Source organism: Durotheca rogersii, assembly GCF_024521655.1.
Source record: "Durotheca rogersii strain YMJ 92031201 chromosome Unknown GGS23scaffold_36, whole genome shotgun sequence".
Lineage (NCBI taxonomy): Eukaryota > Fungi > Ascomycota > Sordariomycetes > Xylariales > Xylariaceae > Durotheca > Durotheca rogersii.
The window spans coordinates 1-212,428 of NW_026251267.1; the positions used below are offsets into that span (position 1 = coordinate 1).

General features: G+C 52.7%; 56 protein-coding genes across 56 annotated transcripts; 28 read left to right on the forward strand and 28 right to left on the reverse strand.

Annotated features, from left to right (window-relative positions):
- Positions 1-17,675: 17,675 nt before the first annotated feature.
- Positions 17,676-20,436, forward strand: GGS23DRAFT_586877 (replication factor-a protein). The gene is made up of 5 exons (XM_051517457.1): positions 17,676-18,072; positions 18,138-18,301; positions 18,360-18,450; positions 18,503-19,939; positions 20,035-20,436. The coding sequence occupies exons 1-5, from the start codon at positions 18,026-18,028 to the stop codon at positions 20,129-20,131; spliced, it is 1,836 nt and encodes a 611-aa protein (XP_051367807.1). The 5' UTR covers positions 17,676-18,025; the 3' UTR covers positions 20,132-20,436.
- Positions 20,437-20,451: 15 nt separating this feature from the next.
- Positions 20,452-22,850, reverse strand: GGS23DRAFT_586879 (uncharacterized protein). The gene is made up of 2 exons (XM_051517458.1): positions 22,139-22,850; positions 20,452-22,088 (listed from the first exon to the last, which is right to left on the reverse strand). The coding sequence occupies exons 1-2, from the start codon at positions 22,514-22,516 to the stop codon at positions 20,994-20,996; spliced, it is 1,473 nt and encodes a 490-aa protein (XP_051367808.1). The 5' UTR covers positions 22,517-22,850; the 3' UTR covers positions 20,452-20,993.
- Positions 22,851-24,339: 1,489 nt separating this feature from the next.
- GGS23DRAFT_586883 (AhpC-TSA-domain-containing protein) lies at positions 24,340-26,159 on the forward strand. Its single transcript, XM_051517459.1, has 2 exons — positions 24,340-25,299; positions 25,369-26,159. Exons 1-2 carry the CDS (start codon positions 24,954-24,956, stop codon positions 25,818-25,820), a joined length of 798 nt encoding a protein of 265 aa, XP_051367809.1. The 5' UTR covers positions 24,340-24,953; the 3' UTR covers positions 25,821-26,159.
- Positions 26,156-27,658, forward strand: GGS23DRAFT_586884 (thioredoxin-like [2Fe-2S] ferredoxin-domain-containing protein). The gene is made up of 3 exons (XM_051517460.1): positions 26,156-26,449; positions 26,700-26,990; positions 27,235-27,658. Exons 1-3 carry the CDS (start codon positions 26,243-26,245, stop codon positions 27,598-27,600), a joined length of 864 nt encoding a protein of 287 aa, XP_051367810.1. The 5' UTR covers positions 26,156-26,242; the 3' UTR covers positions 27,601-27,658.
- GGS23DRAFT_586895 (uncharacterized protein) lies at positions 27,659-30,050 on the reverse strand. The gene has a single exon (XM_051517461.1). It carries the CDS (start codon positions 29,577-29,579, stop codon positions 27,933-27,935), a length of 1,647 nt encoding a protein of 548 aa, XP_051367811.1. The 5' UTR covers positions 29,580-30,050; the 3' UTR covers positions 27,659-27,932.
- A 255-nt stretch (positions 30,051-30,305) lies between these two features.
- On the reverse strand, positions 30,306-32,733 carry GGS23DRAFT_586903 (uncharacterized protein). The gene is made up of 3 exons (XM_051517462.1): positions 31,660-32,733; positions 31,192-31,551; positions 30,306-31,023 (listed from the first exon to the last, which is right to left on the reverse strand). The coding sequence occupies exons 1-3, from the start codon at positions 32,365-32,367 to the stop codon at positions 30,739-30,741; spliced, it is 1,353 nt and encodes a 450-aa protein (XP_051367812.1). The 5' UTR covers positions 32,368-32,733; the 3' UTR covers positions 30,306-30,738.
- A 1,337-nt stretch (positions 32,734-34,070) lies between these two features.
- GGS23DRAFT_334818 (uncharacterized protein) lies at positions 34,071-36,281 on the reverse strand. Its single transcript, XM_051512986.1, has one exon. It carries the CDS (start codon positions 36,091-36,093, stop codon positions 34,330-34,332), a length of 1,764 nt encoding a protein of 587 aa, XP_051367813.1. The 5' UTR covers positions 36,094-36,281; the 3' UTR covers positions 34,071-34,329.
- A 5,227-nt stretch (positions 36,282-41,508) lies between these two features.
- Positions 41,509-44,335, reverse strand: GGS23DRAFT_616498 (uncharacterized protein; the record flags this gene model as incomplete). The annotated part of the gene is made up of 6 exons (XM_051520793.1): positions 41,509-41,610; positions 41,667-42,327; positions 42,417-42,615; positions 42,808-43,268; positions 43,324-43,596; positions 43,662-44,335. 6 exons carry the CDS (start codon positions 44,333-44,335, stop codon positions 41,509-41,511), a joined length of 2,370 nt encoding a protein of 789 aa, XP_051367814.1.
- Positions 44,336-46,065: 1,730 nt separating this feature from the next.
- On the reverse strand, positions 46,066-47,389 carry GGS23DRAFT_586919 (uncharacterized protein; the record flags this gene model as incomplete). The annotated part of the gene is made up of 4 exons (XM_051517463.1): positions 47,367-47,389; positions 47,255-47,298; positions 47,066-47,163; positions 46,066-46,926 (listed from the first exon to the last, which is right to left on the reverse strand). Coding segments are annotated over exons 2-4 (314 nt in total), but the record flags the coding sequence as incomplete, so codon positions are not given.
- GGS23DRAFT_586926 (uncharacterized protein) lies at positions 47,066-47,906 on the forward strand. The gene is made up of 3 exons (XM_051517464.1): positions 47,066-47,163; positions 47,264-47,298; positions 47,367-47,906. The coding sequence occupies exon 3, from the start codon at positions 47,377-47,379 to the stop codon at positions 47,593-47,595; it is 219 nt and encodes a 72-aa protein (XP_051367816.1). The 5' UTR covers positions 47,066-47,163; positions 47,264-47,298; positions 47,367-47,376; the 3' UTR covers positions 47,596-47,906.
- Positions 47,907-48,555: 649 nt separating this feature from the next.
- GGS23DRAFT_586929 (cytochrome b5) lies at positions 48,556-49,975 on the reverse strand. Its single transcript, XM_051517465.1, has 4 exons — positions 49,612-49,975; positions 49,454-49,488; positions 49,255-49,312; positions 48,556-49,059 (listed from the first exon to the last, which is right to left on the reverse strand). The coding sequence occupies exons 1-4, from the start codon at positions 49,700-49,702 to the stop codon at positions 48,878-48,880; spliced, it is 366 nt and encodes a 121-aa protein (XP_051367817.1). The 5' UTR covers positions 49,703-49,975; the 3' UTR covers positions 48,556-48,877.
- A 292-nt stretch (positions 49,976-50,267) lies between these two features.
- GGS23DRAFT_586931 (uncharacterized protein) lies at positions 50,268-52,955 on the forward strand. Its single transcript, XM_051517466.1, has 4 exons — positions 50,268-50,819; positions 50,886-51,568; positions 51,647-51,754; positions 51,858-52,955. The coding sequence occupies exons 1-4, from the start codon at positions 50,464-50,466 to the stop codon at positions 52,241-52,243; spliced, it is 1,533 nt and encodes a 510-aa protein (XP_051367818.1). The 5' UTR covers positions 50,268-50,463; the 3' UTR covers positions 52,244-52,955.
- Positions 52,956-56,161: 3,206 nt separating this feature from the next.
- GGS23DRAFT_335143 (uncharacterized protein) lies at positions 56,162-57,215 on the forward strand. Its single transcript, XM_051512989.1, has 3 exons — positions 56,162-56,500; positions 56,554-56,709; positions 56,779-57,215. Exons 1-3 carry the CDS (start codon positions 56,369-56,371, stop codon positions 57,058-57,060), a joined length of 570 nt encoding a protein of 189 aa, XP_051367819.1. The 5' UTR covers positions 56,162-56,368; the 3' UTR covers positions 57,061-57,215.
- An 8,211-nt stretch (positions 57,216-65,426) lies between these two features.
- GGS23DRAFT_586943 (uncharacterized protein) lies at positions 65,427-67,135 on the forward strand. Its single transcript, XM_051517467.1, has 3 exons — positions 65,427-66,145; positions 66,240-66,658; positions 66,721-67,135. The coding sequence occupies exons 1-3, from the start codon at positions 65,593-65,595 to the stop codon at positions 66,856-66,858; spliced, it is 1,110 nt and encodes a 369-aa protein (XP_051367820.1). The 5' UTR covers positions 65,427-65,592; the 3' UTR covers positions 66,859-67,135.
- A 458-nt stretch (positions 67,136-67,593) lies between these two features.
- On the forward strand, positions 67,594-68,583 carry GGS23DRAFT_586947 (putative cytochrome b5 protein). Its single transcript, XM_051517468.1, has 2 exons — positions 67,594-68,004; positions 68,113-68,583. Exons 1-2 carry the CDS (start codon positions 67,908-67,910, stop codon positions 68,268-68,270), a joined length of 255 nt encoding a protein of 84 aa, XP_051367821.1. The 5' UTR covers positions 67,594-67,907; the 3' UTR covers positions 68,271-68,583.
- Positions 68,584-70,386: 1,803 nt separating this feature from the next.
- Positions 70,387-71,243, forward strand: GGS23DRAFT_335277 (uncharacterized protein). Its single transcript, XM_051512990.1, has 4 exons — positions 70,387-70,404; positions 70,485-70,573; positions 70,738-70,819; positions 70,937-71,243. The coding sequence occupies exons 3-4, from the start codon at positions 70,748-70,750 to the stop codon at positions 71,060-71,062; spliced, it is 198 nt and encodes a 65-aa protein (XP_051367822.1). The 5' UTR covers positions 70,387-70,404; positions 70,485-70,573; positions 70,738-70,747; the 3' UTR covers positions 71,063-71,243.
- Positions 71,244-71,570: 327 nt separating this feature from the next.
- Positions 71,571-72,773, reverse strand: GGS23DRAFT_607712 (cytidine deaminase-like protein; the record flags this gene model as incomplete). Its single annotated transcript, XM_051520092.1, has 3 exons — positions 71,571-71,615; positions 71,677-72,686; positions 72,752-72,773. The coding sequence occupies 3 exons, from the start codon at positions 72,771-72,773 to the stop codon at positions 71,571-71,573; spliced, it is 1,077 nt and encodes a 358-aa protein (XP_051367823.1).
- Positions 72,774-73,565: 792 nt separating this feature from the next.
- GGS23DRAFT_335332 (E1-like protein-activating) lies at positions 73,566-76,444 on the forward strand. Its single transcript, XM_051512991.1, has 4 exons — positions 73,566-74,158; positions 74,235-74,343; positions 74,410-75,708; positions 75,759-76,444. The coding sequence occupies exons 1-4, from the start codon at positions 73,959-73,961 to the stop codon at positions 76,230-76,232; spliced, it is 2,082 nt and encodes a 693-aa protein (XP_051367824.1). The 5' UTR covers positions 73,566-73,958; the 3' UTR covers positions 76,233-76,444.
- A 1,766-nt stretch (positions 76,445-78,210) lies between these two features.
- On the forward strand, positions 78,211-79,541 carry GGS23DRAFT_607714 (uncharacterized protein; the record flags this gene model as incomplete). The annotated part of the gene is made up of 3 exons (XM_051520093.1): positions 78,211-78,363; positions 78,422-78,580; positions 78,636-79,541. 3 exons carry the CDS (start codon positions 78,211-78,213, stop codon positions 79,539-79,541), a joined length of 1,218 nt encoding a protein of 405 aa, XP_051367825.1.
- An 881-nt stretch (positions 79,542-80,422) lies between these two features.
- On the forward strand, positions 80,423-82,912 carry GGS23DRAFT_335375 (MFS general substrate transporter). Its single transcript, XM_051512992.1, has 4 exons — positions 80,423-81,105; positions 81,199-81,298; positions 81,367-81,379; positions 81,460-82,912. The coding sequence occupies exons 1-4, from the start codon at positions 80,814-80,816 to the stop codon at positions 82,798-82,800; spliced, it is 1,746 nt and encodes a 581-aa protein (XP_051367826.1). The 5' UTR covers positions 80,423-80,813; the 3' UTR covers positions 82,801-82,912.
- A 141-nt stretch (positions 82,913-83,053) lies between these two features.
- Positions 83,054-84,283, reverse strand: GGS23DRAFT_600682 (uncharacterized protein; the record flags this gene model as incomplete). The annotated part of the gene is made up of 2 exons (XM_051519107.1): positions 83,054-84,112; positions 84,233-84,283. The coding sequence occupies 2 exons, from the start codon at positions 84,281-84,283 to the stop codon at positions 83,054-83,056; spliced, it is 1,110 nt and encodes a 369-aa protein (XP_051367827.1).
- A 4,039-nt stretch (positions 84,284-88,322) lies between these two features.
- GGS23DRAFT_335854 (uncharacterized protein) lies at positions 88,323-90,911 on the forward strand. The gene is made up of 2 exons (XM_051512993.1): positions 88,323-88,777; positions 88,879-90,911. Exons 1-2 carry the CDS (start codon positions 88,547-88,549, stop codon positions 90,682-90,684), a joined length of 2,037 nt encoding a protein of 678 aa, XP_051367828.1. The 5' UTR covers positions 88,323-88,546; the 3' UTR covers positions 90,685-90,911.
- Positions 90,912-93,662: 2,751 nt separating this feature from the next.
- GGS23DRAFT_607718 (sphingolipid delta4-desaturase) lies at positions 93,663-94,888 on the forward strand (the record flags this gene model as incomplete). Its single annotated transcript, XM_051520094.1, has 2 exons — positions 93,663-93,872; positions 93,941-94,888. 2 exons carry the CDS (start codon positions 93,663-93,665, stop codon positions 94,886-94,888), a joined length of 1,158 nt encoding a protein of 385 aa, XP_051367829.1.
- Positions 94,889-95,104: 216 nt separating this feature from the next.
- Positions 95,105-96,910, reverse strand: GGS23DRAFT_616505 (VAMP-associated protein; the record flags this gene model as incomplete). Its single annotated transcript, XM_051520794.1, has 7 exons — positions 95,105-96,128; positions 96,190-96,315; positions 96,377-96,492; positions 96,541-96,599; positions 96,656-96,678; positions 96,741-96,811; positions 96,871-96,910. The coding sequence occupies 7 exons, from the start codon at positions 96,908-96,910 to the stop codon at positions 95,724-95,726; spliced, it is 840 nt and encodes a 279-aa protein (XP_051367830.1). The 3' UTR covers positions 95,105-95,723.
- Positions 96,911-97,713: 803 nt separating this feature from the next.
- Positions 97,714-99,450, forward strand: GGS23DRAFT_335990 (ubiquitin-related domain-containing protein). The gene is made up of 4 exons (XM_051512994.1): positions 97,714-98,322; positions 98,389-98,575; positions 98,639-98,789; positions 98,847-99,450. The coding sequence occupies exons 1-4, from the start codon at positions 98,238-98,240 to the stop codon at positions 99,345-99,347; spliced, it is 924 nt and encodes a 307-aa protein (XP_051367831.1). The 5' UTR covers positions 97,714-98,237; the 3' UTR covers positions 99,348-99,450.
- Positions 99,451-99,784: 334 nt separating this feature from the next.
- On the reverse strand, positions 99,785-100,344 carry GGS23DRAFT_607721 (60s acidic ribosomal protein-domain-containing protein; the record flags this gene model as incomplete). The annotated part of the gene is made up of 4 exons (XM_051520095.1): positions 99,785-99,831; positions 99,890-100,034; positions 100,099-100,176; positions 100,276-100,344. The coding sequence occupies 4 exons, from the start codon at positions 100,342-100,344 to the stop codon at positions 99,785-99,787; spliced, it is 339 nt and encodes a 112-aa protein (XP_051367832.1).
- A 419-nt stretch (positions 100,345-100,763) lies between these two features.
- Positions 100,764-103,284, forward strand: GGS23DRAFT_587020 (uncharacterized protein). The gene is made up of 5 exons (XM_051517469.1): positions 100,764-101,632; positions 101,728-102,116; positions 102,179-102,345; positions 102,399-102,612; positions 102,676-103,284. The coding sequence occupies exons 1-5, from the start codon at positions 101,419-101,421 to the stop codon at positions 103,039-103,041; spliced, it is 1,350 nt and encodes a 449-aa protein (XP_051367833.1). The 5' UTR covers positions 100,764-101,418; the 3' UTR covers positions 103,042-103,284.
- On the reverse strand, positions 103,193-104,245 carry GGS23DRAFT_336038 (uncharacterized protein). The gene is made up of 5 exons (XM_051512996.1): positions 103,945-104,245; positions 103,749-103,804; positions 103,498-103,652; positions 103,430-103,438; positions 103,193-103,370 (listed from the first exon to the last, which is right to left on the reverse strand). The coding sequence occupies exons 1-5, from the start codon at positions 104,160-104,162 to the stop codon at positions 103,344-103,346; spliced, it is 465 nt and encodes a 154-aa protein (XP_051367834.1). The 5' UTR covers positions 104,163-104,245; the 3' UTR covers positions 103,193-103,343.
- A 785-nt stretch (positions 104,246-105,030) lies between these two features.
- Positions 105,031-109,944, reverse strand: GGS23DRAFT_336153 (leptomycin B resistance protein pmd1). Its single transcript, XM_051512997.1, has 3 exons — positions 109,308-109,944; positions 108,312-109,233; positions 105,031-108,206 (listed from the first exon to the last, which is right to left on the reverse strand). The coding sequence occupies exons 1-3, from the start codon at positions 109,386-109,388 to the stop codon at positions 105,154-105,156; spliced, it is 4,056 nt and encodes a 1,351-aa protein (XP_051367835.1). The 5' UTR covers positions 109,389-109,944; the 3' UTR covers positions 105,031-105,153.
- A 2,195-nt stretch (positions 109,945-112,139) lies between these two features.
- Positions 112,140-112,670, forward strand: GGS23DRAFT_600691 (uncharacterized protein; the record flags this gene model as incomplete). The annotated part of the gene is made up of 1 exon (XM_051519108.1): positions 112,140-112,670. The coding sequence occupies one exon, from the start codon at positions 112,140-112,142 to the stop codon at positions 112,668-112,670; it is 531 nt and encodes a 176-aa protein (XP_051367836.1).
- A 949-nt stretch (positions 112,671-113,619) lies between these two features.
- Positions 113,620-115,428, reverse strand: GGS23DRAFT_600692 (acetyl-CoA synthetase-like protein; the record flags this gene model as incomplete). Its single annotated transcript, XM_051519109.1, has 5 exons — positions 113,620-113,724; positions 113,794-114,662; positions 114,730-114,766; positions 114,826-114,850; positions 114,914-115,428. The coding sequence occupies 5 exons, from the start codon at positions 115,426-115,428 to the stop codon at positions 113,620-113,622; spliced, it is 1,551 nt and encodes a 516-aa protein (XP_051367837.1).
- A 925-nt stretch (positions 115,429-116,353) lies between these two features.
- Positions 116,354-118,394, forward strand: GGS23DRAFT_336284 (uncharacterized protein). Its single transcript, XM_051512998.1, has 3 exons — positions 116,354-117,134; positions 117,198-117,961; positions 118,073-118,394. Exons 1-3 carry the CDS (start codon positions 116,537-116,539, stop codon positions 118,166-118,168), a joined length of 1,458 nt encoding a protein of 485 aa, XP_051367838.1. The 5' UTR covers positions 116,354-116,536; the 3' UTR covers positions 118,169-118,394.
- Positions 118,395-119,074: 680 nt separating this feature from the next.
- GGS23DRAFT_607726 (uncharacterized protein) lies at positions 119,075-120,330 on the reverse strand (the record flags this gene model as incomplete). Its single annotated transcript, XM_051520096.1, has 2 exons — positions 119,075-120,225; positions 120,279-120,330. 2 exons carry the CDS (start codon positions 120,328-120,330, stop codon positions 119,075-119,077), a joined length of 1,203 nt encoding a protein of 400 aa, XP_051367839.1.
- Positions 120,331-125,102: 4,772 nt separating this feature from the next.
- GGS23DRAFT_607727 (DNA glycosylase) lies at positions 125,103-126,203 on the reverse strand (the record flags this gene model as incomplete). The annotated part of the gene is made up of 1 exon (XM_051520097.1): positions 125,103-126,203. The coding sequence occupies one exon, from the start codon at positions 126,201-126,203 to the stop codon at positions 125,103-125,105; it is 1,101 nt and encodes a 366-aa protein (XP_051367840.1).
- Positions 126,204-128,763: 2,560 nt separating this feature from the next.
- Positions 128,764-130,782, forward strand: GGS23DRAFT_336412 (glycosyltransferase family 62 protein). The gene is made up of 6 exons (XM_051512999.1): positions 128,764-129,114; positions 129,191-129,819; positions 129,887-129,946; positions 130,003-130,083; positions 130,142-130,276; positions 130,347-130,782. Exons 1-6 carry the CDS (start codon positions 128,942-128,944, stop codon positions 130,493-130,495), a joined length of 1,227 nt encoding a protein of 408 aa, XP_051367841.1. The 5' UTR covers positions 128,764-128,941; the 3' UTR covers positions 130,496-130,782.
- A 632-nt stretch (positions 130,783-131,414) lies between these two features.
- Positions 131,415-132,491, reverse strand: GGS23DRAFT_336448 (putative ubiquinol--cytochrome-c reductase). Its single transcript, XM_051513000.1, has 4 exons — positions 132,272-132,491; positions 132,005-132,167; positions 131,606-131,873; positions 131,415-131,544 (listed from the first exon to the last, which is right to left on the reverse strand). The coding sequence occupies exons 1-3, from the start codon at positions 132,391-132,393 to the stop codon at positions 131,778-131,780; spliced, it is 381 nt and encodes a 126-aa protein (XP_051367842.1). The 5' UTR covers positions 132,394-132,491; the 3' UTR covers positions 131,415-131,544; positions 131,606-131,777.
- A 2,373-nt stretch (positions 132,492-134,864) lies between these two features.
- Positions 134,865-136,698, forward strand: GGS23DRAFT_336707 (mitochondrial carrier). Its single transcript, XM_051513001.1, has 2 exons — positions 134,865-135,579; positions 135,642-136,698. The coding sequence occupies exons 1-2, from the start codon at positions 135,042-135,044 to the stop codon at positions 136,424-136,426; spliced, it is 1,323 nt and encodes a 440-aa protein (XP_051367843.1). The 5' UTR covers positions 134,865-135,041; the 3' UTR covers positions 136,427-136,698.
- A 646-nt stretch (positions 136,699-137,344) lies between these two features.
- GGS23DRAFT_607731 (cytochrome P450) lies at positions 137,345-139,481 on the reverse strand (the record flags this gene model as incomplete). Its single annotated transcript, XM_051520098.1, has 6 exons — positions 137,345-137,473; positions 137,610-137,848; positions 138,055-138,136; positions 138,208-138,441; positions 138,525-138,588; positions 138,676-139,481. The coding sequence occupies 6 exons, from the start codon at positions 139,479-139,481 to the stop codon at positions 137,345-137,347; spliced, it is 1,554 nt and encodes a 517-aa protein (XP_051367844.1).
- Positions 139,482-141,501: 2,020 nt separating this feature from the next.
- Positions 141,502-142,673, forward strand: GGS23DRAFT_600700 (short-chain dehydrogenase; the record flags this gene model as incomplete). The annotated part of the gene is made up of 3 exons (XM_051519110.1): positions 141,502-142,135; positions 142,214-142,243; positions 142,309-142,673. 3 exons carry the CDS (start codon positions 141,502-141,504, stop codon positions 142,671-142,673), a joined length of 1,029 nt encoding a protein of 342 aa, XP_051367845.1.
- A 507-nt stretch (positions 142,674-143,180) lies between these two features.
- GGS23DRAFT_600701 (uncharacterized protein) lies at positions 143,181-143,861 on the reverse strand (the record flags this gene model as incomplete). The annotated part of the gene is made up of 2 exons (XM_051519111.1): positions 143,181-143,621; positions 143,697-143,861. The coding sequence occupies 2 exons, from the start codon at positions 143,859-143,861 to the stop codon at positions 143,181-143,183; spliced, it is 606 nt and encodes a 201-aa protein (XP_051367846.1).
- Positions 143,862-146,460: 2,599 nt separating this feature from the next.
- Positions 146,461-147,317, reverse strand: GGS23DRAFT_337050 (uncharacterized protein). Its single transcript, XM_051513002.1, has one exon. The coding sequence runs from the start codon at positions 147,228-147,230 to the stop codon at positions 146,727-146,729; it is 504 nt and encodes a 167-aa protein (XP_051367847.1). The 5' UTR covers positions 147,231-147,317; the 3' UTR covers positions 146,461-146,726.
- A 2,226-nt stretch (positions 147,318-149,543) lies between these two features.
- On the reverse strand, positions 149,544-151,227 carry GGS23DRAFT_607733 (uncharacterized protein; the record flags this gene model as incomplete). The annotated part of the gene is made up of 2 exons (XM_051520099.1): positions 149,544-150,505; positions 150,567-151,227. 2 exons carry the CDS (start codon positions 151,225-151,227, stop codon positions 149,544-149,546), a joined length of 1,623 nt encoding a protein of 540 aa, XP_051367848.1.
- Positions 151,228-151,950: 723 nt separating this feature from the next.
- Positions 151,951-154,427, reverse strand: GGS23DRAFT_587069 (ICE2-domain-containing protein). The gene is made up of 2 exons (XM_051517470.1): positions 153,397-154,427; positions 151,951-153,319 (listed from the first exon to the last, which is right to left on the reverse strand). The coding sequence occupies exons 1-2, from the start codon at positions 153,916-153,918 to the stop codon at positions 152,525-152,527; spliced, it is 1,317 nt and encodes a 438-aa protein (XP_051367849.1). The 5' UTR covers positions 153,919-154,427; the 3' UTR covers positions 151,951-152,524.
- A 6,251-nt stretch (positions 154,428-160,678) lies between these two features.
- Positions 160,679-161,974, forward strand: GGS23DRAFT_337283 (uncharacterized protein). Its single transcript, XM_051513007.1, has one exon. The coding sequence runs from the start codon at positions 161,105-161,107 to the stop codon at positions 161,768-161,770; it is 666 nt and encodes a 221-aa protein (XP_051367850.1). The 5' UTR covers positions 160,679-161,104; the 3' UTR covers positions 161,771-161,974.
- A 144-nt stretch (positions 161,975-162,118) lies between these two features.
- Positions 162,119-164,467, reverse strand: GGS23DRAFT_337269 (G protein alpha subunit). Its single transcript, XM_051513006.1, has 5 exons — positions 163,816-164,467; positions 163,517-163,701; positions 163,211-163,368; positions 162,895-163,153; positions 162,119-162,811 (listed from the first exon to the last, which is right to left on the reverse strand). The coding sequence occupies exons 1-5, from the start codon at positions 163,931-163,933 to the stop codon at positions 162,467-162,469; spliced, it is 1,065 nt and encodes a 354-aa protein (XP_051367851.1). The 5' UTR covers positions 163,934-164,467; the 3' UTR covers positions 162,119-162,466.
- A 336-nt stretch (positions 164,468-164,803) lies between these two features.
- GGS23DRAFT_337124 (uncharacterized protein) lies at positions 164,804-165,356 on the reverse strand. Its single transcript, XM_051513003.1, has 2 exons — positions 165,089-165,356; positions 164,804-165,029 (listed from the first exon to the last, which is right to left on the reverse strand). Exons 1-2 carry the CDS (start codon positions 165,204-165,206, stop codon positions 164,881-164,883), a joined length of 267 nt encoding a protein of 88 aa, XP_051367852.1. The 5' UTR covers positions 165,207-165,356; the 3' UTR covers positions 164,804-164,880.
- A 3,179-nt stretch (positions 165,357-168,535) lies between these two features.
- Positions 168,536-170,546, forward strand: GGS23DRAFT_587084 (uncharacterized protein). The gene is made up of 2 exons (XM_051517471.1): positions 168,536-168,916; positions 169,524-170,546. Exons 1-2 carry the CDS (start codon positions 168,607-168,609, stop codon positions 169,925-169,927), a joined length of 714 nt encoding a protein of 237 aa, XP_051367853.1. The 5' UTR covers positions 168,536-168,606; the 3' UTR covers positions 169,928-170,546.
- Positions 170,547-173,912: 3,366 nt separating this feature from the next.
- GGS23DRAFT_337440 (spermidine synthase) lies at positions 173,913-175,663 on the reverse strand. Its single transcript, XM_051513008.1, has 3 exons — positions 175,204-175,663; positions 174,879-175,116; positions 173,913-174,489 (listed from the first exon to the last, which is right to left on the reverse strand). Exons 1-3 carry the CDS (start codon positions 175,486-175,488, stop codon positions 174,212-174,214), a joined length of 801 nt encoding a protein of 266 aa, XP_051367854.1. The 5' UTR covers positions 175,489-175,663; the 3' UTR covers positions 173,913-174,211.
- A 1,429-nt stretch (positions 175,664-177,092) lies between these two features.
- On the reverse strand, positions 177,093-180,616 carry GGS23DRAFT_607737 (uncharacterized protein; the record flags this gene model as incomplete). Its single annotated transcript, XM_051520100.1, has 4 exons — positions 177,093-177,576; positions 177,774-177,957; positions 179,272-179,781; positions 179,884-180,616. The coding sequence occupies 4 exons, from the start codon at positions 180,614-180,616 to the stop codon at positions 177,093-177,095; spliced, it is 1,911 nt and encodes a 636-aa protein (XP_051367855.1).
- Positions 180,617-182,564: 1,948 nt separating this feature from the next.
- Positions 182,565-183,173, reverse strand: GGS23DRAFT_600707 (sterol-binding-like protein; the record flags this gene model as incomplete). Its single annotated transcript, XM_051519112.1, has 3 exons — positions 182,565-182,728; positions 182,880-183,080; positions 183,158-183,173. 3 exons carry the CDS (start codon positions 183,171-183,173, stop codon positions 182,565-182,567), a joined length of 381 nt encoding a protein of 126 aa, XP_051367856.1.
- A 1,602-nt stretch (positions 183,174-184,775) lies between these two features.
- GGS23DRAFT_337630 (fungal-specific transcription factor domain-containing protein) lies at positions 184,776-187,071 on the forward strand. The gene is made up of 5 exons (XM_051513009.1): positions 184,776-185,237; positions 185,362-185,700; positions 185,766-186,040; positions 186,104-186,328; positions 186,422-187,071. Exons 1-5 carry the CDS (start codon positions 185,195-185,197, stop codon positions 187,022-187,024), a joined length of 1,485 nt encoding a protein of 494 aa, XP_051367857.1. The 5' UTR covers positions 184,776-185,194; the 3' UTR covers positions 187,025-187,071.
- A 47-nt stretch (positions 187,072-187,118) lies between these two features.
- On the reverse strand, positions 187,119-188,810 carry GGS23DRAFT_616550 (putative nitrilase; the record flags this gene model as incomplete). Its single annotated transcript, XM_051520795.1, has 4 exons — positions 188,209-188,810; positions 187,746-188,141; positions 187,449-187,641; positions 187,119-187,340 (listed from the first exon to the last, which is right to left on the reverse strand). Exons 1-4 carry the CDS (start codon positions 188,364-188,366, stop codon positions 187,119-187,121), a joined length of 969 nt encoding a protein of 322 aa, XP_051367858.1. The 5' UTR covers positions 188,367-188,810.
- A 2,762-nt stretch (positions 188,811-191,572) lies between these two features.
- GGS23DRAFT_337712 (amino acid transporter) lies at positions 191,573-195,111 on the forward strand. The gene is made up of 11 exons (XM_051513010.1): positions 191,573-191,977; positions 192,180-192,384; positions 192,661-192,730; positions 192,841-192,854; positions 192,962-193,365; positions 193,511-193,753; positions 193,853-194,147; positions 194,251-194,296; positions 194,362-194,444; positions 194,561-194,695; positions 194,864-195,111. The coding sequence occupies exons 1-10, from the start codon at positions 191,877-191,879 to the stop codon at positions 194,687-194,689; spliced, it is 1,590 nt and encodes a 529-aa protein (XP_051367859.1). The 5' UTR covers positions 191,573-191,876; the 3' UTR covers positions 194,690-194,695; positions 194,864-195,111.
- Positions 195,112-196,202: 1,091 nt separating this feature from the next.
- On the forward strand, positions 196,203-199,647 carry GGS23DRAFT_338448 (GCS-domain-containing protein). Its single transcript, XM_051513012.1, has 6 exons — positions 196,203-196,805; positions 196,885-196,957; positions 197,042-197,107; positions 197,176-197,450; positions 197,516-198,101; positions 198,179-199,647. Exons 1-6 carry the CDS (start codon positions 196,795-196,797, stop codon positions 199,253-199,255), a joined length of 2,088 nt encoding a protein of 695 aa, XP_051367860.1. The 5' UTR covers positions 196,203-196,794; the 3' UTR covers positions 199,256-199,647.
- A 7,046-nt stretch (positions 199,648-206,693) lies between these two features.
- On the forward strand, positions 206,694-207,480 carry GGS23DRAFT_339214 (uncharacterized protein). The gene has a single exon (XM_051513018.1). The coding sequence runs from the start codon at positions 206,798-206,800 to the stop codon at positions 207,419-207,421; it is 624 nt and encodes a 207-aa protein (XP_051367861.1). The 5' UTR covers positions 206,694-206,797; the 3' UTR covers positions 207,422-207,480.
- Positions 207,481-210,563: 3,083 nt separating this feature from the next.
- GGS23DRAFT_339484 (uncharacterized protein) lies at positions 210,564-211,440 on the forward strand. Its single transcript, XM_051513019.1, has one exon. It carries the CDS (start codon positions 210,779-210,781, stop codon positions 211,367-211,369), a length of 591 nt encoding a protein of 196 aa, XP_051367862.1. The 5' UTR covers positions 210,564-210,778; the 3' UTR covers positions 211,370-211,440.
- Positions 211,441-212,428: the final 988 nt, after the last annotated feature.

The window sequence follows — 212,428 nt, forward strand, 5'->3', positions numbered from 1 at the left end:
AGCTTAAAGGATACGAAGTTATACCTAACGATAAAACCGGATTAAGAAGATCGACCCGATTTAATAAATAACCCTCTTACTATAATATAATAAGGCTATAGTACCCTAAAATAACCTACCTATACCGATCGAAAAGTAATAAAGCCTAGGAACTTAATATATAGTCGCTCTCTTAAGTAAAGGAGGAAAGAAGTTATCCTTATATGGTTATTAAATTAATAGCTTATATACGAAATTAATACCTTAAATTATAATACTAATAAATACGCCTTCCTTTATTTCTTACCTTAAAAGAAAGTATATTTCTATAGATTATTAACGCCGATTAACGCGTTTTTATATTTAGATAAGTTATCCTTTGCGTTTATCGTTAAGAATCCGGGATATTAATATCCTAGTATTACGTAACTATTACATTTTAATATAGGTATATTTTAGTATTTAAAGGGAAAGTAAGGAAAGTAATTTATATTAATAAAAGTAAAAGAAAAAGGAAAGAAAAGGAATACGCGTTTAAAAATAAGTTAGAAGTAACGTATACCCGCCGATTAATACCTCTCTTTTTCTCTTTACCTTCTTATCCTATCCTTTACTTATTAATTATTAAGAAAACCAGAAACTTACTTACTTTCCGACCCCCGGAAAGTAGCGATTTTCGAGTTTATTATAGATAGTAACTCCTTTTTCGTTACTCGTATCATAAGCGGGCATAAGGCCTAGCTTAGATCCTTTATTAGAAGGGGGTTACGATCTATCCTTATTCGTAAGTAGGTAAACCGTTCGTTCCGGAATTTATAACGCGCCTCGTTAATAGAAAAGAAATAAATACCGTAAGAATACTTAAAGATACGATCGGAGGCTAAGGATCGGTAGAAAAAGAAAGGTTATATACCCGCGTACTTAACGGTATCGGAAAAGGCGAGCCGGCGCTCGTAATATTAATAGGATACCTCGTTAGGTATTTTATATTATTAAACGAATAAGTTAGCGACGTAACGAGGGTCCGTCGCTAACCGACGGAAATACTCGCTAACTAGGTCCTTATTATTAATCTTTATAAATAACGTCCGGCGGCGAAAAAATTAAACGTAATAAGCGAGGGATATAACGTAGCTTTAAAAGTAGGTAATCTCTTAAAAGTCCTTATTTATAATCTCTTATGCGATATACCGGCCGGCCGCCGGCCTATCTAGAAAATAAAACCGAACGTTACGAATTATTTTATTATTAATTAATATAGCCTTCGATTAATAAATCTTATTAATATTAAGAGCTATATACTTAGCGTTATTAATTTATTACCCGAATTCCCTCGATACCCCGGAGCTACCGGCCGATAATTACTTTCGGGCTTTAGTCTAACGGGCGGAAATACGAGGCATACGGTACTTATTAAGGCTTAGGAATTAATCGATTAACGTCCCGGAATTCCTTAGTAAAGGATAAGCGGCGGAAGGATTCGTCGGGCTATTTATTTATTAGGTTTACCGGCGGCGGTATCGACTTAGCCCGTTAATGCGTTACGGCTTTCTTCTTATCCTCCTTAGTCTTCTTAAACGCCCCGGTAATTTCTTCGTCGGTAATTCCCGTAGCCTTTAGCTATTCGAATAACTTAAGGACGGACGCCTGGTTTAGTTTAAGGAGTTACTTCTAGATAGTAGGGTTTATTATATATATATATATATAAGAAAGAGAGATAGGAACGACGAAATTATAAATCTGGAATTAAAAAAAATCGAAAAACGAATTAAAACGAAGATAAAGGACCTAGGGAATGGAAGAAAGGAAGTAGATCGGAACCGTAGAATAACGAGAAATAAAAGGAGAGGTCGGACGAGAACGAGAGAGTCGAATACGTTACCTAAATCGTAAGTACCGTACTTAGGAGAGTCTCGATAGTACCTACCCTAGCCTACGTTTAATTACGAATCTACGAACGTACGTATTTATTACTTTATTAAGAGTATATAATAAGAAGCTATAAACTAACGCGTCTTTTATTATAATTCTATACGTACGTAGGGAAACGCGCTTTCCTAAAGCGTTAGCCGTAAAGGTATATCTAACTATATCGTCGATACGTCTCCCTTCCTCCTTCTTTTTTTCCTCTTTAGGTATTCCATTCCGAAACTCCCCCCCTTATAATTATTATATTCCTATTAATCTCTAGCCTACCTTTCTTATTATTAATTTAAATTTTTATTTTTACCTTTAACTTATTATCTTTTCTTTCCTTTCCTTTAATTCTTTTTTTTATTTTTATTATATCTTTCCTCCGCTCCGCCGGAATCTCTCTTTCCTTCTCCCTTCCTTCCGTCTATAGAGACGTACGTCGCGCCGATTTAGCCGACTTAATTAAACTCCTACGGGAGATTTACGGTAATAAAAATAACTAAAGTAATATAGAGGAGTATTAACTTAATACTTTAGATAATTACGATTCGGGGAAGGGTCCGATCGAATTAAAATCCGATATAGCCTAAGCCTTTCGGTTATTTATTAATCGATCCCGAACTATGAACTAGTAGCTATAGGAATAAACGAAGGTAGCCTTAACTAATTCCTTCGTTTACGTCGCCCGTTACGACTACCTTATTAACGAGGATATTCGCGCCTTTTATATTATAATTAATTACGACCTCGAAAATAAAAAAGCGGCCTTCGAAGTAAACCCGTATTAAACGATAAGCTATCGATCGGTAAAATCGTTTAATTTCCTAACCCGTTAATACCTCTTCGATAATCCCGCCTTTACTTTAGTTTTTACGATTTATACGGACCTAGTAAACCCCGAACGAGCTATTATTAACCCCGAGAAGTTCTCCTAGGCCTACTTCGCCGTAACGTTATACCTCCTTAAGCTTCGGAAACTATATAGCTTTAATATAATTAGGAACGGCGCCTTCGATCGGGCGGCGTACGCGTTCGGTTAATTACGGCGAACCTAGGAAGACGGTAGCTTCGAGCCTGGCATAACCCCTTAGTCTGCCTGCTATATCGCGCTAGTAAACTAATAAAATAGTTATAGCTACGGTTTTTAGAGCGGTATTTTACCGTATCTTATCTTTAAACGACCGATCGAGGTCGTCCGTTAAGCCTAAGAAAATAAGGGGCTCGACTTCCTTAATATTATAAGAAAATACGCCGAAGTAGTAGAGTAGTTTTATAGCGTTCGAGTTTTAAAGGAAGGGGTAAGTATCGTTAAGCGTCTTCGATAAGCCGTAAACTACTAGAAGCGAATTAACCTTATTAACGCTATAATATCCGTTTAAAGTACGCCGATCGGCGAGCTCTTTAGCCGTAAATCCTTCGTTCGGTTTATCGCATAAGCCGAAGTCCGTCGTTCCTTTATAACCTTAATACCTAATTTCCTTTTATTCCTTCGTATTAACGAACGTAAACCTCCGTTATAATAACCTCGTTAAGGTTATAACGCGCTTCCTTTCTTCCCCCGGACTAGAAAGGATTAGGGCTTTTTAATCGGAGGAAACCTCTATATCGTATAAATAAAGGGAAGATACCTAGTTAATCCTTAGGACGCGCCCGCTTCCTTACTATTCCCTTAATTAAGAGGATTAGGACGAAACTAAGAAGAAAGTAACCGAAATAAGGAAGAAGAACGCCGATCGGGTTAGATCGGCGAGGGTAAACCGGGCTAAGTTAAAAGGGCCCCTTTATAATATTAAACGAAAAGTTAAAGACGCGGCCGTAGTAATTAAATAATAGCCGAAGGAATAGAGTTTCGCGGTAGTTTTTAAAGGGAGATATTAATCGGGATATACCGTACTACCTTTTTTAGTTTAATTATCTCTTACGGTATAATTAAACTAAGGAGGCTATAATAATACGGTAAGACATATCCTTTTAATATATTACGTAATACGTTACGATAGGCCTTATACTTATATAGAATAACTATAGCTTCCGTAAGTACGGGATATGCCATATTTATTATTTAATTTATTACATAGCTAGATTACTATCTTTATTATTTTTACCTTAATTAAAGATTCGTTTTTATTATTAGATTTACCGTTCTCCGATTAATATATTTATCTTAGTTATAGGCGCTTAAGTTACTTCGTCGTACCGCTATAACCGAATAAGTAACTTTTGCGTTTTACTTCTTTTCTTTCCTTACCTCTTATACCTTCGGGCTAGCGACTATTATATCTCTACGACTAAGGGGCATAGCTAAGATACGATAATTACATTAGATTCCTTGCCTTTCGATTAATATAGCGATATTAGTTTTATTTATCCTGGACTATCGTACGTACTATAGTCTTCGGTAGAGTATACTTTCGAGTGAACCTATCCGGGTCTCTAGCATCGCGTACGCTCTACTCCTCCTTAGTAGTAAGGGAGCTAACGAGCGACCTACGACCGGACTAGAACGGTATTTATATATACGGGTATCGCGCGTATTCCTTAATAGGAAAACGTACTTAAGATCTTAATAAGAGAGGGTTTAAGGTAAACCTACGAGCTTATATTAGGTATTTAGTAGGATATTATACTAGTAACCTATACCGAATTTAGGTTCCTAAGCTAGGTAAAGTAATCCTAACTAAGGATATAATCTTTAACGAAGAAACGTTTTATAGCTAGATAAATAAGCTAAAAGCTTAGTAACTCGAACGGGAAGAGATTAATCGAATAGATCTCTCGATACGTATAAGTAATAACGTTATTTAATTAATTATCGAAGTATTAGACCTATGGGATTCGTTCGTACTATTTAATCGAGAGCTAAGTAGCGAGCCTACCTCGGGTAATTAGGATCTAGATACGACTTAGTCCGCCGGTCCTAGCTCAGGGATAGGATAGCCTCTAAAAGAAGAAGAACTAGAGATAGATTCCGATAATTTAAAATACGAAACGGCTAGGTCTAAAGACGAGTAACCGTAAGAGGTAATAAAATTATTCGAATTAATCGAATAGGAGATATAAAAGTAACTCGAAGCGGGAACCTAGGAGAAATTAAACGAAGAAGCGGATATATCCTACGGGTTCCCGAGTTTAAGACTTACTTTAGTCGTACTCGCGGAAGCTACGGGAAGTAGGAGTATTCCGATAAGGAATATAAAGTAACTAGAGTTAGGTACGGCTATTAATAAAAGTACCGAAAGTCCGGAGCGGCGAATATACTTCGCCGACGGAATAAATACTCGGGAATAGCCTTTAGAATAATTAACTAAAGAAACGCGTACTTCCTCCGAAGAAAAGGAGTAATATAGCTTATTCCCGTAAACTACTTAGCGTAAGTAACGTAAGAGAAAGGTCTATCCTTTTATTATCCGTTATAATAAAAGGAAGAGAGAAGAAAGCCCGGAAAGGGATAGAGTAATAGGTAGCTTAAGTACTAGAGTTTACGTAATATCGGGTAATCTAACGGCTAGGAATAACCTCTTAAGAGATCGCTAATTCGACTTTGTAATAACCTTTTAGCTTAATTAATTAAAAGGATAGTAAATAAAAAGCTACGATAAGTATATTACGCTATATTTAATTTTCGTAGTAGCCGTTAATTAAACGAACGCCGAGCGATTAAGCGTATCGCTTAGTAAGATAAGAATTTATTACGACGATTTATTTAAACCGCTAAAGATATAAAAGGACCTAAATAAGTATTTATTAGGAGAGCGATTTAAAGAAAACGCTAGATCTAAAATTAAGGCCTTCCTACGTACTAGAATATAGCGTATTATTAATTATAAACGGGTAAGAATAAAGCTAATTTTATTAATATAAGTCTTCGATTATAAATTCGACGAAGATAATTTCCTTATTACTTATAAGTCGCGCTTAGTAGCGCGAGGAAATTTATAGCCTAAAGAGTTACTCGAGAGTACTTACGTAGCTACGTTAGTAATAAAATCGTTCCGTATAATAATAGCTATCGTAGTTTAATTCGACCTCGAAGTTAATTAATATAATATTAAAAACGCGTTCCTTAACGTAATAAGACCGGAGAGCGACCTTATACTTATAGAGTTACTAAACGGGTTTAAGGAAGAGGGAAAATACGCCCTCGTTATAAGAATAATATACGGGTTTAAAGATTTACCCTTACTTTAGTTTAAGGAAATAGAAAGTACCCTTAACCGCTTAGGACTCTAGAGCTCTCTAGAGAAGCCGTACTTATTCTATATAGAAGAACGAGAAGTTTTCGTATTAATATACGTAAACGATATATTAGTTATAAACTATAAAAGCTTAAAGGCGATAGTATAAAAGGTAGCTTAGGGGTTAAAGAATACTTATAAGACGAAAAAGCTTAAACCGGTAAAGTAGTATTTAGGGATTAAGGTAATACGTAATCGTAAAGTACGAACTATAACCTTAATATACGACGCTTATATCGAAAAGATTACTAAACGCTTTAAACTAACGGATAATAATTAGTTTCCGATAATATTACTACTAATTACCGAGCTAGTAAAGTATATAAGCGTTACTTCGAAATAATAAGTTAAGGAATACTAGGAGAAAGTAGGATTATTACTCTATAGCGTAATTATAATACGCCTAGACGTCGCTTTCGTAGCGTTTTAACTATCCTATTTCCTAACTAATTTAAGACCTTAATACTTTAAAGCGGTTAATTAAACGATTAAATACCTATATATTATTCGCTTTCTTAATATAAGATATAGGGGTAAGAATAATAACGCTTAAGTACTCTTAATTAATAGTAACGCTTCGTTTATAAACGATTTTAAGTTAAGAAAGTCGTCTTAAGGATACGTAATATCCCTATTTAAAGGTCTGATTATATAAAGAGCCGTTCGCTAGGATATAGTATCGATATCGACGATTAAAGCTAAACTATTCGTATTAAAGTATATAATTAAGGAAACGATAGTTCTTAAACGTTTTTTTAGGGATATTATCCTAGAGCTAGGAGAACCTTAAAGGATATATAGCGATAACTAATAAACGATAAGACTAATAATAAGGGAGAAAGAAAGGATTAATATTAGGTTACGCTATATAAATATATAGAATATATAGTTACGTTAGGAGTATTAAAAAGATACCTTCGAAGTAATCTACCTCCTTATTAATTAAATGCTAATAAACGGACTTACGAAAGCTTTATTACGTTAATCGTTCGAATACTTTAGAATATTACTTAACCTATAGGACGCTCGCGGAGAAATAGTTATAATAATACTTAAAGAATCGCCGTAAGTACTAACGATACGTAAATTCTTTCCTTAATTAATTAATATATAGGTATAAAGTACTACCGTTATATAGAGATAGTTCTTCTTACCGTTAAATACCGAACTTATATTACTTTTAGATCCTAATATAGGAAGGTTACTTTAAGATAAAGAACTTAATTACGGAAGTAATAAGTAAGGCCGGATTAGCGGGAGATATAAGTACCGGCGGGTTCGTTTTAATACTCGATAATCTCCTCGTATAGGCGGTCGGCTTATCGGTATAATATTTCGTATAGGTATTACTCGAAGGAAATAAGCGCGTAGGCGCGAGTTATTTTAAATATTACTTCCTTAGAAGATTACTCTTCGTTTTCGGAAGACTCCTCTTTTCCTTTTTCTCCTTTAACGTCTTTTATTTCTATATTTAATTCTTACTCGGGGGCGATAACGGGCGAGGCTACGCTAAGTATTACGGTCGATAGGCCGGCGAAGGCGTTATTTACGCTAGTTAAAGTAAGAAAAGGGCTAGCGGGTACGGTAAGGGCGGTCGATGGTTCGGTAGCCGAAGGGCTTACGCCTAACTAAGTAAACTAACCGGAATTAGCTACGCTTCGTTACGATTTTACGGTTTCGGGAACCGCGAGTATTTACTTTTCGTTTTAATAAAGCGTAAAGAGCTTCTTTATTATCGTAGCGAGCTTAAGGGCTTATAATTAACGTTAGTAAATATTAAATAACGCGGAATAAGGCTTATATATCGGTAAAACTTTCGATACGGGCGACGATAAAATAAATAGCCGATAGGACTAGAGCGTCGGCCCTATATAATATTAGCTCTAGACCTCGACGTACGAAGGTAAGAATACCTATAAAGGTACGTAGACGTAACCGGATAAGTAGCGGTAGTAGCGGCCGGTACTTTAGAAAGAATCGAAGTATTTTTTAGTAAACTTATTTTAAGCCGTATTACGTACGTAAGCTAGGTAAGGAATTATACGACGAATTCCGTATTTTCGATTACGGATAACCGAGGTAATTCTTAGGACGACGGTAGTAAAAGTAGGAGCGGCCGGCGCGATAGAGGTATTAAAAGGAACCGCCGGAACGGTCGGGCTAGAAAAAGTAGTAGGAACGGTAGTAGCTCCGGAAGCCGAGGGAGCGCTATACCTTCGTTCCTATCCTCGTTTTCGTATTACGATATTACTACGGGTCGGTATAATAATAATAGCGGTCGTTTAGGTTACGCGAGTAACGGCGATATTATTAAAGGACGTAATTTAATATACGCGAGTTTAGGCTCGGGTTTTACGCGAGAAAACCTTACGAATAATTAATATAGCCGGGCGGTCGTTCTCCTCGATTACTTCCTCGTATAAGGAAGGGAAGTCTTTTTCGGAGGATTCTTTTTTAAAGGATTCGTCGGTAAAAACCTTAATAGCTCGGGATACGGTACCCTAAGAAGCGTAAGTAATTAAAGCTTAGGTACGTTACGTAAGGACGCTAGGTACGATTATATCGACGTCGCCTTCGTCGATAAAAGGGTTCTTAAGGAGCTAAGCGATAACTAAGGTCCCGGACCCGGGAGTAAAAGATACCCTTCCGTAGCGAGTAAGGCTATCGGCCGAAGCTTTAACGTTACCCCCCGTACGAATACGGAAGGTAAGCTAGGAATTCGCGGCGGAAAAGCCGAGTACCTTTTACTCTAGCGAGGCTACGGTACCTTAAAGCGCTAGTATTATTTTATAAAGCTTTTAAGTATCGGATATATTAAGAGATCGTTAATTACGGTATTATATTACTACCGGTAAATAACGAGTAAGTAATAAACGGATTATTTTAAATAACCTCTTATTCATTAATATAAAATAACTAACGGTCGCTTTATTATCTTAAAATACTTTAATACTAAGAGTAATATATTAATTATAAATAATAACCCTTACCGTAATAAGCTAGGCTACTATCCTACGGTCGCTTAATAAAAATATATTACGATTCGTATAATACGCGAGTTACGCTTTACGTAAATTATAAAGGAAGCGGACTTATCTTACGATAATAAATTAACGAAGCTTTATTAGTTATATTAGCTTACGATCGCGTAATTAATAGAATTACTTAATTATAGTTAGAAGTATATACCTATAATAAATAACCTAGGAAAGAAAGGAAGAAAGAGAGGTACGCTTAATTCGAAAGCGAGAAATCCTAGATATATTTATACTTAACCGCTTTCGTAAGAAAAACGATAGAATCGGTTAGTATAGGTAACGCGCGTAAGCGCGCGCGATAGTAATAAAAGAGATTAAATCCTAGTATTAATACCAGAGCTATTACTATTACTATTACTATATTACTTATATAACTAATTACCGCTTAATCGAAAGTAAGTAATTATACGAATAATTATACGAGTAATTATTTTCATTTATAATAAATTATAGAGTATTAAGTAAGGGGTACGAAGAGTATATAACTTAGGAGAAAATACTACTAATAATAAACCGGAATATATACGGATAAGGAAATATAGGGGAGCCCGAGATAGGGTACCTAGTAATCGATTAACCTTAACGAGATATAGCGAAACTAAGGAATAACTCCTTAGGCTATTATCGTAAGTAAAGGACTATAATTAACCTTACTATCGTAAGCTTAACTAAGGGATATATTACGTAGGCATGTACCCTTAGTAGGAACTACCTAGCTTACTTAAGCTAGCTAAGTACTATTATATATACCTATAAATCGCTTTATACTCTTTAGTAGCTTTCCTTCTTTTCTAGTTAGTTAATATACCCCTTCTTACCCTTATTCTATTACTCTCTTTACGAACAACCTATCAACCTAAGCTTAGCTCTCGCCAGCTACGTAACATCTTATATAAACCTAATTAAAATAAGGTATATATTAATCATCAAAGCTATTCGCTATATAAAAAATATATATTAATAATTTAAAGTTATATAAAATAAATAAAAAAGTAAGCTTTTATAAGAATATACTACTAAAAGCTAACTTAATATATATAAATACTAAAAAGATAGTTATATATTATACTCTAGTATTAACTAGAGCTTTATTAGTAAGTATAGCTTATTATAAAAAGTAATAATTATTAAAATCTAAATAAATTTAAAATCTAAATAAATTTAAAATCTAAATAAATTTAAAATCTAAATAAATTTAAAATCTAAATAAATTTAAAATCTAAATAAATTTAAAATCTAAATAAATTTTAAAAATATTATAAATTTAGAAAAAAAGATTTATCTTATACGATATAGTAAAGAAGAACAGCGTAAGCGCGCTAAAAAAAGCCCTATTATCACGGTTTCAAGAGCTATTCGCTAAGTAAAAGGGTATAAATTAAAGGAATAAAGCTATACGAGGAGGAAAAGGAAGAAAGGTACGCTTTACTAAGGCCGCGTCTTTAGGAGCTAGCTATATACGGGAGGAGCGGTTACGTACCTTAGTATTATATTAACTAGGGTTTTATAACTAAGCGTAGCCTATTATATAAGCTTTCCTTTCCGTTAATTAGGATATTCGAATCGTTTTTAATTAGTAACGCTTCCTTTCCTTTTTAATTAATTAACCTTCCTCTTATTCCTCCTCTTACTCCTTTCCTTCTCTTATAATAATAATAGCTCTCCCGCCCCCGCTACCTTAACTAACGTAAGTAAACCTCCTCCTCCGCGGCTACTCGTCGCTACTATATTACTACTAAGGCCGTATCTCGTCGGGATATAGCTCTCCTTTTAGCTCGCGCGTTCCGTAGGATATTCGATTAATTCCTAGCTAACGTAGTATTAATAAATATCCTCTTCTTCGTTTCCCGACTCCCTAGGTCTTCCCGCTCCTACCTTCCGTCGCTTAATACGACGTCCTACGCCTGCCTCTTCCGCCGATAAGGGTAGTAGTAATAACGTAAGTAGTATCGCCGCCGTAACGGCCCTAGTAAGGCTAACCTTTCCCGTTTTATTATTTCTTTTACCTAGCTACGTATTAATCGGTTTTATAGCGAAAAAGCCTCCCCCCTAGCCCTAAGCCCGCCGCCGTAAAGCCCGCCGCCGAGGAGCCCGCCGCCGAAAAGCCCGCCTTCCCGGAGGCTACCGTCCTCCCCTAGATTCCTATTACTCCGCGTACGGCTACCGTCCCGCGTACGGCTACTACCCCCTACTCGGCCGCTACCCGCCCGGCGGGCGCCCGCGCCTTTCCTTACCGTCGCTACGTAAGCGCCTTACGTACCTATTACGATAAGGAGGGCCGGGGCCCGGCGTACGCGGAATACGCGGCTAACGGGCATAGCTACTAGCCGCTATAGGTATTATATATACCCCGTATAAGTAGTTATTACTAATATTTCCTAGCCCCGCCGTCGCGCTTTCCGCCGCTTATTAATAAGTAGCCGCCCGTACTTCCGTTAGCGGCTCCCGCTTACGGAACGCCCTCGCCTTTGCTAACGCCGCCGAACGCTTACTAGCCTGCGGCTTAATCGGTCCGTTAGTCTTCCTTCCTTCTTTTTTTTTTTTTTTTTTTTTTTTTTTTATATATATTAACCCCCCCTTTTTATAAGGAGTTCGTAGACCCTATAGCCCGAGCCTCCGGCCTTGCCCCCCGCTTCGGCGAAACCGCCCTTACCGGTCCGTTTACCGCCTCTACCGGCCCGCCCGCTACTACCGCCGCTCCCGGCTTTAATAACGCCGCCCTTTAGCGTACGGTTTCGGCCCTAGAGAGGCGGATTAACGCCTTAAAAAGCTTCTAGCGCTTCCGGTATTCGCGCTCGCCGGCCCGCTCGCTTACCCGTTCCCCGCGCCGCCGCCTATACCCCCGCCGCTCCTAATACCGCCTCCGCCCCCTAGCTTCCTCTCTTTTCCTCGAGACGCTAGGTATTAACCGCGCCGCTCGCGTCCGCCGTTCCTTCGCCGCCCGCTTTATTCTCGACGAGGAAGCGAAAGAGGCTAATACCTCCGAGTCCCTTCCGGGGGAGGAAGAAAACGACGACTACGACGACGACGACGACTAATCGCTCCCCCTTCCCTTTTTTTTTTTTTTATAATTAAATAACGCCTTTATAGCGTTTAAGAAAGAGATTTAACCTCGCGGCCCGGTTCTTAGGTACTTCGTTTCTTAGTTAATCGTAACTTTAAGTTCTCTTAGGTCGTATATTTTTCCCTTAAACCGTCGTTTACGGTTATTAATCCGTACTTATTTTCGTAAATATTTAATACCTCCGCCTTTATAAAATCGGATAATAAATACTAAGATAGTTCTTAATAACCCTTCTAACGTATTAAAACTTTACGTCGTTTTCCCTTACCTACCTTTTTATTTCTTACGTAAAGGATTTCCTTTATTATAAATTTATTAATCCCTTCGATAAATAGCGAAAGAGGTTACGGGTCGTTTCGGATTTAGCTTAATAACTCGTCCGTATACGTTCTCCGTAATTAATCGACGTAAAACTTATTATCGATCTCGGCCGGGATACCTCCTAGCTCGATTACGTACGGATTTAATACTTTCGTAACCGTATATTTTACCTTTAACTAGTCGAGCTTCTTCTTAAGTTTACCCGTACTATAATAAGTAAAATCGAGCCATACTTTATCGCCTATTTAAAGTCTCTCGGCCGGGAATCGCTTTTAATTTACGTAGAATTCGTATTACTAAAAGGCTATAGCTAACGTTACTTATACGAAGTTTAAAACTACGCGGACCTTATTTACGAACGCTTTCGCTTAAAGTTCCGGCGGTAAAGGTATTATTTCCGCGCCCGGGTTAACGGAAACCGCGGATATAGGGTTTAAATCGAAGCCGTATATCGCGAAAAAGAAAGAAAGCCTTATCGAAGTATTAAGCCGTCCGTTTAACGCTAATTAAACGATAGGTAGTTATTATACCTAGTCGTTTTATTCGTAATTAATATAGCTTCGTAATACCGCCTAAATCTCTTAATTAATCCTTTCGGAGCTTCCGTTTATCTAGGGATAGTAAGCCGTACTTAGTTTTTATTTTATACTTATTAAGCGATAAAAATAACTCTAGAAACGGTTTAATTAGTTCGATTCTTTATCGCTTACGATATTCCTTAGCTAGCTATAGTATTAGACGTAATACGCTAGGAAGCGCTCCGTATACGCTTTTACGTCTATAATAAGCGTAAGCTCGAGAATTATAGTCTTACTTAAGCGGTTCTTAATTACCTATATATACCGGTTACCTTTCGATAGAAATAAGTCTACGATAAAGTCCATTTATATATCCTTAAAGTAACGATCCGGTATAAGGAGAGGTTTAAAAAAACCTTTTTTATATTTCCTTTATAACTTAGAACGGCCGTAAACGTTATAGTTACGGATAAACCTCCTTACGTATTAATAAAGTATCGGTTAATAGAAGTCTCGGCTTAGGATCGCTATAGTACCCTCCCGACCGGGATAACTAATAACGTATAAGTCGTAGGCTTTCTAGATTATTTTCGTCCGTAGTTCGTTAAGTTAATCCGTACCTAGGGAGTTTATTCCCGCGTCCCCGGGAAGCGGACCTTCCGGTACCTATACCCGGTTTCTAAATAATAACCGTCCTTCGGCGTTTATCGTATATTCCGCGATTTATACTTTTAGCTTTATAATCGGAACGAAAGAGCGAACGCTTTATTTTACCGCCTAATACGCCTACTAATATAACGTATCGAGGTACGCCGTTTTTTCCTATAGGAACTAAAGTTCGTTATCTTTAAAGACTTTAATATCGGGCCCGGCGGGCTAGAACGCTATTATTACGTAGGTTTAGTTTTAGAAAGCCCTTTTAAGAATAAGCTATAAATACCGTAACTCTTTATCGTTAACGCTTAACCGGTCTTAGTTCTTTCGGAAGAACGCGTTAGGAATTACGGCTTAATTATTAGCGCGGTAAACGAGGTTAAAGTTATACCGGGATAGGAGCTCCGCCTAGCGTACTTATTACTCCGAGAAGCGCTAGCGGGTTATAAAATATTCGAGGTTTTTATAATCGATTAGGATAGTAAATTTCTTATAGCTCCTTAGCTCGGCGTCTTATTATTCTAAGTACTTAATAATAACTAATATCTTTTTATCGTAAATCGGATAGTTAATTTCGGCTAGCCCTAGCTTCTAAGAGTAATAAGCTATTACCTTTCTTCCCTCCCCGGCTTATTAAAATAATACGCCGCCGAACGCTTACCCTAAGTAATTTATTTCTAGAAACGTTAATTTATTTAGGTCTTATTACGTTAAAATAAATACCGACGTAAATAAGGTCTTTAGGCGTTAAAACGCCTTTTCGTAGGTAAGGTCTTATTTAAAAGGTTAATTCTTCTTTATTAAAGCCGTAAGGGAAGCGGTAATCTCGGAAAATCCGGGAATAAATATACGGTAGTAATTAACGAACCCTAGGAAGCTTCTAACTTCCTTTATTAAAGTAAGGGCCTCCTAGTTTAGTATTACTTTTATCTTTTCCGGGTCCGTTTATATTCCCTTACCGGCGTATATAATAAACCCTAGGTACTTAATAATCGTTATTACGAACTCGTACTTCCCGGGGTCTAGGTAAAGGCCGGCTTTGTAAAAGCGCTTTAGGATTATACGTACTTTAATTATATAATCCTTACGGAACCCGCTCGTATAAATAAGGATATCGTTTATATAAGCGTTAGTAAAGTTATCGAGAAATCCCTTTAAAACGCTATTTATATATCTTTAGAAAGTTACCGGGGCGCTTATTAGCTTAAAGGATATTACTAGCTATTCGAATAAACCGTATCGGGTCTTAAACGCCGTTTTAAATTCGTTACCTTCCGTAATACGGACTTTATAAAAAGCCGGGACTACGTTTACTTTCGTAAACTACTTTACCGACGTTAGGTTACGTAAGGTATCGCCGATAAGCGGGAGCGGGTAACGGTTCCCTCGGGTTAAGCGATTTAGCGCCCGGTAGTTGCAGTAAAATCGGAGGCCTCCTTTTAACTTACGGATAAAAAGGACTAAGGCTCCTACTTCCGAGCTACTAACCCGGATAAACCCCTTATCTAGTAAGTCGCGAAGCGTTTTCCGTAATACTAGAAATTCTTCCCGAGATATCCTATATAAGGAACCCTAAGGTAATAACTTCTTCCTTCCGTTTAATCCTTTCTTTATATCGATTTTATAGTTAACGTCCGGGCGATACGAAGCGAGACGGTTAGCTTCTTCCTTCTTTTATAACGGAAGTAAGTCGTAAAACTCCTATAGGATTATCTTTCGTAGCTCCGCCTCCGTTTTTACGGGTTTCGGCTTTAAGGCTTTCTTTATATTTACTAGGAAGGCCGCGAATATCGATATACCCTCCGTATTTATTCCTTCTTTCTTACGGCGGCGTATCCTCTTAGCTAAGCTTACGAACGTATTAACTAATACGTACTAAGCCTCTTTTAGCTTCCTTATAAGCGGGATCGTACGTTCCTTTCCTTTATATTATACGCTTATTCGTATTCTTCCGTATTATAGTCGATTTTCGTATAGATACGAAACTATTTCGTTATATATTTATTACGGTTTTCTTAGAATTATTAGGAATTTTAATAACGAAATAACGTATACGTATATTAACTACGTATATCCGTTAATCTTTAAAGCTATATAAGTAATTCTTTAAATTACCGCTTCTTTTATAGCGCCTAAAGCGCCTTTAATGTTACGGAAAGGGATGGAAATAAAAGGTAGGTTAAGGAATCTAAATAAGTCCTTATTAATAGCTATAAAATATAGGTAACCTTCGTTTACGAGGACTTCCGATAGCGACGTTTTATTAATTATAACTAATAATAACGAGGGACTACTTTTTATTTTATCCTTATAGGCTTTCTATTTATTTACTACCTCCTAGCTAGGCTCCGTTACCCGATTTCGTAACGAAGCTATTCTTTTCCCGCCGTTATATTAACTAATATATCCTCTAGTTCTTTTAGTAATAATTCGATAACTTACGTTATTTATACCGGTACGGACGGGGACCGCCCTTAGCTACCCGGGCGAACTACCGGTAGGTAGGGGTAATTCCTAACCTAGTACTAACTAGCGCCGTAGCGGAAATAACTACCTTAAACCTTCCTTTTCTCGTATTTTTCCTAAGGTACTTACCTTATCCGTCGGGTATTACTACTAGGCCCGCTATTAGACCTACCGTAAGTTTAGCGGGGCTTCCTTTACGATCTAATAAAGCCCGCTATAATCGTATCGTCCTAAGTATTTATCCGGACGAAGTCTAAGCGTTAAGTAACGGATATTAATTCGTAACTCGGGATCGCCGAGTAGCGTTTATTTTCGCCTAATTAGTTCGTAAGTCGCTTAAATTCGGCGGTTTATTCGTAGCGCTACGCGATTAAATAAATTTAAGCGATAAAGGTATCGTAATCCTAGGATATTTAAATCGGAATTAATATATTTTAAAGGTAGTTAAATAATACCGCCTTTAGTTACGTTAGCTTACTATCGTTATCCTAGCTAGAGCCTTTAGCGTTCGTTAAAACCTCTTCGAAATCGAGTAGGAAGCTCCCGAAGGTCTCCTCCTCTTTCTACCGTAGTTTCCGTAGTTTCTATTACGTATTCTCCTTAACCTAAATATTATTAAACGTCTCTTTTATATACCTTAATAGGTCCTTAGGTTAAAATCCGCCTTCTAAGTCGCTAGATCTCTAGAAGTATTCTATCTTCCGCTACCGATCCTCGGGTATCGTACCGAGGATAAAGTACTATATTACGTTATTATTACCGAATAACCCGTTTAAGGCGTCGATTAAGATTTTCGCCTATAGTTTTTCTAGGTAAAAGTAAAACGATATAACCTTCCCGTCCTATTCGTACCACTTAAGAGGTTTTCGTCGAATTTCGTTTACGTCCGTAGGTAAGGTAGCTATAACTTCCGGTACGGATACGGGTACCGGTAGTACGGATACTAGGGAGTTACTTCGTAGGAAATCGGTTATATATTCTCTTATAAAGTTTAAGAAGTAAGGGTCTTATAATAATACGTAATAGGTTAGCGTCGCCTCCTAAGCGCTCGACTACGCCTTAAACTTATCTTCCGCTATCTAGGAGTCGGATATCGGAAGTTTAAGTACTAACCTTACGGAGAAAATGATATAGCTTTTTATTACGGTTTTAAAAGCTATTCGCTAGGTAAAAGGGTATAAATTAAAGGAATAAAGCTATACGAAAAGGAAAAGGAAGAAAGGTACGCTCTATTAAGGCCGCGCCTTTAAGAGCTAGCTATATACGGGAGGAGCGGTTACGTACCCTAGTGCTATACTAACCAGGGTTCTATAACTAGGCGCAGCCTATTATACCTATATAGGTAATATACTACCTAACTTTCAATAACTAGCCTAGTACTAAACGGGAGCAGCGTAGGCACGATATTGAAGACTTATAAGGCAATGTCTACCCAACTACCAACAACTAGCCCGGTGCTGATCGAACTAGATTACAACTATAAACAGCTGTAATCAGTGAATCAGCCAGCTAAGAACGGCAGCTGGGAAGGGATAAGAAAAAGAGGGCTAGAAGGAGCTAGAAGGTATATCGAGAAAAAGGAGGAAATAGCTAGGGCTTATGTAATAATAGGGCCTCTCCGCTCTGCTCTGTCTGGCTACTACCTAGATACAAGCCACCCACCACTTTAAACCCCCGCGTTAGCTCCAAGACGCGCCTTTTCAGGCCCGGACGCGTTTATCAAATCAATCTCTCCATTATCAAGACTACACACACCACCCTCTTTTTGCATCCGATACACAACCACGTTGTGCCGCTCCCAAAGATAACGGCCCAGCAAGGCAAAATAACGTCAAAATGTCTCTCGTGGCAGCCCAAGCAGCCATTACCCAAGGGGCCCTGGAGTATGCCAGCCACTGTGGTCCTGCGTCATTCTAGTGGGATATGGGTATGCTAACCAGAACTCTAGAACCATCTTTAGCGACGGCAATAATGCGGCGCGACTCTTCCCCGTCCCCGTCTTGCAATGCCTACAAATAAAGCCTCTGGCTGCACAGGGTGATATGCAGCCGGACCGGTATAGAGTGGTCTTGAGCGATATACGCAACTATATTCAGTGTATGCTGGCGACTCGTACGTATAGCGGCCCTATTTTACTTCTGATATGGTGCCGACAGCGAAAAATTCACAGAGGCGAACCATGTCATTCATGACGGATCTATCGCGCGCGGGTGTATCGTTCGAGTTAAGTCGTATCAAGGAAATTCCGTCAAGGGGAAGAAGTAAGTCTTGAGTTATCTTTGCCAGCGGATCGTTGCGGTTGACACCTTACAGCATCCTCATCATCCTCGACCTCGAAGTCGCCAAGGAACTAGGTGTCCACGAACGAATTGGCGAACCCACGGCCTTCGAAGGCAAGCCGCAAGCCGCAAATACCGCCATCAGTGGTACGAATTTCTATGGTGTAAAAACTGAGTCTTCGGCGCCTGTTAAGTCGGAGCCGATGTCGTCGCGTGCGGGTGGAGGCGCCAGCAGCACATCTCACCGCAACGGGAACATCGTCATCTACCCAATCGAGACTCTTTCCCCTTACGCCCATAAGTGGACTATAAAAGCGCGCGTAACGCAGAAGTCCGACATTAAGACATGGCACAAAACCTCTGGAGAGGGTAAATTGTTCTCAGTCAATCTCCTGGACGAAAGCGGCGAGATCAGGGCGACAGGGTTCAACGAACAATGCGATCAGTTCTACGACTTGCTACAAGAGGGTCATGTCTACTACATCAGTAACCCGTGCCGAATTTCCTTCGCCAAGAAACAATTCACGAACCTCCCCAACGACTACGAGCTTACTTTCGAACGGGACACGGTGATTGAGAAGGCAGAGGACCAGTCTAGTGTGCCACAGGTCCGCTTCAGCTTTGTGAACATCCAGGAGCTTCAGTCGGTGGAAAAAGACGCGACGATTGATGTTGTGGGTGTTTTGAAGGAAGTTGGCGAAGTCTCCCAAATCACCTCGAAGACTACCCAGAAGTCGTACGACAAGCGCGAATTAACCTTGGTGGACGATTCGCGATTCTCTGTGCGCGTTACGATATGGGGCAAAACAGCCACCGCATTCTCTGCCCAACCCGAGTCTGTCGTCGCCTTCAAGGGCGTGAAAGTGTCCGATTTCGGTGGTCGCTCGCTCTCCCTACTCGCCTCGGGCACCGTGTCTGTTGACCCCGATATCGAAGAGGCTCATCGTCTAAAGGGTTGGTACGACTCGCAAGGCCGCACTGACAGCTTCGCCAACCACAACAATTTGGCATCCATAGGCTCCGCAACGGGCCGGACCGATCAGATCAAAGTTATCTCGCAAGTGAAGGACGAAGGCCTCGGGATGGAGAACGCAGATTACTTCAACCTAAAGGCGACAGTTGTCTATATCAGACAAGAGAACTTCGCGTACCCCGCGTGCAGCAGTGAAGGCTGCAACAAGAAGGTGACCGACACTGGTGACGGATGGCTGTGCGAGAAGTGCGAGATCACGCATCCCCGGCCCCAGTATCGTTACATTATGAGCGTGAACGTGAACGATCACACCGGCCAGATGTGGCTGTCGTGCTTCGACGACGTTGGGCGCGTGATCATGGGCATGACCGCCAACGAGCTGATGGAAATCAAGGAGAGCGACGAGGATCGGCTCCCGGCCGTGTTTGAGGCCGCCAATTGCACTAAGCTGAACTTCAGATGCCGTGCTAAGATGGACACGTACGAGGGCAACCAACGGTACGTTCCAGCATGGTCCATCCCCCCCCCCCCCACACCTCCTTTCTCCGACGCGATAGGATACGACTACTAACTATGGTGTGCGCGGTGGGCAGGGTGCGATACCAAGTCATGAGCGCCGGTCCGTTAGACTTCAAGGCCGAGGCCCTCAAGCTGTCCGACATGATCAAGCAGTTCGAAATCGGCTCGTGATCCCACGCAGCGCTCGTCCGAGTGACGTAGTGAGATGTCGATAGTCATGTCAAGGCGGAACATCAATATGTGCGGGAAACGGAAGGGGGCAGAGAGCTGAACTCTCCTACTGGTTGGAGTGAACCGAGCAGCACATTCACTTGTAACGAGTTCGGAGAGAGTGGGTTGAAAAGGGCAGAAGAAATCCTCAGGTTGGTGCCCGGGGCGCTCGCCTCTCATGGGTCTGTCCGTTGGAACTTGCTGGCCGACGGAAAGGATTGGGGGAGCTACTAATTTCTGGTGCCTCGTCCGCGACAAGGGGGAATGGGGGGGGGGGGGGGGGGGAAGGCTGGCTGTTACGAGATATGACACTCGCTAAAAGTACTACAATGAAATTCACCGTGATCAAGCTGGCTGGAGACCTGGTACGTGGGCGTTATATCCCGACATACCGGATGCTATGAGAGTAGATTATACGAATGCACAAGATGACACAATGTTGAAGAGTCCACAGCAGTATAGAATACTGTCGCCCTTATTGATTCGTCCTTGGTGGGTCGACAACTGTTTCGACAGCGTAGTCTTGCAACGATTCTTAGCTATCGTCTATTTCTACCGAAATGATATCCTGTACAGGCCACGCATTGAATACCTCCACGAGTCTGGCGATGAAGGTCACCCTTCTGAACGTCGTCGCCTGCTAATGCATGCGTGGCCATGGCATACCATCCATCTTTCGAACGACCTCCGAATCGGGCGCGAACCCACGCATAAGGAGCAAGCTCGGGGAGCATTGAATCCTAAACGCCAAATCTGCTTCCAATGACGAAGCCGATCGCTGGCGACCAAAATTGGCAGATGGCGCCGCAAGTGTATTCTTCGTCTAGCCGGTGGCAACCACACCGCCCATCAAATCCTCATCATCTACATGCGCATCGAAGGAACCGATAGGGTCCTGCTCGCTCTTCTCGCGCTGTTTGGCATCCTTGATCACGTGTTTGATGTAATCTCTATTAGTACTTAAGCGCTCGTTCGTCGCTTTGAAAATCGGCTGCAGTTTCTTCAGTCGTGCTGCCGTAGTAGCGAGTTCCCTAGCAAACTCGTGCTCTGAGAGGTTGGTAGACGGGGGGAGAAAGGTAAGGTATGACAAGCCGTCGTCGTTCTTCTCGATGACCCCTTTCAACATGCCAGATATTATCATGTTTTGGATGAGCGTCTCGATGGCCTCGTCATTCTCGAGGCGCCCGCCGGTTTCGGCGCTCGTCGTCTGTTCCCGTATCTCGGAAAGGGAGATCTTAGAGTAGATCCGTTCTAGACTTATAACTTGCCACTTCTGGTAGGCAGCCAAAACTTCGTGGATTAGCCCCGTGTTGCCATCATCCGACCATAGTTGAGCGTTCTTCTCAGCATGCGCCTTTAGTTCTTCGGCATCATCGGCCACAAATAACCCGGCGATAGTAGCGTATGGCTTTGTGAAGTTAAGGTAAAGTTTCGCTGCCGTGGCTCCCGTGTACGGGGGGGTTTCGCCCAGGTTTCCTTTAGAGAGCAAGCTAACCAATAACCACTTCTTATACGCCTCGACCATGATCTTGCTAGCCCCGCCTTCCCGTGTGGGGAAGGTTACGACTCTCTCAAAAGCCTGACACGCCTTGCTCCAGTCTCGTCTCGACGAGTACATCAGGCCGCACAGTAGGTCATACTCCATGATAGACGAGGACTTAAGCGGAGAAGTGAGCCCGGTGTCCCGCGAGATATAGGCCGGGGGCGACAAAGAGAGGTCGCATAGATACTTTGGCTCACCGCAGTTTGCCATGCCCGGGTAGAACACGATCTTCTTGTCGATAACATCCAGGGCGGGCTCGATGTTGTTGGTAGTATAGGCAAGTTTCGCGAGGAGGAGGTGGGAGGAGGTGAGGATACTGCCGGTTGGTTCTAGATTCAAGATGGCTAGCGCGAGAGTTTCAACAGCAACAGAGGGCTGAAGATGTCAGTACGATGATGACGGACGGAGGGGCTCTCGATTCCTACCGGGAGGAGCTGGCCGCTGCCAGCAGCGTTAAAAATATCTTGTAGGTGGCCGCGGGCATATCGGCACTGCCTCCCGTCGAAAGAAAGTAGGAAAGAAACCAGCGCGTCTAGAATGACGTCGATGGAGACGGAAGGATCCGGCCGAGGAAATATGAGGGCGTGTAAAACAGCGAGATAGGACAGTGAATTAACGGCAGGGTCAAGCAGTTCAAGTAGCTGAGGAGCATGGCCTATCAACTCGGCGCTGTGATCACTAAGTATTTTGGAGAGGTTGCTGACATGGGGCTTAACAGCTTGATCGAAGGCGGCATTATCGGACAAACCATCGAGGCTAGCTCCTGGTGGGAATGCCAGAAGCGCTGAGGCGAGCCTATCCATGACGACAAGCGCTCGAGGCGGGATCAGCCAGCCTCGGGAAGGGGGGGGGGAGGTATGGGAGGGGCTTTTTCACTTGTCGGAGGAGCAATACCGTGGCGACGTGTACGGATGTCGTGAAGGTGGGCGCGGATAATGCTCGACGGGTTACTGTTGATATCTGTCTGGAGGGATGGTGTCCGGTGCGGGTTCGGTGGTTGATGGCGGACGGACAGAGTTTCTGGGTTTTGCGGTTACAAGAAGGGTGTGATATTGTGACGGGTTGTGGTTGCAGATGTTGTGATCGGGTTCGATAAGAAGCTTTCGCTGAGGGGAGCTGTCTTGTCTGAGTGGCGGGGCAGTGCGTGATAAGGTCAGCCCTGGGGGTACCTTGCTTAGGTGTACTTACAGGTAGGTAGTGCCTACCAACATACCTCCTAGGTGCCTATTAAAGCCTTATTTTAGGCACCCAGGCAGGCTAGGTACCTATAGTGGAAGGTGAAAACTATCATTAGGTACCTACATCAAATATCGACGATAGCCCCTAAATTTGTCACATAAATTTAGAGCCCAGCGGTCGCCCTACGTAACTCTGGCCTAAGGCACCAATTTGTGCGAAAACGTGTTATCTTCACCAATCCCATAACTATACACTTTATATATGATTTATGAGTTGGGTCGAGAGGGTTGGCTAGGGGACCCTGCATCCGTGGTAGTGGTGGTGTAGCCTTCCATCATCCAAACGCGTTAGGTCCACCTTCTCGCATAGCCTAGAGGCGAGAATTCGAACTTTTCCTCTTGAATCCATGTTTGAGAGTTCCAGCTTAAATATCTAGGTAGAGACAGGGGCGGGCTTACGGGGAAGGGTGATATTGCAAAGGGTAATATAATAATGGCTGTTGTATTGCGACCAGACACTGTAATTACATACATTGTTGAATGGTGAGAGAACGAAGGGGAGAGTGAAATCTCTCAATCGTATCGTGGTGAATCTGTAGGAAGGGGAAATGTTAGGATGCAATATCCCCCAGCTACATCTACGTATCAGTACGTGAAATATGCCAGGTAACTAGAAGGGAGTAGGTGTTGGCTGAGGCACAGCACTGGGATAGATCCCTTCTCGGCTACGGACCGTGAGAGGTTATCCCATCTTAAAGCTTGCGTAATTTTCAAAGTAGCTGGCAGAGCGATTACTTACCTAAACTTAGAAATGTGAAGGGATATGTCCATCCTGTTATGAGCATCTAGAGAAGTAGGTAATATCCTCCTCTGCAAGACACGTACATGGGCATCAAAGCCCTGTGACACCGCCGGAAGATTCGCCGCACAAGATCAAGTACGTACGGCGCCAGGAGTCTGGATAGGTTTCATTGGTGGCTTGGCTCGTGTTTCGGTCATATCTACTCCCATGTTTGCATATACTATATGAACAGGGAGTTTGACGCCTGCCGATTGAGCTCCCCAGTAGCATTTTTGTGTTGATTATTTGTATGAATGGTCTTCCCAAGGAATTTGAATAGAAAAGCAAAAGAGACAGAAACAAGACCGAGTTCTAGCTTGGCAGCAGGGCAGAACAGAACCCTAAGGGCCAAGTCAGGTAGCGCCTATGGAGGCAGGCATAATACCGGTGTACCTATACTACGCGTATAATAGATATGGGTAGGTACCTTAGGTGCCTAGGGCAGGTATGTTGAGTAAGCATGCACACCAAAAGGGGTGGCATTTCTGGGTCAGGAAATGGCGTGACCAACAACTGATATTCGCTGTCACCAGCTGCTGCCGTATTCGGTGGGTCTTCTGTCAGGTGGTGTCAGTGCGGAAGGTCCCGTCGGTTGGCTACTACGGACGGTAGGTTAGGTAGTTATGCATATGCGTATAGAGGTATGCGTATGTATTCAGAGGTACCTCCCCTCGACACGTCAAGCCGCTAAAAGGGCATTTAGGTACCTATTTGGGAACTATCTGGGGTAGTCGCCGTGGTGACCCAGGGCTGCTCCTGTTGGGTACCCGCTGCAAAGTCCTACCTGCTAGTAACCTCTCTCTCCCTCTCCTCGGCCCTCAAGTCCACCCCCAAACTGCCCGACCTGTGCTGGAACTCTGCAAAAAACGGGCTCGATCACGTTAGCCTCGTTAGCAATGGATTTTTAAATTGTCTGTCGGCAGCGAGATGTTCCCTGTGGCACAACCACCCATATTGCACCCCTGTCGCCCTCAGGAAAGCTGTCGCGATGGCCGTCCCTCATTGGTTGGACCTTGTCGCAACCTCCTGTTTACCTGCGACCTCGTCAACTTCAACCTCACCACTCTTCCTTCTCGTTTCCATCGATTCCCCATCCAACTTCAAACTCTCTCCTCATCTACCCGAATTTCACAGTCGCCGTGCCCCAGCGACCGACTTAAGGGCTTCTGGATTTCATTTTAAGAGCATATACTGCATTATTTAGGACACCGTCGCGGTATCATGCCTGTCGAGCTTCGAAAGCGCAAAGCACCTGCGCCGGTCCCAGATCCTCCGGCTAAGAAGCAGACGAGGACTACCAAGGCTGCGACTAAGGCTAAGGAAACCTCGAAGCCCACCACTGCGAAATCTGCCGCTGCCAATGGCTCATCCAAGTCTGCAAAGCTCGCAAAGCCCGCGAAGCCCGTGAAGCCCGCGAAACCCGTCGCTGGTGGCGCCATCGCCCTAGACGGGTTCGGTGGCGAGATCGAGACAAATGACGGCACCAAAACTAGCTTGAAGGCGCTGGTTGACGAGAGCATATCCGGTGTCGTGATTTTTACCTACCCGAGGGCTTCCACGCCAGGCTGTAAGTTTGACTTGATGCAGTCGTTATCTACGGCGTATCGGCGCCGTTCACATCTAACTTGATCTGCAGGCACCAACCAGGCCTGTCTCTTTAGGGACTCCTACGAGTCTCTAACCAAGGGCGGCCTTGCGATCTACGGTCTTTCGACCGACTCGCCCAAGGCCAACACTACCTTCAAGACGAAGCAGAACCTACCCTACCCTCTCCTGTGCGATCCCGGCGCCACCTTGATTGATGCCATCGGGTTCAAGAAGGCGCCCAGGGGCACTACTCGTGGCGTCTTCGTCGTTGATAAATCTGGCAAGGTTCTTCTGCTCGAGCCTGGCAGCCCCGCTGGCACTGTTCAAGCTGTAAAGAAGCTAGTTGAAGAGAGCGGGGAGGCTGGTGCTGCCGAGAAGCCAGCGGAGAGTACCGACGAAAAGCCCGGGGAGGAGAAGGAAGAAGAGGAGGAGGAGGAAGAGGAGGAAGCCAAGCCCGCCAATGGCGAGGCCGCCGAGGAGAAGACTGGGGCGGCCGAGTGACGAGTGGCAGGAGGCTTATTGGCTCATTCGATTTCGTGTCTAGTGGTTTTCCTATCTCGTGTTGTAGTACAATAGCCTTGACGATGTTGATGGAATTAGTCAGCTTGCGAGTAGGGGGCGGCATAGAGTGACGAGGACAACAACTGGGAGATCGGCATTTGCGTTATAATTTATCGGTGCGATATCTACATACCTGCAACTTAGTACCTTGTCTTTGATTAGTAAACTATCGCTATGAAAACCTCTACCAAGGCTGGTTGGTACCTATTAGAGATACCTCTTGGCTGCGCTTTAGCCACCTGTGGCGGGGATTTCTTGATTTAATTGGTAGAAAAGGAGCGGAAACCGTATTGGACCGAAGTTTAGCCGGACGGGTCTCTCTTGACCATCGGGGTTGATATGATTGGGTCCGAAAGGTCGTCATGGGCATCATCCGTCGCCAAACTCGAAGTCGATCCGACCGAGACTCCCTAGCCCTCGCCGATTGTCTCTACGGCCCATTCGCGATGGCTTCAAAAATTGCACCGGCGTTCTTCAGGAATGCCACGCGCTCAACATGTCGAGCTCCCCGGTCGCAACTTCGGGCCTTCACGGCCGGCTGCTCAAGAAGAAGTGAATCCCTCGCCGTGGTACGCCCTCCTCGCCCGGCCCCTCTAGATCGAGTCCAAGTGGGCTCCGCGTTGGCTTTCTGAGCTGGGCGGACGTCCCGGAATGTAGTATGACAGGCTCGAGCCTGCTACACCTTTCCCTCCCGCGCCCGCGCCGCTTAGAGAAACCAGGCGGGGACACTTGCGAGGAAGCTCGAATTCCCTGCATTGATCTTCTCTGTCTCTCCCTCTCTGACGACTGACGACATTGCTGATTACCTGGCGACAATAGCACCGGAACACCCCCGACAACAACCCCGACATACCGTTCAAGTTCTCGGCCAAGAACGAGACGCTCATCGCCGAGATCCTGAAGCGCTATCCGCCGCAATACAAGAAGGCGGCCGTGATGCCGCTGCTCGACCTGGGCCAGCGCCAGCACGGCTTCACATCCATCTCGGTCATGAACGAGGTGGCGCGGATTCTCGAGATGCCCCCCTCGCGAGTCTACGAGGTGGCCTCGTTCTACACCATGTACAACCGGACGCCCGTCGGCAAATTCTTCGTCCAGGCTTGCACGACGGTGAGTTCGGCTCCCCGCCCCGCCCCTCTCCTGCCTACCTACCTGCTATCCCAATGCGGCCGATACGAAAACCCGGGCACCATAAGACCGAGGGGGGAGAGAGACGCCTTCGTGCTTTCATGGACGATCGCGGCCGCCTAGCGAATATATACCATCGACTACAAATACCCTCTCCTCCTTCCTTCCTTCTCCCTTCCCCCATCATCAAGAGCCATTTACAGGCTAACGACCGCCGGAATGACAGACGCCCTGCCAGCTCGGCGGCTGCGGCAGCGACGTGATCGTCGAGGCGATCAAGGAGCAGCTGGGTATCAAGCAGGGAGAGACGACGCCAGACGGCCTCTTCACCTTCATCGAGGTCGAGTGCCTCGGTGCCTGCGTGAACGCCCCCATGATCCAGATCAACGACGACTACTACGAGGACCTGACCCCCGAGACCACAAAGCAGCTGCTGGCAGCGCTCAAGGAGAGTGCCACGTCGCCCGGGAAGAACGTCAAGGTGCCGGCCCCCGGCCCCCTGAGCGGTCGGCGGACCTGCGAGAATAGCGCCGGCCTGACGAACCTGACGAGCCGGCCTTGGGGTATCGAGACCACAAGGGAAGACCTGTAGTAAGCTGGGATGGGACTAGGGTAGGGTTATTAGAGCCTCGGCGCATACGCAGTAGAGACTTTGTACATAAGCTGCATTTGTATTGACACTCAAAAAGAAACCTGTGACTTGACGTTTCTGCCACCTACCCGTAACAAACATATCGATCATACGCAAGAGGCCGCAAATTACTCGGCTTTCCGTTTCGCTCATCAGTCTCGCCTTTTGGAATCATCACTTTCCTCTTCATATCCGATCCGACTTGACCAACCCGATACATCCAGAGAACCTAGCCGCTAAAAAAGGAAAATCCCAATTTAGACATCCGTCTCGCCAAGAGACCGGAGCTTCTCTTACTGAAGCCGGAAAATCCAGCCGTCGCCCAACCTCCGATTGCTCCCGTCCAGCCCGCCAAAAACGAAGACGGCGTTCTCCTCGAGGTCACCCAGGGGGGCGCTCGCGATCCAGCCCCTCGGGCCCGGGCCCTCGGCCGCCGCGTTGTCTTCGTCGTCATACGGAGTCGTGGTCACCCTAGTCCACCTACCCTCTCCCGTCTTTCGGCCCATGGACTGCAGTATGGCGTCTGTGACGCTGGCGGCGGTCATGCCGAGCGGGGGGACTTGGAAGGCCCAGACGTCGCCCCAGAACTGGCCCGCGCCCGCGTGGCCCTCGCTGCTGGGGCTCTGCTCGCCGAGCATGAGGACCAAGTACTCGCGCCCCCCGCCGCCGAGCACGAGTTCCATGCTGCTGACGCTGCGGTTTCCGGGCCACTCCTCGGCAGGCACCAGCTTGGCCGCCTCGTCGCCGCCCTGAGGCGGCACGGGGGCCGCGGCTGGCTCGATGGTCTGCCAGCCGCCGCGCGCGAAGACGCCAACCTCGCCTCGGCTCACTCGGTCGTCGAATTCGTCGAGCCCGAGCTCCAAGACGTCAAGTTGGCCACCTAGTTCCTCCTGCCCGCTGTAGCCACCGAATCTATAGAGCCTGCTCTTAGCGAGAGCGAGAGCGGCGCCGCCTCGGGCTGGACCGGGGGCAGCCGGTAACTCCTTCCAGGTGCAGCTGCGCACGTCGAAGGCCCAGACATCCCCGGTCCGGCCGCCGGACGCCGTGCAGCCTCCGTGGATAATAAAGGTGCCGAACCCCGCCTCTTCCTCGTCTGTGGCAGTCGCAGCCACGCTGCCGGCAATCGGCCGCTGGGGAATTCCGACGTCAGCTGAGTCTCCCTCGGCCCACTCTTTCCAGCTCGAGGCTCGGTGCAGGGGCTTGATAGCAAAGTCTCGCGGCTTGTCCGTCGCGGTCGCGGCAAAGTAGCTTCTCGCGGGAGGTACTGGGCTATTGCGGTAAGGGTCCAGGTACGACCACGTATGCGTCTTGGTTTCGAAGATCCAGACGCGGCCACCCTCGTCGAGCGGCTCAGAGGAGGACTCGACATTACGACCGCCGAACAGGAAGATGCGAGAACCGATGACAGCAGTAGCGTGACCAACGCGCGCACAGGGAACTTCGGAATCGGGGCGCTTGTTTTTTCCCTTCTCGGCCGTAGTCGCCGACGTATCTTCGGCAGTGGGTGGGGTGGGAGAGCTCAGCGGGACATCGGCCAAGGTGTCCTTTAGCTCGGCCGCGGCTTCGTCCTCCTCGGTGATGGGCGGCGGAGGGTTTTCAGCAAATTGTCGCTTAGGAGAGACCCTAGCCTTGACGGCATAGTAATCGGCGGGGGCGCCGCTCGAGGGCAGCGCTATGATATGCATATCATTATCGACGGGCTTGCGCGGGTCAATCTCGCCGCCAAATATGTACGCGTTGCCGGCGACGATGTCGAGCGAATGCGAAGATCTCGGGAGGGGCGGGACGGAAATACGCTGCCACGTGCCCTTCATTGTTGGATCACCCCCAGAGCGCTGAAGATTAGGCAGATGGGGCAGTCGAGGCATGGACGGCAAGTTCTGCGGAAGAGAGTGGAAGAGGTCGACGCTCCGACGCTTGAATTTCGCCAGGGACTCCATTTAGAAAGTGCTGGGGTGCGATGTGTGTGACTACTTGAGCCGGAGCATAGGGGCGCGAGAGCTCTATCTATTATGGGTAGCAAGCGCGGAAATAAGCCCAATAGTCTTGCTCGTGAGCTCGTGAGATGTGACGTAGGTAAATAGAGTAGGACGAGGGGTGAGGGGTGCAGGACGCTACCCACAGGTGTGCCAACGTGTATAGTATATAGACCGCGGTGTAGTAGGTATGGACATACGATTATGGCACTCCTGGGTAGGTTTTCGGCATGCGTGAAAATATGTGGTAGTCGACCGCCCGGCGATGCGACGGAAACGAGCAAGTTTGTATGAGAATGGGACCAAGTTCCGTTGGAAGCGGGATGAACGGGATGAAGGCGAAGGAAACTCGGTGGTTGACAGGCACCCTCGGATACCCATATACCTGGGTAGGTACCTACCCACCTCCTAGCCTGTAGGTACCTGTAGGAAACATTCCTCGAGTGAGACATGTAGCGCCGCCGTAGCGCTGAGGCGGAGCCCTTTTAGCTAGAGAGGGGAGGCTGCGTAAGCTAAGCCCTGTTATTTACCTAGGTACCTAGGTAGGTAAGTAGCTTCGCTTATCGATAGACGGCGCAGATAGTCGATACCTACACGTAATCCCTCTACCTCCCTAAGTACAGATGGTACCTCGTGAATCAACATCTTGCGTTACGTACCTACCTACCTAGGTAGGTAGGTACCTTAGGTGCCGGCACTTCTCTCTCGTCCGGCTAGATGTGACTAGACGTAAGAAAAGTTGACTCTCGAGACGACAGGCGCACAACGCGCCCCAGATTATCAGCACACACATTCATTCTATGCTACCTACAGTTACCGCGACGCCCCTGATGGCGTTCCCTTTCTTCCCACCAAGCTTTCTATATGTTTAGACCAGTGCCGAGTTGCACGCCAACTTGAAGTAGTTAATAGTTAATAGAGCTGCTCCCCCCCTATATGGGTGCCTGGGTAGGTACCGCTGTTCTTTTTACGCCCATTTGAGGGGCTGGGGAGTTTATGCCGTTGTCGCTCAAAATGAGAAGAGACGAGCAATCACGAAAAGGCCACAACATAGACCACTATAAATCCCATTACCATGCCTAGAAACCGTTCCAACTAGGATGCAGGAGAGCGCCGTGCGCGTCTATAGGCCATCCTGTCGCTTCCTCGTCTTGCCTCTCGGTTTAGATGCTTCGCCTATCGTCCACCCTAGGGGCGGAACCGGTGGCAGAGGGCCCACCCCTCTTCCACGACCATAACCTCGGCCGCGACCTCTACCCCGAAAGAATCCCCGGGTTGACGGATGCGGGGGGCCGGAGATAGGGGGTTGTACGGCCGGAGGCGGTGCTATTGGCGGCAGTGGGTCATGAGCGGAGGGCGGCCACATTTGCATCCAGATGGTCATTCCCGGCTCGATCAAATCCTCCCACTTGAGTAGCTGCAGTTAGTAAACTTGCTTGTTCTGACGACTTGTGGGTCGCGAACTACGCCTTGGGGCCAAAATCCCACAAGGCGGGTTCGGATTGGCAAACCTCGCTTCCCTGAGACCAGTTACAAGGGGAGGCTGTGGGCGAGGGAGAGTCAGAAGGCCACTTACTAGCTCAGGTAAGATCACAATAGGAGATTGCTGTGTTTGGATAGGTGAACCGGAAGCAGGCAACGGAATTGGGGCTGTTGGGACCGCCGGCTCGCTCAACATGCCATCACCTTGACCCCCCATAGCCTCCTCTGCCTCCGCGGGCGCTGCAGGAGCTGAAGGCATTGCCACTGTCGAGATCGCTTCCTGAGAAGATGGGTGTTGAGAGTTGGTTGGCGGTGGTACTCCCTGGGGGGATATTCCAAAGCCGGAATTCGCTGAAAAGCGGAAGTAGGTGAGGAGGTCGTAGTGCCCTTCGTTCACGTGCGGTCCTATCACAGCAACGTGGGCGAAGCAGCTCCGGATAAGGAGCTCCATGCCCTAAGATATAACCCGTCAGCTTCAGAACCGAGACTACGCCGCGCTGCCCCGCCCCTTTAAGCCGAAATTTCCTACTGACTGGCCGCAGAATGGTGGAATGTTGCTCACCTCCCAGGTTTTGACTTTTTCCCAGGGGAAGACAAACTGGCGCCCTACAGCATCCTTGAATCTAATAGGTAACTTCTTTGGCGGCCGATCAGCCGATCTCTCCCAGCCCGGATCTCCGTACTGAAGCGGCCGGAAGGGCGGCGGCTCCGCGGCTTCACTGCTGTCGGGTTGGCTCGCAGGAGATTCCGCGCGCTCCTTCGCCGACCCTCTTGTCGGATCTGACTCCTCCTTTTGTTTTTGCCTTTGACTGCTAATCCGAGATGACCCTTGCGCTGTTGCCCCACAGTTGTCGCCATCGCTTTCTGCACCCGCAGCTGGGCAGGATCGCTGTACCCCTTCCCGCCCTTCGTTTTGAAGGGGCTCGGTAGGTCCCGCTCTAGAGGCGGCGGTGGTAGGTACCCACGAGTGCGGTTTTGTAGTAGAAACATTTGCGGCATTGCGATCTGGCTCGTCTGAATTTTCTCTGCTGGCTAGCAACGGAGCCTTACCCTTGCCTTTGGGGTCCGGTTCCGGTCCGTAGGCCGTCGCGTCGTCAACCCGGCCACCGTCCCCATCTACCGGCGTGCGTATTGTTTCCTCAGCATCCACCAGCCAAAGATGAGCCCCGGCGATGTTTGAGCCGGAGGAAGACCCGCCGGCATCCGTGGCCCCGCTCCAGGTGCCGTTAGCAGTCTCGCTGAGCCCAAACTCAACCGAATCTTGTCTCATGCTCGACCCCGAGGGAATTCCAGGCTGGCAGACTGATACGCCGGAACCTGGTTTTTCTAGCGGAGATAATCAGTGATAGGCTCTCCCGAGATGCCTATCAAAGTAGGTAATTGCGTTAGTTAATTACTGGCGTATACCTACGGGGAGGCCGTGTTGTACTTTGGATACCAAATGGAAAAGAGACAGGATACCGAAGAAGCCTGCGTGCAGGAGCGCGCCTGGACGGGCCTCAGTCATTCATACGGCTTGGCTGTGTACTCCGTGACCAGGAACCGACAACTATCTAGCCTGCGACTGTGCTAGGTATTACTTAGGTAGGTAGGTAGGTAGGTACCTCTTAGGCGGCACGGTGTCCAACCTTGTACATGCGCCGTATAAGTACATACCTCTACCTACGTATGCTCTGGGGTGGGTATTTCATGCATGTACTCATATTGCGTGTACGTCTTGGGGGCGTGTCAGCGCGCGTACCATGCCAATAGCTGGTCAACGTTAACGGTAAGACGCCACCATAATGGACCTACCATGGAATGTCTCAGCCAGAGAGGGGTTGATTTTCAAGAGTACCTACCTCTGTACCTGCCCGGCAGTGTACCTAGTAGGTACCCAAGTACCTAAGTAAACCATGTCTTAGGTACCGTTCAGCTCCGACCTATAGTATGGCCTCTCTTGGAGAAAATATGCACATGTCCCGTGCCTGAAAAGGCTCGGTGACTTATTTTTCTCGTCCCATAACTGGCTCAAGTATAGGTAGGTAATCAGCCCCTCTTGTTCGATCTCGAAGTTGGCGCCAGATACCTGCAGCGTACCACTCTCGGCCTGGAATACTGGGTGCCAGATCCCCTTCTGTGGACCCGGATCTCGAAGAAAAAGAAGCTGGAACCTCAAGACATTATAGAGTATGAGATACTGTTCGGTCGCGGCTGGTACCTAGTGATTTTCTGCCGTAATACAGGTTGAAAGGTGGGGGTTCCGTCCGGTTGTGGTGGGTCCATCCTCCCCCACGTTCTGACCGCGGGTCACCAGTGGAGTCGCCCTCTCTCCACTACCTCCTCTAGGATGACCCCTTTCTCGAGATGTAGCAGCACCTTAGGGACTCCAACTCCCTTGTACACCCCCCCTGGAAGAAGCTGGATGCAGAGTTGTTGATGTAGCGAGATATAGAGTTGCTCGTAGAGAAAGGTCGGAATCGTAGGTAATAACAAGGATGCCAGCATTAGGATGATACCGGCTAAAGCGAAACTTGCACCTTCGGGTCTGTCTCCCTCTCTCGATCTGGGCGAAACTAGGAGGAGAATAATTAGTATTCAGTGTATATATACGTATGTGGGTATCAAGCAAAGGCGGCGGCTACATACGCGTGACGGTGAGAATGTCTCCGGGAACCTGATTGGCTAATTGAAAGGGATCTCCTGCACTCGTAAATCGTACGCTTGGACATCATCGCCCTGCTCTAGTCCTACCGAGGTAGGTATGGCTGACGCTGCTAGAGTCAAGGTCGCCGCGAAGCGAGGATGCTAGACAACTGGAAGAAGGCTGGGCGGTTGGTGTTACGTAGGCGCTGAACTTCTCGTAGGTTCACGGTACTGTCGTGTGTAGAGCGTGGGGCTTGCGGAAAGTATCAAGGCATCCCAGACCAGGTCCTCGCAAGATTTAGCACTTCTAGCCTTAGGCAGGGGTCACGATGATGTGCGGAAAATGCTAGCACCTGAGAGGGACAGTTCGTGAATGTCGGAATCAATCATGGCCACTCTTGGTATTGGCTATTCTGGAAAACCCCATGTGCCAGCTCCTATTTTATGTTTTAATACTTGCTGTACACATCATCCGCTGTAGTCATTATTAACCCTGTACATGATCGTGATTGACTCTTTCTCACCGAGAGCGCACTCGCGCACTATGTAAAACTCGCCCTCCACAAAAGGGATAAAAAATAGAGGTGGATATATCTAGATTGAGGAGCTACTCGTCGACCTCTTCGCCTTCGGCGTCTTCGTCCTCCTCCTTCTTCGTGGTCTGGACTACCGTACCACTACCGGACTTAAGGGGGTTGCGTAGCTTCCATTTCCCCCTTTCCCCTTTCTCAACGATGGCGATATCAGCACGGGTGGCCCAGTCCATCAGGGTCCTGTCGTTCTCCCCACCGAATTGAATTGGTGGCTCTGAGCCAGTGACAGCTTTCTCGAGATGCTTCGCAACATGCTCCATCCGGTCGTCCCAAGCATTAGCGCCGTCAAAGCGAGCGCTACAGCCGGCAGCTGGGCATTGCATGTGAGTAGGGAGGTCACATCGCGTCCTGCGCGCTTTGTCTTGGTACCAGCGTTCGGCCGCCTCCCATTCCGGGGCGGGTTTCCTCTGCTTGACTTGCTTCTTGAGGGCCGAAGGAATGTGCATGCGGCGAAGGTGTTGCGTGTAGAGGTCTTTGCGGTTGAATATAGTCCCGCGGGGGAGTGCCGGCGAGTAAGTGCTTTGGTAGCAAGGGTGGTTGGAGCGGCCGTGGGTGGACATGGTCGATTTACTCGAAACTTTGGAGCATTGGTCTTGTTGACAGACCCAATAATGTAGGACAAGATGCTGAGAAGAGCAATGCCGCTTCCATTCGTTCTTGCTGGCGAAAGTTGAACTGCAACCCGCAAACCCGAAGACGCAGACGAAGGGCCGAGTGTGTTGCTTCTTCATGTGGTTCTGTAGGCCACTCTCATCTTTGAACAGAACCTTTTTGGAGCACTCAGTGCAGGAGAAACTGCCTTTAGCCCCCTGAATCACAGGCTTGGTGGTTGGCCGGTCTATCGTGGCCGAGTCACCGGGTTCGATCCTAGACCGTTTTGTGTCTGGTGGTGGCTGTGAAATACAAGGCCGTTTGCGGTTCCTGGTGATGCGCTCTGTACTAAGCTTTGCTCGTCTCTGCTTCTGGTTGGGCTTGTAATCGTCGTCATCTCCATCCTCGTTCTTTAAATCCAAGACTCGAGGGTCGCCGGGTATAAAAGCATCTTCCGACTCGAACGTCCTGAAGTCTCCATGCTGTCCCGATATGTGGATCTCTTCCTTCACGTCAGCAGGGAACCCAGAGGAGCTCTCCGACCGAGAGAGCCCGACTTTCCCCGGCCTGCCGCACATGCCTAGGTGAGCGCTGCCCTCGTCGCTCGAGATACTGTAACATCTTGTAGGGAAATCTGGGCCGAAATTACCGGTATCGTCGAAATAGCTCTCTGGAGTCTCTTGGAAGATGTCGTACGGCTTTACGCAGTCATCGGCAAGTCCGGTAAAGCGGCACAGCTGACTGCGCGAGCTACTGCTCTCATAATGGCTTAGAATTGGGGACATGACCGTGGTATCGGTTGGCGTGGGAGGCGATTGCAGGTGGTAATAATCTCCCTCCCTCGGCGGGCTGAGTATGCTGCTACTAGTTGATGACGAGTGGGAAAACGAGGGCGATTCTTGACGTTGAAGCTGCCCGAACGGGGGGAATACTGCGCTGCCGTCCCTAGACGTCGCTTCAGCAACGGCAGGGTCAACCATCGGATAGCTCAAGGGCGTAGGTCTATTATTGTCTCCAGAGTAGCATAGCACCTGAGAGCGGTCCCAGGAACCGATTAAGTGTGGCGGCGAGGTAGCTGGCTTAAGGTTCGGGTCGATGAGACCGTCCATCACCGGATCCATCAACGGATTTTCCACGAGGACTGGATTCCGCATGGTCTCCAGGTACGCCATTTGTTGGTAGTTCATCTCTGTCGACTGTACAAGGCGTGCTTTGTTGTCAGCTATGCTCACGGAGTACTTGGTTTACCCTCGCGAGGGGCGCTTTGTGTGACTAAGAGTACGGGCCCAAGATGTGGACCTGCGGCGTCAAGCTTTGGCCGAGACCTTCCTGTCGCATGGGAGCGACGACAGAGGCGATGGGGAGAGGACCCAGTAAAAATATGCGTAGATGAGAAGAGCCGCGAGACAGACTGGGAAGTGAAAACCCCTAAGGATCGAGATTCCGTATGCAGTAGGTGTCTCACTCTGTAGGCAGCAAAGAGGCAGAGCCAAGGGCGCGAAGCAACTTGCCCCCGAGAAGAATAGAGCCGCCATCGAGAACGCGTCGACTCAACTAGTTATTATGTTGGGGAGCCTCCTTCCTTGGTCGCACCCGTTTCCCTCTTACTTCCCTCCAGCTCTGCGAGGAGACCCACGCGGAGCCTCACGAGCTGTAGGAGGGTGGGATGAGAAAGCTAGGAGAGGATGGGTCGTGGCTGAAGGTGATAGCAGCCAAGGTCGCTTTTCACACGCATCCCTGAAAAACAAAAAAGTCCACAAGAGGTACAGTACTTATGCATACCCCGACCCCGGCGCCCGTGACGAGGATTGGTTCGGCGAGGTGCGCGGCCCAGTTCGCATGGAAACCAGCCGTCGAGAGCAACCCTCGAGGCACCGAGACGCCTCAAAAGTACCTACCTAGGTACATCCCCACGGGCGGCAGCGCGCAGAGTGATACGTACCGGTGCGCGGAGCATCGAAGCAAAAAAACGCATACCTACCGAACCGAATCCTTGTTGGCCCGGATCGCTCGCATCGCCTCGAATATGCACGTATGTCCATGTGGGATGCATTGGCATCACCCTAGGATCGCCGAGGGAAAAATCTGCTCGCGATCGTATTAGGTATCCGACAAGTCGAGCGGAGGGAAGGGGAGACTGAATGAGGACATTTGCAAATCGGTTCGTGATCCTCATGAGTATGGCCGTCGGTGAGCCCACTATCCGTGAAAAGTGACAGCGCCAGCTCGGGCTCGCTCAGGCCCGCCAACGGTACCATTTGCTGGCATACCTTGGGCACCTATTTCACCTTTACCTAAGGTAGATACCGTCTGCGTGGTGTGTGTAGGTATGTAATGCCTGTGCTTGCTGCTTTTATGTCGGACGCAAACTGTGGGATGTCCAGTAACATACTACGTAGTAGGCATGATTCAAAAGATTTTGGTACCGACCCCTACAGGTAGGTAATGAGAAGGGGGGGGGGCGTGAGTCCAGATCCAGACCGCTCGAAGACGAGAAACCTTTCGGGCGATCATGTCGCTTCTGCGAACTTGGAGAAACTCCAGGTAGCAGAGGGCTGACCGCCACGTTGAACTGCCGGGATAGGTATCTGAAAAAGGAATGCAATTAGGTCCCCAAGGTAGGTCAGGACAACTCGGGGAAGCTAAGGTACGTAGGACTTAATATGCGCCCTTTAGGTGGGCCTTTTCCGCGCTGTCGGAAATCCACGCCCAAAGTACCTACATGCATTAGCTGCGGTACTCCCTATGTGCCTGTGTACTTGCCAGAAACCGCTCTGCGTGCAGGGCGCGTCCGCAATGCGCAGCAGATATAGGAGGTATATACCTACCTAGGTACCTAAGGTGCTGCGCGGCACCCATGTACTTCCAAGCTTGCAGGGCCACCAGGTCTGACACCAACGTCCCGGGCCGGCCCCCACCCCCTCCTCTCGGCTAATGGACTTTCGAGTTGAGACCAACAGCAGGAGAGCTGAATGTAGGCGCCAACGACCACATACGTGCGTATGTATTCATGTGCCACGCCGCTGCCATCGATGCTTGTTGATGGCTGGTGGTTGGCTGGTGTGATGTGTGAGGGGGGTTACGAACTGATGATTAGCACCCCGATATCTCGCGAGAACGCGCAGGGCTTGATAAGTGAAATGCACACACATATATAGCATATATATGTGCGTGTGTTGTAAAGAGAGCTCGAAAACCTGAGGCTGGCCTCTAAGCTTGGTGCGCTTCGGCGGTCCCAGGGCTGTTGCTAATCATCCGTACTGTCTACGACGTGGGCTTATATCAGTACAAGAGATAGCAACTTGTCAGGAGCACAAACGGTAAGGCGCCAAGTTAGAGAGGAAACCCACGTCTGGTCTTTTCTCCCGAAGCCAGGGTCCAAATGGATCAAGTGCTTTATACATAGGTACCTACCTTAGGATGGAAGGTCTACCTAGGTAGGCACCTTGGGTATGTGCATGCCTACCCCCTGTAAGGTACCGAGGTACTTATTAAATACTGAAGATAACTCAGATACATCTGGGAGGTACCCTAGCAAGGAGGACCTGTTGAATCTCATAATTTCATGGTCCGTGCGTCACCGAAGTTGGAGGGTGGACCGTTGGCTTTGCAGCACCAATGGATTTTTAATAGAAATTGTATACATTAGGTATCGAACACAGGTAGGCATACATGTAATACTACCTGCGCAGTACATTCATGTACGTATCGGAGTACCTAAGTACCTGGGGCAAGTACCTAGGTAACTTATGTATGTATGTTCCCATGAAGGTAAGTCATGACCACTTGCAGACAGGTTCCACAGAAATAAGGCAACCGCCAGTTAATCCCACAGCGGGGCCGCCCGGAACTGGCCATGTACAGTACAAGCTGGTATTTAGGTTGCCTTATTTCAGTCATGTCCAATCGTGGGTCCTAAACCCCGCCTCCTGCCTCTTCGCTAAGACGCAATAGCAGCTGCAGTAAGAAGTGGCTTGAAGGGCTCCGTTAGGCATTCAGACACGCTTGGAGCCTTGATCTCGATACGCCCACATCATTCGTCCGCCCACCCCCTGGTCGAACAACGAAAATTTGTTGACAGCAGTACTGCGTGGGTAGAGCCGCATCGACGATGATCACCGACTTTACACGTGTAAGGCCCCAAACGAGAATCCCAACAGGCTAAGTCTGCGCAGGTTCCCGGAACAAGGCAGATAGACACGAGGGAGGAGGGACTGCGCCTGCCACCGTCTAATATGAACCTCGAGATCGACTTCAGCGGTTTGTGGCCATAGGGGAGAGGAGGCGGATATATTGGGTATTCCGCCCCTGGACAGCTTTTCCGTGTCTTATAGGACACGGGCTATACACATATGGGTTTTGCATGGACTCATGCCGTCAGACGGGTTTTCTGCCTATCTTGTCCGACGCAAAACCAGGACCATCCCCATCTCACCGGCACCTCCCACTCTTGCCGCTAGGTATGTCTCTCACCATCCGTGACTAGGTGGGGTCTAAGAGCTGAGCCCCAGCACTGCATCTCAAACTTGTCTCGAGAGCCCAAGACTCATTTTTCTTGCGTGATCTGCGAGTCGACCTCATCTCAGTCCCCCCAGACTAAGCGCGCGCTCTCTGTTACACAGGGAGGGTGGCCCGGATGCCACCTGGGTAAATAGGTAGGTACCCACCCAGAAATGCGGCGAAGCCGGGGGCGGTGTAGGTTGATTCCACACCCTCGAAATGAAACACCTACTCAACATCTTCGAGGCATCCCGCTATGAATTCCTTTGGTCTTGCTTTTCGCTAATCGCATGATGATTGGGGCCTACATGTAAATTACTACGTAGCGCACCTATCCACCGGCTGCATTCCCCAGGAAAAATCAGAGGCGCTATCTCCTCTACCAGGTGCCTACGCAATCCCTACTAAGAAGAGAAAAAAAAACAGGCAAGCATGTCGTGTCAACCACCGATTAAGGTATTTGATAGCCACTGCGGCTCAGCCTCCGTAAGGGTGTACGGTGTATTGCCCATGGCACCTGGTCACGTTCACACCCCACAGGTTGGAGTAGGGTCGTGGTGTACAACATCATCCGCTGTGCACGTCGTATTTCTTCCGATGGATTTCCGATAGATGTCCAAGGCGCTTCCTGTCTTTTACAATTAAGGTCTTTGATGCTCTATCATATAAACTGCTCACATAACGGAGCATTGGCGGTCCTCAGGCATCGTTAGGCGTAGGTGTCAGGAGACCACCTTCTAATGCTACCTAACAGGTAGGTAGGTAATGCCGTTGGCCCCGTAGATGCGCGATTGCATAGCAGAGATATTTCGTTCTTGAAAAACTCGCGAACATTGCCGGTTCTGGAGCCGCCTGACTGATGCTTCTTATTCTCTATGGACCGGCGGCTGAAAATGCCCAGAAGCTTGCGTGCTAAACCCAACTTTACCATGGCTGTGTCTTTCAGCACCGGGGCTTTTACGTCTAGAGCATGTTCTAAAGATCCTTGACAACCGTCTGTTAAAGAGACCCATCCCAGCTAGTGACCGAGCTATGTCCGTATGCATCTCTATTCGCCAAAGTACGCTCTTGTTTTGCGCTGCGTTGCGCTTCGGGGGTCGCGAACCGAGCCTCAGGTGCTAAGCTTAAAAGGTTTTATGGGAATCCTTCGATGTTTGGGTTTAATTGGAACCGCAAGCAGCAGGTTGGCGATGCTACTACACCCCCGCGCTCTCTACCCCAAAAAATTCATCCTTCTTGGCGTGTTACCTCCCAAGGTCTTACACCAAGACAAAATGATAATAGCACTGTAAATTGAGCACTACCATCACGGTCACCCCCAACGGTCCACCCAGGTTTTTCAATCACGGCGTCCCCCATATCACTTGCCAAGCGTGACAGGCGTTTTCTTTAAATACATATACTACGCCAGACCAGACTACCAAATCCACATCTCCGAAAGCAAAGTCCGACCGAGCCCCGGTACGAAAATGACCCATCTGGATGAGCATCTTCCTGCTAATTCTCTCGATCCCCTCTCCACCACTGCATAGGTGGCGTGGGTGGTGATCCTAATTGTCCTTGATCTAGATCGCTAATGGGTGGAAAGAAAGGTTGGTCTTTAACCGAAACCTTGGTAATCTAGAACAGGAATTGGATGGTAACGCCGTTCTCATCGTATATCACGTTCGGTATGTAGGTGAACCCGGCATGTACCATGACCTGCCACATTGAGCGCCTTGACTCGTTTGTTCTGGTTAATTAGGCAGCGCGGGATACGAACCGGTATGTGGCACAGCCGTGCCGGTTTAGAGGCCCGTACGTAGGTTATAACTACAATAATTCCTTGCGGCTGGAGTCTAGCTGTACATAATAGCGCCGTATTAATAGGTTCTGAATGGATACTATTTTCTATCAACCTTAGGTAGGCCGATTTATCTAACTGTCCCGCCGCATCTTGCCTATTCACATTTGTAGACTAAGGGAAAGAGGATCGCTTCATGTATGGGTATCAGTATTGTGCTAGCCACCACCAATCTGACTCTCAATAAATCCAAGGGGGGTGGAAAACCGACCCAAATTCAACGGAGACGACGAGCAACCCAAACAAACTCGTCACCACGCTACCCTGACTCCCCGCTGGGACCATGGCAATGGATGCATAACTTGTGCTCACAAGGGAAATTGGTACACTGCTTACTCGTCACGGGCATAGTCTCACCGCACTGGCACTACGAGTATGTCAGAACATAGGTTTTAGGGGAGACGAGGGACCGCATACGCAATGGAATATGGCCACCACCTCCTCTGTCGCGATGCGCTTTGAGACGAGGGCTTCGCTTCTGTCGTCTCTCTTCCTCTTCGGCTTCGCCATTCGAATATATTGCTTCTCGAGGATGGTGTGGTCACTTATATCGTGGTCGGCCGAAGAAGCCGACGTCGATGAAGTAGCACCGAGGCCTTCGGAATCGTTCGCTGGTGATCCGGGCCTAGGGTACGTTAACGGCTGGTCCCTCCAGTCGCTGATCTCCTTTTTTACTTGGCCATTACGGCCGTGGAAATGGTCATCGACGTGGTTGAATCGTTCGGTCCAAGCCAGCACACCATCCCTCTTTATTTCGACAATTTTCTCGCAGAATCCGCACCAGAAACGAGCCTCGCAATTGCGCCCTATGCGACACCTCTCAAGTTTACTTTCCAACAGTGCCGCGTCCGAGATGTCATGATATGTACTCAGATGTTGCCTAAATAGCTCTCGCCGATAAATCACTTTTCCACAAGTCTGAGTCGCGTGAGTACTTTTCTTCTCGTCGCACCTCCAATGCTCAACCGTGAAGTGTTGACTGTTTTCGTGGCGTTTCCAATCGTTTTTGCTACCGAATCTCTTGGTGCAATCTGGATACGTGCAACCGTACGGTCTTTGATGTCGCTTCTCATGCTTTCTGAACCGCTGTTAGTTGCTTTTCCATAGACACAATGTTTTCTCGACCTCGCCTAGTCATGACGAAAAGCAGGAAGTGTGGTCTCATACTTAAGTTCGCATCGTCGATTGAACTTTTTCTTGCACAGCATGCAATGATAGGCTTGCTTGGAACCGGTACCGTTGGCTAGTTCGCGGGTTGTATTCTCTGGCCGCGGCCGATCTTCCTTTTTGTATCCAAATTTCTCCAAGAGACCTTGGCTCTGAAGACGCTCTAGAAATTCCAGAATGCTCTCGTGGTTTCCGAGGTCTGCCGTTGAAGATATCGTGCCCATTAGACCGATGCTCGGTTCGGTGGGCCTATGAGGGGCTTTGCCGCTCTGGACTACCTCTTCCGATTTCTTTTCAGGTTGGGATTCATCAAATGACGGGGTGCTAGAGGAATTTCGAAGCTCATCAAATTCGGTAGTTTTGCAATGCTCTGGGAGGGCCTCCTCCTTACCTGATTCGGACTCGGGCCTTTCAGACTGATGATGCTCGTCGCTCTCGACAATTTGCCCCAGTTTACCAGATCTTGCTTCATCGATAGCGTGCCTGGGTGTAGTCAAGGCCATTTGGTGCGTTTCCTTTGGGTTGTCCAACGCTTTGTCATCGTCACGCGAATCTGTCACTCCCGCGGAAGCGGTATCGCCGTCGTTGTTGTCGCGTTTGTCGATGCCGAGCACATGAGAGTAATGAAGAGCGAGAGGTCTATGTAGTAAGGGAGTCTCTTCCGCTTGGTTTTGACCTAGGCCTCCTTCTAACGGACTCGGTTCGGCAGATAGACCGACACGCGGGTTTCTGGGTAACCCCCAACCCTCTGCAGCACGGCCGGCCCTCTCCGCAGGAAACATTGACCCGGAAAAGTCGGAAGCTACACCGTCGCGTGTCCGGCCCAGTGTTCCGTTGGCTTGTGGCTCCGGTCTGCTGGGGGGGTTAGAAACGCATCATAGTGATATTGAAATCGGATTCCTGGTACCTAAACTTGTATTCATCTAGTTCATCATCTGTTATTGGCGCAATATGATGAATACGTTTCATGTGGGCCCGGAAGTTGTCTGCTCGGGGCCATATTTTCTTTTTGTCCTTGCAAAGACCGAGTAGACACCGATAACGATTTCCGGTTGCGAGTTCGTCTGGGTGAAGACTTCTTTTATGTCTATCAAGATCGTTCCGTGTACTAAAGCCTCCATCGCGAGGGCAATTTTTGACGTCACATTTGAAGGGCTTGATATGCCTCTGATGATGTTTCCTAAAAGCGTCTTGTTTCAGCGACAACCCTAAAGTGAGATGTGTGATCCCGAGCAGTAGACTTACTTGAATTCAGACATCGTCTTCATTGACTTGTTGCAGAGTAAACACGGTGCTATGTCCTTACCAAGATTGGCCTGGTGTTCAGCTGAGGATCCTGGAGGTGGTGGCAGTTGAGACTGGGGCCAGGAATCCCCGGTGCCTAGCCCACCTTTGGGCAGGTTATATGGATGAAAAGTAGGATCGCCCAAATTCTCAATGGAACTCTGGGTCTCTGTATTTCGGTCAAACGATTCATCGCAGACCGAGCCGTTGGCGACGCTATGCTTAGCTCTGTAGCTTCCATACCCGGAGTCAGAAGGCACTCCTCTTGGTGAAATAGGATCGCACTCAGATGGAACTAGATTGCCGCGGGGTTGATTATAATAGGTGATCGAGCTGGCTCGCAAATTGTTTAAGACGGCCGGATTCCCGATATCATCTCGAGATGATGCCAAACAATGGGGTGTCCAGGGCCCATCATTTCTCTGGTACCACCTAGCTACAGAGTCCTCGAGAGGATTATAGGAGTCAGAGTGATGTTGACTAGCGGGGAGTGAAAAGCCGATTCCTATCTGGCCAAGCGCAGCAAAGTCCTGGGGATGACCCAAGTTAGGGGCTGCCATCTTAGGAGGCTGCAAGTGGCCTTCCAGCGCCCTGTCCGGGAGTTCGGGTGAGGTTAAGCCTAGTCCATCACCCATCTCTACAGACCGGATAGGGCAGAGATCAGAGTAATTGCAGGCGCCTTAGGTGAACGGGACACGGGAAAGGAGTGGAGGGTAGCAGCGAGAGATGCTGCGCGGTCCAGATCGGTATTTGCTCGTCGAGTCTCACAAGGCAGTATGGTATGGACTGGTTTAGGCTTGGTTGATCTTGGCCGGCTGTGAATGAGGGATATTCCGAGAACTGGTAAGCATTGATGAGCCGGTTAGTGGCGACAATTAGGGACACGTTATATAGGTATATTCACGATGTACGCAACCCGTTGAGTGGATTTAGGAAAGTTACCTGCTCCGAGTCGCCGCACCGGCGCAGTGGTTGACAGCACATGGTGGATACGACGCGCGTATATAATGAAACTAGGGGTTATGAGGACTAACAAAAGACTGGAGGACTAACTAGCAGGCAAGAATCAGGTTGAGCTTAGGCAGGTAGGGCTCCCAGTGATGTTCCCCCTGGCGGTTCTGTGAGGCAAAGCCCGTCAAGCTCGGCCGACGTAATAGCTCGCCGCCGTGATTGTCTTTTGAGGGAGGGGGGTGGTTAAGCAACCCGCCGCAAAACTGCAACACGGCTTATCGGCCCCAAAATTTGGTTCGGGAGGAGAAGAGAGGGGTGAAATTGGATCAGCTAGAAGTGAAACGTCTGGAAGGTGTCCAGATCGAATCATATATGATAGCACGCGAGTAGGCAAATGCGATCGATGTCTGATTTATAAGGTATGAACTATGCCTTTACGACGGGGTAGAAGAGGTGGAATAGGGGGGAAAAAAAAATGAAGAGGACTGGAAAATGCGATGCGAAAAGGCGGATGTCAATTGTGGCCAAGGCTTTGGCCGAACAGGCGACTCTCAGTAGGCAAGTGCCTGCTAAGTCAGAGAATGCCGAGGGGAACTTGGTAAAAGTGAGGCGGGCGGGCTCATTGCACTGCAGGCAGGGGCATTGGCATCCGTCATGGACAGAATGCGACGACGGACTGAAGTTGCCCGCACACAGCCAGCACAGGTAGGAGGTAACTTGTTGACCTTAGGTAGGTAGGTAGGTACCCAAGTAGCTCAACAAGAGCAGCTTCAACAGGTTTAGTTGGTAGTGCCTAACCCAGCAAGGTCTTGCAGATAGGTACAATGTAGCCCGGACGCTTACATTCCAGCTATGCAAGTACTGCACTGCCACAACTTGTCTGACCTACAGGTGCTACGTCGATACGATAGAACGCCGAGGAAACAATAGGTACCGAAACGGCAGCGGGTGATGTCAGGTACACCGAGCCCATGGTAGAGCTGTCACCCAACTACGAATACGAAAAAAGGAAGAGAAGCGGCTTGTTGCAATTCAAGTCCGTCATTGGATTGATCGGTTAATGATATGTAGTTGTTTTGCCTCGGCCAGGCCGTTCGTGGTCGTCTTGCCATGAGGGTTATCGTAGGTTCCGCGGAGGCAGGCTTACCGGTAGGTTTGCCCAAGTATACTTAGTACCTAGGTAGGTACGTAGGTAGGTATGTCGTAATGTGGTCATCTCCTACGTACCTGTACATTGAAAAGTGGGCCGGGTATGTCCTCATTGGACTTACTGGGGAAGGAGTAACAGGGTAGGTGAAGCAGGGTACATGCATAACCTCGTTCAACGGTGTCAACATACCATAGGTACCCAAGTACCCGCCTCAGGTAAGTGCCTATTATTACCTCTCAAGATACCTCTGCCTGAAAAACTGCTCTTGGTTCGAATTGATATACAGGGAGGCTGTGATCAAAACCTCTCGTACCCCCTACAACTTCTCAGCAAGCCGTTAGGAACCCTATCCCTTATAGAAGCGCGTATGCATTCATCGTGACGCCAAACACTCCCGGAATCTTAATCTCGGCAACGATCCGTTGCCGTATACCCTCCAGTGCTGTCAAGCTCGTCGATCTCGAATTGTTTGCTACGAGGGAGGTAAAAGATCCCTGCTCTCGGGCCGCTCCGTCGAAGCCAACATCAGCGCAAACGACGCACTTGTTCTCGACATGCTTCGGGACACCGCCCCTGGCTACGCAACAGCCGGAGTGTCTGGGACGACCTATTCAAACAATGCAGCCACCAGACAGCCGGCTAGGCAGCTGACCGGGGTGCTAGGATTAAATCGAGCACCAGTTGACCCCTTCAAGCTCTACATGCTAAGATGTGCCTCTATTGTTTTCCTAGCGGATTCTCTACAACGGCTTAGGATTTCTAATAGCACTTGAATATTTCTTATTGCTGCTTTTATTTTTATAGAATTTCGCTGGTATTTTATTATGTATGTCATCCTAAAGCATAACCCCCCCCCCCCTTCTCCCCACTCCTATCTGTGGGCCTTAGTCGGCGAGTAAACACCTACGAGAAATGTTTCACAGAATGGAGATCTAAGTATCAATTATCGGTAGTCATGTTGCCTCCAAGCCGTAGGCAGTATAGCACGATACTGCCTATGTAAACCGATCGCATGGCGGGGGGATGTGATATATCAGTTACTGATCGTAAGTTAGGGATGAACGGAGATCCATGGGGATAATCCGTGAGGGCTAATGCGAGTTTCCTTGTGAATGCAAGCTGTGTGTATGTGCTTCGATACTTCAGTTTTCATCATTGCAGAGAATCAATTTTTAGGACTTCAACGAGTGTTTGCCTTTGGCCCCCCCCCCCAGCCGTCGCTGATGGTTACTTACCTACTCACCCATGGTTGGACACCTTATAGGATGAAGCAAACACGACATCTATAAAAGCCCACCTTCTCATGAGCCAAGAGATGATAGCAAATGCAGTTGCGCTGGCTCATCGACCTCCTACAGCAAGGTGATCTTACACCGCCTCCTAGTCTATTTCATGATCTAAGGCACGATTCCTTCGGTCTTTATATTACAGAGAAGCGTCTGACTCCCTCTAGCTCCAATAGTTAGAGACCAAGACCAGCAAGTCATATCAGATCACGTAAGTGCTGGCCATCTCCCTGAACGCGGGAGAGAGCCTAACAAATATAAACTGCTTAAATTTCCCAGACCGAGAATCATGTGCGACTACGACGAATTTCGGTTTGAATGCAATCACTCTGTTTGTCGTTTAAAGTCTTACTGCCACTTCGCACGTAATCACCCCCATCATAAATGCCTAGGAGTCAAAAAGCTTCGGGATTCTTGGCTTCAGGAGGGCGAGCTCTGCGAAACATGCGTTAAAAACGGGTTTCGGTTAATGAATGGGAAGATATGGGCTCCTCCGCAACTGGAATGAGGAGCTCTGGTGGTAGGAAGAGTCTGCTCGAAGATATGAATGGTGCAGGATTTGTTCGCATTCAACGCTTTCAGATTCGCAGCTCGTAGAGGTTGGTTGTCTGTCATCTTGTTATGGAAGCCAGGATGCGCTATTAGCGTACAGCCTCAGGATATGCCATCGAAGTGGATTATGTGAAAAGAGCGCCTGGGTAGAGGTCCAACTGAATTAACGCCTATTGGGGTGTCCAGTGAATTGCTTCAAGACGGAAGGCAATTATATATGAGACAGATTCATACAATTGGTAACCGAGCCACAAATCCACTGCAAACATTTACGTGTAGTATGAGTTCCCCTAGTAATGGAATGTAAAAATCTTGAGATCTAATATTACGAACAGAGGTTACCATTTTTTCGGCCGATGTTACCATCTATCTCTTTCAGTGATTTTAAAAAAAATCTCCTCCCTTTTCTCTTCTTTTAGTCTTCGCTTAGGAGCCCTGGCTTGAAAAGATAGAGTTACCTGGAGAATAAACAGAAATAAGCTGTTTTGAATTGCTTATGAGCTCTATTGCCTTTCCTTCTCTCACTTAAAATGGGTTAGCTGGATGGTAGTTACATGCTATCGTCACGCCTTCGCTTCTAGCTAATATATCACCAACCAAAAGATCTCCAAAGAAGGCAGAAAGAGATCAACTTGGATACCTACTTAAATATATGAACGATTAAGTCTAGTTAGGCTCATAGTTTGGAAGAGAATTCGGTGACCGCAGGTAACCTATCTATCTACTAGGGGTACGCGTATATTATTAAGTGTCGCTCTGAGCTCTTCTTAATTCACTGGAAATCCCCGCACAATTAAGACATGATGTACGTAGGCTAATAAGCAGCCGGTTTACATACCTGCACCCCAACTTCCAAAAGTTACCGATCATCAAAGTTAGACCGACCCCTGAGCTAGCTTATCCTGCTTGACTGGGAAAATCTTTAGAGTATCTGTAGCAGACGTTCAGTAGGCTTAATTGGTATCCCAAAGTGAAAGAGGACTATATAGATTGAGTATGTGAAGTATGAATGTTGGTGGAAATACAGGAGCAGGGGGTTCACCAGGATTTATGGCAAAGTAGAGGCGCTTTGATCTCTCGAGCAGGTGGCTGTTAATGTATTTGCCTATAAGACATAAGGGAAATATGATATTCTGCTACTCTCAGAGCTTCTGCTGCCGTGGCATTAGACCAGGTGTTGTCAAAATCCGGACCTCTGCGACGAGCTCTTGTGGTTCAACCCCGACAGCCTCCGCTAGCTATTCCAGATTATTGGCACCTTGGAGGATGCCAATAACGTTATACCGCTTTGAGAAGAATGTGTCCCAATCACTAAGCGTTTGTTTCTCCTTTTCACCCAGATCCTCCCACTCTGGCCTCACATCATCTGCCTTCGTTGAGGTTTTGGCCAGCGCGCGGGAAGCATCCTTTCCCGCGAAGACTAAAGCAGTTAGCAAACATGTCGATAGTACACCGGATTACCACGGTCTGATGTAGGACACAGTGTCCGGTTGGCAGCTCGTCGGGGAGCAAACAAGAGTGGCCGACGACGTGTTGCATTGGGCCGGACGATGTGGGAAGTGTGACGTCGCGCCTTGTGTGGTATTTTACAATGAGATGAGGCATTGCTACATACCATGATACGAGCCGCCTTCTCGATAGGCCTTATTCGCACTAACGTCATAGATCTTGCCCTAATTCACCATGGTTAGATTATGCAGGTACCGACTTAGATACTATGTGTAGGGACCGATCTGGTAGGGGGAAAGGGGAGATTGATAGGGCTCATGATGAAAATTGCCGGCGCCTTAACGGTTTAAAGAGGACACACACACCTTGATTGCCACATAAGCCTTTTGCCCTGCTGAGCCTGGTTTGAGGCGATTAGTAGAAGGTCATTTTGTGTGTTGTAGTATCGTAAGCTTGATAAAGAGCCGACAAAAAGGCAATCCCTGGCCTAGACCTTGGACTGTGATATGAAGAGATCACTCACCGTCGGCCTTAGCCAGTTCTTCCAGCGAAATGATATCGTCTTTGGGGGGGTCTAGGTTCACAGGAACCTTAGGCTCAAACTTGCCAGCCATTGACGTCGATGTTAGGAAGAGCAGCGGTTACTGTTTTGAAACGTGATAGGGCTGATGGAAACTTCCACCGCAAGTAGATGGGCGATATCCAGTACGGAACCAAATCGTTGCACCAGAAAGAAGAGGCGGGCCTCGATGTAGACCCTCGAGCTCGTAGTCAATCCTTGACGGCAAAGGTTGAGGCACGCAATTAGATGCCAAGTGCTGAGTGGTCCATGCGCACACAACCCCTTATTATTCCCGAGGAACCTGGTGGAAACCTTGGGCACAATATGTTAAGGAGGGGTAAGACGTCGAAGGTACCCCTGATATTCATTATATAAGCCACCCCGCCACCGTATGATTATATAATACACTTGGGTACATCCTAGATACCTATGCTAGACAGATATCTTCATAGGTCTGCATGCATATACGTGTGTATCTTGGAGGTATCTACCCTTGCCGAAGCTAGGCTTAGGAGGTGCATTTGTAGGTACATACGCCCTGTGCGTAGGCAGGTAGGTACCTAACATAAGGTAGGTAGGTACCTCTCATATGACCCAGTATAGGTACCTAAGGTACCTGTAGTAATGAAATCATCAGAATCTGCCTCAATATCCGATGAAGCGTCGTCCGTTCCCTACGTCTTCCGAAACGCGAATATGGAACGTCACCGTCCCAACCCATCGCCAATGCCTACCTGATCGTGCTAGTCGGGCGCCTTGCGATTCGTTCATTATCGTCTCCTCTAGTAGTAGACGCCGTCGCCGCCATTCATCATGTTCGCGTCGCAGGTCACAGCGATGTTTTCTAGTAATTCTACGTTGAGTACCCGATGCCTCCACCTGCGACCCTCGAGACGGTTCACCCAGTTTTTCGTTACACGGCTCGGGCTATCTCCTGCTGCATGCTATAAAGGCGTCACAATTCAGGAGTTCCAGCAAAAGCGAGGTCAGTCTTCGCAGAGTGCAAACAAGCAGGGGCCAACGCCTCCGTCAACGCCTCCGTCAACGCTCCTCCTCCACGCCTTGAAGCAGAGTGTGAACTTCCGCCCCCTATTTACCGCATTCCGCAGCCAAAGCCTTCGTTCGCTGTTTCGCCAGAGCCCGGAAGAGCTTGTTCTCGCCATAATTCTGTAGGGAAATACCATCCTGGCGCCGACCCCGAGAGCAATATACTGATGTTGTGTGTCTACCTGAAGTTTATGCGGTGCGGCCGGCATATGTGTCTACGTTGTTTACGCATATTTCAATTATTTCCAGTCAAAACAATTCACACGATTCCCGCCCCCTATCGCCAGGTCGCTTCGCCGTGCGTTGTACTACAGCAATTACTCGCCCGACCCGAACCAGGCTCTGAAATACTATAAGCTCGCCTTGCAGCAGTGCTCGGAAGCTGGCCTTGATATATTTTCCGACGAGGTTATGGGAATTAGGATCCAATTGGCTGCATGGTTCGAAAAAATTGGGAGCTACAAGAACTCTATCGACGTCCTAGAGAGCCTCCTTCACGACTGCAAAAGATGGATTGAAACGATGGAACAGAGCGCTCGAGACGGGCTTATTGACGCATCGGGAAGCCTGAAAGCCGTGTTGAAAGCTCAAGATTCCGCAGCGGAAGAAGGCCGCGAGCCCGAAAAGCCTGCAAAGCCTGAGAACATGTGGGCCAAGCGGATGAGAATTCTAGGAAAGTCGATTGCGATCAGTGCTAAGCTGGGAGAACTCTACGCGGACGAGCATGTTCTCGAAAGCGACTTAGCTGGTGACCGCTTGGTGTGGTCAGTTGAGACTGTGCTAAAGGAATTGCAGAGACGCCGGATCGAGGGTGTACGAGAGGGCGAAGGTGATTGGATGACCCCAGAGCAAGTTGGGGGAGCGCTTGAGGGTATGCAGACTCTTATCGAGACTATCCCGTTGCCGAATTCCCTTGCCACTTTGATTCAACCTTACTGACTAAGAGCAGCTCTGGGAAACCATTACGAATCTAAATCACAACATTATCTGGCAGCGCCACTCTTCCTTCAGGCTATCACACTTGCGCCACCAAGCAGTTGCCATACTGCCGTGCTTAGTAAGTACACAATATTTATGTCCAGCTTCAGGTTTTCTACTGGTATCTACTATTACTATCGACTATGGTTTACATGTCTCCTCTCTAACAGTATCCTTTGCAGTGAACAACCTTGCTATTTCTCTAGCACAGCAACCCGTGGACATGCTGCCGGAGCCCAGACAGCCCCCCCCGGCCGATAAGCCTAATGCGGCCACCCATCCGACGCGATCTGCCCTCCTTGCTAGTGCCCGCTCGTGGGCGACGCAGGCCCAAGCGACGGCGCAGAAAGTGCGGGGCGAGGATAGAACTGAAGAGTGCGACGAGGCTTGCGCCGTGGCGCTGTGCAACCTTGGAATTATTGCAGAGATGTCTGGAGATGTCGAGGAAGCTAAGCGAAGGTTCAAGGAGAGCCTGCTAATAAGCAAAAATATCCCCTTCGAACCGGGTGTCATACAAGCTGAAGAAGGCCTCCAGCGGTTATCTACAACATCAACAGGACCTTCATAAACCAAGCGTCGGCGGCATTATGATGAAACCCCCCACTTGAAGTCTGTGTCCTTCCACAAGCCTCTAGCTAACTGCTCTCTGGATGGGACTCTCTCTAGCTGCTCAACACGAAGTAGTAACCCACGTCCAGACGCCGCTTGTAAAAACCTACATACCTAATCTGCTCAAACAAGCAAAACATCTCTAAATGTGGCTGCTTCACATAAGCGAGGTCACCGCAGCCGGCCAGGATAACCTGGGATTTGCTGGCGGAAGAATTCCCCAGGCCATTGCAGGCGAGAAGCTAACCAGCGATGTGTCTTCTCGGCTTGATACATTGTTCAGACAAGAACGGGGAACTTAATGTCGAATTAGGCATAAGATTCCGAGCGATCTTACGATAGGGATTGCACCGTAGTCCCCGTCCCCATTTAACGAAGTCGCCTAGGCTGAGGTGAAGGGCAGCCCAGTGATAGCATACATAGTTACTAGATAAGCGTTGAAGTCCCGGGTCCCTTTCTACACAGGCTACAATGCATTTCCCTTTAATACTTGGTATCGACGAAAGCCGAGACCGAAGGGTTGGCCTGGGAATTAGGGAGTAATGCAGCACCTCCATGCGCTATCGGTTGTTAGCCTGATAGACCAAAGTGAGAAGCCTCGTCCAACATAGGACACAACCCAAGTCAGTGAACCCACGTATATGTATCTGTTAATAACACATGCTTTATAACTTCAGCTTACACGCCATCACTATTGGGGTCATATTCACAAGAGGATCATCAATGCGCGTCCATGTCATAAAATTGAGGACTTAGCGCTCCAGAGACTCGTAGCCGCGGAGGATTGCGAAATTACCTGCACCTTCGTCCGAGACGGACTTCCTAAACTGAACTCATCATCCGTACATACTGGTCCTGTATGCTACCCCTGTATTCTAGCCACTCAGATTGAACGACGGGCCGCGGGGAACGGCGGGGTTGATGCCCGTTAATCTACCTGACAGAAACAATTTCATTGGCTCTTCGTCGAGCAGTTCGCTATCGTCCACACACATGTGGAGGCAGAGACATCATTTGGCCGCTTGCCTGGAAGCCCTCATTTCTGCTATGTATGCAACTTCGATCTGACATACATGCATGGCGCCCGGATTATTAATTAATGATTACCTGGTCTGCGGAGTTAGATACCTATGTAAGTAGCTTGGTCTTGTAACCTGTTTAGGCGACGAATCTGGCACATTACACTGGCGGTATCGGCGTCCAGAAATAATAGCGTTGCTTTGTCCCCTACTCATACATCTCCTGAGTAACGCTTATCGAGACAAAGGGAAAAAAAAAGAAATCCATACAGCGAGATGCGAATGGCTTCTGTCTATATGAATATCTCCGAGGAGCTTAGGTCCCCGTTGGTGACGAAACCCCTGTATCTAGCCTAGGAGGCGTCCCATATCAGTCGCTGAGAGGGGTCTTACGTAAGACCCGGAAATAACCAGCCTTATCCTGACTTGTAGGTGGGTAGATACTTAAACCAAGCCGGTAAGTTGTATGATCCCGTCACTTCGGATCGATCTTTGGCTCGAGCCGACGTATGCACGTCAAAATAGTAGCCTTAGAGCCTTACAAGATTTAGCAAGTGCCTGCCTGCCTACTTAAGTGAGTTGTTAGCTACCTATCTCTTGGCGCGTGGGTGGTCTTCTGTGATCGACGGTAAGAAGGCAGGTTAAAACTCCAGCATCTGGGATCTCTGCTTGGGCTGGATTGAATTCTGAGCAGCATTCGAACGTGCTAGGATGTGAGGGGGCTTTTATGTTGATTGCGAGCTCGAAATCTCACTGAGTTTGGTGTTGTGTTTGAAGGTCGCCTCGATCATGTCGCCACTGTCAATGGTTTTTGGTCAAGGCTTATAGGTAGGTAGGTACCAACTCGAATGTATGACCCCGCAGACGCCCGCGGCTATATTATTAATACAGCGATATATGAACGATAAGATACTTGCATTTCCAACCCAGCATACACTTCATTCTGGGAGGTTAGATACCTACTTCAGGCACTGCCTGTACCATACGTCCTAGATAGATACATAGGACTAATACGTGATAAGCGGGTGTGACTCACTGTTTTGGAGAGTATTTCGAAATACTGGTAGGCTAGTTATTTATTTATTCCATATAATCCCCCAACCCCTTCCCCTCCCCCCTTTCAAAAAGAGCACATCAATTATTACTTGTCTGTTCCCAAAGTCGATACAAGCGCAAATGCAGGTGTATGTAGGTAGGTGGGTATGTAGGCAACCCAGGGAGGTGTGTACATGCGCTCGCAGTTTTCGAGATCCCCGAAATACCTACTTACCTACATACCCTCCACCCCATCTACGCGGAGACTATAGGCGCGCATCATTACACCACCGCCAAGTTATAATTTAAGTGCTCACCATCACAGTTTATAAATAGACTGCTATGTAAGGAAACCAACGTACAATATGTGGCATCCCCCAAGACGGTGACTAATAGAAAGATTTATGTGATGAATCAGACAGCCCTACCAGTCGGTGGGATATGATGATGATGATGATGATGATGATGATGATGATGATGATGACAATTACGGGTGCGGGTTTGCATCCGATCGAAGGCCGGGTCCAACCCTCCGTTTCCCACAATTTCCTCGCCTCCGGGAGCGAGAGACCGCTTGCAATGCTACAATGTAACCAACCCGTAATACTGCATGTATCGTGTTGTTCCTGACTTCGAACTCCCTTGCCGGTCAAGTTACATGTCAAAATCGGGGTTTGGAGGGGGGGCACCCAGGGCACATGCACGCGCGGGCAGGGTTTGTCTGGGGGCGGACATGCCCACCTAAGTACCTAAGGGATGCTAAGCATTGGGGCAGACCACCATAGACGTCGTCCCAGCACGGATGCCGAGTCGTCCTTAACAAACCAGCATTTCCAAAGGTTGATCAACGAGTGCTCGCGACATTCTCAAGTCACTAAGCGGTTCAGTCCATCCTACTCTATTCGCTATCCACACACACCTATAAGAACATGTAGTAAGTAGGGGTCTATCATAGAGCCTGAGAATGGTCAGGCGTCGCCCCTCGGTATTCCGGAGGCGACCGCGGCCAAATCTAGATGACAGATCAACGGAGCGCTGCTCCGGCCCGGATTCTCATTTCTCGATTGGGTATGCCTACCGGCGGTGAGATATATGACGGGACTGAGCGGCTAGGGGGTTCATTGCGTCGGATAGAATTCGAGAATGGCATCCTAGCCACAGCCCCTCTTGTAGGTGTCCCGCATATCCTACGGCGCGGGCAGGTCTTTGCGATCGTTTCGTAGAGAGTCTTACGCCTACGATTAAGATTTTTCTTCTCTTGACATCTGGCACAATACTTGCCTCCAACTCCAGATTCTACCGCGTGAGAAATCTTCACTGCAAGCTTGGGACGCACGGGCTATCCCGCGGCCATTTCGGCGTTTGCGGGAACCTGACGGTTAGATGCGCGCTCGGTAGCGAAGGGAGCCCGACGCGTTCCAATGATTCTATGCATCCTGCAGCTACCGCAATGCCACGCGAGCTGACTTGGACTTGTGAACTAAGCCTCTCCGAGTTCCCTATTCGCCTCCGAAGAAGGAGGAGCCCCTATTCCCGAAGAACCCCCCTCCCACCTACATCCAGGAATACCGACGTTCGGATTCTATTTCCCACCAGTTCCGGGAAGAACACATGACGTCCTCGGTTTAGCAGAGGCAACGCCCCTGCAGTTAGGCGGCATCCTGTTCCGGCCGCACATCCAGGGATGATTAGGGCTTTGCGAATACATGCCAAATCTGGAATATCTCTTGCAGTATTATGGTTGACGACATAATGCCCTGCCAACCGGAGCTCGGTAACATGTCGGACGAGGAGTGAGATCTAGCCCTTGCTCGATCGTCTACGAACCGGCATGCACCCACTCCCTCTCGACTTTGTGCAGAAGGCAACCACAAGATATATATCCTTGACGTCCTTCTCGCGGCTTTACCGGGGGTAAGCTGAACGTTACCCTTCATAAATACGCCACACCAGTCCCGAATCTTTGGTGTATTAGTGCTCTCACCCCAAGAATTTATCGTAATAACTACGCTCAATATTAGTAATATAAAATGGTTGCAATCAGCACTTCTAACCATACATCCTCTCCCTCCAACCCGACAGCGTATATTAGATACGGTGATACGGATCCGTATCCGGATTCCTCGAATGCATCGACGACATCGAGCCCCATGGACGTTCCTGTACGTAACTTGCGCGAAAGCTCTCATGACTATGCCTTACCATGACATGATAGTACGACTTGTCCTTCCAAGCGATATATCCTAGTCTCGAACATACGGATGGACGGGGAGAAGCCGCCCAGACTGAGACACAGCAGCCCAATTCCAAACCTGTAGCGAAACGGAAACGTGAGAACAGGTACAAGAATGCACCTCCTTCAGTATTATCTGTAAGCGCCTCTAACCACCACGGAAGATGGATTCTGAGCTGGGCACTAAGACCTTATCCCTCATTATAGCGCCGGAGAGCCCAGAACCGCGCATCACAGCGAGCATATCGAGAGAGGAAGGACCAACGCATCAAAGATCTCGAGGTCTTGCTAGGCGAGGCTCAGAAAAAGAACGATGTTCTTAGCCAAGCTTATTCTAACTTGCAAGAAGAGTACAATAGGCTCCAGTGTGAGCAAGAGACGGCAAGCCGTTACCAGCAAGATGGTCCGGCATATGACCCGGCCATTGGCCCAGCGGCGGGCGACATGAATTGGTTCTTCTACGACGGTCCACCAGGTTATTCTATTTAGACGCTACCGGCGAACCGATATATTTGGCTCTCAGTGAGCCGCACACTGGTCCGCCGTGGTAAGCCTTCACCAGGGGCCCAGACGACACGGCTGTCTTCAACTTGAAACATGACGACACTGACGACTTCAACGCGGGGGGGCCTTAGGCTACAGTTTCTCGACACCTTTGCGCTAATATATATCTCGATACAACTTGCCGCGACGATGTTCGGACAGCGAAGTAGATATTATCGCCAGCGCTAACTCGCTTGAGAGACCCGGTTGCCAAAGCCCATGCGGCCGCGAGGAACATCTACCTCTACCCTCTATATCACACAGATACGGATAATGCACTAGTCACCGTTTCTCTCCACAGCTTTGTGGTTATAATTAGTATTCGGCAAGCTCTTACAAACTTGGGTTGGCGCAGGGATTGAGGCACATCGAGGCACATCGGGGTCGATGGAAAGCACCTACTAAGGAGTGGCTTTGAGCATTCGTGGCTACTCATAGGAATAGTAGCGAAAGACCCATCGCCACTGCCTATACAGGCCTGCGAGAAGGGACGTTGAGACACGGCGCCGTTCCAGGGATGCCCTATAAAGACTTACTTCCTCGACGCTTCAACGCTGAACCTCCCGGTCTCTCGATTTGGTGCTATGTCACAACGACGACCCCGTTGTCATGGCGGGTGGTATACTGGCCTCGCCGTTTAGTTTTAGAACACGGCCAGAACATAGTAACATTCGTCTTCGCGACTTTGTAACTATTAGTCGAGACTGGCCTGTGGCGGCAAGACGTTGGTGGTGGTTCCGATCGTTGAGGTATATTCAAAATAGTCTTCTTAGATCAAACTACCGCCACCAGTAATCCTTTATGCTGCACATAAGGTGACGGTATGCTCAAGGCCCCGGGCCATCGGATAAGCCACAGTTCGTACGCTGGTTCTGTGGCGTCTCAGCGGTTTGTTTTACGTGTCTTGTCTCCACGGCTGCACTTGAGGCCGCGGCTAGCGAGCGGCATGTTTGTTGCGTGGTTGTCTCCACGGCTGGACTCCGTGTCCGCAGACGGCCTTTTTTAACGCTACCTAAGGACACAGCGGCGCCGCATTATAGGCCCGGCACCGGCCACGTCCCATAGGACTAAAGAATTCACGATGATGCCCCCCGGATCTTCATCCATGTGTTGACGTGAAGCCGCCACGGACGTGGGCTCGGCAAGGGAAGACATGGCAGAGAAGAAGGCAAAGGCAAGAGTGGAAGTGAGAGGAGGAGAGACAGGTTAGTAGGAGGTAGGTACCTAAGTACCCAATGCAGATGAGTACTCGAGATGGTTCAACTTCCTTCTGAGGTTCTCGGTGTGGCGTAATCGCTTTGGAAGTTGCCAGGCGCCTTCCCGACGTCTACATGAGTCAATCTACCACCTAATTGGAGAGGAGGGAAGTCGCAAATGCTGGTGGTGGTGATGGTGGCGCCGCAGTTACACATCGAGGTAATTACTACACATAGCTGGGAGAGAAGCGGGAGCTGGTAGCTGGATTCTTCCGTCCGAGGATAGTCTAAAGCCCTGTGATGCCGTCCGGTTTATTCGTTATAATGGGCGCAGTAGCGTGTCTGAGTGTATCTTTTCCTAGGTGCTGCGTAAAGCGCGGATGCCTACATTCTAAGACTTGTAGATATAGGCCCAAGAGAGCTGTTTCCATACGTGACACTGGGTTTTGTTTAAAATTTTCAAAATTAAAAAGGGGGGGGCGGGGGAGTTTGGTTTAGGGAAGGATGTGAAAGTTAAGATGCAGGCTGTTTTTCATATAATATTAGTGTTATTTGCCGAGTACAGTTCATAGAGAATTGTCTTCTCGCTTTCAAGTCAAATCAAACCCTCTAAGATAGCTGAACGGTTTATTATTGTTCGTGCCGTTTATAAACCTGAATGGTACTCGAGTCGCCGTTGGCGACCAGATACCGCCTTCGGCCCATTGCCCTGCCTCCGAACCATCAGATAATACGATACCATGCCGCACTGTACACTTATCTTGCGATTCCGAGGAGGCGGAATCTCAGCGCGGGTGAGCGATGCTGATTGGTAGGCAATTATGGTCTCTCCTATTTAGCCAGACTCGCCATCGTACATGCTACGAATTTTCCAAAGTGATGGACTCCGCTCTAGAATCACCCCAAGCGATCAGCCGGGAGTCCCCTGTTGAATTTGCAGTTCTAGGTACTGTGCTATCGCGGACTTTTGTTTACGGAAAGTTCACCGGAACGCTATCTTGCTGTTATATTTCCATCAGGAGATCGAGATACGGACCGGAACAGTGAGGAGTGATGCCTCTCAGCTATCGCAGCGCTAGCCTGAGCATACTGAACACTTGGGTCCGAAAGCAGAGGTTCTACTTCGTATCAAGATAATTTGATATTCGCTGAAGATCGTACAGGCTATGGGAGAAGTGCTAGGCATAGGTCAACGGATACTAGACCTAAGAGGGGTGTGGGAGGGACCCTTAGAGGAAGGTGTAATAATACATCTTAGCCACAAATATGCATTATCGGGTTTGGCTGTATCATCACGTTGCTCCGGCGCCCCAAATTACCCGGCGATATAGACTTCATGTTGCCGAGTTCGTCTGGTATCTCATATATCAACCGCAAAGGGTGACTTCCTGCCTATTTGCGCGGATGCTCCTGTTTATTCTTCGTACTTGATGCACATCAGGACTCTGCTAAACACAATAGAAGTCCGAAAATGAAGGCTAGACGAGCATTGATTTTCTTTCTCTCGAGCCATTTACGGAAGGTGGTCGCCTCAGGCTTCCGGGGAGCGTTCGAGAACATCCTTCATGAATCCGATCTTCTATTGCAGTGGGACCCGGTCAACGCGGCTAACTATCCCCTCGTGGTCCATTCCAAGCTCATTAATCAGACAAGCGAGCATGGCGCGAATTCGTTGGAAATCAACCTCGAAAGTAAGACCCTCCCAGACAGGCGAACAAAGGGACCAACTCACGCGTACTGTCAGTTGGCTTGAATGCTAGTTCATTTCTTTGGAAAAGCGTGCCATACCCACTTCCATACTTCGCGACAGCTAGATACCAAGTAGAGGTGTGGCCTCGCAATTGGGTAGGGCCGAAAGCCTCAGCTCCGGCCTATATATTTTCGCCATATTTCAAGATAATAGAGTCGCCAGATGGGAGGACAGACGGATTAAAAGACGTAAGGGCTCGGATCACCCAAACATCCTGTTCATAACATCAGCATACGCTTACGAGAGAAACAGCCATTTAACGGCACGACGGTATTGCCATCCAGACCAAAAAACCAGCCAGTTTCCACAAGCGGAGTCAACAACAACACCGCGATTGCTGCCGGCTTGGTTGTACCTGTTGTTGTTATATTAGCAGTTTTCTGTTTCGTATGGATACAGAAACGGCAGAAGAGAATCCTCGACGAGAGAAAGAAACAGAGGGAAGAATTGTACATCGACTAAACATGAGATTTTAGTAAGTTGAAGCCGCACGCCCCACGAGGAACAATTACGATCATCTTCTTTCAACGCCAATTTATAGACCTTCTCTAGTGGGCTGCTTCCGGCTTCACTATGAAGGAGACCGCTACAGTTAACTGCTGTTTATATAAACCGACAACTCTCGGAAATAATTGTTGGATGGTTAGAAGATTAGATCAAAATTTTCGAGTCGGGCACTTGCTTCCTCCAGCACTGCGTTCTTAGAAGAGCATATGTACTATAATCATGGCCAACCTAGGTCGCAAGGAGCTGGGACGAGCACGACCGGAGTTACTTGCTAATTATCTGCCAATTCATATATTAAGCAAATATAATACCATGCCGAGAAGAATACTTCCCGAGAATAACAAGCCAGGAAGATCATTGCGTCGGCCACGTTGCCGCACGCAATAGTGAATTTTCATGAAAGATGCAGAGGATGGCCCAATACAAAGCCTGGACCTGAAATGCTTGCCCCCCATAGATGAGTTCCGTAGCCAGTCGTTGCTCACGCCCGTTGGCAATACAGGGGCTGTTGGGGATAGATGCAGTTCCTCCACCGAACCCGTTGCGCGCGAGACACCGGTACTCTGTCGGGGCGTAAATTTTCAGTGCGTATGGCGGCCCCTTAGCTATGGGAAGAATTGAGAAGTTACTGTTAATCGAGATCGGAACGGGGTGCAGGTGTGATCAGCGGTGGAACAAATCACGGATCTGGGGATCTTGATCAAGAGCTGATCATGGTATTAAATTGGTTAGCAGCATCAAAGCGCCATCTGCCAAGAGGAGGCGGCGCCAGTTGGCTGGATATGCCCCAGCCAGCCTCAACCCTCCATGAAAAGTAACCTAGGAGAATACACACCTCGGACTTATGAATCGAACCCTTTACCCATCGAACAATACGTAGGCCGTGTACTTCGTGAAGGGTCGGTGAGACGACACGTGAATCGCGATTCACAGCCACCTGGCATCAAACAAGATATGCCTGTCGGCTGGCAGGTTGACAAGGAGTCCCGTGTAGATGGGATTTGTCAGTCGGGATGTTCTCAACTTGTGCAACGAGAACGAGAGAAAAATAAAATCAGGATTTGTTCGCTTACCTACATACGTACGCATGTATGCACGCATATCATACCCCCCACATGATCTCAGGGGTATACCCCTGGCCTGTCGAATCCATATCTCTTCCTCTAGGCAAGGAGTTCATGCTCTCGATGTCCAAATAACCATCTCTCTACCATATGTATATAGGTAGGTATGATTCATACCTATCATCCGAGGAACGAGAGTCTAGACAATAAGCGATATACTTCACCCTCCTTATCAAACTGACTTCATCACCAACAAGTTCTTTGATCAAAATCCCCCCTTTTTCCAGTTTATGGTTAGATAGTTTCGAGTCCTAGACAGGTCTAAGCGCACTGGCGGCGGGCACCCCTGCTCTAGCTGGACCAATGGCCGAGGTTTAGTCCTACGATCTTGTCTGACGGCCACCTCATGTCCAACAGGCTATAGGCAAGCTATTTAAGGGCTTATGGTAGCCTGGGATGCTGACCTGGCCTAAGAGCGAAGTTCGCTTCTGCCGAATGCAAGTATTGAGGTTATATTGGGTCAGGCCAGTGACAATGTCCAGCTTAGGCGAAATACGAGTCCACCATTTCATAGGGATTCCATGGAGACATGCGCTAAGAGAGACGGCGCAGGCGTGTGGCGTGTAGAAATTGCTGGCGGCCTTGGCTGCTGGCTATTGGCAGGCCTCCAGGCCTCGTGGCCCCCAATTTATGCCATCCAGGGGTTCTCGTTATCTGAGTCTTTATAATAGTATGACCCGTCCTCCCAGGTCCTCCTACTCACGCCGCTCTGTTTTCGTTGAGCCTCTACCTTGAGCCAGAGGACCAACTAGACCTCTCGACGTGTTGCACGTCGTCCTTTCGTTTATCCTTCATAGTCACTCGTTGGTACACATACTATAGCCATAGCGATGGCCCCCTCGTTCCTTAAGGCAGTTGGTGCTGCCACCATTGCCCTTGCTGCTCGGGCAGGCGCTGCCAAATCTTATCAAATCTCTGAGACTTACGACGGGACCAGCTTCTTTGAGAAGTTTGACTTCTTCACTGTGAGAACCTTTCGTACGGGGCTGAGCTCTTATTAGCTGGTTCTAATCTTCCATTTAGGATGTTGACCCCAACGGCGGCTACGTCCAATATCAGAGCCGATCCGACTCTGAAAAGCTTGGCCTCATTAGAGCTCAAGATGGTGAGATTTACATTGGCGTGGACTATGCTGGCGAATACGATCCACTTGGATTTGGGCGAAAGAGCGTTAGGCTGGAGAGTAAGAACGTTTACAACCATGGCCTCGTTGTAGCCGACTTCATCCACTTGCCCAAGCCCGTGTGTGGTTCTTGGCCCGCGTTTGTGAGTGCATTTCAAATACTCGTCCTCATTTTTATCTACCATGTGCGCTCTCGTCTTCAGACTCCCTTAGGACCACAAGGCGTGGTTGGGAATTTCGCGTCTTGGGACCATTTTGTTAACGGACAACTTACAAATAACCGGTACTGACTTCTCAAGTGGTTTTTCGGCGAGCCTTGGCCAACAAAGGGGGAAATCGATATTTACGAGAACTGGAATGACCTCACCTTCAACCGCCACACTGCACACGTTGATGCCCCGGACGTCGTCGGCGACTGTATAATCACCCAAGATGGCATGACGGCCAACATCGACTCTCCTAACTGCTATGATCACGCTCCAGACCAGTGGGCATTCCAAGGCTGCTCCGCCTCGGAGTATTCAAGCACCTTCGGATCTCCCTCCGGGGGCGTTTACGCGATGGAGTGGACTGATGACTTTTTGAAAATCTGGGACTGGCCTCGGACGGCCGCACCTGCAGACGTCCTGAGCGGCAAGCCCGTGCCTAGCGACCTCTGGGGCGTCCCATCTTATGTGATCCAGCAGTGCGACGTCAGTAAGGCATTCAGGGATATGAAGATGATCCTGAATGTCGATTTTTGCGCTGTCGCCGGCCAGGCTGATAAATGGGACGAGAGCTGCAAGGCTAAGACCGGTTATGATACTTGCACCCAGTATGTTGCGAAGGAACACGGTGACTTCGCTGAGGTCAACTTCAAGATTAAGGACATCAAGATTTACCAGCTAGTTGAGACCGCTCTGCCGACGTCATCATCTAGCACATCTAGCTCCACGTCCACTGTCTCAACCTCCTCGGTTATCTCGACTAGTTCGAGCACGTCAGCCACGCCGACTTCCTCTACTGTTTCTGCTACATCGATAGCCTCGAGCACAAGCTCACAAGTCGGTGTATCATCGAGCTCTAGCAGCGCCGTTACGCCTAGCTCGTCAAATGTTAGCGTTACTTCGTCTTCCACCATCCCCGACAGTAGCATTTCCGCCTCGGAAACGACCAAGTCGACTACACCGTCTAGCTCCGCCTCGTCGACCACCTTTGACGATGATGACACCTGTACCGACGATGGCGACCATTCTTCAAGCTCGTACGTGGCATCTTCGACCGGGAGCGTTTCGGCTACGGTAACATCCTCTTTTGGTACTGCGACCTCCGTGCCCAGCAGTCCCTACCCCGTTCTCACTTCCTCCTCGTCCGAGGAGTCGGAGCTAACCACATCGACGATCTACTCAACCGCCGTCCGTACCGTCACCTCGTGCCCGGCGACGGTGACGAACTGCCCGACCGGTGGTTACGTCACCACTGAGATTATCTCAGTTGGAACTACCGTTTGCCCCGTGACGTCGACGAGCTCCCAGCCGCGACCGACCACGACTGCTAGTGTCCCCGAGGGATACACCACGGGCACTGTCAAGGTCACCAAGACGTACACGATTACCTCTTGCAAGCCCACCGTCACTGACTGCCCCGTGGGCTCTGTCACCACTGAAATCATTGTCAAGACGGCCACGTATCCCGCCGAGAAGCCGAATACCGTTCCAAGCTCCGCTGTGAGTCAAACGGCGGAAAGTACTGTCGCTGTGAGCAAGCCAACAACGGAGGCCGTGAAGCCGCCGAGCACGACTGCCACGACTGATGTGGTGACGAAGCCGTCCAAAGCCAGTAGCAGCAGCGATGCTGAGGTCAACGCCATAACAACGACTGTGGTTCCCGCCGCAAGCGCCAACACAGGTTATTATCACCCTAACGCAACCCTGGCGACGTCCGTCGCTCTTAGTCTCCCCAGTGGATCGCCTGGCGTTATTGGTGGTGGTATCGTGGTTGTAAGTAGCGGTATCAGGGTAACTGTCAATCTTGCGCTCTTGGGCGTGTTGGCGATCTTCTTCACTGTGTAAGTAGACTTTGGCTAGAGGGATTCTCAGGCCTGGGCCCCGAAGTACTCATGTTTATGTACCCTCGATTCCCTAGAGATAAGCCGCTGTAGTAAGACCTTTTTTGGGTATTGCCGTGGGTACCTAGAGAATGAGTGCAGACTGTTGCGTGTGTAAGTGTCTGGTCAAGTGTCTTGTAACGCTCTCTCTACGTGCCTGTGGGTGGTTGTAAGCATTAGCGCTTAAGCCTCTGGGTCGGATTGAGGACTGTGAGCTACATACTATACATACTACGTGGAGGTACCTACTTACGTGAATATACCTATTAATATATACGCCTCTATACCTAGGTATATCGTTAACGTCCCTATATTCTAAATAACCATAGGTATTCTATGTACACATCACTCTACATAGGAGGTACCTACCTAGGTACCTAGGTACCTAAGGTAGGACGTCGATCAAGTTAGTGGGTACCTAAGTACATACCTACTTCAGACGTGCCTTACATTAAGTAAGGAGGCACTTAAGATCTACCTGCTCGGTACCTATGCGTTACCTACCTAGGTACCTACGTGGCGTATGGTCGGACGCTGTGTGGAAAAGGGCCTGGCAACTCCTCCCAATGAGCGCAGATATGTCCGGGCAGATTTTCTCAGTACGTACGTAGGTACCTAACCTTATTTTCACCTCACTTACAGAACCGTCCTACCGCCTCCTCCACCTTTCCGCACTCCGAGCAGGTGTCGTGATGCCCCCCCATCGGTTCTTTCGATTTATATGGCGCCTTTGCCCAGATCGAGTGTCTGCCGCTTCCACCCCGGCCCCCTCCCATCTCTTCTCGATCCGACCTAGTCGGCCGCTCTTTCGAACGGCTCCTCCGCCGAGCCGCCGGCCACATTCGTTCCACCAGACGCGCAGCTACAACAATGATCCGCACCATCAACTTTCCCAGGCCAAGCCTCTTGTAACATCCGACCGCCTCGGACGTTTTGCCCGCTCGCCAAGCTTGCACGCGGTCATCGCCATCTCGGTTGTCGGCGCATTCGCTTTCTATTTTAGCAACATCCAAACCGTGCCGGTGTCGGGGCGGCGCCGCTTCAATTGCTTTAGCGAGCAGACCGTAGAGGCGGCGGGTGAGGCTCAGGTCAAGAGGCTCATCTGGGAGGTGGAACGGTCAGGCGGCCGCTTCTTGAGCGACTGGGACCCACGAACGGCTATGGTGAAGCGGGTTATGAAGAGGTTAATCCCCGTCTCAGGAATGGCGGATGATGCTTGGGAGATCAGGGTGATTGACGACCCTCGTACGTGACACCCTCAAAGTTCCCTCGCGTCGACTACATCACGGGGTGATGGTAGAAGGGGAGGAGGAGAAATTAATACGTCGGCTATGGCTAGACACAGCAAATGCCTTCGTCGTCCCCGGCGGCAAGGTCTTCGTGTTTAGCGGCCTATTGCCCATTGCGCGGAACGAGCAGGGCCTTGCGACAGTCTTGGGCCATGAGATAGCACACAATCTCGCCGGGCACGTAGCCGAGCGCATGTCGGGTCAGATCGGGATCAACATCCTTCTCTACTCCCTCATATTCCTTACCGGCGGAATCGCGATTCTAGGCACACAATTCTTCGGGGGTGCAGTTCTAGATCTCCTGTTCTCGCGACCGATGGGACGGATGCAAGAGACCGAAGCTGATCACATAGGCCTCATGATGATGGCGGAAGCTTGCTATGATCCGCGCGAGGCGATTGAATTTTGGAAGCGGATGGAACGAGCACAGCAAGGAGAGCCGCCGGAATGGATGAGTACTCACCCGTCGGTAAGTGCATTAACCCGTGCGTTTCGAAGTTGACGACTAGCTCGGAAGCTTACAACATAAAGAACTTCAATCGGATACAGAAAATAGAGGAGTGGATGCCCAGGGCCATGGAGAAGATGCGGGCAAGCGATTGTCAGGGAACATCAACATTCGCTGACATGTTTAGGAGAGCTATGGAAATGGGTATTCGAATAGAATAGGATCGCTCGGGATACCAGAACGATGCGAGAGCAACGATCGTTACTAGAAGCCGTTGTCGTAGGCAAGGACCACGTGGACCTGTTCACCTTGGCAATTCGCCTATATAGGCAGGCATATGTAAACATAACGCCCTAGAAACACCCAGGAAAGGCTGCCGATGCAAGTGCCCACTATCTATATACCGAGAGAGAACAGGCTTAAATATATAAACTCTTAGTAGAAGCACACTAGTATATATATAGTTTAACTTTATTAAATATTAAACGTTTAGAATTAGCTATTCAAAAATTGTTACGTAAAACGTAGACGTTTACGATACGCTTTACGGTACATAGGCTTATGAGGGCTAGTTTAATTAGTGTATAATAAAAATATAATTTACTAAAAGTATAATATAATAAAGTATTTTAATTAATATAAAATTAAATCTATTATAACGCATTTATGTTTAAATATAACATTTATATAAAAAGATAACTATATATAATTATTTATTTATTTATATATATATAATTTTTTATAAATAATATTTAACATATAAATATATTACCTATTTAAATATAATAAAATAAAGAATCTGATTTGTTTATTTAATTAACTCTTTTAAGCTATATATATACTTAGTTTATTTATAAATTATAAAGTATCTAGATACTTAGGTAACTTATGTATATGTAGGTAGGTAGGTATATGTACGCTCATCCTTATCTTACAATTCTTTAGTTATCCCTGCGAGAAGGTGCATATTTTACGCACCAATTATACCGAGTGTAATCAAATCTCTACATGCCTATATCAAATGCCTTTTATACCGAGGTTCTTTTGAATTGACCCATGAGACTCGGCAAATCTGCAGCGAGGCAGATCCTCAACCCTTGAGCTATCACAACACATATTTTCCTTCCTCCTGTGTACTTGTATCAAATTATCCTACCTACGTCAGATTTCCTCTGTAAATTCGAATCACCACACAGGCGACAGCGGTTGTCTGGTCTCCCTACGGTTAACCGGCCTCCCGAAGCTCACCGCCGAACTCGGCGCGTTCATCATGTCCCAGACGTTTACAACGAAAGATGTTGCCGAGCACAAAGACGAGAAGAGCGGCCTGTATATAATTATCGATAGTAGCGTTTACGACATAACGAGTATGGGCAACACCTCTCAGCCCTCTCCCTATGTGCTCTCGTTACCTGCCTTCTTCATCAGCCAATTGACTCAGAATGCTAACCATGCGTATTCCCTTTGCGGCGCAGATTTCCTTGACGAGCACCCAGGCGGAGCGAAAATCCTGAAGCGCATGGCTGGCAAGAATGCGACGAAACAGTTCTGGAAATACCACGGCAAGGGTGTCCTCGAGAAATATGGCGATAAGCTGAAGGTTGGAGACTTAGCAGAGACAGCAAAGCTATAAATACAAATGCGAAAAAGGTTGCCTCGAAGATGCGGTTCCGGCAGCACGGGGGCCTGTGGGCTATATATAACCAGCGACCTCAGGCAGAGAGGGGTTCGGATAAATAAGTGACGACATGCTACCATGCATTTTAGATCGCACAAGAGTGGTAGGGGCTGTTAGCACTCGATACTGTCTTGGAAATCATCGCCGTCCTTACTAGAGCTGTCTTTACGACCCTTTAATGATATAGATATCTTCGATTCCTTTCCCTGCTGGGATGGTTTATCTTGTAGTATCACGTCTCATCAAACTGCGGACATATCCTACTCCATGCTACTCACATATCGCGCGATGTATGGCCTTAGAAAAGATGACCAGAATGAGATAGGGGTATGTATCTACGTAGTGTTATGCATGTATGGGCAGTGGATACCCACATTAAGGTGTTGGAACCCGATTAGAAGTATCAAGGCCGAGTGGCTGCAGCTTGAAGGCTGCCTCTCTCTACACCTAGGTAGGTAGGTAGCAGCAGGAAAGCAAGATGCAATTCTAAGGAACAGCTCTCAAAGAAAGATAGGCTCGATGCCATCTACCCGGATACCATCGACCCAGATACCACTAATGTGCCTTGTTCTATCTTCCTTTTTCCCATCGTTTTTTCCCCCGTGGATCCAGCTGGCACTTGCTTCCTACTTAAAGGTAGCAATGCCGACGAGATAACGATCCCGCCGACCCCCCTGCTCTCCCTCCTAAGGAGCTTACGGTAGGAATGCCTTGGAAAGCTTCTTCCTTCTATAGGGAACAGCCACCAGGTGACTGGGCCGCTTAGTGTTAAAGAAGGCCGTGCTGGCTGTACGGACACGCATCATAGTGCTGAAGGAGGCATAATTTTCTGGCTGCCACGAAATGGGTTTAGACTGTAAGAAAACAGAACGCGAGCTAATACATCGACGGCTCGAGGTGTCCAAGCTGTGTGGAAGTCTGACGTCACTCAGTCACCTATCATCCAAATCGGGTGCCGCAAGTTCGCGTATCATGCTGTACATAGTAGAGGTAAGGTACCTAACGTGTGGGTATGTACGTGTAGGTACATATATACACCTGCCTCCCAGGATACCTCTTGGAGGTAGGTAGGTTATCAATTGCCCAACAGGGATGCAGTGGCGCGCACCTTCTTGTCCGGCTACCTGGCAGACTCCACACTGTTCCTCCCCGTACATATTCAGTATCCTGATGTTAGCTTCCCGCTTTAGTAGCCACTGCTTTACATTGTGAGTTACTAGTAGCAGGTTCGGGGTTGGACCCGCTAATAAACACCAAATCTTACCGTCGTGGCAACACGCTCTCGCGACGCGAAGTTGTCCGAACTATTTTCAACTTATTCCCGGATTGCAGCTACCGACAATCCCAACCTGTAATGAAAAAAAAAACCCCTAGTAAGCAGGCCCCCGACTCTACTAGCAGCAGAGGCATTTTCCATATTCCAATGAGACAGCTTTAACAGCAACACCCATCGCCACACCAACTTGGCTACCTGCGGCTTCACTCCCTTCGTTGCGGTCTATGGTACACACACATGTACACGCACACGGTAGCATTCCCTACATATGTACAATTATGCCGGCTGATCAGGTGCCTGCGCTACCTGCCCAGACCAAGGCCCTACCAGTTTGCGGAACGGTAATGAGACAGGATGGAGTCCAGCACGGTGTATCCACTCTAGCACGGTGGACCCGACAGCCCCGATGCCTGCAAGCCTGGGATCTGATGGAACGGACCTACAAAATCGCGCAGAAATTCGACCGCCCTGCCCTGGCACCACTTGCCGAGCTCTTTCCGCATCGGACAGGCCTTTTTGTTTCCCTCTCCAAGCAAGCTCTACCCAGTAACGCCGAAAATTCATGTTATTTCTCATTTCCTTTTTATTCCGCCTCCTTCCCACTTTTCCTCTTTCTATCCTCTCCCTCCCCTCCTCAACTCACTCGTCCTTGTGAAAAAACGTCCACCTACGCGTAGTCTATTCCAAGGACCTGTGTTGTTCGCAGATTCGGCTTTTCTGACCGTCCACCACAGTCAAGCTCTGCCGACGCGACCGAGTCACCCAAGTCTTCGCTCCACCCAGCCACCACACTATTCTCAGACCGCCCAAGAGGTAAGCCGCATCTCTATCAATTGGAATACCCAGGAGCTCGAACGAGTCGCGCCGCTATACCAGTCTCCAAAATGCGGCAGAATCCCTTGCGCGGTGCCGGGTCCGTCTCGGAGGCAGCTCCTGTTGGCAAATCCTAGCTAGAATCCTGCCATATCTAGTCAACCGCTAGGTGCGCCCTTTTTGTCTGGAGGAGTTTCGTCATCGCACATGTGGCATATGAAGCGGAGGAGGGAGGTTGAGTCCTCCATGATAGCTAGTCGGGCCAATTAGCCCACCTGGAGCTCTTTGTTGCGTTTTCCAGATTTCTGAACAACTGGTGCTAATATGTCGCAGATTTGCCAATATGCCTGCCATCAACAACGCCATCGTCGCTCGCGACAACTTCGGCCACATTATGCGTCGTGAGAACTGGGCTGTACGTATACATATTCAGCACCATTGTCACCGCACTCTGTTCCCATCTACCACTCCGAGAAGAGATTTCCGGGCGCCGTGCGGGTAGCTTTTGAGAAGAGGTGCTGACTTGAAATAGCAACAAGAACCTGGTGTCATCGTCGTGTTCTGCATCGTTTTCGTCGTTGGCGTTGGTCTCATTGGTCTCTGGATATCCAAAGCTCTCGCAAGACGTAAAGCCTCCAAGGCGGCTCTACCTGCGTAGATGCCGATTTATGAGGATCGGTGGGGGTTTCGTGGGAAGGGATTGCCACGAGTAATGGGACGAGGCCAAGTTGTGGTAGCGCGTTAGCGATTTCGACGCGGCAGCCTACTCTCTCGAGTCGTACGGTCAATCATTCGAATGCGTCAAGGCGGGGAATCAAGGTGACAGCGATCCAGGAACGACGGCTATGTTTTGTGCTGTGTGCCTGACATACCACTTACGAATTCACGTCGGAGATATTAGTCTCACTCAAGTCCGACATATCCCAGTATAGTCTTCTCTAATACCAAATTCCTTCGGACATGGCGTCGGCACAGTTTCGGAATACAGACACGTCGGTGAACCCATCTATTCTGCCGGTTCTAATTACTAGGAGAGCGACGGCTTTGTTTGAGGATGCCTGTGTTGCCAATCGCATTCGGTACATGTGGTGAATTCGTCAGCCAGAATCTCGGCCTGGTTAGGCACAAACACCAGACCGGTCTGATATACCACTGGAGGGTCGGGTCTAGTAGGAATCCATCTTCTCGAGATGAACTAATCCATTTGCTGGCTGCGTGCGCATTGTTAGTATGAACTCCGGGATAGCCCGATATTCCAAAGGGAGCACCCACCGGCGAGAACTGCCTCAATTTTATCCCAGCGCTCCTAAAGATCAGGGCCGCCTCCGTATCCATGCTATAACCTTGGCTGTACACCACCTCACTGATACCTACCTGGACAATCTTGATGCTACATGTTAAGCATGGGCACGTATTGCAGTATAATACGCTCCCGTCTCGAATCCTCTCTCGGCCTGCCTCTAGCAGAGCGTTTTCCTCGGCGTGCAAGCATAGACAGGTCGCTAGCGATAGGCCGCTGTTCTCGCCCGAATTACACCTTGGACATCCGCCCTCTCCGCAATTCAGCAGGTGTCGTGGGGTCCCGTTGTAGCCCGTGCTGATGACGTGATGTTTCGAGTCCACTAACACACAACCCACGGCTCGTTTCATGCAATTGCACCTCTGTGCTGCGAGCGATGCCAAGGACATGAAATAGCTGTCCCAGCTGGGACGGAGGCGATCGGGATTCGTCAGGTCCAGTTTTCCAAGAGTAGCATATAGATGCGCCAGGTCTGCAGAAGTGTTGAGCAACCGGATCGTGGCCCGCGACATAAGGGGAAGGACGCCAGTAGACGCGTCATATAAATGTTGGTCTGATTTAGACACGAAGTCCTCGAGACTAATAGGATCCTTCTCCAGCTGGGTGTTATATCGCTGTTGATAGCGCCGCCAGCGCACGGCCAGCGGTGCATCGACGCTGATCAAGATGAAAAATGGTCGTCTGCTCAGAGCGTCGAGGGTTCCCTCGTCGAAGATGTCTGTCGTGACCCATCGAGAGCGCCAATTCTTCGTCACGAAGCTTAGGAGCTCGGCAGCTGTCCAAAAGGTGTAGGACGTAGAGGTCTGTTTGTGATGTGAGGATAGATTTGTTTCGGTGCCGCCGGGTGTGACCAGACCTGGGGCAGTTTTGGCTGCCTCCGAAGGGATCTCATTTTGGGGCGCTGACGCATCCAAACACAGTTTTCCGAAGCCGTGGTGATCTATTAGGTACTGGGCTATGGTGCTTTTGCCGGCGCATTTTGCTAAAAGTCTGTGTGAGCGAAAGCTACGTTGTATATATCATTATTGACTGAGTAGGGGACCTTACCGCCACAGATCCCTATCAGCATCCTTCGTTGGGTTCTATATCAACCAGCCGTAAAGCTAGTCTTAATTGACCATTTTGATGCCTACCTTAAAGTTGTATCTAGACGCGTCGCGTCAAAAGTAACTGAGCAAAAAAAAAAGAAGCCTACTACCGAGATTTAGCGGTAAAGATGACAGGTATGTAGGTACCCAGAGCTGCTAAGCTACCAGGGTACTTAATCTTACGTAACCTACTAATGAATCGATATGTGCCTCGGAGGTAGGTAGGTACCTGTTTCTATTAGCTGAACATTGATAACGGCCCGGTTGGCCTACATCGGAATGTGAGGACGTCAGGCGGGTACCTACGGCAGGTACCTAACGCAATGAATAGATTAAACTCTATGGTTATGTACCTCTAGGCAGTTTTTAGGTAGCCCCGCCCCTGACAGCCTAGGCAGGTACGTGGAATAGGTAAGTGGAGGTGGAGGCTTCAGTGTTGTAGTGCTACGGGTGAGAGACAGGTACCTGGTAGGGTACCTAAGTAAATTGGCAAATGACCTTGTCAGCCTCAGGAATGTACCTACCTCATAGGTACCTACCTATACCTATACATATAGGTACATACCTACCTATCTAATACGTACAGCCAAGTACCCCACCTAGATCTAGGGTGTATACAGGTACCTAGGTACCTAGGGTGTATGTGGGGTAGGTAGGTGATCACATTGCGACTTCCAGAACCAGGACATGTGACCGTATTTCATAAGAAGTAGGTAGGTCATGATACTTATGTAGGTCAGGTATGCATAGAAAACTAAGTGGTCACTGGTTCCTCCCGTCCTCCCGTATAACCGCCTAGAATCGTCCACCTTTAGACATTCCCGATAATATTTAGATACTTCGAGGCAGCCTCCCGCCTGGCCGCCCGGTCATCCGTCTACCTACACCTGTCATCCCTTCAAGCCCACACATCGTCGCCCCGCTCTTGCAAACGTCCGCCTTGCTCATTCTGCCCCTCATTCTTTCATACCATATATGCCCTCAGATCGCGTTGGCAAATAGTCCCCAACCCTTGTTGTTAAAAGAAGCAGTTCTAGTGCAGAAGTCGAGGCTGTGTTCATCTGCAACAGCTCGTCCCCCCGAAATAATTCCGTTGGCATACCCTCCCTCCAGCTTGCACATCACTCTGCCCTTACTCTTCTGGCGTCGACCAATTTTACAGCGATATGGCCAAACTCAAGTTTGCCCCATTCGCGTCTGAGATTGAGCTGCCCTTCTATTCGGCCTTGTTTGCCTCTAAGTTAGATCATGACAAGCTCAGCGACTCAGCACGCGCCGTTTTGGGTATTTACGAGCCTCGTCCAGGCACAGCTCCAGACGATAGTGTAAGGATGCAGGTATTGGCCAACGCACTCACCAGCAACCAGTCAGTTTGCCCCTGTCTTGCGTATCTATCACCGGCAGATGTTTTGTAGGATATTGGCTAACCATCGGGGCTTCAGTGTGCCACTAAATGCTGTGCGTGCTGAAGGCATCATTCGAAACACAAATACCATGGAGGCGTTCCAACAAGTCAATAGGTCTGAGATGCTTCAGAACGCGGGACGACAGGTTTGCTCCCTCTCTATTATTTTACAGCCCACTACTAAGATCGATGCTGATTCTCGATAAATGCAGATTTGGGACGCAATCAAAGACGGTACCATCTATTCCGTTCCCTCACTCCTCGCTCATTACGTTATATTCTCATATGCAGACCTCAAGAAGTACCGAATGACGTACTGGTTCGGATTTCCAGCACTGCATTCCGACCCGCAGTGGAAGCGCACTGGAGATATTCTACGTTTTACCTCCGGTGAAACCACGGCACTGGCTGATTGCATAGGCACTTGGCGTTATACCGTGGATGCCAGGGAGTATGGCTTCTTCCTCGCAAAGAAAGTCCGGGGGAAAGGATCATCAAATGCCCAATCGCCCCCCGATATGCCTGTAGAAGATATCGGCTATACGTGGGAAATTGGATCACTTCGCGACTTCGAGTCTGGGTTCTTCCGGGGTGTGCCTGTAGAGGACAAATATGTGGCGTTTGTCGATGCGTCCACATATGAGGAGCACCCATCATGGCCTCTGAGGAACTTATTAATACTGGTGAGGCAACGGTTCCACCTCACTAACGTTCAGATCCTCTGTTACCGGGATATACAATCACGTAGACATGAGGCCCGCAGTATCGTCCTTCCCCTGGCCATAGATGACGTGGAGAACATCGAAACGACCGAGATGCCCAATGTCACTGGCTGGGAGCGAAGCCCGACCGGCAAGCTAGTAGCGAGGTCCGTAAGTCTGGCCGAATCGATGGACCCTATTCGATTGGCAGACCAATCAGTTGATCTCAATCTCAAATTGATGAAGTGGCGGATCTCCCCGGATTTGAACCTCGACATCATCAAGAATACCAAGTGTCTTCTCTTGGGTGCCGGTACCCTTGGCAGCTATGTCTCGAGAAACCTGATGGGATGGGGTGTGCGCAAGATCACCTTCGTTGATTACGGAGCTGTATCGTTCTCAAACCCGGTGAGGCAGCCCCTGTTCACCTACAATGACTGTCTCAAGGGAGGTGCTCCGAAGGCGATCCGGGCAGCAGAGGTGCTTAGAGAGATCTATCCCGGCGTGGACAGCGAAGGGCATGTTCTCTCTGTCCCGATGCTGGGCCATCCCATCGAGGGAAAAACACAGGGCGACTTTGCAAAACTCAAGTCTCTCATCGAAGAGCACGACGCGATCTTCCTCTTGATGGACAGCAGGGAATCAAGGTGGCTCCCTACCCTAATGGGCAAGGCGGCGGGGAAGATTGTCATGAATGCCGCCCTTGGCTTTGATACGTACGTTGTAATGCGACATGGCGCGGAACCTAGTGACGGAAGTGAAGATACACTGGGCTGTTACTTCTGCAACGACGTGGTAACACCTGGCGACGTAAGTGACCCCATCTAGATCTCGCCCTGGCTTCGCTGACGTCGCACAAGTCACAGAAGGACTTGACGCTTGACCAGCAGTGCACTGTCACGCGGCCCGGCATCGCTGCTATTGCATCGGCCCTGCTCGTCGAACTTTTAACGAGTCTCCTGCAGCACCCTCTTCTCCTTCATGCGCCAGCTCCGGCTACCGGTGCCTCGTCAGGATCCTACCAAAGTGACCCCAAAGACGAGTATGCCCTCGGCATAGTGCCGCACCAAATTCGTGGGTTTTTGGGCAGGTTCCAGAATCTTGTCATCAAAGGTCAATCATACCCGTGTTGTAGTGCCTGTAGCAAGCCAATCATATCAGCATACAGGACTCAGGGGTGGGAATTTGTGAGGCGTGCCCTCGAAGACAGGGATTATATTTCCGATATTAGCGGCCTGTCCGAAGTCCAGAGGAAGGCCGAAGAAATGGCCACGGAAGTGGATTGGGAAGAAGAGGGTGGAAATGACGGTGACGACGAAGGGGTTCTCCTCTAGAACGTCCTCCTATTCACCACGTTTGCCGGGATAATATCAAAAAATCACCGGCCGAGTGTTTCAAGTTCCGGGAGTGGCTCCGGCGGCCCCAGACCAGACGGAATAATCGGTTGATGTTGGGTAGCTCACAGACGCCGTCGATTCGTGGGCACTGCCTCACGTAACGCCGAACGGTATTAACATGGTTTCCGCCCGGTTCAAGACGAGACGCGGCTGTATGAAAACAGCAGTTCGGTTGATCCGGTGGACCCGATTACGCCCGTCAGGGCGGACCCGATGACGGGACCATTGTTGAAAGGATGAATAGGGTCCCATGAGTTTTATACCAACAAAACTTGTATAACTAGGGGCACATGTAGTGTGGAGGACAAGGGTACACGTGATTTTAACGGCCGGAGTTGGGGATTCGAGGGCATTGAATCACATGGGTGAGGTGTTGTTGATATGCGGGTTTATGAAAACACGCAGGTGGTTTCTGGGAACCTGGTCGTGTGGGCATCGTGAGAACAAGGCGCCTTTCGAAGAGACAGGACATTGCAAGACTCAGTGGCAACCGCTGAAGCATATTATTAGTATGTTTGCAAGTTTTAAGATTTCGTGGACTCGCGCATGATCCAAGTGTTTCAAACGGTGGAACTACCTTTCTACGCTGGTTCTATAAGGTGTCAGTTATAACCGGTCAAGTCATAGCCGGAATGTAGGTTTTCATCCTGTGTCTTCGCAAGTAGGTAGGTACCTCTTTAAGGTCGGGAAGTCGACTCAGCTACTTCTGTGCCGAGTTGGGGATAACTCTACCCAGTAATCGGCAAGACTTTCCTCGAGAGCCGCATGCCTCCCAACTCCAGGCACCCAAGGTGAGTAGCCTACACTCAGCCCGTTACTAAGGTGGCCGTCTGTGCCCCAGGTATGCAGCGCCATTCACATTGTCGGGGTATCGCCGATTCGGGGACTGGGCCTGGATCTCCGCGGCTACAAGGTACCTACCTCCCTAGGTGCAATGAACTGTACCCAGGTAAGGCCATCTCCGAGCGGCTCTCAGGGGATACAGTTTCGACGGCGCGGTTTTGCTTTAGAAATACCCACAGCTTGGGCGATGTATCTGCATTCCTCCCCTTTCCCTACCAGCTTCATCCTATACCGCCCCTCTTCCACCTCCATCCCCAAGTCCGGAAGAAGGGGGGGGGCGGGTGGTTAGACTATCAAGGAGCCCCTGCGGGTCTGAGTAACCAGCCAGTATGGTCTAGACCTCTCGCCGAGAGGGTGGCAAGACGCGAGCTATCGATATGAAGATGGGGAGCTTGGTGCCACTCGCCGGGAAGCCTTGCCTTCGCCATCGCGTATATCCATCATAGTGCTTTCCCATTGGAGGCTCGAGTCATTGTAGCTCCACTAGAATCAAGATAGGGAGACAGGATCGCTAGCCGTTAATTGTGACCGCGGAAACATTTGACGACGTGGCAGAAGAGGACACGCGTAGCGCTAATGACTGCCGGCGATCGACCCGGGACCTTTAGGTACGGCTACACTCCGGCGGCGCCTCACCCTAAGACGCACCACAGTTTCGTATCTTTGTAGGAAGGCCGGGTGCAGCCTTCCGTGTTGGAATCATTGCTCTAGAAATTCTACTCAAGCTAGTTGCGATACCAGGAGCCTTGGGATAGCCCCGCGAGTCGTATGATGCTGGTGCCTCTAGTCCCAGAAAGAAGTTGGAGATTGATGTCGAGTTCGGAACAGGATCGGACTGTTAACGCTACTAGCCATTCGCCATGGTTACCAAGCTATGGGTGTATAAAGCAGCCGATGTCCTCGCTCCTATCAGGCACGTAAGTCCTTATGGCTTCGCCAGTTCCAACTGTATTCCTTCTCTTGCCATCCACCTCAAGATTTCCTTACCGACGGCGTGCTGGCTAACGTCACAAACTACTAGCCCCTGTGCTATCATCCTCTTCCGCCTACTATCTGTACTGTTTAAGACACCATGGGGGATCCGGCCCAATTCCACGAGCTCGAGCGTGCCGCTTGCAGTGTGATTCACAACGTGAAGCAAATTCAAGAGCTTAGACACACAAGGCTCTCCGTTACTGGTGGGCTGGCGCTATGGCACTACCTTCCTGGATACCGTTCGACAGATGTAGGGAAGCCAAATGCCCGGTTTAGGACACATAGAGCTAACGACAGTCCCGGAAAAGAACATTAATTTCATAATTAATATCTCGACCTCGCCGGGTTCGCTGAAGAAGCGTCTATTGGAGCTTCCGGGCTCGCCTTTTCTCCAACGCGCGCAGGTGCTCTTCTACATCAGCCCTCGTGGCCGGGAAATCCAAGTCGATATAAGTCCAGAATGGCTCGTTGGTTCCCATCTCTCTATACCAGAGGTTGTGCAGTTGGCTGATAATGGCATAGTCTCCTTACCTTCCAGAGTCCGCTATGAAGGTTCAAGATATATCACCAAACGAGATCCCATACATCTCTCTCACCGATCTCATCGTCTTTAAGCTTGACTCAAGCGGGCTTCGATCCAACCCCGTGAAGAAAGAGCGGGACGCACGCGATGCCGTAGCCTTGGTTGAACTCGCAGTAAGCGAGGGTTCCATACACCTCTCTAAAAAACAGGAGCAAATCGTTGAAGAGGCGCTCTGCGACTTCGGGAAGTGCGGAACGAAGGAGACGAACTGGTGGGAGAAACGGATGGGCTTAGCAAACAGACAGACGCCGGAGCCCAACCATGGAAACCAAAATGGCGACCGGCGCAGGTCAGCTAGGCCTCATTCCAAGTCGGATCCTTCACCGTCCAGTTGCCGAGTGAGTAGCGATGCCAATAAGGCTTGGCATTACGAGCGACTGGATCGTGCGCATATTCGCCGCTTCAACTCGCTGCACAGCAGCCGCAGCACGAGTGAACTAGGATTGGTGCGTTCAACTTCGGCTTCACAACGCCGAATCAGGGACACGGGGGTCCCGTCCACTATGACCCAGCCAAAAACCACGCTTGCGAATTACCAACAGACCGCTAAGCGTTCCGGGATAAGCAACCAAGTCACCGTCGACTCGAGGTATGACGCCAGCCAGGATGACCAGTACTACACTCTCGAGCCGCGCGGAAGCTCGTCCGAGAGGCCCGCTCAAGAAGGATACTTCGATCTCACGCCCCCCGGGGGTCTCGGAACTGTCACCGAACACACGACCGCAGGGTCGCGAAGGTCCTCCAAGGCAGGGTATTTCGACCTCACCCCGGGTGTCACTCCCAGTACTGTGGCAGAGCCCAGACGACCCCCGGGACTAGCCAAAAGTGTCACCTTTCTCCTATAAGGCAAATGGACGAGGTGGGGGAATTGGTTATATATGGATTGCATATCCACAGCTCGAGCGAGGTGTTATTTCCGGCGAGTCCCGAGCTTGAGGCCAGCCCCTCTCCTCACACTTACCTATTATCCATCCATGAGCGAAGGCAGGGCCTAGGTAGCTCTGGTGTTGGGATGCACGAGATCGCGTTCTAGAATGCAGGCATTCGTAGGCTTAGAAATACAGGTAGCCAACCGCTGGTTACGGATATAGAAATAGAGCAAATGTGTTATGCATTCATGAGAAAGAGGCGTGAGCAAATGAGGTTTCTGAGAGAGGGGGTTCCTCCCTTAATGGCACACGTGATGTAAATTAGGGGTAGCTGGTTCCCCACATGCATCATCCGTCCGGTGATAGGTTTCCCTATGCACATGCCTGTAGGTACCTGCAAGTAGGCAGCATATGTACCTGTGACATCTCAACATCGAACTTTGTAAGGACGAGAGGACATACCTAGGTACCTAGGTAGGTACCTAGGCACGTGTATAGGAGGTAAGTGCCTAGGTACCTAAGTACCTGGGTAATAGAGCTAAACTACCATTAGGTACCTAGCTAGGTACCTACCTAATAGGATGCACAAGTCTAACTAAGTGGAAGGGACAATACATTGCATATGCCTCCCCCAAGTGTACAGAGTACATACTCAGATACCTGCCTCCTAATGTACCGAGGGGCATACGTAGCAAAATGGAAAAGTTAGTGGACATGAGCATGACCTATGCTGTCATGAGCCTCAGATGCATGTGGCGCAGGGAATAGGGATCATCCGTCGGCGGGACCCATACCAACACCTCCCCCAACATGAACAATCTCACTCTCCTATCGCATCGATCGTGTTGATCACCGCCCTCGAGCTCCCGAGAATAAGTTGAATAGAGTAAATATTAGGTCCGGAAATCATTTAATCCCACAATAGGAATTATTACGTGCGACACACGCAACAATTTTATTGTCCCAGAAGAAGAAAAGGGAGAGGGGGAAAGAGAGAAAGGGGTTCTCTTTTAAACGAGACAGTATCCCTGTCTTGTCTCATCCCGGCGGCTTCGTAAGACAGTCAGTCTTCTCTGATCCGTTTTCGTGGCCTTCATTATTGGGCTTGAGAGCAAAATCGTCGACAAAACTAGCAGGTCGAGTTATTATCATTCGAAACACCTAAATCATCGCTCTCCTGCGCCGACCGGGGTTGACGGGGGTTTGTCGGAACGGAGTCGTCCTGATAGACGACCCCCCCCCCCCACCATGAGGAATCCATTCGCGAGCCTCTGGCGCCGAGAGTCGGTCTACGATTACATCGGCGTCCTGATCCCGCTCGAGGAGGCGCACCTGCACAGCCATTCCGCCCGGTCCGGGAGGTGCGAATTCGAGGAGGCGAGGACGAGCCCCGACGGCGCCGACGCCGACGATCCCGCGCCGAAGGATGGCGACGAGGACGCCGGCATGCTGCAGATGAGCGCGGCCGAGTACACTATCGAGGGCCTGAGGAGAGAGGTCCGCCGGGGCGAGAGGCGCCGCCAGTGGTCCGAGTACGAACGTGAGCTCTCTCTCCTCCGCTCCCGATCCCGACGCGTTCCGAGAGGCGGGCCGACCATCTGGTGATGGGAATGTTGCTGACGAGCAGGTGCAGTGAAATCAAAACTTATCAACAAAGCCCTTCAAGATATCGGGATGGGCCGGTATAATTGGCAGTTATTCGTTTTATGCGGGTTCGGGTGGTTTGCGGATAAGTAAGTGTGCTTCCATTCGAGCCTCGAAGGCGTGAAGCATCGCAGCGGACTGACCGACTGAATTTCAGTTTATGGATGCAAGTAAGTTCACTTGCCTCGCGCGAATGATTGAAATCAGGAAAAACCGTCGAGTATGCAGATAGGCTCACACACGTCTCCAGGGCGTCTCGCTGACTCTTCCTTCTCTTTCGGAAGAGTTCGGTGTCTCGGAGAAGCAGGTTAGATACACGACCAGCTCTCTATTTGTAGGGCTATGCATCGGGAGCTTTCTCTGGGGTCTGGGATCCGACATCATAGGCAGGCGCATCGCCTTTAATGTCACGTTGCTGGTCACGGGCATTTTCGGCATTTGGGCGTCGTATGCGGCGAGTTGGACGTCGGTCTGCATTCTGCTCGCCTGCATGGGGACCGGCGTTGGCGGAAATCTGCCAGTAGATGGAGCACTCTTCCTGGAATTTTTGCCGGACACTTCCAGCGCGTTGCTGACCCTCCTGTCCATATGGTGGCCCATAGGACAGCTCGTTTCGTCCCTCTTCGCCTGGTACTTCATCACCAATTGGCCGGTCGAAGAGGGGTGGCGGTACTTCGTCATGACGATTGGGATAATCACGCTTGTCATGTTCGTTATCCGGTTTGGCATTTTTCATATGTTCGAATCGCCCAAGTACCTTCTGTCGCAGGGTCGCCAGTCTGAGGCTGTTGGCGTTGTCCATGGCATTGCTTACCAAAACGGGAAAAAGACCTGGCTCACCGACGAGATTTTGGACGCGGTTGCGGAAACCGATGGCACAACGCCGGCTAGAGTTTCTGCCGCGAATATCCTTAAGAAGAACCTCACCTCCTTTTCTATCAGCCACATACGGCCCCTTTTCCAAACCCGCCAGCTCGGCATGGCGACTGCTCTGATGTGGTTCTGTTGGAGTACGATCGGCCTGGGATACCCCCTTTTCAATGCCTTTCTCCCGCAGTACCTCTCTCACGGCGGCTCGGAAGCGCCTGGAAACAGCGAGGGTATGGCAGCGTTCAATGCCGCCTCGTCAGAGACATATCGCAATTACGCTATAATATCCGTCGTCGGCGTGCCGGGAAGTCTGCTCGCCGCATACACCGTCGACCACAAGTCCCCGTTCCTCGGGCGCAAGGGGACGCTCGCCATCTCGACGCTGGTGTCGGCCGTGTTCTTGTTCTTCTTCGTCGCCTTCGGCACCACGCCTAACCGGCAGCTCTTCTTCACCTGCGTCGAGGCCTTCTGCCAAAACATCATGTACGGCGTCCTCTACGCCTTCACCCCCGAGATCTTCCCCGCGCCGGTGAGGGGCGTGGGCACGGGCGTCGCCAGCTTCCTCAATCGCGTCGCCGGCCTGATCGCTCCCATCCTTGCCGCCAACGTGCCCGGAGACGGCACCACGACGCCCATATACATGTCGGCGATTTTGATTCTCGCCGCGTTTGTCGGAATGACGATGATACCTATCGAAACCAGAGGCAGGCAGAGACTCTAGTCGTCTTATTTTGGGTCCATTGATTTCGCTTACAAGGGCATCCGTAAAGGTATCTTTAGCATCGTAATATAGTATTGTATCTTGGTGCCTACCCAGTTCCTAGTTCTTGCACGGAACCTCAGGTTAGCCCCACGCCTCCGTCGGGCGAAAAATCACGGATAATAGCCACTGGGTAAGGATTATTGTGATCCGATGTAAATTCGTGTATCTATTCACAGATGTCGCTAGCAACGTAAATCTTTGTAGTAGAGAATCATCTATTCCCCTTAGCCCCTGCAGGCGCGTCTACTCGCCGCTTCTGCAACGACCTCCCTAGCGCATCCCTAACCATGGGATCCGCGCGGATTGTGTTCTGTACCAGCCACTCCTTGAGCTTTGTCCGCATGCTTGCTATCACTTGGGCGTCCCCGGCGAAGGGCGCCATCTCGAGCTCCATGAGGCGCGTCGCCTCGGCGTCCATGCCGCGAGCAGTCTGCTCAAGGCGGTCGAGACTCTCGAGCAGGGCCTTCTCGGGGGCCTCGGCGGGACGGATGCCGGGCTGGGCCGTTGCCGCCAGCGGGGGTCGTAAGAGGGGGCCGATCTGCGAGAAGGCAATGTGGAGGGTAATGCTGAGCTTGCGCGCGAGAGAGATGGTCTGGAAGGGTAAGTATGGCGGGTGCGCGGTGAAGCGGGTGAGGAAGGGATTGACGAGGAGGTCGAGGAGGGGCGGGAATGCGGGCCGCGTGATGGTGTGCAGCTCGAAGACGCAGAGCACGACGAGCGTCAGCCAGCGCCAGTACCGCCCCCATTCTAGGTACCCTAGGAGGCCGAGCACGTACATGGCTACGGCAGCGAAGCCGTAGTACGGCACAAGGGCCTGCGCGCCGCGGCCAACATAATCCCTCACGGTGACGCAGTGCTTCCACCCGAGGACGTCCGGGCCGAAGCGCTCGTAGGCGAAACGTCGCGCCGGGTCCACGAGGGTATCAGACGCCGTCTTGAGGTGGATGAAGAGGCTGGAGGTGTCGTCGCCGGCGCCAGCGCCGGCGTTCATCAGCTTGTCCGGGTGGTATAGGGCGGCGAGGCGGCGGAAGCGGCTCTTGATCTCGCGTTCGGAGGCGGAGAGGGACACGCCCAGGTCGGTGTAGTAGTCAGAGGCGCGGCGCAGCTCCCAGTCGGCCTCGTAGACGGTGTAGAGGAGGTACAGTGACACGACGAGGATGTGGATGCGGCGGCGGTGCTCGATGTACCGGTGTGAGTTCGGCGCGGGTTTGGGGTCGCCGGCGCGGATCGTCAGGCCGTAGTAGATGGACTGCAACCAGCCCGTGACGAGCTAGTGACGGAAGAAGGCGGTTAGTTCGGTGTACTGGAGAGCTGGTTTGGGGGTAGAGCATATATGTTAGGAGGAAAGGGGAGGCAAGGCTGCTAAGGGTCAACAGGCGGCGCATCATACATTTGGGAGGAACGTCCATCCCAGGAGGGAGAGGAGACTGTTGCCGGCCATGGCGCGTGGGTTGTTGCGGTTCGTGCGAAACGCGCGTTATGTCATGGCCGAAGAAAGGTAGTACACAATTCCATCTACTATAACCAAGAGAGAGGCAGGCGGGAGAGGAGGGATAGAAAGGAAACGGTCGACGGCCGAGGGAGAGATCGACAATGACAAAGACTGGTTGGCTCGATACTGAACAGGTGTGCGGTTTCGGGCTTTTCTAACTGGAGTCCCTAATTTTAGTGACTTTCTGCATATGTAATAACAGGGGTAGGGAAGACTGATAGCTGGCGGCCGAGAGAGAGTCTGCCTCGCTAAATGACAACACAAATATAGCTGTCAGCTGACAAGGTGCTGCTTGAGTAATCAGAGATGATTCACTTCGCTTGATCTTGTACCATCACCGTATGAGTATTGATAAACCCGGCTGTCCTTTTGATTTATCGACGACTAATGAGTGCGCCATGGTACCCAACGCAAGTCGCTACTAGACGTCGGTATGCTGTGTGCTAGTACCACCTACGATAAGCTAGAGTGAGTAGAGACCTATTCATTCAGGTCTTGTAGCCATCCTCTCAACGTCTTCCCAACCCTGGCCAATACCCGGGGCTCCATACCTGCCTACCTACCTACCTACCTACCTACCTACCTAATATCATACAGGTAGTATTTCCGTGTGGAGGGTGGTGAATGTACGCTTAGCCGCATGCTTGCCTGCAAATTATCGTATCAATCGCGGCCCCTTACACCATGCAAGATGTAGGCTCGCGTATCCGCGTGACACCGCTGCCGTTGGTCTCTGATTCTGCGTCTCTTTATTTCCGTTTCTTCCCCTGTTGGTTGCTAGCTTTTCCTCGCTCTCGCTCTCCCTTCTCCCCCTTCTCTGTGTAGTGGCAGCGATCACGAGACTGAGGGGGTTGTGAGACACCTCAGCGGAGCACGCGGCCTGCATCAGTCTCACTTCGAGCCACCACCGTCTCGGCTATCCGGCTGATTTCCTCTTTGCTCGCGTCCGTACTTCTATATCGCAATTGAGACGGCTATTCCACGACTGTTTAGCTGGGGTGGGGGTGAAAGGAAGACGTACAGCTTCCCGCCTGGCTTCTTTTATGGAAGATCTCGTATAGCTACATAGCACGGATTTCGTCAGTGTATCCATCCACGCCCATACTCCTGGCGTAGCTACTTATATAGGTAACTATAGGCAACAGTGCGTACGCGAATAGAACGCAGGCCATCGTGAAGGCCGCCGCAGGGGCCATGATGGTCTTATTCATCGAGTTAGCGACAAGTTGTTGGACATGACACCTTGCGTCGGAGCGCTGTACGTAGAGAGAAGTACCTTTGGCGTGATAGTTCCTCTCGGGGCCATAGTTTTCGTAATCGCCTATTGTCGGTCATGCGAAAATATGTCTTACAGGCACGGCCGGTATGCACAGATACCTGCGTGTGTGTTTAGTCGAGGATCAAGACCCTCAATGAAACAACATGCTAAAACAACACCACAATATCCTTCGCCAGCTGCCAACAGGTGGGGTCAGCTGCTACTATGTTTCCAGCACATGGTTACACCCAACCGGGCGGAATGTGCCCCTGTATAAAAGGGACCTCTGTACCTACCTACCTACCATTTATCGGAGACGGGCACCGTAGCCTCCTTCTTCCATCCAGTCTGCCACTTATACCTACGTGTAATTCTACCTCGAACCATATAGGGGCCTACCTATCTTTTTATGAGTGATCACCTCTCACTTGCTTCTACAATTGCATTTGTCCACTCTTGAACTACAGAATCTCGTATGGCTCTACCATGGCGTCGATGCATTTCAGGCCCGACCATCATTACCAAGCTACGGGTCTATATATGCACGCACACGGGCTAGCCACGGGCCAGATGCGGTCTGTCAGGTTGAAGCAACGTGATTCCTGCTCTCCTTCGCGTCTCCTATGCGGAATTATCGATATCATACCCCCCTAGCCATCCCCTACTAATGGCCTTGGTTAGATACCTCGTCCTATGCCAGTCGCTGGCATAGCCGTACACCTGACATTACTCTAGCGACCGGAGCCGACACGATATGTCGTATAACAATAATCGTGGTCGTATGACCGGAGATGACACGGCTTATAACCTCCCCATTGTGCACTTGGTGGATGTAACGTCTACGACTGGGTTTTGTTTCGATTCTACGCAAGAGTGTTCGAGAGTTTACACGAAAGCTGGCATATCTTATCTTCCGTCAGCGGACACACTCGACGATGTGCCCTTTTAAGATATGAAGAAGTGGCAAAACGGGGCATAAACGCCAAGCAGTGGTGGTGCCGAAGAAACTCATCGTCGAAGTAATATTCATCGCGCCCCGGGAGCCACTTAAGCATCATTCAATCAAGAGACAGCCAAACCATGTCCGGTTCCCAGCGTAAAGATAAGACACAATAGCATACACTGTCAGGTAAATGATGCCCCCGAATCAATTCGTCGCACACGCAATCTCTCGAGGCAGCTCCGTGTTTCTCTCGACGTATTCTGGCAGGCAAAACGCAACACCGCCACCCCTATGGGAAGCTGACAACGCGTAGCCGACTTCTCCAGATGGCAGAATCCCATCGAAGACCTCTGAGTGTGCGCATATCAAACCCATTAACCAGTTGAATAGGTGCTACAGGGCAAGAGACTGTCAGACACGGACCCTAGCATCACACAATCGTAAGCCTCCACTGTCTGTCACTAGCGGTTAGATAACCTATCCTTTTATATGTATATAGCAGATATCCGGTGTTTTCTACGGCAAATTATTTCCATAATATGAGCCGGATACACAACTTAATTTAACAATATCTACCACTATTCAAGGAACCCAGCCTTGAAGGATACGATAACACCGCCTCCCGTGTCTTGTAATTAGCGAGAGCCTACTGCCCAAATATTGGTCACAAGATCTGCAGCTTTTTCTAGAGTAAGCCAGAGAGGAGGGGGATAGGAATCTAGAGGCTACTTACTCGGAGGCACAACCGCCAAAAGCGACCCGGGACCAGACACCCTTGAATTCACCAGGAAGGTGTCATGAAGCTCAATTCGATAGCGGTGCAGAGAGTGCGTCTAGCTCCTCTGTGCATACCTATCATTCCAACATAGCAATTCTAAGGAAACCCGGGTAGTGTAAGGCGCACTCGGCTTTATGCGCAGCACACGCACGTACATATCATGTGTCCCGACTTCGTGTTCATGATAGCTCATCGAGCCTAGAATATAGAAAGGGCCGTTTCCTCTTCTCATATTCAGGTATCCATACGTAGCATTCCTCGCTCCCTCCGGCCCCCCCTTTCCGCCCAGACGCAATTGGAAAACCGAGCCTCGTCGTCCCAGCCCAATGCCTTGTTCGTTAGGGTAAGAGCTCTTGGGGGCCGCTTATATGGAGAGAGATCGGATTTGGTCATGTTGTTCGTGATGACGAGCTTCCGAGTATTACGTCCTATGATCTCTAGATTCTGGGCTATTACCGTAGGCTAGCTACCTAGATATAGGCGATCTCGTCGGTTATGTTATGTAGGGAAGCTTTCCGTGTTTGTTGAGGCCGATCTTGACCCTAAGATGAATCCGAAAGACGCAATTCAGTTGAAGTCAAGGTACCTCTAATGAGGCAGGCTGTGAACAATTAAAAGTAACGTCTCTACCGAGTACCAACCTAGGCAGGTACACACCTTTAGGGGGTAAGTACCTAACGTAGCCGACCCAATAAGGTACTTAAGGTAGAGGTAGGTACCTAGATACCTACCATCTCAAGGAAGATTATATTTATAATAATAATATAATATTAATATTATATAATATTTTATATAATATTTTTATCTTAATATTATATAACAAGACTTTTTATTTTAAATAGAAAATACTTTATTTTATTTTATTAAGAACTATATTTTATTTTTGTACTTAATTTCCTTACATATAATTATCAAAGTGCTTTTAGCAGATAGTGATTATTTTTAGAGATAGAAACAGTGCTCAACATCCATTCGGTTGCGGTGGCTTCTGGTACTTCACCTTATATACGTGGTACCTTAAGGTGGGCGAACTGCCCGTTTAGGTAGGCATGTACGTACCTAAGGTACCTACCCGGGCAGGTAGTGAGGCTCTGTAAGCGACCGTCGAGACATCGCCCGCTTGCCTACCTCCCATTGAGGCTCTGCAATGGAGGATAAGAGCCCCCGAATTCCCCGGGTGCCGGGAATGGGTGCTGGCTCACTCACACCCATTTCCTCCTCTCCCAGTACGACATGTGTAAACAATGGCTATCGGTCTCGGTCAACCCCAACCAATGCCTCGCGAACATTGGCCAAAAGGCCATACCACCGCGAAGCACCTCGGGATTACAACGCTTGCCTTATGAGATAATGGCTTATATTGCAAGCTACTTGGACATAGATGAGATCTTTGATTTATCGCTATGTTGTTACCACTTTCAGTATTTAATGAGAGAAGAAAGCTTCTGCAAGGCTATCGTTACCGTAAGTTCGTTCCATCTCAAGGCCCGACCCCCCCGAGTCTACCAGACACGTTCTGCTCCAGCGAACCCGTATGGCACAACCGCTAACCACTCTCCCTAAAGGCTAAGGCCTTGTACACGATAGAGGCACAGGAGGCGCAGCAGACTGGTCAGTTCTCGCGAGCCCTTAGGCGAGTTGCAAAGAGACGTCGAGCACTCTCCCAGGCGTCTCCTTACGCAGTGGGCATCGTCGGCCTTGCTGACTCTTACGAGTACATCCACGGCGTACTCTGCTACATCGTAGAGTCTCGGCCCCAGCGGTGGTTACGTATTCTCGACCTTCACCGCTCCGCCACCTGCGAGTTTGTCGTGGATATCCCAGTCCTGATCCGCGAGGCTGTGCCAAGGTCTGCCAGAAGTCGGAAGTACAAGTTCCGAGTCTTGTATCATGCCAATGGTATTACGTCGTGCTTATTCTCCTTTGCGTTGCCCAATACGGAAAATTGGCTCTTAATCTTCAATGCCGAAAAAAAGAGGCTCGTGGCTAAGATGCAGCTGGAGTCGGCCGCCAAGATATTCGTAAGAAACAACAAGGAATATCTATACTTCGGGACACATTCGGAAGAAGGCGCGGATGGATATAGGAAATGGGTCCTCACTGGTTTCAGGATCTACGACTGCCATTGGCTCCCCCAGAAGCTGCACTTGACAAACCTGGTTGGCTACGACGTCGGCTCTACCGTGTGCTTCGAAATTATAGACAACCACTTCTACGGGCTCTCGAACCAGACGGATTTCGAGATCAGGGAGACGGACTGGACCTCCTATTACTATTGCTTTCGCTTTCCCCTCGGCGATCCTGACTATAAGACGCAAACCATGAGCAAGGACGATAGCTGGAGGAGACAGCATGTTGAGGGCCCTATAGACGACAGGTGGGGGTTCCTGAAACTGGAAAAAGACGAAGCATCCGGCAAGGTCAATATAATCGAGTCCCGGAAGGAATGGCTTTCGGGGAGGAGTGGCAGTCGACGGACCTATTACATCACTGAGGTGTTTTTCCGCTCGGATGATGAAGTAGCGGACGACGCGGAGCAACTCCCCGTCATACCTCGAACGATGGGCTCCATCCTCAAATCTATGGACAAGTCCCATAATAAGCTTTCACGATTCCATCTACCTACCAACATACACCTGGGAGACGACAGCTCGACCATGCCGATGTTTACACGGAGCCAAACGTATTTACGTTCCTATCAGCGGAGCTGCAGCGCCTACTTAGACCTAGTCGACGACGTCTCTAACGGGTCTCCGAATTCCCGCTGTTTACGATTAAGGGCCGGGCATAGGAAATTAAAGCCTATCTCGTGGTCAGAGACAGAGACAGATGACGGCGAAACCAACATGGATAGCCAATATACACAGCTTTACCAACCCAACAAAATCTACTTCTGGCCTCCAAAACGGAATCCAGCCAACCAGACCAAATTCTTAAACAAAATTTACCGAATTCTCAACCCTCCCGATTGTATAGACAGCGTTACCGCCACAGGTGACGAACGATCCCTAGTTTATGCTATTGGAGAGGATCAAAACGGTCTAAAAGTGCTGGTCTATATCAGCTTCGACCCAGCAGCGAGGTTAGCGGGTATGCAGCGTGAGCAGTACATATTAGGGGAACAGGACGTGGTAGAGATCCACGGCGAAGAGACTTACAGTATCGCGCCAAGCCCCGAGGGCGGCGTTGGACGTATGGGTAAGGGCGTAATTACCAACGAATTTTCTCGGCGTCCGTTGCCCTCATACATTTCCAACACTCCATCTGTAGCCGTGGTACCTCCTGAGGAAAGAGACGATTCGACCTGGGCCTGGGTCGAAAACGCTATGTATCGGGACCTAAGTGGGAATTACTTCACTTTTGCCCTCTGAAATTGACGAACCGACGTGTCGTGGTGTACACACCCTCCCTGTTGGTTAAGAGTTGCATCCATGTATAGGCCGCGTTTCATCCTGCAGGCTGCGTACGACAACGACAGCTAAGTACTTGTACCTAGAATGAGAGCGTAGTTTCAAGTAATAATTTGGTCAGTGGCGTTTTCCCAAACCTTGGGTGGCAGCTTGTTGTTCGGAATCGCTGATGTCTGGCTCACTGCCTCGGACCCCTCGCCGAGCAATACACGGAGATACCTATCTGCCTTACTCCAAACAACACCATCACTACCGTACTTGAAGTCTGTGCGCTATGCTGTCTCCCATCCTACCTCGTCGTTAAGTCTTCTACTCAAAGGACTACCTACCTGCTGCTAGATGGGCTCGCAGAGGCCCAACATCCTAACCCTAGACGATATCTGAATGCTCACCCAGATGGTCTCTGTAAGCAGGCTACGTATTGAGGTTTAACTTCGTCTGGTACCCTAGAGATCCGACTTGCTCTCCAAACGGGCGGCTTTCAGCTCTAGTCTTCTTATGCCACCCACCTACGCGACCACCCTCCAGACGAGTAGGATGATGTCCCGCCTGATCGGCACGCGCCAAACAGGCCTGAGCGGGATGTCCACGACGGCTTCCCTTTCGCCAGATCTCAACAAGGCATGCCGGCGACCTCCAGGCCGATAAAAACATGGCATCCCTCCCACTAGGAACCCGGCCGATCTCCCGCCACTTTCCCATTGCCACACTGTGTTTTGTGGACTATTGACTCAAAATACGTGTTACGGCCCGAAGTCCTACATTGCAATGGGCCCTCCTCCCCGTGTGATCCAACAACATTGCATTGCGTCAAATAAACTCATACCGGTGGCGATCTAGCCATGTATACAGCATTGCTTCATTTGCGTGTAATACCATGTGGCTGCCGCCGCCCTCCCCGCTACCCTAGCAATGTTCGGAAGAGAGGGCTGGCGACGTTCGACTAGAAGTGCGATTGCCTTGCCTCGCCCCCAAAGCCACTCTTCCCAAGCTACGGCATATGCAGGCGACGGGGGAATACCCTGATAACCGGGCCGGACAGGATGTGAGTGACACGAGTCAGGTGCTTGTTATATGTAGGCTCTCTGACCGATAGTGGAGATGTGAGAGTGCATCTACAGAGACCGATAGATCAATGGGCTCGGGTTAGGCGAAAATTGATCACCGATTGATTCAGAGACTCGCCGTGAGGGGGCGTGCCGTGAAAATAGGGCATGGTCACGCCCAACCGTTGAAATTTTTTACGTTCAGCCCCGAAGCTTCTTCCCGGGAGGTACGGGCGGCTGATCCGTGGCGGGCATTACGATATTGCTTGGGTGTGTGTCACCAAAGGTCTGATAATTCTATCTAATACGCATCGTTGGATTTTATTAGTTCAATATTGGTCAACCGCTTCCAATCTCTAGAGGCAGCCTACTTGCCGATACGGGGACAAGCCTCCGGAGGGCATAGAAGCCATAAGTGCCCAACAGAGATAACGAAGCCTTGGGGACGGGAGGATATCTTTTCAAATATGTAATATTCGACCGACCGGAATTTGCCTCGAGGGATTCGAGACGCGTTCCTGCATACGCCGCCATACATGCTCTATCGGCTGCGTTATCTGGAGGGATAGGTGTCTTTCTTCAGAGGCCCATGTAGAGGTACTTCGAGCGATTCTTTCGGCTCGAGGATATACATACGTGTATAGCTACCTAAGTGGGTTTCGTTAGCCCGGATCTCTGAGTTAGGTAGATGGGTACTTAATTCTGTGGCGTTACGATCCCATCGACTTGAGGCTGCCTCTTAGCCATGTACCTACCTACCTATGTTTTTCTCGATACCAAAGCCTGTTGCGACCTGCACTTTATCCTCATCGGTATGATTACCTATAGCTACAATTAAATTCACAGAAAAAACCTGCGGCAAGCTCTACGGATACTATGTCAGGCATTGCCAAAACAGGGTTCATCGGCCAATGGAGGTGTTCTCGTGTAACAGTGAGGTTAAACCGGAACGACCTGCCCAGGTCGGAAGTGCGGTTGCACCTACGTATGTACATACCTGCTTGTGTATGGTAGGCATACAACTCTTCCGAGCACCACAGCCTGGGGTTCCACGCCTATCTCGGTCGAGATGCCAATGGAGCTGTCGATGTACGGTATACATATGCCATAGCCGGGCATGTGGGCATCTGTATCCACGGCAGACCGGATGCCAGCGTACCTCGCAGGACTGCCTGCCGTCTTCGCCTGCTGACGAGCAGATACTTAGCACGGGGGCAGCGGAGGCATTAGGACTCGAGGTATGCTCGGTAGATTGAAGGTTCCATGTATTGTACTATGCTGTGTAGTACACGTAGCTTCGCCCACTCAACTATTCCCTCGACTTTGTTGCGGTAGCTCGAGTGAACGTTCGATGGCTAGTGGGGTGACGACATTCGATCTCAACCTCTTTCGAACCTTCGAGCCGCCGCAAGAATCGGGGATGATTGGGCCGACTGCTTAGAAGTTGGAATTCCCCATAGGAACCATGAAAAGTGCCCGTCAACTCTCAGTCGGGCTTAGCAGCAAGCCTGGCGGATGAAGTTCGCTGGCACAACCGGGTGGTTGAACCAGGTCCTGGGGATTACCTAACGTGCTGGATTGTACTACCTAGGTAGGTACGCAGTACATATACCATACCCGGCCAGATTGCCTAACGTAAGCAGGCAGGTAGGTACCTCCTCACCACCTAAGGTACCTCCTACGGGTGTAAGTAGACGTAGAGGATCAACCGACCGTCTCGTCTTCACCGCAAAATATGGGGACCAAATCTTTCTCTCTGTCCCTTTCAGTCGTTCTTAACCCCATGCCGTCGAAACAGAGCCCGGATATAGCCACTCCTGCTTCCTCGCCTCTCTCTCTTCATCCCCTCCATCCTTTTCCCCCCCGGAGGAGAACGCGATATCCCAACTGAACATGGCACCTTCGTCGGCTTCCACCACCACCCAGGCCCCCGAGCTGCGGAAGACGATCCGTCTGAACGGCAAGGGCGGCGGAGATGTCCAAGACAAGCCCTCGGAGCTCCAGCGAGATCCCGTCGAGGTCACGTATCGCGACTTCTTCTGGACCTATACCGAGGAGCCCCATCGGACGAGGCGCCTGGCAATCATCAAGGCACATCCCGAGGTAACGTACCAACGAACGCCTCGCTCTCCGATTTCCGGGCAGCCGGTTAACGTCGCTTTGTCTCCTAGGTAACTAAGCTCTGCGGTCCCGAGCCCCTCACCAAGTACGTCGTCCTCGCCGTCGTTTCCATACAGGTCTTGTGCGCCTACGTGCTCCGCGACACGCCCTTCTTCTCGGTGCCGTTCTGGCTCCTCGCGTACGTCGTCGGCGCCACCGCCAACCAGAACCTGTTCCTCGCCATCCACGAGATCAGCCACAACCTGGCCTTCCGCTCGCCCACGGCGAACCGGCTCTTCGCCATCGTCGCCAACTTGCCCATCGGCATCCCCTACAGCGCCTCCTTCCGCCCCTACCACCTGACGCACCACAAGTCCCTCGGCGTCGACGGGCTCGACACCGACCTCCCCACCGCCCTCGAGGCCATCTTCCTCGACTCCATCCTCGGCAAGGCCTTCTTCTGCACCTTCCAGATCTTCTTCTACGCCGTCCGCCCCATGTGCGTCTACCGCGTCCCCTTCACCTGGGTCTCCGCCGCCAACGTCGTCGGCCAGTTCGCCTTCGACCTCGTCATCCTCCGGACCCTCGGCACCCAGGCCATGCTGTACCTCCTGCTCTCCTCCTTCCTCGCCGGCAGCCTGCACCCGCTCGCCGGCCACTTCATCGCCGAGCACTACGTCTACGAGACCGTCACCCCGGCCCAGGCCGACCCGAGCAACCGGCTCCCGGTCCCGGAGACATACTCGTACTACGGCCCGCTCAACTTCCTCACCTACAACGTCGGCCTCCACAACGAGCACCACGACTTCCCCGCCGTCCCCTGGACGAGGCTGCACCGGCTCAACAAGATCGCGAACGAGTTCTACGCCGACCTCCCCTATCACAGGAGCTGGACCTACGTCATATGGCGCTTCATCTTCGACGAGAACGTCGGTATCCGGTGCCGCGTGAAACGCAAGGAGGGCGGCCGGTTCGTAGGCCAGAAGGCTGACTGGAAGCAGAGTGAGATCGAGGCTTGAATCTGGTTGGACGAACGGCGCTGAGCACCAATCCCTCATTATTAGACTAGCGAGGGCTTGCTAACCGCGGCTGCCGTACCTAGGCACCCCCGTTGGTGATACCATGTGTTGCCATTGATCCCTCCCCCTTTCCTCGCCCTCCTCAGGTTGCGATTTAGCGTTCGGGCAACGTGGGACGGGATAAAATGCACCGAATAGATCGACCGATATAGTACTAATTTTTAGTCTAAGAAATTCACCTTTCCACCGAAGCGTGTCCCTCACGCCTTACACGAGCTAACAATACCCCCATTTCTCTGTTGAAGCACCACCGTCATTTAGACCGGCAGCGACGATATACGCGGGCCTAAAGTCCGAGTCTTCTTGTGATATATACCTTCACAGCTATGTGTCTCAGCTCGAAAATGCTGGCTGGCCATGATGGTTTCGAGCCGGATAAGATATGCAGTGATGGCCATGATGAGACCACAAATGAAATTTGTACGAATATATACCACTATACGGGTGACCTCCGATAGTAAACAGACAACACGACAAAGGGGAATACATGCTGAATAAAGTACAAGGGGTGGTGTGGGTAAAAAGACTTCCTTGCGACTTTAACCCCGGGTGCGATCCACCCTCTCACAATAATCCGTTAAGGGGAAGGGGGAGAGGGGCCAAACCTGTCGTTCGTCACTTATTACGTATCTCCACCTAGGCCAGTCTTCTCGTGGAGTACGCTCATCTAAGAGAAGACTCGCAATTTAATAAGCCTCCCGATGTCGTGGCCATTCACTAGTAAGCCTTTCGGTGACTTCCCCGAACTACCCTTCAAGAAAAGCTCCGTCGTAGCCTAGAAGAAGAGGTATGCGAGCATGAAGCTCAGGAAGCACAGGATCGCCGCGAGCTTAACTGGGACGCCTTCAGTGCCCGACCGCACATTGTGGGCCAATTCAGCAGGCTTGGCATGAGACTTGTCATCCGTACTCGCACCTCCTGTCTTCCGTTGTCGTAACCCTTCCTGGTCTTGTCTCAGCTGTGCGATCGTCTTCTCGGCCTGGATGAGCTGTTGCTTTAGTTCTTCAGGGCTCAGATCGCTATTCCGGGTCGTAGAGACCGCTGCGGCACCTGCGGCTGACGGGGTTTCGTCGCGCTTGAATTCCTTCTCATCTATAGGGGCTCTAGGTTCCGCCGAGCCACCTGCGAATTCACGTGGCGAGGAGTACGCTGGGGGCGCAGTTTCTGGTGTTGCCGAGGTCTATCAAAGCCATTAGTGCTCTGAAGGGATCACCACGCAAATGGGAGGAGGGGTAGCATACACCATTAGCCCCTGGAAGTCTCTTGGGAGTCTCAAGGTGCGCGGTTGACGAGGCACTGCCGCCAGGAGATAGAAAAACGACCCGAATCTTCTTCTCTTGGATCGACGACTTCTCAATACCGTCCCACTTTGACCACGGTCAGCTTGAATGTCCGGGCCTGGTGGTATCACGAGGACCTGTGGCTTACGATGGCAGCCAGGTTGGCAAACTCCTTATCCCCCGTGATCGCAACGGACTGCACCAAGAATTTGTCTCGACATTTCGTATCTAGAGGGGGCTCTTGCTTCATAGCCTGAAGTATTACTGTAGCCAGTTAGTAGTGGAAGGACTGCGCGGGCCGGCCATGCGCACCTGAAACTTCGACTTCCTTGCCAGGCTCAACACGGCCAGAGTTGGGCCGAACGCAATACCTTATGTCGGGAACATCATTAGTAATCTGTATTCGTTTCGGTTGGGTAAGACATACTGCTTCGGCGCGGTAGTTTTAACCTATGAACCCGTTAGTCGGAATTCACGCCTGGGAGATTAGGTTGCCTTGTCATGTGCCATACCTTGAAGGCCACCGGATGGGGATTGGGGTTTCTGATCTTCAGCACTTCCGACACCTCCGCCGTAAATGGCCCTGCGAAATATAGTGAGCAGATGTTGCTGGCAACGGAGGGGTTCGCTATTGAGACGTACGACGGAAGCCTAGCTCCTGAGGATCGATCTCAACAGACATGCTGACGATGTGTACAGAAATCCAAGCACGCGTAGGATGGTGTAGTATCAACAGAGGGTGCTGCTATCTCGAGCAGATATTCAAGGCACCAAGATATGTCGGGTGTGATCGCAGGTCGATGTTCCGGTAGAAAGGCACGCGGTCGGGAAATATTACTCTGGTTGGTAAAGAGGATCGTCGGCAGGGCTGGCAGTAGATAGAAGGAGCCGATACAGGCCAGGCTGGGGCGGAATTAGGGGGCAAAGTCTCGTATAGTGCGCGACAGTTCGGGTATGCGAAGATGGGATTTCGGCTGAGATGTGATTAAAAGCCTGGGCTTTTGGTAGAAGATGACGATGACCACCGGCAGTGATGGTGGTAGAGGGAAAGGTGTCAGTGATGGTGTTGTCGTGTTACGACATGGATGCTAAGCTTGAGAAGGGAAAGTCCTGTCTAGTAGTGTCGGCCCTGCTACGTAGGCTGGTACGAGCTACGTAGGTAGGTATATATACCTTGGGTATGTAGGTAGGTGCATATGCACATACCTCATATGTACCTAATAGATGAGGTGAGGGACGACACATTGATGGGTACATACATTACAGGCAAGTACCTAAGGTAGGTAGGTAGGTACCTACCTCTTAGGGGTCGAGAGGGGGGTACACTAGGTACCTACCTACCTATCCTACCTCCTTATATAGGTACCTACTGCAGATAAACAGCGGATACGACCTCTATTATCTCCCGCCTGCTTGTCTGTTCGGTAATAAGGCACCTACCATAGAAATAAGGTAAATGGGACCAAGGCTACCTCTCTCCCTCCTCCCTGTGCAGATACCTCGGGTTCCTAATCTGACCTCCCGAGGTCAGAAATGAATGTGCATCCGCATACGAAGTATGTATATTAGGCGCCGGTGTACCCCCGAGATACCTGAGAGAAATGTAAGAGGTATCTACTAGGTAGGTATCTCCCCCAACTTTTTGTGTACCTGCCCAATCTCAGGTCGATACGTTGGTAAGGTACCTAAGTATCTTATGTATTCACTTCCTGCTTGGTCTTCGAGCACTGAGTTCATTTGAGAGAGGCTTGACCTGCTTGAATGACGTGCCACTAATGGGAGGAACGGGAGGCACTCTCATCCACCCTATTCGCGCTGCCCGTTTATCCTCTCCGGTCTACTTACGCCTATCGATATATTTAATATAAATACCTGCACCTACCAGACATCGCAGGTCTGATTCACACATACCTCCATCTTCTCCCCGTTTCTTTTCCGCCAACAACGGGTTGGACAACACATCGCCACTAGATCCTATCCTGTAGTGACGTATAACGACGGATCTCAAGATGTCTCAATTAGTTCTCGACCAGCTCATAGAGATGGGGTTCGAAAAAACACGTGCCGAGCTGGCCGTGAAGAGATCTGATGGATGTGAGCAGCGTTTCTCGATTAGATCATTCCTGGTTGCGAAATACTGGTTGCTGATGATCTGCTTAGTACCGGATGCCATGGACTGGCTAGAGAAGACCGAGGGTACCCCGTTGGAGGAGCTCCTCGAGGAAGAAGAGACGGGTGCCAGTGTTACCAAGGTAGAAGAGGGTACAGTCGCACTGTCACTCGTATGTAACGAATGCGACAAGAGATTCCGCACTCAGGGCGAAGCCGAGTTCCACGCCAATAAATCGTGAGCACCGACATACTATTCTACATAACAATCTGTTCCTTAAATTGACCCGGTTTCCTTCAGTGGGCATACCGATTTTTCCGAATCGACAGAGGAGATCGCCCGCCTAACCGAGGAACAGAAGAGTAAACGCCTACAGGAACTTCGTGAGCGCGTCAAGGCCAAGAAGGCTAGTCAGACTGCGGCAGAAAAGGAAGAGCAGAAGCGCAACGAGGCACGTTCATACCAAACGATCGGCTATTTAACAATGTCCCAACTGACCGCCACGCAGCAAATTCGTCAAAAAGCAACTAGAGAGTCTCATGAGCTGAAGGAAGAGCTCCAGCGCAAGGAGCAAATCAAGGAAGCAGCCAAGAAGCGGCAGGAGAAGCTCGACGACCTCGAGGCTAAGAAGCGCATCAAGGCTAAGATCGAAGCAGATAGGGAGGACCGTCGCCGCAAGGCAGAGGAGGCAAAAGCTGCAAGAGAAGGCAGATCTATCCCCACCCCCGCCCCCGCCGCTCCAGCAACTCTTCCCGCTACAGCACGTCCCGCGACTACTCATAATGAGGCTCGCTTGAGGCTACAAACGTCAAACGGTAACGTCATGAAGACCTTGCCTGCGGACACTACTCTGTTCGAAGTCGCACAACTACTAGAGTCAGAGAATGGCTTAGCCGTCACCAAGTTCGTCCAGAATTTTCCCAGAAAGATATTTGAAGGAAGCCTAGATCTCGGCAAAACCCTGAAGGAGGCGGGGTTGGTTCCTAGCGCGGCTCTCATCGTGCAATAAGCCTCTTGGGAGCAGACAGCGCCAACATCGAGAATTCATAGCAACAGAGCTTCGGGGGTCGGGACGAAGACGCAGAGTTCGTGGCACGAAAGTTGGGCCACTCAACCATAGGCATATGCACAGCTTATTACTCGTATCGCACATACTCGTTGCGAGAAGCCCTTATCAGGCCCTCCATAGTTCTGGGACAAAGTCATGACCTTGATATGTATTTCCGTTGCCAGAATTCACACCTTACGGCAGGACGGGGTTCTTGCTTGCTGCCTCAAAACTTTTCGTCTGTAAAGTGCATCGTCATATTAACCTATGACAGAGTAATCTTTGCCCGAGGCATCCTGGTATTGCCTCCTTCACGCCACACCAATGGTGTATGGAACCCCGGAACCATGCAGTGAAAGTACAAAGGGAAGATAAGTAGTCGTCGTCGTAGAAGCATTCTAGTCGAAAAGGCCAAAACCCATGTCGTCGTCCGACTCTTCCTTCTCTAGAGCACCAGTTAGCATCTGAGGAGTGAGTGATTCTTGGGCGACAATAACACGTACCTTCTTCCTTCTTTTCTTCCTCCTTGGCCTCCTCCGCCGCGGCACCGGCGCCGCCAGCAGCAGCGGGGCCGGCTGCTGCTGCTGCCGCACCGCCGCCCGAGCCGACATTCGATAGCAAGTCCTTCACATCCTTGCCCTCGAGAGCCTGAGGCGTATCAGTAAGACAGAAAGGCTCCTCCCTATATGTAGTTCGATGATTTTATTCGTACCTTGGCGAAAAGCGACGTCCAGATGGGTTCGACATCGACGACCTTAGCAGCCTTGAGTAACGTCTGGAGCTTGTCGGCCTGGCCGCCAATTATTAGCATCCGTACCGGGGATTCACGTAGCGCCGCCGCGAAACGCCAGGTTCGACAGAATCGTAGGAGGGGTCAATGCGGGCTCACCGTGATCGCAACCCCATCATCAGCGAGAATGAGCGCCGCGTACGACGAGGCAAGTTCGGCAGTCGACATTTTCTCTCTTGGATTTATCCGGGGGGTGGGAGGTAGTATGAGGTTGGTCCGCGGTACGGGTCTCCCGGTGTACGTGTATGTGTCGACAGTTGTTGAGCGATCGGGATAGGGACCTCAAAGTTGGAAGATGTATTAACGTGTGGGTTTGCGCTCGCAAATTACTGGGTTGCTCTCAATTGGCAGCGAAATTTTTGGTGGGAGGAAGGTAGGGCTAGCACGGAAGGAAAATAAAGCTTCCGTTTTCGCCTGGGCGGACCCGCTTGCCTGCCCTCCCGCTTTAGGTACCTATGAGGTACTCTAGCCAATCAGTGATCAGGCTTCTTCACCCCGCAGGAGCGCGTCGGGCTTCTGGGTCCACCTATAGAGGAGGTACCACCTAGCCGCACTACGTACCTCTAGTGCCCCTCCAGCCTTGGAAGATCATGTTTGGAACCTTATAGGTATACCCTAGGTACCTACCTAGGTGGGTGGTCCTTCACCTACCTCCTTCACCTCCATACCTACCTTACCTACCCCCCACCTTGCCTTCAATACCTCCATGCCTACTACGTATTTAATGCATCACGGCATACTAACGCTACTCGTCGTGGGCGAGATTCGAATGTTTTGCTTTCCGCTTGCGGGATACGTGGATAATTCTACCTAAGTCATCTATCAGTTCCATCCTATCCAGTCAGACACAGTCCATCACACACTCTTAAATAGGGACATACCTACGTTGTCTGTTGCTTGTGGAATTCGGCCAACCCAGGCCCCCGCGTCTGCGTCCGCAGCTTCTAGTCCTGTGAAGATAACAGGCGTCATTTGGTGCCACATGCCGATAACCCAGCATTTCGCATGCGATACCACGCTACTAGATAAACGCATTGGATTCGCGGGCATCGCTTTCGACTAATACCTACCAACTACGTCGCGCATACCGTCCGTTGACAAAGAACGGAGCTAGAGAAGAGGGGCCGATATCTTATCCCGTCAGGATTCTTTATTCCCGTCTCCTACTAAGAGGATACTTCATCATCGGGCCTATCCGTCTAGAAAGCAAACCTGAAGACATCCCAGTCCTCGGGTGCCGTGATGGAGACACCAAAGATACCTGCTCCAAAGGACGATGGTGAGAGGCGTGTCCTCGAGAAACTCGTTGCAATTCGAGACCAGCTACAGTTGCGAAAATCAGATCGGACTACTTATGTTCGAACACAAGATGTCATGGTCCTCTACGATCAAACTATCGAGCAAGTTAAGATCTTGAACGAAATTCGACGCGGGAAGCCGGTAGAAGAGAATCAAGGTAGGCCCCTCAGCATCGTGGCAGTAATGCAATCGAACCGCCCCCAGCTATTCCCTTAGCAGACTACGAACTGTCCCGGCTAATCCGCTCTATAGTTGACCGAGTAGTAGATAGTTGCTTCCAGCTACTGTCACTATTCTTCATGACAATCGGCCGGAACAATGAAGCGCCCGCTGCTTACGCGCTGACGTCGACGATCAGGCGGCTGCTAGACCACTTGACCGAAGCCAACCTGTTTTCTGCCCAGGACCTGGAGAGCATGTCCCATACACTGGAGCATTTATCCAAAATCGTCCACAATTCCACCAGCTGGAATCCTGCCCCTTTCCTTGAAACCTTGATCGAAAATCGCATAGAGCGGTGCCGAGTATCGTTGTCTCGTCTACAGAAGAGGGTCGAGGACATTGCCGAGCCGTTGAGACCAATCGCGGATAAGCTCGTATCGATACTCAGGCAAATGGCTGTGATCAACACCAAACCCAGGGTACGTAGAATGTCATCTCATCCTCGCGCCACAACGCCGCCTTATTGACGAGGGAGATCTAGTTCTCTCCTTCAGAGATACACAAGCGCGAGAAAGAATTGAAGGAGATTGGGGCGTCACGAAAGGGTGGGCAGTTTGTCGACGAAAACGGAAATGTCCTGAAGGGCAGTGAGGGTGTCTCGGAGTTACTAGACAGATGCCTAAACTACACGGCCATCCTTCTAGAAAGGTTCGTAGTTGCAGATAAGCATGTTTGGGATATGCTAACTGATTTGGGTCTAGGAATGGCCATTTCCCCGAAAAGTGGAAGTCAATTTATGATGTCCTTGTCGATATTAGAAATGAGCTCGACAAGCTATCCCTCACCCAGGCGTGGTCTCTACGAGAAACCGATTTATACGATTATCAGCGACAGCTCGACAGGATCGACGAGAGTAGGATTGACGGGAACTGGGTGGATGACCAAGGACAACCGGCCGAACTCTACGTTCAAAGAGTATATCATTCACCCCTTGCAGCAATTGTATAGATGTATCATTACCAACTAATATTGCTACAGACGCTTCTTTACCTGATTCGAAGGAGCTATGGCTACATATATCAGCTCATGATATCCTCTGAGCCGGTTTCAGAGGCCCTCCTGCCGATTTACAATCAATTACAAACCCTGAAGCGATGTCTCGTCGAGGTAAAAAACAACGGCGGCGTGACCTCGGTGAGAGAGCTCTATCCTTACAGCATGAAGCTAAACTCGATCGACAACATGAGGGTTGACGGCAAGTTCATGGTCGGCGAAGACATTCCCGAAGGCCAGGGCAGCGTGACCGAACTGCTGGCCGAGTGCTTCGACTTAAACTACGAACTTCGGGTAGCTGCGGAAGAATCTGCCGAAGCAGCCACAGAAAGCCAAACTGCGGAGTCGTAGGCCCTATGCTAATATGATGGGGGCCTACTTTTTTTTAATAGAGTTAAAAAGCATGTCTCGATTCGCCGAACTGACTCATGCGGACGAATGTATGGTTTAGAGTAGATGGGGGCTTGATTCCCGAGTCTACAGCGTCTTGTACGCAGACAGGCCACAGCGTTGTAGCGTGGCACTAACACAGCGTCATTATGAGCATCAGGTTTACTCGGGTAGATGGGATACAGGTCGGAAGGTAGCATTAGTCTTTTTAAAAGAAGATTTATGTAGCTTAATTTATTCCTGTCTTTTTCTACCAACGCAACCTAAGGGTTCCTGAAAGCGAATTTGGCCTAGTAGCACGAGTCAGTAGGGGTCGAGGGGGTAGAAGCGCTTTCATCCGGAGGCTTACCGGCCATATCTGCACCTAACGTGGACGGTTAGCGACGTTCGACCAGCTACTTAGAAAGGGCGGCTCACCTTCTCGATATCCCAAACGCCAGTAGCGGCGTAGATATCCTTGGAGATAATCGCCTGTACCTCTTCCTTGGACTCGGCGACTATGACGACTGTGCTGCCGTACCAGTCGAACTTGGTGGGGTCGTCGGTCTCGGGCTTGCTGTTCAGGAGGGCGCCTGGAAGAGAGCAAGCCTGTGTTAAGTTTACGACACGCATACGGAGGAAGCCGGCGCAGGGACGATTGCCGGGCCTTTTCGGATGGGTTTACTTACCTCCAGTCTTATACTGCCCGGACTCGACAAAGGTCTTCAGTCCTTCGAAGTGCTGCCTGGTCCGCGCGAGATCCGCATGTCAGCGAGAGACCTCCGAGCCACGCCGAGGAGGGGTACGGCAAATTTATGGACAACGGCTTATATAGGGAGATGGATAGACGGGCGGGTGGGCCGGAAGAGGATCGGCTCGACTCACTGGCGCACTTCGATCCTCTTCTGCTGCGTGCCGGGCTTGTCGGGGATGATCACGAGCCATTCGTGCTTTCCCGGGGGGACGGAGACGGGCGCCATTATCGTTCTACTGAAGGGTTGAGAGAGGCGTGAGAATCTATTGCTGTTGCTGCTAGCAGCGAATTGGGCTCTGGGTGGCACAGGCTGGAAGAGACCGGAGACTACACGGAAACGAGACGCCATGGGATGGGGCCGGAGGCAGGGCAGAGGTATAAGTAGGCCAGCTTCGATCGGTGTTCGTAGGTAGATAGGTAGGTGTACTGCCGTGTACTCCAATAGGTACCTAATACCTGTATATGATCTATGCAAGGGTTATGAGCTTGGTATTCCATCCGATGGCCTCTTAGAACTAAAACTGATAGTGTATAGCGCGCGTTGTGGCACATATACGCTCTCGATATCTGCCGGTGTTGGCGCACACCGAGGTACGGCATTCGGGTGAATGATGGCGTGGTGGGGTAATACGAACGCTACCTCCATGCCTCTTGAGATGTGCCCCCTCGGACATCCCTCTCGGCGCTGGCGATATTTCCGGCGTGGTTAGTAGGCAAGGCATGTCAAGGGAAGGGCGCGCGGCGAAGCGCCACGCGGTATTCCCTTTTGTGATGCATACACAGTATACCAAAGTATCTCTATGTACTCTGGTGCTGTAAGCACTTGCCAGACTCGATGGCGCGTATAAAATAGGTATACAGGCACCTGGTATATAGGTAGGTATATGTTAAAAACCACCTGGATTCGGCTAACAAAGGTCCATATTAGGGGCGAGTATGGAAAGGAGTTTTCTACCTTAGGCACCTACGTGAGGGGAACGCTACAGCTTAGGTGGTATCTCTTTCCACCCACCTTGATGGATAGGTACCTACAAAAACTGCTTTACGCCTGGCGGGTACGTAATAATAATGACTGGACGCAAGGAATTAGGTGATTAGTATTCGGAATTATACGGTGTTAAGCAATGTAAGTACCTACTATCTATAATATATGCCTGCCTAGGTCAGCAGCCGAAATCGCTTCGACGAACATGTCCCCCTTTCTCTATTACCTTATCCTGAGATTCGCCCACCTCCCACCCATACATACATGACACAATACGCGCGCGCGCGCCCACGAGATATACAGCTCCGCAGCGCAAAAGCGAAGAGGGAAACATAAGATTGGCAGGGTTCGCACCTTATTGCAACATCTGCTGTAAAGCGTTGATCCGGTAACTCTCGTTGCGCTCCATCAGCTCTCCATGGCTGCCCTTGTCTACGATCCTGCCGTCCTCCACCATTAGGATTACGTCGGCCTTCTGCACCGTGTGCAGGCGGTGCGTTATCGCGACGATCGTCATCCGTCGTGCGATCTTCTCGAGCCCGACTTGCACCGCCCGCTCGCTCTCGGCATCCAGCGCGCTGGTGCTCTCGTCCAGGAGCAGCAGGCTTGGGTTGCGCACCAGCGCACGTGCGATGGCGAGGCGTTGCCGTTGGCCGCCCGACAGCCGCGACCCGTTGGCTCCGCACTCCGTATCGTAGCCCTGCGGCAGCGCGGCGATAGTGTCGTGGATGTTAGCCATGCGGCACGCTTCCTCGATTTCAGCATCGCTCGCTTCGTGTCCCGGGCGGGCGCCGAGACCCACGTTGAACTTGATGCTGCCGTTGAAGAGTGCATTATCTTGCGGTACGACGGCGATGTTGTCACGGAAGTCCGCGCCCTGTCGCAGGTTTATGTCGGCGCCATTGACCTCGATCGTGCCCGCGGATGGCGCGTACATCCGCTGGATCAGGCCCATGATGGTCGACTTCCCGGCTCCCGAAGGCCCCACAAGGCCGACGAATTGGCCGGGCTGGATTGTGAAGGAAATTCCCTTGAGAATCGGCTGCTCCGACCTAGTCGGGTAGGCAAAGTGGACGTCGCGGAACCCGATGCTCATACCTGTGGTCGACGGCGGGCTCGTCCTCAACGTCTGACTCTCTCCTTCGGCTTCAACGTCGCGGTTCTGCTCCCGCCTCTCCGAATCGCCGTCGCTCAGCGCCAGAATTCGCGACGGTTTAATAAGCTTCTTGTCGCTACCGAGGTTGATGAGGCTTAGTGTCCTCGACGCTGCGCTCTTGGCGCGGGAGAACTCAGGGGCGAGAGAAAACATCTGACCCCAGAGTGCCGCGCTAACTAGCATGGAGATCTGCACGACGTAGAATTGTGTCTGGTTGTACTCGCCTCGTATGATGAGCTGCGAGCCCCACCAATACGAAAGCGCGTATATGAAGAAGCCCGTACTATTGGAGATAGACAGGTAGACGCAAGTGTGAAAGCTTTCCTTGATCATGTCTGACCGCGGGCCTTTCAACGCTCTTCGGTACCTGCTGACGATCTCATCCTCGAGCGAGAAGCTCGCTATAGTCTTGATTTGGTTGACCGCCTCTACGGTAATCCCGATCGCATTGACGTATGCTTTGTGATTCCTCTCCTGATACTTGGAGGTCGCGCGGATCTGGAGAATTCCCGCCCCGAGCAATAGGGGCACCATGGCGAGACAGACGATCGCGATCTTCCATGCGAAGATATGAGACACGATGATGGCCACGAAAAAGTTGACCAGAATCGAGAAGGTGGTGGCGATGATGCTTCCGCTAAACGCCGCCAACGAGGCACCGTCCTTTGTGATCACGCCTAGTAGAGAGGTCGGTGTCCTATTGTCAGAGTTATGCCATTCGACGCTCTGTTCCATCAAAGTCCTAAAGCTTAGGACACGGACTCGGTAGACCAGGTTCTCCGACACTCGACCGAATGCTGACCAGCTGCCTACGTTGGCGAAAAATTCGACTACCGCCATCATGAAGACTAGGCCACCAAAGAACTGGCCCAGGTACAAGATGTTTGACACGGTAGGGCCGCAGGAGCTGAGAGCACTAACGGTATGGCCGAATATCAGGCCCATCGCCGTGAACGTGCAGCCGACTATGATGGCGGTGGGCACAGCGAGGAGCAACCAGCCATAGTCTGGCCTGACCAACCAGCCCATACCAGTAATGACCTTGCTAGAGGGGAGAGAGTCGTCGATACCATCGGGTGTAGCTTGCACAGGGACGTCAACGTCTTTTACTTCCGGGTGGTCGGGCTTCTCCGATGTCACCTCTTCTTTGGTCGCAGTCGACGAGGTCGACTTTCGATTCCCTATCGTATCATCTAGGGATTCCATATCCGCGTTATTTAGGGACGATAGTTCCGAGGTCTTTCCAGTCGAGCTATTCAGTCCTTGCAGGGCGGCTAGATGGGCGAAAGCCCCGTCTTGCTCTAGGAGTCCTTGATAAGTGCCCTCTTCAACCACTTCACCGTCTCGCATGACGATAACGTTGTCGACGCGCTTGATGGTGGATAGTCGGTGCGCGATGGAAATGACAGTTCTGCCAACAGCCACACGGTCGATGGCGGCCTGGATTTTCTTCTCTGTGGCCGAGTCTAGCGCCGCTGTCGCTTCATCAAGAACCAATATCTTAGGGTCACGGATGAGCGCTCTTGCTAGGGCGATACGCTGCCGCTGCCCACCGCTCACAAGCTTTCCGCTGCCGCCAACTTGGGTGCCGTATCCTAGCTCAAGGCTGTCAATAAAGGAGAGGTCGGCCAAGCCGGCCGCCCTTTTCACCAAGGTCGCGATCTCCGCGATGGCACCCCCTCTGCTCGCTGCCTCGTTCAGAACATCACCGTTGCTTTCAGCAACGAAGCGCTGCAGCTCGGGTCCTAGGATCGCGGACTTAAGGCTCTCGTGCTCAGGGCGCGGAGAGTTCACGAGGCCGAGCGCAATATTTTCCAAGATAGAGCGGTCGAATAGCTCGGATTCCTGCTGGACCAAGCTCACAAATCCTCGTAGATTACGAACATTGAGAGACCCGATGTCGACACCATCAAACAATATCGTACCGCTGCTCGGGTTGTAAAGACGGTTGAGCAGTGCTGCAATCGTGGATTTTCCGCTTCCTGACTGACCGACTATGGCAGTGTGCTTCCCTGCTGGGAAAATCAAGTTCACGTTTTTCAAAGCTGGATTCTCGGGTCGGGACGGGTACGCGAAAGATACATCGCGTAATTCGATCGAACCGGCGGTATCCCAGGGAAGTTTATGGCCAGAGTCAGATATGCCGTCGATAGATGATATGTGCTCCATATCCCCTCGGAGTCTCTCGTAGGCGGCCGAGGCGGCTCCGAAAATTGGGAAAAGGGGAGCAAGTCCACCCAGGATGATGCAGGCTATATAACACGGACGAGATTAGAAAGCTTCCCATACCATCCCAACGGCCTTCACGCAGCAACAGGGGTGAATGATAGATGAGAAAAGCGAATCGAGAAACGTACCATCAACGAGCAGGAACACGACGGTATATACCTGACCAACTGTCGTATTTCCCTTGCCATTAAGTGCATCGGAAATCATGCGACTTCCTTGCCAGTACGCCAGGGCATTCGAGCTATAAGCGATGAAGTATAGCAGGCCAGCTTGAGTGCCAGCCACGAGGGCTTTCTTGATACCGAACTTGCGCGCGAGCGCGATGTGTCTCGCGAACTTTGCCTCGAGCCTCGGACCGGCGCCGAATGCTTGGACGACGGATATGTGCGAAAGCGCCTCGGACGCGATGGAGCTGCCGGAGGCGAATGACTCGGCGGACTTCCCGGCAAACTTCTTGAAAAAATGGCTTCCGGTCACGGTCATGAGGAGGAAAGCGGGGACGAGCGAGACGAGGATGCCCGCTAGGACGGGTTGCTTGATGAAAGAAACAATGTAGGCCGTGACGAAGAAGCTTAACTGGCCGATCATTCGTCCCACCTTCTCGCTGGTACCCGTCTGGATGGCAGTAAACTCCTCGTCTAATCGGGCGCTCACCTCGCCGGCATGTCGGTTATTGAAAAAACTTGGTTCCTGACGGAGCAGATGCTTGAAATACCGATCCCTGAGCCTGTGCATCAGGCGCTGGGACTGGATGTTCCAGCACACGGAGTGGCAGTAAATGAGGACGAACTGGGCGGCAGCGATGCTCACAAGCTGGACTATAATGCCGTTGATCGTGTCTTGATACCCAGAAGCATCGAGATTGGCGTCGACGCTACACGTCGCCGAGTTGAGGTTATCGAGGAGCTCGCCGAAGAGGATACCCATGAGCGGATAGGGGATACCGGCCGCAATTGCGCAGACCAGACCAACCGCCATGAGACCTACGTCTAGCCATGTTGGCTCTGTGCAGACGAATAGTTGGATGAATGTCAGTATTTTCTGCCAGGCCTGCGAATAGCTGGTTAGATGGCTCCCCGGCGGTACATAGATCTCGCGAGAAAGGGGCGCGGTAATCTACTCACGGTTCTCTCCTTCGTCGTTGCAGTTTCGGCCTGGCCATCAGCCTGACTTTCGGCTGGCGGGCTAGCTTTTTCTCCTGCCATGGTTAACGATGCCTCCTATATTGACGAGGATGGCCCAACCAGGCGTGCTGTCTCGTCTTCCAGAGCCGGCTTCCCTAGGTACCAGGAGGAACAGAAACGGGAGGGCGAAAAAAACAGCGAGGCCCAACATATTTCAACGAGCACGACACCCATACCCGACTGGCCGGGGAAAAAAATTCAGGCAATAGCCAAGATCCCTTGGCGCGCCCCGGACGTGCTCTGGGGCTTTCTGTGAAGACACACAGAGAAAGAGTATTGCGTTCCCGACATCGGTTGCAACCCCTTCTTCGGATCTGATACGACTTGGGATACGGATCTGATAACGATCAAGCGGAGCCATACCGGCCTATTTGCTGAATGAGACTCTACTCTCGTGTCTCAATGGCCCGAACACATGCCTTTTACGTAACCCCCTTGTTCGACCTTCTCTTGCTGGGAAAGTGATTTTTTAATTATGGCCCTTCTAGCTCTAGGGTACGGCCCCCATGAGCTGGATCTGAATATTTTTTCCATCACCCTGGCTGTTGATAAGATGATCTGATAAACCTGTAGCGACTCCCGGTCTTAGCGCGACGGGGAGGGCATGAATTTACTCATAAGTGCCTGTAGCATTGATTCAACCTAGTATTACTACTACTCTCGCCACTACTCTCGCTACTACTATGAACAGGACCTTTACCTCCTGGTTTAGACGAGTAGTTGGAACGCTCCTATGAGCAGACCCGCGAAAATTCTTTACATGGATAAATATGGCTAACTCGTCGTGATGAACAGAAACCGTGGGCTTGTCGCGCTCACAGCGTAACTTGGGTGATAAACCCTTGGCCTAGGTACTTGATAGAGGTGAAAGTAATACAGCCGAGGTCATCCCCGACTTGAACTAGGCGCCGCCTTGGAGGCAATATGGAGGTGTAGTATATTGACAAATAAACGAAGCTTCCACCCCCTGGGCCTGCGTGTTGCTAGCAGTCTTCGTTAGGCAGGCCGATCGGGCAGGTCAATCGGGCAGGCCAATCGGCGTCTAACGACTATACCTTGATCCATACATTCATAAACAACACAGATTTACTTCCCTGCCTTACCGAACCTAAGGCACCCGCCTACCCTGGGCACCTACCTACCTACCTCCCAACATACCTCGGCCAAGGTCCTTGACTGAGGAAGGGAACGCGATAGGCCGAGTCTACAGGGAAATGCCGACTTGCTGCACTTATTGCGTGCCACTGGAACCCACGGCTGCTCCCCAATCCCGTCGCCGCTATCGCCCAATCGCAAAGCAGAGATGGGAACTTGTGACGTGCTGGCAGAAGTAGGAGGTAGTAGCATACGGACCGGACGCTCTACCTAAATCAATTCGAATGGGTGTGAACCGGATGGGCGGTGCCCCGCATTACCATTCCAATGGCTGCGGACGCACGGATGGCACATTAGGCGGAAGGGCTCGATCCCTGCCTAAGAGAGGTATTCCCCGGTATACCCGGGGGTTCTGCACGTAGGTAAGAAGCAGAGAGGTAGGTAGGTGTGTGGTAGGTAGGTAGGTGGTAGGTAGGTAGACTAGCAGGCAGTGTAGGCACCTACGGTGCCATGTAGGTGGCAGGTAGATGTGTTCGCGCGAACGACCTCACTTACCCACGACCCCACGGTCGAATGAATATGGACGCACCCGAGCAAGTGGACGCCAAGCGTGAGGCGAGGTGCGCCGGAGACGGGCGAGAGCGAACCCGTGACTTGTTGACTCGACGCTCCCGCCGGATCCCGACCCCCTGCCGTATCTCGGTTCGCGCTGAACTACGATTACAAGGCAGGTCGGGAATACTTTGGATCCCGAGACATATCCGTCGTGATCGCTCTGCAGCAATCGTGATCAGGTACATATAGGTATTCAAAACCAGTGCCGCTGCTTCCTGGCATCATCGCGCCAACTGGGAATTGCGGTTCGCCGATGCTCTCGATTTATGGTAATTTAAAAAAGAATAGTAAAAGGCACTGGTGGTGGGTACTTTTGCGTTGCCTCTCTCGTCTTCCCTGCCTCTTGGCTCGACGCCGAAGCGGCGCGCGCCAAGACAGCGATCTATCGTATCGTGGGATGATCTCCAAGTCACGAGCCGCGACGGAATTGCCATAAGCTCAGCCAGGTCCCCTCCCTCGCTCTTACGGGCAGGGAGCGTGCCGCATACATACACATACGCCTACACCCCACAGCCACCGGCAAAGCTTGCACTGGCAGCGCCATGGAACTCTACCTGAGCCGCCTGGGAAGTACCTCAGAGGCGCCCTGCAAAGCTAACCTAGTCGTCGGTTGGCTTAGCTAAAAGGTTATCGTCGGCGTTGCAGCTCTGTCGTCATCGCCTGATCGCTCAGCCACCTCGGTCCCTGACTTGCCTGAGAATGTCGTGTTGCCGAGCTTCGGCGGTAAGGAGGACCCTCGAGCTCTCCAAGACGTTCATCATGATGAACGCACTTGGTACATTAATAACGCTTAGGGAGCCTCGGCACCCATTGAGGTATATATCTACGTTGCGGCGAATACATGCACTATCGTCACTAGCCATCTACCTACCTACCTACCTATATATACGCTGCCGATCATCGAGCCTGTTGCCATTGACAGCCCCCCCTCTTCATCTTTACATCACCAACAACTCCTTCCACATACCTACCTACCCACCCACACACATATACATACCGTACAAGACCTCGCCTCACTTGCTACCGAACTGTACTCTTGCAAGCTCGTCTAGCAAACGCACGATGCTCTCTCTCCACATACAAAACGAGTCCTCGCGGTGGGCAGCCCAGCAGCGCCCGCACCGCCGCGGCTACCCCGCATCATCGTCCCCCTCCGCCAATTACCCCGCGAGCGGCCGCAGCCGGCACGAAGAGGACAGCGACGACGACAGCGTGTGCGACTCCGTCTTCTCAGCGAGCGCGCGGTCCCGGCGGTCGTCGGTCTCGAGCGCAGCGTCGGACGCGGGACAGGCGGCGGCGGCGGCAGCAGCGTGGGAGCCGCCGCGCGACCCCGGCGGCGGCGCGCCCGTCGCCACGTACGCGTCGCTCGAGCAGGCCGTGGCGCAGAGCCTGCAGCGCGTCGAGGCGCAGGGCCCGCGCCGCCTGGTGACGCCCGGCAAGCTGTACGAGAACGAGGAGGACGACGACGAGATCGTCGAGGCCGACGCCGAAGAGCCTGCACCGCCCCCGCAACCGCGACCGCAGCCGCAGCTGCAGCTGCAGCACTACGAAGAGCGATACCCCCAACTGCCGGCGCTGCGGGGGCGCTTGTAGCGCTGTTCGCCCCCTCCCCCGTCGCCCCCCGCTGCCCCCGCCGCTGCTGCTGCTGCTGCTGCCCGTTGGTTGAAACGGACGACGTGACAGACGAGAGGAAGAAGGGGGGGGGAGGGGGGGGGACCAGCGAGCACAGAGAGGGAGGGAGGAAGAGGGAAGACAAAAAGAGAGGGGTTCGAAACCACGCAAAAACGCCGCCAAGCTCCGAGTCGTCGAACAAGAGCAATTTGAGTTGTCGCAAAATTTACCTTGGCGCAGTCTTGGGGTTTCTTGGGATTTTGGGTCTTATTTGTTATCGACGAGCCGAGTGCGATGTTGGCGTTTACACGGGACGGGATATGCACTGTAACGAGAGCGGCTTTTTTTTTTCTTGCCCTTTTCCTGTTGGGCCGGGAGCGGGGAATGAACGGGTGCTGGACAGTTGTACGGTCTGGCGGGCGGCAGCGTAGTACATAAGTCCGCAAACGATCCGTGGCTTTTAGTTTTCCTCTCCCTTGGTTTATTCCCTTGGGTTTTGGCCTTGCTTTTCCAGGCCTGCGGATCTACGGGATGGGAGGCATCGGACACAGAGATACCCAGACATTTAATATAAAAACGCCACCTTGTTTCCATCACAGCCCTCTCTTTTTTTTTCTTTTTTTTTTCTTTCGACGTATGAGCATCGGCTTACTGCGTCGAAGCTTCGTGACTACCGCCTCTCGGCTCACCATGTCTCACTTCTTCTGCAGGATCCCCCGGCTCATCTACTGCTCGCCTCTTTCTGTGCCCGTCTGGTCTTACATTGTAATATACGAACACCCCCTTTTCACTTCACTCCTCTACTCTCTATATATGTCTAGGACGCCTGCCCTCTGTCTCTCGCCCCGCCAACTCCACGCGTCGACGCTGATCTATGTACTGAGACGGAAACCAATCAAAAGTGCTGTGCGACACAGCTTGTCACCGCTTCTTAAAGCTTCGCCTTGGGCGATTCTTGCTTCTGCATTGCCTCCGCCACGATGCGCCTCTGGATCTTTCCCGTTGCGGTTTTGGGCATAACCTCGGTGAAGTAGACCTGCTAAGGTAAGCCTTATTGCCTCCTCTGCGATAAGGGGAAAAAAACTTTGGAACGTGGAGGACTCACCTTCTTGGGCACCTTGAATTTGACCAGCTTCTCGAGGACCCACTTTCTCAAATCATCCTGCTCGAGCTTCGCTCCGGGCTTCAGCACTATCGCGACGCCGATATCCTGGCCATATAGGTCGTCGGGGATGGCAAAGCTGACGGCCTCCGAAACAGATGGGTGCCTCGTCAGGACATTGTCCAGCTCAATTGGACTGATCTTCTCGCCACCCTTGTTGATGAGCTCCTTGATGCGGCCCGTGATGATGATGTAGCCATCTTCGTCCTTCTTACCCTGGTCGCCGGTGCGGAAGAAGCCTCCCTTGGTGAAGGCCGACGCGTTGGCGGTTGGGTTGTTCAGATAACCGCTCGTCACATTTTCGCCCAAGATACATATCTCACCCTCGGTACCCTGAGGCACCTCGTCGCCGGCATCGTTGAGAATCTTGACTTCGACGCCTTGGCCGAGCCCCACGGTGCCGGGCTTTCGTTGTCCCGGTGGTAGGGGGTTGGATGTCATCTGATGCGCGGCCTCGGTCATGGCATAGGCCTCGAGCACGGGCGCCTTGAACTTCTCCTCCAGCTGGTGGAATACGGTCGGAGACAACGGCGAGGAGCAAGAGCGGATGAAACGAATGTTGGGCAGAGGGCTCGGGGCGGGGTTCTTGAGGAGGATTTGGTGTATGGTCGGCACAGCCGTGTACCAATTGGCCCCGTGGGTGGTGAAATCGGCCCAGAAGTCCGAGGCCGAGAACTTTGCCGGCACAACCATGGAGCCGCCGGAGTAGAGGGGAGCGAGGAGGGCACAGAGCAGGCCATGGACGTGGAAGAGAGGCATGACCAGCATGGTTCGATCCTGCGCGGTAAGCTGATACGTCGACTGGATATTTTCTGCGTAATGTCAGCGCCAGCGCCATGCTGCCGAATCACTTCCGTCAAGGACTCGCCGCCGACTTACTCATGGTCCGCGTCAGGTTGCGATGTGTCAACGGAACCTACGTAAAAGAAGTTAGGCGACAGCAACTGGGACGACGGTAATTGTTCCGCAACATACGACTTTAGGCCTCGACGTCGTGCCGCTATATCGTAAGTCAGACCGGGACATCTAAAAAGGTTAAGGGTTTCCGTGTACATGGACGTACCTCGTGTGTAAGACCAGGGCGATGTCGTCTGGCTGCGGCTTGAGGACATTCTCCTTGCTCCGCCCCTGGAGCTGGCCGAGCTCCTTCACATCCAGGGCGACTTCTTTCTTCGCACCGTCCCAGTAACACTCGGCGATCGCAGCATTGAACTTGCGCGCAGCCTTGACCGACGGTGCATCGGCCTGGTATGCCCCCTGCGGCACCAACACAATTGCGGATTTGATGTCTTCGATGTAGAACTCGAACTCTTCCTGCTTGTAGGCTGGGTTTAGGGGTGCGGCGATGCCACGCTGCCAGGAGGCGGCCAGGAAGGAAACGATGAACTCGTACGAATTCACTGTAGCTATCGAGACAGGAGAGCGGTTCGTGATTCCGATAGCTGCGAGCTTGCGCTGGAAAGACAAACATTCGGCGACGAGGTCTCGGTAGGTGACGGATAGGGGTGTAGGCTTCGATGGGACGATGACGGCGACGGCGGAGGCGGCGCCATTGATGGCGTTCTGAAGGGTAGTCATGACGAGGCCGGAGTAGACGCCCGCTACTTTTTCTTTTCTGACGGGAACAGGGACAGGCTATCTAGTCTTAAAAACAGGAACAACAACACAACGCTAACGGAGGGAAAGGAGGAACGATTCACAACAGAAGAAAAAGACAAAATGAATAAGTCGAGAAAACACGCGACCCGGAAAAGCTTGCCGGCGATGGGAATGCGGGAAAACTGCTGGTGACGGAACAGGCTAGCAAGGAGACATGCAGCCCGTGTGAAGGGATCAGCGTTCTCCTGACAATGTCAATGCAGACTTGATGCTGTTCCGTAGATTTCCGGGCACACGTCGTTGGAACAGTACCAAGAGCATGTACCTGCTCCTGGCCAGCGGTAACGGGCCAGACCACGGACCCGGATCTCTCCCAGGTAACCCAACCACCTAACCTACCAGGTACCTACCTCCTAGGTAGGTTAGGTACCTCTCCTACTACGTATACATACTGTGCATCCGACTCCACGTGCATAACGACGGTTCCTAGGCAGGTACCGACCTTACCTACCGACATCCTGCTATAGGCGCCTACAAGGTACCTATTGTTAGAATGGACTGGTGGATCAATCCAAACTCCTGCTAATCCCGTGATCCCGTGGTCGACGCCTCGTCCTCCTAGAGGTGCTACTCTAGGGACACCGGCACGGAGGGAAGCGAGCGTACTCATCAGACCCGCCCGAGATACCTGCCCGGCCATCTGGCAGCTCCCGAGGCTCATTGGCCAATCAGCGTGCCGAAGCTTCAGCCAGCTCCGTCAGGTACACGTGCGCTGCCGAATACGCTAGCGTGCTAGGCATGTACGTGTACGTACTCATTCGCATTCACCAAAAAAGGGGACCAGCCTAACTGAACCTCCCCTGCCTCGAGCTGGTCGGGTCCGGAACCCAAGAATTCCACCGCAATAGCTTCGACTCGCTGATCAGGCTGGAGGGGCACGCCCGACCTCGATTAACACAACATTATCGACGGCTTCATGCCAATTGGTTGCGTCTAGTTACCGGAGATTCCATGTCTCTCTGTCGCGTCTCCTTCGAAAATACCGTCCAAAGGATATTTCGCTAGGCTCGCTGGATCTCCCGCGGACATGGTTTCTCAACAGCCGCCGCCGCGACCCGGCCTGTCCCTATACGCCAACCTCCTCGAGCCCGAGGGCGATGCCGCTGCGTCTATATCTCGTGCGCCTGTGGTATCCCAAGAGGCTCTCGACGCTGTAAAGGAGCAAGAAGCCTCCAAGAAACCTGTCGACCCTGCTCTCCGCTTCCAGCCGCACCCGCAGATCCGTCGCCCCCAACAGAAGAGTCTGAAGCCCAAACCCAACTTTCCCAAAGCCCCCGCGCCGACCATCGTCGCACATATAAGCGGTGCCGCAGCGGCGCCGGCGCCGGCGAAGACCAAGCTAGCCGATTGGGTGCCCACCGAGGAAGATGAGTATATGTACGGGACTAGCGAGAGGAGGGCACGGGGTGGGCGGAAGAAGAAGAAGAAGGCCGGGGATACGCCTTTCGAGACCGACTGGGATGAGATTTATGACCCTTCGAGGCCTACAAACGTAGATGAGTATTTACGAAGCGACGAGCGCATCCAGGAGGTGCGCGAATGGAAGGATCTCTTGTACAGGCACAGACAACCCGAAAGACATGGAAGTTGGGACAGCGAAGAGGAAGAAAACAGGTCAATACAGAGTAAGTCAAGTAACCTGAAATAGCCTCCCCGTCACACCTTGCTAACACATTGACTATTCCTAGACCAATTTGCGCCCCCAGCCTCATACTCCTTTGCACCCCCGCCGCCATCCCCCCCACGAGCTACTATACCAGACGACAAGACGGGCGATGATGCTTTTGCCCGCCGACTGGCCCTCTCTCAAGCCAATGCACCCCCATTACATTCACCAACGCCGCCGCCGCCGCCACCTACCGAGCCAGAGTCTGCAACTATATCTCGTGCGCCAGTACGGTACACACAACCGGAGGTGTCCCCTGACCGCCCCGGACCGGACGCGATAGACGCGATGGACGAGGATGAAGACGAATACGTTCCTCCCGAGCCTAACTCCGAAGAAACATCCGAGCCTCGCACCAACCGGCCGGGCCAGAAGGGCTTCGCGGCGCGGCTCATGGCTAAGTACGGGTGGGCCAAAGGGCAGGGCCTGGGCGTCGACTCGAGCGGCATCGTGCAGCCGCTGCGGGTCCAAGTCGAGAAGCGGAAGAAGAAGCCCGACTCGGAAGGCGGCGGGTGGGCCGAGCCCGGCGGACGGGGCCGCATCATCGTCTCGAAGACGGGCAGCGGGTCGCAGTCCGAAAGCAAGTTTGGGCTGATGAGCAAGGTCGTGGTGCTGCGGAACATGCTCGAAGGCATGGAGGACCTCCAGGCCGAGATGGAGTCCGGGCTGGGGCAGGAGATCGGCGAGGAGTGCGGCGACAAGTACGGCCGCGTCGAGAGACTGTACATCGACGTCGAGGGCCGCCGTGTGTACATCAAATTCACCGACCAGGTGTCTGCTCTAAGGGTAAGTTCACCCCCCCCCATCCCCCCTTCCCTCTCCCACGCGCTCGCCACAATACCACTATCTGTTCTTCGCGAGCCGGGGCGGTCTAACGGCGTCGTCCACGTCGCGCAGGCAGTAAACGCCCTCGAAGGCCGCATATTTGCTGGGAACACGATCGAGCCCCAGTTCTACGACATCGACAAGTTTGAACAGAGGATCTACGAATGAAAGACGTGAGGGTTTTCAAACCAGGGAGTGCCCTACCTAGCCTTGGAGAAAGTCGGAAGAGAGAGGTGGGCGAATCGTTAGGGAGCCCTCGCCTCCGGTGACCCGCAACGGAATGATCAACACCCTCCTTTCATAGTCTGATTTCATACGGCCTCAGTGCCTATTTCTAAGGGCGACAAGATGGGAATGTCGAGGGTGGCTGAGTATGGGCCCGTGTGCGCTCGCGATATACTATAGCCGAGTCAGGTAGAACAGCCGAAATGGAATGCGAATAGCAATACAAACCAACGTATTCAAAACTACCTAAGCATGGCAGGAACCTCGTACATCGCGATACTGAGGTTCATTTTTTCTTTGTAACGATAGCGCTCAACGTATAGCCGTAGAACGTGGAACAGCGCAATGAATACACCTTAACACCTAGGATAGCATCTCCTTAAATGGGATTCACATGTTGCGGCACGCACCTCCTGGGCGAGATATTCGAAAAGACGGAGACCCTATTCATTATTCCTACTATTCCGGCGCACGCCATGCTTCGCCCAAGTCTAATCGCATCAAGCCGTCAACTACGTCGCTAATAACGGCATGCAACCCCTTCCCATCCCACAGCATCCCAACCTTGACAATTAAAAGTACTTGCTAAGCGCAAACGACGAAGCCAGCTATCGAAGCAGGGGGGAGGAACAGTCTGACCGGCCAAGGGATACACCAGACACAGAAACCTCAAGAATTTGCGTGACAAACCCAACTTTGCCCAAGTAGCTTTTGCATCAGTATTAAGTCTAGCGATCCTCTACACGAAGTCCTAGACACAAGGTGTAACTTATGAAATGACGACGATTCTTATAACACTGGAAAAGAAGCCGTCAAACACAACCCCATTTCAGTCCCACAATCCGCCTCCTACAAGAATACAGTGAAGAATGCACCAAGAGCGGTGAGCGCGAAGAGTGTGGGCGTGCTGGCACTGATAGGCGAGGCGGCGCTGTCCGGGTTGTTGCTCGATCCGGAACCGCTGCTATCAGCATCGGAGGTGTCGTTGTTGGCATTGGCGTTGTTGCCCGTGCAGCTGAAGGAACCTTGAACCACACCGCCCCTCAAACCACTCAGGTTGGAGCAAGCGTTCTCAATATCCTCGGTGCTGGTGACTTCGAAAGCACCCTTGACATCTTCCAGAACGGGGAATTGGACATTGGTGAAAGAGCCTCGGACCTTGACGGCACCGCCAATCTCTTGGAGGCCGCTGAAACCGTCGAGTCTCTCGAGGGCCGTGTTGTTGGCAATCGTGAAACCACCACCAACGCGACGCAGGTTGGGGAGCGAAACGTTGGTCAGTTGCGCGTTACTAACAAAAGACAAATCGCCATCCTGGATCTCAGTAAGGTTCGGAGCGATGAAGGTGGAGAAGCCGTTAGAGTCAAAACGCATTGAGCCGTTGACAGTGCGAAGAGAGGGAGCAGAGAACGACGTGACGTTGGCAATCGTCATGTTAGCGATCCATGTCAGGTTGGGCAATTCGAAGGTAAGGTTGGCAGCATTGGCCTGCACCTGTAGAGTGTTGGACAAGGACTTGATGCTAGATGAGAACCTTGCTAATCGTCGGTTGTTGTTGATATTGATGTCGGTAACAGTCTCAACATTGATACCCTCAATCGTCTGCAGGAAAGTATCAGCGATCACAACACTCTGGGCCCTGGTAATGCCGGGGGTGCCAAAGTTGATGCTGTTCAGCGCGCTCAACGTGACCCAGTCGATGCTCCCGACTGAGCTGAGACGTTGAAAAGATAGGCTGTTCAATCTCGTCACATTTCGCAGCGCGAAAACACCCCCGATCGTCCGCAGAGAACTGCTTTGCAGGGTTTCGAGCAGACCGTTGTTTTCTGCTCTCAGATCACCACCAATCTCTCGGAGGCTTCCACCAAGGTCGACAAGTCCAACTACGCTCCTGTCGATAACCACATTTCCATCAACAGTCTCACAGTTGGCGAGTTGAGTGGCATCGGCCTGAGATCGGATAGTGGCTGTCGTGTCGTCACAGCTTATGCCCATGACGCCTGTGGCTCAAGGTTAGAACAGGAGAGTTGTTTCTGAGCAGTTTCGGACTAACCGGACGCCATTCCAAGCGCCGCGACGGCGGAAAATAGTTGCTTGCTAAGCATCTTGTCCTGGAATTCAGTTAGCGATCAAGGTAAGTATCGAAAACTACGTGCATCAACCAATAAAGATCTCCAGGCTGCGGGCAAAAAGAGGCCGCCGAGTCGGGTTGGCTGTCGATTGACTCTGGCCAGGTCGTGAGAGTTGACGATCTTGGACACATCATGGAACAAAACACAGGTCTTCATAACTATAGCCAGCCGACCGCAACGCAGGATCACGCCAATCTTTTCGGCCGTCCAGGATACTTATATGGCCGCCCTGTATCCGACCAATGCCATTGTTCTGGTGGATTCTCGAAATGTAGTCGTGTCCCACGCTGATCACGATGTCTTCTGAGCAACTCGTTGAAACGACGCCGGTAAACCCAGGTAGGCTTCCCGATTGGAGTTCAACGCGACAGCGTAGTGGAAGCCGAGTTTATGTTCCCCGATGGCTGATGGGCTACGGTCGTCTGGATGGAACGCCTTCGATATTCCTGACACTGGATGCGCGGTAGATGAGGAAAAAGTGTACTAACCTGTTGATGTTGATGTTCGAGATCCAATATACCACCCAGTGACCCCAATATTCTGTCAGGCACCTTCTCAAAAACCGATCCTCCTCCAAATGCGTGCACGAGTCGACACGGTTTAGAATCCGAAAATCGAGTGGTGCCTTGTTATCCTAATGATGTTGTTTTGATGGCTGCTAGGAGAAACTGTTGCGTGGCGGATTGTAGGTAAACAAGAGAGCGGGTGGAAAATGAGAAACGGCTATTAAAGAGGAACGAGGAAGTAGATTGAGCGAGTGCCCTTCCTCTTCTACGATGGAATATTATTGCCAAACGAATGAATCCGAACGAGAAGGAGGAAGATGGAAGAGGGAGAATCAGGGAAAGCCAGGACAAGAAAAGGCCGAAACGTTTAGGAATTCGACTGATGATGGACGGGGTGGCTGCTTTTTAGGGGAGGGGTGTGCGAAGACGCAGGGAAGGGGGATCAAGGTGGGCCCTTTTTTTTAAGGGGCTGACCCGTACAGTGCGGGCAGGAGATGGGCTGGTTACGTGAAGCCACAGCGACCAGGACCCAATAGGTCTAGCGACGACACCCGTGGCACAGGCCACGGATCTGCACCAATTTCAAGCAAGTCAAGGCAAAACCTGGAAGCGGACTGGGGTGTGGTTGCCTGATCTTCGGCGGCCCACGGAGGATACCATGTACATGGGTACATGCCCGATAGCCAGGTACCGGAGCTTCGCGGCAGCAGCAGTATGTAGGGGGGGGGGGGATATGGGACCACGCTAGATTACCGCAGGTACCTGAATTTTTACATAGGTGGAGTCGCCTACGAATAGACACAGCATCCGAACCTACCTGCCCAGGCACCTAGATAGTGTATTTGTGTGTACATTCAATACATATGCTACGCCCACCCTGGCGAATACTTATACCACACCTCCCACCCCTTCTTTGTGATAAAGCATGTCCCGTCTTCCTTGACGACAACAGCATGCCTACCAGGTACATAGGTGTGTACCTCCATGCGCCAGTACACAACACAACACAATACCACACTACACCACACCCACACACGCATATAAATATCTACACACTGACGCGCCGTCCAGATATGGCAGATGGCTGGCGTGGAATAAATGGATGAACAGATGGATGTAGCAAGGTCTAAGTAGGGTGACAGGTATGTACGTGTATGAGTATAGTATACTTACCGAGGTAATGCGATATTACCTAGGTACCTCTACGTTGGTACCGAAGGCACGCTCCTCTACCTCATTAGCGTTGTGGATGAATACGAACATTATCAGTACATATTGGGCCATACACACCACCGCACACACACACACACCTTCGTCGTATTCTCAGCGCGGCGGTTCTCATGCCTTATCCAGGCCAATCAGCAGCATTTTGCCCCCTTTGCGCAATTGGAGACCAGCCAACGAAGCTCGCGGGTTTTCCCCCTCTTTTTGCGAAAACAAAGAAAGAGAGGCGGCTTACGAGGCCTCCATTGTACACACCTCTATCCCACGCAGTTATACCACTAGTAGTATAGGAACGTATATGCAGGCTATATGCACCTGGGTACGTACGTACGTACAATGCGTATGTACCCTGCTGACGCGCCGCACCGTATCAGCGTGCTCCGCGAGCCAAGGGAGCAAGGGTAAGGAGGATATGCTCCAGAAACACAGTGTCGCAGTCTTCCCTCTCGAGCGATCCAACCAGCAAGATTGGCACCATATTTCTCGATAGACCGGACCCAGCAGAGGCAAGGGAATTGTTGCATGGCTTGGAACACCCATCCGCCCGCTCCGTCCGCTCCCCGAAAACGTAACAACTTGCAGGATCGCGTTCCCGCGAACAGATTGGCGACCTACTAATAAGCATTCTAATCCTCTCGCACCAAAAATACCTACCTGCCCCCTCCTTCGCCTCTTCGCCATTCTAGAAGTGTTTCGATCTTTGTTTCACGTAGCACCCTGCCTCAGACTTGGGCGGCCGCAGCAGGCGCGGGAACGCAAACTTGACGAGTCCATCGGTTTACCCACCCATCGACCGATAGCCCGGAGTCAGCTATGGAATCTCGGCCCCGAGATGGCCGAAGTTGTGGACTTTCGCCAGCGAGGCCTCTGCCAGAGCGTCGTGCCGCATAGGAGTAGAGTACAGGTGGGTACTGAGGTCGCTAGGAGGCAGGTTAGCCACATGCACGTACTCCAGCTGGGAGATGGTAGCCTACTTGCCCTATTCGAGAATCTCGCCTGCGACATGTGAGTACGGGGGCGGTAGATACGAGCAGAATACGTAAGCTATCTACAGATGCCGTGGCCGTCTCCTGCCCGGCTCCCATGAAGTTTGGAACGTCGTGTTGCAGGATCCCACCCTAACGATAGGAGATGGGGTGGAGGAGGTATTACCTGCCTATGCGTCGAAAATACCTACCTACCTACCTACCTGCCTGCGAACTTGCGGATGTAACGTACATTCGCCACGATAAACCATTGAAGGTAGGTACCTTTATTGTGCGTACGTACGTGCTACGTATCAGATAGATCTATGGATGCTGGAATTATCCGTATGTGGGGGTATCTCGACCTCTGTATGCGTACGTACGCACGATGAATGTATGTACGGTATCCTAGAGTCTTGCATTATTGCCTCTCTAAGGTCGATAGTCTCCACGCATCAGAAACGCGTGCACCGACTAGCAGTACCGAATATAATGATTGGTTCCCGAGCCAGCTCCCGGTTGCGCGCGGATCTCGATTAATAAGACATCAGAGTCCCCACTGTGGGAACTAACAAGAGCAAAGCTCACGGCACCACCGGGCGGCCGGGTGTGCATACATACATGCTCCCTCCTATAGTATCTAGGTCCGACCCGCTCGCACCCCCTCTCCCTTTCCTGTCGACGAGATAGAATTCTCCAGGCGGGTAATCTACGTATGCGTGTGTCCCGTAACTCCGTTGGTATAGTCACTACTACGTAGATAGTATGCTGCACATCGACCTTTGGACCCATCGGTAAAAGGAGTGAGTTGCGGGCGTCAGAAGCTTGGTTCGCACACTAGAACGGATTTAGAGGACCAAACCTCTTAGCAGGCGTCGTTCAACGCTCTTTCTCACATCGTATTCTCGCCTACTCTTCCTCTTGTTTTTTTCCTTTTTTTTCGGGGCCTTAGGACTAGGACGACAGAACGAGTCAGACATTCAACAAGAGGATATGTGATTTGGAGCCAACATCCGAGATATCCACCCCTAGCGGACGGCTGTGGGGACGCGTCCCCCTTATTATGCAACAGACCTAATCACGATTGAGCACTGTCCGGTTACACATACCATACACATACGCACTTATGGTACATACCGACTTCTACGATAACTGACGGAGTGCTGTCGCTACTACTACCTCTTCTTCACGCACACGTCTTAGTCGTTGTTCGTCCAACTGCACCACGGATGTGCTATTAGCCAACGTCCCAAGTCCGATCTCCGCGATCTACACTAGCAATTTCGGTGTGGACGTGGTGAGATCCAACGACGGTCCCTTGGTGATGACGCGAGAGAATCTTCAAGCTCCCAAAAGACCGGTGGCTGAAGCGTTGTACCTACATGGCTTTCCCCATACAGGAAGCCGAAGCCTGGCGTGTCTCGTCACCAGGGTTACAGAATAGTGCTACAAGTCAACAGCCTGTATGAGTAAGATCCATGCCTCCCTCCCTCTTCCCTCCCCCTGCCGTCTCTCGCGGCTTCCGTGGCTCTTGCGTAGATATCACACAACTCCTCGAGTCGTGAGGGCCACAGCCGTGGCATCTCGGCTAAAATCCAGTGTCTCCGGCTGGCGACGACTATCCGTCGCACGCCTGCCTACGTATCAGAACCGCAGAGCGGGCCTGTAAGAATGGCCGCCGTGATCCCCCCGACTACCGTGGACGTCATTGCTAGGGGGGGTTCTGCTACCCAGTGTCGAACATCTAGGAGTACATGTATACCGGTGATCTCCCCTAGGAATAAAGATAGCAATTTTCGGTTTCGGGGTCCCAGGTGCGGGAGCGATGAAAAGTATGGAGCCATCGATGTTTATGTATATCCTCACGAAAGGCTACCCGAGAAGCCTTTCTCTCCTTCTGGCCTCGGGTGGAGCAGGCAGGTGGTTGAAATGATTGGGAGACGGAAGGTGATGTGCATTATGGGTTAGGCGATAGGCCGGGCTCATCCATTGCCATTGACGTAGTCGACAAGATCGCGATCGGCCGGGCGGGCCTACTGGGATCGTGACTCTACTCTAGTGTGCTGATATCTGTCTCTTCCACTTTCCACATGTACCACATGAAGACGCTCCGGTACGGAGCGAACTTGTCGGAGATCTGCTTCATCTCCTGTTCTGACATGTATTTCCACTTGCCGCCGCCCTTGCGTTTCAACTTGGCGACGTCGCGCCCGACGAACGCCGCCATCCCTCTCTGCACGCCCAGGTCGCCGAGGGAGAAGATGTCCATCTTCTTCAGGCCGAAGCACGCGAACATCTCGACGGACCACTGACCAAGCCCGCGCACCGCGATCAGCTTCTCCAGGACGACCTCGTACGGCGCGTCCACCAGCAATTGTGCACTCAGCTCGCCGCTGGCAAACTTCTCCGCCAGCCCCTGCACGTATTCAGCCTTGCGCTGCGAGAGCCCCGCCGTACGGAGCTCATCGATGGGGCGTGTCGATACCTGGGACGGATGCGGGAACTTGCCGTCGTTTTCAAACAAGTCTACGAACCGCTTCTTGATCGCCTTGGCGGCTGCTCCTGTGACTTGCTGCGAGATGATGCCGCTACAGATGGCCTCGAACGGGTCAATCTTCTCGCTCAGCCCTGCGGGGGAGAAGATGTGGCAGTGATGCTTCTCGATCAGCGGTTTCATCCGCGGGTCGACACTGATTAGGTGCTTGCATGCCTCCTCTAGAATATTGGCGGTCGTTATCTGGCTATCTGGTGTCTTGGACGGTGAGGTATTCCTGGTCACGACGCGAGATGTCTCCGGAGACAACAGCGTTGCATTCGTGGCATTTGGGTCGGCCAGCCGTCTCACAGCCGCCGCTTTCGGCTTCGGAGTCTCGTAAACGGTGACGGGCTCGCCGCCACTCGCTGCCGGCGTTGTAGGCGGAGGAGTGGTGGCCTTCTTAACGCGGCGCTTCCGGGGAGTCGCTACCGCCGCCGTGGCTTCTTCTAAAGCCTCCTCATCTACAGCCTTCTGTGATGTATCTAACGCCGCTTTCCTTTTCCGTCCTCTCGGTGCGGGATCGGGCGCAGAGGCGGATGCAGGCTGTGACGACGCCGATACCGATACCGATGTTGATGCCGCCGCGCTCAACCGCGCAGATCTGCGTGTCGCCATTTTCGCCACCTGGTGACACCTCAACAAAGCCTCCGTGGGCTGCCGGTTGCGATATCCTAGCGAGTACGGAGACCGGTAGTGCTCCACGAGCGCGTTGCCGAACGTATCAATCCTACAACCCCAGAACGCGATGTTTGAGGCTTGGCGTTGCTCTACCCTCGCATTGAATATATAGACGCCGAATTTGGATCCGCTGAAAACAACTGCCCTTGCGGATTTGGCGGAGAGGCGCATGCGATACATAAAGGGAGAGAGCTTAGCGTGGTTTCTCGTCGCCCCTACGCAGACAATTCGTGCGAACCGCGCAGAGTGACCGGCATGAAACGCCAAGATGGGGAAGAGGAGGCCGACCTTGTCAGCAGTAATCACCTACTGCCGCACCGAACGGCAAGTAGCGACAGCGATCCTGAAGCTAGGCGTTGCACGAAGGACGAAGAGCGAAGAGCGAACATTCATTAGTATTGACCAAAGAGGTGGCTGTTGCCCGTTGTCGAATACTTATACCCTCTAGACCCCGGCGCCGTGCATGGTCGCCTAGTCTGCTCCTCTACGCCCTTTGCTCGCGCCATCTCCCAAGTATGTAAGATATGAAGAGGGCGGAACCAATAGGATAAGATGGCAGCCTTACGCGTTGCCAGTCGCTTCCATGACTCACCTAGGGGAATTCGATAATGGGCGACGGGAAGCAAATGCAAGCTTCTCATCCGTCGACATGGTTTGTCTCCGCCTCCGGTGGTATACACTCATACTGCTGTTATTCCGGTACGATGTTGACGGGTAACTAGCTCTTATAATCACCTACACACGAACACGCACATATATGTACACATGCACACAGCCCTACCAACGCAAGGAACCACAGTTTCCCGCTACTAGGCCTCAGACGCGTATTCTCGACTAGCATAACTTGTTCACGCTGTCTTCGCCAATGGGCGGACGGACACCTGCAATGATACATACCCTTACCCTGCCAAGGGGCCAATAAAAGAAGATGGAGTTGATCATCCGCGCCCGTGACCTGTCGCCGGTCACGTCGCTTCGCAATAAGCATCGGGACAATTGGGAATGGACAATTGGAAATACCGGCTGAGAATGTAGGGGGAAGGGGGGGGAGAGGTTTCTCGCCATCGGTGGCCGTCTCTCTAGGTCATGCTGCAATCATGTGCACCCCTGCAAGGTTCTGAACACGAAAAAAAGGTCGTATACGGATAGGGAGGTGCTTGCCTGGAAATGGACTGCCAATGTATGGTTTAAGGTAATGCTGCAGACGGGCTACATGTGTTGCGTTGTCTTAAGACTGAATCAATCATACCTAGTTTTTGCCTTAGCGAGGAAGACACGCAAAAGGGTCAGGACCTGACGATAGCGGTCGGTATTTGTTGCAGTCGGCGGAGGTTGAAATAGCAGGTGGTTGGAAAGGTGTCAATACTCTCTCCATGCATCATATATTGCCTATATAGGTATGCAGCGTACCTATGTAGGTACGAGGTATATTAACAACATCCATACCTTTTATTCGCTTAGGCACATTAGGTACTTGTGTGTTGCGTGTATCCTGGGCGGCAGCGAGAGGTTAGGTGCCTGCCTCTAGGTACCTACCCAGGTAAGAGGTAGGTAATGCAGGAGGTTAGAGGCATGTTGTTCCCGGCATCTTCAGTACAATTACCTAATTAGCACCGGCATGTTATCAATTTGATTATAGGAGAGGGAGACGAGAGCGTCAACTAAATGCCCCCACAGCCCGAAGCGTAGGTACGTGCAGAGCGTAAGGGGAAAAGAGGCTGCCAACATGTAAACCCGACGATGCTGTGCTAAATTAAGCAGGAACCTCGGCCCATCACGCCAGCAAACTACCTAATACTTCCTGGGTATCGATTCGCAACTTTTGTTCCGGGCGTGATAGCGCTACCTGTTAGAGCCCTAGGTTTCCTCCGCTCCCCTCGCCTGCTTCACCTCTAAAACCGCGAGCACCCCCTATGGGCCCTATAGAACCTACATCCTGGGGGAGGAGAGGGGGGTCTTTGGGTAGGTACCTAACATAATGTAAGGTTCAGGGCCACCTTACCACCTACGTACATGCATAGGCTAGGTACATGCAACTCATCGAATACCTCGATACTCGTCTGGTTATTACTTGCCTCGCAAGTACCTTATCTTGCCAAGGTACACAGGGGGCCTTACTTCCATGCCCTGTCTTTAGTGCTTGGTGTCCAGTGCGTGTGATCCCAGATCTCGAGCCGCTGCCGCCAGCACAACTTCCGTGTCAACCAAACTTATCTGCCTGTCTGTCATCATCAGCACCAAACATACAACTCCTTACCACCCCCATCTCGATTTTTTTTCTCTTCCCCCCCCTAGGACCAGCTCGTCCCGTTTTTTGATTCCCCCCCGCGCCAATCCAGCGCATAAATCCTCGGTACCGGTTTGCACACAGTCACAATCGAGGGCCGACCGCGAGAGGCTAGATAAAAATCCTGCCTTTTCGCCCGCGCTTCCGGCTGGACTGAGACAACTGCTACACCCGCCGATAGATTTTCGCTTGCTATCTCGTCGCCTCGCCTCGTCCGTCTGAGCGTCGTGTCGCTCCATCGACCTGTGCCACCCTGAGCGAGGCCGGCCTAGGAACCCACGAGAGCCAGCCTCCTTCCTGGCACCGAGGTGTCGACTTCTCTTCCCTTTCGGTCGCTCGCTACTGCGCAATATCGGGGTGGTGCCCAGGGCCACCCGAGGAACTGAGGATGCTTCTTCCTAAAGGCGGCATCACTTGGAAGTCTACAAAGGGCCAACTTCCGCCCCTCAGAGCGCTGTTGATATTTTTAACGAGGACGCGCGTTCTCTTGTCTATCGCTATCGTCGGCATCATCGTATTACTATGGCGCGGCATCAGGACTTCGGCGAGTGAAATGCAAAGGTATACTCTGCCGTCTGCTGGGCTCGTTACCCAACGTGAAGATCTTGCTAACCCGGCTACTCCCTCACGCTCGCAGCTTCTACTGCTGGGGCCCTTCTAAACCGCCTATGGACATGACTTTGAACGATCAACAGGCGTGGCATGCCCACTTACAAACCCCCGTCATCTTCAACCCCCACTCCCCGATAACCATCAACGAATCTTCGGTGACGCATGTCGACTTGAATGGGATCAAGTCGACACGCCAAGCTCTCGATAACGAAGAGCGAGTCCTGCTCCTGACGCCTCTGAAAGACGCTGCGCCGTACCTCTCCAAGTACTTCGAACTCGTCGCCGAGCTGACCTATCCCCATCGCCTTATCGATCTCGCTTTCCTTGTCGGGGACTCCCGCGACGACACCTTGGCGGTTTTGGGTATGGAGCTGGATCGTATCCAGAAGCGCCCGGATCACATTCCGTTTAATAGTGTGATGGTTGTGGAGAAGGACTTTGGTACTCAGCTCAGCCAGTCTGTCGAGGACCGGCATAGCTTTGAGGCCCAGGGCCCACGACGAAAAGCTATGGGCCGCGCTAGGAACTATTTGCTGTCGGCAGCGTTGAAGCCGAACCATTCGTGGGTGTATTGGCGTGATGTCGACATCGTGGATAGCCCCAAGAGGATCCTAGAAGACTTCATCGCTCACGACAGAGACGTTCTCGTTCCAAGTACGTCGACAATACCGCTAGCCCAAGAGAGCCTTTTCCGTCTTGGTTCCGTTCTGACTTATTCTAGATATCTGGTTTCATCGCTACGAGGGCGAGGGCGACAACAAGTATGACATCGAAGGCAGATGTGAGTTGTTCGACCTGTGGCTGTCGAGGACGTCGAGGCTAACATTGGTCGCTTAGTCGACTATAATTCCTGGATCGAGTCTGAGAAGGGCCTCAAACTCGCTTCCAAGCTTGATAAGAACGTGGTTTTGGCTGAAGGTATGTGCCTTACCCCTTCGGGCGCCGCAGGCCGACCACTAACACAGCGCCGTCATAGGTTACAAGCAGTATGATACCGGCAGAACATACATGGCACGGATGGGCGACTGGCGGAACGACCCAGACGAGGAAATCGAGCTCGATGGAATTGGTGGCGTCAACATCCTGGTCAAAGCCGACGTCCATCGATCAGGTTCGTCCCAAGATGCTGCCACGCGAGCAAGCCAGAGAGGCCGCATGAAGACTAATGGTAAAATGTGTAGGTATCAACTTTCCGTGTTACGCGTTTGAGAACCAAGCCGAGACGGAAGGGTTCGCCAAGATGGCGAAACGAGCAGGCTACAAGGTTATCGGCCTGCCCAACTACGTCGTCTGGCATATTGACACGGAAGAGAAGCCCGGAAACGCATAGACTAACAAACTTCACCCTCCCGAAACGATCCATTTTTCCTTGGTTGCACATTCGCATTCCTTCGGTGGACGAAGTTGGTCCACCGATCGCAGGCTTTCGATGTCCGTATAGGGCAGGGAACGTAATACGCGTACGAGAGAGCTTATGACATTGGCTGCATCACCCACCAGAAAATATCAGACACGTTTGGCAAAGGGGCGTTGGGAAAAGGATTGGATATTCGATTCTCATACCACCAACCACCCCCCCCCCCTTTTTTTTTCCCTCCTTTTTCTTTCTCCGGCATAGCATTCAAAGAAGGAAGGGGGTGGAAGGTCTGGCAAACCTATACTGGTAAACGCGCGTCATCCTTGGGCAACTCCGCCTTGAGTCCCTCTCCATCTCGATCTCGATTCCGCCGACCTGCCACCCCGTTTCCGCCTCGACGTCTTTTGCGCTGCTCACGTATTGGTTGGTTGAGTTGGACTGGGCCTGTGAAACTTTTGTGCTTAGGAAAGGGCACAACGGCATGTTATGACTGGGGCGTCGGTGAAACTTGTGCTGTAATAGAATTTGGCCATTCATATTGCCGCATATGAATTCGGAAGGCAAGGCAAAGGTGCGCGTTTGGGCATGCGCCAGGCGTGCCGGACTGGATGCGACATCTCATTGGCAATGTAGCTTGTACAGAATTGGAACCTCGGCCGCGGGAGGCTGTAGTTTAAGATCAGACCGTGAGGGGGCTGCGAGGGGTCACGGCGGACATACAAGCTATACTAATACATACGATCTATTGCGTGCCGGGTTGGTATTGCCTTCGCGAATGCCTCTTCTATAGTTAGATATCGTATGCGGCATCACTGTTGTTGCTAAAGGATGACAGTGAGAAACAACACATAAATCGTTGATACTCTAGCCATGTTTGCGGTATTCTGGAGGTTCTTCATCACGGCGGCAAATAACCCTAATGGCCACCGCCGCTAGCTGCGACAGGCCCTGACCAAGGGATCAAGGGATTGACAAGCTCTGGCTACAGAAATGGGGCGACGGATACTCGAACAGCGAATACACTAGGCGAGGTAAGGAAGCCGCCGGGATCGCGAACGGGAGGTGGGTACGTTATATACAGACATTACTGGCGGCGCCGAGAGCAGCCCGGAGGCCAGGCCTGGGATCTTGGCGACTAAATCGTGCTTCGACTTTTCTATTCCCCTCGTCTATCGTGGATATTCTTAGAGTTTTGTACAGGGGCTCCTCCGCTATTGTGTCTGCGACCCGGCCCCGTCTCTGCCCGTCCCGATCTTCAATGGCTCTTCACAACGGTCAGAGAGTCCAGGGCCTGCTTCTCCTTTTCTTCAGCGAGGATCTGGTCGATTAAAGGCTTCAGGTATGGGACATCCTAGTTTGTTGTCAGAGGGGGGTTTTTTAGTCCGCGTCAGCAACCGACCGGGTCGTCCAAGCGAGGGGGGGTGGTGGGGAGGGGGTTTTATCGGCGGGGCGTAATTTTTTTTTTTTGTTTCTGCGGCTCACCTCGTCGGGCTTGGTCCACTCGTTCTTGGGGAGCAACTTGTGGACGACGCTGGCCTGGAAGGCCCGGCGGATGCGGTAGATCCGGTCGTAGGACTCCTTGGGGGGCAGGCGCTTCAGCGCCTTGATGACGAGCTCGTTCTCCTCGTTGATCAGGTCGTCGGCTCTGCGGGAGGGGCGGCGGCGCGGCGGAGCAGGGCGCGCCAACGCGTTAGCGACTCGGGAAGGCTCGCGATCCTCGCGACGGGGACCGGCGGGTGTGGCACGTACCGGAGGCCGAGCTGGCGGTAGCCGGCAGTGTTGACGTACCAATCGGCGACGGGCCGGAGGAGTCTAAGCAGCCACGGGCGCTTGACCACGAAGGGCGCGAGGGTCGGATATCCTAGCGGCATTGCGAAGGGCTGTTGCGTGTATGTATTCTCTTGCGTTGCGGGTTAGGCGGAGGGGGGATGTCGGAGGTGTCAGGAAGTGGTGGTGGTTGGTGGTGCGGTGCGGGCGGGCTTTGCTAATCAGACGGAGCTTGATTGGGTCTGCGGATTTGACATTGCAAAATGGCTCTCGGCTTCGTGATGAATCACATGACCAGCACTACGCCGCTATGCCAAGCCCGTCATCGTTCAAATCCCCACAGCGGTAGGCCTTCGATGTACCCAGGAGTACCCATATTACCTCAGGCACCCCAGGTAGGTGCCTGAGGTATATATGTACAAGTAGGTATAGGCAGGGTTGAAAAAAAAGGTTCAGTTTTTTTTAAGTTAAGTTAAGTTAAGTTTTACGTTTTTTTTTCTAAGTTTTTCTAAGTTTTTCTAAGTTTTTCTAAGTTTTTCTAAGTTTTTCTAAGTTTTTTAAATTTTTTATTTTAAAATTTTTATACTTTTAATGTATATTTATAAAATCTTATTATAAAATGTATAAAAAATATATAAACTTTTTTATAATTATATTAAAATTAAAATTAAATTAAGTAATTCTATTTTTAATAAATATCGTATGAAAAGTTTTTCATTTTCTATTTATTAATACATAATTAAAAAACTTTTAAAAAATTATTATTTTTTTTTTAAGTTAAGTTAAGTTTATAAAAAAATTTCTTAAGTTAAGTTTCTATTTTTTAAAATCTTTTTTAAGTTAAGTTAAGTTTTTATTTTTAAAAACTCAAGTCAAGCTAAGTTAAGTTTTAACGAAACTGAACTTAAAAACTTTTTTTTTGCAACCCTGGGTATATGTACGTGTGACCTAGAGCCTACCACCCGCTAGCACTAACTGGAATGGATCTCCTTCAAGAAGGCTGTTGGTTTCTAGGGTAGAGAGCCTACCTACGTTGAGTTTCTGATACAGATATGCCAGAGCTGGCCAGCAGGGGCTTCAACTTCTGACGGTGCTGACAATGACTTCTCAACTCGAACATGGAGGTGTGTAAGCCTAGATACCTAGCGAATCCGACTTGCCCTCACCTTCATGCCATATGTACCTACGCATACGTAATCTTTTGTATCCCCATTGCCCCCTCGCAAAGCATTAGCAGGTACATTAGGGAGATACTGGGCACACTGCTGTGGCGGAATGTACTTATTGAGAGGACATGCCTGCCCTAGGTACCTACCCTCTGCTCTAACCACCACACACTGCTGGTCATCATTATCGTCTACCCAACTTGCTAACATGGCCTCCTGACCTTGTATATACGTCTGTTCGTTCGTGGGCGCCCTTCTCACAATAGGTTTCTCAACAAAGCATACGACGTATTACATGTTTTGACCTAGAACTCGACGGTATAATTGGCGCACATATTCAGCAGCTCCCCCCCCCTCCCCAGTAGACACCCCCTGACTTTGCCTGCTTCTTCTCCCGTCTCCTACCTTATTCACTTCTCCATCCACCACAACATCACCCGATATCGTCGCCCTGGTGGTATCACTCGGCTCCTTTTCCATCATTGTAACCCTGCTATTATCCCGCCATTTCGAGATCAGGGGTACGTTACCAGGTTCCCACGCAAAGGGACCTCAGTCCTTCTTTTTCTCTGTTCCTCTCTCTCCCGCTCCCTCTCCTCTCCTCTACGTCTCTCCTCCCTTTTCGGTTAAGAGCTGCTGCGATTACCTCATTCCCTTTCCCCTCCACTCCAAATTCCCATTCCAATAAGGCAATCACAGTTGTGCGTTCACTTCACTTCACTTTACTTCACTTTACTTCGCTTCACTTCACTTCACTTCACGCGTGCACGCGCTAGACTGGTTCTATACGCATTACCTGCGATTTCTAGTTGACTGGAGAACCTCGTTACTTGCGATTGCTCTATCTCCTGCCTCGATCACGTTTTGATAAAACGATTAGAGCGACCCGCTTTGGTTGGTCTCACCCCGTCTCTCCGATCGGTCCTCTGGTCAGGCCAGGGGGGATAATTATCTGCGAAAAAAAAGTCCGATTGACATTCTGGTTTCGGACCTCACCCATCCACTACATAAACGCACTCCGCACACCACATTACGCCTCTCACTACACCACATACTAGACTGCTCACTACATGCACCCTGCGATCTCTCAAACCCGAACACATTCGCGCATGCATTCGCAACTAGGCAACACTACATGCCCTCGACTCTGCACCGCCAACATCTTCCGATACCATCATTCCGACCCCCCCTCTTCTCCCCTGGACGCCATCATCGTATGCCTGCCTGCTTGACCTGGTGTCTCACCCGCTCAGCCATTACTTTACTTGTACAGACCGAGATGGCATGTGACGAACGATAGCTACTGTGTCAACAGCAAGGTCAACTTACTCGAGTGCCCTTCCCCGCACGCTGCACTCTGTACACTGCACACCATCGTCACGATTTCGCGCCTATTCCTTGACGAGCCGACCTTGTTCCTGCATACCGAACCCGATACTCCCTACGCCTGCGCCTATCTCCGCCGTCCTCTCCTGACCACCGAGCCTCTGCCGGTCTCCCTGCGCCCCGGGGGCCTCTGAATACTATCCAGAGGCCCTGCGAAACCAGACACCTGTCCTCCTTGGACCTAAGCAGTGCGTAAGGGTATGTCTCACGACCAGGCTCAAAGCCATCCAACGCGACAGTCGCCAGATGAGCCCGCAGAATATGGGGTTTTCTCTCATCACTCCTCTTCCCCGACAGCTCCTTCCACCTATTCGTCATCGAGACCCTCTCAGGATAGCCACCATTCCCTGGCCTCCACGGTAGTAGCCATGGAGCTGCACGATCCTAGGAGCCTCACTTCCCTACAGAAATGGGCTGCAACTGCATCTGACACACAATTCAATGCTCTATCCGGTGCTGTGGGCGGCTTTACCTCTGGAATCGTCACATGTCCGCTTGATGTCATTAAGACAAAGCTTCAAGCTCAGGGGGGGCTCAATGCTATTTCCAAAGGAAGATATGCAGGCCAGCATAGGGTCTACTCAGGTCTAGTGGGCACCGCGAGGGTCATCTACGGGGAGGAGGGGCTTCGCGGCATGTACCGAGGCCTAGGTCCCATCATCCTCGGTTACCTACCCACGTGGGCTGTTTGGTTCACTGTTTACAACAAGAGCAAGCTGTTCTTAGCCGATCACAACCGTAAGTGCTCATAAATGGACATTGACTGTGTAAGAGTGAACGGCTAATGGATGACACCACAGTACAAAACCAATTCTTTATCAATTTCTGGTCTTCTATTATAGCTGGGGCGAGCAGCACAATAGTGACAAATCCTATATGGGTGATCAAAACTCGGCTTATGTCACAGTCTGTGACGAGATACGATGGGCATATGTCGATATTCTCGCGCAGAGGTACCACCCAAACCTCAAGACCTACCATAGATTCTCCGTGGCATTACCGCTCAACCCTGGATGCTGCGCGTAAGATGTACTCTTCGGAAGGCGTTCTGTCATTTTACTCTGGTCTTACCCCAGCTCTTCTTGGGTTGACACACGTTGCTGTGCAATTCCCGGCGTATGAGTTTTTGCGGAAGAGGTTTACCGGCCAGAGCATGGGTGAGATGGGCGGCAACAATCAGGAAAGCCACTGGCTTGGCGTGCTCTCGGCTTCGATCATGTCCAAGATCATGGCGAGCTCTGCTACTTATCCCCACGAGGTGATCCGGACTAGGTTACAGACACAGAGACGGCCGACTCCCGGAAGCGAGTATCTTCAAGGGCTAGGCGTCTCAGAGTCTGCCCCCGGAGGGCACAGTCAGACCCCGCCCCGGACGCCTGACATCGGCCCTCAGCCCAAATATCGGGGTGTGGTCATGACATTCCGTACCATCCTTCGAGAGGAAGGCTGGAGGGCCTTCTACGCCGGTATGGGAGTCAACATGATGCGAGCCGTGCCAGCAGCAACGGTGACGATGATGACATACGAGTTTGTGATGAAGACTCTTCACCACGCTCAATCCCAAGGTCGGCGGAAGATGAACTAAGAGACGAGACTACGATAGACGAACCACGAGCAATGAATGCTGCTCAGACTATACGAGTCGGGGGATGCTTCCACCCGTCGGCGAAGTATACAAAATCCCCGCGTCGTAAAATTTTGTGGAATTAGACAAAAAAACACGATCCTGTTGCTAGAATCCAAGAAAAAAAAAAGAGGGATCAACAACCGGACGGTCAGAAGTGTTTTATGAGCCTCACAGGCCAGGGCGGGTAAAGGGGGCTGGGGTTGGGACCAGATAACGATACCCTTCTCTGTAGGTATAGGCATGATCCGGGGTCGCGCGCGCGTGACGGCAAATAGTAAACTAAATACTATTCTAAGGAAATAGATGGGAAATCTTCCTCTTTTTCTTTTCCTTCTCTCTTCTCTCCTTATCCCCCGCTTCTTCTCGAAGGGGGTTTCTATCGATGTGCGAACGCCTAGGGGTGGCGCGAGGGATCATGCACGTAAACCACGGTAAGCCGCGACTTTAACCCAGTCCATACGTGCATGGAAGACGACTACCCACAGCCGCAGATCTAAGCTTATGCATAGCACGAGTACCTCGGCTGCGCATGCTGATCTCTTGCCTGTATCGGCCTTCACGGGGTACAGGAGAAGGGGAGAGGAAGGACACTGTCGAAGGGCGGCGGAGAAGGGAGGGTGTATCAAAACCACGATCCTACTTCTGTCGCTCGTCCATTTTCCTTCGCCGGAGGAGAGCGACCAGCTGGTATATAGCGACTACATTGCTATATACGGAATGCCAGCCTAATTCACGTCCTAGCTCTTAGCTCTGCCACTACAGGATCCCCCTTCGTCTCTCTCATCCCTCATCCATCATATATATCCTCCCCCTTCCTTCTTCCTCTAATCTCGCCTCGTCTCGCTCGCCTAGGCCCGCGCCTTGCGCGGGAGTACGCTACGCTGGGTTGGGCAGGGCTCTGTCCGTGATCTTCACCCACATATCCTTCTCGAAAAACATGTTCCGGTTCTCCGTGTGCACCGGGTTCCTCGGGTTGACGAGCTGGAAATCGAAGTATCGCAGCAGCTGGGGGCCAGGGCGCGGCCGCCGCGTCGTTAGCACGCACATATACATCTACGCCTGGCTCCGACGACGGCAAGCACGAGATAGGGGAGGAGGGAGGAGGGGGGACGGGGAGGTTTTTTTTTTTTGATCGACTCACCTCAACGTAGGCTTTGTTCAGCTCCAGGAACGCGACGTGCTTGCCGCTGCAGCTCCAGCGGCCGTAGCCGAACACCAGCTCCGTCGTCTGCGTCATCTTGCGGTGCGCCTCGGGGCTGAGGCCGAGCCAACGCTCCGGCCGGAACACGTCCGAGTCGGGACCGTAGATGGCAGTCGAGCGCTGCAGGGACAAGAAGCTATGGGCCACGCGGGTCCCCCCAGGAATGAACTTCCCGTCGACTACGGGACATCCGACATTAGCGCTGGTACTGCCACCCCCGTGAACTCTTGGGAGCTGATCCGCGTTGCGATCGTGATCCGCCCATCCTACCCCTGGGCTCGTACTAACAGTTCACGTCGTGGATACTTAAAAAAGAGAAAGCAATAAGCGAAAGAGGGAAGGGTGGAGACGAGCTTGGTGAGGTTGATTTCTAGGCTCTACTCACTTGTGTCTCCTTCTGGAGGAACTTCCTTCATCGTAAGACCGGAAAAGGGGATGTTGATTCGAAGACCCTCGTAGATTACAGCCTCCAAGCGTTTCATCGTCAGTATACGAGATACTTACGGGGAGGTTCGTGGTGAAGGATATATATGCCTACCTGCAAGTACTCCAGCCCCTTCGCCTCGCTCACCTTAATAGGCGACGATATCCGACCCTCTGCTATAGCTTGGTCGATCTCCTCGCGCAGCCTCATATACGCGAGCGGCGACGTTATCAGGCACAACATGGTGCCACGGATGGAGGTGGCAGTCGTGTCGCTGCCGGCGATGATCTGGGTAACGATCTCGGATTCGCACTGCTCACGGGTGATGCCGTGCCGAATAAACGAACCCTGGTATCACTCGACTACCAGGTCAAAAATTCTTGCGTATACGACGACAAAAGAGGGAGGGGAAAGGGGGTAGGAAACCATACCAGCATGTCTAGCCGGTCCTTGGCACCGGGACGGAAGCGTTCTTCGGCGATGTCTCGGGCGATCCTAGCTTGCAAGTATCAGAAAGGGTCCCGTCACTTTGACTAGGAGAGATACATCATTGCGTCGGCTTGGAAGGGTCAGGTGACTTACCCCATCAGCTTCCCCACGCCCTTCTTAGCTGTTGTCTTTGGTCCGACGAGGCGAAGCACGGTCTTGCTGAAAACGATCGGAGACAACCACGGCAGGTCGCCGAGGGGGGCGATGACGGCAGCGATAGTCTCGACAGCGGCGATGTAACCGTGGACGTCCCCATCCGAGGCCAGGAAGCCGAAGGACTTCCCGTACGCGACCTTGGTGATGGCGTCGAGCGTGAAGAATTGGATGCGCGTCGCGAGGTCCATAGGGCGCGCCAGCTCGGTGGTGCTACCGTCGGCGTTCCGGACGGTGGTGGCCACGTATTTCCGGCGGATCAGGCCCACCAACTCACCCAGCTGGCCGTCGATGTCGTCCTCGATCGTCGGGTTCTCTTTGCCACCGTACCCGAACGACAGCTGCGCCTTGAGCTTGTCGTGTTCGGCCGTGTCGAGGAGGTTGAAGACCGACTCCTTGTCCGCGTTGACGCGGCTGGCGAAATACCACGACGAGCGGCGGTACTTGGACCGGGCCCCGTTCATCCTCTTGATAACCTCGGGGTCGTCAGTGAGCAGATCGTAAGGGCCTATCCGTACAAGGGAGCCATATTTCTGGTTGAGCTTCCGGTAGCTAGCTGCCTGGCGCGCGCCTATCGACACTGCGAGCATCCATAAGTACGAGAAAGAGGCGAGCCATGGTCCGTCGACGTGTCTCAGTCGGTACCAGGCCGAGATGCGAAAGCAAATTGGAATGAGGAGGCATAGTCCTCCCACTAGGGGTACGACGCGAACGTAAGAGAGAAGTGCTCCCAGTTGGGTGTCCATATTGACAGTGATAGGATTGCTTGTTGCCGTACACTATTTTCCGTCCACGTCTATTCACCATCTCTCCCACCGCGTTACGAACCGCATGGGGAGCCTCTTATATTATCAAACCGGCTCGGCTCGAGCCCGTTTGGCTCGGGGGTATTCCTTAACACATTCCCGTCGATTGGCTGGGCTAGGAACCCGTTGGTAGCTGACCCTATGCTACGAGACGTATCGGGCGCTGGATATGAATGTGGCTGCTTCGCTTCGGCGAAGTCGTCACACATTCCATTGGACCGACGGCGTCACAGGTTCGTAGACCACGTCCACCTGGACGTCAGGTAGGTATGTACAATGCCACCAACAATGCAGTTATCCCAGCTGAGGCTCAGCGATGGAGCCCTGTATGGGGTCTCGTTAAGAAGGGGACGCGGACTCGCTACCGAACATTGCCTGCCAATACGACTCGGAGAGGCTCGATCATGACGATGCCAGATATGACCGGTAATAAAACCCCGGAAACCCCCAACATCGATATCAGCGGTTAGGGAGGCAACAGGGAGGGAAAGCAAATGCGCTACCGTCTCATTGGGCGTAGGGGGCTCACCCGCCGGTCCTATTTCCTGGCACTCTCGACTGGGACCCCTCACGTCACTGCAACGTTATCTTGGCCCTGTAAGTGTATGTGGTATGTATGTTGCTTACCGTGGTTGGCGTTCAGCCCATCAGCGGGTTAGCAGCATCCAGGGAACGAGCAGCAATACATATACGGCACGGAGAATCCCGATGTTGGCTCGAGGATACCCATGCTCGGAAGCCTCACGATCGAGGACGCCGCGGCATGCGCGGCGCGGGATGAAACGAATCGCCTATCGAGTTTCCTGGGTCCACCAATGGCGCATTCGCCTACGCCCATGGATGGCAACCTGGGTATCTCGGCCAGGATGCGGGGTACTGCTTATTACATCTGCTGGAATTCGATATTTGACAGGTTCCGTCGAGGCTGCTGGGCCGTGATGTAATCACATTGCAGGCGACGCTTGGCTAAGCGACGCCACGGTTCGCATTGTTCGTATTCGACCTTTCCTCCCCTTCTCTTGTAGGTGTGGGTGATCTAGAGTAGACCGCGTACGGCTCTCGAAGTTGTGTGTGTCTGCGGAGGCGTAGTTGGATGGATCGAGGGAGGGATCGAGCGAGTGAGCTCTGGGCACGTATACCACGTACTTATTCAAAAACGGTACAATTTTTTCAAATGGTGCGTAGCATGCAATCCGCTGAGTCACCGGCCCAAACCCGGTAGATCGTGCCTGCCAACGTCGACATGCCTTTTAGTGGCCGCGGCTTCTGCATGAGTAAGAGCCCTGAGGCTCTCAGTTGGGAAGGCCCGACCCTGCCGGACCTTCAGACCCGGAAGCGGAAGCGTATTGTGAGGTCAAGGTTACGTCAGAGGCCTGCCTATCGTCGGAAATCGTCGAGTCGCTGGGCAAGTGGGTTTGACACCGCCTCGGGATCGTCGGCGTCCGTAGCTTTGAAGAGCTTGTTGGGCGGCCGGTCCGGACATAACGTACGCCGGGATGCGCCTTCCGCGATTGGCTCGATGCCCAGGGCGCTCCCGTTGGTCATCTGCAGGTCGGTGGAGTTAGCCGGTGATAAAGAATCGGGCCTTATAAACCTCTTGTGCGTTCTCCCTACCCGAATATTAGCACGTCGTATCCATCGCCGGGAGCTACGGAGATCACGGTCGACTTGCCATTATCTCCCTGTCTCCCTGCGTGGCCGGCTCGATGGAATGGAGAAGAACTGGTTCGAGGTCTGATCGATCATACGTGAGATGGGGAGAGCCAGCTGCGATGCCGCCGGTCTCCTCCGCGAAGAGGGCGCTGCAGAGGTGCTATAAATGGATGGCGAGCCGCTCCCTCTCCTGGCGACGTTCTCTCTAGTACGAACGGCGCGTCACAGCTCAACATCCCCGCCTCTCGACCTCGTACACGACGAAAAACGAACCCCCCTCGCAGAGCTATCGGGTTGCGTCTTAGCAATGGCTTCGCGAGTTCCCTTCCAGCTCACCGGCCGCTACGCCGAGCTTAACAAGTGGGAAGTTATCCAGGGTCCCGGTGATGCTCGGCCGACCGGGTTGCAAATCATCGAAGACGAGGGCCTCGTCGGATCCATGGGCGACAAGGTCGCCCTCGTCACGGGCGTGTCGTCCGGCATAGGACCCAAGACTGTGCAAGCCCTGGCGGCGACAGGCGCTACCGTCTTCGGAACGGCCCGGAACCTCGACAAGGCCAGGGAGGCGCTCGGCTCTTCGCTTCTCGAGACCGGTCGCGTGCACCTGCTCTTCATGGACCAGACGGATTTGGCGAGCGTGAGGGCGTGCGCGGCCGAGTTCCGGCGGCAGAGCCCCGGCGGCAAGCTCAACATCCTCGTCAACAACGCGGCGGTCATGAAGACGCCCGAGGACCGGACCAAGGACGGCTTCGAGCTCCAGTTCGGCACGAACCACCTCTCGCACTTCCTGCTTTTCTACCTACTCAAAGACATCATGATTGCCAGCGCGACGCCCGAGTTCTGCTCGCGTGTCGTCAATGTGTCGTCGTCTGGCCACCGTTACGGACCGGTCCGTTTCGACAACTTGACGCTGCAGGGCGAGTATGACGGTTGGGCAGCATGTAAGCTATGAAGCGAATCCGCATCAACCAAGCTGCTGTTATGGCCGATAAGAAGTAGCTAACTAGAGCGCCTCATAGACGGGCAGTCGAAGACAGCCAACATCTACAGTAAGCTCGCCCCCCTCTGGCCCCTGCTCAACCCGGCGATAAGCTAGCTGACCACGAGGCAACAGTGGCCACCCAGATCGACCGGCTCTACGGCGCGAGGGGCCTGCACGGGTACAGCCTGGACCCGGGTAGCTTCATCAACCCGAACCTGCAGAAGTACGCCCAGGAGGAGGTGGAGGCAGCCAAGCGTAGCGAGCGCATGACGAAGTACTTCTTCAACCTCGAGCAGGGATGCGCGACGAGCGTGTACGGCGCCGTATCTAAGGAGCTCGAGGGCCGGGGCGGCTTGTACCTCGAGGGCGCCTCGGTCGCGGGCCCGGTGCCGGCAGACGGCGACCCGGTCGAGTACGGGTACGGCGAGTGGGCGTTCAATCGCGAGAACGAGGAGCGCTTGTGGGAGATCAGCAAGAAGATGGTTGGTGTCGAGTGAAATGTCTCGCATGGCATTACGGAGCGCTCAGTGCCACCAGGGGCGGGTTCTCAAGCGGCCCGTCGAATAGTCGATGTTCATTTGACACCTTCGTATGTAGTGCACTCTTGATAGAAGAGGGGGATCGACTAAAGATAAGCGCTGCCGTCAAGCATTGCTGATCCCTTATCACGAATCAACGTCTTACACGACAGTGGATCCGAGATCGACCGGACCCTGAGCGAACTGTCTTACCCCCCTTCTTCTCGGGGGATTCTCTTCTATTTACCTTTAAATTGTAAGGCGTCTCCTGCATGTTACGTAGGCCCCGTTCAATTGGCGCATCCCACAGAGGTTGGTCATTAAATCAAATATATGAAAGCCAGCCCGAAGCACTTTCGGACCCGCCTGCTCGATGCTATCCCTCCCAACCGAGCTCAAATCAAGCTATCGAAACCCGCCATCTCCCCCCATCCATCCTAAATTATATCGTCGCATTCGTTTCCCAGCAGCTGCCAGTGGCGAATGCTAAAGAGAGATGTTGCCTTTACTATTCTTACTACTCAGCACGCCGTCCAGGCCCTTGCGAAGATCCGAGAAGACGTCTTGCGCCTCGCCCGAGAACTCGGCTCCGTCGACGTCGATTCCTTCTACCTCGGTGATGGAGGCGGGCAGGACGAGCTCGGGATTCGCGGCAACGATGCTGATCTGAGGGGAGGTGGCGGGTTCACCGGCCACCTCAGGGCCGTAATGGGCGGTGAAGTTGTCGGGGAGCAGCGGGATGCGTTGCGCGAAGGCGTCTTTGGACGAATTCCGGAGAGAGGCGGAGCCCGGGAAGACAACGTTGTCCATGGTGACGTCGGCGGGGGCCTCTCGGGGCGCATTCGTCGTGAAGGTCTGCATCAGGCGCATGGTACGAGGGGGAGGGTGGGGGCGGTTCGACGACCGGGTGTAGAGATGGCGGGGGTGCTAACACCAGTTAGTCGGCCTTTGTCCTCGGAGCGACTACGCAACGACTAGATGTATCACGGCGAGTCGACTTACGTCCGGGTCTATATTTCGCTCCTTGAGGAGGTCTGCATATTTCCTCGATAGGGGGGCGGCAGCCTTGGCGCCGGCGAGCAGAGCGGCCGACTTGGAAACAGGAGCTGCCGAGCTAGCAGCGCGGACAAACTGCGCAGCGGGAGCTATCAGACGCGCGCCGGCCATGGTGTTCTGGAGCTTGGCGTGTAAGCGTGTGAAGAGAGCTCGCCTTGGGGGAGGAAGGGAGGGAGGTAGAGGACGGTCTAATTGGCGATGGGCTACGAAGGAGAGCGAGAGCGAGAGACAGAGACGAAAGACAAGGGAGGAGAGGCAGACGGGATGGAGAAGAGAGGTGGAAAGGGAAGAGGGGGAGACGGGCGGTGGGCGGAAGTTATGTACGTAGAGGATGCAGGTAGGTATCCGTAACGGGATATATATCCAACATGGCTATATACCTGGCATGCATTGTATCCATTATGCAGGTTATGAATGCATGTGCATACATATGAGTAGGTACATATTACTCATGCGTTGCCAGGCAGGCAGGAGGCAAGCTACGAAGCTACCTGAGATACCTCTGTCAGGGAACGTCGATTGCTAATTGTTGAGAGAGAGCTCGAGCGATCGGATGTCCGGGGAGGGCGAGGGGGGAGGGGGGTGAGCTGACAACCTCACCACCCCAGGCCACTTGGCTTTCCCCATGTGTTCTCTCCCGGCGGTCTGCACTGCGGGTATATTTGCGTACCCCCATCATGCCATCCCGCCGGCGTGATACAACACGATACATGTGGGTACCTGTCGCGTCTCAGGCACCCTACAGGTAGCTAACTTAACCCCAAAGGGACCCCTCCGCGAACCTGGAAAGCGTGCGCAGCACCACGCCCATTGGCTGGCTGTCGCTGGTGCTCGGGAGCTTTGCTGCTGGGTTGACTTCGTTTGGGACGACGATTCCTCCCGGGGGGGATTTCCCGTGGTCGGTGCTACTCTACACACATGTGTACATGGCTTGTTTTTAGCGCGGCCCTTGAGGCCTCTGGGCTAATAGCAGATGCCGAACATGACTCCATCCACACCACCACGCCCGCACAGAGATACGTGTCGCTCTCGTAGTAAGTGCGTCCAGGACGTGGGAGCACAATACATTACCTGGGTATATTGGATATATGAAATAATGTAGTACATGGCCGTCGTAGCATCATTGACGATTCGTTATCTGGAAAGCCAAGAACGACAAATCGGCAGATGGTGTTTCACCCCGTCGCTCTTCTCTTCGACGCACCTCCTGCACCCTGCGTTCGCTTCTGGTAGCATGAGGGAGGGGAGGGGAGGGGAAGGAGAGAGAGAGAGAGAGAGGAGGAACTCATAGCCGACTTGAGCGAGTCCTCTCTCGTTCGACGTAAGAGGGTATCCATGGTAGCGTTGGGTATGGTGTGTGCGTGCATCCCACTTACATACATACGTACATACATACATACATACATATATACATACATACCATACAGGGAGGGGGGGGTCTATGGACAGTATGTTAGCCATAGAGTCGGGGTACTGACACGGTAACAAAATCTAGTAAGGGTTACTTTAGCTAGTTATTCTTTCGGAGGGGCTAAAAGAATTATAGCAAGGGTTACGGTACCGACCTTATTACCTTCCCTTCTTATAATTTCAAGATGGTTTTTATGACTGCGTAGGAATTAATGTCTAGACGGATATAATGTCTATATATTCCATAGGTACCTACCTACCTTCCTACCTACTTAGACTACCTACCTACCTAGACCTATTGTCTTTATCTTTTTTCTATAAACACCATGATCTACTACCTATCTACGAACCTATCTGCGAACCTATCTTCGAACCTATCTGCGAACCTATCTACGAACCTATGAGAGCTAATTCGTACGTAGAATCTATCTATCTTCGAACCTATTTACGAACCTATCTACGAACCTATCTACGAACCTATCTACGAACCTATCTACGAACCTATCTGCGAACCTATCTACGAACTTATCTGCGAACCTATCTGCGAACCTATCTACGAACCTATCTACGAACCTATCTACGAACCTATCTGCGAACCTATAGGAGTTAGTTCGCGCGTAGAATCTATTTATCTATCTTCGAACCTATCTTCGAACCTATGGGAGTTAGTTCAGGCGTATGGAATCTATCTATCTTCGAACCTATGGGAGCTAATTCGCGCGTGGAATCTATTTATCTATCTACGAACCTATCTACGAACCTATCTACGAACCTATAGGAGCTAGTTTAGGCGCGTGGAATCTATCTATCTTCGAACCTATCTACGAACCTATCTGCGAACTTATGGGAGCTAGTTCGCGCGTAGAATTTATTTATCTATCTTCGAACCTATCTTCGAACCTATAAGAGCTAGTTTAGGCGTATGGAATCTATTTATCTATCTTCGAACCTATCTTCCAACCTATAAGAGCTAGTTTAGGCGTATGGAATCTATCTATCTTCGAACCTATAAGAGCTAGTTCGCGCGTAGAATCTATCTATTTATCTTCGAACCTATAAGAGCTAGTTTACGTGCGTGGAATCTATCTATTTACGAACCTATCTACGAACCTATAGGAGCCAGTTCGCGCGCGGAATCTATCTACCTATCTTCGAACCTTCGAACCTATGGGAGCTAGTTCAGGCGTATGGAATCTATCTATTTACGAACCTATTTACGAACCTATTTACGAACCTATAGGAGCTAGTTCGTACGCGGAATCTATCTACCTATCTTCGAACCTATGGGAGCTAGTTTACGCGTGGAATCTATCTATCTTCGAACTTATGAAAGAGAGGTAGGAGGTAGGTAACAGACGTAAAAGATATAAAGGTACAAAGGTACGTACTTAGTAACCTAGAGGTAACCGGGTAATCCTATAGAATGTACCTTTTTTTAAAATAAAGACATTATATCCGGATGGTAACTATGTCGGGAAATGGTAATAATGTCAGCCTAGAGTTTAACTTACTCTTATTACGAGGCAGACACTATGTCCAGTCATAGAAAGGGTTGCTGACATAGTGTTAATAGACCCCCCCCTCCCTGTATGGTACATACATACATACATACATACATACATACATACATACATACATACATACATACATACATACATACATACATATATACCTACATCCATCCGTACATACATACATACATACAGCACCCACTCGCGGGTCGATTCTTGGCTTAGGTACAGGTAGCCGTAAGATGGGTGGTCCGTAGCTGCATACGCACGCTGGTTTAGCCCTCCTATCGTTCCTAGCACGCAGCGGGGGCCGGTTCGCATGCGGGCGAAACAGCGCCAGACATGCTTTGGAAGAACACGCCATGCTGAAGGCGTGCAGATTTGTCTGTACATATCTCTGAGGCAGGCAGTGTGTGAATGTGTGAATGGGATCGGCAATACGGTGGACAACGCAGCCGAGTTGAGGACGGGAAGAGAGAAGAATGGGGGACCTCCTCAATGAACAACGGCATGGGTATAAGGCGAGGAGACGGCGTCGCATCCGTCTCCAATCGAACATTCTTCCCTTCTGGATTCCTCGCGAGAGCCAATGGGAATGCCGTCCCGGTCTGTCTCACCGACAGCTTCTCCCCTTGTCCTCCCACCCGTTGAGAGCTGGCCCTGGTCCTGGTCCTGGTCCTACGATAGCTTGATATAGCTCGAGACGACGGCCTCGGGGACAGATAGCTTCACGATCCGCGCCATCCCTGGCGCCCACCCTAGCCTCAAGAGGCCTAGCAGAGCGGTGAACGACTCTCGCCTGTCGAATCAGGTCTCGATCAATTCGCCTTCTCTTGTCACGAAACCGCCTTCACCTAACGGTACATGACTACATGTATACTTACATAGGTACATATCAGGTAGGACGTTGTACCTGGGCAGGGACGTAGGGTAGGTACCAGATATGCATTCATCTTTCCCCTGGATGGCGAGAGAGTGCATGCGACAGTGAGGTAAGATTGGGACACACACACACAGAAAGATAAGGAGGCAATCCTTCCAGCTCCTATATGCATTTATGGCACGGAGAATATCCCTCACCCACCCTCCCCGAGCCCACCAGACAGGCGCCGGCGGGTGACGCGTAAGAGAAGGCAAAGGCGTGCCTATTACCGCGAGTCCTTACTGCTGCGTAGTGCGTCGTAAATACCGACCTGTCGGAGTTTCTACGAGTCTCTTCTCGCGTCCGCTAGGATCGTCGGCGCGCCTAGCATCGTAGATTGGCCCAAGCTCACGGCCCGCCTGCCTGGCGCTGTGGAATGCTTACCCTCTATATGTAGGCGACCCTCTTGGCGGTTGCGCGGCTTGTTACTTATTAGTATTCATACTCCATCCCGCACGCGACTGAGCTGGTGCCAGCATCGCATCTGCGTGTATGTACGGATTCCTTCGCCCAGCTCGCCGCCGGCGCCGCCGTTAAATCCGCGGCATCGCCAAGCACCAGCGCCTTGACTCACCCTGGGATTTGCCATCCTCTTGATTGGACAATCCGCCGAAATCTAGCCCCGCCTCCGCGATCGGATCTCTTGACATAGGCAAACTCTCGATCGACTACGACTATGATACGGCCAACGTCTGGAGGCGAGTGGCAAGATGGCCGGAACTTGGGTTTGTGTCATAAGGAGTCGCGGCTGGTGTGCCAAGTAGGCATAGCTCTTCTGCTGCACTCCTCCCGTCTCCCGCCTCTCGCCTCACTTCGGTGCGTCTGGGCATAGTTAAGAAGAGACGCACGTCGCAAACGCGCTAAGCTCGCTATCGTCTCGCGAAGACTTGTCACATTTACTCTTCTCACTGATGTCAGTGGCGACGTGACGATGGCATCGGGATTGCCTTCCCACTACTGGCAACTGGATTATGAGGCGCAACCGCACGAGCCGAGAAAGATGGAGAGCAGGTAAACCCGCATGTTCGTAGCCACCGCGGTATCCCTCCAGTAGGCGTTATCACCCCTAATCCGCGCCGTCAGTCTAGGTACTGACTCGTATTATTATCGCTGGAAACAATCAAGAAACTAGAGCTTCCCTACGCCCACTACCCCTCCGAGCACGCTGGAATTTTTAGAGAGGTTTGTTGATACTATCGTAGATTAGGGGCTCGCTGGGTGTCATCACGGACGACTTATAAACTGCCTATGATCTACCTAGGTATGTCTATATGCATGGGTTTCACCGACCCTGGATGTTCATTAAGCAAAAAACCCCTCACTGCCTCCTGGTGCCCATGTCTGTTGAGCAGCCGTAAGTGAATAAGTAGCTTCTAACTGTGCCTAGCATCGCTGATACGGTTCGTGCTGTCGCACCCATGTAGCGTGAAGATATATCGCTAGGATGCTTACTGTGCTTTCCTGGTAGGTATCATCCTCCTGACGAGCGATCACGTACTCAATAGGATTATGCAACTCTGTATGGATGGAGGAGGTGAGAACCCATGCGTATATAAGTGCCTCTCGGCCCTCCATCCCGGATTCCCTATCTTGAGACGCCCGAGCCGACTCCGCTTAGTCTACATAAGTAATACGCTGCGGCTGGGTATGCGGATATAGCTACATCTGATAATCAAAAAGAGATCGTATTGGAACCGGTGGGGACTGACCCCTTCGAATCAAGATACAACTGCTGATGCAATGCGGCTACCATCAATCATGACGTTTCTACCTATCGTAAGTCGTAACGCTCCGTCTCCCATGCCAGAGTCTTTTTTTTTTTTTACCTGCGTACCCAAGATAACAGATTACTCTTTACCTCTGTGTGTATGTATATATATACATATATACCCGCTTATCTCTGTCATAGTAGGGTGCTCTACAAGATATCACCGCGTATAAAAACGTGAATCATCTGCCGTTCTCGATGTTGGGGGCCCTCGCATACGTAGTAGCTACCGGGGCCGTCGGGGTCGCCTGGTCCCACCTGAGGAAGTCGGAGGCCCTGTGCTGGACGCGGGGGCGGGGCGGCGGGGCCGGCTTGCCGTCCTGCTTGGCGGAGGAGCCGCGGACGCGCTGGATGTTGTTGGTCCAGTTCTGGTCGACGAGGAGGAAGGCGAGGATGCTGATGGGGATGGCGATGCAGAAGTAGACCCAGTAGGTCTGCGCCTGGGAGGCGACGTTGTCCGTCATGCTGAAGAAGCTGGACACGAAGCTCAGCGGCGCGAAGATGACGGCCAGGTACGTCAGCCGCCCGAGCGCCTTGTTCTGCTCGATCGCGCGCCGGCTCTCCTCGATCGCCGTCACCGCCGTCGCCACCGCCGCGATGCGCTCCGCCCGCGACAGCAGCTCCTCGATGTGCCGCGCCACGATCGCGTAGTCCCGGCGCAGCTGCTCGACGCTGTCGCGCGGGCCGCGGGCCGCCCCAGCCGCCCCCGCCGCCGCGTCGGGGAACAGCTTCTCGCGCGCGTCGGCCACCATGGCCCGGTACAGCGGCAGCCGCCGCCGCCACGTGTGCAGCTTCTCGAGCGAGGTGTTGAAGTTGGTCGACGCGCGCCGGAAGTCGGGCTTCTCGATCTCCCACTCGATCTGGCTCAGCCGCGCGGTGATGTACCGCGTCAGCGTCAGCCACTCGGCGCATATGATCTGCAGCATCCGGAACGCCATCGCCCGGGGGCTCTCCCGGATCGCGTCGATGTCGCCCGCCTCCGTTTTCTGGATCCAGAACAGGAGGTCGTCGAAGAGCGACGTTCCGGGCGCCCGGTCGTACTCTCCCTCGTGCTCCGGGAACGGGCACGGAGAGTTCCGGAAGGGCCGATAGCCGCGCCACAGCGGGTAGCCCTGGGTTATCGAGGGGTCGATGAGCAGGACGCCTGGCGTCGTCGTCAGCGCCGTGCACATACATACGGGCGATCACGACGGGAGAGGACTCACCGGTGCCTTTGCGGGGGCTGTCGTCCGGCGCAATCCACAGCGACGCCTTGCTTCTTACCAGGGCCACTATCGCCGAGTCTTCGTCGAATAAGGACCTGTGCTCGGTATCGAGGTCGAGCCGTCGGAGGACGTTGAAACGCCCGGCCTGCCGGTTCGCGGTTTCGACGCTCTGCTTATCTTTGAAGTACCGCGGCTGCGTATAGATGAGGCGGAAATATGGCCGGTTTCTCGATACCATGTCGAGATCGGGTAGCTCAACCCACGGGTCGCGGGTGTTGTACCACAAGTAATCGTTGATGTGTTCGCGGAAGAAGAGAGGATCGATGTTGAGCTTGTAGCCGAGGCACTCGATCACGTCCCGCGAGAGGTCCTCGACGATATAGAGCCGAGTGGCGCCCGGGGATAGGGGCCGGTCCAGATCGGACTGCAGCTTCTCCGGATCCTCGATGAGTTCCGTAACCGGGTTTGGCTGGCTCGGGGCGAAATCGATAGCTGCAACCTTGGTACGGCGAGCCCTCTCGGCGCGGATCTGGTGCAGGTCGTCGCACGACTTGATAAGCTGCCATTTGTTGGGCGACGTCGTCACCTCCATCCACTGCGCGAGGTGGCGGAGATGGGGCCACGCACTAGAAGCCTTTATGATGTGGTTGAGATACGGCATCTTTTCCCTTAAAACAAGCTAATCAGCCATCGTTGCCGGCGTCTCCTATTCGGCGGCGAGACATACAAGTCGATCCCCTCCAGCCATTTCCGCTCCCTTTCGAGCCATGTGCCACTATACACATCTCCGTTGTCATAATCATTGTAGTCTCCTCCCAGCCTCCGGTCCGGGATCAGCTCGTTACCGGCGATGCTCTCCGTCTCGTGCCCGCCAACCGGGTTGCTCTCGCCAGCCTTGCGGTTGCGCCATCTGAACGATACCATCGCTACCTCCGAGGGAGCTAACGGAACGGAATCAAACAAGTCGCGAGGTCTTTCGACGTAGAAAAGTCTGGGGACATGGAAAAATCGGGAGGGGGGTGGGGGGGATGAAAGAGAGAGAGAGAGAAGGAGGGCGAGGGAGAGAGGAGGAGGGAATAACAACAGAAGTGTAAGAAGAATCGCTACGATTATCACGGGAGCCAGCCTGCCTCTATTTTATGCTGGTTAGCGGGTCTCTAATTGGGAGACCAACTAGCCTGCGCCACACAGATGAAGAGGAAGCCTTTAGTGTCGCATTGCATATCACGACGGGCATGGAGGTTGGATTGACTGGTCGAGGCTGAACCCTCCAGCATGAGCCGTAGTCACCTAGGCATTCTCCCGGGTTTTGATAGAACCATCTGCTCGACGCCTCGATCCGCGCAGTCCACGCAGTGACACAGGGAACGAGTCTGAATGAAATTGATCAAGTTGCGTTGGGAGAATTTTTGGCCAAGCTCAATCCGCTATGATTCGACGCCCCTGCACGAGCATCTCCAGGCCGGCCTAGTTCGACTATGTACATCTTCGTCCAGGGTCCCAAAGAGACGTAGTCTCTTTTGACAGGTCATCTTTTTTTCTTTCATTAATTACGTGCCTCGGCGGCTGCCGCCTTATAGTAACCACCTAATATGTACCAACCTCTTGCAGGTGCACAGTATACTCGGTGCGATTTGCTGCGCGATTGTGACCGGAAAAAAAAGGTGTCGAATTCAGCGGAATGGTATACTGTCCCTGATGCCCGTAACGCCGAGTGCTGTGAACCATCCTCTCCTAAATAGACGACTTACCCTGCCCTGTGGTGCTGCTGACTTCCGACGGCAGCGATCATCGGCGGAGGTTAAAATATATGCTACTCTCTCTTTCTCTCTCGCTCTCCGACAAGCTCTTCATCGCCCATCCGTCGGATCTGCACTATACCGTAGGCGAATAAAAATCTCAACCCTTCCCTCATTCTCCGAACCGGGTCCAAACATGGCAGAGATGGTCACTAATACCTAGTCGGTCTTCCAATGGTTAACCAAGCCGCTATCTGCGTCATCGCTACCTAGGTATAGCTCGACAGCATACAGACCCATTGTTGCGGCGACATTGACCCACCGCCAGGTGTTCCCTCCTGCATCGCCGTGTCGAAGTGTCCAGCTGTCGTCACTGTTGCTAGTAGAGAAATGCTGCAGTAGGAGGCTGGTGTACACAGCGATGAGTATCGATGGCGAGAACCAAGAAAGGATGCCCAGAAGGCGGTTTGCCTCGTCCGAGTCGTCCAGGGAGGGTTCTTGCATGAGGGCCCTAGCACCTGACGCACGAACGGCAGGGATAATACGAGTTGCGCAGTAGAAGACGATGAGTCGGTACACCAGCGAGATCATGACCGAGGGCGCGATGGTCTGAAAGGCGGCGTGGAGGAAGGTCAAGGAGGAATATACCGCGGACGGCAACATCCTGAACAGGTGGAGGAGGGTCGAGTAGCTTGCCATGATAATAGGTGGTAGGGGGGGGAATTCGGGTTGGCTCGCGGCCTGCTCAGCGGCCTGGGCCTGGGCCTCTGGCGATTGCGCATAGTCTGTAAATATCTGGTAGACACACAGGACGACGTAGGAGAAGAGAAGAGAGGACTCGACAGGATTCCCACGACCGGTAAGAATCCCTATAGCGCTTAGAAACGCAGCCGAGGTGACGGTAACGCCGATGAGCGAGGCGTCAACGTTGTTGATAGAGGGGAAGTTGGTTACCCGCCAGAGGAAGTAGAGGGCACTAGCAATGATAGAGGCAGATAGAATCAGGAGAAGGAGCTAGAGACGACGTTAGCAGCTAACCAGGAAAAGAAAGAAGGAAAAAAAGGCCGGGGTAGGGAGGTGGAACAACTCACGATCCAGGTGTCGCTCCGTCCCCTATTCACAAGCCATCTTGAAATTTGGCCTGCCGCCTGGATGACCAAGAGGGTGCAGAAGCCTTCGGCCAACTGGAACACCGGACTCGAGTATCGGAGCGTCTTATCCCAACTGCCGAAAGTGACCGATTCTACTATTCCACCATTGCCAAAGAACCAGTCGGACCAGGTGGTGTGCTTCTGGCTGCCGAGGCCGCCGATCGTCCTCGACACCCAATCGGTGCTGTTCGCGTCGACAGCAAAGCTATTTAGGGACCATATGAGGAGACTGGGAATGACTATCCACTGGGAGGCCTGGAGAAGCTTGGCGACAGACCATCGTATGCGCGAGTTTTCGGGGGTGGCAAGCTTGACGCAGCTGTAGAGGAAGTAGAAGACGAAGAGGGAGAGGCTGTAGGCCAGCCCGCTATCTCGCCCGCCTACATCGAAGGATATGGGTATGGAGAGGACGATGGCTAGAAGGAAGACGGAACTGAAGACGATGCGAAAGAACCACAACATGGGCGCGTCGATTGCGGCTGTTGCCGCGCCTCTCCAGCTCGGCGTCCGGCCGGGGCTTGGAGCTGCGGTGATGCTGTAGGATGACGGTTCGTCGTTGCGGCGTCGGCGTCGGCGTAGATGTTGGTGATGTCGGGAGTTGTCAGTGTCACGATCAAGCCGGGGGGGGGGTAAGTGGGTGGTGGGTGGCCGGTCCAGACGGAACGGCGCGTGACTAGGAGGAGCACAAATTGGCGAGGGCCTCAAGGATGGATTTGGGGATGGCCAACAGGATTTCGTCGCGTCGGAGAGGAGGGATTGATGCGGGCTCTTCGTCGGGGCAGGTTTCCGGACCGTCAGGTTTTTTGATCAAAGGTGGCCGAGCGGCCCTAATAAAAGCTGCCAGCAGGTTTATTTTGTGGTGGGCGAGAGGAATTCGGAACTCGACAGCCCACCGAAGCTGCCACCTGGCTTATCGGTTATCTGCACGTGGCTGACCGTAAATGCCAGATGACAACAGGTTCACATCACTCTTGGTGGTGCGTCGCAGTTGTGTAGGTATGTTGTACCTATCTGGTACCTGCCTCTCAATAGGCATACCTGGATGTACCCGTACACACCTAGGTAGGTAGGTAGGTACCTTAATGTGCCTCCATAGAAATTCCTCACCAGACTCTCTTCTATTCTGCCCCTTTTAGCCTTTTCTCGTTGGGTCTCTCTCTCTCTCTCTCTCTCTCTCTCTCTCTCTCGCCCAACTGAAAAGGGCATGTGCGAATCGGAGGTCGCGTGCGCATATATCGTACGGGTTAAGCACTGCGTGGTCTACGGGCATGTGCCGTCGGATCTGATATACTATACCTGGACATACCTGGGCTCGCTAGGTACCGCTAGCGACAACCTGGGCAACCTGTGCCTCCATACCTACGCAGGCGCTATATCCACTCGTTGCGTCCAGTAAGAAGAACCGAAGAGGCGAAATCCAGCAGCTGAACATTACCCACTTGCTTAGTCCCCGTTAGTTCCCACGCTTAGCACGCCATGTACCCGTAGACTTCCGTGTCAGTACGGAACACCATGTGCTTCATCTATGCAGCTTTTAATACCTGTGAGAGAGGGTAGGAGGTAGGTAGGTAGTCAGCGTTCCCTACTAGTCATGCGGTACACATGCCCAAGTCATATGAAAGTGGATAGTAGGCCGGCTATGCTGATTGCATCCCGTCTAGCGATGGCGCAAGGCACCGGCTGGGCTGGCCACCTACCTACTCACAGTCGCAGGGTGCCCTGCTCCAACTTGGTTGGGAGCTTGATCATTCACCGCCCTTATCACCAACCTGCCTGTGCACTACCCCCCCAAGGGAGGTACCTAGGTACTGTATTGTACCTATACGGAGAAGTAAGAGGCTAGATACCTGTCAACCCACCCGAACCTCACCTACAGATACCTCCTCGCCTGCCCTGCCGCATGTATCTGCACTTTCGGTGCCCCTCTTTACCCATCTGTCGTCATATCGTCCTTCCTTTTCGTGAAATCCTGCTTACATACACGATACTCAGGTTTATACTTCGTGAATCACGCCCGAGTCCGTATGGATTGATAGGCTAGCCACATCCTACCCTGATCGATCACATCTACCTTTGGCTTGCTCCTAATACGCCTATATCTTATCAATCTGTCTAAGGCATCCGCTGGCCGGTAATCCGGCTCCCGGACACGTTCATAACCCTACAAAAACGCAGATGTAGATGGGAGAGCAACGAGGAGTGGGGCCGTCAGAACGTAACAGCACCATTTGCATTGGCACTATGAGTATCTCCCGAGTCCGCACCGCCATCACCAACCATAGTACTACGGATAACGGCGTCATTCTCTATAAGATGCAGCGGATTCTGGGCTGCTCGATAGGGAAGAGTGGAGGGACAGGGTGCAATTTTTGTATGTAGTACCTACCTACAGATTCGAGTTAGTCCACCTTACCTACCTTTGCAGCAACTAAAGGGAAAGGGGGTCCGCAGAGGACAGCAGGCATACATGTGGACAAAAGCGTCGGCATTGCTTAGTAAGATATATATTCCCGTCTTAATGGGATGATAGACGCACATAGTAGGTATACTATAGTCTGCCAGACCACGCGTGTCCGTGGGTCGAATTCGGGCTCTGTTGTGTTTTTGTCTATTACTGAGTTCGTTGAGAGTCGAATTAGAAAGCAGCCTTTACAAATCCAGATTTGTACAGATTCTGGGCCATACTACGTACCTATGTACGCAAAAACTTACATCATTTACATCATTTATCCCAATTTTTGGTTGTTCGCTCCTTAGGGAGGGAGCCAGCGTATTGAGTTTAGAAACGCCAAGGTTGTACCGCACAGGTATACGTTCGACTTTTCTGCAGTTGCTAATACTAATTCACATTTAACCTATATGATAAAAAGTTAGCTATGTAGGTATTGATGAAGAGTTTCGGGGGGTTAGCCCTAAAGCCAGGGAGGTATCCTCGGGTCATCTAGCCGTCTTGAAGGTGATCGAATTGGACGCATCTTAGAGCCAGCTTTTTAGCCCTTTCTTATGGGGCAGCATCCTATTCTTACAGGCGAAAGAGGGCGGATGAAACCGAGGAGATGTTAATCTCTCGATGTGCTAGTGTGTTAGGGTCTTGCGGGCTTCTACATACCTAGGTACGTTGAAGATGGCCTGGCTTAGCTACGGGTTCCCGCGCAGAATACTGGTTAAATATAATAGGCTCGTCCGAAGCTGAGCCCTGCAGCGATGTACTTATTACAGCAATCGTCTAATGGCAGACCGGAAATACCACAGCCAAAACTGCCTACATAGGTAATTATCCCCACTGGTGTTAGTGGACACCGTCTATCCGCATCCCTATCTCTAATAGCTATCCAAAGTTCGGTATCAAGTCGTTCTAGAAGCTTCTTCCATCCCAACGCCTTCTTCCTTCAACGCCCATAGCACGGCCTCTTTGACGTCCCTTGCGATGTGGCGGGGCTGATGCGCAGGGAGCACTTTGGGAATTTTCCTCTCGTGTACGAGACAAAATAAATATCCAGCGAGAACTGTATGACTTGAGATGCGCTCTCTTCGAAGATAAATGTTTGCAAAAGGCTCATGTAGGCACCCACGTGTACTGCATGCTCAACATACCTTTCATTGGGTGGCATTAATCCGCTGTAGACTCTCTTCCGACAAACGGCGTCGGATGACACTTAATATTTCTTGCTTGTCTACTGGCGTATATAATCTACTATCAGCGGAGAAATCGAGGCGAACTTGCTTCAACTGCCCAATTCTTGCTTGACAAGGCGAGTGTATATTTTGGAGGCTGAGATCTCGACAGGAGATCGTCTGTCGATGACTACGTAGCCACCACGTCCTGGTGCTCTATGGCTTCGGGTAGGTCATCCCCATGGGTCGCCAACTCAAGTCATCTTAAGAAAGCAGCTAAGGCCTTCGAGGTCTTCTTCTTCGGGTACGGTACCCGATAATTGGGCGAGACCAGCATGGTAATGAGACAGACTCAAGGGGGAAGGGGGAGGGGGCAGAAGATGAAACAGCATATGGTTATCCCCTCTGATCGTATAGAGACACATAAACGTCTTAAACGAGGATAGGAACAACAACGTCTTGATATACGTACATATATCAGTGTAACAATGAGCTTCGGTCGAGTCGTTGCGAGACTTGAGCGAATTACCCAATTAAGAAATTATTTTCCGGGCCAGCCAATCAAGAAACCGTCAAACCTCTGGTCTGGCGGAGAGAGGCCGGTTCTCGGATTCCCTCCACTGTCGTCGAGAGCAGGACCTTGAGCTGGCTATCCACCAGTTGAAGCCCCCCGCATTTGTTAAGATAGAGCCTATCTATTAGCAGATATATAGGTAGTGGTCTCGTAACCTTGCTCCTTTATTCGATAAGGCCACCCGAAGTGGTGGAGCTTGGCAACACAAGACAAGGGATGTCCCGCCGCCAATGAAGCTAAGGGCACCAACGAAATCCCGCTATGTCTCGTAGGAAAGACAGCCCGAGTTGGACGCCCCAGGTTAAGTTGGTACTTGACATAGCGCAGATAATGCATCGGCACCTCGAATGTGAGCCACAAAAACTTATGGGAGGAAAAAAAGCAACCGAAGTGAGACTCCCCACCACCCACCCATTGGGCAACAGAAACTCGACGTCCACATAAAGTGAAGTTGCCAAGAAAGAAAGAAATAGCAACAATCAAAGAAATGGAAAGCAAATGGGAGGAGAATAGTGATAAACACTAAAAAGGAGACTAAAAGAAAGCAAAAGAGACCAAAATGAAATCGGCAAATCTTAGCCGGGGTAGTTGCGAGGTTCTTGGACAGGTACATAGCTCGCGAGGAAGACAGGTCGAGCCATGTTGAGGTGGAGGATAGCTCGCGGGGGAGACAGGACGAGCTACGACGGAAAGGAGGGGGGCGAGGAAGAATTATCGCCGGCGAGGTCTGCGGACGCTCGTCGATGCCTCTCTATGCTAGGTAAGGAGGAACCCAGATTTTGATCAGAGACCTTGACCATAACTGGCCCTGTCCGAAGATCTGGCCGAAGTTCTCTCCTGGGCCGAGCTGCGGCATCACGAGTTAGTGGGCGGAGGGGATTCAGAACGCCGGGGATTCCTTACGTTCCGGGAGTTCTCCTTGCAGCTACGCAGTCGAAGGCTGACCGCACACCCTGCTAGGGCCGCACCTACAGGTGCTGCGGGAGCAGTTGCGTGCCCTGGTGCCAACCAGGGTTCTACTACTAGGCGAATCCGATTACAGTAACCGTTTACAGGTCTGTCATCGGACATGTCCACTCGTTGAGTGAAGCTACCATATCATATTATATTACAGACATGGGAACATCGTGGGACGATTGCAAAAGCTTGCTTGTTCTGTGAGAAGCTATTCCTCAGCTACGCTTAAGTTTGTATGCCCTGGGTTAGCTAATCGCGGTTAGCTAACCGTAACCTTTCTTCTCCTGGCACAAGGCTGCACATCTCGCCCTATCAGGCAAGCCGGTTTACCTGGAGAGTATGGTGCTGGGCGTTATTGCTCAGGACGTAGCCGGGAATGTGGCTCTGACGGGTATTCGTGTGGTAAGGCGGGACGATTGGGGGGTGCGGAAAGCGAAACCCACGATGATTATCTACCTCCGAAATTGGCCGTTTGTGGGCGGGACGTCTATCGTCCAGGTAGTCGTTGAGGATATTGAAACCTGTGATCGAATAACAACAGAAACAGGAGGAGGTAGTGGTGACGGTGGCTTAGGAGGAGCCTCAGAGCCCACTAAGTAAAGATGAAGGGGGATAGTACTCGATTGCCACAACCCGTACGATTGCCGCGCAATATAAGGGCGCCGGCACGTATTAGAGGTTCATTAAGCAATACGCTTTAGCTTATCATTGTTTTTATAAGTCTTCTAATCCAGTTAAGCACCATATTTAATCGACAAATGCGTGACTTTTGGCGCTGTTTGGTGAGACTAGGGTTGCCCGAGGCAGGTGTTACGTGACAGATGGGCATAGTAAAGTGTGACGTTACTAGTCTTAAGCAACGTATGATGATACAGGTTGCGCGCAGGGGTAGCAAGGGAACGTAGGTAGGAAGAGTACATTGACTGACTATCTAGAAGGAAATCTATGAAAGAGTGCGGAGCGACTCGATATATATAAGAGGGCTTAGCTAGCTGAGGTAAGCTAGGTTGCTGTCCGCTTGGTGGAGCTACCACAGGCATGTGCCTACGTAACATAAAGTATATACTTGTCCTGGCCCGACACTTGGGGCTTAAGTTCGAGGAGAGTATTCGCGCGATGGCGCATATGAGCGCTGCCGGCGATGGTAGGCGGAGGACGGGTCGTAAGGGGCGCGCTCGTGGTCCGAAGTAGGTGACTGGGGGACATGGCCAGGAGGAGCCGGTCGATCGTGTATCTGACTGCCACATGACCGACAATGACACGAAAAGGCTGTACGCTGCGTCTAACGGCACGAAGGCTAGGGCAAAGCAGTATGGCTTCATCGTTCGCCGGTAGACTATTAACCGGAGGTAGATGCAATAGTGGTCGTAGAGCGGCAAGCAGCCTTCCTTCAGCGAGCAATCGTACGCCCTATCAGACAGGTCGGCATCCTCTCGGACACCGACGGAGTCGTCGTCCTATTCAGCGCCAGCACGTCAGCACGGAATTACCTATAGAAGGGATACTCGCAAAATATCAAGACCGCAGATTGGCTGATTTCTTACCTCGATAGACGAGGCGATCATCGAACGGTGCGTCGCGCCATAGGGAGGCGTCTACCCTGCACGACTCTTCTCCGGGGGCGTCTCCATTTTCGAAATGTGTGGAACGTGATGTATCGTGAAACTGACGAGATAAACGAGATGACGGCGAAAGTTGGCGAGATGAGTGAGTCGATGAAAAATAGGACGAAGGAGAGAATCTGGGAGAGAGGGGAGGACTCGAAGAACAAATAGGCCAACTCACGCCGGGACGTACGGGAAGGTAAGGCAGGAGAACCGGCCGCTCCTGCAGCCTTCGCGACGGGCCCAGGCCCTTGCCCCTTGCCCCTTTGCATTCCCCTCACACATGACGTCTACCTTTAGGTACTTCTTCTCTCTTGCTTCCGTGGCCGGAGTGGGAAGCGGTAAAAAAACTCGCCTGCTGCCCGCCGTCCGCTGGCCGTCGGCGTCCTACCCGTCTCCTTAACATCTGCTGCTATCACTGCTGCCTCTGCTCCTGCGTCTCCCGGGCCAGCACGCCGAGAAGGCGCCTCTATATCCCGCCGGGTTCTCGAGCAACCTGATCACCGAAGGCAGTATTTCCTGGACGAGGTAGGCGCACGCGTATGGCGATATGTACCTACGGTAAGGGGGTTATCGCCGCGTAATGAATGCATGAGGTACCTAATGGGTGAACGCATTTTTATGTGCGCACGTATGTAACGGGCAAATATCGGGGACCTTGCTTAGGTAAGGTTGGCAGTGAATCAATCATCCGGATATCTCACACACCCGTCCTCCTTCTCGACACGAATTCTCGATGATGAGGTGTGCCCTGGTCCCCTTGCCGCGAATTCGTCGTTGCGGCCATCACGTGGCTTCGCCATCTCGGGATTAGGTACTTCGTGCCATATGTGCAGTAGGCATGCGTGTGCCAAAAGTGCCGATGCGCGTCATCCGGCGTTAGGCTCTCCGCCAGCGAATGCAGGGGGGGAGGGAAAGGGGGGATTGGTGCGTTCCCGGGACCGGAATCGGAATCGGGATCCGGTGCCGTGGTATGTGGTGCTGGGAAATGCCCGAAGGCCGTTGCAGCGGCTGCCAAGTAAGGAGGAAGAGACGAGAAGGCCTGGGCAGCAAGCGATATGAAATTTATGTACGACGGCCGTCGGGGCGGATTGAAAAATGCTCGTTGGGGAACGTTGTCATCTCGTTCGCCCCGATAGCTCGGTCATCTCCTAGGCAAGCGTTTTTGGGAATATTAGATGCAACCCAGTACGGATCCTTCTTCCTTCTCGCGTTCCCCTTCCACTTAGGGGACGCTATTTTGCCGAAAACGAGGGGGGTCAGCTGCGTCTTGGACAGCCTCAGCCGGGGTTCGTCCATCGCAGGGGTTGGGCCGCTTGGGTTTCTCGAGTTTGAGCACTTCACCATTTTGTCTCCTATCTGGTCTGCTCGGTGTATCCTATCATACATATACAAGGATACATACAAGTCCACCACCCTCCCAACTGTAGGCGCGCCTCCGCCGTGGCCAAAACTTCGTCGGCTCGTTTCAAGCTCCCCCTCCTTCTCCCACTTGAGAAATAGTACTACCAATATAGCTGTGAGATATGTGTATAGAGACGGAGAAAAAAAGCGAGACGTCTGAAAAAAAAAAACAAAGACGTCCAAGGTATCCGTCGATCGTAACTTTAAGGGACTGGGTGTCGTGTCATATCGAGAATGATTGTAAAAAAGCCAGGCCGATGCAGATATGTGACTCCAATCCCCCCATCCTTCTTTCTCCTCCCCTCCCACCTTCTCTCTCTCTCTCTCTCTCTCTCTCTCTCTCTCTCTCTCTCTCTCTCAGGCAAGCGAAGTCCGGTTTCGAGGGCCTCAAGGAGTGTTCCGTGTGCGAGGGGCTGCGAAGTATGCGCCCACAGTAGATAAAAATATGGTTGGTATATATATGCAAATGTTTATTATATAGTGATAGACCCCGTCCGAGTACATGGCCTTTCCCCTCGTAGAATGGCTCGTAGTTGGCGGGTTGAGTCTTCTCAAGCTCACGACAGCGGCTAATGTCTGGCGCGCTGCGGGGTTTTGGCGTTGCCTGGAGGCGGTGGGGTTTCAAAGCCGCTTCGCGTCGTCGAGATGCGTTAGTAAAAAATCGAGCAGCTACATAGAGAGCGCAGAAACTGATGCTATATGCTTCAGAAAGTTCAGTCGCACTGACATTCTCCATGTGTCGAATGGAACGCCGCAAAATCGCTGGCCAAACGCGCTATCCCCTAGGGGGGTCTGTGGGTATGGCCAGATTCGGTTTCGCAGGCGTGGGTTCGGAAAGAGATCAGAAGCAGGCGACTCACAGTATCAGCTGCTTAAGGTTGCGCTGAATGATCATGTCCTGCACCGAACCCATGGTAATCTTGAGCAAGTTTGTGTCGGTCGCGTTGGTGAAGTGTCCGTAGATCTCCTTCTCAGGGTTCCGGTTCAGGGCCCTAAACTTGTCCATGAAATACTTGCTCGCTTGCTTGTAATCGTCCGGCGGGCCCTGGTAATCGACGAAGCCGTGAGACGTTATCGGGCTCGTGGCGATCTTCTCCTTGAAGAGATCCATCTTGTTGAGGAAGAGGATGAGGGCCGACTTGGTGAACCAGTGCGAATTCGCAATGGACTCCCAGAGCATCAGCGCCTCGTTCATTTGGTTCTGCGCAGATGCTTCGTCAGTCTCTTCGTCCTGTGCCACCGCAGGGTCTTGGGGCGGGGAGTCGCCCGACGGGGGTGACTTACGCCGTCTTTGTCTTCGACCAAACACTGATCGTAGCCGCTAATCGCGACTAGGAAGAGGAGGCTATTGACATTCTCGAAGCAGTGGATCCACTTCTTCCGTTCTGACCTCTGGCCGCCCACATCGAACATCCGATACGTCAATTGGCCCAAGTCGAAGATTGTTTCCGTGATGCCCGTCGTTCTTAAACGCGATCGCAACAGATCTTGGTCGGTGGGGACATAGTCGCTCGCCCAGATGCGGTCGACATCTTCGCAAAAGCTTCTCGCGGGATTAGCGAAGGGGAACCTAGGAACCGCCTGATAGCGCTAGACTTACTATGCTAGATTGTCGTGCAGGGCGTATTCGTTGCCTTTTAAGATGGCCTTTTGCACCCCGCCGTCGGCCCACAGGGCCTTGACCGGGCCAAGATAGCTTGGAGGGAGGGAATCGTGCAACGATATTTCGACGTCGACGAGGAGCATCGCTTTGTTTTTCTTTACCAAAAAGACTACGGGTCAGTATCGCGTGCACCGAGAGGGAATGGCCCGTCCCGCAATGGCCGCGTCTCGGATGGGGAAGCGGACGGGAAAGACGGGAACGCGCATCTGTAAGGGTCCAGGTGCGCAGACCACAGGCACGTACCTCGTTCTCCTTGTTCTCGAATTCTATCGAATAGTCGGCCATAACATCGAAAATGACGCGCATCGATTGGACGACGTTGCTGAAGACGACGGGCTTCAATTCCAACTTCTCCGTCTTGGTGAAGCCTTGCGCGTAGATCAACTTCATCTGCTTCAGCACCGTCGACTTGCCCGACTCTCCAGCACCTGTATAGAGCAAAAAGTTCCGAAGGTCAGAGATGCGATACGATGTCTAAGACACGCACCAAGCACCAGCTAGCACTGGAGCGAGAACAAGTCGCGAAGCGTTCGAGTACGTACCTAACAGGAGCAGCTTGACTTCTCTCGCCATGCGCTTCTCATCTTGTCGGATGATCTTGTCGAGCTCTCGCGATCGAGCACTGCCCTGCTCGTTCGACTTTCGACTACCGAAACACATGATGGGCAAGGGGAAGAGAAGGAAGGATGAAAAAGCTACGGTCGGATCGCTCTTAGAGTTGAACTCGCGACGTCCGGGTGCTCATCCGGAGGCGTAGGAGTACGAGTATTGATACGGTACGTGGACGCGTGCGCGCACGTAGATTAAGCCCCAGCAGCGTTGGCGATGATTGCATGCAGGCTTGGCTCGAAGGAAGAGGGCAGGCAAAGAATAAGGATCGGGTGTAAACCTTTTTTTTTTTTCCAAAAAAAAAGTGCAAAGGGCCCGAAAGGAATTCCAAAAATTCAGAGAAGAAATCCGACGGCTATGGACGGAACGGCTTTCGTGATGCGAGGAGAAGCTAGCCTGGGTTCGAACGGAACGATTCGGTGATAGCTGGGGGGGTCGAGCCGACGGCGCTATCCAACTTAAAGAGTAGAGTCCCTACTGACGACTGGGAAGCGGCTTGGTGGTGAGGTTGAAGATGGCGATGGCTCTAATGTTGATGTCGCCTCGAGAGTATGGCCTCTCTTTCTCCTCCCCCTAATGATTCAAGGGAAAGGGAAAAACGATGTCGCCGGGCTGGGCGACCTGGGTCGCTGTCTTTTTTGGTTGTTTCGTGTCCCCGGGGGATGATCAGACTCAAAGGCGGGACCCTGTCAGCTAGCCAGGGTACGGGGGGGGGCTCGAGCGAACTCGAGGTGTGTAAGAAGCGGAGCGGCGACGGCGGCAGGTGGAAGAGAAGGAGGAGGAGGAGAAGAAAAGGAATTTCGGCCTATGGGATTGGGGGTTCTTGTTGGGCAGGCCTCGAGTGATAAATAATGATTCGGCCTGCGGTCAGCGAACGCCCGCCGATTTGTATTTTCTTACTACAACAGCCTGTTCCTCGTTCGCGATTGGGCTGGGTCGAGTGTGTATGTATAGGTAGAGGTAGGAGGAGGTATCGATGTGTGGACGGACAGAAGTACCTATCGTATGGAGGGTATATGTAGGTAGGTAGGTGGTAGGTATGTATGGACGTATGTGGACGGGTGGATGGATGTGTATTGTAGATGGGTATGTGCGTGAGCAGGACCTATGTAAGTAACAATAATAATAATAATACTAGGTTGCGCCTCTTGGCCGGATTAGTACAGGTAATCGTGAGAATAACGGGGGAGGGTGGTGAGAAATTACCAGGTAATAAGAGGAGACGCGAGGGAGAACCTAGAGAGAGGGAGGGCAGGATAGGACGAGATGGTGAAGATGATAACAACAACAACAATATGAGAAGGAGAAAGATAGAATAGAACATACACGCACCCTCGACGATTTTGAAGACGATATGCACTGCGCACCTACTGCACCCGTGGATGCACCTTAGGAGGTAAGGTAGGCCGGGAGGGAGGCAGGGAGGCAGGGAGGTAGGTACCTACCTGTATGCATGCATACATACATGAATTAGGTGCCTACCTACCTACCTACCTTCTCCTATGTAGTGTGTGTGTGTGTGTGGTGTGTGTGCGTGCGGTATGTGTGTGTGCGTACGTACCTTAGGTGGGAGGTGGCATACAAATGCGTCAAACTTATGATTACCGCCGAGTACCTGGGTCCCCTCAAATGGAGGCAGAGAGGTGAGTATAGCATGAGTATACCCTCATTCCATCCGTACTAGCCCTCCCTGGAAGTCGAAGGAGGCTTGCGGGTAATGTTAGGTAGTGGGCCGGCAAAAACGCGAGAATGGCTGAGAGGAGCGAGGAGGATGCTAAGCACACCTTGCCATCCCGCCTCCCTGGCACGTCTTGAAGAAAGGTAGGTAGGCCAGGTTGCTGCGTGGTACCTGACTCGACGAGTTCAAGAGGTTGCGAAAGGTACTAGCTTGGAACGAGCGCCTATTATTTACGCTTCTTTCTTCCCACCCTTCATCTCCCCTCTCCTTATTATTTCTTTCTTTCTTTCTTCCTTTCCTCCCTTGCCTCGCACTCTATCGTAAGTCGGGTTTTTCCTCTGGCATAACTCACGTGTGTCCGCCGGGAATCCTATCCGACAGCTGCAAATTGTAGCCAGATCTTGCGCTGTAACATGTGGGCTTTTGTTCTGTTACGTCTACTACGACTAACCATCTGAGATGACTTTAGATGTGTATGTAGATTGATAGACATGAGCATGGCCCGGGGACGACGGCTTCTCGTTGCTTAGTGCCTACCTACCCCCTCCTACACCCTTCGGCCCCAATGCGTACATCCATTGATAGCGACGCAGCAGGCTCCGCCATACGAGGCTTAAGCGCCTGAGAGGGGGGACGGGGAACAGATGCCAGGCACGTATAGGTACCTCCTACAAGCGTGTACAACCGTAGGTACCTCAAGGTAGGCAGCAACCTAGGAGGTATGTATAATAAGGTACCTACCTCTCTCCTCTACCTAACCTAATTACATTAGGTACCTTAGCTGGTTGGAGCTTCTAAAGGCGGTAAAACACCGACCAGGATGTACAGCTCACATGGGGCTATGGCTATGGCGTACTGACGTAGAGGAGGTAGGCTATAAAGGGGGCATATAAATGTATACCTTAGGTGGGCGGGTACCTTCTAGGTACTTCATATGGGCATGCCGGCGACGGAGATTCCACGTTCGCGGAGAGGTACCTAAGGTGCCTAATAGCGAATATCTTCAATGGGTGCCGTGGTGTGGTACCCAAGGCAGGTATTTGCAGGCAGCTCACACCCGGACTCGGGCGATGAAAATGATACCTCCTAACCGGAGAGGGTGCCGGGTAGATGCCAAGTATCTACCGTCCACCATCCATGCCTTAGTAGGGTTCCCGCTGTCATTGTTCAGGTATGTAGGTACCTACCTCTATCTCCTACTTTAGGCACCTTCCATGTGGGTAACTAAGGTAAGTAGGTACCTGATGTGGGCACCTTGGATACATCCCGCCCTTAGGGGCAACTGCCTACCTACATTAATCAACCATCCTAGACCTAAGAACCCCATTTCAATTTTAGTTGACGGGAATAACCACCCTCGGGCGCCGTGTCTCCCCCTCCTCCTACCTATGTACATGTGTGCTCTTCAACCCGTCTTCTTTGCCTCTCTTTATTTCTTTCAACGCAGCCTCGAGGCTCAACCCCCGGTCTGCAAGCGGATCTGAGGCAATCGTCGACCTTCCTTGTTACCGATTGGCAGAAACGCCCTTATATATATATATATATAAAATACGAAGTCCTGCATCGGTTAGGCGTGACATCGCCGGCGAAGGCCTCAGGCGAATCAAAAGGCAAAAGGGCGGCGCCGTCGAGCTGTTACGCTAGAGCGATACAGAAGGCAAGCCCTCCGCCTGGGGAGGGATCTCTCTTGCTAGGCTGCCCCGCTACCCTCGACGCTGCTGCACATGAATATACGCTGCTGCCGCTGCTATGCATGTAGTCGGAGCACTAAACAGGAAACGCTACCAACATCCCTGTGCGAAGGTGCAGGGATAGGGGAACAGGTGCCGTACGTAGGGGTTCGCCAGCCCGGGGCGCTATCAGTAGGTTGTCAGCTCTTCTAACCTGACCGGAGAATGCTCCTCAGGCTAATTCGACGTGGGCGGCTCGGTTGACGACTCGGCCACTCAAAATGTATGTCGTGCGTACCGGGCCGCGGCCGCGCGAGCATGTACTCTAGGCAGCGAGGCTGTGAACAACAGCTATCCGATGCAACTCTCTGGGTTCCCTCGCGATGAGTGTCACCAGTCGCGATGCGTGTGCGCGGTGGTGGTTGTGCGGTGTCTCGCGGTGCCATGTGCGATGAACCCTTGGAGGTGACATTCTCAGAGCGACCAGGCCGTCATATTGCGACGTCAGCCGTAGATCATGCCGACGACGGAAAGTGGGAAAGAGTGCCTGAGAGGCACAGCTCGGAAGGATATAATAATGTGTGCATGAGAGGGCCCCCCGGCTTGTCGAGGAGCAAGCCGTCGATACTACGATGCTATCGTACACCCAGTGTACGCACCAGCCTACCTCTCTTACTTACCTCCTCCTAAGGCACTACCACCTTATAGGTGTGTGTCGGTAGGTGTACTCACAGGTGCCTAAGCTAGGAGGTGTTAGGTACCTATGTGATATGGGAGGCATACAACATGCGTACATACAACGACAACATGCTGTGTTTCGTATCCTGGACGCGGCATGTAAGGATCTACCTGGTATGTACGTAGGTAGTGGGTGTTTGGTCCCGACTCTTCACTCCCTCTCCTCTTCCTCGTCGGCCTTAATCGAGCCGGTAGGATTTTGTCAATTTCTCCCAGCGCGGGTGGACCCGGTACGTGCACGCTCTCAATTTATCTGCAACTACGCTAAATCGGCAGGGCCTCTCCGCCCCTCCTCCTCGAGAACGCGGCCGGGGCGCTGGCGATTCAAGACTCGTCGACGGGCTCGCTACCGGATCGGCGCTTTTATGAGCCTCTAGATGGCCTTGAGCTTAAGGCGAACGAACCCGCATGCCGTCTTAGAAGGGCGAAAAACGTGGCTAGAGGCGGAGAGGTGGACTAGCGGACACGCGAAACGTGCCTCGTGAGCTCACTAGGTCCGGCTACGAGGCTCGTGTCACCCTTGATTCAGGCCTGTTCGGGCTAATACGTGTGTCTTAACATGTCTACAGTGGACGAGTCTTCTACACGCGCCGCAGGCCGTCCTGGGGTGGTGGTGTCTCGCTCCAGGATGATCATCCATGCTGACGATGCCTATGAGTGCATACCTTATATGTACATACCTACCTCTACCTATGAGTACATGCCTCTACATATCGCGAAGCATGCTCTCGAATACTACCTCCCCTCTTCAACCGGCAAAAGGAGTACCCCATCGCTGGAAGGAAGGATTTAAAGCAGAAGGATTTCGCGGTAGGCTGCCGTCCCCAGGACCTTGCGTTCTTCCTCCCCAAGCCAATCATGATCAAAAGGGCGAAGCCCTTTTTGGTTCCGATACATACAAGGCTTTTATTTGCATCGTGGGGTCTTCCCGCGGTCTTCCCCCCCCTGGTATGTTGTCGTTCTCATCAGGGTTGTTATACGGAGGTCAGGCTCTACGACGACTGAAATCTGGCCCTGGAAGCTCGCTGTCCCAGCTGCCGCGATACACACAGGTCAAGGTTGCAGTGGAACACGTGCCAATGTAGCAGGTTGGCTTTCTGACCTTGCTTTTTTGCCTCACACCCCCAGGGAGACACCGGACCTTACTGGCTGGCCGAGAACCAGAGAGAAACAGGCTGCTCCTAATGTGACCGTCTCATTTTTGCGCGACTTGGAGATTCTGCTGGCATGCCATACGTGAACATCTCACACCGGAAGGACCCAAAAGGTTGATGGAGGCATCAGAGATCCCAAGCCACGTTACCCCATCGACAAATGGGAAGACAGTGCCGTCTCACGCCGAGGGTCACCACTGCGACAGTGTTTTGCGAAGGATTCGGGCCTTGCTGCGTGCTGCGCTACTGGATGCAGACCACCAACCCTACCCGGCGCTTTCATTGGCCGCGTCTGCTGTAGGGTTGCTGAGTGGTATTCCTAGGCGTCGGGTGATGCCGTCGGTACTCTGCTCTTCTTTTTCTCCTTCTTCGTGTCGTCATCACTGATGCGACTGCGCCAGACGCTGGGGAGAGCGACGACGGTCTCGAAGCTTTGGGCACAATGGGCTCCCGACTTGTCCTTATCGCGTCTCCCCTCTGCGCTGACCAGCCTCGATGGCGGCCGTATCGGGCGTTCTATTTCCGGCCGGACCAACCGATGAGGACATCGACAACCAGCGTCGCCACGACAGCCGTTCGCTCGCCACGCCCCGTCTCTGACAGGCAGACGCGGTTATGCGCAGATGTGGCCCCCCAGTCCGTGCGTATTACGACCTTGGAAAGACCTCGAGCGACCATGTGTTTGAGAGAGTGGGAGAAAGGGAGAGAATGTCTAGGGAACTGTGGGGGCTGTCTGACTGACCCCACTGCCGGTGGACAGACATATCTTCTCTCTCGTGGTCGTCTGGATAAGTACCATATATGATATACGTGTATGCTATATTTACATGCAGCGAAGCGGGCATATTGGCCGAGTACGCTACATATACTACATGTCGAATCCTTCGATGCCCAGGCCTACCTACATATGTACTCATACATACCTATACGCACACGCGCACACACACACACCCGCATGCGTACACACCCACACACCCACCTTACGCTCAACGCCCACCTCCTCACCCGCTCGCTTGCTCGCTCACTCCATCCTGGCAGCCACTAAGCCGTTGCACGGAACCGTCGAACCACTCGATGTATTACTTCCCAGCCCATCACCGGGTCGATGGAGATGCCGGCCATTGCAACGCCTCCACGTGACGGGCCGGGGCGACCTAGATACGCCCCTCTCGCCCTCCGTCCTCGCACCGCTTCCGTCGCCCTCCGGCGCGCACGTACAGGCCCTTCGGCGCGCGCTGCCTAACCCGCCTGCCTATACCTAATACTTGCTCGCTTGCTTTCTCTGCGTCCCCTCGAGCGCGGCCTCTCTGCGCAAGAACCGCAGCCACACGCACCCGTCTTCGTCTACCTACGCACGTCTGACACCCACACACCCATCCGTACACACGTGCATGTCAGCAAGTGGCGCTGGCGCGCGAAGGGGGGAGGAGGGGGAGATGGGAGGGGGGGGGGATTGGCTATCGGCTCTATGTAGTTACATGCGTGTGCGATCTCACGAACATGCGCCCTCCCTCCCTGCCCCCCCCTTTCAGGCAAGCAAGCTTCTCGCCACAGCGGCCGGAAACAGCGTCTGCCCGATGGTGGCGTTTCGGGGACACCCACCAGATCAGATCAGCACATGGGCGGCGTGCGTATGCGTGCATGTTGTATTTATATATACGCATTAGGCATGTAGCTATGTGCACGCATGTCATTTTTTCCGGTAGGTACTCCTGGTGAAGGGGAGCACGCGCAGAGAGCGAGGGAGGGAGGGAGTGGGAGAAGAAAATACTGCGTCGCGCTTAAACGCCCAGGTGTGTGTCTCTGCCGTGCACGAGGCTTGTTGTGTGCGCCTTCGCCCCCCCCCTCCCCTCCTCCCTCCCCCTTCCCCGGGGCAAGGCAGGCAGCAAGGCGGCGGGACCAGCCCCAACCCTACCCGCCCGTCTGCCTGTCTGCCTATCTGCCCATACGATCCCCTGGGCCTCGGTGCTCGCGGCAGGCCGTCCGCCCGCCCGATTGCCACGCCGTACCTCCTCCCGCGCGCCCCACGTCTCTCTCTCTGTCTCTGCCTCTCCGCCTCTCCCCCATCATTCCACGTGCCGGACGGAGGGGGAGGACGCTCGTCCGGGGGGGGGGGGGCGCCGCAGCGCGCAAACCCCGTGGCGCGAACCGCGCAGCGGCCGCGGCGCGGATCGAGCCGCCGACAAAGGGAAGGGGAGGGCAGGGACGGGTTCTGCGCCGCGCGGCTTATCGCCGAGAGGGCAAGGGCCGAGAAGGCGCCTCGGGTCGGCGGTTAGTGGGTGGTCAGAGGAAGAGGGGGGGGGAGAGGCTGACGGCTGACGTGATGGATGGGACGGGAGGGACGAGAGCAGAGGTGAGGTGAGGTGAGACCGTCTGGCTGTAAAGAAAAGAAACTTTCAAACAAACAAAAAAAAACACCTCTCCCTCCCTCCCGTGTACAGCTATCTCCCCTCCCGCTCGGCGCCCTCTGCCTGCGCGCGCGCACTCGACCCGGGCGACCGCTGGCTCGCTTGTCCACGCGGCGCCGCCGATGGCGCCGGCCGTGGCGCCGCGTGGGTTGGATCGTGCGTGCGGCCACGTCTCTGCGTCCTGCCGCCCTCGCTGGCGTTCCCGGCTCCCTTACTTGCCTGCCTATCCGAGGGCTGGGCGGGCGGTGTGGGGCGGGCATTCATGCATTGCATGTGTGCGTCCCTCCTCCTATGGCCCCTCGCTTCTCCTTCCCCTCACTTGGCTGCTGACTTGCTCACCCTCTCGGTCTTACTTCTGACTCTGACTCTCTCTCTGACTCCTCCCTTCCGGGGGGGGGGACTGGAAGGGATGGGAGGAGGGGAGGGGAGGGGGGCGTACACGTCTCGCAATCTATCCGTCTCGAGCTATCCGTCCCCTCCACCTCTCTCTCCCCCTCGTGCTTATTCACTTAACCTACCTACCTCTCTCTCTCTCTCTACACCCACCTGCCCAACAGCACACTCCTTCCGCCCGCCCCCCCCTTTCGCCCTCGCCGCACGCAGGTCATCAAACGTGCGAGCTAGCTACCCGCCGCCATTGTCACAGCTCGTCGTCGAGGTGGGGCCGCCGCGGCAGTGAGTCGGTGAAGAGACGGCTCCCCCCGCTGGGCCTGGGTGGCGGGGGGGGCGAGCGAGGGGGCGTGGCCACGCAAGGCACCGCCGCTGAGTTGGCCGGCAGGCCGCGCCGCGCGGGGACCTAGATACGGAGCCTGTCCGCCATCGGCCGGGCAGGTAGGTAGGGCAGAGGGCGCGCGCGCGCGCACGGGATCTCGGGAAGGCGGGCGCTGACAGACGGGCAGACGGGCCCCAGCGCGCGGACGAGAGAGCCTGCGGGCGCGTCCTACCTTACCTGCCGACCCAAGGTTGGCCGACGCGCGCGCGGGGGGGGACAGGCTGGCCGCGCATGCGCGTCGGCGATTCGCCCGCCTAGCCTCCCTCCCTCCCTCCCTCCCCTCCTGCGAGGCGTGCGCGGCATACGTGGTCTGCGTCGGGATATACACGCACATGCACACGTGCTCGCGCGCGCGTCTCGCTCGCAGCATGCGAACGAGCAGGGGCGGCGCCGCGCGAGGAAGAGGGAAGGGGATGGGCGGCGGAAGGGGGCATATCTGGCGCACTGCCGCCGCGTGCTTTCCATCTGCCTGCCTGTCTGTCTGTCTGCCTGTCTGTATGCACGTCGTAGCTCAGCTCATCTCACCCCGTCTCGTCTTATCTCATCCCTGCCCTGCCCTGCCCTGCCCTGTCCGCAGAGGCCAGGCCAGACCGGGCCTGGCTCGCTTCAGCTCGGCAGGGCTATCCGGCTCATCCGAGCACATGCCGGAGGCCTGTCTCTTTCCTCCACCTGTTCGTGTCTATGCCTGGAGCGAAAGGGCTGGGAGAAGGGGAGGTGTGGCGTAGAAGCATAATTCCTCCTCCCCCTCCCCCCTGTCTCCTCGCACTAAGTCGGACCTGCCAGCCTCGCTGCGTTATTAATATCGCATCGTATCGTATCGTATAGCCGCGCCTTTTTTTTTTCTGTCCTGCCGCACTATACCGTCGGACGTGGTACGACCGATGACAGGCTACGGCAGTGCCTCTTCGACACGCCACCGGGGGCGGTGGAGAAAGGGGGTTCATAGATAGGTAAGTGAGAGGTAGGTAGCTAGCTGGGAGGCAGTACCTACTGGGAGGAGGAGGCTGGGCCGCTTCCACGTCATCATCTACCTAGGTAAACGTTTACCGCAGACCCTTAGCCGTAGCCGTCATCGTCGCCATTGCAAGTGGCACTCTAGGTTTAGCTGCCCCATCTGTCTAGGTATCCAGCAAATGTCTGTCCAGCCTACAACGATGTGACGGATGTCGGTCTGTATGTAGGTTCTATCTAGGGAAGGAAAGATAGGAGAGAAGAGCGGTAAGGACGGGAACCGAGGAGGGTTATTCACAGTGTAAAGCAAGGCGATGCGAGGGAGCAACCCGTGTTTAACGCTGGGCATTTCGACATACATGTACCTTCATGGTTAAGCAAGTGGCCGGGCACACCTATAGGCTACCTACTACGAAGCTTCTATAGCCATATGTTCTACGGGTGCGGAACCGCGGGAACGGGGCCTGTGTGGATTCGTGTGTGTGCGTATGTACGTCTATCGTATACGCTTGCGTGTACGACGCGAAATCAATAACCGTCAGGGCACGCATAAGCTTCTTATATTCCCCTCTATTTTCTGTTTCCTCGCGTACCGAGCTTGTCTCTCGACTGTCCCGTTAGACGATAGGTAGAAAAAGAACAGACGCTACCGTGGAGGGAACTAACCCGGTGATACGCCTGCCCCTTATACCTACCATAATATGCGCCGCATGGCAAAAACATGCAAAAACATAAAAGAAAAGGTAGGGAACGCGTGGAGAGATAGATCGTCGAGATCAGCAGCGACAGCTGTGGTGTATTTCTCCTATTCATAGTTCGGGGAGGGGGGCGGCTGAATCCAGAACGAGAATCAAGACATAACATTGCCTCACCCTCTCCACCAGATACTCCCTTTACCATATTACCCTTTGTTGTTATCCTTTCGTATCCGCGCTCGCGCTCCCGCCTCCGCCTCGGCTTATTGCAGCGCCTGGGCGGCGAACGTGGGTAGGACGAAGCTAGCCTTGTGGATCTCGGCGTTGTAGTAGCGGCAGAGCCGGGCCTCTTCCTCGGGGGACCAGGTGCGCAGCGGGGTGCGCACGTTGCGGCCGGCCTCCTTGCAGCAGACCATGAAGCCGATCTGGCCGGACGGGTACGTCGGGATGGTCGTGTACGCGTACTCGGCCACGGGGAAGACCTCACCGCAGTCCTTCTTTAGTTTTGCGATCAGCGGCAAGTGCAGCCACTGGTTCTCGGCTGTGCGTGGTGAGGGTGGCGACACCACGGCGACACCACATACGAATTAGCATGAGGCTCTCCGAGAAATGAGTGATGGAGGTAGAGGTAGGGACGCGGTAAACGGGAGCGGGGACAAGATAAGAGAAGGCAAGGAAAATGAGGGGGGTCGGTGGTGGAGTAGGGGGAGGAGAGGAAAAGGGGGAGGACGGGAGATAAAGGGGCTCGGTCGATCGTTCGATACGCATCGAAGATAAGGGGTCATTAGAACCCAGAGCGCGAGTTGTACGACCGGATCAGCCGGGTTCGGAGGAAGTTGTTTGAGAACAACCAGGCAAGTTTTACGGTGCCTTTTTTTTAATACCCAAGCACACTCCCAAAACCTTTCTGATATAAAGGAGACGTACAACCTTGTGTGGTGATAACGCCGCCAGGTCGCAGAGCACCGTACAGCAGCTGGAAGTAGGACTTCTGGAACAGGCTCTCGGCGGGGCCCTCCGGGTCGGACGAATCGGTGATGATGACGTCGAAGGCATTCTTGTAGTCGTCCAAGAACTTGAAGCCGTCTCCGACGTGCACCTTGACCTTGGGGTGCTTGAAGCCCTCTGCCATGCCGGGCAGATACTGCTTGGATAGGCGAATGACGGCCTGACTCGATTGATCAGCCTATGGTCAGTCTTCTACGCGTTCCCAGAGTGGTTGTTACGTATTATCGGGGGGAGGGGAGGGGGGTACCTCGTCAATGTCGCAGAGGACGGCCTCCTCGAGGCACTCGTGCTTGACGACCTCGCGCAGGACGCCTCCGTCGCCGCCCCCAATTACCAGCACCTTCTTGGGGTCGGGGTGGGAGTTCATGGCTAGGTGAGTGATCATCTCCTGGTAGGAGAACTCGTCGCGCTCGGTGCACTGGATGACGTTGTCGAGGACGAGGACAGTGCCGTAGTCGGTGGACTCGAAAATGAGCACGTCCTGGTACTTGCTCTTCTCGTGGTGCAGCACCTTCTTCACCCTCAGGGTCATAGCCTGACCTATGTAGACGGCGCCGGAGCCACGTTAGAATGCGTGAACCCCTTTTCTCAGGTCCGCCTCTTGTGCTGATATGTTGTACAGGACAACCCAGCTTGCCATCCTCGACTTACCCGGCCACATATCAGAGATCTCTCTGAACCAGCCATCTGCGGCATTCCGTTAGCAATCCTGTAGGGTAGCATGTTGGAGTAGAACTAGAATCACAGCAGCGGACAAGTCGCGGGGACGGTGGGGCAGGGCGACGAGGGGCCAGCTCAGCGCAAATTTGAGGCGTCAGGACAAGAGGGACGGGGAAGGGCAAAGATCGGAGCAAGAGCTTAGTATCGTCAGCTGGATGACGCAGTGAGAGACACAGGCATCCACAGGCGCATATCACTGGAGTGGGCATATATATCGCTAGCCACGCGAGCGACCAGGAACGGGATCTTCACAGCTCCGCCGCTCTGCTCACGCAATATATTGGGCGCGCGACGCGAAGCGGCAAGAAAGATGTCCATTTGTGCCGAGGCATTGTGTGTGTGTGTGTGCATATGTACATGTCGGATATATGAACCCACGGGAGAGGTGGAAACTTACCCTTGATGGTCTCGTGTGTGATCTCTTCAGACATTGTCGGCTGCGTGTAAGACAGACGCTGCTGAAGGCAGGTTGAAAGGAACAGAGAGAAGTGCCCGTCGGTAGGAGCGGGGATGTTTCTCGGACGATGGACCTGGCGAGCGTCTCGTGGTGTGCTTCGGCAATAGTGACGAGAGGATGGGAGGAAGGGGGATGCGAATAGTGAAGGTTGAGATTGTCGAATCCCGTTGGAGCTGGACGACCGAAAGAGCTGCCTTTCCCAAAGCATGGGAAAATTTGTTAGGATGGAGGGGTAAAATCTTTTTTTTCTTCCTTTTTACTCTTCTCTCTCTCTCTCTTTTTTTTTTGCTCGACCTCATACGTGCTGCAGATGCCGAGTACATCGCACCGGCGCAAAGGATACTTGGGTGCGTGGCAAAGACACGCGGTGCGCGCATGTAGCGTTGGCGGGACTTGGAAGTACCTGGCAAACATGGATATCCCTCAACACGATGCGCGATTCTATGACGTAGGGCGGCCAAGCCAGCACCTTAACTCTTAACTTCCCGCCCGGCTCAGGCGCGTAGGTGCCTGGGGGTAGGCACCCATATATATATATATATATATATTTACCTACCAACTACCAACCTACCTAGGGCACTACCTGTACCGTACAGGTAGTGCCCCGGGTTGGTACGGAGAGAGAAACGAGAGGGTACGAATAGCACCAACTTCGGTACGGGCGTGGCACAAGAACACACACCCACAGTCACCCACAGTCATCCCCTATGGCCGTCTGGTCCTGTCGGGACTCGAAAACGAGAAATAAACCCGTCTCTCCGGGTTTGGGTATCCTGGCAAATCTCAGATCGTTCTTCCTATGTACCCGTGCGCATGCCCCCTTTTCGGCTACCTCATTCCTCATGCTGGAAACTGAAAACGAGCATACAATAATACCGTAAATGTACAAACACGAGACGCCCTTCCCTTACTCGAACATCTTCTGCCTGCTCTCTGGTCTCCTCCCTCTCTGGCCCCCCCTACTTCTTGTTCGCACTCTTGTTCGCCTCCAACACCTCCGTCAGCTGTCGTGCGAAGTCCGGCTTCTTCACCTGGAGCACCCACGTCTCCAGGCCCAGACCGCTGTCGCTCGACGCCACGAAGTTGACCGTCTTGTCCTTCGCCTTGTACTCCACGTCCGAAAGCAGCGCCTTGTTCATCGCGATGTGGCCCCGGGGCTCGGCCCGCAACAGGACCCGCACCGTCCCCGTAGACTTGTTTTTCAGCACGCGGAGCGGGCCCACACCTTGTGTCGACCACGGCGACTTCTTCTCCTCCTCCTCGTCGCTGCCCTTCACCACCGGCACGTACTTGATCGCCTTGGCCCGCACCTCGTGCAGCATCACCTCGTCCTCCTCGCCCGGACCGCCGTCCGTAAGCGAGATCTGCTCCTGCGGCCCTTCCTCGCCGTCGCCGTGCTGAGACTGCGGCTCCGGGGTACCGCTCACCGGCGTCGTGCCGATGCTAGAAGGGGCGGGAAACGGCGAACCTAGACGGTTGCGTCAATACCTGATCCGTACCGTCGCTGCTAATGGAGAAAATGCTTACTGGCTCCCGCCGAGAACTCGCCGCCGGTCTGCAGAAACCCGCCGAAACCTCCCGAAGGGGCCGGCGTCGACTTGGATCCGAACAAATTAGGGGTGCCTTGCGGCGTTGCTGACGTGAAGCTGAAGCTCGGCGCCGCGTTTCCTCCGTGGGACGACGCGCCGAAGAGAGTACTATTCCCCTGGCTAGCCGGCGGCGGGTTGGGCGTAGACGGCGCTTGCTGACCAAAACTGAAAGTAAAGCTGGACGACGGAGCCGGTGTTGATGGCTGCTGGCCACCGAACATCGGCGTCGACGGTGCTGCGGATGAAGCGAATGGATTGTTAATCGACTGCCCGTTCCCTCCAGCTGTGAAGGTGAAGCTACTGTCCGAAGACGCCTGGCCAAATGTAAAAGGCGTTGGGTTCCCCGGTGTTGCCGAATTCCCGAACTCAACAGCGGGCCTCTTCCTATCAGGCCCGTCCGTTTGAGGGTGGCTGATACCAGCGCCAGAAAAAATGGGCGTGGAGGGGGCCTGTGGGCTGTGTGTAGCCGGTGTCGCTTGGGCGCCGAATGTGAAAATGGGGGCTGCAGTGGAAGGGGCGTTTCCAAAGATGCTTGACTGGGGGGCTGGAGCGCTATCCTTCTTCTCGCTGGGCGCTGTGTCCCCATTCCTGGAGCCGAACATGCCCGCCGGGGTTGTCGACCCGTTGCCGAAGGGCGGTGTTGCTGTCGAAGAACTGAAAAGCGACTTGGCCGGAGCACCCGAGACAGTCGACCCCTGGCTGAAGCTCTGGCTGAAGTTGATGATGCCGCTGTTCGTCTCGTTGGTCTCCGGCCTAGAAGCACCGAAAGTGAAACTGGCAGAAACCTGCTTGGGGGCGTCAAAGACCGACTTGGTGGTGTCTGGCCCATTGGCAGCCGTCTTATCTGACCCAAAAAGCGACGTGCTCTGAGAAGCGCCGAAGAGGCTAGAGGCGGAAGTATTTCCGTTCGTACCAAACGACGACTGGCTATTATGGCTACTCGTCTTGGGTTCGGCCGCCTTCGGGGCGTTACCACCGAACAGCGTTGTAGGTTGGGGTGTAGCATTTGTGTTCCTCGAGGCGCCGAAGATGGACGCGGGCTGAGGTGCCGATGGTGTCTCTGGGGCTTTTGCTGTAGATGCAGCACTGGCTAACCCCCCCGAGGTCGTAGAGTCTACAGGGCTCTTCCGCTGTTCCTTAGTAGCGGCCAGATCTGTCCCATTTGTAGTCGGAACGCCACCGAACAAGGATTTGGCAATGGTTGGGTTGAATGGGTTCGAAGCGGTAGGAGCAGGCTTCTGTCCCGAGAAAAGCGAGCTCGTGACGCCATTCGACTGAGTCTGAGGCAGATCAGAAGAAGACTTGTTGAAGCTACCAAACAGCGATTGCGCGGTGGGTTGGAATGCTGGGTTGGCGGGGGCGCTGGCCCCAAATAGTGATGGCGGCTTCGCCGTCGACGCATCCTCAGGATTGCTGGATCCCTTAGCCTCTTCCGTGCTGGCCGCCGCGGCTGGTGTTTGAGGGATAGCAGCCGCCGGCTGGCTGAACGATATCGGAGTCGTCGCTGGGTTGAAGGTGTAGTCGCCTGGCTGTTTGGCAGGTGTCTTACTCTTCTGCTCCTTTTCAGCTGCAGGCTCCGGCTGCTTGACTGGGGAAAGGGATCTCTGCTCTTCCGAGTCAGGGGTAGCCCGAAGAGGCTGTCCATTGGTCCCCATCTGAACTCGTCCGAATAGACCCCCCTTAGAGGTAAGATCGGCAGGCTTAGGCTTGGTTAGGCTGCCGAACAGGCTCGGCATCTCGGTTGGTTTGCTAGTAGAGTATAGAGCAGGCGGTTTCTGCGCCGTGGGGGTATCGGTATTAGTAGCAGCAGCGGGAACATCGGGTTCCTTATTCGGCGCCGGCTCCTGGCCGTCTGCTTCCTCTTCGGACTCAGAGTCGGTGTCTCCATCTTCAGCGTTGTCATTCTCGTTGCTGCTACTGTTTGCGGAGCTCTCCGAGAGATAGCTGAAAATTCCGGTCGTCGTACTCGGGACCGATCCGATCTTGTGGCTAGAGAGTATGGACCCGTTAGAATCCACTCCTGCCTCGCCATCGGCAGGCTTAAGTCCGTTTGTAGGTGCTGCGAATGGGTTCCACTTGTTGGGCAGATTCGAGTTCTGCGAATCGCTGAATTTTTGAGACCCGAAGGGCGTTAAGGGGGCTCGCTTTAGAGGCGGGAGACTACCGCCCGACGACGCCTTGTCGAGGATGCTCTCAAACTTGGACTTTGCGGGGGTAGGTTTTTGCAGTTTGTTGGGTTGGTTCTCGTCAGGCTCGTCAGTTTCCTCGACCTTGCGTTTGCTTTTCTTAAAAGGAGCAGGGCCGGTGAGCGCATTCTCAGCCGGCTCTTTAACATTGCGACGCTTGTTCTGGTTGGCGGTCGACGCCATCAGGGCGTTATCCTTTGGCGCCAAATCCTCCTCGGCCTTACGCTTCGTCGATACCGTGTTAGGGGCAGCGGTGCGACGGCTAGGCGGGATCGGGGTCTCCGATGGAGCGCTCGTTCGTTCCGTCTCCGGATCTGGTAGACCGTGAGCGGCTCGCCATCTCTTGAGCACCTCCTCGGACGGCTTCACGTTCTTGAATTCGTACAGGCCGTACCGCAGCATAATCATGCCTCTGCTCTTCTCGTATTCCTTTGCAAAGTTCATGATGTTCAGCTTCCAGTCTTTCCTAACGAATATCTCATCGGCGGCATACTTCAGCCTGCGCAAATCTAGAACACAGAAGAACTGCCGCCGCTGGAGGTCATCGAAGTCTGGAGGGCATTTGTGGGCGAGAAACTGGTCGGCGTAGATGGTGCCGGTGCGATTGGGATCGTCGGGGACCTGCTTCGACAGGGCCTCGCCCGAGAGGTCGGGATCTGGGGAAGGAATCCTCATCTTGAAGGGTTCCGTCGAAGGTATGCTAGACATGCCTCCATGCGAGATCTTGTGGGCAAATTTGCGACCGCTGGGGGTTGCTTTGGTGACAGCGGCCGGGAGATTGGGGGCGAACTTGATGGTGCGACCGGTCTGGGGGGTGGAAGTACGGAAGAGGTCGCGACCATAGGTAGAATTTGCGGAGACCTTGCTTGTCGGATGCGCAGAGCGCACAGCAGAAGGTCGATTCATGGGGACGAGCGAGGACCGAAATCTGTTTGCCGAAGCAGATCGGAACGGCGTCGAGCCCTGCTCACCCGGTGGCGGGCGAGACTTGACCGGAGTACTCAAACTCATCGTGACGTGATGTGTTATTTAGATTCGGGTTTCCCTGATGACGCGTAGCCTACGAAAGTATAGCCTAAGAGGGGGGGCGGAGAGGGGGTGTTGTTGATGATATGGAGGACAACGATGGTGGTTGTGATGTTGACAGACGACGCGTCGAGAGGGTGAGGTCAGGCTAAGGGGAGGAGATGGAGTCGCGACCACTTGGAGACGGTAAGTCGACAGGGCGGAGCGCGACGGGGATAGGGTTAAGATGCCAAGAGAGAAAAAAAATGAAGAAAAAGTGAAGGAGGCTAAGGCAGCCGAAGCGGCCAATCTCAAGAGGCTCGGATAGGCGCTGGCATTCAGTGGCTGCGATGGGTGAAGAGGAAGGGAAATAAAAGACTTTTCGACGATGACAGACTATCCCGAGCACCCTTGACGACAGGGAGGTATTGTTTTTTTTTCTTCTTCCGACTAGGATGGAGAGAGTGAAGGAAATGAATCGGGGGTGTGAGTGAGTTGAGGTGAGTGAGTTGAGTGGTGTTATTGTTTTGGGGGCTTGTGGACAGCTAAAAAGCCGGAAAAAAACAAGGGCGGGAAGTGGACGAAGGTTTTGGTAGGGAGGTACATTCATCTGAAGCCAGATGGCCATGGGCTTGTACCTAAGTACCCATGCATGTATCGGCCTCTGAATTGGCCGCGTTGGCGACGCGCAGGAGGGAGGGGAGGGACCTAAGGGTGGGTGGGTGCAGGTAAGTTAGGTACCTATACCTGTAGGTACCTTAGATACTTACATCCGAAAAGTAGAATGCTATGTCGCGTCCTTTCCGGAGGGCAACCAGATGTACCTGGCTAACACCAGGCAGTATTGGGGGGGCGTGCCGGGAGAGGTCTGGTACCTCCGCCACGCGCCCGTCCAGGCATCGAGGCGTGGACCCGCACGACCTCTGGGCGCCGAAAACAGATGTCATTGGGGAGGGACAAATGGAGGGTGAACCTGTGTGTATGTACATGTGTGCCTACGAACGTTAGGTCAGGTACCTATGGTAAGGCAAATGCGCCCTCCTGACTAAAGGTCCCCATTCCTACTCCCACTCCCGCTCCCACTCCTACTCCTACTCTTACTCTTACTACAGGTATTGGATGCCTAGGAGCGATAGCTTCATGCCCGTCCAGCCATACATAGTCCCAACTGCTTATCGGGATTCCGCAGCAAGCAGGCGGGAAGGGAGGGGCACCAGCTGAGTGGTCCAGCGTTCCCGACCGAGTGTCCCAACCGAGTATCCCGCCCAACCGCATTCCAGCCATCCCGACTCAACCTCCACAAGAAAAAAAAGAGGCGAAATGACAGATGCTTCCCGAGAATCTCGCGGCCTGAGGCGTAGCATCCGCGCGTATGCGCGCATATCTCTACATGCGCGTCTCCCACTAAGCATGGCCCCTGCTGGCAACTACTGATCCGGTCGCCGGATGTAAAACACACAGTGGAGAACGCATACGAGCGGGACGGAAACGAGCAAAAAGGGACGCCTCCTATGTATTCCGCGGTGCCGATTACTGTTACAGTATTTAAACAGAGAAGTTAATTAACGCCCGCGCATCCGTCGCCATTCGCCGCCGTGAATCCCGCGGGGTCGCTCCAAGTCCTCAACAATCAACAACGGCAAGCCCCCCTTCATAGCTTAGCCTTCGTCTGCGCTTTCTGCAGGATAGGCTGCATCTTAGTCGCCTTCATCACGTCGCCCTTGACCTTGAGTTTCCCCGACATAAATAATCGTTGGGCGTTGGCCTGGCCGGCCACGAGCTTGCCGAAGTCCTCGTCCGAGAGCGATAGTGTAACTGCAGATGAGAGCGTCGTTAGCCAACCGGACCGTGCCAACGGAGACGGAGAGTCAGTAATCCCATGCACGTGTAGATGAGCATCATGCTATATCGCGCTCCGAGTGAGAAACAGGGGGTGGATGGGGGAGAGAAAGGGGCCATGTATTACCGGTTGGCTTGCTTCCGAGGCCGGCGCCAACAGTGCCCTTCTCCTTCAGATCGATATGCCAACTCTCGGTCTCCCCCGCCGCGTTCTTCAAGGTGAACGCAAATACGGCGTTGCCTTGCTTGATGGCGTCTTGCCGGTCGGCTTCGCTCGACTGCAGGGAGTCGTTGATGGCATCGAAGGCAGCTGACGCGGGAAACTTGTCTGCGAACGGGTCAGTGTCCGGCAGGGCAACTGGGTGAGCGGCGACGGTGGATACGCCAGCCAGGGTGTGCGCGTACCGTTCTTGAGACCCATTGCGAAGATGGTACTTAGCTGGACCGAGAGCTGGCCTGTGTGGGAGACGTCGTGGCAGGCGATTGATTCGGCGTGGCAGTGGCGCGTCGAGATAGGAGCGATCGTGGAGGAGGGTTCGAAATAAGCAAAGAGAGAGAAAGGAGGCGAGAAGCTGGACAGCAGGCTGCCGAAGCTGACGGCGACAGAGTAATGTACAACAATGACGCTGGTTCGTCGGCCCTCGCACATGTGAATCGAACCTCGGCCATTACCCAATCCGTCGGCCGTTCACGTGCCCAAACGAGAGTACTCCGTACCCAATGTCGGCGCCTTGGCTGGTACCTGAGGCCGCTACCAGCCACGAGGCTGCGTGGCTAGTGCCCACGTGGATGGCTGTGGCTCGGGAGCGATCGAGGGTAGCGAGGTACCTAATCTACGGACCACACCGTGTGCGATCTATCATGTAAGACAATCCCACCCATCCACCATCCCGTCCACATTATATTCCATCCCATCCACATCCGGCCCCTCCCCCTTCTCCTCTTCTCGTTACCCCGGACTCACATGTGATGAGAGCAGGCCTGGCATTGCGTACCACACCGGCTGACAAATCTGCCGAATGGAGTTGTTGCTCTGAGCCCAGACTGCGTACGACATATCGTAGGATGCATATCCGTACACCTACATCGAAGCTTTACTCCTGTCAGCCTAGCTCACGAAGCGATGTCCCACGCAGAACCCCAGAGCTTCTCCTCAACGGCCCATCTGATCTCCTGATCTACTCTCTATCTTGCTCTTTTATCCCAAAGCTTATTTCCGGCCTTACTCACCGGTCTCAGGCGCCGCCCCTCGCCATGGGCTCCGATGGCGATTGAGCGCTGCCAAGAAACAGTGTGCTGGTCATAACCACTGGACCTTGGCGTGGGACTGCGGAGGACGGTTTTGGGGGGGACTATTTTTTTTAACAGGGTCGTTGATGAGCTACTGCGACTAGCCCCATCCATGTATCGACTCGACCCAGGGATCCCTACATTCACCCATCCTCCGTCCTATCTGTAAGCGAGAATCACAAAACGTGTGTGCGTGCGTGTATATACGGTCTATGCGAGTGTACTTTGCGTGTGTGCGTGCGTGTATATACGGTCTATGCGAGTGTACTTTGCGTGTGTGCGTGAGAGAGAGAGAGAAAGAAAGAGGGAGCATTCACTTTTGCAAATTTAGCAAAAACCACCACGGGGAATAGGGGATTTATGGGATTTGAACCTCGTCTTTCGAAGTAATACGATCGTCCGAGCATGACGTAAAATCAATAACACAAGTATCGCAGAGGTTTCGTCAGCACGACCTTGTCGGCAGTCTCGAGCATCAACTACGACCCGTCCCTAGTCACCGAACTGCCGAGGACTGGTCTCGTCGCCGATTAGTTGTCAATATTCCCTCTGCTCCTATCACCGACATCGTCTTCGCCTCGACAATTTTATTTCTCACTCTTTTTTTTCTCTCTCGCTCTGAGGACTCGGTGCCTCTGCGGAGGTGTGCGTTGACCCGACTAGCTCTTCAGAAGCCAAGAGGGAGAGAGAAAAAAGCCAGCTCGGGGTCTCATCCGGTCACTCGGGATTTGAGTGCCAACAACCCCGCTTCTAATTGGCGCGTAGGGGATTGCGCATCGCTAAATTGCACGATATCGCTGCGGCCAACCTGAACGGTCAACGTATCTCTAAGGTACCCAGGCAGCCCCGGGGACCTACGCAGCCGTGAAGACGCCCCAGCTTGACCTACCCGCCCGTCGAATCAACGCAGCGCGTCGTATGATGGTTGATTCGAGAATTGAATAGCCCTGGCTAGCTCGTCTGTCCCGTTATCGACCCGGACTGGATAATATACCCCCCTCCCATCTGTCTCTCCGTGCGCTTGTGCCGCCGGGCCACTTCTCCAGCCTCGTCCTTGCAAAGAAGTCAAAACCCGCGTCTAAAATGCAAGGCTTAAACCCCGATGGTATAGTCTCGAACTAAGACTTGGACGATTTCAACCTAGCACGAACGATGGAGTCCGTCCGACGAGCGCAGGGGTGCTGGACTTGCAAACGTAAGTTTGTCGTTGATATACGGTGATGATGCGGAGGAGGGTGAGGGATGCTGAGGGAGGATGACAATGGGGATGATATAACATCAGCATTCTGCGCGACGAGTTTACTAAGGCTTCTCCGAAGGACGTAAGATCGGATGTGACCGACACTACCCAGCCTGTGACAACTGTCTTCGCACCGGAAGAGAGTGTTTGGGCTACGGAATCCGCCTCGCCTGGCCCGACCAGCCGGATGGCAGACGCAGACTCAGTCGCCTCCCGGACCACACGATCCACCACCACGAAATCGACTCGGCCTACTACGGGAAGCAATTTTTGAACGTGACTTACTCAGATTTGGCCGTGGCCAGGAAGGGCGTTTCGCCGATTGGCCTGTCCCTCATCCGCTGTCAGCCGCGACCGTCACGAACCGTGCCCATTTTTCCGAATTTCCACGAAAAGGAATCGCATCTACTCGGCTACTGTAAGAACAGACCCTATCCTCGCGCCAAGCGTCGGAAGAGCTGCTTACACGCGCACGCGCACCAGATAAGACGAGGCTCTCCAGCATGATATCCACAATTGACGTCCACAACGGATTCCGCGATGATCTGCTGCCCATGGCGCTCTCAACCCACGGCGCTACGTCAGACGGTCTGCGAAATGCCATCCTAGCTCTGTCGGCTTTCCATCTCTGGGGCGCCGAGCACGCTCTATCGTACAAAGCGGAGGCGCTGCGATCCTTCCGTTCGTCGATAGGGCGCGACTCTCCCGGCATCACGGAGACGCAGCTGGCGACGTCTATGATGCTCTGCGTCTACAACGTGAGACAATTCCACCGGACGGACCCTCCCCCCACATACCTCAGCCCGCTAACGATCAATCAGGTCTTCGATGAGACCGAGGGGAATTGGGGTCTGCACCTGGCAGGCGCCCAGGTCATTCTCCGCGAACTCGCCGAGATCCACGGAGGCCAATTGCGATATGGCTTCTTGTATACGTGGTTCCTCTACCACGAAATTCTAGGCAGCTTTAGCCAGCCTCTGCTATACGGGCCCGAAGGCCCGGCATCTCTCAAGCTCCTCCACGACACAGCTTTCGACAAGTCTCAAGTACGGCCCCCTCCCCTCCCCTCCCCTCCCCTCCCCTCACCCAACGGACCGACTGCTCTTATAAGGATGGCCGTAGCTGACGTTGGCCTGCAGATTATAGGGTCCCTCGGGTGTTCCGTGGAAGTGATGGAAATTATCAGCTATGCGAACGGGCTGCGCGCCGCAGAACTCCGGGGCGTTCCCGCCGGCCTCTCTCCGGAGGAACGAGCCCAAAAAGCCGACGAATGGCACATGATTCAGAACAGAATTACCAAGCTCGAGCAGCATCTTCATCCCGCGGACGCGAGTATCCTAGCCCCGAGGGAACGGACTAGGATCTATACGACCGCCGAGCTCTATCGGATCGCTGCTCTCCTTTACTTGCTGAGGACGGGTGAGAGTGCCCAGAATCAAGACCTTCGGTCGATGTATCTAGACGAAGCGTTCAAGGCTCTAGGTCGCCTCGAGGTCTGCACGAGTCCTTGGCCACTTTTCGTTATAGCGTGCGAGACCGAGTCCGACCATCAGAGGATAATGATCCTCCAAACGCTGGACCGGATGGACGATACCCGGCACATCGGCAACGTTTTCGTTCTAAGAGGTATAATCGAATCATTTTGGAAACAACAGGACCTTCAGGCGGATAGCGGCCGCAACACTAATATCAAATGGTGGAACGTCGTCAACCTAAACATCCCTGCGCCCTGGTGTATCTAAGACTGTCGCCGCCGCCATCACCATCTAACTCCGACTCCCGCTTCCCACACGCCACATGTACATCGCCGTATCGCGGTCTGCCGACAGCCGCAAACTACTTTGCCATTTTCTTCACGTGTTCATCCTTAGTGGGGTTGACGAGCAGGCTGAGCAAATCCGGCCTTGCGTAATGACCGACGACGTCGATGAATGCTTTCGGGTAGTCGATGTCCCGCAAGTCGACATCCGCTGTCAGGATACCTTCCTCGCCGGCGTCGATGGGTTCACAGAGCGGCTTGCCGTCGGGCCCGAAGATCATGGAGAACCCACCGCCAGGCTTCAGAGAGAGAGAGAGGTGGTTGTGTTAGTAAAAAAAAAAAAAGAAGAATTTGGGGGAGGGGGTAAGGGGGGTTGAAGATGCAGAGCGAAAATCCGAAGACCTCACCGTCTTTGTTACAGGATTACCGGAAAGGTTATTCTTCTCCAAGTTCTTCTCGGTTAGGATTTGCGACGCAACCAGGACGAAGCACTGCCCTTCTATGGCCATGAACTGACTGGCTCGGTAGCTCGCTTCACCTGTTTCGTGGTATAGCCACTTTATTTTTGCAGGGTCGGGCATCTCAAATTCTGCGGGCCAGCTACACGTACCACAGTCAGCTAGGGACAAAGAGGAGGGTACGGGAGAAGATATATATCTCTTAGGGGCGAAGGAATCTTTTTTAGGGGGGTGGGGGGGATGGACCTAGCGACGTGTATTTGAACTCCCTGCGAATACTCATAGTAACGAAGCAAAGGTTGCAGATGTTCCCAGCAGTTCAAGCCGCCGATCTTGCCAAACTGTGACGGCACGACGCACTTGAGCGACTCGGCCTGACCCTCGCCCCAGATCGTGCGTTCTACATGGGTAGGTTTTATCTTTCGTCGGTGATGGACTATCTCTCCGGCCGGAGAGATGAAGGACTGGGCCATGTAAAGGCTCGCGCCGTCTCGCTCGCTGTATCCGAGGACCACAAACATGCCTGCCTTCCTTACCGCGGCAAGGATGCGCTCCATATGAGCCGAGTCTCGAGGCATCGAGTTGGCCATGTAGTCGTGGATGATGTGGGTGTTGTCGATGACGCTCGAGGTCCAGATAGACCTTGGCGAGGGGAAACAAGTCGACGTTAGTGCTGCGGTTCCCGTCGAGACCTTGACTCGGAGCCTACCATGGGTATCCCGGGATCCAGACCTCGGGGAATCCAAGTACCTGTACGCCGTCTGCGGCGGCGGCCTCGATCAAGGAGATGGTCTTATCTACGCTTCCATTAAGGTCGAGCCACACCGGCTCCGCCTGGACGGCGCCGACACGGACTTTGGTTGTCATTGTCGAGCTGGAGAGAGGGAGCGGAGGTGGTGATGAGCTCTCGAACAGATGGTCTTGGTCGAAGGGGAGGGGGGTGGGGAGAAGGAGGGTTTGCTAAGGACACACGAGGCACGACATTGATAAACGGCTGCCAAGGACTACTGCTGCCCCTTTTATATAATATCCTGTCGGCAAAAGCGTCTCACTGCAGCAGACATACAGGTGCGGGGAGGGGATACGGCATCTGCAGTCAGCACAGGATGAGCCCCGGAAACAGCTCTGCTCGAACGCCGAGCCCTTTACTTTCCTTGTCACTCACTACTCGCTTCGGAGGGGGTTGTAGAGAGGAGAGGGGAGGGAGGGAGCTAGCCTACCTGCGGTGGCCGCGTCACTACGGAAGCAGGCGGTTTTAACCTCGTCATTGGCCGTCGAAGCTGTCGAGCACTGGAGATGCCCAACAATGCTACCTCCCTCAACCGTCCTTGCAGCCTGTCTCCTCCTACATCATGCAGCAAGCCTACGGGGATCTCGCGGCTGTCCCCATATGGCCCGAGAGCAAATATAAACCTGGCAACGTCGTAGCCTCTGCCCATGCCCCGTAGGCGCATCTCGGGAACTGACATTTCTGCATAATACCGCATCGGACGATAGAGCATAGCTTGGCCCCTTCCCCATCTCCATCCCCCCCCGTGCCCCTCTCGTCCCCCCTCATCGCCTTCTCCCCCTCCCGCGCTCGCCGGGACCCTTCCCCCTTCTCTCTCCCCTCTTCTCTCTAACCACCCTCCCTCCCCCCGCGCCCCTTTCCGGCAGGTGGTTGGAGCGTTGCCTCCGCAAAGCACCGTCACTCGAACGACGCACGACCGAGCAGCTGCCCTGCTCCCCCTCCCCCCCTTCCCCTTACCGTCGGAGCCCGAAGGCCGAAGGCACCCAGTCGACGCACCACACGCACGAGCGCGCGCGCGCGCATACCAACACACACCGAGAGAGGCACACACAGAAAGAGACGGGCGCACAGGGAGAAGGCGCACAGAGAGGAGTAGGACGGAGGCGAGGGACAGAGCCAGGAGACGAGGCAAACGAGCCCGCCCCGCTTGTACTAGCGGGCTAGGCGATCGCAGAGTCTTTCCAAAGCTTCGCCCGGCTCTCGCCTAGCACGGCTCACCGCGTGGGTCCCGTCGTCCAGATGGAGGCAAGCTCCGGTGCTAGCGCGGAGCGCGGAGACGGGTAGGGGCCTTGCTTGTGCGATCGTGGAGCGCCTGGGGCCACGGCCCAGCTGGCGACCCGCCGTCGCCCTATCAGGGAGGGAAAGGGGGGGAAGGAGAGCGGACGGGAATGGGGGTGGGAATGGGGACGGCAAGAGGCGAGGCAGGCCCTTACTAGTCGCGTACCCTTGTGGCACGTCCTGTCATTTCGCGCCCGGCCTAGGTCCCCCCTCCTCTTCCGTCGTTAGGCAAGAGTCCGCGAGCACGCGAGAGCGAAGAGGTGAGGAAAGGGGGGGGGGGGGGGAGGCGAGGCGGAGAGAGGGCGAGCGAGAGAGCAAACGAGAGAGACGGAGAGGCCGAGAGACAGAGAGAGACAGGCAGAGAGAGACAGACAGAGGGAGGGAGAGAAAGAGAGAAAGATAGAGGACCAGCTGCGGCCTCATCCTTGGCCTTCGGGATGTAGCCATGTTTGTCATCAGCGACAGCAGCAGCAACACCGGGTGTTGGGGCAGGGGGTCGACTTGTGTGGATAAGGCCAAGGCCATCACAATCCCGGAACGGGACTCCGCAAACGCTTAACTGCGCCTCTCTTCGACAACTCGCCCCCTACCCAGACTTGTGGAATTGTGGAACCTCACCATCTCAGACATGCTGGACGTCTGGCGGCCAGTCCCGGTCGAGATCACCGTCTCCCATATCGGTCTCTGAAACTAGGGCGCTGTCCCGCGCCCCAGGCCACCGGGTAGGGAGGGAGGTGACACGACCCTTTTCTTTTTCTCCCCCTATCTGCCCCTCTCTCGCGCCCTCGAGTTTTGCTTTCTCTCTCTGTTTCTCCTCTCTGGTGCCCGTGTGTTTTCGAGATCGAGGGGCGGCGGGTGGGTCGCTGAATCTCCGAGTCTTCGCCCCTCTGCGGCGAACCCGCGCCTCTATGTACCTGGGTAAGATATAGGTATAGGTAGGTAGGCAGGTTTGCGCCCGCTCTCTGGCGATTGGGGCGGTCGGCCTTGGGGGCGCGTCGGCGATGAGGATGGGCAGGAGAAAGCGGTTGGATGGCGGTCGCTGGACAGCAAATTTATAGGGAGCGTCGTCGCTCTCTCCCTTTCCCGCGGGCGACGAGCGCGGGCGACGATGGTGTGCCGGCGACGCTCGGGGCAGGCCTGGGCCGCAATTCGGCCAGCGGGCGAGCAGGTAGACGGCGGTAAAGGAGCGGTGAATCGCTCTCGAGTCATACAGCACAATACGCGCACGCAGACGCACGGGGTGCCGACGTCGTAGTGTATAACGTTATATACATAACGCAACGCATCACCCGTCCTGTGCCCCCCCTGCCTACCTGTCTGCCTGCCTGCCTGTCTGCCTGACTGCGCGGGAAGGGTGGATGAGATGAGCAGCGGGATGCTACACGAGCCTCGCGGCGCGGTCGTGGGCGTAGGCGAGCCCAGCCAGCCAGCCAGACAGCCAGGACTCGTCGACGAGCCCCAGCCCTGCCCAGGCTCGGCCCAGCCAACCAGCCGAGAGAACAACATGCCATCGGCGCGGGTTAAAGAAAAAACCAAGGGAAGAAGGGGGGAACGGCCATCGACCAATGGCGGCCCGCGGCGGGAGGCTAAGACTCGAGAGGACGATGATGCGTGTGATTGGCGCCGCGATATCTCCGGGGCACCCTGCGAGATCTGTACGCTACGGGCTTCCCTCTCGTCTCTCTCGCCTCTGCAGCACATGCCTGCTCGAACACGGGATGTGGCGGCCAGCGACACTGACGTCGGTAGGCTGGCTGGCTGGCAGTCAGGCAGGCTGGCAATGCCCGTACATACATATGTGCGTGTCGGTGCCGATATCAAATTACGTGAGCTCCAGACAAATCCATACCTATCTCGTCCCCTCTCTTGCGGTGGCGTCCGCGTGCGTGCTCGCCCCCCCCCCCTTTTGTCTCTCCCTATCTCTGGCTCCCTGCCGCCCTCGCGCGCGGAGCGTTCGGGAGAACTGCGTCGGTGTAACTACATACATAGCACCGATCTATCGGCCCAGCTGTCACCGCCGCCATGGCGGTCGAGCTATCTATCTATCGGCCTACGTGTCTCCCCGCCCACCGTTCTAGCAGCCACACACATACACACCAGCTGTGTCGCGCAAGCCAGCGTAGGGGGGTATTTAAGAAGCCGCCATAACCGGAGGGAGGTAGCCACATGTTTCATGTCTCGCTTCTCCGTTTCTGCGGACTCAGAGCTCTCAGATTTTCCCTCCATCGCCGTGCCACGTTGGACGAGTGCCATTCTCGGCTCGAGACCCGACTTGCGCGCACGCGCCTCCGCTTCTCTATCTAGCAGTGATGGTCGCCCGGAGCAAGCCTTCGCCAACGACGGGCGAGGGCCGGCTGCTACCCCGGCTGTCGAGATTGACAATGGTTGCCCTGACATTCGCCATCCTCAAGTAAGCAGTGGCCCCCTCCTCCCTCCCCTCCCCCTCCCCCTTGTCTCCTCCACCACCTCCTATTCATCCTCCTCCTCTCCCAAGCTCTACGCGTAAGCCCTACCGTGTCTGTCATGTCCATTACCCAGTGAACAACCCCCGTCACCGGGAGGTTGATCCAGTCAGACGACTCGCTGCTGACAGTCGTCCCTGGCGCGCGCAGCACCTGGATTGCGCTGGCGGGGTCAATCGGACTCGTCCTGCCGTCGGGTGGGCCCGTTGCGTTTCTGTATGGCTTCATCTTCTGTGTCTTGTGCAACCTCGCGCTCGCTGCGAGCCTGGGCGAGCTTGCTGCCATCTGGCCAACAGCCGGCGGCCAGTACCACTTTGTCTACGCCCTGTGCACGGAGCGCTGGAAGAAGGTCATGGTGAGCGTTTTTTTTGACATTTTTATTTATATATCCACTCAAAGGGGTTTGGCTATCGCGAGCTTCTTGACTCCTTTTCCTTTGTGACTGCCTCGCAGGGCAGGGGGGGGAGGCGAAACGAAAACGAAGAAACGAAAACGAAAAAGGTCCGTTAGAAGCGACATGGGGGGCTAAGGACGGGTGAGGAGGAATGAGAAAGGGGCCAGGATAGGCAAATGATCCCCAAGGAGGCGCCTAGAGAATGGAATAAGCTGATTACAGACTTCGCGTCGACAGAGCTTCTGGGTTGGCTGGACCAACATCGCCGGATGGCTCACGCTTGTGACGACTGAGGGCTTCTTCGGCGGTGAGCCTCTCCCTTTCCGTCTCCCCCGTCCCCTCCCTCTTCCTCTCTCTATTGCCCTCAGGCGGTCCGAAGGATCTGTCCAATTTACTCAGCTGACGGGAGCTCCCCAGCCCAGTTCATCCAGGTAAGCACGCACCCTCTCCTCTCCTCTCCTCAGGCCCGGGCACCGACCAACGATAAGGGCGAGGAGGGTGATGTGCGCTTTCTGACTCCTTCCCGGCCCCCCTGTAGGCAGCGGCCGTCATTGCGTCGGGCGGTGGCTACGCGATCGAGGCGTGGAGCACGTACCTGATATTTGCGGCGATCGTGCTGTTCACGACGGGCGCCAACGTCTGGGGCAACCGGATCCTCGGGCGGTGGAACGACGCGGCACTGTACTGGTCGCTGCTCGGCGTCGTGGTCATCAGCGTGGTGCTACTGGCCACGTCGCCCAAGAACGGCGCGCGCTTCGTTTTCACCGAGTTCCGCAACGACTCCGGCTGGCCCGACGGCATGGCCTGGATTCTCGGCCTCCTCCAATCGGCGCTCTCGCTCATCGGCTTCGACGCCGCGCTCCACATGGCCGAGGAGATGCCGACGCCCGCCATCGACGCGCCCAGGGCCATCCTGTACACCGTCATGGTCGGGGGCGTTACGTACGTGGACTTTTCTTTCCTTGGGTCTCGTATCTTGGCGCGGGGGTGGGCATGGACAGAAGTGAGAGAGGGAGAGTAGAATGGCCCCCACCCCCGGCACCCCTTTCTGTTGCTTTTCTCTGACGAGCGTCGATTGGCTATCCAGGGGAACCGCCTTTATCTTGGTCATCCTGTTCTGCATCACAGATCCCGAAACGGTGCTGAACAGCCCGGCGAACATGCCCATCGCGGAGCTGATCCTGCAGGCGACGGGTAGCCGCGCGGCCGCGACTGTGTTGTCGTTGATGATGGCAGTCTGCTTCATCAACGGCACGAACGGGTCTGTGACGAGCTCGAGCAGGCTCCTCTTCGCCATGGCGCGCGACAAGGGGATAGTCTACCACAAGTAGTTGAGTGCCCCTAACCCCCTTTCTCTCGTTTTTCCCGCACCCCTACCGTACACATAATCCCGGTAAGTTGTTGACTCCTTTCGGCTCCTCCCCTTCAGCTTCGCCCATATAAGCCCCAGGCTCAATGTGCCGGTGCGCACGGTGGCGCTCACCTGTGTGTTCAACCTGCTCTTCGGGCTGCTGTACCTGGGGCCGTCAGTCGCGTTTAGCGCGTACGCGGCGAGCTGTACCATCTTCCTTAACGTCTCGTACGCATTTCCCGTTATCGTGCTGCTGGTCCGCGGCCGCGGCATTCTCCGGCAGCACCGGCCCGGGCGGTCGCGCTTCTCGCTCGGCGTGGGTGGGCTCGCGCTCAACCTGGTCGCCGCTACCTTCGTCGTCGTCACCTCGATGGTAAGTTGTACATCGCAGTTGATGGCGGCCGGGGATATCGAATGATTCGCGAGATGGGAAAGCCACACTGACACCCCGACCACTCTCTTGTGACCATTATTAGTTTTTCTGCTTCCCAACCGGCCTGCCAGTGTCCGCCGACGAGATGAGTATGACCCCTGAATCAACCCACAACGTGATGACCAATTTTGGCCAACCCTATACGTGTGTGCAGACTATGTCGTTGTCGTGATCGGCATCTTCCTGATCCTGGTCGGCGCATACTGGTTCGTTTATGGCAAAGCATTCGAGGGCCCCGTAAGTTGACGAAGTTCCATTGGCTATAAATCTTCCCTTCCCCCAATCTGATCCGTTATGTGTCTTCATTCTTCATTCGGGCGAATGCCTTTGGGCTGACTCGCGGCGGCGCGCAGCAATTCGATGCCATCATCGGCCACGCCGTTGGCGACGAGGAGGCGTCTCGCTATCTGCCGGGAGATGTGGCTGGCGACTCTAGTAAGAAGGGATATCTTGAAGGAATGCTGCCCACCGAACCTCTATAGCAGCCGGTGCGTCTCCCCACAGACGGACGCGGGATGGATGACTAGGTATTCGAAGAAGGGCATACCTTGGGAGCAAGACTCGGGCCTAGACTTTCGTCCGGCGGTCTTCGCTGGCATTCTATTAGGTAAGGGCTATGGGGGTCCTCGTAGAAAAAAAAAACTAAGGCATCATAGGTAGGGTCTTCCACAGCCAGAATTAGCCTGGCTAGCATATCCAGGATCACAGCAGGCACTGGCAGATATAATAGAGAGTTGAGAGGTCTGTGGCGGACTCTTCAGTCGCCAGGTATGGAGTAACGATCACTGGTTTTATTTTGTGCGAATCTTTCGCCAGTCACACTTTGTGTTCTTTGCCTTTCGGCGTTTGTAGAGCACTGATAAGGAGATAGATCGGAGTTGTTTTGGGGAGGTGTGGCTGGTGGTGCTCTTCCGCGCCACACTTTTGTCCTAGACCCAATTGCCGAGACGGGCCGCACTCGGAAGGGACGTGGCTGCGCCCTTTTCTTATCGTGCCTTATCAGTCACATGCTGAGGTAGCCATGGCCGGGGCTACCTAGGTGGGATGTCGGGTGACGTAATTGGATTTCTAAGCCGTCTACGGGATGTGCCTCTCTCTGCGGGGTGGACGAGGTGGTAGCAGATAGGGCAGGTACTTGAGAATTATTATTAATTCACCTAATTTCCTAGGCAAATCGCCGTCTCCATAAGTACCAGAGATACGTAGCCACCTAGTGGGGGTTCGCAGAGCGATCGGTTGCTTAGCAGACGAGAAAAGAGGAGGGAGAGGGGGAGGAGGAGAGGAGGGAGGGAAGAATAAAAGGGCAGCGAAGGGGAGAGAGATTTTTTTAAAAATACAAAAAAGGAGACAGAGACAGAGATGATATATAATATTATGGTATATATCATATAACCTACCTCCATATACTGAGAGAGTAAACGGCTTTACTGTTATCTCGTCACATGATACCTAGTACATACCTAATACATGGCGATATCTACACCAGTACCTCCTCGTTGCTAAGGGACGCCAGTTACGCGCGCTTTTTGTACTCATGATACCGGCGGCGCCGATATCCAGAAGTACCAGCCTATACTCATGTAAGTCGCACATGCATACGCAAAACGCGCGATACCTATACCGACGTATACATCATCCACGCCCGGCCGGTACTTCGACTTACGCACTCCCTTCTCGCTCGCTCACTTGCGCTCCTACACATCCCATCTCACGCCTACACACTACCTGACATATCACACATACACATACACACACACACACACACAGAGAGAGAGAGAGAGAGAGAGGGAGAGACATTCCCGAACCATTTACACATGTCACGCCTCGCTAACGGCAGACCACGTTAGCGTCGCCGTTTCTTTTTCATTTTCTTCCCGACATCACACGCCTCCACCCGTTCGATCCCCAAGCAAGGGGCTGACCCTACGAGCTTTCTAGTCCTCGTGAAGGTATCAGCCGGTCCAGTGGCATGACCCCGGGATTGCGTGCTTCGACGCGCCATTGACATACTATACCACCCACCTCTTTGCGCCTGTACTCTCATTCGCGGCCATGCCATCGAGACCCTGAATACGGCGTGGGGGTTGTTTGTTACCGTTACGCCTCGACAGCGAGGCGCATTCGAACCCGAAGCCAGCCGCTGGAGAACGGGCTGCCCTCGACGCCACTAGGGATCTACCAACCCCCCCCTTTTTGATCTCCCCGTCACCGTGTCGAGTTACCTGGGGTCAATTCGGAATTTTGTCGTCGAGAGCGAAGAGAGCAAAAGAAGGCTCGGGTCGGCTTACCCGTCTGTGGCAGCATCTACGAAGAGACGAGGAAGAAAAGGGGTCATCTGCTCATCAGTTGATACTCCTCGATTCTCCGGAACGAACCCCCTCCGTCCCTGGAATAGAATAGCAAATAACCTCTAGGTTACCGATTTGTTTATCTATTGGCTTGTTTTTTCTTTCCCCTTTTCTATCTCGGAAGCGCCCCAGCGTGCCTTTCCGTGCCGTCGAGCCTGTCCCCGAGAAAAAAGGGGCAAGGGTTTCGCTCCTCGTGTGTTATCAGGTCGCACAGCTACGAGACACGGAGACGGGCAAAGATGGGCCTGTTGTATGTCGTCCCCCAGCCGAAACTGGATCCCGAATCCGATCTAGAGAATCGCAGGGGATCACTAACATCAGGCATCTAGAGCCCTAGGTACCGCTCTTGATTGGCCCGAGGCCCAGAAGTATGCGCAGCAGGTGAGGGAATGGGGTATCAAGGTAGGCTCCTTATCCCCGCCATCCTCCGCCCCCCCCCCCTCCCTCCTAGTACCCGTCCGGGCTAATCTGTCTGTGGTATTCTAGCAACTGCTGGAGATATGGAACAAGGCCAAGCGCAAGGAGCGTGATGCCATGTTGTGGGGTGACGAGGTAGGTAGTCGTGTCGAACATGCGTCTTCCGTCCCTCGTTGGGCCGCTTCGTTGACCGCCCTGGATAGATAGAGTACCTAGTCGTCAAGTACTCTCCGGACGAACCCAAGGTCCTCCTATCGCTCCGGCAAGCCGATATCCTCGAGGCCCTGGCAGCTGATGACGAGCTATCCGATAAGGGCGGATGCGTCCCGGCTCTCCAAGAGGTCGAGTCGCAGAAGTCGAATCCCCTACCCGTCTTCCATCCAGAATTCGGCAGGTTCATGCTCGAAGCTACGCCGGGAAAGCCCTGGGGCATCGGGTTTAAGGAGCTGTTGGATGTCGAATCTGACATGAAGAATAGGTGCAGTCACTCTCGTCGGCGTGACATCGGCGTCCGACCCGGTCGGTAACTAACCGAGATCCTAGGCGGAAAATTGCCAAGGAGCATATGGACCCTGCGGAATATCCTATCACTCTCACCACATTTCCCCGCCTCGGCGCCCCCGGCGTCTTCACGGACCCTTACTACCCACCGTCCGGGCCCAAGCTCCGGTCACAATTCGTCCCAGATGAGATTGCCAATCCGCACATCCGTTTTCCCACCTTGGCCGCGAACATACGCTGGCGCCGTGGGAAGAAAGTCCAGGTGAATGTGCCAGTTTTCCACGACGTAAATACGCCGAACCCGTGGAAGGACCCCACCGTCAACTACGACTTGCACAATTGGCCAGAGGACGACGACGTGAGGAACGGCGCGGCCCCGGACAACTTCATCCACATGGATGCTATGGCGTTCGGGATGGGGAGCTGTTGCCTACAGATCACCTTTCAGGCGAAAAACATCACCGAAGGCAGGCGGATGTACGACCAGCTGAGCCCCCTCGGGCCCATCATGCTGGCTCTGACGGCTGCGACCCCTATTTATAAGGGGTTCCTGGCCGACACGGACGTCCGGTGGAATCAGATCAGCCGCGCCGTAGACGACAGGACTCCCGAGGAGCTGGGAGAGAAGGTAAGCCCGCCGAAATATAGTTGTAGCTTCGGCCAACCCTTATTTATTCGTCGGTCTGCTAATGTCTTCTTGTCCAGCCCCTTAAGACCAGCCGGTGGCGCATCCCCAAGTCCCGCTATGCCTCTAACTCTACCTACATCAGCATGGACCCGCGCCTACGACCAGAGTACCTCGACCCAAACCTCGTCGTCGACGAGTCAATCAAGGCACAGCTGCTCGCCGGCGGAATGGACGACCGGCTTGCGACGCACTTCGCGCACCTGTTCATCCGGGACCCGATCGTCGTGTTCAACGAGGACCTGCAAGAGCTCGACCTCGCGAAGGCAGACCACTTTGAGAACCTGCAGAGCACGAACTGGCAGCACATGCGGTTCAAGCCACCGCCGCCGGGGTCCGACATTGGCTGGAGGGTCGAGTTCCGGCCGATGGAGATCCAGGTGACGGACTTCGAGAACGCCGCCTTCGCCGTCTTCATGGTCCTCATCACGCGCGCCGTGCTCAGCTTCGATCTCAACTTCTACATCCCCATCGCCCGTGTTGACGCCAACATGGAGGCAGCGCACGCACGCGACGCCGTCCTTGAGCGACGCTTCTACTTCCGGCGGGACGTGTTCCCGCAGCGCGCCGCGCGCAGCGGCGGTTCCTCGAGCGCGACGTCGCCAGCTACGAGCCGACCGGCGACCCCTCCGCCACCCGGATGGCGGGTCGAGGAGGAGTACGAGCTCATGGGCGTCGACGAGATCATTAACGGGTCGCCCACGTTTCCGGGGCTAATCCCGATCGTCGAGAGCTACCTCGACTCGGTCAACGTCGACGTGCGCACGCGCTGCGAACTCTCGATCTACCTGGACTTGATCCGCAAGCGCGCCAGTGGCGAGCTGTGGACTGCCGCCCGCTGGATCCGGCACTTCGTCGCGCGCCACCCTGCGTACGCGCACGACAGCGCCGTGCCTGACGCTGTCGCCCATGATCTCATTGCCGCTGTTATCGACGTCGGCGCCCGTGAGCAGGCCGGCCTCGGTTGGCGTGACATGCAGCAGTCCGCCCCGGATATCGAGCGCTTGCTGGGGAACTTTCGGAGCGCCGGTTACGGCGGGGACGCCAGTGCGAGCGGGCCGTCGTCCGCCGCAGCGGACTCGCCCTGCTCAAATTAGCCGACTAGTGTATGGGACGTATGGCTAGATGGATGAGTAGATGGCTAGTAGAGAGACATACACGAGGACAGGTGGAGGTACGGAGCACACGATGGAGAGAGAGAGAGAGAGAGAGTGACGAAGATGGGTCGATAGGATGGATGCCGGACGGGGTTGATCATTATTAGGTGTGGGATGTGATGTGACGAAGAGTCTTGTCGGTGAACTTGGGCTGCCCGCTTACGCATACGATGCCTGGGGGTGCGCGCAACTACCTCGAACAAACCAGTCTCTAGGTAGTTCTAGGTGGGCTCCGTTTTTGATATTATACCACACAAACCCGTCTACATACCTCAACCGCCTATCTAGCTGTCTGCCAGGATACGCACTAGCACGTCCAGGCCCCTACCTCTACATTGTCTACCCTCCTCGCCGATAGCTAACTCGGCCGCGCACACGTCGCCTCCACTAACTACTCCTATTTTGCTAGTGGCCTAGGAGCTCTACGCTGACTTCGTAGCAGCCGCCCACCACGGCCATCTCAGAACTAATACCTACATATAGATTCGGCTCGGCACGGACGCCGGCGCCTCCACCGTCGCGCCCGTGTTTCCTGTCAAAAAACAACCGCACTTACCGCGCTGCTAGGCTTAGATACTTACTCCGTTTCTCGCGCAAACCAAAATGGCATGGGCCATAGAACGGGGCTGTGATATGTACGCGGGCGCTCAGCACGCAAATGAGTCAACTTAGACAAGGAATTTGCGAGTCCAGCGAGCGGGGGAGGGAGGGAAGGGGGCACGCATGAGGCAGCCATATACCGATGCCACACAAGGCAGGACTGCCAAAGGAAGTGGCAGAGTGTTTACGCCGTGTCCACCGCCGGGGCCGCACGGGCGAGCGATCCTACAGGCGCCGGGTATGCCTCGCGGCGGCGGCGGCGCGGAGGTCGCGGATCTCGTAGGGACTCTACCAAAGAGGGGTCCGGTCAAGGCTTCACAGAAGGAAGACACAGCGTAGTCTAGGGGGCGTGTCTATGGATATGGTGCAGGCATGGGCCAAGTCCCGCGGCTACTCGTTTTTCTATATCATTAACGCTGAAGATGTTTGCATTCTTCCGCCCGATATGGATACAAGATGCAAGTTACGGGCAAGCTAGAGGAGTCTCGTGTGCCCCTTAAGCTAAGCATGGAAGGCAAAAATTGGGTTATTTTGACAGCGGGAGTCTTATTTAGAATTCGACTCTAGTTCACAGCCACACCCCCTAGAGTTGGTCGCTGCTTTAGTCTGATGTCTACCTCTCTAGCCGGATCAATAGTCCTTTTTACCATACACAAGACACCATGAGGAACTAAGTCTCTACGGTTACCATGCCGATATCTATCCACGAAAAAGATGGCAACGAAATTAAGCTGTAAGGCCGCATGCATACAGCAGTTAACGTCTGTCAAGACACTACAATATACTGAGCATATTATTTAATTTAGCGCTAGATAGCTTCACTAGGTCGAAGAGACCATGGTAGTGCAACTATCTACATGTAAAATTCAAGTTAATAATGGGTAGCTTCTACTCTACATCACTCAGACCGGTCGTCGGTCAGCAAAGTTTAAGCGAGCAGCTTCGATGCCGGTTGTTCGTATGACACCTGTCGGATCGCCGAGGGGGGGCAAGTCCGCCGGAAGCATCTTGTGACATACAAACCTGGACGACGAAGTCGGCTGGGAAAAGGGGGGGTTGGCTTGGAAGACGGAGGACTCGGGCCTATGAGTCGCTAGTAGCGTCGTGTCTTGGAGGGTGGTTTGTAATCGTGCCAGGTAGACGTATGCGCGCGGTATATCGTGTGAATCGTAGTCTGGTATCGGGCTGGCATGCTGCCACGACGTGGCCCGCGGATTTGTTTGCCCTCCCTCCCTCGCCCCGTGCCCCCGCGGCAGCGTGTGTGCGAGTTTCCACGAGGTCCGTCTACGCGATCGCCCAACGGCGGGATGCGACTATTGGCCTGAGGCCACCGTCTATCGCCAATTACTGCGACGGGTAGGGCCCATACCAAGGGGGCGAAGGATGCCACCAGAGAGACGCTTGAGCCTCTGGAGCCTCTGGCCCCGATCCCTCGATTCCACGCAAGCTGATCCGTAGGCTCCCGGATAGACACGTGGAAAGATGTCCGCGGCGCGCCAGGCCAGTTTCTAATGGTCGTCGCCTAGTCCTGAAGCTCCCTTCCGGTGGTGCTTGCGATGAGTAAGGATCCCATAATGAGGTCGGTTTCGGCGTCATACGTGTGATGTGGCGATGGGACTGCAGGTGTGAGCGAGAAATGTGCCTCGTCATCCTCCATTCAAATCTCGCACAAATCGCTAGCCGGTGATGGAGCCCCGATATAGATCTACCCTGAGGCGACGCAGATCGCATATTTTGCCATCTGGCAGATGGACATGACATTACTCCGCTACCACCCAAATCCCAACAAGTCTCTCTCCCCTTACGCCTCTTTGTCGGCATGCAGGTCGGAAGCGACATGGTTGATTACCCCAGCGCTCCTCTCTGTTTCGGTCTCTGGCTCTCTCTCCGCCTCTCATTCTGCCTGTCTCTCTCCGTCCGTCTCTCTGTGTCTCTCTCCTCTCACCCTCCCTCTCCCTCCATCCCTCCCCTCCTCTCTCGGCCTCTGTCTACACATGGATGGATCACCGGGTCGAGGAAAGTGGGATGAACACAACTCGGGTTACGCAAGCACGATAATAAACGAGGACGGGACAAGACGAGACGACGTGGGGAGGGATGAGTCAGGCGCGACGGCAGAGGGAGTGAGTGCTGATGCAGCCACCGTCGCCATGGGGCGCCACGCAGAGATGTTGCAGCGAGTAATCAATCTGAAGCGAACGACACCCCAGCCAGCGGGATCGTGCGATTTACGGCCCCGATCAGCCTGATCAGCCTCCCTGGGCTGGGGAGGTTCCAACGAAGCGACATCCAAGTGCCGAATCTAAGATACGCCACGGAAAGCCTCACATCTCGCGGGTGATGTCACCTACCTACTATGCACCCAGCTTACGGAAGGGATGTGCCGCGCACGGGCGAGCAGATCGCGATAGCTGGAGGGGAGAGCGGGCTATGCTAGTAGTAATATCTGCGTCCAAGTCGCGCGCGTACGCATGAAAAAGAAAAGGGGGCGGCACACACACTCGTGTGATCTCGAGAGAGACACGGCAAACGCACTGGGCTCGAAACGGGACGTCCCTCACCCCCAGATACCATCGCCGTACGACGTATTCCCGCGTGTCGTGCGTGTATATGTGTATATGTAGGTGTATGTAAGTATGTGTTGTGTGCGTCCGTGTGCGTTGTATTGTGTTATCTGCGATCTTCAAGACAGCTGTGCCGTCCGTCGTAACTCTTCCCCTCCGTGGCTCTGCCTTCAGTCAGCCGACGAGCAACAAAAAAAGAAAAGAAAGAGGAGGAGACCTGTCATATATCAATCGGGAAGGGGGCAGCGCCTCACAGATTGAAACCGGTCAAGAACCAAGAAGAAAAGCAACCCCCTTGGGACCCGAGAGCAGATCGCCAACGACGCGGGAGCGCTGCTCGGCAGATGCGACGGGGAGGAGGTATACACACGCCCGCCCCGGATAGGTAGGGGTGGTGGGAGCATAGGACGAAGATGTTTCCGGGCAGCTCCCCCCTTAACAACTCCGGATATGGTACATGGTTCATACGACGGCCACACACACACACATACACGCACACGCACGCACGCATACACACACAGGCTGCCTCTCTCGCCCACTCGCACGTCACTCCTAGCACACCACCCACTACCCACCCACGCGCGCTTTCTCGGGAGTCATGGACAAGAATAGATGGATGGACGGGTGGGTGAATCACCGACGCAGCAGCAGGTAGCAGCAAGGCGTAAAAGCGTGCGAAAATGGCAGCACTGCGTCATTATATTTCGATATATAAGAGTTTCCTTGGAGGGCGGGGGGGAGGATGAGGAGGGAACATTGCTGTGCCGTCCAACCAAAGGCGGCGGTGGTTCCCCGTCGCTCGCTCGCCCTCGCTCCTCCGCCATACACACGTTTCCCCCTTCTTCTCCCCACGGGCACCAGTCGGAAGGGGACTGATGATTCGAGATCGAGCGCGGCCATGCAACCACCCGGGGAGCACGCGTGATTCGCCCGCCCTTTGATGGTGGCTTCTCGGGTGGTGCATGTGGAGGGCTGGGATTGGCCTGCGAGACTCGGCGGAAAAAAAAGAATGGAAGAGAAAAGGGAAAATAATAGTGAGGGAGGAGTGAGGAGAAGAAACACATACACAAGACACTCACACACACACACATGCACCCGCACGGGAGGGATCAGAGATACGTAGGCTAGGCAGACTTAGGCGTCGGCGGGCAGGCAGACAGGTAAGCAGGCAGGGCAGGACAGACAGGACCAGGCATGTAAGAATGGAGGGAGGCGGATGGGGGGGAAGAAGGGGGGTGGTTAGGGGTGGTGGTGGTGGTGGTGGTGGTGGGTAGGAAACAGATCATAAGAAGGCCGCCTCCTGCAAGATTGCATGGAGAATTTGCTAGATCGGGTCGAGTTGCTCAGACCAAAAAGCTAAATGAAACGACAGATCTGATTTTGCTTTTTCCTTTCTTTTTTGTTTCCCGTCTCCCGTCTCTCTATTTCCTATTCCCTCTTCGCTCTCCCTCCCCGTCCTTCGCCCGCCGGGTGGCACACCCCCCCAGCCCCCCCCTACCCTACCTTCTTCTTCCCCCCCCCTTCCCCTTACCTCGCCCTACACCTACGTCCACACCTACAGCCAACCCACCCTACCTGTTCGTCTCGGTGTCCAGCCCTCCTGCTGCTGCTGCTGCAACCTTGACAGTGGTGGCTTACAAGATGTTGAGTAGGTACGTGGGCGTGGCGGCAGTAGGGCTACGTGATCCGCGTAGGTGTGTGTGTACACACAGAACGCGTATACCGTCTGGGTACCTACATGCCTGCGTGGAATATATACGAGCGGCGTATACGGCCTTTGTACGGCTCCGAAGGCGCCCCCCCCCTCCCCCATTCGGGCTACTGGATGCTGCGTCGAGGTCAGCGTGCGGCGTGTGGTGGCGGCGGCAGCAGCAGCGCCGCTGCCATGAACTCGATACGCACGCCGTATAGATTAGATGGACAGGTATCTAGACATTCATACATACATACGCACGTAGGCACACGCGGCAAGAAACAAACAGGTCGCGGGCATAGTAAATTGGCCCTGGCACTTAGGTATGTGATATCGTCACCTACCTAGGTATGTAGGGAGGAGGAAACCTGTCAGTGACATCTGATGAGTGCGGAAAGCCCGCGCATGTGGCTTCATCTGCGTTATACCTGCCTACCTATCTTCTCACCTCTTGCTTATCCACATACCTACCCAGATATACATGCCTATATATGCGGCGAGGGACCGGGGGCAGAGAAGGGTAGCCCGAAGTCGACTTGATTGTCTCGGGTGCTCGGCTAGCTGCATCTCTGCCGTGCTGTCGCTCAACCCTCTGTATTGCCTCTCGCTCGCTCGGCCACTTGCCGCTTGTTCGTGGGAGGCGCCGGCCTCGAGAGCATCGTGGCACTTGGCTGTACCTTATCTGCCTGCCTGCCTGCCTGCCTGCCTGCCTGTAGCAGCAGAGGAGCGGCGGACGGGCGAGCACGCGCGTCGGTCGGCCTAGAACCGCGGCGCCCTCATCGCCCCCGCCCCCCCCCCCCCCTCCTCTCCTCTGCCCGCCGACACCGTCGTCGTTATCGTCCCTAGTCGTGCGAGGATCACGAGCGGGTGGTCAAATCGACGGCGGCGGTGGGGGCCGCCGTCGAGAACTCCTCTCTTCGGGTGCTACGGTAACGTGGGTATCCCGGTCTCCTGGACGGGAGGGGCCGCAACGAAGGCTTCGCTTAAGAGGGAGCTGGAGGAGGAGGAAGAAGAGGAGGAGGAGGATGAGGAGGAGAAAAACCGAGGATCTACCTGCCTGACTTACTGCTCTCACTACGGCTAACGGTGTACGTAGGTACTATTTTTACCAGCTCAGACAGATGGTTCTTACGACGGGCGGCCGTCTCATCGGGTAAAAGCACAACTACTACTACTACGACACAGTACGTGCGATGTGGATGGGTGGGCGGACGAACGGAGGGATGGGGCTTGGTTGGTTGGGTGGGCTTGCTCGGAAAGCCTCGGTTGAAATGGCGCGAGGAATGGAAAGGACAGGACGACCAACTTTCGACGACAGCAAGGCTGAAACGACTTCGATGCTAGGTAGGTCGCCTAGCAGCCAACGTACCGTGTCGTATCTGTAATTATGTATCTACTTTCGGGAGAGGGAGGGAAGTTGGTTACGGAGGGGAGCAGGGGTAAGATGCCGGGCTAAAGTATTGCGATGCATAAGATCGTGATCTGGATTTTTCAATCTGGGAGCGGCGATATTAACGACTTGCTGCCTCGATGCGTAAGTATTAGTCCGCGGCCCCCTCCACCCCTTCCCCTTCCCCTCCCCTCCCTCGTTGGCGACGGGGATAGAGAAAGGGGGCCGTTACGTTGATGTCTGGCGCTTATTCGCGAGGGGCTTGCCATATCGCAGTCCGTCAACCCGTAGGTACACAAAGGCGACCCGTGACAAGAGAGAGAGGAAGAGAAGGAGATCGCCGTCGCAGAGCCGGTCCGATGGGCATAAGGTAGCGAGTGCTACGGCATGCGCTACCCGCCCTGAGCCCAGAGGAGAGAGGAAGACGGAGGGAGGAAGAGAGGTAGAGACAAAGGGGGGTGGGTGAGCAACCATCGCATCGGCGACCATCTTACTGTGTATCTCATCATACAACGTGGCCCGGGATGGTCCCTTTGCCCTTACAAACTTGAACCGTACAACCTGACATGCGGAACGGTGATAGATAGATAGAGTGGGTGGGTAGCACCCATCTCTAATAAGTGGTCTTGTGCCACATATAGTTCCTCGAAGTAACGAGATAGATAGGTATGCATTTTTCTGTCTTTTCTGTCCGTGTTTCTCTTTTTGATCATATCTATCTATCTATATTTATTTATATTTTCCCTATAGTGGTAGTAGGCAAGGCGAGAAGAAGGCAACCAAGTACGGGAACAACGATAGCAACAGTCTACTCTCTCACTCCCCCCCCTCTCTCTCACCCACATACGACGACGACGCCCACACAATCTTACGCACGCTTCACAGCTCATACCTGCAGCGCTGTGCTCGCTCGCTCCCGACCCTCTCTCCTTTTCGCGCTCTTCTTCCTCCGCATGCGCAACTCGCGCGTACATACAGCCTACCTCAGTGCATACACACATCCGCGCATATACAGGTTGAAATATGACAGGTAATAAAACGCTTCGTCGTGAGCCGAGGGCTATACTATGTAGGCATGTTATTGTCGGAGGGGGGAGAAAAAAGAGAGGAAGACGGAGAGAGAGAGAGAGAGAGAGAGAGAGAGAGAGAGAGAGAGAGAGAGAGAGCAACACGCTGTCAGAGAACTCTGTGCCCAAACCCTGCCCTATCGCGGGTTGTATAGGTATATATGTAGCATGTTATCTCTGTGCTGCAGGCGTGTAAGTGCGCAAGTCTGCGCGTGTACAGTACATACGATGCGCTCCCATCCCGGTACCGATACGGCTGTATGGCGATGGAGCCCTTCGGAATCACGTATCCGCGGGGTCGAAGGACCGCTCCGCTGGAACGGCAGGCCAATAAGGGGTGGTGGTGGCGGCGGCGGTCGAGTTCGTCGTCGTCGTCTCGCCTCGTTCCTCAAAGGCCGTTTCTGGGTGCGCCCCGACCCCCGGGCGATGTATGAAAGTCAGATCCTGCAATGCATCTATCTAGCAACGACAAGACGGAGAGGAGGGAGGAGGAGGGAAGAGGAAAAAAACGCCCCGATCTCATTTCGTTCAAGGACCAGGCCTCGAGATGATCTGCTGTGTGGGTGGGCTGTGGCCTGTTTGCTTTCATCACCGCTCCTCTCACCGGAGTTTACTGCGCCAATGGGACATGTCGAATTCCGTCCCTCGCTGGGTCGCCGGGGGACTGGGGGGAGAGGGTGGGAGGGAGACGTCGTCGAAGAGACCCTTTACCTGATAAGCAGCGCAGAGGAACGTCCCCCCCCCCCTCTCCCCCCGGCCACCAGGGATCGTCGGGACCAAGCCACAGCGTAGCGTAGCATTCTGCTTTCCCGAGCGGCGCATTGGGAGAGCTTCATCGCGGTTTAGGCTAGGGAAGCTCATGTGACATTCCCAGATTCATTTGGCCTTGGCTTTGGGTACTTATATAGCCAACCTTGGCAAGGATGGGTCCCTCTTCCCACCTCCTATCGAAGATGACGATCCCCGGGCTGGCTGGCGTGGTCTGGCCAGCCAGCCGGCCAGCCGGCCAGCTAGCTAGCCCTTTGTTTCTTTGCCTATCTGGTGATATAATACCTACTCTCCTGTACGATATAGGTAGTATTTCTTATATTGGGCCCGGGTTCGATACATGCCTCAGTACCGGCCGACGGACAGGCATGTTACTTACTGCGGACCTATATTACAGAGGCATTTAGTCCACGTAGCATGGGGACACATGATAAAGTGCCTTAATACCCACTCCTATGGCTGTATAGGGGTCCTACGCTCCTCCTCCTCCTCCTCCTCTCTCTCTGTCCATGTGTGCTTCTTAAACGTCTGACATCGTCGACCCACCTCATCGCCTATCCCGTTATGGGGTATTCGGCGGGCTGACTGCCTGCTTACCCGTCCGTCCGTGAGCCTGTTCGCGATGCGTGTAGATACAGTGTATATGTAGGTGTAGACGCAATACCCAGCTAGGTGCGCACTCGGGACACACACACCATATACACATACGTATATGTCCATAATACGCGCTCTCGCACGCTCGCACAAGTCACACTCTCATACCTCGCCCACCTTGCGATGGTCTCCAACGGCCGGATTGAGTCGTGCAAGCGAGGGGGGTCCAATAATCCTGAGCCACGGACACAGGTCGGTGCTCACGGCAGAACCGTGGCCACAAAAAACCATGCGCATTCCCTGACAGCAAAAAAAGGTGACAGGTCATAAAATCCACCCGGCCTCCCCCCTCCAGGGTCGCAGCGCTTGATCTCTTTTTTTTCTCTCTCTTTTCCGTCTTCTCTTCTGTCGCTCTCGCTCTTTTGTCTCCTTTCCCTCCCCCCCCCCTCTCCCCCTTCCTCCTTCTCCCTTTCCGGTCGACGCTATCCAGCTAGGCCCACGGGACAGCGCGGTAGGATAGGGGATGCCGATAGGACCAAGACGCGACGGCGTAACGAGGTATGCGTTCCGCCATGTCGTGTCCTTGCTCTCTTCCCGCTGGTGCTTTAATATTGCCATGTACGCATGTACCATGTCTCCGCGCGCGCGCCCTTGGGGCCTAACAGCGGTCGCGGCAGGCAACGCAGAGCAGATCAGACCAGGCAGGCTGGTTGGCAGGCAGGCTGCCTGGCCGAACCAACACGCACCCACACTCTCACCCACATAATACGAATCCATACAGTCTCCGCGGACTACCGTGCACACATACCTACGTACTCACATCCGCACACACGTACACACATAGGCAACCGGCGCCGCCGGCGTGCTGGACTAGTTGCGATTCCGCCCGCGAGGAAAAGGAAAAAAAAAAACGGTGAGGGGGCAACGTAGTAGGGGAGGTGAGGAACACGAGTCGAACGCCGGGTGCCCGCCTGTCTCCAGACCGCACGCAACGGACAGCTAGAAGAGAGAAAGAGAGAGAGAGAGACGGTACCAGGTACGTACGCATGTACAAGTACGCACGTACAATCCCATGGGCCATGACATTATAGGCACTATCTGCCGACGAGCTGAGGCGGCAAGCCAGGGTTCGCTCCCGAGGCCGGAAGACCTCCTGTACGGCATCGTCGCCGAGCGGTAAAGCGACGCAACAACCTACAAGCCTAAAGGTCTAGAGCTTCCCCCCTCCACTCCCCCCCCCCGCCAAAAAAAACAGGACCCGCCCCAGTCCAGGGATGGGAATGGGAATGGGAGACCAGCCAACATCATCACACATTGCATATGTACATCCATGCCCACATACTATACGTACGGTAACGCACGCACACAGAAGGGCAGGCCGGCATGCCCTATCGTATATATATCCCTATCCATAGAAGGTGGGTGGGCTCGTGGGTAGATACGCCGACAGATGGGACATGGACATGCGCGCATGCATAATATTACGTAGACGAACGACCCGCGCGTGGAGAGAGAACGAACGCAGAAGCGTCGGGGATGGGGAGGAGTCGGAGGAAGGAGGAGACGGTGTGGGGAGGCATATATCATCGGCCTTTCGGCGAACGATGACAACAACAACAACGACAACAAGACCCTGCGCGGGCGGGCGCGTGGATAACCATCCTGCGCATGTATATGTACGTATGTACGTACGTACGTGCGTGCGTAGTCGGCGTACAACTCACAGGTGGATATCTGTGAATGTATATCGTGACCTCTTTTTCCTCTTCTCCTTTTCGCGACTCCATACTCGGATGGTGGTCTATACCTACACATAATATGGGACGCATACACACATACACACATCAGGTAGTATACATTGAGACAGCATACGCATGCCTATATGCATATATACATACATATAGGTCCCGTGATCTATACGCAGTGGATGCCCGCTCGCCAGCTCTCTCTGGAACTGGGTTCGGTCGAGGCATCTGCACACACACACACATACATACATACACACACCCATGACGGCTACGTACGTTCGTTTATACATCCCGGGCATGCTGGCGAGTATAGAGATGCGCATAAACGTGTGCGTCGCCGTCTTCTCACGCGCTGGTCTGCCCAGAGCCAAGCGAGTTTGGCAGCTTCCCGATCCGGCCTAATGGCGATTTCGAATATAGCCCGGTAGACGAAGATGGGATGGACGATTGTTGAAACTGGGTCTGGTCCGTCCGCTGAACATACACACACACCATCTGTACATACTCATACACACACCTCCTCGTGCTCACGCTCAAACTCGTACGCACGCGCGTACACGCTCACACCTATTCTAGGTGCATCTGCTGCCGGCCGCAGGATGAGATAAGGAGACCGAGCATCGTCAGCATATACGTACATAACCGCACCAGCCTCCTCCCCCCCCCCCCCCTTACGAGACGTAGGGTATGTAGTTGGTGAGAAAACGGGAAACGCCCCACGCAAGATCTGACTTTCTGTGTACCCAGATCAGACGATCATACGTGTTGGGTGTCATTGGTTTGTCGGCGGGAGCTCCAGATTTCGAGGAAGGGGGCGTTTCCCATTTTAGCCTGATCACGTCAATGAAGATGTTTCCCTCCTTCGCTTTTCTTCATTCCTTGAGGGGCGTCTCGTAAGGAATACACACATACTGCGTGGTAAACCAATGAGAACGAAATCCAAGGCAAGAGGGACGCGACGCCAGGCGCCGACGGTATCTGTAAACATACAACGATAATAATAATAAAAATCCAGCTGTCACATTAACTTTAGGGGGACATGAGAGAAACCCCGGGAATGCGAAGGAGCGCTCACAGGCGAATCAATTTAAGAGTAGGGTTAAAGCTGATCGTAATAAAAATGGTATGTTTCGTGTACCATTTTACCCTTTCCGCCGGACACTTTGGGAGAAGGAGGAAGAAAAAAAAGAGGGAGAGGGAGATATCGCACCGATCTAGAGTCGTTCATGGTTATTGGCAAGCGGGAATGCACCACAAGACGCCTATTCGGAGCATGTCTTTGGTTGGTACGGAGCGAGGTCCGCGTTTTAAAGCCGTCTCTCTCTTCTCGCGGGAACAATGTTGGGCCATCGGCGAAAGCGCGCGATTCCCTGCGTATGGGGAGATTTCGCAGCATCGTGCTTTACGTAGGTTACATATGTATTTACGGGGGGCGGTTACGTGCAATTCTCGTCCCAGAACCTCTTCGGCTTTTGGCGATGGGGCCACACTCCCGTTGCCCGTTGCCCGTGTGAGGACCCAGGGTGTCGGTGAAACAGCAAAGCAAATCCGGCACACAACGGCCGGGTCGGGCAGCAGTGGTGGTTGCGCCATGGCTGGAGCAGGATCTAGAAGGTCAGAAGAATATTAAACAATCTAAGCTGCTGCGAAGCTAGCAGTCAAAGAGCGTCTCCGTCCCTATATTTGCATACGCCTTCCATTTCCGTGTTCCCTAGGCCGTTCGTCGGATCTGGATGATTGTCGCTAGTGATCTCGCGCAGAATATTAGAATATTAGGCACCCACCGAACCTCTCGCGGCCAATACTAGTGCATCGCGGGAGGACGGAAGAGGAATCGCCTTACCATGGTTCCGGGTATGGCGGAAGCTCGAGGGTCGCCCGAGGACTGGGTTTGACCGCACAGTTTTGCACAAGTTCTGCCTACTCATTCGCGAGCTCGCGACCCAGCGATCGCCTCGTGCTTCGTAGCGGGCAACTAAGACTAGTTTAACTCCGACGCCGTGCACCGTTGCTGCAAGTATGACAGCTGCTCCAAGCCAGGTAGCAAGATAGGACGGCCGGCTTCCTCGCCGCTACCAAGCAGGCCTCGACAGGGCAGCGCTGCGCCTCCATTCGTTGATCGAGTAGCGTGCGTCGCAGTATACGGGAGGCGATGACGTAAATGAGGTGGTGCCGGTGGCACTGGAAGGGTTACGAATCGTGAATCTGCCCAGCGTGCGTTTCGCCTGAGTCGTTCATCTCCTGTGTCATCGCGGAAGCACCCTCTGATGCAACGACGCTTACTGGCAGTATTACCGGTACCTAGCCGGTGGAATGCATACGCTATCCTGGTGCGACGCCACCGCTCTAGGGGGAGAGACTGGAGAGAAGATGAGATGCGATACAATCCCGCCGGGGACAAGGTACGCGGGCAGAATAGTTCACACACCCCCTTCGGCCAAATCCACACCAGGGCCGGTGCGAAAACTTTTGGCCAACGCCAGTCCGTCTCGTCTCGACATCAGGATCTGGTTCGGGCATCTTGCTCCTAGCCAGCCAGCGACATGGCCTGTTGCATATGACGATCGCCCCGATTCGGGCGAGCTCCAGGGGTGCGGATTCCTGAATCGGATGCTAACCCGGCAGTCTGGGGCATCTTGGTTCCTTCTAGACTCCTTGGAAATCGACCAGGACCCTCGGCGCGTGGGGC

What these genes read in the sequence shown, in the direction of transcription:
- GGS23DRAFT_336038 (XM_051512996.1), bottom strand. Translation starts at nt 104,162, where the DNA reads ATGGCGTCTCGTTTCCGTGTAGTCTCCGGTCTCTTCCAGCCTGTGCCA. An exon ending in AAGAGGATCGAAGTGCGCCA is followed by an intron (nt 103,805 to 103,944) that starts GTGAGTCGAGCC and finishes CGCGCGGACCAG; the next exon opens with GCAGCACTTCGAAGGACTGA. An exon ending in CGGGCAGTATAAGACTGGAG is followed by an intron (nt 103,653 to 103,748) that starts GTAAGTAAACCC and finishes GCTCTCTTCCAG; the next exon opens with GCGCCCTCCTGAACAGCAAG.
- GGS23DRAFT_335854 (XM_051512993.1), top strand. Translation starts at nt 88,547, where the DNA reads ATGTGTAAACAATGGCTATCGGTCTCGGTCAACCCCAACCAATGCCTC. An exon ending in TCTGCAAGGCTATCGTTACC is followed by an intron (nt 88,778 to 88,878) that starts GTAAGTTCGTTC and finishes CTCTCCCTAAAG; the next exon opens with GCTAAGGCCTTGTACACGAT.
- GGS23DRAFT_334818 (XM_051512986.1), bottom strand. Translation starts at nt 36,093, where the DNA reads ATGAACTACCAACAAATGGCGTACCTGGAGACCATGCGGAATCCAGTC.
- GGS23DRAFT_336153 (XM_051512997.1), bottom strand. Translation starts at nt 109,388, where the DNA reads ATGGCAGGAGAAAAAGCTAGCCCGCCAGCCGAAAGTCAGGCTGATGGC. An exon ending in CAACGACGAAGGAGAGAACC is followed by an intron (nt 109,234 to 109,307) that starts GTGAGTAGATTA and finishes AGCTATTCGCAG; the next exon opens with GCCTGGCAGAAAATACTGAC. An exon ending in CGTGTTCCTGCTCGTTGATG is followed by an intron (nt 108,207 to 108,311) that starts GTACGTTTCTCG and finishes CGTGTTATATAG; the next exon opens with CCTGCATCATCCTGGGTGGA.
- GGS23DRAFT_586884 (XM_051517460.1), top strand. Translation starts at nt 26,243, where the DNA reads ATGGGCATCATCCGTCGCCAAACTCGAAGTCGATCCGACCGAGACTCC. An exon ending in GAAGTGAATCCCTCGCCGTG is followed by an intron (nt 26,450 to 26,699) that starts GTACGCCCTCCT and finishes TGGCGACAATAG; the next exon opens with CACCGGAACACCCCCGACAA. An exon ending in TCGTCCAGGCTTGCACGACG is followed by an intron (nt 26,991 to 27,234) that starts GTGAGTTCGGCT and finishes CCGGAATGACAG; the next exon opens with ACGCCCTGCCAGCTCGGCGG.
- GGS23DRAFT_337283 (XM_051513007.1), top strand. Translation starts at nt 161,105, where the DNA reads ATGCAGGGGGGGAGGGAAAGGGGGGATTGGTGCGTTCCCGGGACCGGA.
- GGS23DRAFT_337712 (XM_051513010.1), top strand. Translation starts at nt 191,877, where the DNA reads ATGGTCGCCCGGAGCAAGCCTTCGCCAACGACGGGCGAGGGCCGGCTG. An exon ending in AGCGCTGGAAGAAGGTCATG is followed by an intron (nt 192,385 to 192,660) that starts GTGAGCGTTTTT and finishes TCGCGTCGACAG; the next exon opens with AGCTTCTGGGTTGGCTGGAC. An exon ending in GGGATAGTCTACCACAAGTA is followed by an intron (nt 193,754 to 193,852) that starts GTTGAGTGCCCC and finishes CCTCCCCTTCAG; the next exon opens with CTTCGCCCATATAAGCCCCA.
- GGS23DRAFT_586926 (XM_051517464.1), top strand. Translation starts at nt 47,377, where the DNA reads ATGTGCGACTACGACGAATTTCGGTTTGAATGCAATCACTCTGTTTGT.
- GGS23DRAFT_586879 (XM_051517458.1), bottom strand. Translation starts at nt 22,516, where the DNA reads ATGGATAGGCTCGCCTCAGCGCTTCTGGCATTCCCACCAGGAGCTAGC. An exon ending in GCAGCGGCCAGCTCCTCCCG is followed by an intron (nt 22,089 to 22,138) that starts GTAGGAATCGAG and finishes TGACATCTTCAG; the next exon opens with CCCTCTGTTGCTGTTGAAAC.
- GGS23DRAFT_586929 (XM_051517465.1), bottom strand. Translation starts at nt 49,702, where the DNA reads ATGGCTGGCAAGTTTGAGCCTAAGGTTCCTGTGAACCTAGACCCCCCC. An exon ending in AGAACTGGCTAAGGCCGACG is followed by an intron (nt 49,489 to 49,611) that starts GTGAGTGATCTC and finishes GCCTCAAACCAG; the next exon opens with GCTCAGCAGGGCAAAAGGCT. An exon ending in AGAAGGCGGCTCGTATCATG is followed by an intron (nt 49,060 to 49,254) that starts GTATGTAGCAAT and finishes TAACTGCTTTAG; the next exon opens with TCTTCGCGGGAAAGGATGCT.
- GGS23DRAFT_586883 (XM_051517459.1), top strand. Translation starts at nt 24,954, where the DNA reads ATGCCTGTCGAGCTTCGAAAGCGCAAAGCACCTGCGCCGGTCCCAGAT. An exon ending in GAGGGCTTCCACGCCAGGCT is followed by an intron (nt 25,300 to 25,368) that starts GTAAGTTTGACT and finishes CTTGATCTGCAG; the next exon opens with GCACCAACCAGGCCTGTCTC.
- GGS23DRAFT_337050 (XM_051513002.1), bottom strand. Translation starts at nt 147,230, where the DNA reads ATGTTCGATTGGAGACGGATGCGACGCCGTCTCCTCGCCTTATACCCA.
- GGS23DRAFT_586903 (XM_051517462.1), bottom strand. Translation starts at nt 32,367, where the DNA reads ATGAGACAAGATTCGGTTGAGTTTGGGCTCAGCGAGACTGCTAACGGC. An exon ending in AAAAAGTCAAAACCTGGGAG is followed by an intron (nt 31,552 to 31,659) that starts GTGAGCAACATT and finishes GTTATATCTTAG; the next exon opens with GGCATGGAGCTCCTTATCCG. An exon ending in TTGTGATCTTACCTGAGCTA is followed by an intron (nt 31,024 to 31,191) that starts GTAAGTGGCCTT and finishes CAGCTACTCAAG; the next exon opens with TGGGAGGATTTGATCGAGCC.
- GGS23DRAFT_337440 (XM_051513008.1), bottom strand. Translation starts at nt 175,488, where the DNA reads ATGACCCTGAGGGTGAAGAAGGTGCTGCACCACGAGAAGAGCAAGTAC. An exon ending in TCCTCTGCGACATTGACGAG is followed by an intron (nt 175,117 to 175,203) that starts GTACCCCCCTCC and finishes CAATCGAGTCAG; the next exon opens with GCCGTCATTCGCCTATCCAA. An exon ending in CGGCGTTATCACCACACAAG is followed by an intron (nt 174,490 to 174,878) that starts GTTGTACGTCTC and finishes CACCACGCACAG; the next exon opens with CCGAGAACCAGTGGCTGCAC.
- GGS23DRAFT_336284 (XM_051512998.1), top strand. Translation starts at nt 116,537, where the DNA reads ATGGTTTCTCAACAGCCGCCGCCGCGACCCGGCCTGTCCCTATACGCC. An exon ending in AGAAAACAGGTCAATACAGA is followed by an intron (nt 117,135 to 117,197) that starts GTAAGTCAAGTA and finishes GACTATTCCTAG; the next exon opens with ACCAATTTGCGCCCCCAGCC. An exon ending in ACCAGGTGTCTGCTCTAAGG is followed by an intron (nt 117,962 to 118,072) that starts GTAAGTTCACCC and finishes CACGTCGCGCAG; the next exon opens with GCAGTAAACGCCCTCGAAGG.
- GGS23DRAFT_586877 (XM_051517457.1), top strand. Translation starts at nt 18,026, where the DNA reads ATGTCTCTCGTGGCAGCCCAAGCAGCCATTACCCAAGGGGCCCTGGA. An exon ending in TCAGTGTATGCTGGCGACTC is followed by an intron (nt 18,302 to 18,359) that starts GTACGTATAGCG and finishes AAAAATTCACAG; the next exon opens with AGGCGAACCATGTCATTCAT. An exon ending in ACGTACGAGGGCAACCAACG is followed by an intron (nt 19,940 to 20,034) that starts GTACGTTCCAGC and finishes CGCGGTGGGCAG; the next exon opens with GGTGCGATACCAAGTCATGA.
- GGS23DRAFT_335143 (XM_051512989.1), top strand. Translation starts at nt 56,369, where the DNA reads ATGGTTGCAATCAGCACTTCTAACCATACATCCTCTCCCTCCAACCCG. An exon ending in CGAGCCCCATGGACGTTCCT is followed by an intron (nt 56,501 to 56,553) that starts GTACGTAACTTG and finishes ATGACATGATAG; the next exon opens with TACGACTTGTCCTTCCAAGC. An exon ending in CACCTCCTTCAGTATTATCT is followed by an intron (nt 56,710 to 56,778) that starts GTAAGCGCCTCT and finishes CCCTCATTATAG; the next exon opens with CGCCGGAGAGCCCAGAACCG.
- GGS23DRAFT_335277 (XM_051512990.1), top strand. Translation starts at nt 70,748, where the DNA reads ATGCCTGCCATCAACAACGCCATCGTCGCTCGCGACAACTTCGGCCAC. An exon ending in TGCGTCGTGAGAACTGGGCT is followed by an intron (nt 70,820 to 70,936) that starts GTACGTATACAT and finishes GACTTGAAATAG; the next exon opens with CAACAAGAACCTGGTGTCAT.
- GGS23DRAFT_586947 (XM_051517468.1), top strand. Translation starts at nt 67,908, where the DNA reads ATGTCCCAGACGTTTACAACGAAAGATGTTGCCGAGCACAAAGACGAG. An exon ending in TAGCGTTTACGACATAACGA is followed by an intron (nt 68,005 to 68,112) that starts GTATGGGCAACA and finishes TTTGCGGCGCAG; the next exon opens with ATTTCCTTGACGAGCACCCA.
- GGS23DRAFT_586931 (XM_051517466.1), top strand. Translation starts at nt 50,464, where the DNA reads ATGTTCGCGTCGCAGGTCACAGCGATGTTTTCTAGTAATTCTACGTTG. An exon ending in CTTGTTCTCGCCATAATTCT is followed by an intron (nt 50,820 to 50,885) that starts GTAGGGAAATAC and finishes GTCTACCTGAAG; the next exon opens with TTTATGCGGTGCGGCCGGCA. An exon ending in AGTTGGGGGAGCGCTTGAGG is followed by an intron (nt 51,569 to 51,646) that starts GTATGCAGACTC and finishes GACTAAGAGCAG; the next exon opens with CTCTGGGAAACCATTACGAA.
- GGS23DRAFT_586895 (XM_051517461.1), bottom strand. Translation starts at nt 29,579, where the DNA reads ATGGAGTCCCTGGCGAAATTCAAGCGTCGGAGCGTCGACCTCTTCCAC.
- GGS23DRAFT_338448 (XM_051513012.1), top strand. An exon ending in TGAGGGAATGGGGTATCAAG is followed by an intron (nt 196,958 to 197,041) that starts GTAGGCTCCTTA and finishes GTGGTATTCTAG; the next exon opens with CAACTGCTGGAGATATGGAA. An exon ending in GAATCTGACATGAAGAATAG is followed by an intron (nt 197,451 to 197,515) that starts GTGCAGTCACTC and finishes CCGAGATCCTAG; the next exon opens with GCGGAAAATTGCCAAGGAGC.
- GGS23DRAFT_337630 (XM_051513009.1), top strand. Translation starts at nt 185,195, where the DNA reads ATGGAGTCCGTCCGACGAGCGCAGGGGTGCTGGACTTGCAAAC. An exon ending in GGGGTGCTGGACTTGCAAAC is followed by an intron (nt 185,238 to 185,361) that starts GTAAGTTTGTCG and finishes GCTTCTCCGAAG; the next exon opens with GACGTAAGATCGGATGTGAC. An exon ending in CAGCTTTCGACAAGTCTCAA is followed by an intron (nt 186,329 to 186,421) that starts GTACGGCCCCCT and finishes GTTGGCCTGCAG; the next exon opens with ATTATAGGGTCCCTCGGGTG.
- GGS23DRAFT_586943 (XM_051517467.1), top strand. Translation starts at nt 65,593, where the DNA reads ATGCCCCCCCATCGGTTCTTTCGATTTATATGGCGCCTTTGCCCAGAT. An exon ending in CAGGGTGATTGACGACCCTC is followed by an intron (nt 66,146 to 66,239) that starts GTACGTGACACC and finishes GGCTATGGCTAG; the next exon opens with ACACAGCAAATGCCTTCGTC. An exon ending in GGATGAGTACTCACCCGTCG is followed by an intron (nt 66,659 to 66,720) that starts GTAAGTGCATTA and finishes TACAACATAAAG; the next exon opens with AACTTCAATCGGATACAGAA.
- GGS23DRAFT_587069 (XM_051517470.1), bottom strand. Translation starts at nt 153,918, where the DNA reads ATGTTGTGGTTCTTTCGCATCGTCTTCAGTTCCGTCTTCCTTCTAGCC. An exon ending in GACGGAGCGACACCTGGATC is followed by an intron (nt 153,320 to 153,396) that starts GTGAGTTGTTCC and finishes CGTCGTCTCTAG; the next exon opens with CTCCTTCTCCTGATTCTATC.
- GGS23DRAFT_335332 (XM_051512991.1), top strand. Translation starts at nt 73,959, where the DNA reads ATGGCCAAACTCAAGTTTGCCCCATTCGCGTCTGAGATTGAGCTGCCC. An exon ending in TTCAGAACGCGGGACGACAG is followed by an intron (nt 74,344 to 74,409) that starts GTTTGCTCCCTC and finishes CGATAAATGCAG; the next exon opens with ATTTGGGACGCAATCAAAGA. An exon ending in ACGTGGTAACACCTGGCGAC is followed by an intron (nt 75,709 to 75,758) that starts GTAAGTGACCCC and finishes ACGTCGCACAAG; the next exon opens with TCACAGAAGGACTTGACGCT.
- GGS23DRAFT_587020 (XM_051517469.1), top strand. Translation starts at nt 101,419, where the DNA reads ATGGAGACACCAAAGATACCTGCTCCAAAGGACGATGGTGAGAGGCGT. An exon ending in TGATCAACACCAAACCCAGG is followed by an intron (nt 102,117 to 102,178) that starts GTACGTAGAATG and finishes AGGGAGATCTAG; the next exon opens with TTCTCTCCTTCAGAGATACA. An exon ending in ACGGCCATCCTTCTAGAAAG is followed by an intron (nt 102,346 to 102,398) that starts GTTCGTAGTTGC and finishes ATTTGGGTCTAG; the next exon opens with GAATGGCCATTTCCCCGAAA.
- GGS23DRAFT_339214 (XM_051513018.1), top strand. Translation starts at nt 206,798, where the DNA reads ATGTTATCTCTGTGCTGCAGGCGTGTAAGTGCGCAAGTCTGCGCGTGT.
- GGS23DRAFT_337124 (XM_051513003.1), bottom strand. Translation starts at nt 165,206, where the DNA reads ATGTTCTATTCTATCTTTCTCCTTCTCATATTGTTGTTGTTGTTATCA. An exon ending in GCGTCTCCTCTTATTACCTG is followed by an intron (nt 165,030 to 165,088) that starts GTAATTTCTCAC and finishes AATCCGGCCAAG; the next exon opens with AGGCGCAACCTAGTATTATT.
- GGS23DRAFT_587084 (XM_051517471.1), top strand. Translation starts at nt 168,607, where the DNA reads ATGCTGACGATGCCTATGAGTGCATACCTTATATGTACATACCTACCT. An exon ending in CCGCGGTCTTCCCCCCCCTG is followed by an intron (nt 168,917 to 169,523) that starts GTATGTTGTCGT and finishes CGACTGCGCCAG; the next exon opens with ACGCTGGGGAGAGCGACGAC.
- GGS23DRAFT_336448 (XM_051513000.1), bottom strand. Translation starts at nt 132,393, where the DNA reads ATGCCGCTAGGATATCCGACCCTCGCGCCCTTCGTGGTCAAGCGCCCG. An exon ending in TACCGCCAGCTCGGCCTCCG is followed by an intron (nt 132,168 to 132,271) that starts GTACGTGCCACA and finishes CCCCTCCCGCAG; the next exon opens with AGCCGACGACCTGATCAACG. An exon ending in AGTGGACCAAGCCCGACGAG is followed by an intron (nt 131,874 to 132,004) that starts GTGAGCCGCAGA and finishes ACAACAAACTAG; the next exon opens with GATGTCCCATACCTGAAGCC.
- GGS23DRAFT_337269 (XM_051513006.1), bottom strand. Translation starts at nt 163,933, where the DNA reads ATGTGTTTCGGTAGTCGAAAGTCGAACGAGCAGGGCAGTGCTCGATCG. An exon ending in AGTCAAGCTGCTCCTGTTAG is followed by an intron (nt 163,702 to 163,815) that starts GTACGTACTCGA and finishes TGCTCTATACAG; the next exon opens with GTGCTGGAGAGTCGGGCAAG. An exon ending in TCGAGAACAAGGAGAACGAG is followed by an intron (nt 163,369 to 163,516) that starts GTACGTGCCTGT and finishes TTTTTGGTAAAG; the next exon opens with AAAAACAAAGCGATGCTCCT.
- GGS23DRAFT_336707 (XM_051513001.1), top strand. Translation starts at nt 135,042, where the DNA reads ATGTCTCACGACCAGGCTCAAAGCCATCCAACGCGACAGTCGCCAGAT. An exon ending in GTTCTTAGCCGATCACAACC is followed by an intron (nt 135,580 to 135,641) that starts GTAAGTGCTCAT and finishes ATGACACCACAG; the next exon opens with TACAAAACCAATTCTTTATC.
- GGS23DRAFT_335375 (XM_051512992.1), top strand. Translation starts at nt 80,814, where the DNA reads ATGAGGAATCCATTCGCGAGCCTCTGGCGCCGAGAGTCGGTCTACGAT. An exon ending in CCAGTGGTCCGAGTACGAAC is followed by an intron (nt 81,106 to 81,198) that starts GTGAGCTCTCTC and finishes GAGCAGGTGCAG; the next exon opens with TGAAATCAAAACTTATCAAC.
- GGS23DRAFT_339484 (XM_051513019.1), top strand. Translation starts at nt 210,779, where the DNA reads ATGAGAGAAACCCCGGGAATGCGAAGGAGCGCTCACAGGCGAATCAAT.
- GGS23DRAFT_336412 (XM_051512999.1), top strand. Translation starts at nt 128,942, where the DNA reads ATGCTTCTTCCTAAAGGCGGCATCACTTGGAAGTCTACAAAGGGCCAA. An exon ending in TCGGCGAGTGAAATGCAAAG is followed by an intron (nt 129,115 to 129,190) that starts GTATACTCTGCC and finishes TCACGCTCGCAG; the next exon opens with CTTCTACTGCTGGGGCCCTT. An exon ending in CAGAGACGTTCTCGTTCCAA is followed by an intron (nt 129,820 to 129,886) that starts GTACGTCGACAA and finishes GACTTATTCTAG; the next exon opens with ATATCTGGTTTCATCGCTAC.
- GGS23DRAFT_335990 (XM_051512994.1), top strand. Translation starts at nt 98,238, where the DNA reads ATGTCTCAATTAGTTCTCGACCAGCTCATAGAGATGGGGTTCGAAAAA. An exon ending in CGTGAAGAGATCTGATGGAT is followed by an intron (nt 98,323 to 98,388) that starts GTGAGCAGCGTT and finishes TGATCTGCTTAG; the next exon opens with TACCGGATGCCATGGACTGG. An exon ending in GAGTTCCACGCCAATAAATC is followed by an intron (nt 98,576 to 98,638) that starts GTGAGCACCGAC and finishes GGTTTCCTTCAG; the next exon opens with TGGGCATACCGATTTTTCCG.